Source organism: Ovis aries, chromosome 11 (genome assembly GCF_016772045.2).
Source record: "Ovis aries strain OAR_USU_Benz2616 breed Rambouillet chromosome 11, ARS-UI_Ramb_v3.0, whole genome shotgun sequence".
NCBI lineage: Eukaryota > Metazoa > Chordata > Mammalia > Artiodactyla > Bovidae > Ovis > Ovis aries.
The window spans coordinates 14,373,005-14,624,413 of record NC_056064.1 but is presented as its reverse complement, the minus strand read 5'-3'; the positions used below and the strand labels follow the sequence as shown (position 1 = coordinate 14,624,413).

Here is a 251,409-nt window from a genome sequence, read left to right as displayed (position 1 = left end):
GTACATAATTATTTAATTAGACTTGTTGTAAGGGTTATTAGTGAAAAGCACAGGAATCTATGAGAACGTTTTATAGAGTGTCCTAATCTAGAGTTACGGATGGTAAATGTGGAGAAGGGTAGGGTGGGGAAATAGGACATATACACTGCTAGGTATAGCAAAAGTGTGTGACAAGTTCTGTTAGAACCTCAAGCAAAGCACTAATGAGACTTAGAGAAAGGAGAATCATACTGAACAGAGAAAGGTATTCAAGATCCAAAACAACTCTTCTTCAGTGGTGAATCTCTGGGCATGGAGCAAAACATGCAGCTCAGGCAGTAGGCCAGACAAACGAGAGAATGCGTGTTTGCCCGATGCACTCTTCACACTTCTCCAAGCATCACTTGGGAGATTCTCAGAAACGTGGACTCTCAGGCCCAGTTCCAAGACCACTGAGTCAGGACTTGCAGGTCTAACAAGATCCCCGGGTGATTCATGCAGATCTTACAGATACCAGAGTGAATGAAGTTGTCCCATCAGAAGACTGTAACGCATTTTGCACCTCCACCAACAGGAGGTTCTGTTGTGAAGCAGTGTACCATCGAGCGCTTTTTTTTTTTTTTTTTTTTAATCTTTTTCAGCTATAGCACACAAAGGAAGTGCATTTGTTAGGCAAAGTGAGTTTCATTATCTTTATTTGTTTCATTATGTGCCTCACTTGTATCTCATTTATTTTTAAATGAATACACTTAAACTTTTTAGAGTTTTAAATTCATAGCAAAACCGAGCAGAAAACACAGAGTATGTTCTTTCATCGCACACATAAACCTCTTCCCATTATAGATTTTCTGCCCCACGGTGGTACTTTTCTTACAATCCATGAACCTACACTGACACATAGGCATCACTCAGGGTCCACAGATGACGTTAGGGTCCACTCTTGTAGTCGAACAGTCTCTGGGTCTCAACAAACATAGAATGACATATATCCATCATTACAGTATTATACAGAGTGGTTTTACTGCCCTAAAAATCCTCTGAGGCAGGTTCTTCCTCTGTAACAGGTACAGCACATGCAGAAGTCACTGGTTGGGTAAAGTCAGTTTTCATTTCAGAGAAAATTTCGAACATTTTTTCAGCTGGGGATGAGACGGACCATGTTTTGAATAAAAGGAAGCAGGTGAGCTCAGAGGAAAGAGGGCCAAGGAAGGGCGAATCTATTTCAAACTCAGCTACTTGTGCTACCTTATAAGCCTGGTCCTTTTTGCTCATCAACTTTCAACCACTGCTCTTTCAGATCTGGTATCACCTTGGAATTATTTTCTTCTCCTTGAAGCAGTTCAGAAATTAAAGCTTCACTCACCTTCAATCCAGTTATACAGTGAATCAAGTTCATTTGCTTTGGCTTTTGGAAACTCATTTTTAAAATGAGTACTTTTTAAAGTGAATGTCTGACTGTATTTCTTCACACTTGCAAATGCAACTGTGAAGTTTATTTGTGTGTGTGTGAGCATTCATTCAGTTCAGTTCAGTTCAGTTCAGTCGCTCAGTCACACGCCAGGCCTCCCTGTCCATCACCAACTCCCGGAGTTCACTCAGACTCACGTCCATCGAGTCAGTGATGCCATCCAGCCATCTCGTCCTCTGTTCTCCCCTTCTCCTCCTGCCCCCAGTCCCTCCCAGCATCAGAGTCTTTTCCAATGATTCAGCTCTTCGCATGAGGTAGACAAAGTACTGGAGTTTCAGCTTTAGCATCATTCCTTCCAAAAGAAATCCCAGGGCTGATCTTCAGAATGGACTGGTCAGATCTCCTTGCAGTCCAAGGGACTCTCAAGAGTCTTCTCCAACACCACAGTTCAAAAGCATCAATTCTTCAGCGCTCAGCCTTCTTCACAGTCCAACTCTCACATCCATACATGACCACAGGAAAAACCATAGCCTTGACTAGACGGACCTTTGTTGACAAAGTAATGTCTCTGCTTCTCAACATGCTATCTAGGTTGGTCATAACTTTTCTTCCAAGGAGTAAACGTCTTTTAATTTCATAGCTGCAGTCACCATCTGCTGTGATTTTGGAGCCCCCCAAAAATAAAGTCTGATACTGTTTCCACTGTTATGTATTATATATTTTAGCTGAGTTTTAATTTTCAGCTTATTTTTTAAAAGTTCTTCAAGTTTAAGCCTTAATTCAAGGTACAGGAGCACTAACATGCACATGTCCCTACCACATTCCCCTGTGTTCACGGATAGTTCATTCAATCTCCTGACTCTGAGAGGTAGGTCTGTATTGTCTGTGCTGAAGAGAGTGAAGCTCAAAGAAGTCAAATAACTTTCCTATCACTTCCAGGGGCCAGAAACAGTCTGACTCCAAGGACCACAGTCTTTCCACTGCAGCAAACTGTTCAGTGCTTACAGATCCCATTTTAAGGAGTTCCTATAAACCAGTAAGTTATGTATCTGCTGAAGATGCTATCTGCTATATAACACGTGTCTTTCTTTCCCTTGCAAAGGAATTTTCCTTACAAAGGGACTGGTTGTGTGGTAGACAACAAATCAGCACCCAATGCTACCTAGCCATCCTAGGGAAGAACTATGAGGGTTTGTAACAAAGCAGATTTAAGAAGAATACAAATGATACCCAACTGGAGGACTCAAAAAGGAAACTGCAATTGTTAGTTGCTCAATCGAGTCTGACTATTTGTGACCCCATGGACTGTAGCCCACAGGCTCCAAAAGTCCATGGAATTTTCCAGGCAAGAATACTGGAGTGGGTAGCCATTTCCTTCTTCAGGCCATCTTCCTGACCCTGGGATTAAACCCAGCCTCCTGCACTGCAGGCGATTCTTTACTATCTGAACCACCAAGGAAGCCCGTAACATACAGTGCTTATGTTAATAATATTCTGAACTGATTTTTCACTAAACCTTCTACTGTAACAAAGTATTAAAGTTTGTTTACAAGGTTTCCACTGCTGCTGAATCTAATCAGTTAAACTGTTTTTAAAGTTAGCATGAGGAAAATGAGCTCTCAAAATGCCCAAAGGTCATCACGTTTATACCTTAGTACTAAGTCATCCAAAACTCTTGGGAATATATACTTGAAAACTCACTCATGCAACAGCAAAAGGCATTTTTTCCTCACTAAAAAAAATCCATAAATTGATGTTATAGTCCTGACTTGGAAGCATCTCTGCACTTAAACATGAAAAAATTACAATGGGTATAAAATAATGTTTTTATGCAGAACTGTGTTTGTGTATGTATGTGTGAGTTTTCAGGAAATTAACTGATACATCACTATCTCTCCTAAAATGTGTGTTTCCAAGGCTTTGTGAGAGGTAGGAGGAGTTTTCACCATTCAGATTTCATCTAAGAATTTGATTTCCCAATTATTTTGCTAATAGAAAATGACAGCTACTTTAAAATTAGAGAATGACCTGAAAACTCATTAAAAGAGCAAAATAAACACTTTTTAAAAAGTCAACTGAAATTGAAGAAGATAATGAAAGTAACATTCCTCCTTAGTATATGAGAAATGTGTTATAATATTCACTTGTCTAAGATATTTCTGTGATTAATAATAACAATAATATAATAACCATGGCAACTTTAATAACAATACACTGTAGCTATCATCTACTGGGTACCTACTGTGTGCAAGGTGCTTAGACCCATTATCTCCTTTCAGTTCTACCACAGCCCTATCTCTAGGAAGCATCTCTAGCTGAGCAACACAAGGGGCTTAAAGAGAGATTAGCTTGCCCACATCCTGTCCACGTGGAACTCCAGCTTAGTCTGGCTCAAGTCTACACTCATAAGCACTTCTACCTTGACTTTTTTATAGTTAGCCTTAAAACATGCTTTTTTGAAAACTTTCAAAAGGAAAAATGTGTGGCAATCTGTTTACATCAGTGACTCCCAGTGGGCTATGTGTTCATGGTTTTGGGCAGTTCCTCCTCTTGAATCTGGGCTGGGTTCAAGCCTGGCTTTAATCAACATGAGATAGAAATGATGCTGTGTCAGGTCTGGGCCTCAGTCTTGAGAAGTCTGGCAGCTTCTGCTTTTGTGCTCTTGAGAGATCGGAACTGGAACTGTCGCATAAGAAGGATGCTTACCCACCTGCAGAGCCCCCATGGAGCCAGAAAAAGCCCAGCCAAACCAGCACTCCCACTGCTTCCTGCCCCTACCCGTGGCCTCCCTGGCACCAACACCGTGAGCGCGAAGCCCTGTCTCGGATGCTCCAGCCCAGGCCGCTCTCCATCTCCTTTAAAACATGTGCCTTCATGATTTGGGGGGTAACAATGGAGAGCAGCAGCAGAACTCCCCAGCTGAGGCCCACTCAACTCACAGAATTCCAAGGAGACAGAATGGTTCTAATTTAATCCACTAAGTTTGAGGGTGCTTTGTTACATACAAATAACTGAAATAAAAATTCACACCTGGAGCTGAGGTACTGATGGAACAAAAAATCGAGAACGTGAGTCCTTGGCTTTGAGTCCAGAGGAGGCTTAAAGCTGTCAGAATAATTTCCTGGCAGTCACAGAACCAGGAAAAGGCCGAGTTAGGACTTGAATCTAGGTCTCTCTTCTTGTAACACTTCATTATCTTAAGCCAAAAGACCACTTCTCCCCGGTGCTGAGCAAACACAATTGTAGTCCTCGATGTCGGTGTCACACAGGATTCACTTCAGCATTTACTTTTTTTTCTTTACTTGCATAATCTACCCTTTCCCCAAGGAAATCATATGATTCCTGAAGACAGGAAGTGGTTCCTTTATGTCTTTTGTATTTCACATAGTAGGTAGAAAACCTGGAAACTAAATCATTGTAAATCAATTACACTTTAATAAAAATTTTTAGGAAAAAAAATAAAGGAGACCTAGGGGTCAAAAAAAAGAAGAAAATATGGGGGCACAAAACCGTCCCCAGTTTGCATCAGCTACATAAGGCCGTTCACCACTCTCCATGTAGTCTGGGATCTCTGAACCTATGAACAGTGTTCTTAGTGTCTCTGATACTGTGCTCTCTTTGTTCACCTAAGAATTCCTCACACTTCAGGGTTGCCATGCCCTCCTTCAGGGAATCTTCCCAGCCAGGGATTGAATCCAGGTCTCCTGCATTTCAGGCGAATTCTTTACCAGCTTATCTACCAGGGAAGCCCAAGAATACTGAAGGGGGTACCCTATCCCATCTCCAGGGGATCTTCTCAACCCAGGAATCAAACTGGGGTCTCCTGCATTGCAGGCAAATTCTTTACCAGCTGAGCTACCAGGGAAGCCCCGTTTTCTAGATTATTTTAAAGCAAATCCTAGGCAGTATATCATTTTACTTATGTACATGACAGGAACTATCTTCATCAGATAAGACTGTCACAAGTTTTGCTTTGTTACATTTTTTTCAAAAATTCCGAATCCAAATAAGGTCCACACGTTGCATTTAGTTGATAGGTGACTTAAGTCTCTCTTAATCTATAGCTTGAATCCTCCCTTTTTTCCCCTGTTACTTGCCTGTTGAATTTCCTACATTCATGATCCAGCTGATTGCCTCCTCATGGTGCTGTTTAATTGATTCCTTGACGCCTGTGTTTCACCTAACCCAGCAATTAGACCCGTAGGACTGAATACTCGTAGGCTCACTGAGGCGTGTGTCTGGTGGGGGGGGGGGGGGCTGTTTGCCAGAGTACCTCCTAGGCGGTACTGCATAGCTGCTAACGTGCATGATGCCTCGTAATCACCTCTGACTGGTGAGTGGACTGAGGTGCCGTCATTCTGATTCATCTACTATAAAGTTCCCCATCAACCTTTCACCTAGTGAAGTGGTTGGTCCTCAGCCTTGATGCATATTTGAAATCACCTGGGGACCTTTACAGTCAACTCAGAGGTTCTTATTTACTTGGTCTGGAGTGCAGCCTACACACTGAGACTTTTTTTTTTTAGTGTTTATTTGGCTGCACTGGGTCTTAGTCGTGGCACTCGGGATCTTTGCTGTTGCTTGGGGGATCTAGTTCCCTGATCAGGGATTGAACCCAGGTCCCTTGCATTGGAAATGTGGAGTCTTAGCCCCTGAACCACCAGGGAAGTCCCCACACTGAGATTTTCTGACAATTTTCCTGGGCAGTCAAGGTATACAACCACTATCCTTGTAGTTACAGCATCCACTGGTGATTGTTACCTAGATCCATCATTTCATTAAAAGATGCCCTTGAGACATCCTACTATTTGTGACAATATGGATGAAACTTCAGGGCATTACGGTAGGTGAAGTGAGGCAGACAGAGGCAGACGAATACTGCAAGGTATTACTGATATGTGGACTCTAAAAAGCTAAATTCATAAAACAGAGACAAGGATGGTGGTTACCAGGGACTGGGAGGTGGGGGAAAAGACAGTATCTTTCTAAAATACCATCAAAAATGACAGGAATGCCATATTTTAATGAAAACTTATATTTCCAACAAAAATTTTAGTGAGAAGAGTGACATTCTTTCATAATTTTGCAAAGCCCTGATATTTAGTTTAAGGGAAGATAGCTAAATTTTTGTATCTGCTTCTGTATTCTGTCTGTTAAATATCAAATATCATAAAACCCCTGGAAAACTTCATTGTATATTTGTGAAAAAATGAGAGTGACAAGGTAAATAATGTCTCGGTATGAAAACGAAATTAGTTTTGACCTAATGGCTCCTCTGAAAAGGTCTTGGTTCCTGAGACCACATCATGAGAACTGTTTTTAAATGTCCTATTTCTCTCATAAGATATTGTGGAATCATTGTGATCCTTTGCTGAATGGGAGAACATGTCAATTAATGACAATGGTACCATAGTCTGAATCACAAATTTAGCTTCTTATGGCTTCTGTATCAAATTACCGCAAATTTAGCGGCTTAAAGCAATGCAAATTTATTACCATACAGTTCTGGGGATGAGGAGTCCAAAATAGGTCTCACCGGCTAAAATCAAGATGTCAGTAGGACTGCATTCCTTTCTGGGGGCTTTAGGGGAGATTACCCTTCTGGCTCTTCCAACTTCCAGGTTGCCAGTATTCCCTTGTTGTAGCCACGCGTTCTGGGAAACAAACTCACTCAGAAGGACAATGCAGATAGTGGAGTGCAGTTTATTACACTGGTAACCCCAAGGAAGAGTCTCCTCTTAGCCAAGGACCCTGACCAGTTTTTGTGAAAACCTTATATACCCTAAGTGTATACGGTTCCCTGAAACTAGTCTGAACAGAGGATCATATGCCTTAAGCCTAGGTAGTTAACAGAGGACAATTATCAATAGGTCATACCCCAATAAGCATAATAGAATGTTTGATTCTATTCAGTTACACAGATAATTAGGGTATTCTTTTAGGCGATGGAGAGCACTGGGCCTCTTCCTTCTGGGGGCCTGGTTTTCCAGTTGGTATGTCGTTTCCATAGATACTGGGCATATAGCTCGAAGTCCACAGACTTTGCCCCTCACAGACTGAAATGGAATCAGTTTCTATTTCCCCAGCCAAGGTAGGCGTAGCTTCCCCATCTTCCAGTACAGGAAGGTCAGGCAGAAGATAGAGCCTGTTCTGTTTCCTCCTTCACCCTGGCTTGTGATCCCTTCTGTCTTCAAAACTAGCAATGGATGGTCAAGTGTTCCATCACTCTGGATGTGATACACAGCATCATGGCCTTAATCTCACCAAACCAAGCCTTGTAGTGTCCAGTTAATTACACATAGCCCGCAAAGCCCTGTACACGCCTCCCCCCGTCAAATGGCTAACGAGAGCTCTGGTGTGTTCTGTCTGCAGAGGCTAGGCTTCTGTGATTCCATTTCCTTCTGCGCGTGACTGTCAGAAGGAAATTCTTGAGGACTAGGGAGGAGATGCTTGACAGTGGGACTTTTGTGGTGGCTCCTCCCAGTTCCCAGGCCCATAGTGGGTCTCCAGAGGGAAGTTGCTAGAAGGACATGGGGCTGTGGCTAACGTTTGTCTGACCTTCCTGTATTGGAATGTGGCGAAGCTACAGCTACCTTGGTTGGGGAAATAGAAACTGATTCCATTTCAGTCTGTGAGGGTCAAAGATGAGAATTCTTGTGGTCAGAGAAGCAGGAAGGATAAGCCACTAAGCCTGACAGCTTCCTGTGTCAAAAGTGTTCATTTGAATGTCACAACTCTTCAAGTCTTTTGTTTAAATAGGGAAATGAGCAAATTACAAATTTTAGGCCATTCTTACAAGTGGACAAAGAGTGAAATAAGATGATCCACTTGTGCCCTGACTATGAAATCTCAAGGTGTGTATGTCTATCAGAAAACAGAAACCAATCTCAGTATTCTTGTCTTGGCAACAGGACGTTAAGTAAACAATGATTCATAGTTACAGTATCTCTCAAGGTTAATACACAGTTCACAGGTCAGAGTAACAGCCTCTGAAGCCCAGGTGTCTTGAAGGATTCCTTTGCTAGTAAAAGAAATCTGTAAGAGCAGTTTTATGAAATGGAACTCTTTCTGTTTTAATACACCTATAAGGGAGGAAGGAGCATTTTCTGCTATTTTGTTGAGGTAATTTTCAGTAGTAGTTAAACGGGCCTGCAGTTTTCTACACCAAGCGCTTGATTTCCGCTGAGAAAGGACTTGGCAGGTGTGAGCAGTGTAACTTTACAATATACTAAACAAAGGATAGGGTGGGGTGGTGATTATTATCAAATGAATATGGGGGCAAAGGCCTCCATCTGGAGTGTGCAGTTGGAGGGTCTCCCCAGGTAGTCTGCAGTACGCAGACTCTATACCACTAATTCTATCAGAGGTAGAGTTCCTATGGGAAAAAACTTAGCAATAGAAGGCACATACACAGCCTACTGATTTGTGAACTGATTATATTACAGTAAGGCCCCTACTTTCTGGTTGGATCCATTGGGATGGCATCACCGATGCAATGGACATGAACTTGGGCAAACTTCAGGAGACGGTGAGGGACAGGGAGGCCTGGCGTGCTGCAGTCCATGGGGTCTCAGAGTTGGACACAACCAGGTGACTGAACAACAAAGGCCCCTATACACAAATCTTCAAGTTTCAGACTTTCAACGATGTAAATGCGCATTCGCATGTTTAAGTTGGTTCACGTGCCTGGCATATGTTTGTCATGTGTGTTGTCAACTACAAATTGGCACTTACCAAGGGCATTCAGAAAACGAAGATCATGGCATCCAGTCCCATCACTTCATGGGAAATAGATGGGGAAACAGTGGAAATAGTGTCAGACTTTATTTGGGGGGCTCCAAAATCACTGCAGATTGTGATTGCAGCCATGAAATTAAAGACGCTTACTCCTTGGAAGAAGGAAATGGCAACCCACTCCAGTATTCTTGCCTGGAGAATCCCATGGACAGAGGAGCCTGGTGGGCTACAATCCATGGGGTCGCAAAGAGTTGGACACAGCTGAGCAACTAACTTACTTAACTTACTTAGATAGCATATTCAAAAGCAGAGACATTACTTTGCCGACTAAGGTCCATCTGGTCAAGGCTATCATTTTTCCTGTGGTCAAGTATGGATGTGAGAGTTGGACTGTGAAGAAGGCTGAGTGCCGAAGAATTGATGCTTTTGAACAGTGGTGTTGGAGAAGACTCTTGAGAGTCCCTTGGACTGCAAGGAGATCCAATCAGTCCATTCTGAAGGAGATCAGCCCTGGGATTTCTTTGGAGGGAATGATGCTGAAGCTGAAACTCCAGTATTTTGGCCACCTCATGCGGCCACCTCATGCTAAGAGTTGACTCATTGGGAAAGACTCTGATGCTGGGAGGGATTGGGGGCAGGAGGAGAAGGGGACGACAGAGGATGAAATGGGTGGATGGCATCACTGACTTGATGGATTGAGTGAACTCCAGGAGTTGGTGATGGACAGGGAAGCCTGGCGTGCTGTGATTCATGGGGTCACAAAGAGTCGGACACGACTGAGCGGCTGAACTAAACTGAACTGAACTGAAGGGCACTGCCAATGACAAGGCGTTTGCCATCTGCCTCTACGGAGTGAGCCCCATGCCGCTATCGCTGTTGACTTTCAACAACCCCTGAGGGAGTCCAGGGTGGAGTGAGGCACTCTGTGCTCCAGGGAACCTGATGAGATAGGTCTTTAGATAGTCGATGTTTTTAGGAACAGATTTTATGATCTCAATCCTTGCACCTCCTCATATCTAGAGAAGCAGTAAATCCCTTCATGGTGACATCAGACCCTCAGGACTAACAGAAAACCTTTCGTAAAATGAGTGCTTCATGGTATTGAACTCCCCTTTCACCAAAACCTTGTATATTGGCTTTCCCCCACTGCCGCTTTGGAGCAGACTCTCAGAGCTATCTGAGGTGCTGCCTCCTGGGCTGCAGTCCTCATTTTGCCCCCAATAAAACTTAACCCACAACTCTCAAGTTGTACATCTTTTTTTTAGTCAACAGTGAGCATCCTGCACAAGTGGCTGTGATTTTGTGTACTTTACTGAACAGCACTGTACAGAGTACAGTAGCGGAGCATCTTTATTTCAAGCCCAGGATGTCAGGAAATCAGCATAAAAGCAGTGTGATGTAGCTGGTACTATAAGATCAAAAATGTTTTATATTTTGTGTTTGGTTGCTTTTTATGTATTATTTGTGTGAAAAGTATTTACACTTATTTCAGCACACTACCATATAACTGATTGTGTTAGTTGGGTACCTAGGCTACCTTTATTGGACTTACAAATTGGACTTAAGAAACGGCAATCTTTCGTATGCAGGGGACTTCCTGTATGATAAAATACTTTTAATGATTTTCTCAAAATACTTCTACTTATTTTCTCAAAATACTTCATGTATGTATTTTTTAATAGCATTCTTTGGGTATTTTTGACAAATAACAAACTGCACATATTTAAATATTTGTTTATTTATTTATTTGGCTGTGCTGGATCTTAGTAGCGGCATGCGGGATCTATAGCTGTGGCATGGAAACTCTTATTCGCAGTGAAGTGAAGTGAAGTGAAGTCGCTCAGTCGTGTCCGACTCTTTGCGACCCCATGGACTGTAGCGTACCAGGCTCCTTTGTCAGTGAAATTTTCCAAGCAATAGTACTGGAGTGGATTGCCAGTATGTGGGATCTATTTCCCTGACCAGGGATTGAGCCTAGGTGCGTGCTTTGGGAGGTCAGAGTCTTAGTCACTGGACCACCAGGGAAGTCTCCTGCACATATCTAACGTGTAAAATTATATAAATTTTGACATATGAAACCATCACTGCAATCAAGATATCGAACATACATGCCATCCTTTTTGCAATCTCTCTCTCCCACTTTTCCATACTCTGCTACCATCTGCAAGAAACAACTGATTTGCCACCTGTCACTACAGAAGAGTTTGCATTTTCTAGACTTTTATACAATGGAATCAAATACGGGCTCCTTTTTCATCTGGCGTCTTTCACTCAGAATAATTATTCTGAGAATCATTCATGTTGTGGGTACCAATAGCTCTTTCCTTTTTCATAGGGAGTAATAATTCATTATATGGATAACTAAAACTTGTTTCTGTTGATGGGCATTTGGGTTTTCCAGTTTGTGACTGTTACAAATAAAAGTGTTATTGAAGGAGGAAACAGACAGAACAGGCTCCATCTTGAAAGCAAGACTCCATCTTGGGCCGGACTGTGGACTTTGACCTCTATGCCCAGGATTTATGGAAACGACACACCAGCTGGAAAACCAGACACCCACCCCCCATGGAAGAGCCCTAGAGCTCATATCTAGACCCTCCATCGCTTAAAAGCATACCCTAATTATATGTGTAACCGAATAGAATCATAAATGTATTATGCTTATTGGGGTATGACCACAGGCCTATTGATAATTGTCCACTGTTAACTACCTAGGCTTAAGGCATATGAATCACAGGTTTAAGGCATATGAATCCCGGGTTAACTATGATTGTATCTTTCTTTTCCTTTGTTCAGACTAGTTTCAGAGAATTTGGGGAGGTGGGTTTGAACATGTACACTTAGGGTATATAAGGTTTTCACAAAAACTGGCCGGGGTCCTTGGCTAAGAGGAGACTCTGCCTTGGGCCCGCCAGTGTAATCAACTGCACTCCACTATCTGCCTTGTCCTTCTGAGTGAGTTTGTTTCTCGGAACGCGTGGCTACAACAATATGAGAGTTCCCTTTCCTCCATATCCTTGCAGACACCTGGTATGGTTAAATCATTTTCACCATTCCAATGCGTGGGTAGTTTTAATTGGTATTTCCCTAATGACTAATAATGTTATCTCATTATAGTTTTTTAAAAGATATTTATTTAATTAATTTTTGACTGTACCACACAGCTTGTGGAGTCTTTAGTTCCTTGACCAGGGATCAAACCTAAGCCCCCTGCAGTGGCAGGGTGGAGCCCTAACCACTGGACTGCCAGAGAATTCCCTCTTTTATCCATTTTTAAATTGTTTTCCTGTTATTGCCTTTGAAGAGTTCTAGGTATAGTTGAGATTCCAGTTCTTTATCATATAATCAATTACATATAGTTTCTTCTGGCCAAGGGCTCATATTTTAATTCTCTTGAGAGTGTCTTTCACTGTTAAGGAGGCATTTTTAAAGCCCAACAAATCAATTTTTTTCTTTTATGTATTGTGCATTTAGTGTCAGCTCTAAGCATTGTTTGCTGAACCCAAGGTAAAAATTCTCTGTTTTCCTCCGGAAGTTCAGAGGTTGAGAGATTGAATATACAAATGGATTCTGGCCAAACCATATATCAAAACAGACCTCTGATCATAGCCTTTAGTTGTGACTCAAACCTGATTCACAACTCTGACTTCCCAGCCTAACCACAACCCCTGCGGCAGCTAGTCAAAAGCAGTCAGGACTTGATCAACAGCTGTGAACTTGCTTCCCCCACTTTCAACTCTGGCCCAACAAAACAAAGCTAAATAAGGTCTCCGAACCAGTGGCATGCAATAACCCACTTCCAGTAAGCCCACGTCCAGCTTCCTTAAGTGAAAGTCGCTCAGTCATGTCTGACTCTTTGCAACCCCATGGACTGCCAGAATACTGGAGTGGGTAGCCTTTCCCTCCTCCAGGGGATCTTCCCAACCCAGGGATCAAACCCAGATCTCCCTCACTGCAGGCAGATTCTTTACCAGCTGAGCCACAATGCAGCTTCCTTAGAACAACCTCAAATCAGGTCATGCCTGAGTGCTCTCTCTGTCTTTTCACTATAATAGCTCCCGAGTTTCTGCCATCACAAACAAATGATGGTGGCTGATTGCCTTAATATACTGAGCTCTGAGTAAACAGAGCTCTACCTATTATCATTTGGGCAGTCTTCATTTATTTCCACATGATTTTAGGCTTTACATTTAGGTTTATGAAATATTTTAAGTACACTTTCGTAAATGGTATAAAGACTGCCAATTGAAGTTCCTTTCTTTTGTATGTAGATATCCAGCGGTTCCAGTCCTATTTGCTGGGACAACTGGATTGCATTTAGGAAATGATGAAACGCACCTCAACCTGCCAGCCTGGTTGAACCCAACAGTCAATAATTTGTTAGTTCCAAACAAACTAAATGTGTGTGTGTATATGATATATTTTTATTATGTAAAATATAATATATTAAGGTATACAATATACCTTTTTCCCTCACAAGATGGGAACTGCTTGGACCAGAGAAATCTAAAGAATTTGTTCCATTGCAACAAAGATAAGTAACAAACTCAATCAGATTTGCTCCTTTCAAAACTTGGGCTATAAAATAATCTGAGATTGCCCAGGTCTAAGTGAGAGAGGAAAGACAAAGCACCAAGAAAAGCCATTTATATCAGCGCACCCTAGAAACACCCTGACCCTGAAAGCTCTCCAGGTCCAAGGAGAACATTCCAGAAACTGTTACCAAAATCACAGCAGAAAAATCACCTCTTGACAGTTTCTCTGGTGGCAATGGGCTCATGTCAGACTTGGCTTCTCCACATGTCTTGCGCACTTAATTCCTGTATGAATCTGGGCTCAAGTTTTGTGGGAATAAACGAAGTGAACCAACTTCAGAAGAGTGGCCTCAAAATAGTAATTTGCTTGCCTTCCCTGTACTTGTCTAATTCTAATGGTGTGTCTTCCTGTATTTTAGGAGAACATTTCAGGGTAAGACCAGCACAAGTGTTGAGAAGATGAGTCTCAAGACTGATTTGAAAATGAGTTTTCCTGTGTATGTTTTAAACGCAGGAAAAGTCACCCCTAGGAATGAGCACAGGAGTGGAATGAACCCTCAACTGCGGAAGAAAGCAGAAAGCAAGCATCGTGCATGCAGCATCTGCCTGCTGAATTCTGGAGGGGGCGTGACCAAGGCTGAGACTGAGAACAAAGTCTAAGATTGTGAAAGCCATGGAGTATGACTGTATCTGCCTTCAACCTTCAAAGAGCTGTTCAGATGAGCTGCACCCAGGAGAAGTCTTTCTGATTTCTGTGAAATCATGGACCATCAGAGGCCTCGGTTACAGGGCTGTGCCCCTCTCTGAACCACAGACAGAGAATATCTACTGTTGCCATGAATTCCCAGGAAGCACTGGCATTCCTCAAAGGCGGGATTCAGACTCTTACAAATGTTCTAATGTGTTAAGTCCATAGAACGCTCAGGTTCACGCACAAAATAAAGGTAACATACAGGCTTCAGCTGTTGCTTTATTTGATAGTGCTCACCACCTTCAGTACCTGGAAAAGCTCAACCTTACTTAAAGTCAACACGGGTTGCATTTAAGATGTTCTCAACAAAGGAGTCACAAAGCTTTACTGAGTATCTCCTCAGCTGTTTCTGCATTTATAAACACCGAGGGAGGGTACATATTTTTTGGTGTGCATGGTAAGACCCATCAAGTCACTGTCACTGGAAGTGAAAAAAGAAACTAGATCTTACTGCCATGAGTGCTTCTATTGATCACTGTATTAGGACGTTGCCGGTCCATCACTTCTGAACCCAGAGGTGTGAGATGCTATGCTATCACATTCCTTGAACTGCACAATCAGGGGGCCCTCCATGGATATGTCTGTGTAGTCGAGGTGGAATGATTCTGCTGTGCAGTGTTTGTGCCCAATTCCAGGCAGGTGAAGGACAACTGTGTGAGACAGCTGGCCTCAAAGAATAGGCAGCATGGATCGGGTGAGAAGTCTGAGGTCAGGGAACAAAATCAGCAGTGATTTTCATGTTTGCTGAGGTGGGAGGAGATGGGGAAGGAGGAAAGGGAGGTTATTATTTTAGTATCTGGGGAAAGAGAGGTACCTTCTGATTTGCAGATGCCTGATTTATTAATTCCTCTAGACACAGCAGGTGGGTCATTGCCCCTCTTTCCCTCTGCCTATCTTGGATATCCTGCATTCCACAAATAGATGCCCTGGCTTAGCAGACCTACTAGATGCTGGTGCAGAAGGCTGTTTGATTTAACAGTTTGTTATCTTCACACCCTTTCTTGTGTTCACATTCAAGTCTCTTGTTTCCCTTTCTGATTATGAAGTCACACTTACTTATTCAGGAAATTCCTTTTTCACATGTGCATATGGGTCCTCTCTAATTTATTGCCACTTTCCCCTGCCTCCCCATTGTTATAATGGTTCCCTGATCAAATCTTCTTTCTCACAGCCTCACTTCCGTTTTTGAACCAATAAACAATCAAACCTCTCTTTCCTCACTTTTCCTTTCAAAAGTCATGACTTTTGATGTTCAAAGAGGTGATATGCATGCACCTTGGAAAAGGAAATCCTGAGATAAAATCAGACAAAAGAAAATCAATGGTAACTTCTTTAAAAGTTCATAAAGTCCATTTCAGGGTCTTCTTAGAAATGTATATTCATTTACCTTCACTTCTAGTCATACTTTTTTAATATATATTTAGAGATATGCCAACATGTACACATAGATTACCTGTCCTCAATAGTCCCAAACAGAAAACAACCAAATTATCTATGGATACAACAATGGACAAATATAGTATACTCACATGATGGAATATTATTCAGCAATGAAAATGAAATAGGTCTAGATTAGGATAATTAAATTGTTTTGAAATACCACTAGAGGATTAAAGAAAGAGAAGGGATTTTAAGGGGGTCTGGGAGACTGTTCTAAGGTAATGACCACTCAAGAAAAGAATCCAGTAACCTAGCAGCAATCTACTGTACCTTGAAGTGAGGCCAGGTGCATCTAAGCACTAGACACACTCAAGCCACAAGACCTTACAGTTAAAACACAGGACAACAGACACGGGATCTGAATCTTGTTCCATGAAGTCAGAAATGCTGAAAAGCAGCATTTCTGCATGTAGCTAAGACAGGACTATAGATGAAAGGAGAAAGAACCCAGGTGAAAGGGGACTTTATACTGAGATGGATTACCATATTCTAGAATATGTTACCACCCTTTTGCTAATATATATGATCTGAATAGCACCCTGACAGTCCTGGTTATATCATATAGGGATCGAGGAGAAATTAACTATATAAGCCTGCAACAAGGGCGGGGTAGGCATGCAGTTGTTAGTGCTCGACTCTTAGCCAGAGGTCCCACTCCATTGCAGTCAGCCTCACAGTGGTCCTGGCAGCAGAGAGTGGTGAGAGGTGGATCACAGCCTTCTCCCCAGGGCCCTCCAGGCCCTCCAGCCTCAGGACTGGCAGGTGAGGTGGGGGTCCCAGGGACAGGGTGAGAGCTGTATCTTGCAGAGCTCCAGAGCCCTCACCAGGGCTGCCCAGTAGCGAGGCCCAGGCCCTGGTGAAAGGACCCAGACCAGGTACTGGATGAACACTCCCAGGCAGGGTAACTGGCCTGCACAGGCAGTCCCTCTTAGCCAGGGCCTGGGCCTGGGAAAGTGAAAGCTGAGTATTGGGCCCTTGCCCTTTCTTGTCAGAACAGAGAATAACATTTGTTTTGGTGGCGGTTTACAGGGACATTGTGATCTGACCAAGACCTGGTACTGAGAAGTTTGCAATAACTAACCACACCCCTCCCCTCACCTTTCCTATAAAAGGACTTTGCTGAAAGCTTTCTGGGAGTTCAGGGTTTTTAGGCATGAGCCACCCATCTCCTTGCATGGCCCTGCAATAAACCTCTCTCTGCTCCAAACTAACGTTTTGGTATTGTTTGGCCTCACTGTGTATCAGGCACACAGACCTAACATTTGGTAACAAGACTTGATGTCTACTCAAGAAAGAGACAATGATAGTCTTCTCCCCTCCCCACTCTTTCTTTGATTACAAAAATGTGGCCCTCTTTGTTCTTGGGGTTGCACTACCTTGCCTGCCCACTAGTATCTCTCACAAGCATCCTATGCTAATAAACTCACTCTTTGCCAACTGCTTTGCCTCATATTGACTTCTTTCTGTGAGGAGATAAGACCTGAGCTTCAATAAGTCTGACACCAGATGAGCTGTTTTAATTGAAAGACAGTGGGCTTGAATCCTCTCCTGAACCAGGGATCCTGGGTTCAAATTCTAATCTCAGGTGCAGCTGGGTTCCAGTCCTATTTGAGAAGGAGTGTGGCTTCAGAGCCTGCTCCGGACACTCAGAACTCTTTCAGGCACAGATCCAAACCACTAAATAAAATATACAATGTTAGGAACTAAATGGATTGAAAACAGTAATGATTTTAAGGCAGTTTATAAAACACTCCTTTGATCTTTTGGAAGAAAAGACAAAAGACTCAATCCCTTAATCTATGTCAAAGAAAACAGTCAATGATGACATTTAAGGAGAGACTGCAGGATTTTTAAACTGTGATTGTAGTTTTAAATACATATTATATATTGTGTTAGACTAAGTCTTGTAAGAAGCATGTCTTAAGGGATAAGAAAAATTAGCAATTCCCTAAATTCAGATAATATAAAGATTTTTAAAATCTTAAACTTAAAAATTCACTCTCAAAAGTTTCAAAGGGCCTTTTCCAAACATATTTACGTGCTCTTGCTGCCTATTGAACTTCTGCTCCAGAAAATATAAAGGTCGACCACAACAGGCCTCTCCTCCAACTCACGGGCCTTCCAGCTCCTCAAATGGGCAGAAGGTGTGAAGTCCAGGTAGTGGCCCCACTGAGGCCAGACCCAGGGGCGGGTCTCAAGGCTGCCTCCCGAGCCTCAGCTTTCTGAAATGGGACGCGGGTCTGGACATGGATGACCAACGGGCACAGAAGACCTGAAAGTGTCTGCTCCGCAGCGCTGCACCGTGGCCTCCGGGTCCTAGTATTTCAACCTGAAAGTCAACTTCGAGCTTTGCTTTAGACTGACACTCCAGGCCAAATGGACAGGACCATCAGGGAAGTCCCTGTGTGGACATGTCTTGAACCTCTTTGGGTAAAAACCAAGAAGTGAGCTGCAGCACTTTACAGTGCCCGCTACAAAGAGGGCACTTGAAAAAGCAAGAGAGTCCCAGAGAATTATCTGCTTCTGCTTTATTGACTACGCCTAAGCCTTTGACTGTGTGGATCACAAGAAACTGGAAAATTCTTAAAGAGATAGGAATACCAGACCACCTTATCTGCCTCATGAGAAACCTGTATGCAGGTCAAGAAGCAACAGGACAGGGAACAACAGACTGGTTCTAAATTGGGAAAGGAGTATGTTAAGGCTGTATATTGTCAACCTGCTTATTTAACTTATATGCAGAATACATCATACGAAATGCCAGGCTACATGAAGCACAAGCTGGCATCAAGATTGCTGGGAGAAATATCAATAACCTCAAATATGCAGATGACATCACCCTCATGGCAGAAAGCTAAGAAGAACTAAAGAGCCTCCTGATGAAAGTGAAAGAGGAGAGTGAAAAAGTTGGCTTAAAACTCAGCATTCAAAAAACCAAGATCATGGCACCTGGTCCCATCACTTCATGGCAAATTGATTGGGAAACAATGGAAACAATGAGAGACTTTATTTTCTTGGGCTCCAAAATCACTTCAGATGGTGACTGCAGCCATGAGATTAAAAGACGTTTGCTCCTTGTGAGAAAAGCTATGACCAACCTAGACAGCTTATTAAAAAGCAGAGACATTACTTTGCCAATAAAGGTCCATCTAGTCAAAGCTATGGTTTTTCCAGTAGTCATATATGGATGTGAGTTGGACTATAAAGAAAGCTGAGTGCCAAAGAATTGATGCTTTTGAACTGTGCTTTTGAAGACTCTTGAGAGTCCCTTGGACTGCAAGAAGATCAAACCAGTCAATCCGAAAAGAAATCAGTCCTGAATATTCATCGTAAGGACTGGTGCTGAAGCTGACACTCCAGTACTTTGGCCACCTGGTGGGAAAAACTGCCCCATTGGAAAAGACTCTGATGCTGGGAAAGCTTGAAAGCAGGAGAAGGTGATGACAGAAGATGAGATGGTTGGATGGAATCACTGACTTGATGGACATGAGTTTGAACAAACTCTGGGAGTTGGTGATGGACAGGGAGGCCTTGTGTGCTGTAGTCCATGGGATTGCAAAGAGTTGGACACGACTGAGCAACTGAACTGAACAAAGAGGAAAGCTTTGTGGTTGGTTGGTTTTTCTGAACTTTGGACATGCAGCTCTAATCTACATTCTGGTGACCAGTAAGGCTGTCCAGAGAGCAGGACTCTGTAGCAAGACCAAAGCAAGGATGCCTGGCCATTTTCACATGGTGACCCAGCAGACCCAATGGGAATGGAAGGCTCTGTAGAAGACAGAGTTCTGAAGAGAGCCTCTAACAAGCCCTGACAACAAGCCCTGTGGTTCTGGAGGAAGACCACGCTCACTTCTGCCAGCGAGTGTTGTCCATGTGCATCCTGGCTTCCCACAGAGTCCTATTGAGACTGAATCTCAGACCATGGGGCACCAAGTAACTGTGTGGACTGACATCCCGTCACATCCTAGGGGTCATCTGATCCACCGACTTACACAGTGAAGGTACAGAGTAGAATTCCGTCATAAAATAGAACTCATTTATATCAGACTAGACACAAGCGGGTCTGCAAAACCAAAACAAGTTATAAAAGCAGGCAACTCAGACTCCCATAGCATCTCAGACTCCCATAGCATCTCCATCCACTATCTCACTGGCTTTCCCTCCACTCACAGCACTACCTTCAACTAGAATGGATGGTTGCTGCCCTCTGCCCCACTTGGGTAACCCTGCAAGAGAATGCCAGAGGGAACTTCTTTAGGTCAGCAAACAATCACTGGGGTGGGATGAGAGCTGTTCCAGGACTAAGATCCTACAGGAATAAAGGTTTAACCCCACGAGGTAAAGACTCCCATCCCACCGAGCTGGGCAGAACTTGGAGGAGTTGATGGGAGAAGGCAGGCTGCTATAATTACCACCCGAGGCCCAAGGTCAGCTCCAGAAGCGGCTCAGCAGCAGCCAGGTTTTGTGCTAATTGATATTTCTTTCTCCCCCACCCCTTCTGATGAGAAGATTGGGGATTGATGACATTTTTGGTTTCAGATGAACATTTGACTGAATAGACACCATGGTATGGTAGCTTCATTTACTATGTTGGGGACATTAAGCTTTCACCCACAGGAAGGATCAAAACAGATGCTTGGGAGGGTAAGAAGATGTGTTGTGAACATCTTCCCTCTGGGATCCATTCTCCATCCTGTTCTGGACCCCAAGAGGCTGACTGGATGATATCATCACCTGAATTCCGGTTGATTTTGTCCATGGGGACAATGACTGAAAATTAGCAGGAAGGAGGAGAGTAAAGCGAGGCTTAAAAAAATTGCCCATTTTACAACCATATTTTGCTCTGCCACTTTTTATAGTCCTTTGTTCATGTATTCGAGTTCACGTCTGCCACAGGGTTCCCAGCACCTAGAACAGCTAGTTTCACACACAGGCATGGTTTCTTCTTAGACAGGAGGCCTTCCAATCAGTTATCATCCTTCTGAATACACAGATGTGTTTCTATCCTGGAGGCTGGAGAGAACATAAGAGTCTGTGCAACAGTTGTCCCAGCCACCCTTAGAGGGATCTCAAACGTGACCTCCCTTGGAGTGATCTCAGATGTAACTTCCCTTGGAGTGATCTCAGATGTGACCTCCCTTCCCAAGTTTGGAGCGGACGTCACTGTCCAACCTGATGTGTTCATCAAGCCCCTCAGATGCGTTGTTGCTCTGGACCGTACCCTTTGCTTCCTCACTTCTTTCAGGAGCTTTGTCTGCTGTGCTTATTAAAAGGCCAACCCCTTGCAGGAGTGATTCTTTTTAAAAAAGACCTGGCATAGTTCTGCCACATGGATCTCCTCATGTTCCAAATACAGTGCACTCTAATCTCTAAAGTGCCATCCACACCCTAAGTCCAGGAAGCTCCCAGAGAGTCACAAGGGGTGTTAGGTGGAGAATTTTCTCTGACCTCCTGCACTGCTCTTTGCTTTTGGATATCATCGCAAACCACTCTGACACACTCTATTCCTGAATGTAAGGGTAAGGAGTGGGGAGGCCTCTGCAATCCAAGTGGCGAGTCAGAAAGTGGACCAAGAAAATCCAGAAAAAATTCCTGGGCAATTTTTGTCCTTTCAGTGATGTTTTTTTCTTCTCATAGTAGTCTCTGTTGTCAATGTGGAAATTCTTAGCTTCATTAATCATGACATGCTGCATCTTTTCAAATGTACTTTTTCATGAAGGTTTTCTGAGTTATTGCCTGGCAGATGTTTTTTGTGTGTGATTAGTCTTCAATCATGTCCAACTCTCTGCAGCCCCATGGACTGTAGACTGCTAGACCCCTCTGTCCATGGAATTTCACAAGCAAGAATACTGAGCAGGTTGCCATCTCCTTCTCCAGGGGATCTTCCCCACCCAGGGATCGAACCCCATCTCTTGCCTCTCCTGCATTGGCAGGTGGAACATGCTATTAAAAATGCAAGAAGAGCTCCTCCTGCCATCTTTCAGTGCTGCCACAATGGTGCACGAATGTCCTGGTTGATGCTCTCAAGAGGATCAACAATGGCAAAAGGAGAGAGGTAAATGATAGGTTCCAATCAGGCCGTGCTCCAGAAGTCATCATCAGGCTTCTAACTACGATGATGAAGCATGGTTACATTGACAAATTTGAAATCATTGATAATCACAGGGCTGGTAAAACTGCGAACCTCACAGGCAGGCTAAATAAGTGGCGAATGATCAGCCCCAGATTTGATGTGCAATTCAAAGAGCCAGAAAAATGACAGAATAACCTGCTCCCATCCTGTTGATTTGGTTTCATTGTTCTGACAATCTCAGCTGACATCATGGACCATGAAGAAACACGACGAAAACACACAGGAGGGAAAATCCTTGGATTCTTTTTCTAGAGATGTACTACGTGCGTGCAAATAAAATGCCTCAATGGTTAAAAAAAAAAAGATACAAATGCAGGTCTTCCTAATGAAATAAAGAAAGGAGATGATTTTTTTAAATTCTTTAAAAGTCAAAGTATAGTTTATTTATAATATTTTCTTAGTTACACATGTTCAACAAAGTAATTCAATTTTTTACAAGTATGTTCCATTTGGTATTACAAAATAATGCCTATATTTCTCTGTGATGTATAACATATATTTGTTGCTTATTTATTTCATACATAGGAGTTTGCACTTCTTAATTCCATGCTCCTTCCCCTCTTTATCTCCACTAGTAACCATTAGTTTGTTCTCTATATCTGTTTCGTTATACGCTTGTTTGGTTTATTTCTTAGATTCTACATATATTTGATGAGTCCCTTGGACATCAAGGAGATCAAACCAGTCAATCCTAAAGGAAATGAACCCTGAATATTCATTGGAAGGACTGATGCTGTAGCTGAAGTTCCAATACTTTGGCCACCTGATGCGAAGAGCCAACTCATTGGAGAAGACCCTGATGCTGGGAAAGACTGAAGGCAGGAGGAGAAGGGGACGACCGAAGATGAGATGGTTGGATGGCATCACCGACTCGATGGTCACGAGTCTGAGCAAACTCCAGAAGATCGTGAAGGACAGGGGAAACCTGGCGTGCTGCGGTCCACTCGTGTTGGTGCAAATGGCAGGATTTCCTTCTTGAATGTGTGTTCCATTGTGCATACATGGACCACATCTTCTTCACTCATTCATCTATTGATGGACACGTAGGTTGTTTCCATATCTTGGCTGTTACAAATAATGCTGCTATGAACATTGGGATGCATGTCTTTTTGAATTAGTGCTTTTGTTTTCTTTCGATATAAATCCAGGAGTGGAACTGCTGAGTCATACGGCAATACATACATATAGTTTTTGTGAAACGCTGCCATACCGTTTTCCATAAGGGCTGGACATTTCCACCAACAAGGCACATTTCCCTTTTCTCCACATCCTTGTCAAAATTTGTTATTTGTACTATACTTTTGATGATAGCTATTCTGACAGGTGTGAGGTGATATCTCATTGTGGTTTTAATTTACATTTCTATAATGATTAGCGGGGCTTCCCAAGTGGTACTAGTGGTAAAGAACCTGCCTGCCAATGCAGGAGATGTACGAGATGCAGGTTTGATCCCTGGGTTGGGAAGATCCGCTGGAGGAGGGCATGGCAACCCACTCCAGTATTCTTGCCTGGAGAATTCCACGGACAGAGGAGTCTGGCGGGCTACAGTCCACGGGGTCACAAAGAGTCAAACACAACTGAAGTAACTGAGCACGCATGCAGTGATTAGTGATGTTGAGTATCTTTTCATGCACCTAATAGCCATTTCTATGTCTTCTTTGGGAAAATGTCTATTCAGGTCTTCTGCCCTGAAATTAACGCTTACATCTCTTTGGTCTCCTTAAACCTGGAAGAAAGAGAGAAAAGCATAGAGTTCATCTGGATACTTTTTAGGTACCTATGACATATCAAGATGTACAACAAGCAATTGGACATAATAAAAATATTTTGATCTCAGATAAAAATTATAGCTATTTCCCATTAAAATGTAATCAAGTGAGTGTATTGGTTATCTACTAAAATTTAAGTTTTATTCTGAGATATTTCTATTAGTGCACAACAGTGGTATGCGGTAATGAGTAGCACGTGGCAAACCAACATTTCCACTGAGAACAGTTAGAAAAGGCTATTATCATACATAAAACATCTGTCTGAAGGCAATTTAAAGCTGAGGCAACCAGCTTTGCTTTGCTTTAGACAAATTAGAGATTTGCAAATATAAATCAGAGATTAAAAATACTGTCAAAACTTTCCTTGAGTAGCTAAGTCTCTAACTGGATTAAGATAATCATCTGTTACTCTGTTGGCCTTGCAAAGGAGAGCATGAATCTTCTTGAGAGGAAGAGAGGATTATCTAAATCCTCTATACCTTTTTTCATACAGTGTCTAGGATTTAACTGAAAATTACCTGCATGCCAAAATACAGGACTGTATGGCAAAGACCAAGAAGGAAAAAACCATACAACAGAAACAGACCAAAGTTAATCCAAATAATGGAATTATCAGACAAGGATTGAAAAGAGCTATTATTTATGTGCTTAAGAAAGAGAGGAAAAAAGGGAGAAAAAAAAATCATCAAAGAATTGATAGACTCCAGTAGGAATTCTAGAATTGAATTGAAACTCAACATTAACAGATAGGTTTAATAGGAAATTAGACACAGCAAAAGAGAAAATTAGTGAACTAGAAGGCTGATAAAATCAATATTTAGATTTAAGCATATATAAAGAAAAAGAAGAGTGAAAATTCAGATTAAAAAATAGTCATATGGTACACAACAAAAACGTCAAATGTGTACACAACGTGGAGAGATGTGAAAAGTATTAAGAGCAATATCTTATTTAAGAGATAACTTCTGGAAAATTCCAAAGCTGACAAGACAGAAAAAGCTTGACATGCTGTGAATCCCAAGCAGGATGAATAGAAATAAAAATATACATAGGCACAGCATATCAAACTGTTAAACATCAAAGACAAAGAAAAAAGTCTCAAGATGAATAAAAAAGGGCACATTACTTTCACAGTAGTAACAAAATATTCTGTTGACTTTAAAATTTTTTCATTTTATGTTGGACCATAGTTGATTAACAAGTTTGTATTAGTTTCAGGTGTACAGCAAAATGATTCAGTTATACATGTATCTTCTTTTTATTTTGTTGACTTTTTATAATTTAGATATAATTGGCATATAACATTATATTAGTGGCTGGTATACAACACAGTGATTAGATATTTCTGTATATTGCAGAGTGATCACCATTGGACAGTAAGTCTAGCTGACATCCATCACTATATATTATTACAACATTTTTTTCCTTGTGAAAATTTTTAAGATTTATTCTCTTAACAACCTACAAATATACAATAGAGTATTACCATAGTTGGGCTTCTCTGGTAGCTCAGCTGGTAAAGAATCCACCTGCAATGTGGGAGACCTGGGTTCAATTCCTGGGTTGGTAAGACCCCCTGGAGAAGGGAACAGCCACCCGCTCCAGTATTCTGACCTGGAGAATTCCATGAACTGCATAGTCCATGGGGTCACAAAGAGTTGGACACAACTGAGCGACTTTCACTTTCATTGCCATAGTCCCCGTGCTATACATAACATCCCACGACTTATTCATTTTACAGTTGGAATTTTGTGCTTTTTAACTTACTTTATCCATTTTCGCAACCCGATCCCCACCACTATTCTTTGTACTCACGAGCTTGGGAGCTTTTTTGGTTGGTTGGTTTTTGTCTTCATACTCCACATATAAGTGAGATCACATAATATTTGTTTTTCTCTGTCTTATCTCACTTAACATTATGCCCTAAAAATCCACCCATATTGTCAAAAATGGCAAAATTTCCTTCTTTTTCTATGATTGAATAATGTTTCATTGTGTGTGTTTAATGGCTATACAGAATATAGGAACATAAATTTCTTCCATATCTTGGCTATTGTAAATAATGCTGCAATAAACATAGGGGTACATATATCTTTCAGTTAGTACTTTTTTTCTTTGAATAAACACCCAGAAGTGAACCTGGGGAATCATATGGCCATTCTACTTTTAATTTTTTGAGGAACTTCCATAATACTTTCCATAGTGGTTGCACAAATTTGTATTCCCAACAGTGCACAAGGGTTCCTTTTCCTTCAATCCTCACTAAGACTTGTTATTTCTTGTCTTTTTGATGATAACCATTCTAATAAGTATGAGGTGATATCTCATTGTGGTTTTGATTTTCATTTCCCTAATGATTAGTGATGTTAAAGCAATTTTCATGTACCTTTTATTATCTATCTGTATGTCTTCTTTAGAAAAAAGTCTATTCAGATTTTGTGCCATTTTAAAATTAGATTGTTTTATTTTGTTGTTATTGAGTTGAATGAATTCCTTATATACTTTGGATGTTAACCCCTTATGAGACACATGATTTGCAAATATATTCTCCTATTTGGTATGTTGCCTTTTAATTTTTTTGATGATTTGATTTGTTTTACACAAGGTTTTAAGTTTGATGTGATCTTGCTTATTTATTTTTGCTTTTGTTATCTATGCTTTTGTTGTCAATTCAAAAATACAAAATCACCAAGACAGATGCTAAGCAGCTTACCACCTATGTTTTCTTCTAGGAGTTTTATGATTTCAGATCTATCATTAAAGCTTTTAATCCATTTTGAGTTAATTTTGTATGTAAGAGATGGACTAATGGAACAGGATAGAAATCCAAGAAATAAACCCAAGCACTTGTCAGTTAATCTATGATAAAGGAGGTAAGAATATACAATGGAGAAAAGATAATCTCTTCAATAAGTGGTGCTGGGAAAACTGGGCAGCTCCATTTATTAATAAAAGAATGAAATCAGAACATTCTCTATCACCATCTACAAAAATAATGTCAAAATGGATTAAAGTCTTAAATACAAGACTGGAAACCATAAAACTCCTAGAAGAAAACACAGGCAGAATACTCTTTGACACAAGTTGTAGCAATATATGTGTTTTTGGCTCTATCTCCTAAAGCAAAGAAAATAAAAGCAAAATAAGTAAATGGAACGTAGTGAAACTTAAAAGCTTTTGCACAGTAAAGAAAACCATTGACAGAATGAAAAGACAGTCTACTGAATAGGAGAAAATATTTCCAAATGATATGACTGATAAAGTGTTACTATCCAAAATATTAAGATAGCTCATACAACTTAACATCAAAAAGCAAGCAACCTGATTTTAAAATGTGCAGAAGACCTGAATAGACATTTTTTAAAAAAAACAAAACAAAACAAACAGATGGCCAACAGGCACATGGAAAGAGGTTCAACACTGTTAATCATTAGAGAAACTCAATTTAAAACCACAATGAGATATCACCTTATACTGCCAGAGTGGCTACCATTAAAAAGAACACAAATAAAAAATGTTGGCAAGCATGTGAAAACCGGTAAGGAGCTTTCTCAAAAGACTAACAAGAGAACTCCCACATCACTAAAAAGAGAATCCACTCCTGGGGATACATCCAAAAAGTGAAAAACTAATTTGAAAAGACATATGAATCCCAATGTTCATAGCAGCATTATTTACAACTGCCAAAATACAGAAGCAACCTAAGTGTCCATCAGCAATGACTGGATAAAGAAGATGGGCTGGGGGGTGGGGGGGGTGGCCGTGGTGTAGGGGCTGTAGCTGTGCGCGGGGACCGGGTGCGGTGCCTGCGGTTGCTGCGGAGCTGACGAGAAACTACTAAAGTTCCTGTGGACGAAAAGTAGAATTTCATAAGAGCATAATGGATGGAGAAGAGAAAACCTATGGTGGCTGTGAGGGCCCTGATGCCATGTATGTCAAATTGATATCTTCAGATGGTCATGAGTTTATTGTAAAGAGAGAACATGCGCTAACATCAGGAACAATAAAAGCCATGTTGAGTGGCCCAGGTCAGTTTGCTGAGAATGAAACTAATGAAGTCAATTTTAGAGAGATCCCTTCACATGTGCTATCGAAAGTATGCATGTATTTTACCTACAAGGTTCGCTACACTAACAGCTCCACGGAGATTCCCGAATTCCCAATTGCACCTGAAATTGCACTGGAACTGCTGATGGCTGCAAACTTCCTAGATTGTTAAATAAAATAAATTATAATAAACTGTTAACTCTTTTCAGTATTTAATACCTGTAGTTCAGTTAGTAATTTTTTCATATATAGCATGTTGCCTGTGTGCAGTTGAACTTTAAAGTTCATTGCAAAGCAGATTATCTTCTGTTCTTTTGCATAGTGATCGGAGTTGAAGTTTGTTTGCTATATCAACAAATTAAGGACATTTTCACAAATTGAGAAATAAAGAAATATACCAATTAAAAAAAAAAAAAGAAGATGGGCTATACATACACAATGGGATACTACTCAGGCATAAAAAATGAAACTTTGCCTTTTGGAACAACATGTATAAAATAAGTCAGACAGAAAGATAAATACTGTATGATATCACTTACATGTAGAATCTAAAATATAAAGCAAACTAATGAAAACTAGTAACAAACGAGTAACCAAAAAGGAACAGACCCACAGATACAGTGGGGAGAAGGAAGCGGGGGAAGGGAAAAATAGAGTAGGGGATTAAGAGGTAGAGACTACTATGCATAAAATAAATAGGCTCCAGGGATTATATTGTACAACACAAGGAATACAGCCAATATTTTATAAAAACTATAAACGAGGTATAACCTTTAAAAACTGTGAATCATATACTTACCCATATCATGATCACGAAGGTGGTTTTCCCAGGGCAAGGCTCATCCATTGCACTCCGGGTGTGCTGACCCCTGCAATTTCCCCAAGCGTGGGGAACTTGGCTGCATAATTTGTAGTAGGGAGGGGCTGCGTTCATGCTTCCTCCTGGTAGGTTTTGAAAAACAAACGTTTGGGAATTTCCCAGTGGTTCAGCATTTAGGAATCTGTGTTTCCAGTGCAGGGGGCACAGGTTCAATCCTTGGTTCTGGAACTAAGACCCCATAGGCCATGTGGTACAGCCGAAAAACAAAACAAAAACCAAGACACTGTGAATCACTGTGTTGTATAGTAAAACTTATATAATATTGTAAATCAACTATTTACATATATACATAAACATTTTAAAAAGGAAGTAATTACTGACAGGTTTGTATTTAGTACCATTTTGCCATTGCCTGCTGTTTTGTAGCTTGTCTGTTTCTTTTTTCTTTCACTCACTTGCTTTGATGACTTTCTGTAGTAGATGCTCAGATTCGTATCCCTTTATCTTTTGGAGTGGAAATGGCAACCTACTCCAATATTCTTGCCTGGAGAATTCCATGGACAGGGGAGCCTGGCAGGCTACAGTCCATGGGGTGGCAAAGAGTGAGACACGACTGAGCAGCTATCATTTATACTTTCATACGTTTTCCTATTACAGATCTTCCTTGACTTGTGATGGTTTTATGTCCCAATAAACCCATCAGAAGTTGAAAATATTTTAAGTCAAACCTGCATGTAATACAACTAACCTACTGAACATCATAGCTCAGTCTAGCCTACCTTAAATCAGCTCAGAACACTTACATTGGCCTACAGTTAGGCAAACTCATTTAACACAAAGCTTATTTTTAAATTAAAATGTTGAATATATCATTTAATTTATTGATCACTGCACTGAAAGTAAAAACCAAAATGGTTGTATGGATACTCACCATCAAAGCCACAGCTGAAAACGCAGCAGGCCTGAAGAATGTTTGAAACATTGAACTAAAATTAACTGCTGGATGATATTGATGCTACAGTGACAGGGTCATCAGTTCTCTCTTGATGAGGCTGGAGGATAGCTGGCAGGAGGCACTGGGGCATCTGCACTAGCTGATGGTCTAGTAGGCACAATATTCTTTAGGAAGATTTCAAGCTTTGATTGTAGTTTGTTTTGCCTGCAACATTGTCTTGTGTGCAGAATAAGACAGTTCAAAAACCAGTTTTCAAACAATGCTAATATCATCCAGGCTTCCCTGTTACGGCAACAATAAATGGGAAGTATATGCTTTTTTGAGCAGGCTCTGGGAGTTGGCGATGGACAGGGAAGCCTGGCATGCCACAGTCCATGGGGTGGCAAAGAGTCGGACACGACTGAGTGACTGAACTGAATTGAACTGAGCCTATAGGCTTTCTTATATTCCTGCGTGCTCTAGGGTTTTCCAAGTGGTAGGTTAAGAAAGGCTTTAACTTGAACCTTACAGCATCTCTATCCCAAAGCAGCATTATACAGTCTTTGAAAGCCTTGAATCCTGGCATTGTCTTGGACTTTTGATGAATGTACGTATGCTCTGGCATATGTTTTCGGAACAAGTTGATTTCATCAACATTACATACGTGTTCTGGCAAATACTTCTCCACAATTATTCTACGCAGCTCTTCCTTAAACACTTTGGTATCAGCAACCTGCTGCCTCACCACCAATCTTCACATTATGAAAATAACAACGCCGCTTGAAACATTGGACATTTACTCACTATAAACATTCGCGTATGTGTAAGATCGTCAGTACACTCTTTAAGTATATAGAAAAAGCTTGCCTCAGTAGACTACGTGGTGTGCGCTTCTCTATCTGGTCTTCCACTCTAGTGTTGAGAAATTTTCCACATCATCGATTAGCCCAGGTAATCTCTTCACGAAGACAGTGGATTTAACAAATGCTGACAATTTTACTGCATCACCGATTCACTTAGCCTTTAAGACGGTCGAGATCATCCATTGCGAAAGTCCTAACTCACACGTGATGGCCATTACTGACTTGCCACTTTCATGCAGGGAAATTGAGTTTCCTCTCAAGAATAATTGCTTTCCTCTTCTTCACATCAGAAGCAGGGAGCGACACAGCACACTATAGAGCGTTGGTTGTTTACCCTCGTGATCACACGGCTGACTGGGAGCTGTGGCTCACTGCCAGTGCCCGGCATCATATGAAAACAATATCGCATACGGCTAGCTCAAGAAAAGATCAAAATTCAAAATTCGAAGTATAGTTTCTACTGAGTGCGAATTACTTCCGTACCACCGTAAAGTCAAGAAATCCTAAATCGAACCATTTTAAGACAGATCATTTGTACTAATTAGCACCCTTTCATTTCAGCTTAAGTCCCTGTCACATTCCTTGTACCACCAGTCTAGTGGTGATGAACTTCTTTACCTTTCGTTTGTCTGGAAGATTCTCCATATCATCTTCAATTCCGCATGTTAAAGTGACTATTCTGCTGAGTTCTTAAGGATGCCAGCTGGGCAATTAGAAAAGTCATAACTTCTCCAAGCGAACAGGGTGAAAGTAGTCCAAGAAGATTCAGAGAATTTTGTGGGGAGGGGGAACAAGTTTTGGATTCTTCATTTCCTTATAAAGACTGTAAATGTCATCAATTATAATCTTTTCTAAGTTATAAAGGTTTTCTGGGTACGTCTTGGAAATTTCCACTGTTGTTAAAAAAGTATTGAAATGTTTCATATCTTAAAAGTGGGAGAAAACTTATCCATGAACTATGCACAGAGTAAAGAAACTACCCTGTGCACAGAGTAATTAACAAATTAATTTTTCTAATAACTTTTAAAGGGGCTTCCCAGAGGGCTCAGTGGTAAAGAATCTGCCTGCCAAAGCAGGAGATGCAGGTTTCATCCCTGGATTAGGAAGATCCCCTGGAGAAGGAAATGGTGACCCACTCCAGTATTCTTGCCTGGGAAATCCCACAGACAGAGGAGCCTGGTGGGATACTGTTCATGGGGTTGCAAAAGTATCAGGCACAATTTAGAGACTAAACGACAACAAAAAGTCTTGAGTAACACCTATGAAAACCATTTAGAAAGAAATAAATTGAAAATTAGATTAGGCTTTCCAAGATCCTATCAAGCTGTTTTCCTAGCAAAGTTTTTCAGAGGCATATTTTCACATTATTTGAGAACATTGACGACATAATGAAAAACATCTTTGTAGCCTGGTCTACTTTTCATGATTCAGATGAGCCTTGCACAAAATTTTCTTGGGCTCCAAAATCACTGCAGATGGTGACTGCAGCCATGAGATTAAAAGATGCTTGCTCCTTGGAAGAAAAGCTATAACAAACCAAGACAGCATATTAAAAAGCTTTGCCGACAAAGGTCCATCTAATCAAAGCTATGGTTTTTCCAGTAGTCATGTATGGATGTGAAAATTGGACCATAAAGAAAGCTGAGCGCTGAAGAATTGATGCTTTTGAACTGTGGTGTTGGAGAAGATTCTTGAGTCCCTTGGACTGCAAGGAGATCCAACCAGTCCATCCTAAAGGAGATCAGTCCTGAATATTCTTTGGAAGGATTGGTGCTGAAGCTAAATACTTTGGCTGCCTGATGCAAAGAGCTGACTCATGAGAAAAGAACCTGTTGCTGGGAAAGATTGAAGGCAGGACGAGCAGGGGACGACAGAGGATGAGATGATTGAATGGCATCACCAAGTCGATAGACATGAGTTTGAGCAAACTCCGAGAGATGGTAAAGGACAGGGAAGCCAGCATGCTGCAATCTGTGGGGCTGCAAAGAGTTGGAAATGACTGAGCGACTGAACTGAACTGGACGATATTTAAACAACCTTTTGTCACTCCTCAGAAAGTAATCCATGCTGATTGCTCAAGAGGTGTTGAAAAATCTCAGAATCAAATTTATCACTCAAAGTTCCAAGTCTCTTCAAGACTATAAAAAGGGCCTTCTTTAAGTCATTCATTGTTTGGCTGGTTATGAGGGTATAGGACTTAGGGTAAATTGCAGATAAGCTTGAATCATGAAGAAGTCTGGCACTGCCTTCAGTTAATGTAGAAGATTCTTCACTCCAGTAGATCTTTGTCATGACACACAGTTTGCCAGTGTAGCCACCCATTTTTACCAGTTTCTTCTTTAAAGTTAAGGCAGTTTGTATAGAATAACCTTTTAGTTCCTCATTCAGTTCCCTGAGGAAGGTGTATAAGACTGGTGGCCGGTCCTGGGAAATTAGAAGTGCATCGCAGATGACGCTCTGGTTCTCTTGCAAGTCCAGATCCAAAGACCAGCTCTTAGAAAAGATCAATGTACCTTGATGAACAGAGCCCATCTCTTTACGTATCATCTGTGCAAGTCCTTCATGTTGTGAGAACAGTCTCTTGCAGAGGATTTCCGGAATATACGTCACCTTTTCTGATGGCACTAGGTATGAAAATAATTATAATAAATTTTTCAACACTGGAAGCTTCCAATTCCAACCATGACAAAGTAGCTTGCACCAGACCAACCCCTCCCACCAAACACAACTATAAAAGTTGCATAAAATATAAAAACAGAAATTTAAAGAACCAGAGAGCAACCAACACAAGCAGGGCTTAAAGGGTCACAATATTTGATGGAAGTACAGGAAGTAGCACCACATTCATCCCAGCTTTCTGCCTGAGGGTATTTTCCATATCATGTCATGGGTAAATACAGTCCAAGCACAAATCTCCAGTTTTACTAGGCTGAGGAAAAAGAGACTGGCATTCAGGGCTACCAGAGGAACTATAATTCGAGAGGGAAGATCTAAGATGAAACTGCAGAAAAGCAGCCAAACTCCACATACATATTTCCTTCAACTCACTTGGTAGATACAGGGTGAGATGCAGAAAACCCAGAAGAAAATGTCAACTGGGAGGATAAAAGGAGCTGAATCTGAGTTTTATCAACCTCATGGTGGTGGGGTGACTTAGACTGGAATTCAAATCCCGGAAGGCCTGTGGTAAACACCTCAGACTTTGAGTTGAGACTCAAGAAGAGCCATGACCTAATAATGTTAAGGGCAAAATTTAAAGATATTCTTTCTAGAAAAGCATAAAACAAATTTTAAAACAAAAAATCAAGGTTATCACTGGTATTCTATCTACCTGCAGAAAGAAATATAATCCCCTTTGGAGGAATGTAGCATCTTCCAAAGCCTCTGTAGTTTTTTTCTTTTATTTTAATTGGAGGATAATTGCTTTACAACATTTTGTTGGTTTCTGCCATACAACAACATGAGTCAGCCATAAGTATATACATGTCCCCTCCCTCCTGAACCTCCCTGCCAGCTCCACCCCATCGCACCACAGAGCACTGGGTTGAGCTCCCTGGGTTATACAGCAACTTCCCACTTGCTGTCTGTTGCACGTACGGTAATATACATGTTTCAGCGCTAGTCTCTCAATTTGTCCCACCCTCTCTTTCCCCTACTGTGTCTAGGAAGATGCCATGTACCACCGGGCAACTAAGCCTGTGCGCCACAACCACTGAGCCCAGCCGCACGCTGGAGCCCCTGCTGCAACTGAGCCTGTGCTCCACTACCAGAGAAGCCACTGCAACGAACAGCCCCTACACTGCAGCTAGAGAGCAGCCCCTGCTCGCAGCAGCTAGAGAAAGCAAATGTGTAGCAAGAGAGACCCAGCACAGTGATAAATAAACAAAGAAAAATGAAAGAAAAATAAAAGAGCAGTCGGGGGATAAAAGCCCTCTATCAGCTTCTCCCTAAGGAGAGGAGGAACTGGGACACACATCCAGGGCCTCAACTTTTCTGGCTACACCTTGAGGCACTGGCTCCTCCCTTCCCTTAATCAGGGCACTGGCGGGACTCGGCTTACTCTAGTGTTCCGGGGAACACTAGGAACCAAGCGTTAGCGGCTTAAATGAGCACAGAGCTTTGAGAGGCACCCAGAATGTCTGGCTGAACGACTTAGTGCGTTCATCTCCTATTTGAGGTCAGTCTGTGAAAACGGTTGCTTTATATAATGTGCAGAAACCAATACAGTTAAGAAGAAAGAAGAAACGGGGTTGATTATGCTCAAAATTAAAGAACAAAACTCATCTCCAGAAACCTTTTCCTAATGAAGTGGAGCCAAGTGATTTACCCAACAGGGAATTCAAAATAATGACCTTAATGATATTTTCTTAGGTCAGGAAAGCAATGTTATGAACAAATTATTTAAAATAAATTTTAACAAGGTGGTGTGAAATCAATATATAAAATCAGTTGCATTTCTACACACTAGTGACAAATAAGAAAAAAATGTAACTTTTAAAGTAAAACATTGAGAATTCCCTGGTGGTACAGTGGTTAGGACTTTGTACCTCCATTCATTCCTGAGGGCACAAATTCAGTTTTGGGTCAGAGAACTAAGAACCTGCAAGCTAAGCAGTGCAGCCAAACAAAAAGATAACATCAATTACAACAAGAAAACATTTTAAAAACCTATGTTCAATTGTACAAAGACCAATTGATATTAAATAATGTCACTATGCCACTTCTGAAATCTATATATTCAGTGTAACTGCGATCAAAATCTTTAAAGGGCTTTTTGTGGCACTTAAACAGTTCTAAAATTTGTTTCATAGATTAAATGATTTAAATTGCCAAGACACTCTCAAAGAAAAAGAGTAATAGTAAGGAGGCCTGCCCTGCTAAGTACTTAGAACAATATTACAATATTAAGACAGTATAGTGTATCTGAGGACAGACAAATTGACCAAATGAACATAATAGAGATTCTAGAAACATAGCTATACATATACCAAGTAATATTGCTGGAGATGGCATGGCAAATTGGCGGGTGAAAATGGGAACACTTCAGTAACTGGAACTGGGTAATGTGGTTACTGGGTTTCCCTGGGAGCTCAGTGCTAAAGAATCTGCCTACCAAGCCAGGAGAACACAGGTTTGATCCCTAGGTTGGGAAGATCCCCCTGGAGAAGGAAATGGCAACCCACTCCAGTATTCTTGCCTAGGAAATCCCATGGACAGAGCAGCCTGGTGGGCTATAGTCCAGGGAGGTCACAAAGAGTTCGACACGACTTAGTGAATGAAAACCAACAATGCGGTTATCCACATGGAATAAAATGAAATACCACCCTTACATCACTACTGAGATAGACTGAGGCTTTAAATGTTAAACATAAAGTGCAAAACCCTAAAACTTTAAGAAGAAAATGAAAGGAAATACGGTTTTACTGGTTAGAGAGGATCTCACACACAAGGCAGAAAGAGCAGTGAAACAGAAAATTTAAATATTGGTAACTTGGTAACTTTAAATATTGGTAACTTAATTTTAAATTAAGTCATAATCAGCAAAAGTATCAAGCTGCTGATAATCATCATAGGCCTCAAGGAGTCAGACACGACTGAAGTGACTTAGCAGCAGCAGCAGCCTCAAGCAAAGAGAAAACAAAAGCTACAAACTTGGAGAAGATTTCTGTAACCTGTAATACCTATGATCAGAAGAGGATCTGGATTCTAGAATCTCCTACATATCAATAGGAAAAAGACAAAAGCCTAATAGCAAAATGGGCAACCGACAGAATAAGTAAGCATTTCATAGGCAATAAAATACACACAGACAGTAAGTGCACAAAGAGATGCTCAACCAAATTAACAGCCAGGGAAATGCAGATGTTAACAGATACTGTTTTACACTTATTTGAGTGGGAAAAAGGAGGATGAAAAGAAAGATGAAGAGAAGCTGACAACTGAAGAAGACGCGCCATTTCTAACATGTTGGTGGGAGTAACGTGACTCACCTACTTTAGAAAACAATCTGGTATTATCTCATTGCTTGGATATTCATCTACTTCCTGACCTAGCAATTCTACTCCTGGGTGTGCACCCGAGAATAACTTTCACAAATATGCGACAGAAGACTGAACAAAAATATTCGCGGTAACACTGTGTATACAGCAGAAAACAACAAACATGTTGCCCATAAACAATAACAACAAAAACAGGTAAATCAGAGATTCTGAGTATTGTTGGTCTTTCTTCAATAATGGAATATAGCCATGTATGAAGCTGGGTCTCAATATAGACTTCCTACTGACATGATGGATTTCTTTTTTGTTTAAACTAAGTTGACTTGGGTTTCTCTTACTTCCAATCAAAGGAGTTCCTATTACACCAAGAAAAAGTCTAATCAAAATCTGAAATATTACATTTTAATATAGTCCATGCTAAAAACGCCAAAGCATTCCCTGAATGCCAAAATATACTTTGACGATAAGTTTCAAGAAAGAGCTGATTTGAAGAAAAGGAGATTTGAAAAGACATACAAGTCCAAAGAAACCCTAATTAAATTACCTCTAAAGTGATATCTCTGCTGCTGACTTTCTAAATTCTTACCTTTATCAACAGACCAATCATGGGGAACTGGTGATAACATACTTCGTTGAAGGTTCATCTCTTCAAACAACCTGGAAAAATCTTAAAAAACAAAAACTACTTTATTCATTTGTCACAACTAAATGCTTAGTATGTCAAGTAAATGCTTTGTATATCTAAAGTCTGCTTAGAAATGACCCCATTTTCCCAATAGAAATATTGTTAAATATTGTGGATAGATTCCCAGGTCAGACAAAAGTTATAAATTTATTCCTTGAGGCTGCTGAAACATACTATGTTGAATATTAATAAGAAAGAGCATGAATAGTAATCAAATACATTACCATATAACGGGGCTCATTTTAAAAGCAATTAAAATTAGAAGACATGATGGCTAGTGAAGGAGAGATTCTAAGAATGAGGCTTGCAATTTCAGAGATTTTTAAGTTGCTAGTGCTGGTCCAATTTCACTGGAGGCTTTTTTCTTTTCCAAAAATCAGATAAAACACCAACATTATCCGTTTCTTATCAGTCCAATTTAGGGTTATATGTTGGTCCACAAATGGAAGAAACAGGAGAGGAAGAGGGAAGAGGTTTTAAAGGAAAGTGTAAAGAAAGATGAAGAGCAAGTACATAAAAGAGGCAAGTGTTCCTGAGAGGAAGAAATGGTCAGTTACCGAAACTGAGCTCCACAGGAACAGGGAGAAGGAATTCATAGGCTTTCCTTGAAAGTGAGTAGACGTGATAGGGAAGAAAAATTACACTAGGTAGTGCTATGGAGAGGAGATAATGTACTTTTGTGGATGGAGTAACTACCTTCTAAACAGGTAGAGATAGCAAACTATTGCTTGTATCCACCAAAGATTAGTAAATTAGGTGTTGAAATCTGAAGGACTATTGATCTTGCCCCCAATCTCAGAGAACAAAAACTCTTGCTGCCGCAGCCAAATGCACCATTATTTCCAATCCCCCGTCCTCACCTGGTTCAGGATGCATCATGAATTGCACCCACTCCTCCACGGACAGCTGCTTCACCTGATCGTCTTTCACATGCCAGGAATCCGGCTTTTTGGCAAACACTGCACAACAGAATGGCTCTATTTTGAGCATACAGACATATCCACAGAGCCTTTCTTCATCGTATACCTCAAGGAATTTGCATAAATAATTTATCTTCTTCTTCTCCATACAGAAGTGATAGACAGGCAACTTGCTGATGCATTTTTCTATTTCTCTTTCTAACTTGTCAAGGTCACTCTTCTCTGCTTTAAAGCCAATTACTTCTTGTTTTTCTTCACTTAAACCAATAAACAAATATCCCCCACGAGTATTTGCAAATGCTGAAACATTCTGAGGGAGAATCTCTTTAATCCGTTGCAACAGCTTTTGTGTTGAGAAGTCTTTAATCTCCACATATGTGGATTCGGTAAAGGTGAGTTTTTCTCTGTACCTGAGTTGCGTCCTATTGAAAAAGTCAGAAGCCAAGGCTTTTGTGCTACTTTCTTCTCTTTCTTCTCGGCACCTCTTTGAAGGTGACTTTAACGTTAAAGAAAATCTCTCTCTAGTTTCTATCCTGTCTTTGAGGAATTCCAGTGCCACGATAGCATTCATGACATTTACAGAGGTTATATCTCTTTTGTACAAATTGGAACTCAAGGTGGCAATCTTCATCCCAGGGATTTTGGAGCTCCATGATTTGACAAAAATCAGAAAATATTTACCTTGTTTCATAAAGTCGAAGTATTTGTGAACAATTGGAACCATATCTGCTAAAGAATGTTCCAAATCTAACCCTATTCCATCTTTTTCATAACTGTAATCTTCATTCTCAATTTCAATCTTGCTCATTCCCCCTCCAGAATTCAGCAAAGTAATCACACATTTTGAGAGGCTTTCATTCTGCTTTTTTCTCAGTTGAGAATCTCTCATTTTTTTCCTATTCTTCTCCCCCAAAGTGACTTTTCCCACATCTAGAACCAGCTCCGGGTAGTTAGTGTCCGAAACAATACAGATGGTCATTTTCTCAGGAGCCATTCAATTTCCAAGCAGAAATTCTTTCCTGTAAAACAGACAGCCATTTACAATAGGACCTGAACAGAAGAGATAGCAGATTCTGTATTGTGAGGCAAACCCAGCAAAATTCTTTCTTTTGCTTTATCCTATATCTCACTGAATCGCATGGTAAGGATACAAAGTATGTTTTCTTTTTTAACGTATTTTGAACTAAGGTAATAATTTCTACTCCTCTAAAATTTTTCAATATTTTACCATAGTTTTATATGACCCTCTTCTAATTGTTTGACTCTCATTTTTATCTGTTTATATTATATCCTAATTCCATATATATATATATATATATATATGTATAAAACTTATTTCTCTCTTCTTTTCTTAGATAAGGCCCTGAGGAGAGCCTATCCATATTTCTGATCTCAGTGAACCAAGTTTTAGCTTTATATATTACATATATTTTAATTTTTAAAATGATTTCAACTTTATCTTAATTATCTTATTGAGGAATCCTTTGGGGAAATTATCATTGGGAGTACAAAGACATGTAGCAATATACCATTTTTTTCTTTTTTTTTAGTCCTAAAGCGACATTGCTTTACAATGTTGCCTTGGTGCAATGTGCCATTTTAGTAATTTTTCCTTCCTGCAAGGATGAATCAGATTCACAAATTTTGGCCATTGATCTTAAGGTGGGTCAAGATTTTCTATTTTCTATCCATTTTCTATCAGATATCACATAGCCACATATTTTCAATGAGGTAAAATTCTTATATACAAAAACATTAGCTTTAGTATAACTATATACATAACACATTAGCTCTGTTTCTTTAAGATCTGTTGGGATTACGGCTTTGCTATATGACCTAGAGACAGCTGAATGTAAAGTTTATCACAGGTAGGAATCACGACACTGGGAAAGGATATAAAGAGTCCGAATACTCCTATCCATTGCTGGACCAATATCCTGAGGAGGCTCAGCTATAGGTTGTAGACACCACCTCAGTCTCCATAAACTTTTGATCATATGTAAATAAATGTATGGATTGAACATTTGTGTCCCTCCAAAATTCGTACACTGAAACCCTGCCCTACCGTGCTGAAGGTATTAGAAAGTGGGGCCTTTGAAGGGTAATTAGGATCAGATGAGATCAGAAGGTTCGAGCACTCGTGAATAAAATTAATGCCGTTATAAGACTCTCAAGACAGCTTGCTTCTCTTCTCTGCTCTCTACCATGTCATGAAAAGTCAGTAGTCTGCAACCAGAAAAGGACCCTCTTTTCAACAAGACTAGAGCCTGACCACACTGGCACCTTGATCCTGGACTTCCCAGCCTCCAGAACTGTGAGAAATAAATTTCGGTTGTTTATAAGCCACCCAGTCTAGGATAGTTTTGTTGTAGCAGCCAGAGCTGAGACATCGAAAATAACTCTGGGTCTGCTTTGGACATCGAAAATAACCCGTGTGCTGAGTTGCTCAGTTGTGTCCAACTCTTTGCAACCCCATGGACCCCAACCTCTGTCCATGGGGATTCTCCAGGCAAGAATACTGGAGTGGGTTGCCATGCCTTCCTCCAGGAAGGATCTTCCCAACCCAGGGATGGAACCCAGGTCTCTCACATTGCAGGCAGATTCTTTACTGTTTGAGTCACCAGGGAGGCCACCAGGAAGTTTAGAGTGGTTGTTTTCTAACGACAGGAAATCAGGTGGGGGCTCCTAATCAGAACACGAAGAGGAGAGGTCTGGGGCTGGTTCCTGCCGTGGACTCTGAACCTCCGGGGTGCAGAGCACTCTTCATGCTCTGGAATGTCTTCCATGAAATTTTCTGAGCCATTCCAGTGCCTGGGACCAGCCAGGGCCAGCAGTGTCATCCTGGAAGGTTACCCAAGCCTGGACAACACTGTGAGGTTTCAGGTCCAACTTTCCTCCCTTTGGAGTGCTCAATGGCCTCTACCCAAGGAGCCCTGGGACTCATGCCAACTTGTTGTCCTGGGACCTCATGACTGGATCCTGGTTCCAGAGAATAGCCTGGTACTATAAATTGAATGTTTGTGTGCCCCTAAAATTCACAAGTTGAAACCTAATCCCCAGGATGATGATGTTTGGGGTGTGATGTGGTGCCTTCATAAATAAGATTAGTATCCTTACAAAAGGTTCCCCAGAGAGCTGCCTGACCCCTTATACCATGTAAAGACAGAGAAAGTGAAACTGAAGTCACTCAGTCGTGTCCGACTCTTTGCGACCCCATGGACTGTAGCCCACCAGGCTCCTCCGTCCATGGGCTTCTCCAGGCAAGAGTACTGGAGTGGGTTGCCATTTCCCTCTCCAGGGGATCTTCCCGACCCAGGGATCTAACCCAGGTCTCCCGCATTGCAGACAGACGCTTTAACCTCTGAGCCACCAGGGAAGTCCAAGGACAGAGAAAGGACAGTCATTTCAGAACCAAGAAGCCGCCCTCATTAGACACAAAATCTGCTGCACCAACTTCCATAACTGTAAGAAATAAACTTCTATCGTTTATAAGCCACCCAGTCTATGACATTTTGTGAGAGCAGCATGAACAAATTAAGATACCTGACAAGGGGATCACCTCACTGGTTGAAACAGTATTTCTTGCACAGGATTGAGACTGGACAGCCAGAATGGTGCTAATGTTCTGATTTTAGTTGAGAAATTATTTTTATTGGCAAGAATCCCCCACACACAAAAAAAATTTAGCCAGGTAGAATTCACCAGTGAAGCCATCTTCATTTCATCGTTTTTTGACCCTCATTTCTTATTTTTTTTTAGGAACATATTATATCTTTATTGATTATTTTGTTGGAGCGTTGAATGAGATCCTTTAACTTACATTCCTCCAGTTATCCTTTTGCTTTTTTTTTTTTTCCTACTTCTTTCTTTTTAAATTGTAGTTGATTTACAATGTGATAGTTTCAGGTGTATAGCAAAGTAATTCAGTTATACATACATATATGTATATGTGTGTGTGTGTGTGTAAATCTAGTCTCCTTCAGATTCTTTTTCATTGTGGGATATTAACAGATATTGCATATAGTTTCCTGTGCTATACAGTAAGCCCTTGTCGGCTATCTATTTTATATATAATAGTGTGTATATGTTAATCCTAATTTATCCCTCCCCCTGCCTTTTCCCTTTGGTAACCATAAGTTTGCTTTCTATGTCTATTTCTGCTTTGTAAATAAGTTCATTTGAATCATTTTTTGTAAGACTTCACATATAAATGGTATTAGTCTTTCTCTCTCTGACTTACTTCACTTAGGATGATAATTTCTAAGTCCATCCATGTTTCTGCAAATGGCATTATTTCATTCCTTTTTATGGCTGAGTAATATCCCATTTTGTGTACAAGTGTATATATTATTATGACACATCTTCTTTATCCATTCACCTGTCAATGGACATTTAGGTTGCTACCACGCCTGGGCTATTGTAAATAGAGTTGCTATGAACACTGAGGTGCATGTATCTTTTTGAATTCGTTTTCCCTAGAAAACTGCCCGGCAGTGGGATTGTGGATCATATGGATACTGCTCTCCATAGCTGCTGCCTTAATTTACATTCCCACCATCAGTGTATGAGGGCTCCTTTTTCTCCATATCCTCCCCAGCATTTATTGTTTGTAGACTTTTTGATGATGGTCAGATCTGACCAGTGTGAGGTGATAACCTCATTTTAGTTTTGATTTGCATTTTTCTCTTATAATTAGCAACGTTGAGCATCTTTTCATGTACCTATTGGCTATCTATCTTGGATAAATGTCTATTTAGGTCTCCTGACTACTTTTTGATTGTTTATTTTATTTTTTTTACATTTAGGTTATATAACCTGTTTGTATACTTTGAGAATTAAACCCTTGTCAGTCACATTGCTTGCAAATATTTTCTCCCATTCTATGGGTTGTCTTTTCAGTTTGTTTATGGTTTCCTTTGCTGTGCAAAGTATTTTCAGTTTAGTTAGGTCTATTTGTTTCTTTTCCCTTTTATTTCCATAACCCTAAGAGACAGATCCAAAACCACGTTGCTGCAATTTATGTTGAAGATGTTCTGCCTATGTTTTCCTCATTTCCTATTTTAATGCTTTTCTTTGTGTTTATTTTTTTCCCCATAGTTTACCTTAGGGTTCACTCTTGGTGTTGAATTTTCTATGAGTTTGAAAAAATGTATCATAACATGTATCCATCATTATGCTATCATACAGAACATTTTCACTGCCCCCAAAATCCTCTGTGCTCAACCTGTTCTCTCTGCAACCCTCAACCCCTGACAACTACTGATCTTTTTACTGTCTTAGGTTGCCATTCCTATAATGTCATATACAGTCTTTTCAAGTAACTTCATTCACTTGATAGTATGCATTTAAGGTTCTTTTGTGTCTTTTCATGGCTTGATAACTCACTTATTTTTTTAAAAAAATCTTTTAATTTTGTACTGTGGTATGGCCGATTAACAATGTTGTGATAGCTTCAGGTGAACAGCAAAGGGACTCAGCCATCCACATACATGTATCTGTTCTTCCCTAAACTCCCCTCCCATCCAGGCTTACTTATTTTTAACACTGAATAATATTCCATTGCCTGAACACACCACAGTTTATTTATCCATTCACCTACTGAAGGATGCTTTCCAGGTGGTGCTAGTGGTAAAGAACCTGCCGGACAAAGCAGGAGGAATGAAGAGATGTGGGTTTGATCCCTGGGTCGGGAACATCTACTGGAGAAGGAAGTGGCAACCCACTCCAGTATTCGTGCCTGGAGAATCCCATGGACGGAGGAGCATGGTGGGTTATAATCCATGGGGTCACAAAGAGTCAGACACGACTGAAGCGACTGAGCACGGAAGGGTATCTAACTGCTTCTCAGTTTGGGCAGTTATGAATAGGGCTGCTGAATCATCTATGCGCAGGTTTTTGTGGAGACATAAAAATTCCTTTGGAAAAATACCAAGGATCAAAATTGCTGGATTACACAGTAAGAGTACGTGTAGTTTTGTAAGAAATTGCCAAGCTGTCTTCCAAAGTAGCTGTGCCATTTTACATTCCCATCAGCAATGAATACGAGTTCCTGTTATTTCACATCCTTGCCAACATTTGGCGTTCTCTGTGTTCTAGATTTTAGCCATTCCAATAGATAAGTGGTAGAATCTTGTTTTAATTGGCATTTCCCTGATGACATAAGGTGTGGATCATTTTTTCATATGCTTATCTGCCATCTGTATATCTTCTTTGGTGAATGATTGTTAAGATTTTTTGGCTCATTTAAAAAATAGAGTTATTTTCTTATCGTTGAATTTTAAGAGTTCTTTGCATATTTTGGATAGCAATACAATAACTATGTCTCTTGGAAGTATTTTTTCTTAGTCTATGCCTTGTCTTATTCTCTTGACATTTTCTTTTCAGAGCAGAAGTTTTTTTTAATGTTAATGAAGTCCAGTTTATCAATTCTTCACTTCATGGACCATGTCCTTGGTGTTGTATCTAAAAAGTCATTGTCAGCCAAGGTCACTGAGGTTTCCTCCTAGATTATTTTCTAGGAGTTTTATCGTTTTGAATTCTACGTTTGTTAATACATCCCATGATCCACTTTGAGTTAATGTTTGTGAAGTGTATACAGTTACCTTGTCTACATGCTTTTTTTTAAATTTCCCATGTGGATGTTCAGTAGTTCTACCACCATTTGTTGAAAAGACTATCTTTACTCCATTGTATTGCCTTTGCTGTTTTGTCAAAGATCAGCTGGCCATATTGATGCAGGTCTATTTCTGAGTTCTCTATTCTGTTTCACTGATCTCTTTCTATTCTTTCATCAGTACCATGCTGCCTTAACCAGTGTAGCTTTATTGAAGTTAAAGTACCTTCTTGAAGTTGGGGAGTATCAGTCCTCCAACTGTGTTCTTCTCCTTTAATATTGTGTTGGCTCTTTGAGGTTCTGTTTTTCTCTCCATATAAACTATAGAATCAGTTTGTTGGTATCCACAAAGTAACTTGCTGCAATTTTGATTGGGATTGCATTGAATCTTTTAGATCAAGTTAGGAAGAACTGAGATCGTGACAATATGAAACCTATTCACAGATATGGAATCTCTATTTAGCTCTACTTTGATTTCTTTCATCACTGTTGTGTGGTTTTCCCTGGACATATCTTTTACATATTTTTAAAGATTTATACCTAAGCATTTCATTTTGGGTGGTGCTAATGTAGGTGGTATTGTGTTTTAATTTAAAATTCCACTATTCACTGCAAGTATATAGGAAAATGACTGACGTTTATATATTAACCTTGTGTCTAGTCAAGGCTATGGTTTTTCCAGTGGTCATGTATGGATGTGAGAGTTGGACTGTGAAGAAAGCTGAGTGCTGAACAACTGATGCTTTTGAACTGTGGTGTTGGAGAGGACCTCCTGAGAGTCCCTTGGACTGCAAGGAGATCCAACCAGTCCATTCTGAAAGAGATCAGCCCTGGTATTTCTTTGGAGGGAATGATGCTGAAGCTGAAACTTCAATACTTTGGCCACCTCATTCGAAGAGTTGACTCATTGGAAAGGACTCTGATGCTGGGAGGGATTGGGGGTAGGAGGAGAAGGGGACAACAGAGGATGAGATGGCTGAATGGCATCACGGACTTGATGGACGTAAGTCTGAGTGAACTCCGGGAGTTGGTTGATGGACAGGGAGGCCTGACGTGCTGTGATTCATGGGGTCCTAAAGAGTCGGATACAACTGAGTGACTGAACTGAACTGAACTAATCCTGAAAACTTGCTAAAACTGTTTATAGTTTCAGTAGTTTTTATTATTTATTCTTTCAATTTTAGGCATAAATATGTCATCTGTGAACAAATACAATTTTATTTCTTTTTCCCAATCTGTATACCTTTATTCTTTCTTTAATTATTATTATTGTTTTAGTACCAAAGAATGCTCAAACTACCGCACAATTGCACTCATCTCACATGCTAGGAAAGTAATGCTCAAAATTCTCCAAGCCAGGCTTCAGCAATACGTGAACCGTGAACTTCCTGATGTTCAAGCTGGTTTTAGAAAAGGCAGAGGAACCAGAGATCAAATTGCCAACATCCGCTGGATCATGGAAAAAGCAAGAGAGTTCCAGAAAAACATCTATTTCTGCTTTATTGACTATGCCAAAGCCTTTGACTGTGTGGATCACAATAAACTGTGGAAAATTCTGAGAGAGATAGGAATATCAGACCACCTGACCCGCCTCTTGAGAAATCTGTATGCAGGTCAGGAAGCAACAGTTAGAACTGGACATGGAACAACAGACTGGTTCCAAATAGGAAAAGGAGTACGTCAAGGCTGTATATTGGTACCCTGCTTATTTAACTTATATAGAGAGTACATCATGAGAAATGCTGGACTGGAAGAAGCACAAGTTGGAATCAAGATTGCCGGGAGAAATATCAATAACCTCAGATATGCAGATGACACCACCCTTATGGCAGAAAGTGAAGAGGAACTAAAAAGCCTCATTATGAAAGTGAAAGAGGAGAGTGAAAAAGTTGGCTTAAAGCTCAACATTCAGAAAACGAAGATCATGGCATCCGGTCCCATCACTTCATGGGAAATAGATGGGGAAACAGTGGAAACAGTGTCAGACTTTATTTTTGGGGGCTCCAAAATCACTGCAGATGGTGATTGCAGCCATGAAATTAAAAGATGCTTACTCCTTGGAAGAAAAGTTATGACCAACCTAGATAGCATATTCAAAAGCAGAGACATTACTTTGCCGACTAAGGTCCATCTAGTCAAGGCTATGGTTTTTCCTGTGGTCATGTATGGATGTGAGAGTTGGACTGTGAGGAAGGCTGAGCGCCAAAGAATTGATGCTTTTGAACTGTGGTGTTGGAGAAGACTCTTGAGGGTCCCTTGGGCTGCAAGGAGATCCAACCAGTCCATTCTGAAGGAGATCAGCCCTGGGATTTCTTTGGAAGGAATGATGCTAAAGCTGACGCTCCAGTACTTTGGCCATTTCATGCGAAGAGTTGACTCATTGGGAAAGACTCTGATGCTGGGAGGGATTGGGGGCAGGAGGAGAAGGGGACGATAGAGGATGAGATGGCTGGATGGTATCACTGACTCGACGGACGTGAGTCTGAGTGAACTCCGGGAGTTGGTGATGCACAGGGAGGCCTGGTGTGCTGCGATTCATGGGGTCGCAAAGAGTTGGACACGACTGAGCGACTGAGTGACTGAACTGAACAGAAGGACATCCAATATAATGTTGAAAAATGTAGTGAGAAGGGGTATCTTTACCTCAACTTAATTTTGGTGGGAAAATTTCAAATTTCTCACCATTAAGTAGGATGTTAGCTGTAGGTTTTTTTGCAGGTCTTCTTTATCAATTTGAGGCGGTTCCCCTCTATTCCTAGTTTGCAGAGAGTTTTTTAATCATAAATGGGTGTTGGGACTTTAACTATGTGTCTCAAACCCAGAGGATTTGATGACGAGTTCATTTTTAATAATGTTATTTATTTTTGGCTGTGCTGGGTCTTCATTGCTGTGTGGGCATTTCTCTAGTTGCGGTGAGCAGGGGCTACTCTTTAGTTGCAGTGTGCGTGCTTCTCGTTGCAATGGCTTCTCCTGTTGCACAGCACAGGTTCTAGGGCACTCAGGCTTCAGTAGTTGCAGCTCCCAGTTTCTAGAGCACAGGCTCAATAGTTGTGGTGCACGGGCTTAGCTGCTCTGCAGCATGTGGGATCTTCCCAGATCAGGGATCGAACCCGTGTCTCTTGCATTGGCAGGCAAATTCTTCACCACTGGGAGCCACCAGGGAAACCCTTATATATAACATTTTTAAATGATGACAATCTGTCTTAAATTCATTCCAATTTAACTTCAGTCACATAGAAAAACTCTACCTCTTTATAACTCCTCCCTCCCTCACTTTATGTTACTGATGTCACAAACTGTATTTTATATACTATGTACTGATAACTTAGAGTTATATTACTTATGCATTTTTCTTTTAAATCCTGTAGAAAGTAACAAGTTACAAACCAAAATTATAATAATACTTTTGTAGTATTTGTCCATATTTTTTTTTTACCAATAACTGTTATTAGAATTACTATATGACATCCTTTCACTTTAACTTGAAGAATTCCCTTCAGCGTTCCCTTTATGGCCAGCGTAGTAGAAATAAATTCCTCTAGCTTTTGTTTGAGACTATCTTAATTTCTCCTTTATTTTCAAAAGACAGTTTTTCCAGAGATAGAATTTTCAGTTGACAGTGTTTTGGTTTTTTTTTAACATTTTAAATATATATCATCCCACTGCCTTCTAGCCTCCAAGGTTTTCTGCTGAGAAACTGGCTATTAATCTTACTGAAGATCCCTTGTGATATGACAAGTTGCTTCTCTCTTGCTACTTTCAAGATTCACTTTGCTTTGGCTTTGATAGCTTCATCATAAGATGTCTTGGTGTGAATCTCTTTGGGTTTATCCTACTTGGGAGTTTATTGAGTTTCTTCTGTAGATTCACATATTTCACCAAATTTAGGAAGTTTTCAGTCATTATTTCTTCAAATAATCTCTCTTCTCCTTCTGGACTCCCATAATGTGTATTGCTGTGTGTGATAATATCCCACAAGTCCCCAAAGCTTCGTTTGCTTCTCTTCATTCTTTTCTTTCTGCTCTTAGACCTGGATAATCTCAACTGTCCTGTCTTAAAATTCATTGATTTTTTTTTTCATGCCTTCTCAAGTCTACTGTTGAATTCCTCTACTTTTTCAATTCAGTTATTGTATTTTTCAGCTCCGGATTTGTCTTCTTTTTATAATATCTATTATTTTTGTTGATATTCCTACTTCGTAAATATACTGTTTGCCTGATTTAATTAGTTCTTTGCCCATTTTTCCATTTAGCTCTTTGAGCATACTTAACCTAGCTGTTTTAAAGCCTTCATCTAGTATGTCTAATATCTGAGTTTCCTCAGGGAAAAGTTCTGCCATTTTACCTTGTTATTTTGCATGGGCCATGTTTTCCTGTTTCTCTGTATGCCTTACAAGTTTCTGTTGAAAATCAGATATCTGAAAAAACAGCCCCCTCTCCCAGTCTTTGCAGACTGCCTCTGTGCCAGGGCAGTCTTTCAATGATTAGCTGAGCATGGTCTGAGCATAGTGAGTCTGTCTCACATGAGAGGTTAAGAAATTCTCAGGTCTTTTACTGATCACAAGTCCTACCTGAGCTTTATTCAATTTCTCCATATACATAGTTGCTTTGCAATACCTTCATTTCCCCAAAATCTCACCCCAGCTCCTTCTCCAGGCTTTAGATGGTTATTGTATGTCTTCAACTGTAATCTTTCATCCTAGACATCTGTATGTTTATAATCTCCTTGAAGATTTCACAAAGAGTGGCTGCCACTTTTTCCCACCTGGGGTCTGAATGAGGCGATATGGACACCATTCCTCAGGCAGTCTTTAAGACAGGTTATAATATCACAAGTAAGGCCTGTTCTGGCACCACCATATCAAGGAGGGAAGTGGGGACTGAGTTGCTACCTCATCCAGACCAAGATCTTGCCAAGCCAGGGAGAGTTTGAGCCAAGGGCAAGCAAAAATGTCATGCAATTTCCTACAGTTTTGAATGTTGTGTTTTCTTGATATATCCACTTGACTACCTTTGACCACTTGCTATTGTTCAGTTCAGTTCAGTTCAGTCGCTCAGTCATGTCTGACTCTTTGCAACCCCATGAACCACAGCACACCAGGCCTCCCTGTCCATCACCAACTCCCAGAGTCCACTCAAACCCATGTCCATTGAGTCGGTGATGCCATCCAACATCTCATCCTATGTCGTCCCCTTCTCCTCCCGCTCTCAATCTTTCCCAGCATCAGAGTCTTTTCCAGTGAATCAGCTCTTTGCATCAGGTGGCCAAAGTACTGGAGTTTCAGCTTCAACATCAGTCATTCCAATGAACACCCAGGACTGATCTCCTTTAGGATGGACTGGTTGGATCTCCTTGCAGTCCAAGGGACTCTCAAGGGTCTTCTCCATCACCACAGTTCAAAAGTATCAATTCTTCGGTGCTCAGCCTTCTTCACAGTCCAACTCTCACATCCATGCATGACCACTGGAAAAACCATAGCCTTGACTAGACAGACCTTTGTTGGCAAAGTAATGTCTCTGCTTTTGAATATGCTGTCTAGGTTGGTCATAACTTTCCTTCCAAGGAGTAAGCATCTTTTAATTTCATGGCTGCAATCACCATCTGCAGTGATTTTGGAGCCCAGACTATTGAGTCATCTGGTTTCCTGTTTTTTTAATTTTTTCCTATGTTTTCATGGGGAGTCAAAGCTTCCTTATCCACCTTTTTGCTGACATCATTCCTGTAATCATTTCTTTTTTTAAAAAAAAAATTTACTTATTCTATTTATTTGGCCATGCCAGATCTTGGTTGCAGCATGTGGCATCTTCCTTGTGGCATGTGGGATCTTTCAATTGTGGCATGCAAACTCTTAGCTGCACCAAGGATCAAACCTGGGCACCCTGCATTGGGAACACTGAGTCTCAGTTACTGGAAAATCAGGGAAGTCCTTTCTCCTGCTATCATTTTTTAATACTGAATCTGACTTGTAATATTTTATTTAAGATTTGTACTTATGATCATGAATGAGACTGTCCAAAAATTATCCTTTCTCATACTATTGTTGACAGATGTTGGTGTCAAGGTTATAGTTCAGTTCAGTTGCTCAGTCATGTCCGACTCTTTGTCACCCCATGGACTGCAGCACGCTAGGCTTCCCTGTCCATCACCAACTCCTGGAGCTTGCTTAAACTCATGACCATTGAGTTAGTGATGCCATCCAATGATCTCATCCTTTCTTCCCTTCTCTTCCTGCCTTCTATCATTCCTAGCATCAGGGTCTTTTCCAGTGAGGCAGTTCTTTGCATCAGGTGGCCAAAGTATTGAAGTTTCAACTTCAGCATCCATCCTTCCAATGAATATTCAGGATTGATTTCCTTTAGGATTGTCTGGTTTGATCTCCTTGCAGTCCAAGGGACTCTCAAGAGGTGTCTCCAACACCACAGTTCATAAACATCAATTCTTCAGTGCTCAGCTTTGTTTATGGTCCAACTGTAGCATCCATACATGACTACTGGAAAAAATCATAGTTTTGACTATATGGGCCACTGTCAATAAAATAATGTTCTGCTTTTTAATATGCTGTCTGGGTTTGTCATAGCTTTTCTTCCAACAAGCAAGCATCTTTTAATTTCATGGCTGCAGTCACCATCTGCAGTGATTTTGGAGCCCAAGAAAATAAAGTCTGTCACTGTTTGCATTGTTTCCCCATCTATTTGCCATGAAGTGATTGGACTGGATGCCAAGATATTGGTTTTTTGAATGTTGAGTTTTAAGCCAGCTTTTTCACTCTCCACTTTCACTTTCTTCAAGAGGCTCCTTATTTCTTCTCTTTCTGCCATAAGGGTGGTGTCACTGCATATCTGAGGTTGTTGATATTTCTCCCAGCAATCTTGATTTCAGCTTGTGCTTCATCTAGCCCAGCATTTCTCATGATGTCTCTGCATATAAGTTAAATAAGCAGGGTGACAATATACAGCCTTGACGTACTCCTTTCCCAATTTGGAATCAGTTCATTGTTTCATGTCTGGTTCCAACTGTTGCTTCTTGACATGCATACAGATTTCTCAGGAGGCAGGTGTGGTGGTCTGATATTCCCAACTCTTGAAGAATTTTCCACAGTTTGTTGTGATCCACACAGTCAAAGGTTTTGGCATAGTCAATAAAGCAGAAGTAGATGTTTTTCTGGAACTCTCTTGCTTTTTCTATGATCCAAAGGATGTTGGCAATTTCTCTGGTTCCTCTGCCTTTTCTAAATCCAGCTTGAACATCTGGAAGTTCCTGGTTCACATACTGTTGAAGCCTCACTGGGAGAATTTTGAGCATTACGTTGCTAGTGTGTGAGATGAGTGCAATTGTGTGGTAGTTTAAACATTCTTTGGCATTGCCTTTCTTAGGGTTTGGAATGAAAACTATCCTTTTCCAGTCCTGTGGCCACAGCTGAGTTTTCCAAATTTGCTGGCATATTGAGTACAGTATTTTAACAGCATCATCTTTTAGTATTTGAAATAGTTCAGCTGGAATTTCATCACCTCCACTAACTTTGTTCGTAGGGATGCTTCCTAAAGGTCCACTTGACTCTGTATTCCAGGAGATCTTGCTCTAGGTAGTGATCACACCATCGTGGTTTTCTGGGTCACTAAGAACTTTTTTGTATAGTTATAGTAGCTACATAATATAAATTAGAGATGTAAGCTGTTTTTCTGTTCTTTTAACACTTTACCCAACATGATGAGCTTTTTCCAATGGAAGAGTTTGTATAGTCTGGTCCATACTAAACTTGACAAACAGTTTTGAATCTTGTTTTTCCAGTGTAATAATATGTTATATATAATCATTTTTGTAAAATAATGATTAGCTATTTTTAAAAACCTTACTAACTGCTTCATAACTTCATATATATTATTAGCAAAGTATTATTTATTTTTCTACAGCTGGAAATTGCTTTAAGATTTTTGGGGGGGGCGGATGTGGAACATTTTTAAAGTCTTTATTGAATTTATTACAATATTGCTTCTGTTTCATGTTTTGCTTTTTTTGGCCACGAGGCATTATCTTAGCTCTCCAACCAGAAATTGAACCTGCACCCCCTGCATTAAAAGGCAAAGTCTTTACCACTGGGCCACTAAGGAAGTACCTTGAAGTTGCTTTAAATTGTTCAATAAATTATCCTAGGATCACAGATCACTTATACTGAGGCTTGGATAGGCTAATTACATCTACTTTGCAATGAGTCTAAGAGTCTCCTGACAAAGTACTTCAATTCAGTATACAAATATGGTTCAAACATATGTAAAGACTTTTTAGGATGGGGAATGGAGACCAGAACAGAAAATCAGCAATTTCTCTTCTGTGGTAGAAATGGAGGATTTTTCCTTAGAGGAAAAATCATGTTAGGTGAAGAAAGTGTCTAGATCTGTGGAAAGAAAGGATGGCTCTAAAACATGAGGTTACACTTGGTCTTAGGTACATAAATAAGTGAAAATTATAAAACTCTATGTAGGTAGATGAAGTATATACAGACACAGAGATTTCTAAAAGTTGAATCAGTAGATCTAATGATGAAACATTTAAAGATCTAAATATATATTGTCAAATGGTTTCCTGAAGAATGGTATGAGATTTTTTTTTTTTAGTGAAAAAATATAGTGTTTATTAGGAGGAAAATAAACAGGCACATGCATGGGCAGACAGACTCAGAGAGAGTCACACCCTCATGGTAGTCTGAATCACTTATATGGAGATCTTTTTGTGTGAATAAGGTGCAAAAGAAAAGCATAGTGGAGGATTTTACATGGGACAGAGAGATTGAAAGACCCTTTGGGCTCCTACACGGTTAGAAACCGTGTTTCTACCAGGCCCCAGTGGACAGTGTCAGCTGTCACTCAAGCATTATTTGAACCTGCATGACCTGGGGGATCCTTAAGTTGAGGGTGGCCCTTGTCACTCAATTTGAGGGGACCCATAAGGCAGTGAGCAGACTGAGTTTATGCTCTGCATGTCTTGAATAGAAAGCAAAGTAGAAAGCAAGAGGAAAAGGACAAGAGCAAAAGTCAGGGGCCTCAAGCCGCAGCTGGGCAAAGGCTGCGGTTTACCTTGAACTCCTGGGTTTCTGCACCAAATATGATCTCGGGTGGCCTTGGCCTAGAGCAGCTTTGAGCAGGATTTCAGTTCCCAGCCAGAGACTGAAGTCACGCCATGGCAATCAGAGCACTGAAACCCAGCCACTAGACCACCAGGGACCAGTGGCTAGTGACGAGGCCCTGGCCCATCAGCTGTGAATAAATGAATTTCCAAGAGAAATGGGAAGTAGTGAAACAAGTAAAGCATTTATTAGGGGGCAAAAGAGCGCATGGGAATAGGCACATACAGACAGACTCCGAGACAGAGTTATGCAGATTTTTCTTTAGCAACTTCATCTTCGGGAGGATTACTGGGCTCTTCCCAGTACTTTTGGAGGGAGAAGGCTGTGGTTCCAAGTCTGCTGGAAGGCAGCATCATTTCCTCAGGGTTGTCCCAAAACTCAGAGCTGAAGCAGATGGAAGATGCCTTTCTAAGAGCTGAGGACCCAGTAATCCATTCAAACAGGACTCCTCGGCCCAGGTGCCAAGAACAAAAGCTTTTGAACACGACCCTGAAGGAAGGAGTCAGTGAAAGTGACTCAGTTGTGTCCAACTCTGCCACCCCATGGACTATACAGTCCATGGCATTCTCCAGGCCAGAATACTGGAATGGCAGCCCTTCCCTTCTCCAGGAGATCTTCCCAACCCAGGGATTGAACCCAGGTCTCTCGCATTGCAGGTAGATTTTTCACCAGCTGAGCTACTGGGGAAGCCCTGAAGCAAGGAACATTTCCCCCAAAGAGACACTAACAGAGTAAGTATCCTCTCTTGGTAGATAAACAACGATAAAGCCAGCTAAACAAAGTCATTTAATTATACCCCTTAATAGAAGTCTTAATATTGCATAAACAGATAACCAACAAAGACCTACTGTATTTGTACGTACAGGGAACTCTGCTCAACATTCCGTAATAACCTAAATGGGAAAAGAATTTGAAAAAGAATAGATATATGTATAAGGGAGTCACTTTGCTGTACACCTGAAACTAACACAATATTGTCGATTAATTATACTCAAATATAGAATAAAAATTTTTAATAAAATCATTAAAATAAATTAATAAAAGAAAAAGAAAAGAGCAGAGGGAGATATGTATGCCTGCCATCCTATGCTTTCTCCATAATATTGCAGTACAACGAGTATTCTTTAGACCCAGTTTCTTCGTATTTCTTAGACATGAGGGCTGCCTCAAACACAGGTCCACATTTCCTGCTGACCTGACAGAAAAGATTCTGCATCTCTATCTCAAAGGGAGAATCAGTTCTACTCATGCCCAAGAACAGAGTCCCAGTCCTAGTATCTTCTGTAATACAAGCCCTGCCAAGAAGTCCCTGCCTCCCAGTCTTCTTGTAGCTTCTGCATCTAGAGTCCTCTCACCTTTCCTTCCAACCTTAACACCCTCTGCATCAGGCCCTACCACTGGTGAACCCTTCTGGTTCACTCACCATAGGTACTGTCTCACCCCCAAAGTGCTTGAGGAGAATGCCTTCTCATCCTGCTGGGCAACCTGGAACCCACAGAAGCTGGAACTGAGACACCATATAGAGAAAGGACCCAGGGCTTGTGGGTGAGCATGACATCCTGGCCGTGTCAGTCCAACTCTGTAACTATGGAGAACTCTCTACAGTTCAAAACCACTGCCCTTACGTGGTGGAACACAGTCCTTAAATATGCTGGGAACTGAAACCTATCAAATCCCTAAGAGCCTAAAAAATCATTGACCTCACCTGGAACCTTGGATCTAGTTTTACAGGTGAGTTGTTTTAAAAATCTTTCACACTTCAGACTTTGGGGAAAATTCTACCTGACCTGGATTGAGGATTTAACCTGAGTTGATGGCTATTTTTAATGGGCAATGGGATGGCATTCACATCTCCTTAGTAATGCCATAATGCAGGTTGGTGGTAACTGCACAGAAAGGTGGGCCAGAAGTGAAGGGAACTAACTCCTGAGAAATAAAAACCAAGGTACCAAATACACACACATACACACACACACACACACAAATCACAGACCACAAGCATATGGTGCATTCTTTGGCCTTCTTTAGCACTCTGCCTTTAGTTTAAAAGGGGGTGGTTCTTCTCCCCACTCCCTTATAGATTATAAACTCTGGCAAAGCACTAAGGGCTTGGTTTCTCTTACTGGATTTAGAAGACAGTTCACCAGTGACTGCCAGCCACATTTTTACCCACAGAACCCTAACTCCCCTTATGCCTGACCTGTCCCTTGCCCTTCCTCCCTCCCTGTGATATGCTGCTGCTAAGACCCCAACTTTCTCTCCCTAGGCCCATGCAGGGGAAGACATCCAGCCCTGACCTCAAGCTCCCAAGTGTCCGGATCCCAAGTCCTCAACAATCTGTAGGTTTTTGGTAGATGTTGCTACCGAGACGGAGAAGGCAATGGCAACCCACTCCGGTACTCTTGCCTGGAGAATCCCAGGGACGGGGGAGCCTCGTAAGCTGCAGTCTATGGGGTCGCACAGAGTCGGACACGACTGAAGCGACTTAGCAGCCTCAGCAGCTACCGAGACAGGAGTCACAGAGCCAAGACTCAAACGCGAGGGAACAGCGGGCCAGGGTCTGCCCGGAAGCGGGCTGGGTGGGGTTGTGCCGCTTTGGGCAGTAATGAGAGTAACATGGAGCCCGTGTACCAGCCCAGGTACCTGCCCGAGGTCTGTAAGGCCCGGGGCGGTGGGGGTGGGGGCTAGGGGTGGAGAGGGGTGGGGTGGGGCACAGCAGGAAGTGAGATGCTGGCCAGCGAGGGAGTTTCACGTGCTGCTCCCCATCACTCGAATTACTGCCAGACTCACACCCCCTCACCCCACCCCCACCCCCACCACGGTGGTGGTAAAATTGTCTTTCTCTAAAAGGAAGGTGCCAAAAAGGGTTGGGGGCTGCTCAATTAGACTTAGGATAAGAAGCTGAGGTTCAAATATGTGGCAGTAATGAAAGTGAAAGTCATTCAGTCATGGACTGACGTTGCCACCCATGGACTACACAGTCCATGGAATTTTCTAGGCCAGAATACCGTAGCGGGTAGCCTATCCCTTCTCCAGGGGATCTTCCCAACCCAGGGATCGAACCCAGGCCTCCACAGTGAAGTCGCTCAGTCGTATCTGACTCTTTGCGACCCCATGGACTGTAGCCTACCAGGCTTCTCAGTCCATGGTATTTTCCAGGCAAGAGTACTGGAGTGGGTTGCCATTTCCTTTTTCAGGGGATCTTCCCGACCCAAGGATAGGACCCAGGTCTCCTGCATTGTAGGCAGACGCTTTACCCTCTGAGCCACCAGGGAAGCCCGGCCTCCATAAGGGAAGCTCAAGAATACTGGAGTGGGTACCCTATCCCTTCTCCAGGGGATCTTCCCAACCCAAGGATCGAACCCAGGTCTCCACAAGGGAAGCCCAAGAATACTGGAGTGGGTAGCCTATCCCTGCTCCAGGGGATTTTCCCAACCCAAGAATCGAATCGGGGTCTCCTGGCGGATTCTTTACCAACTGAGCCACCACGGAAGCCCGTCTGGCAACTGCGGGGGCGTGGGAGGGCGTGGGAGGGGGCGACAAACTTACCCAGGTGCGCTGCTCAGAAGTTTCCAGGATCCTTGTTGTCCTCAGTTTGAAAGGCGAGCTGGTAAACGCTAGGCGAGCTGGCACATCCAGCCAATGGTGACGACGCCGCCTCCGCCCCTCGAAACTTTGCGAGCGAAGCGCCTGGGCTTTAAACACGTGATTGTCTAAGTTGGGGCGGGAGATTTCTCCTTCTGTCCCTGCTTATCTGTACTTTCTAAGATACTCTGCACGATAGGGCTAAAAGAAGGAAGCTCACTTAAAGAAAACAAAGAAAACGAAACTGGCGAGGTCCCCTTTCTGGTCCCGGTCGCGGTTCTTCCGGGCTCGGCGCCCCACCCGCCAGCGGCCCTTCCCGCCTGTTAGCGCGGCAGCCAATCAGCTTGTCAGGCAGTGTCCCCCACGCGCTGGGAGCCACCCTGAGCGTTTTGCTCGACTGTCCTTTATTTGGCTCATCACAACCGAAGGGGTATCGGGCTTTCTACTCAGGACTCTCTCCAGCTGTACTCGCCTTGTTCCAACCTCACCGCTATCCCCTGGACTTAAAGCCCAGTCGCCGCTGGGGACCGGGTAAGAGCCATCTGTGCACCTAAATGAGCGTGGCGCGGAAGATCCGGAGGCAGATTCGGACACACTCCCCGATCATCTGGGATGATCGGTCCGGAGCCAGCGCCATTGGCTTCTCTCAAAGGTATACGATTTTCTTGATACTTTTCCTAGGCCCGCTTTTTTAATGGTAATTATGGTAATAGATGTTTCTGCAGCTCAGCCCGTCTAAGACCTGTGATCGGAACCCGGAGACCTTGAAACTCTCGGAAGCCGCGTTTTAAAACCGGGAGAGAGAAAGAAAGAGATGAAGGAGAGGGAGGGAAGAAAGGAGGGAGGTAGGAATGCCTAAGGAACCCCCGAGTTAGTGGCGTCTCCTACCATCAGCCGCAGACCGAACCTTCGGAGGATTCCAACCCCAACCTTCAAGCCAGTTGAAAATGAAGGGAACAACATATCCCCTGTCCGGATTCCAGGCTCTCAGGATCTGTGACTATGGTTATTTTATGCAACTGAGTTTGGGGATAATTTGTTATGCACCTTAGTAAGGAACAATAGTATGTGTGTTCTCAGGCTTCTTTTCCCAGTTTTCTGAGGACTTTCCAACGTTTGCTATTTTCAGACTTTTTTTTCTTTTTTCATTTGTGCTGCAAATATCTGTAGATCAGTTTGGAGACAATGACATCTCTATGAGATTACAGTTTCTGTAATCTGTAATCTATAATCCCCAACTTCCTCTCCCTACGCTCTTTAAGAAGCTTCCCAGTCCAAGCAGGGGAAGACGTCCAGCCCTGACCTGATATATGATATATCCCATACTTAATTACATTTTCTTTAATGTCTCACAATAAAGTTATATACAATTTTCCTGAAGGATTTCACACCTTTTGTCAGATAGTCCTATGTCCCTAATTTTTGAGGCAGTTTTAGATAGTATCTTTAAAAAATAATTTTGGGGGACATTCCTTGTGGCACAGTGGCTAAGAATCCGCCTGCCAGTGCAATGAAAAGTAGCCCCCTACTTGCCTCAACTAGAGAACAACCTGTGTGCAACAACAAAGACCCAGCTCAGTTAAAACTAAATTGAAAATTTTTTTCTGTTTGATAATATAAGCACAAGTACTTTGCATGCATAGATTTCTGCAACCAGCAAATTGACACACTTCCTTATTATTCTAATGATTTTTCTGCACTTTTTAAAAACATAGGCTTCCCTGATGGCTCAGTGGTAAAGAATCCACCTTGCAATGCAATGGACACAGGTTCAATCCCTGGTCTGGGAAGATCCCACATGCCTCAAAGCAAATAAGGCCACACGCCACAACTACTCAGCCTGTATTCCAGAGCCCACGAGCCGCAACTACTGAAGCCCGTGGATTCTGGAGCCTGTGTTCCACAACAAGAAAAGCCACTACAACGAGAAGCCCTCGGCACTGCAATGAAAGAGTAACCCCTGCTCACTGCAACTAGAGAAAGTCCATGCAGCAACAAAGACCCAGTACAGCCAAAAAGAAATAAATAAAACATAGTCGATCAGGGAATTCCCTGGCAATCTAGTGGTTAGGACTCAGTGGTTTCATTTATTGCTAAGGCCCAGATTCAATCCCTAGTTGGGAAACTAAGACTCTGTAAGCCAAGCAACTCAGCTAAAACACCAAAAGAACCCAGGAAACAATAGTCATATCACCTTCTTTTCAGTACCTATTTTCTATTTTTCCTGCTCAACTGGACTAGCTAGAACCTCTTGGGAAGCAATGAATAAGTGTTGATAGTAGGCACTCTTCCTGTGTTCACTATCTTAAGGGGATATCTCAATAGTTTCTCAGCATGAAAACTATTTGCTGTGTGTTTTCTCATAAACTCCTTTTATCACTTCCCAAAAGTTTGGTCATAGTTCTAATTGGCTAAGAGGTTTTATCACGAATGAATATCCAAAACTTATTATATATAAATGTATTATATATTTATTATATATATATATATCAAGTGATTTTTCTCATTTGATCTTCTAATCTGTCAAGTTACAAACTGATTGATTTTCTAGTGCTAAAATGAACATTAAATTCCTCATTTAGATACAGTGCTGTGTGTCAATTATATCTCAGCAAAACTAGAAGAAAAAAATAAATGAATTCCTGATTCAAATCACCTTGGCCATGATGTTTTATCATTTTTAGATATTGTTGGATTTGGTTTGCTAAAATTTTATTTAGATTTTTTTTCATCTAGACATTGAGTGATGATGATCTGCAATTTTCCTCTCAGGTTTTACTTGTCCAATTGATTATCAAGATTATGCTAGCCAGTGTTCATAGCAGCAATATGTACAATAGCCAAGAGGTAGAAGCAACCCAAGTATCCCATCGATAGATGGATGGATAAAGCAAATGTGGCATATATATGTATATATATGAATACTACTCACTCATTTTTTAAAAAGGATGAAATAATGCCATTTACAGCAACACGGATGGACCTAGAGATTATCATGTTAAGTGAAGTAAGTCAGACAGAGAAAGACAAATATATGATATCACTTATATGTGAAATCTAAAAAGTTAACACATGTAAACTTGTCTACAAAACAGAAACAGGTTCATAGACATAGAAAGCAATGTTACAGTTTCCAAAGAGGAAATGGGTAGGAGAGGGATAAATTAGGAGTTGGAGATTAATTACACACTTCTATATATAAAGCGGCTTCCCTGATAGCTCAGTTGGTAAAGAATCCGCCTGCAATGCAGGAGACCCCAGTTCGATTCCTGGGTTGGGAAGACCCGCTGGAGAAGGGATAGGCTACCCACTCTAGTATTCTTGGGCTTCCCTTGTGGCTCAGCTGGCAAAGAATCTACCTACAGTGAGGGAGATCTGGGTTCGATCCCTGGGTTGGGAGGATCCCCTGGAGAAGGGAAAGGCTACCCACTCCAGTATTCTGGCCTAGAGAATTCTATGGACTGTATAGTCCATAGGGTTGCAAAGAGTGGGACATGACTGAGCGACTTTCACTTTCTATATCTAAAATAGATAAACAACCTGGACCACCGTATAAGCACAAGAAACTATATTCAACATACATAATAGAAAATAATATATATATATACATATATAAATATACATCTTCAGTATTCTTGCCTGGAATATCCCCATGGACAGAGGAGCCTGGAGAGCTACAGTCCATGGGGTCGCAAAGAGTCCAAATAAATTAGGAGTTGGGGATTAATTTCACATTCCTATAATAAAATAGATAAACAACATGACCAAGCGACTAAGCACAGCACAGCATACATGTACATATATAACTGAATCAATTTGCTGAGCAGAAGAAACTAGCACAACACTGTAAACCAACTGTACTTCAATTAAAAGAAGAAAAATGTGAATCCAGGAAACTGCTAGAAGAAATATGCAAAATAAAGGGATTTAAAAACAAGAGTATGCTAGCATCATAAAGTTATTTAGGCAGTGTTTCCTCTTCTGTTCTTGTGAGTAGTTTGTGTAATACTGAAACTCCCTCTTCTTTAAACTTGTATTTTAGAACTTGCTGTGATGGAGTTACTAAGCTTTTCTGGATTTTTCCAATATATGCATGTGTGTGTGCTAAGTTGCTTCAGTTGTGTCTAACTCTTTGTGAATCTATGAACTGGGGAACTAGAAAACCATTCCAGATTAAAGGAGATTAAGAAACATAAATATAATGTGTGTTCCTAGATTGTATCCCAGACCAGATTTTTTTCTTTTGCCATAAAATTCAAATAAGGTCTATAGATTAGGTCATAGTAGTGTATCAGTTTTAATTTACTGGTTTTGATTATTTTACTTTGAATGTCCTTATTCTTAAGAAATACCCACCAAAGTACTAGTGAAAATGAAAGTGTTAGTCGCTCAGTGTCTGACTTTGTGACCCCATGGACTGTAGCCTGCCAGGCTCCTCTGTCCATGGAATTCTCCAGGCAAGAATACTGGAGTGGGTTGCCATTCCCTTCTCCAAGGGATCTTCCAGACCCAGTGATCAAACTCAGGTCTCCTGCTTTGTAGGTGGATTCTTTACTGTTTGAGCCAAGAGGGAAGAAGTATGATGTCTGCAACTTACTCTCAAATATTTCAGGGGGGAAAAAATGGCAGTAGAAGGAAGATAAGGAGAAAAAAGCTGTCAGGATAACCCGTGGTCAAAGGATTCTGGGCACAGTGTTATCTAATATGTAATTTAAAATATTTCCCTCTAACTCTAAGCGAGTCTTTCCTATGTTTTGCTAAAATCGGGGTCTGATATTTCATGTAACTTGGGAAACAGAGGAAGAGATCTTTTTCTTCTTGGGATACAGAGCAGCATGGAAGGGGCAAAGCTTGCAAGAGTTGTTGGGTCAATCAAGGAGGTAACCAGCAGAGGTCTTGACATAGCAGTTCAGAGTAAAAAGTGAGAGGAGAGGACTTGAAGAGATCTGCGGAGCATGGAAGCATTTCTGGCACTCTCAGAAAACTTAATGCAAGGAAACTAGAGAAAAGACAACATTTTCTGTATTTACGCATAATGAGAGCTCAGACAATATCAGATGGGTCTTAAAAATCTCAATGTCACTGATAACTAGAGAACTTATGCTCATTCAGATTGCAAATGGGTGGGGGTTTTCCTGCTAAAAAGAAAAGAAATTGAACAAAACATTTTGAACCTCCCTCCGTTCCTCTTGTGTTGATGGTAGAAGAAAGAAAAAGCGTGAAAACAGGTGCTGTAGAATTTTTGGTTATATAGATTCTCCAGTGCAGAAAGGCAACTGTATCCTGGTCTTTAGAACTACGTGAAATACACTGTAAGTGCGGTTGCTGCCGTGAACCACAGAATAGATCAGAAGTATATTTGGGTAAGGCCATTTGCAGCAACATGGGTGGACCTAGAGAGTGTCATAGTGAGTGAAATAAACCAGACAGAGAAGGAGAAATATCATATGGCATCCCTTATATGTGGACCCTTAAAAAAATGATACAAATGAACTTACTTACAGAACAGAGATTCACAGACTTAGAAAAGGAACTCATGGTTGCCGAGGGAAAGGGATAGTTAAGGACTTTGGGAAGGACATGTACACGCTGCTATATTTAAAATGGATAACCAACAAAGACCTGTTGTATAACACATGGAACTCTGCTCAATGTAATTGAATGGGAGTGGGGTTTGGGGGAGAATGGATACATGCATATGTATGGCTGAGTCCCTTCACGGTTCACCCGAAACTATCACAACATTGCCAATCAACTATAGCCCAACACAAAATGTTTTGGATGTTAAGAAAATAAAAATAAAATAACTATATTTAGGGAGTGAAATCATTACAGTCTTGTGCATAAGAGAATAAAAGGAAGTTGTAGGAAGGTGGAGTGTTGTGGACGTGGGGATGCACCACCCGTATTCCCTTCCTGCCCAGACTTGGAAGAAGGCAGATGGCAGACCAGCCTCTAAATGTCAGCTCCTTCAGGACTCACCTCAACTGCAATGAGCTGCCTTGCTTGGAGTCACAGACCACTCCCAGACCCACAGCTCACAACTGACAACTGGAAAAATGTTATAGACAATATCAAACCTCAGCCATTCAGCTCAACGCAGGACAACTTCGCTGGGCACAATTCACTGCACAGCATCCTGCCAGAATGGCTGAGGTTCATGGAGGGCTACATCTCATTCAGCGTCCTTCTCTACCCGAGTCTACTTCCTCCTGTTCTTTTCAGGGGGTTTGCTCTGTTGTAAACATCTTGCACCTGATAGAGCAGCTCAGCATCTGCTTCCAGAGAACTTCAACCTGCAAGAGAGTGTGAGAGGATACAGCAGAGTCTGCTACAAGGTGCAGCAGATGTAAGTTGATATATGAATAAAGACACTTCACTACCTAGGATGAGTAGGAGGGACAAGGAGATGAGAGTGAGGTTGGCATGTGTTTGGGTTCTGAGGTTGGTACTGATGCTTTTACAGAAACCTCAAATTAACAATGGCTTAAATAATTTAGAAATTTATTTCTCATGTAAGTGAAAATGTTAGTTGCTCAGTCACGTCAGACCTTCTTTGTGACCTCACAGGCTGTAGCCCACCAGGCTTTTCTGAGAATGAGATTCTCCAGGCAAGGATACTGGAGTGGGTTGACATTTCCTCCTTCAGGGGATCTTCCCAACCCAGGGATTGAACCCAGGTCTCCCACATTGCAGGCAGATTCTTTACCACTTGAGCCACCAGGGAAGCCCAACAAGAAGGAGGCAGAGCTGGGATTTGGACCCAGGCAGCTGGCCCCTGAGGCCTCGCTCTTACCAGTTTTGCTATACTGCCTCCTATTTCTCATAGAGAAGTAAAAAATGATGTGTTACTCCTCTGTTGTTTGTTGTTGTTCAGTTGCTAAGTCGTGTCTGACTCTTTCGCGACTCCATGGACTGTAGCCCACCAGGTTCCTCTGTCCATGGGATTCTCCAGGTGAGAATACTGGCATGGGCTGCCATTTCCTTCTTCAGGGGATCTTCCCAATCCAGGGAACAAGCCTGTGTCTCCAGCATTGGCAGGCAGATTCTTTAACACTGAGCCACCAGGGAAGCCCATTATTCCTCTGAGAATGTCATCAAAGGTCTTGGACTTCCATTTTGTTGCTCTGCCTCACTTGACATGCTTCACATACTCATCAATATAGGCCAGGTCATGGTGTAGAAAAAAACCCATTCCCAAACCTCAGTGGCTCACAACAAACATTTTCTCACTTACACTGTAGGCCTGTTGGGGATTCACCTTGGCTCTGCTCCATATTATTCTCATATGGGGCTCAGACTGCTAGAAAACCCCCTATCTGAGACATCACCACAACACAGAAGGGATCATGACAATTAAGCAAAACACAAGCAATAACTGTCTTCAGAGATAATACCACACCTGTCTGTGGTTTTTGTCCCAGTCTGAAATACAGTTCAGAAAATTCAAGTTTTAGAGCTAATCAGTGAATATAGTAAAGTTGCAGGATATAAAATTAACACACAGAAATCCCTTGCATTCCTATACACTAACAATGAGAGAACAGAAAGAGAAATTAAGGAAACAACTCCACTGACCATTGCAACGAAAAGAATAAAATACTTAGGAATAAATCTACCTAAAGAAACAAAAGACCCATTTATAGAAAACTATAAAACACTGATGAAAGATTCTCAAAGTGACACAAATAGATGGAGAAATATACCATGTTCATGGATTGGAAGAATCAATACAGTGAAAATGAGTATACTACCCAAAGCAATCTACAGATTCAATGCAATCCCTATCAAGCGACCAATAGCATTTTTCAGAGAACTAGAACAAATAACTTCACAATCTGTATGGAAATTTTAAAAAAAGCCTCAAATAGACAAAGCAATTTGAGAAAGAAGAATGGAACTGGAGGAATCAACTTGCCTGACTTCAAACTATACTGCAAAGCTACAGTCATCAGGACAGTATGGTACTGGCACAGAGACAGAAAAATAGATCAATGGAACAAAATAGAAAGCCCATAGATAAACCCACATACCTATGGACACCTTATCTTTGACAAAGGAGGCAAGAATATACAATGGAGAAAAGACAATCTCTTTAACAAGTGGTGCTGGGAAAACTGGTCAACCACTTGTAAAAGAATGAAACTAGAACACTTTCCAACACCATATACAAAAATAAACTCAAAATGGATTAAAGATCTAAAGCTAAGACCAGAAACTATAAAACTCCTAGAGGAAAACATAGGCAAAACACTCTCTGATATAAATCACAGCAGGATCCTCTATGACCCACCTCCCAGAGTAATGGAAATAAGAGCAAAAATAAACAAATGGGACCTAATTAAAAGATTTTGCACAATGAAGGAAACTATAAGCAAAGTGAAAAGACAGCCTTCAGAATGGGAGAAAGTAATAGCAAACGAAGCTACTGACAAAGAATTAATCTCAAAAATATACGAGCAGTTCCTGCAGCTCAATTCCAGAAAAATAAACAACCCAATCACAAAATGGGCCAAAGAACTAAACAGACAATTCTCCAGGAAGACATACAGATGGCTAACAAACACATGAAAAGATGCTCAACATCACTCATTATCAGATAAATGCAAATCAAAACCACAATAAGATATCATCTCATGCCGGTCAGAATGGCTGCTATCAAAAGTCTACAAACAATAAATGCTGGAGAGGGTGCAGAGAAAAGGGAACCCTCTTACACTGTTGGTGGGAATGCAAACAGTACAGCAACTATAGAGAATAGTGTGGAGATTCCTTAAAAAACTGGAAATAGAACTGCCATAAGACCCAGCAATCCCCCTGCTGGGCATACACACCAAGGAAACCAGAATGGAAAGAGACACATGTACCCCAATGTTCATCGCAGCACTGTTTATAATAGCCAGGACATGGAAGCAACCTAGAGGTCCATCAGCAGATGAATGGATAAGAAAGCTGCGGTACATATACACAATGGAGTATTACTCAGCCGTTAAAAGAATGCATTTGAAACAGTTCCAATGAGGTGGATGAAACTGGAGCCTATCATACAGAGTGAAGTAAGCCAGAAAGAAAAACACCAATACAGTATATTAACACATATATATGGAATTTAGAAAGATGGTAACAATCACCCTATATGCGAGACAGCAAAAGAGACACAGATATAAAGAACAGACTTTTGCACTCTGTGGGAGAAGGTGAGGGTGGGATGATTTGAGAGAATAGCATTGAATCATGTATATTATCATATGTGAAACAGATTGCCAGTCCAGGTTCGATGCATGAGACAGGGTGCTCAGGGCCAGTGCACTGGGATGACCCTGAGGGATGGGATGGGGAGGGAGGTGGGAGGAGGGTTCAGGATGGGGAACACATGTACACCTGCGGCTGATTCATGTCAATGTATGGCAAAAACCACTACAATATTATAAAGTAATTAGACTCCAATTAAAATAAATAAATTTTTAAAAAATTCTTTTCAGTAATACAAGAGTATGTCCAAAAATTACATATACAGAGGCCAAATAGTTTTAATTTGGTTCTCTGAACCACAGCTACTCCCACCTGATTTTTGAGTTCATTCTCTTCCTCAGTGGCCAAAGTGATGTACAGTGCATGTCTGAAGGGCCATAAGTCGGGCTGCTCTGGTCAGTAAAATTTAAATTCACCTTCTGACTTCCTCAATATGTGCAGATTCTTCCATCATTTCTCTTTTTAATTGCAAATCTTTCAATAGAAAGCACTGATGATTAAAATATCCAACCCTCGATGGGGTGTTGGCTCCTAGTCTAGATTCAGATTGTGTCCCTAGGCCTCCTTGATATTCACCTAATCATTCATGCTGAGGGAAAACTAATCAGATCTCATGAACAGGCTCAGAGGTTATGTTAATGAGGAAACACTTTATAGGCCATATATTTTATCCATGGTAGGCTGCAGTCCTTGGGGTCGTGAAGTCGGAGACGACTTCGCGACTTCACTTTCACTTTTCACTTTCATGCATTGGAGAAGGAAATGGCAACCCACTCCAGTGTTCTTGCCTGGAGAATCCCAGGGACGGGGGAGCCTGGTGGGCTGCCGTCTATGGGGTCGCACAGAGTCGGACACGACTGAAGCGACTTAGCAGCAGCAGTAGCAGCATGCAGTATGTGGAACTTCCTGATCAGGAATCAGACTCAAGCCCCTGGTAATAGAAGCACAGAGTTTTAACCGCTAGACCATCAGGGGCTTCCCAGGTGGTTTAGCGGGTTAAGAACCCACCTGCCAATGCAGGAGATGTAAGAGATACAGGTTCAATCCCTGGGTCAGGAAGATCCCCTGGAGGACAGCATGGCAATCCACTCAGGTATTCTGGCCTGGAGAATCCCAATGGATAGAGGAGTTTCGTGGGCTACAGTCCATAGGGTCGCAAAGAACTGGACACGACTGAGCAACTGACACACACACACCATCAAGGAAGCCCCTATGTGCACTTTTTTCTTTTTAAAATTTATTTATGTGTGTGCTTCTTTATAGCTTTTTAAAAAAGAAAAAAATTTTTTTTGATTGCACTGGGTCTTGGTTGCTGTGTGCAGCTTTCTCTGGTTGTGGCGAGCAGGGGCTACTCTCTGTTGCGGAGCATGGGCTTCTCATTGCGGTGGCTTCTCTTGCAGAGCATGGGCTCTAGGGCACGTGGGGCTCAGTGGCTGTGGCACTTGAGCTTAGTTTTCCGCACACCATGTGGGATCGTCCAAACCAGGAATTGAACCTGTGCCCCCTACAGATTCTTAGCCACTGGACCCCCAGGGAAGTCCCCCTACATGTGCTTTTAGTCGTAGATTTAAAGCAAACAGTGTCACACTTCATGAGTAGTTTTACTCTGTGACAATTTCACTAGATAATTTTTTCTTTCCATCCAGAACATCAGGGCAAAAGTATGGCTAGCACAATAACTCTCATAAATACAGAGCTCAGTTAACAGAACTGAAATATTGTTCTCTCTAAAATTACCCTGATTCTACCAAACACGGCCCATCAAAAGTAATTTGTTTGCAAAATAAGCCTGGTAAATTGACCACACTCAGAGTCTCACCACGCAATGCTGCTGCTGCTGCTAAGTTGCTTCAGTCGTGTCTGACTCTGTGCAGCCCCATGGACTGCAGCCTACCAGGCTCCTCCATCCATGGGATTTTCTAGGCAAGAGTACTGGAGTGGGTTGCCATTGCCTTCTCCTAACACCACGCAATGAGACTCCTCCAAACTGACTGAGGGAGAACTCCTTGGGAGTCTCAGACAGAATTCCCCAAAGCCCCCTGGAAGCCAGCAAAGCCATGCCAAAGGCGTGCTCTCAGGCTATACTTGGTGGGTCTCTCAGTTCAGTTCAGTTCAGTCCAGTCAGTCATGTCCGACTCTTTGCGACCCCATGAATCGCAGCACGCCAGGCCTCCCTGTCCATCACCAACTCCCGGAGTTTACCCAAGCTCATGTGCATCAAGTCGGTGATGCCATCCAGCCATCTCATCCTCTGTCGTCCCCTTCTCCTCCTGCCCCCAATCCCTCCCAGCATCAGAGTCTTTTCCTATGAGTCAGCTCTTCACATGAGGTGGCCAAAGTATTGGAGTTTCAGCTTCAGCATCAGTCATTCCAATGACCACCCAGGACTGATCTCCTTTAGAATGGACTGGTTGGATCTCCTTGCAGTCCAAGGGACTCTCAAGAGTCTTCTCCAACACCACAGTTTAAAAGCATCAATTCTTCGGCACTCAGGTTTCTTCACAGTCCAGCTCTCACATCCATACATGACCACAGAAAAAACCATAGCCTTGACTAGACAGACCTTTGTTGGCAAAGTAATGTCTCTGCTTTTGAATATGCTATCTAGGTTGGTCATAACTTTCCTTCCAAGGAGTAAGTGTCTTTTTAATTTCATGGCTGCAATCACCATCTGTAGTGATTTTGGAGCCCAAAATAATAAAGTCTGACACTGTTTCCACTGTTTCCCCATCTATTTCCCATTAGAGGTCATGTAAGATTAAAGTTCCAGAGAGCCCAGATAGATCATTTACATCTCAGAGGCACAAGAGTAATACCAAATCCTTCTTGAAAGATAGCTTTGCCAATTACAAAAGGCTCACTCTGATACAATAGCAGAGCCATTAGAGGCCATTGCTCTCCAGATTGCTTGGTGGCCCCCCTTCAGCAAGGACAGACACCCCAGGATTACCACTAAAACTTCCAGGCCCCACAGTCTCATGGACAGTCCCTGCAGCTTTCCATTCCCCATCCTGTCTTTTCCAACGCCTTGGCACTAGTGGGAGTTTCTTCGGTTCTTTGGTTGGCTCCACCAGTTACTGGACTGCACCCTCAGGCCTACAATGCCTGTGCTTGCCCAGCTTCAAGACTGAAGAGACAGCCTGAAGTCAGCAACAGAGACACCAATGGTTTAATGGATGGGGGAGTTTACAGGTCTGAAGCAAGTTTCTGGAGAGATACCCCACTGTGTGCAGTGGACAGTGGGCAGGACATGGTGGCAGGGTTTGCTCCAGAATTAGATTTTTAAAGAGTTACTTTCTCAGACATTGCAACTCAAATCCAAGGACCTTACAAAACCAATTTTATTAGAAACAGCATTTACAAGGATAACTATTTGGTGCAGTGTTGTAGGTGATTTGATGCAGTCAGAAAGAAAGAACATTTTTTCCTTATTTTGCTGAAGTTAGAAGAGCCCACAGTCTCAAGTCAAGAGGGTGGAATTTCATGTGTGAGCACAAACAGGAGAAAGAAAAATTCGCAACTTATAATATGGGAGAAGGGAAGTAGTATAGGACTAGTAATAAGTGGAATATTAGTCATGTAATGTTTTAAATTTCCATTAGTTGTACAAATATTTTGTGGTTATTTTTGGACCAGAAACATTTTTCAAATGTTTTGTATAGACAGAAAATAAGAAATGCATTAGTGTTGTTAAGTGGCAGGGCTTCCCTGGTGGCTTAGATGGTGAAGAATCTGCCTGCTATGCGGGAGGCCTGGGTTCGATCCCTGGGTCGGAAAGATCCCCTGGAGAAGGGAATAGCTACCCACTCCAGTATTCTTGCCTGGAGAATTCCATGGTTAGAGGAGCCTGGTGAGCTATAGTCCATGGGATTGCAAAGAGTCGGACATGACTGAGCCAGCTAATACTAGCACTATTAAGTATCAGTGTTTTAGTTAGAAGAATAATTCTGTGGCTATGTTAGTCTGCCCAGGATGTAATAAGAAAATGCCACAGACTGGGTGGCTTAAAGAACAGAAATTTATTTCACAAAGTTCTAGATACTGAGAATTAAAGATCATGGTGTCAGTAGGAGTTGTTTCATCCTGGAGCCTCTTCTCTTGACTTGGAAGTGGCCACCATCTCTCTCTGTGTTCACATGACCTCATGTTTGTGTATGGACAGAGAAAGAGACAGAAGAAGTGAGAAGTGCTATTCAAATGCAGGGTTTCTTTGGGGTAATAATGTAATGCCAAAAAAAAAAAAAAAAAAAGAATTCTGGAAACAAGAATTCTGCTTTTAATTTGGCCAAGTAGTCCCAACCAGACCACCCTTCTGCAGATTAACTAAAGATCCTGGACAAAAATTTTTTTAATACATTATAAGTGTCCAGACTTGGAAGAAACAATGGCCACAGGACGAATGTATTATTTTTATGGCTTTTAGCCATAGGGCAGGTCACAGTCTGCACTGTGCAGGGTGATTAAAGCTCCTTTAGAAAACCACTATCCTTCTGGTTGGAAGTATCAGGGGCAGAGTTTGGGACAATAGCTGCCAGAAGGAGTTTGGGGAGGAATCCCTGAAAGGAGAGAGCCAGAGAGGGAAGTTCCAGATTCTGTATGTCAGCTCTGCCCAAATCTCTAGCTGACCCATGAATGGAAAAGACAGGTTTCTTCCAATACCAATCAGATTGCCACCCACGGATACTGACAGAGCAAATCGCCTCATCCTGTTTTGGTTTGGAATTCTTCTTAAACGTCACGCTGCCACAGAATATGTAGCTGTTGATTTGCTCTGGATGCCAGACAGACTAGAATGTTGTATGAGATAGCTGGCTCCACGGTGCTTGGATGGATCCCAAACACAATGCTCCTTTCCAGACCTGAGAATCTTCGGACACTGTCCAACACCATGTGATCACCCCCCACGTCACTCTCATTGGTGAGACACTCTATCCCTTTACTCCTCATTGCTTGCAAGAGCTTCTGCCGGTATTTCTCCACATCTTTTGTGGTGCTCACAAGCACAGCAACATCCTTGGGAGAATAGCCCCTTTCAAAGAGAAGCTTGCACGTGTCTGCCACGTGCATCACTATTGCATTCAGAGTTAAGTTCTTAATATTTAAGGTTCCCTGCACATCCCTAGCCCATTTAGCTTCAAGACACATCTTCAGGGGCTCATGGGGGATGTTACAAGGAGGATTTTTCCTGACCTTCTGCAATATATATTGGATGTATCCTGCTATTTGACCTGCATTGCGTACCACTCTGGTGAGCTTTTCCCTTGGATACTGGGCTGAGAGAACAGGGAGGCCGATGTGCTCCACGTGGCTGGTCTGAAAGTAGTCCAGAAAGATCCAGAGAATTCTTGGGCAATCCACGTCTCTCTGAGTGATGGTTTTCGCCTTTCTATACCAATCCCCATCTTCAGTGCGGAAATTCTGAGCTTCATCGATGATGATGTGTTGAATGTAACTAAAGTCATGTTTCATGAAGCTCTTCCGGGTCACTGCCTGGCAGATATTTTTGCCCCTGTGAAAATTAAAAAGACACATCCTGGTTTTCTCTTGAGTCAGTAAAGGAGGAAAATGATCATACTCCTACAAACACAGTATTGTTGCCACAGATCATTTTACCATCTTACTTTCAAGAAACAAGGTGATTCAGGTTGTCGGGGACGTGGAGTGAATTTAGATAGAACCTCATTTGGTGACAATAAGATCACGCTGCTTGGGACTTCCCTGGCCATCCAATGATTAGAACTCCGCCCTTTTGATGTGATGGGCCTGGATTCAATTCCCTTAAGCCATGTAGTACGGCCAAAAAAAAAAAAAGATCCAACTGCTTACCTGATAAAATTCCTCAAAGGCTGGTTCTCACAAATGTAGAGAATTTCATTTGTCTCACAGTGAAACGTGTTCCTGATCTTCTCCATGATCTTTATGGCCATGATCGTCTTCCCTGAGCCAGGTAAGCCATGGATAAACAACTCTTTGCTCTTGCGGAGGTTTTTTGAGAAGATCTTATACTGCTTGGCTGTGAGCAGATTTAAAACCTCACAGCCGAGCTGGTCACTCAAGAGAGACCGGAAGCCAAGCAAGACGATCACAAGGGACTGCAGCAAAGCTTCCATTTGCTGAATGTCTGCGAGGTGATAGGAACTGGGGTAATCAATCACAGAGCCTGAACCTGCCGAGGACTGTGCACTGCTCTCGGGACTCAGGTGGAGGACCTTGGTCGTGATACACAGATTTCCAGTGTAGCCTCCCACGTTCACCAGCTTCTGCTTCAGAGCGAAGGCGGTGCGAGTGCAATAGGACCGCCCCTCTGCGTCTTGCTCCCTGAGGATGGTGTAGAGGATGGGCGGCTTGTTCTGCGCTATCAGCAGAGCATCACAGATGACTCCTTGCTTCTCTTCCAAGTTCAGGTCCACAGCCCAGCTTGTAGAAAGGATTAAAATTCCCTGGGAGACTCGGTCTATTTGCCTTTTCATTAATTCCTTCAAACCTTCATTCTGCGAGAACAGTTCCTCCTGGAGAGATTCAGGCGTGTATTTCAGACCTTCTGATGTCACTAGATATGGAAAAGATTATATGTTTAAGGGCAAAGGTCACACTTTTATGATTAACTGTAATTAATCAAAATTGCTAAATACTTATACTTAAATTTTAATCTTATTATTATAAATCACATATTTTATATACATTCTTTTGCCAATATTATTATATTACAGTGAAGAAAAAGAAGCCTTGACAGTCTGGCATACTTCATCTGAGCCTATGTGCTTATTATGTTTATGACCCTGGTAAATTTCTTAACCTAAGACTGTTCTCTCATCTGTAAAACAAACAGAAATCCACGTTTACAAAAACAGCACATCTCTTACAGTGAGGAATGAATGAAATGGCATAAAGTGTGTGCTCACTGTAGCTGGCTGAGAAATTATTCTTTCCCTTGCTACTCTTAAAGCACCTGAATCTCAAAATGCCCCTGAACAGTCCCCACTGATGGAAGTAGGAAGAGCCCTTCCAAGAAGAAGGCGGTCATTAAATATCAGTGGAGAAGATGGAGCCATGAGAACTTTGCTAGCAGGAAACTCCATGTAGCTCTGCACTGGGAGACCCTGAGATTAGACTCTGAGATAACTCTGCTGAAGCATCACTTACCCACAGATCTATATAAGACTGCATCCATAGCAAAGAGTCTTCCTTTGACATGAGGGAGCAAGGAGCAATGTTGTGACATGACAATAAACTTTGCCCGGTAGGGTTTTAAACTTATGTTGATAATCATCTGTTCCAAAGAGGTGGGGGGAGGAATGAAGAGACTGTTGTTGTTTTGTGGTGGTGGCATCAGATCACATTCTAGAACCTGGATCTGTAGTGTTGATTTCCAGTGAAATTACCCATATTTCATTGGTGGTTGTTTATTGTTCCTTGCCACAACTAAAGAAAAGCCTGAACAGCAACAAGACCCATCACAGCTAAAACTAAATAAATAGATATTTAAAAGATGGGGGGAAACATGCATCTTTGGATGCATTTAAGGAAGATATAAGGATACATTTTAACATGCAGCTTTAGAAACCAAACCAAAAGAAGTATAAAATAAGAAAACACAACATTTGTTGATTATACCCGGGAATTGACATGCATCTATGGTTCTCACAATTTTGCAAGGCAGATATACTGACTGTTCTCTTTTTCATATGAGTAAATGGGAACTCAAACAGGTCAAGTGCCTGGCCCATGGTCACATCACCGGGAAGTGGCAGAGCCAAAGGCTGGACCCAGGGGTGTCTCAGACACCAGACCCTCTCGCTGTCTTTACTGCACAGCCCTACAAGCCACTCAGACTACCCCTGCTGCTAAGTGGAGCATGTCACTAAAGCATTTGATGTTCATAGCACCTCCTCATCAAATAGCTCTTATTTTTCTTTAATTACATAACGGGATATGCTTCCCAAGGAAATTATGTGGAGACAATGTGTCCCTTCCATTTCTTTGATATTCTACATGGCACTTAATCAATGATAGGGGCCAGACTAGGTACCAATAAAATGTCAACCACTCCGTGTGCACCAGAGTAGTTACCACTCTCCATGTGACTTGGGGCCTCTGTGCCTTTGTGTAGGTGTGCCCTGAGACTCGAATGCCCTCCTCTACTTTTGAAAGTGAAAGTGAAAGTCGCTCAGTCGTGTCCAACTCCGCAACCCCATGGACTGTACTGTCCATAGAATTCTCCAGGCCAGAATACTGGAGTGGGTAGCTGTTCCCTGCTGGGGGCCAGCGTGAGGAACTCCGCCCATGGCAAAGGTCATGAGGAAGGAGGCTTGGCATATGCAAAGGCGTAATCAAGCCTCAGGATACCCCCTGTTCCTGATCATCTACCCCAAAACCAGAGTCTGTTTTATGCTCTCACCTACACCTCTGACTTACGGGGGGCTCTCCCCCATAACCATTTCTCTCGGAGAAGGAGTAAACGTGCAGCTCCAAGGCAATAAAAATTCCTGGGCATGACAAGAGTGTTTCAGCTTACGGACTCCTCTGAAGGTTATCTAGCCAGCCTGTATAGGTTCGTCAGGCCACATGTGATTGTTTACAGCCTCCCAACCTGAGAGGCACGATGTTTTAGACTTACTAAAGGCAAATTCTTTTGGGGAGTTAGAAATTATTAGTATAGTGGGTTGGTTAGGAATTATATTGGTGAAGGGTTTTTCATTTGTTGTGTCAATAATTGCTGCTAATTCCCTGCTCTGGGTGGGACAAGGGTGTCTCAGGTCAAACCTCTCTGCTGACAGACTAGCTTGCGTGACAGGATTATCCATATTCCTGCCACATGATTGTTTACTACCTCTTAACCATAAACAGTACAGAGAGTTTTGGAGTATTTTGAGAGTCTTAATTAGCATAGGGCTTTTTCTTCTTGTTGAGTCAATGATTGCCGCCAGGCCTCCATATCCTTAGGCACCTGGGAATATATTAATCAATGTATTTGGAATATAGAAAAGGAAATATAGTAGTTTTTTATGTTAGCAATACTAGACTTTTTGAGTTAATGGATTTTCTCTTTTGTAATAGATCACTGTGCTTTGTTATAAATCACTGTGTCCTTGTTATGTAAAAATGTAACTTTATCACTATCTTAAGACTAAATAGATCTTAAGGGGAACATTGGTGAAAGGATTTTCATTTGTTGGGCTGATGTTTGCTGCTAAATCTCCATGTTCCCTACCCTTATAATGAATATAACTAACATATAGGAGAAATAAGTATTAACCTTTAAGCATATAGGAGAAATAAGTATTAACCTTTAAGATTAATCATGTTAACCTTGGGTAAAATAGATTCCTTTCTTGATTGTAACTCACTACACCCTCACCCTGTAGGAATGTAACTTTATTTGGAGGGTGGTGCCTGGCTTAAGAAAAAACACCCTTGGAAGAAATAAGTTTTTGGTTATCAGAAAGAAAGGATCATAAAATGTCAGCAGGTCTCACTCATGGCCAGAAGATGATGTAATATTCCTAAGACCTTTTTTATACATTTATGTGAAGCACCTGATTTTGATAAAGGTCAGGACTGCTGACCTCCGCATGACTCTGTATTCATCCCTATGTGTAACAAAAGGTATATAAGCAAACCCCAAAATAAAGAAATCGGATCAGTTTCCGGAAAGACTGATTCCCCCATGTCACTTCCTTCTTGCTCCCATTTCTCTGGCTGAATTCCCATTTGGATTCAGCCTCCTTTTCTCCACTACACTATCTCCTACTACACTATCCGTTTCTAATCTCTCTGTATATCTGTAATTAAATATGTATTTTTCCAAAGACGCCGACGCCGTCCCCACCTTCGAATTCCCTGGATCCACCGGGGCTGGACCCCGGCAGTTCCCTTCTCCAAGGGATCTTCCCAACCCAGGGATCGAACCCAGGTCTCCCATATTGCAGGTGGATTCCTTGGTTGGGGCGCTAGATCCCACATGGTACAACAAAGGTGGAAGAATCTGTGTGCCACATCTAAGACCTGGCTGGATCTTAGAAAAAGCAAGGGAATTCCAAAAAAAACCTCTACTTTTGACATTTTAGTCCTTCCAGTCCTTCCAGAACCCCCATGCTTGTTCTCTCCTCAGGGTTCTTACAGAACTTCATATCCATACTAAGCACTAATCTCACCATGGATCTAGGGAAATCTTTTGTGTTTGTGTATATGTGTGAATGTGGTTTTTTTAGTTTATATTAGGGAGTCCCTAGTGGCCCGGTGGGTAAGACTGGGCACTCCCAGTGCAGGAGGCCCAGGTTCAATCCCTGGTTGGGGAACTAGATCCTGCAAGCAAGCGTAAGACAACTAAAAGTCCACATGCTGCAACCCAGTGCAGCTTAAATAAATAAAATTTAAAAGTAAATGTATTAATTGATTTTTGATTGCATTGGGTCTTCATTGCTGTGCACAGGTTTTTCCTAGTTGCAGAGGCTACTCTCTAGCTGTGGTATGCTGGCTTCTTATCTTGATGGCGTCTCTAGTTGCAGAGCACAGGCTCTAGGCACACGGGCTTCAGCAATTGTGCCGGGCTCAGTTGCTCCATGGCATGTGGAATCTTCCCAGACAAGGGAGCGAACCCAAGTCCTCTGTGTCATCAGTGAATTCTTAATCACTGAACCACTGGGAAGTCCAATAAGTAAATATTTTTAAGAGTACTTTATATTAGAGTTGATTAACAATGTGTTAGCTTCAGGTACACAGCAAAGTGATTCTTTTACACAAATATACACATGTCTAGTGTCTATTCCTTTTCAAAACCTTCTCCCATTTAGGCTGTTGCACAATATTAAGCAGAGTTCCCTGTGCTGTGCAGTAGATGATCTAGGGAAATCGTTAAACACAGATCCCTGAAGTATCTGGACTGATGGTTTTTCCAACTATAAGAAATCAGGTGAGGGCACCTAACAGTTCCAAGACACCAGGATGGAGATCGTTTGGGGCTGGCCGGATCTGATCCAGTACTCTAACCCCTGACTTTCTCCAGTACCCATAATGCCAGGCACGGACAAAATTGGAGACAGTCATTACATTTCTTTCAAGAGACATTTATAGTGTTTAATCTGAAGCTAAACTATTGTCAATCAATAGTGGATTTCCCTATCCATAGTATCTGGACTCCCACTGCACAACTGAAACTGAACTGATTATTTACCACGTTGAGATCAGAATCTAATAATAGCAGACTCTGAAAATGAAAATTTGCTTTAAAAAATAGTTCTAACTAGGTGATACATCCCCATAGTCCAAATACCAAAACATTTCTACTCCTGTTTGCTCTTTTCCTCCCTCTTCAACTCCATCCTACTCCCCTAACACAGACCTTTTTTTTTTTTTTGCTGGTTCCTCACCTATTCTTCCAAAACTTCTTCATGCAAATACAAGTCAATATTTCCCCCTTTTGTTCAGCCCTCACGTCTTTTTGCCCAGCAATATGTGTGGGAGATCTTTCTATACAAGTCCCAAGAACTTCCTTATTTTTTTTCCACATTTGTCTAACGTGCCATCTTATGAATGTGACGTAAGTCCCTGTTGATGGGTTCTTGCGTGTTTGCTCCAACTTTTTAAAAATAAATATTTATTTACCTAGCTGTGAAGGGTCCTAGATGCAGAATGTGGGACCTTTCATTGCAAACCATGGATTCTCCAGTTGCTCCATGGCATGTGAAATCCTGGTTCCCGGACCAGAGATGGAACTTGCAACCCCAGTGCTACAAGGCAGGCTCTCAACCACTGGACCACCAAGGAAACCCCTGTCTCAACTTCTTGCTATTACAAGAATATTATAATGAGTGCACTCTCATTCACTCGATCCTCAGTTGTGTCTGACTCTTTGAGACCCTGTGGACTGTAGTCCGCCAGGCTCCTCTGTCTATGGGATTTCCCAGGCAAGAATTCTGGAGTGTGTTGCCATTTCCTCCTACAGGGGATCTTCCCTACACAGAGATCAAACCACGTCTTCTGCATTGGTAGGCAGATTCTTCACCACTGAGCCACGTGGGAAGCCCATTACAATGAGTAACCTTGTACATAGACTTGGACATTTAGTGTGCACACAGGGTATACATAAAGTATAAACTCCCAGGAACTCCCTGGCAGTCCAGTGATTAAGACTCAGCACTTTCACTGCCGAGGGCCTGGATTTGATCCCTAGTCAGGGAACTAAGATCCCACAAGCCATGTGGTATGGCCATAATAATAATAATTTTAAAAGTCCCAGCAGTGGGATTACTAGGTAAATGGGTAAATACATCCATCCTTCTGGTAGATATTGCCAAATTGTCCTCCATAGTTGTACCAATAGGTATCCCTGCCAGTAATGAATGGGAAGACTTGCATAGCATAGCATACAAATGCTGTGAAATAGCAGTATAGCATACAAGTGATAATATCAGATTTTTTTTTTTTACAATCCAGTAGATACAAATGATAGCTTGTTTAAATTTATGTGTCTTATTTTGATTACTGTTAGGCATCTTTTCAAATGTTTGAAAGCCATTTGAATTTTATTTGCTCTGAACTACGTTGATTTTTCTGTTAAGTTGTTCTTTATCCTTATCAACTTTTGGAAGCTCTTTATATATGAGAGACACTGGCCCTCTGTAATATCAGTTGCAAATATTTTTCCTAGCTGGTCAATGGCCCTTTGACTTTGTACTTGGTTGTTTTAGCCACGCACACTGCTTATTTTTTTTAATGTAATCATTTGTATCAGCATATTTTCATGGCTTCTGGATTTTGAATCTTGATTGTTCTAATCCTCATGCCAAGAGCATAAAGGCATTTATGAATGTACTCTTCTAGAACACTTATGGCTTTGATTTTTTTAAAATTCTTCATTGATTTAGAGTTTATGTTGGTATATAGTATAAATCATGAATCTATCTTTTTAAAAATAAATCACCACCCAGTTATCCCAATGTCTCTATTGAAGCATCCCCATTCTTCTCCCTTAGTTGAGAGACCAGTTCCATCACGAACTAAATTCTGATATGTGTTTACATCTATTTTCAGATCTTCTATTCTGTACCCTTGATCTAATTATATGCCAGTATAACTCTGTTTCTATTTGAGACTTTATAGTGATTTCATATCTGGAGTGCCCTTCTTTTTCAGATTTTTATTTCCTGGGTCTTCTTACTTATTTTTTCACTGGAACTTTCAGTTCCAGTGAAGTTAAGTTAACCTCTTGGTTATTTTAAAATTGATATCTCACTAAGTTTATAAAATAACAGAGAAAATTGACAGCTTTCTTCCTTTCAAAAATATAACATGTGTTTCCATTTTATTTTTCTTCTGTGTCCTTCAATATTATTTAAAATTTTTTCTCAGATCAGCTTATCTTAGATATTTGAACTTTTTGTTGCTATTGAAAATTGGGCATTTTCTTTGATTGTTATATTAGGAAACTGAATTTTTGCATATTAATTTTGACATGTGCTTCATATAATGCTATTAATATAACTATTGGTATTCAGTCCAAATTCTTCTATTGTTTATAATAGTTTTTCATTGGATTCTCTTGAATATGGTCCTATGTTCCTCAGTTTTTATCCCTTTAATTTCTTTCTCTTATTTAATGGCACTGGCTAATTAATACTGCACAAAAATTGCAGTAGTGCACATGATGCTTTTCTTCCCAAATTTAATAGAATGCTTCCCATATCTCCCTATTAACATAATGGTCTTTGGGAGATATTGATAGATATAGACATCAATACATAGATATAAATATAATGTTAAAGAAATATCTATGGGTTCCTATTTTATTGTCTTCTAAAAATTAAAATGTATATTCATGCTTTTCAAATGCTTTTTCAGTATATAAGAGGACAATCGTAAAATTTTCTGTATGAAGAAATGGTGGATTATAATAATTACTCTCTTAATGTTGATCCATCCTTTCATTTCTGGACTTCTGTCTTTGCATTTTCATTCATAAGGAAGATTAGTCTGAGTTTTCCTTTTGTATGCTATCTCTGTCAAGTTTTGCAATTACTGTTACTCCAATTTAAAATAACCTGGGAATTTTCCTCTTTTATATGACTCTGGAATAATTTGAATAGTGTCTGTTCTTCAAATGTTTGGTATGATTCCCGGAAAATTTATTTTTTATACCAGAATAATAGGTTATCACTCTATGAGCATAAAGCCCAGTGTTTTCTTTTTAGATATGGTTTATTCAATGTTAATAAGCTCTACTAAAATAGAATTTATTGAATTTTTTAAAAATAATTATCAATGCTTATGTTTATTCTTAGTTTAGTACTGTTTGTTGTGGACAATTAGTAAAATATAAATTGATATGCAAATGAATGCAAAGAGCTCAATTAGGTAAGGTGAAAAAGAAATCTTAATTGGAACGTCATTATCTATTAACTTAATGGTCCTCGATAGACATTTCCACATACATAGGATGCTTCCCTGGTGGCTCAGTGGTAAAGAATCTGCCAGCCAATGCAAGAGACTCGGGTTCTATCCCTGGGTCAGGAAGATTCCCTGGAAGAGGAAATGACAACCCACTCTAGTATTCTTGCCTGGAGAATCCCATGGACAGAGGAGCCTGGCAGGCTACTGTCTGTGAAGTGGCAAAAAAGTTGGACACAACTTAGCGACTAAACAACAAAAGGACATTTATGCATCAGATTCTAATGCCGGATAAGCCATTAACTTTCTGCATATAGCTGATCAAGTGGTTTTTCCTCTCCAGAAGTATAGAAAGAAGACAGCAATGGACTCGCAGGTAAAGCCTAACGTGTTGGGAGCGAGGAATAAGAACAGATGCTATCCTTGGTCCTGAAACACGATTTTGCGCTGTTCTAAACCCAAACATTTGCCTGGAAAATCCCATGGATGGAGGAGCCTGGTAGGCTGCAGTCCATGGGGTCGCTGAGAGTCGGACACCACTGAGCCATTTCATTTCCACTTTTCCTTTCATGCATTGGAGAAGGAACTGGCAACCCACTCCAGTGTTCTTGCCTGGAGAATCCCAGGGACGGGGGAGCCTGGTGGTCTGCAGAGTCGGACACGACTGAATCGACTTAGCAGCAGCAGCAGCAGCAAACCCAAACATGCTTATGCATGTTGTAATTGATCTTCATTGTATTTGTTTTGTGTTCCATCTTGATTTAAATCTTATATGTTCATATTCATAACTGGCACTCCTCTGGTAAATTTGGTAGAGGAGGGCGGTTTTTTTGCCGTTAGTTCAATGTGTACCTCTAATTCAACCAGATCAAAAGTTCCCAATATGGATGAGGGTCAGAATACTGTGAATAGCTTGAAAAAATGAACATTATAAGGTTCTGTCTTCAGATATTTTAATTTATGAAATCTGGAGTGTGGAACCAGCTATCCGTACTTTTAAAATTAATCAGAAATACTGATGATCAGTCCTATTTAAGAAAAAGACCAAAATGTCTTTAAGGGTAATAATGTTCCTGGATTCTATACATGATACTGCCTCAGTGAATGAGACCAGTGAGGGTTCATCTCTAAACTACTTATCATCAATATGTTTGTAGCACTATTACCTTGTACACATGGGCTTTGCAGAGTGTACTTCCAGGACTTTAACAAACGTAACAGTTTATCTCCCTTCTACTAACACAGAAACTGGCTGGTGTCAAGTAGGCAAACCATTGTTGCTACCTGGAAATAAGAGTTGTTGGAGCTCCTTCTTATGTTTCAGACCTTTCTTGGAGTACACTGGTCTGCTCTGAGGAGGGCTGTTAGACAGACTCAGCTGAGATTCAAAGTCTTTGCACAGCTCTGTAAGATCTTAACAAAGAAAGGAAATTCATGTTATTCTGACATAGTTCATCTCTTCACCACTGAAAAAGACTTTATATGAGTGGGTGTATCGTATGGCTCTCTAGGCATGACTTGAGGCATAATAGCAAGATAACACCCCATTCACCCTGTATGGACAAGTGCCTTTATCAAATATGAAAGTTCCCAAATCCATCATAGAGAGATGTTATCTGGAAGTTTGAATGTGTATCCATTCAATATAAATCTCCACTCTCTGTATCTCAATAGCATTTTGTTTTTATTTCTTCTATGGTACATAGCACATTCTTTTAGTACACTTTTCTATGGTGTAAATATTCCCACCATGGACAATTTTAAGCTACCAATATGATGTCACTAAATGGAGAGTCGGGGAAACATGCATCATAACATATCATTTTAGAGTAATTCTATCATGCAGATGGAGAAGGCAATGGCACCCCAGTCCAGTACTCTCTCCTGGAAAATCCCATGGACAGAGGAGCCTGGTAGGCTGCAGTCCATGGAGTTGCTAAGAGTCGGACATGACTGAGCGACTTCACTTTCACTTTTCACTTTCATGTATTGGAGAAGGAAATGGCAACCCACTCCAGTGTTCTTGCCTGGAGAATCCCAGGCACAGGGGTGCCTGGTGGGCTGCCGTCTATGGGGTCGCACAGAGTTGGACACGATTGAAGTGACTTAGCAGCAGCAGCAGCAGCAGCATGCAGATACAATAGATGTAAATACCCCTGCACGCATCATCTTAAAATGTAGTATTATAAGTAATTGGGTTTTTTATTTACTACATTTGTTTTAAATATAATTTATGGAACTGTATAACTTGATTTTTAATAATGACTGTTTAACAACTGGCTCACAACAATCCTGAAAATTTAATAAATCTTAATAAACAGCAAGAGTCAGTTCCAATACACCACTGCAAGGCAATCACCACCCCCCCCCTAAATTTTCTTTTCATCTGATGTGGGAAATTGCCCATTATAAGACACTGGACTCAGGCTTCTCATCACCCAGCCAAATTTTCTCCTGTTTGGAAAGTAGGATACTTGAAGATTAAAAAAACACAGAGTTTAATGGATGTGAGAAGTCAAAGTCATGGCAAATATTTTTAATTGGAGTTTCTGAAGAGGCAGAAAAGACAGGAAGGGAGTTTTTTCCATCTTACCTGGATCTGTATCCATCATCATGCTTAGCCATTCCTCAGTTGTCAGGCTGCAAACATCGTTACCCTTCACCATCCAGGAACTGGGAACGCCCGAGAACACTGCACCACAGAATCGCTTCACTCCGATTACACAAGCATAGCCATATAGCTCTCCCTTGGCTAACACATCCAAGATTTTGACTGTGAAATCTATCTGGCATTGAGATTGGCAAAAATGGACACAAGACAATTTTTGTATTGCTTCTTCTATTTTCTTTTTCAAAGAGTCACGGTCAACATTTTCTTTAGCACATCCTAGAACTTTCCTACTTTTATCATCCACGCCAATAACAAGATAGCCTCCTTCAGTGTTCGCAAATGCAGGGATATACTCTAAAATTGTGTCTTTCGTATATTTTTCAATGTGTTTTGTAGCGAACTGCTTAAACTCTATGAATTGAGACTCAGGAAAAGGCATGACTTCACCATGTTCAAAATGGTCTTTTTGAAAAACACAGTACGTAGGATCCACGTCACGGAGGTCTGGATGTATAACCTTGAAAATTTCACCAAAAGGTTCTTTCCCTGAGGTTCTTTTTGCATTTGTTTTCTTGGTTTTCAGGAAATGGAATGCTTTTCCTGAATCCATGAGAAACACAGAAGTGCCGGATCTACAGTATAACGAAGAACTCAGGCTACAAATGCGGGGCTTAACAGAAGTGTTTTCAAGAAGAGTGTCGCTGCTCCAAGACTTCACAAAAATGTAGTAACAACTCCCTTGTTGCTTTGTCTCGAAGAAAGCTTGCAGATTTGAAAACAGAATAAGCGTTCTCAAAGCTTCTTCTAAATCCAGCCCCATCTCCACAAGATTTTCATCGTTGTTTGCCATTTCCAGTTGAATCACTCCTCCTCCTGAGTTTAATAAAGCACATGCAGCCTGGCTCACTTTCATCTTCTCTTTCTCTCTCTGAACTTTCTGCAGCCTTTTTCTGTTACTTTCACCAAGAGTTACTCTTCCCACATTGATGACCAAGTCTGAGTAAGATGATTCTACCACCAAACGTGAATAATGTCTCTCCATGTTTATTCTGCAACTGAAAACATTAAAACACAAATCTCATGTTGGTGAAGAAGTAGATTGCATAGTACACAAAAATGCGTTTAATAATTTATTTTAAAGTATGTATAATGGACGGAGAAGGCAATGGCACCCCACTCCAGTACTCTTGCTTGGAAAATTTCATAGACGGAGGAGCCTGGTAGGCTGCAGCCCATGGGGTTGCTAAGAGTCAGACATGACTGAGCGACTTCACTTTCACTTTTCCCTTTCATGCATTGGAGAAGGAAATGGCAACCCACTCCAGTGTTCTTGCCTGGAGAATCCCAGGGAACTGGGAGCCTGGTGGGCTGCCGTCCATGGGGTCACACAGAATCGGACACGACTGAAGCGACTTGGCAGCAGCAGCAGCAGCAGCATGTATAACGGAATCAGTTTGTGAAGCATCTATACTTCAATAAAATAAAACTTTTTTAAAGTTTACACTGAGCTGAAAAAGAAAAAAAGAGTGACAGAGAACGGGAGATGAGAAGCGGTGAGAGGAGACTTGAGAGTTAGGAAAGGGCTTATGACAGTAGAAAGCCCAAGAAGGCTTTTGAGGAAGGGAGTGACATGAGCACACAGACATTGTAAAAGACGCATTACTGAGGAACAGATCCATGGTTGCCAAGGGTTATGGGGAGGGAAGGGGTCACTACAAGGGATAACACAGTGGAGTTTGTTGGGGTGATGAAACTGTTCTGTATCCTGATTGTGGTTCTAATTATATGAATCCATGTGCTAGAAATCATAGAACTGCACACCCCAAAAGTAAATTTTATTGCATGATTAATTTTTAAGAGCAGAGGGCACATTATTTACAGATGGAGAACTAATTAGAGAGGAGTAAACCAGTAGGGACAGTTTCACAGTAACCTGAATGAGAGAGAGAGATGATGGCAGCCTGCGCCACAGTAGGTAGGGGCTGTGAGAATGAAGAAGTGTAAATATTTCTGAGAGACATTTAGAAAATATTGATAAAAATTAACACGTCTCTGTATTGACCAGCTAGAGATCAGGAGAAATGATTAAAATTTAGTAACTGGATTTTTGGCTTGGGCAATTGAGTGGTTAGCAGTACCATTTATTGGCCAAAAAAAAAAAAAGTCAATGATTATGGAAGGTGGGTGATTGATAAATGGAGATTCACTCTCCTATTCTCGCCTTCTCGCCACCTCTGTGTATATTTGAAAAGTGTCTAAATAAGTTTTATTTTATTTTATTTTTATTTTTTTCTTAGTTTTTTATTTTTTAAATTTTAAAATCTTTAATTCTTACATGCGTTCCCAAACATGAACCCCCCTCCCACCTCCCTCCCCATAACATCTCTCTGGGTCATCCCCATGCACCAGCCCCAAGCATGCTGTATCCTGCATCAGACATAGACTGGCGATTCAATTCTTACATGATAGTATACATGTTAGAATGCCATTCTCCCAAATCATCCCACCCTCTCCCTCTCCCTCTCCCTCTGAGTCCAAAAGTCCGTTATACACATCTGTGTCTTTTTTCCTGTCTTGCATACAGGGTCGTCATTGCCATCTTCCTAAATTCCATATATATGTGTTAGTATACTGTATTGGTGTTTTTCTTTCTGGCTTACTTCACTCTGTATAATCGGCTCCAGTTTCATCCATCTCATCAGAACTGATTCAAATGAATTCTTTTAACGGCTGAGTAATACTCCATTGTGTATATGTACCACTGCTTTCTTATCCATTCATCTGCTGATGGACATGTAGGTTGTTTCCATGTCCTGGCTATTATAAACAGTGCTGCGATGAACATTGGGGTGCATGTGTCTCTTTCCATTCTGGTTTCCTTGGTGTGTATGCCCAGCAGTGGGATTGCTGGGTCATAAGGTACTTCTATTCGCAATTTTTTAAGGAATCTCCACACTGTTCTCCATAGTGGCTGTACTAGTTTGCATTCCCACCAACAGTGTAGGAGGGTTCCCTTTCTCCACACCCTCTCCAGCATTTATTGCTTGCACATTTTTGGATCGCAGACATTCTGACTGGTGTGAAGTGGTACCTCATTGTGGTTTTGATTTGCATTTCTCTAATAATGAGTGATGTTGAGCATCTTTTCATGTGTTTGTTAGCCATTCGTATGTCTTCTTTGGAGAAATGTCTATTTAGTTCTTTGGCCCATTTTTTGATTGGGTCGTTTATTTTTCTGGAATTGAGCTGCATAAGTTGCTTGTATATTTTTGAGATTAGTTGTTTGTCAGTTGCTTCATTTGCTATTATTTTCTCCCATTCAGAAGGCTGTCTTTTCACCTTGCTTATATTTTCCTTTGTTGTGCAGAAGCTTTTAATTTTAATTAGATCCCATTTGTTTATTTTTGCTTTTATTTCCAGAATTCTGGGAGGTGGATCGTAGAGGATCCTGCTGTGATTTATGTCGGAGAGTGTTTTGCCTATGTTCTCCTCTAGGAGTTTTATAGTTTCTGATCTTACATTTAGATCTTTAATCCATTTTGAGTTTATTTTTGTGTGTGGTGTTAGAAAGTGATCTAGTTTCATTCTTTTACAAGTGGTTGACCAGTTTTCCCAGCACCACTTGTTAAAGAGATTGTCTTTACTCCATTGTATATTCTTGCCTCCTTTGTCAAAGATAAGGTGTCCATATGTGTGTGGATTTATCTCTGGGCTTTCTATTTTGTTCCATTGATCTATATGTCTGTCTTTGTGCCAGTACCATACTGTCTTGATGACTGTGGCTTTGTAGTAGAGCCTGAAGTCAGGCAAGTTGATTCCTCCAGTTCTATTCTTCTTTCTCAAGATTGCTTTGGCTATTCGAGGTTTTTTGTATTTCCATACAAATCTTGAAATTATTTGTTCTAGTTCTGTGAAAAATGTGGCTGGTAGCTTGATAGGGATTGCATTGAATTTGTAAATTGCTTTGGGTAGTATACTCATTTTCACTATATTGATTCTTCCGATCCATGAACATGGTATATTTCTCCATCTATTAGTGTCCTCTTTGATTTCTTTCATCAGTGTTTTATAGTTAGGGAAGAGACCCCGGCGCGCCCCCCGTGGGGGACGCCCCCTCGCGGGAGCGGCCCCCCGCGGTGGGGGGGGGGGAGCGCTGGGAGGGGGGAGAGCTCGGCAACGAGGGCTGGCTCCCTCGGCCCCGGGGTTTGGCGAGCGCTGCTGCCGGGGGGCTGTAACACTCGGGGAGGGTGGGCCCGCTAAATAAGTTTTAAAATTGATTTCATCCATTAGCTGGGTGGTGGACAAACTGGTGTTCATTATATTGTTCTCTATTTTTTTCCTGTAAATTTGAAATTACTCATGACATAAAAAAGAAAACTTTCACCTCCAAAAATTTTTAAAGGAGAGTAGGACATATGAAGGCAATGGCACCCCACTCCAGTACTCTTGCCTGGAAAGTCCCATGGATGGAGGAGCCTGGTAGGCTGCAGTCCACGCTAAGGGTTGGACATGACTGAGCGACTTCCCTTTCACTTTTCACTTTCATGCATTGGAGAAGGAAATGGCAACCCACTCCAGTGTTCTTGCCTGGAGAATCCCAAGGACCGGGGAGCCTGGTGGGTTGCCATCTGTGGGGTCGCACAGAGTTGGACACGACTGAAGTGACTTAACAGCAGCAGCAGGGCATATGAATTTGAAGTAACAAAGTAGTTGAACTTTTGGACTATGCATTCTAACAAAACAAAGATGGCCAGGGCAAAGAGTGGATCTGAGAAATGGGGGAAAAGAAAGATAATGGATTCTAAGACTTTATGATGCCAAAAAACGTATATTTGGGAGTGATTGAGCAAATCAACAAAACTCAACACTACCATAGTAAGGAGAGAGCTCTTAAGACTCAGGGTTGTGTTGCAACCTAGACAGTAATTTTTTTTTCGTTTGCTTGATTATACACTGAAGCATGACATTGAAATATTTCATTTATTAATTTTTTTTAGCACAGGAAACATTTAATGGGCACTCACCAAGGGCAGACTAACTGCTGTGAAAGACACATATGACTATTGGAGATTTATGGGTTAGGGTCCATCAAATTACCATGATGTGGTTTAAATGGTATGTGGAGAAAAATTCATAGCCCTAAATGTCTGTCATAGTAAGAGAGAGAATTTAAATAAAATGATTTGCATCAACATTTAAAGAATTTAGGAAAAAGAACCAGGTCACAAAAGAACAGGAATAACAGATGTACAGGCAGAAGAAAGTTGGAAAATTAAAAAGCAATTATTTGATTAATTAACAAGATTGAGAGTTATTTTTTTATTTGTTTTGCTTTTTGCCTGTTTGATTTTTGTTTTTTAGATAAACCACTAGCATCTTGTTTATTTAAATTTTATTGAAGTACAGTTGATTTACAATGTTGTGTAAGTTTCAGGTGTACAGCAAAGTGACTCACTTATACGTATACAGATATTATTCTTTTTCAGATTCTTTTCCCATATAGGGTATTACAGAATATTGAGTAGAGTTCCCTGTGCTAAACACTAGGTCCTTGTCAATTATCTATTCTATATATAGTAGTGTGTGTATGTTAATCCCAAGCTCCTAGCATCTTTATTATTTAAAAAGTTCTCTGAACAAATAGAAGGGTTGTTGATACAGGTGTGGCAAGGAAATAGAATTCTGAGCAGTAAATTATTGGAAGGCCAGGTCATTCACAATCTTACTCATTTGTCTGATAGGTTCCTTGTGATATATTTTATATTTATAAATATCTTATTCTATATTTTATAACCTTTAAGGTGTTCTTGTCAGGTTATTTACACAAAATGCTATTGGGGGCATTTGGACTTCACAGTTTTAATGTTTATTCATATGGATATTTGCTCTCAAGTATTGTGTTTGTATGTGTGCTCAGTTGGGTCCGATTCTTTGTGACCCCATGGACAGCAGCCAGGCTCCTCTGTCCATGGAGTTTTCCAGGCAAGAATACTGGAGTGAGTTGCCATGTCCTACTCCAGGGGATCTTCCAAACTCGGGGAATTGAACCCGTGTCTCCTGCATTGGCAGGCAGATTCATCACCACTGAGCCACCTGGGAAGCCTACTAATATCAGCAACTGATATCATATCAGCAACTGCCTTCTATTATCTAGTAAGCCTGGATTATTTTATATGGCACAGAAAGCTTGAGAACTCCTAATATTTTCTTCTCCCTTTTAAGACCTGAAAGAAAAGCAATAAAGGGAAATGTCTGGTAGATTTCTTTTTAAATAGGCAAAGAAGCAAAATTGGTTTGATTTAAAAATTGAAGGCTCAGAAAAATCAATAACAGAACAAAGCATCAGAGGAGTTATAACAAGGAAAACTTTTAAGTGCCTGGCTCCATTGTGTTTACTGGTGAGATTTTTTAAATTTCAAAATCATATAATTTCTACATTATTAGATATAAAGTGTTTGACACATGAAAAACTACGGCCTGCTACAAAATTCAGTATTGTCATATATTTCATGAACAACGTTATGACACTCAATAATTCTTTCACCTATTTTTCCTTTATCTCTTATGATCTTCATATTACAGATTTTTTAAACATTGTAAGCATGAGATGAAGAGTTTGGCATTCTGCTTTTATCATTAACATGTCTGTAAACCTCTGAAGTCATTATATTTCTAATTATATGTTTTAAAGACAACAAAACTTTTCATCAAGTACATATAATATTAATGAACTGGACATTTTTCTATTGTTAAACATTTCTCTTGCTTCCAATTCTTAATAATAAGCAATACTGCATTTACTTAACAGCTGTTTAGTGGACATCTCTTATTTGCCAGTCACTGTGCTAAATCCAGAGTAGACAGCAGTGAACAAAACAAACCTGGTCCCTGCTCTCAAGATGCCCATTGCTTACGGAAGCTCACTGTTGAATTAGTGACAGTTCAGAATGCTGGGGATGCTTAGAATGGAAACTATCCTTATATGGCAGTTGGAAGGGGGGTGGGTTCAGAGAAGGCTTTCTAGAAAAAGTAATATTTTGAATTAAGATCTGAAGAATGTAAATGAGGTGAAGAGTTAATTAGGTGAAGAAGGGTGGAAAAAACTTTCCAGAAGGAAGTAGGAAGGAATATATCAGGTTAAAGGATGGACTGTCTGAAACACTAAGATGGAGGGACAGAGAGGGAGGAAATGAGACTAGACAGGTGACCAAGAGTCACCTGTATATTGGCTGGCAGGCCCCTTTAAGGATTCAGACTTGATCCTGAAGGTAATGGGAAGCCATTGGAGGATTTTAAGCAGGAAGGCATAGCATCAGATGTACTGTGTGTGTGTATATATATACTTTTTTTTTTTTTACAAAGTTCCTTCTAGCTTCAGTGTGGAGAATGAATTGGAAGAGACTACAGTAATTGTGGAAGAGAACTTTGGGGATGCTATTTCAATAGTCCAATGAGAAAAGATGGTGGTGTGTACCACTAGGATATGAAGAGAAATAAACAGAGTTGAGAGATATTTAGAAATAAATTGAAGGACCTGGTATTTGATGGAAACTCAAATCCATTATTTGAACTGTTTTTCTTCCTCCCTAACCCAATAGATAGAAACCAAAACTAGCCACTCACTGTGAGTTTATGACAAATTGCTTCTCAACCTAGATTAAAACAGGGAACAACATGCAAAAATCTGCACACAGATGTTTCTAGCAGCTTTATTCATAACTTCCCAAACTTAGAAGCAGTCAATATCCTTCAGCACGTGAATGAGTAAACAAACGGGTACACCCAGACAGAGGTATATTACCTACGCTAAAAAGAAATGAGCCATCAAGTCAGGAAAGACAAAAAGGAAATTTAAATGCATATTACAAAGTGACGGAAGACAATGTGAAAGGGCATACTGTATGATTTTAACTATAAGACATTCTGGAAAAGGCAAAACTGTAGAGACAGTGAAAATATCAGTGGTTGTCAGGAGTTGTGGGAAGGGAAGGATAAGCAGGTGGAGAACAGAGGATTTTTGAGGCAGTGGGAATACTCTGTATAACAGTATAGTTGTGGCTGCATGTCATGTCATTATACATTTGTCCAAACCATGGAATGTACACCAAGCGTGAACCATAAAGTAAGCTATGGACTTTGAGTGATCATGATCTTTCAATGTAAGTTCATCAATTGTAACAAATGTACCACTGTGTTGCCGGGGGTTGGGGGGGGGGGGTGTCGATGATGCGAAGGTAATGCCAGTGTAGGGGCAAGGGATATGGAAATGTCTGTACTTTCCTCTCAATTTTGCTGTGAGCCATGGATTTCCATGGAAGTTCAGTGGTGGTGAAGACTCCATGCTTCCAACACCCAAAAGAGTTGAGTACCTATCCTCAAAAACCTGCACATGAATGTTCATAGTAGCTTTGCTCATGATTACAAAAATTTGGAAGCAACGAAGATGTTTTTCAACTGATGAATGGGTAAACAATGTATGTAAGGAGGTAAGAACAGTCTTTTTTTTTCAAGCACTATTTGTAACACCAAGTTGAGGAAGTAGCCTGTCTATCAAAAATAGAATGAGGAAATAGAACATGGTAATTTTACTGAAAAGAATGTTGTGAACCACTTTAAGAGAATAAACTAAAACACACAGAATGACATAGATGTCAGAAACAAAATACAGAGTTTAAAAAAGCAAGTTGCAGGGGGGCGGTCCTAAGATGGCTGAGAAATAGGACAGGAAGACCACTTTCTCCCCCACAAATTCATCAAAAGAACATTTAAACGCTGAGTCATTACCATAAAACAACTTCTGAATGCCGGCAGAGGACATCAGGCACCCAGAAGAGCAGTCCAGTGTCTTCTTCGAAAGGAGGTAGGAAAAAATATAAAAGACAAAAAAAGAGACAAAAGTGGTAGGGACGGAGCTCCTTCCCGGGAAGGGAGTCTTAAAAGAGAGAAGTTTCCAAACACCAGGAAACACTCTCACGGCTGAGTCTGTGGCGAGCCTTGGAAGCACAGACATAACTGGGAGGGAAAATAAATAATTAAAACCAACAGATTACGTGCCCAACGGTAACTCCCCCAGCGGAGAAGCAGCGCAGACGCCTGCACCTGCCACTAGCAAGCGGGGGCTGGGCAGGGAGGCGCGGGCTGCCGTGCTTAGAGTAAGGACCGGCTGGAATGCCCCAGGGCAATCAGAGCGAACTAACGGGCTAGCAAACCAGGCTGGGGGACAGCTACCACGCGAAAAGCCCTAACCTAAGATACCGCCAGGCCCGCGCACAGAACAAAGGACTGAACAGAGCTAGCCTGCTGCAGACCGGCCCCCTTTTTTAGCACTTTCGTTTCAGCTCCTCCACCCTCCCCTCCTCACCACTCTACGTGTTCTTCGAGTGCGCACGCGCGTTTGTGTGTGTGTGTGTGTGTGTGCATGTGTGTAGATTTGAAAATTATAGTCTAGGAAGGGAAGTAGAGCCTCTGCATGTGGGCCCAAGGGGAAGAATAGAATGGGGAAGGTTGTGAGCACCCCAAAAAACAAAACAAAACAGACCCTAGAGAGAGGAGACCCACAACCTCGGACAGGACTGCCCCAGGCATTATGATATCTTGTATTTCCCAGCGCGAGACTCAACCCAGAGAACCATAAAGCCCACATCCTGTTCATGATTCAGTTACCTCCTTTGACTTCTTCCTTTCCATCGTGTCAGTACTGTAGGCACAGTCTCTGGTAATTTGTCCTTATTTAATTGGGGTCTAAAAAATCATGTTAGGGCTTCCCTCATGGCTCAGTGGTAAAGAATCTGCCTGCCAGTGCAGAAGACACGGGTTAAATCCCTGATCCAGAAAGTTCGCACGTGCCACAGAGCAACTAAACCCATGTGCCAAAACTACTGAGCCTATGTTCTAGAACCCAGGAGGTGCAACCACTGAGCCCACACTGCAACAGATAGGGACAGAATGAAGGGACAAAATAGGTGATTAAATAGTCAATTCCACTAGGGGGTTGTAAATAAAAGAATATGGGAGACTCACAAGTTGATGATTACTCAAGAGAGCAGGTGAGTTTAACCATAAAACCAAGCATGTTTACTTAACAATGAACTCATGCAAGAGAAGCAAGGGACATGCCCCCAAACAATAAAACAGCGGTGGCAAGGAGACCCACATCCTGCCCTGTGAGTTCAGGACACTAATGATCCCTAGCACATTCTTTCTGCACACATGAAAAACCAGGAATGTGTAGACCTAGCCTGACCAGGCAGGGACAAGGAAACTCCCCTGCTCAACCTGGAGAAGGAACTGATGATAAAAATATGACGCCTACTCAGGAAAGACAGAGAAGGTGTTCTCTCCTTCCTCACTTTTCCTTTGATTATAAAACTGTAGCCCAGTAAGTTCTCAGGGTACAGCATTTATTGCTCCCCCTCTTCTGAGCCTCCAAAGTGCCTTTTCTAATAAATCACTTCTTATGTACCACTTTGCTCTCCCTGAACTCTTCTCTGCACTGAGAACATAAAGGAGTGTGGTATGGGAGCTCTTCAGCGCCCCGCCTAAAGTGTTTCACCGATCAGTTTCACAACTCCTGAAACCTGCGTGCCCTAGGGTCCATGCTGTGCACCAAAGAGAAGCCACCGCCTCGGAGAGGCCTGCGAGTAGCGCCCGCCCGCTGCAACTAGAGAAAGCCCTCACAGCACAGCCAAAAATTAAATAAATACGTAAATTCTAAGAGATCACCTATGACTGCAGTGATAAAAGCATATTTATACTGTAAAGATGAGTGCGGCAACTGATTTCTAAGAAACACTCAGAACATCTGTAGGTGTTGCCTATGTCTAGTAAAATATATACCTACTATCACAGGTGACCTTTTTCCTATTACAGATTGGCAAATATTTTTCAAACATCCACTTGCTGAATTATTCAAAATCATACATTCGTTTGTTCCCCATCTCCAAAAAGATTAGAAAAAGCAATTTGTTAAAGTTGGGCAAGTTAATTCCCAGTGCTTTTGATAAATGTTGGTAAACAAAATAATCAAACTTTTGAACACTCTTGCAAAAAATAACCTGGGAAATCCAATGAGGTCCGAGCTTCTGGGCTAATACATTTAAGTTTTTCCTGAAAACAAAAGTGTGTATATATCATGAAAAACAAAACCCTTTTCGTAGAGATCAACCAACTGGGTACCTGACAGAAAATCCTGACAGTCACCCCTTCCCGCCAAAGCTCTAGCTCCTCCCTGATCTATCTGAGAGTTTGCTTCCAGATAGTTGGTTATCTGTCCACCCCACAATCCTCTCCACCACTGTCTCAGACCTCAGGGTGTCTGGCTGGAATCCTGCATCCCATATTCCAGGCCTGAGCTAGAAGGTAAGTCCCATCAAAGGACCAGTTCTCTTCACTGTCTATTTCACTTAAGAAAAATGTGGGCATAACACGTTCACCACAGTTTCTCTTGTCTAAAGTAGATCTGAAAGGGTCTCTAGCCACAGGGTGAATTTATTTATATATGTGTGTGTGTATATGTGTATATATATATATATATATTTTTTTTTAAAGGAAATGGCAACCCACTCCAGTATTCTTGCCTGGAGAATCCCACGGACAGAGGAGCCTGGTGGGCTACAGTCCATGGGGTCGCAAAGAGTCAGACACGACTGAGCAACTAACACACACATACATTTATTAATTGTAGGACAATTTACAATATTGTGATGGCTTTTGCCATACACCAACATGAATGAGCCATAGGTATACATATGTCCCCTCCTTATAGCCTCTTCCCACAGCCCTCCCCTTCCCATCCCTCTATGTTATCACAGAGCACGGGCTTTGGGTTCCACAGGGTGGATTTTTATCTTAGCATTCTTTGGTCTTTTTTCCAGCCCATCTTTTCTGTTGAGCAGGCATGGCTCCAGTCTCTCCAGGTAGTCTCAGGGTTGGGGTGCTGAAGAGAAAAATATCTGAGTTCTGACCTGTTCACGGATCCTCAGCTTCACAAAAGCAAGCCCAGGAGAAATGCCAAGCTTTTATTTTCTTAAAAAAGGAAACTAGAATGTTCTCATCGTTTTAAAGTTCCCGCTATTTTAATGTTCCCGCCTTTTTAAAGTTTCAATTTCCTGAAACCAAGTTAAGTGTGCTCCTGTCTTTTAGGTTTTGATTTCTCAAAAAACTAATTAGATGGCATTTATGGCTGCCTTCCCAACCTCAAGAAAGAGAGCCGACTGTTGGCTGTCAGTCAGCAGGATTTTGTCTTTTTAATAAGTAATTGAAAGTGTGTTACTTCTGCATTGAAACCTTAAACATCTAGGAGAGCAATGCTACAGAAAAATCTGTTGGATACAGATCAAACTATTATTAAGGATTTCACCCTAGGGAATGGAATCAGAAAGGAAGAGGGAGAGGGAGGGAGGAAATGTTATTTTGTACACTATGCCTGTATTATTTGAGAAATGTTTAATGCAATAGAAAAGAAAACAGTGCTAGAGCCAGACAGAGAATTAAGCAGTACACCTCACTGACTTTCTTACTTAATTTTTCTAGTAGCCTCTATAAGTAAGCTCAACAATTGCCGTTGAAACCAGTTGAAATTGTTGCTGGATTTCCTGTTCCTGAATTGACTAATACTGTTAGTTTTGTATTGAGTAAGTTGTTAAGTTTCTCCTACTTAGCACCTTGATCGGCAACCTCTCCCATAGCTTACGGAAATCAGAGTCCCCTGTTTTTTGGTTTCTTTTGGGTAGCCATCTTTACAGGTTGCAAAAATTATTACAATATGAATTTAGCGATCACTCCTAATATTCAGAAAAAGTGTTGTGCACTAGAGGGAACTGAGTTTAGGATGTGAGGAGGCAGTGTTCTCTGACCATCTCAGTCTATCAATAACCAATGTAGTTCTTCAGCAATAATCATCAGGAACCTCTGAGAAAAAAATTAAAAGTGATTACTTACAGACTCTGGACGTTACACAACAGGCCGGGGCGCACAGCAAGATCAGGAGTAGAAATGAGCACACTGGCCTGGTGTTCGGCTCTCTCTGGAGGTAGAAGATGAGGGTTTAGGGTTTGGCAGGTTCCCAATTGGTGAACTTGAAACATGAGGGCGGAATTTAAAGTGTGGGGAGCAGGGGGCGGAGAAAAAAAAAAACAAACAACCGGAAACCCAGGGGGAATTCCCTGGCAGTCCAGAGGTTGGGACTCTGCACTTTCCCTGCAGAGGATGCAGGTTTAATCCTTGGTGTGGAAACTAAAATCCCACAAGCTACTTGGGCACAGCACCCAAAGACAAAAAAACAAACAAACAAAAAAGCCTAGCAATGCTTCAAACTGTCACTAATGAAATCAACTAAAATCTCAAAAGCAGAAGAACCTGACTGGCAATGTGTTTATTCAAGCTAATGATCCTTGAAGTAAGGAAAGAAAAAAAAATTTTTCAGCTGTCAGGTTCTACACTACAACAAAATTAGTTCCCAATCTTGGCTTCTCATCAGAATCTTTCAGCACATTTTTTTAAAAAAATGCAGATTCCAACGATTTACAAATAAAATAATTTTTTATTTTAAAAAGAAAGAGGGGGATATAAAAAACAAACAAAAATAAAGCAGATTCATGGAGAATTAAATAGTCAGTCAGTCAGTTCAGTTGCTCAGTCGTGTCCGACTCTTTGTGACCCCATGAATCACAGCACGCCAGGCCTCCCTATCCATCACCAACTCCCAGAGTTCACCCAATTTACGTCCATCAAGTTGGTGATGCCATCCAGCCATCTCATCCTGTCGTCCCCTTCTCCTCCTGCCCCCAATCCCTCCCAGCATCAGGGTCTTTTCCAATGAGTCAACTCTTCCCATGAGGTGGCCAAAGCATTGGAATTTCAGCCTCAGCAAGTCCTTCCAATGAACACCCAGGACTGGTCTCCTTTAGGATGGACTGGTTGGAACTCCTTCCAGTCCAAGGGACTCTCAAGAGTCTTCTCCAGAACCACAGTTCAAAAGCATCAATTCTTTGGTGCTCAGCTTTCTTCACAGTCCAACTCTCACATCCATACATGACCACTGGAAAAACCATAACCTTGACTAGATGGACCTTTGTTAGCAAAGTAATGTCTCTGCTTTTGAATATGCTGTCTAGGTTGGTCATAACTTCCCTTTCAAGGAGTAAGCGTCTTTTAATTTCATGGCTGCAATCACCATCTGCAGTGATTTTGGAGCCCCAAAAAATAAAGTCTCACAGTTTCCACTGTTTCCCCATCTATTTGCCATGAAGTGATGGGACCAGATGCCATGATCTTTGTTTTCTGAATGTTGAGCTTTAAGCCAACTTTTTCACTCTCCTCTCTCACTTTTATCAAGAGGCTTTTTAGTTCCTCTTCACTTTCTGCCATAAGGGTGGTGTCATCTGCATATCTGAGGTTATTGATATTTCTCCCAGCAATCTTGATTCCAACTTGTGCTTCTTCCAGCCCAGCGTTTCTCATGATGTACTCTGCATATCAGTTAAATACGCAGTTTTAAGATCCCCAGGTAATTCTATGGTCTGCAAGGTTCAGGAACTCCTGGACTCCCATATTTCCTGTCTCTTGTCACAATCTTTTGGCTCACTATTGATGGTGAATTGTCCTAGAAATTGCTAGTGATATAGATTGCCACACAAAGCCAGTTGGTACCAAATCTGGTTGAATGTGGTGAGCATCATCACTTCAGGACATTGCCTACATGTGGCAGAGGAGGTAATGATCTGATTGTAAAAAACCAATGCAACCTACCAAGTACCCCAGAAACAGCAAGCATCACTAAAATATTAAAATAAATACTTAAGAAGCATCCAGTGAGGAAAAGCTCAGCAATGACCAGGAGATGTCTTAATAGCTGCCATAGGGGCTTGCTAGGTGGCTCAGACAGTAAAGAGTCCACCTGCAATGCAGGAGACCTGGGTTCCATCCCTGGGTGGGGAAGACCCCCGGAGGAGGAAATGGCTACCCACTCCAGTAATCTTGCCTGGAGAATCCCATGAACAGAGGAGTCTGATGAGCTACAGTCCATGGGGGTCACAAAGAGTTGGACACGACTGAGCAACTAACACTTTTCACAGAGGATTTAGCATTGTGCCTGCATTTCATAGTACCTCTGTGTTGAAGCTTGGAGCAGGCTGCCCCATGACATGCCCCAGTGGTATACTGATTGTTTGGGGTTAAAGTTACTGGAGAAAGAGCTGGTGAGGGAAAGATTGATATTAAAACAATAACACTCTGACCTCCCCTTCATTCCCCCCAAGTAGAAAATAAATCACCCATGTGAAACGATCCCCCTATGCCAGGCGTATAGAGAGTATGCTTATCACCAGCTAAGGAATTCAAGGCTAATAAAGCCGAATAAACAGACTCTCTTCCCTCATGAGTCTACTACCCCACGCACAAACCCCTTTCTAAAATCTTCATTAATAATTCTGTATCTAAGAATGTTATATGAACAGACTGCTTTGGTCACTTGGTCTGGGTGGGGTTAGGGCATAGGGGTAGAATTTCTATGACCTCTGTGTATATTAATTTTTTCCTTTTTTTAATTTAAAAATATTTATTTATTTATCTAACTATGCAGTGTGTTAGCTGGGCATGCAGGATCTTCTATTCTTTTAACAGCTGTGCTGGGTCTTCGTTGCTTCCTGGGCTTTCCTCTAGTTGTGGCGAGTAGGGGCTGCTCTCGTCACGGTGTGCAGGCCTCTCATTGCAGCGGCTTCTCGTGTTGCAGAGCACAGGCTCAATAGTTGTAGCACGTGGGCATGGTTGTTTCATGGCATGTGGGATCTTCCTGGATCGGGGCTCAAACCCTTGTCCCCGGCATTGACAGGCAGATTCTTTACCACTGAGCCCCCAAAGAAGTCCCGGCACGCAGGATCTCTAGTCACAGCATTTGAGCTCTTAGTTGCTGCATGAGGGATCTAGTTCCCTGACCTGGGCTTGGACATGGGGCCCCTGCCTTGGAAGGGTAGAGTCTTAGCCACTGGACCACCAAGGAAGTCCCTGTCTTGTTCATTTGTCTTGTGTTAATCTACAGCTAAAATAACTGAAGACAGGTAGTGGGGGGATATTTCACACTCCTCAACTTTCCTTCCCTAGGAGGAAACTAAGCTTCGGAAAGATTAAGCAACTGTGCTTGATCATATGCCAGGCACTGAGAATTTACAAGTGGTTTAACAGCTACTGCTTGCTGACACTTAGATTGTGTACCAAACACATGGAACACAGCATCTAATCTTTACAACCACCACTGAGAGATGGATATAATAATGGTGATTTCCATTTCATACAAGAAAGAGCAGTTAAACTGCCCAAATCACATTTGAGTGCCTGAGCCTTGTTGAATTTGGCTCTGAAACCCACACAAGTACATGGGCATCTCCTCAAAGCTCAGTCTGATAGACGTAATGGTCATTTCTGGATAGCGTTTTAAGAAATGGGTGAGTGCTCTTCCTGTAATCCAATCACAGTCTCTACCCATTTCCAGGCAAGAGCACTGGAGTGGGTTGCCATTTCCTTCTCCAGTGCATGAAAGTGAAAAGTGAAAGTGAAGTCGCTCAGTCGTGTCCAACTCTTAGCGACCCCATGGACTGCAGGCCACCAGGCTCCTCCGCCCATGGGATTTTCCAGGCAAGAGTACTGGAGTGGGGTGCCATTGCCTTCTGGCAACGTTTAACAGGTTTCCTAAATGATTTCCAAATTCCCTAGAGCTGAGAGGGGCCTAGGTTCTGGAATTTTAACAACCACACCAGGTGATTCCTCTCGGGAAAATTTGGACAACACTGTTTAGGTATCTTTGGATCAACAAAGGTTTGTTTTACAGACCTCTTGAGTTGTGTGCCTGCCAACATCCATCCTTCAGGGAAGGCACAAGCCCCAATGCCAGCTTCTCAGCGTGACCTGTGAGGAAATGAGGGAAGAAGAATGCTTCTGTCCTAATCACGTTCCTCTGTTCTAAGTTCACTAAAATGTCTACCCTCCACGTCCACCTCCATATTTTATGGAGTTTGGGAAATAGCTTCTTTTTGGTTGTCGTCATTTTGCTCTACTTGATAAGATGTTTTCATTTATTTATAAATAAAAAAATATAAATATTTACTTATGTGCTCTGGGCTTTCTCTAGCTGTGGTGAGTAGGGAGTACTCTTCCTTACAGTGTGCAGGCTTCTCATTGCTGTGTCTTCTCTTACCACAGAGCACAGGCTGCAGCCCAGGCTTCAGTACTTCTCGTGCATGGGCTTAGTTGCTCTGAGGCCTGAGAAATCTTCCTGAACCCATGTACCCTGCATTGGTAGGCAAATCCTTATCCAGGGAAGTCCTGGTGAAGAGTTCCTGTATTTTTTACATCATCTTCTTCCCCTATAGGGGTAAATTCAGGCAGATTTGGCTGAGGAATCAACTGGAACATCAGAGACTCTGCTACACCAAGAGTTGCTCCTTCCTAGGCTGTAAATGCGGACAAGGTCTCAATGGGAGACTGCAGAGTGGAAAGAGACCTCCAGAACAACCAACCCCAACAGGATGCAAAATGCAGTGTATACTATGATTACAACTCTGCTGAAATATATCTGCCGATGGACTAACACTGGAAATGAATAAGCAAGAATGAAAGCAACTGTGTGATACGGTGGTCGGAACAGAGATGAGTTTTCTTTTGTTATTCTCTGCTTTTCGATCTTTCTGTAATGTCATTAGTGAGGGCTTCCCAGATGGCATTAAAGGTAAAGAACCTGCCTGCCAATGCAGGAGACAAAAAAGAGGTGGGTTCAATCCCTGGACAGAGAAGCCTGGCAGCTACAGCCCATAGGGTCATACAGAGTCAGACACGACTGAAGAGACTTAGCATGCACGCACACACGCATGCAAGATATATACATGGGGCTTCCCAGGTGGTGCAGTGGTAAAAGAACCCACCTGCCAATGCAGGAGACACAGGAGACATGGGTTCGATCCCTGGGTTGGGAAGATCTCCTGGAGGAGGAAATGGCAACCCACACCAGTATTCTTGCCCGAAATTTTCTGTGGACAGAGGAGCCTGGCAGGATACAGTCCATGGATTCACAAAGAGCTGGGCATGACTGAGCACGTGAGCACAGCATATATATATATAGATAGATAGATAGATAGATAAATAGATAGATATCCTTCCCCCTCCCCCCGATCAAGGGACTCGAAAGAAGACGGATTGGAATTTTACATAAAGTCACCAGGAAGCCCCTCCAAGTTTGCAGTATGAGAAGGCAAGATGTAGCCGTCTCAGAGGGGATTTGCCATTTCATGTTAGGAGTCCCTGATCTTGGACAGGTCAGGAATATGGCCTGAGTCTGATCCTGAGCTTTGCAGAAAAAGAAATTCAGGTTTTTCCAGAATGATCAGGAGGCTCTGGGAGAGCTGACAGACATTGAATATAGGAAACAGTAGAGACTACTCAGCTGTTTTTCCTTTCAGCGGCGGCCAATGCTTTCTAGAGATGACAGCTTGACAGAGGATCCTGATAGCAAACTTGGGTATTCTCACCTCTGGGGAGTATCTTCAGAGTATTTCTATGCTCTCAGAGTTGAGATGATTAAATCAAGGATTCTCTTTAAATGCTTTATTTATTCAGCTTGGATACCTTGACATGTGCTTTTAAGAAAATTAAATTCTCTGTGCCTCAGTTGTACCATCTATGAAACTGGAATAATGTGTATATGATATACCTCATAGAGTTGTAAGAAAGTATGCCAAGCCTTAGCAAATAGTAGCTGGTTGTATCAATAATAACATCTCAGTAAACAGTAGCAAATGGTTATTGTAAATCCTGTGCTTATTTCAAATTGAAGCCTCTTGAAGATAATTTGATGTTCACTCTCTCCAAAACCTTGAGCAAAAATGGGGCAGCTCAGCTTCATAGGAAATCTAGTTTACCGCTCTACTCTTCCTCTTTCCTTACATGGGTTTCTCCATGGCAGAGTCTCTCTTCAAAAAAAAAAAAATTCATATCTGGAATTCCCTGGCAGCCCAGTGGTTAGGAGTCCATTGCACATGACATGAGTGTGATCCCTGGTCAGGGAACTAAGATCCCACAAGCCACACAGCATGGCCAAAAGAACATTTTTTTAAAGAGTCCTATTGATGTGAAAAGAAGAGAAGCGAAAAGCAAAGGAGAAAAGGAAAGATATAAGCATCTGAATGCAGAGTTCCAAAGAATAGCAAGGAGAGATAAAGCCTTCCTCAGCGATCAATGCAAAGAAAGAGAGTAAAAGAACAGAATGGGAAAGACTAGAGATCTCTTCAAGAAAATTAGAGATACCAAGGAAACATTTCATGCAAAGATGGGCTCAATAAAGGACAGAAATGGTATGGACCTAACAGAAGCAGAAGATATTAAGAGGCAGCAAGAATACACAGCGGAACTGTACAAAAAAGATCTTCATGACCAAGATAATCACGATGGTGTGATCACTCACCTGGAGCCAGAGATCCTGGAATGTGAAGTCAAGTGGGCCTTAGAAAGCATCACTACGAACAAAGCGAGTGGAGGTGATGGAATTCCAGTTGAGCTAGTTCAAATCCTTGAAGATGATACTGTGAAAGTGCTACACTCAATATGCCAGCAAATTTGGAAAACTCAGCAGTGGCCACAGGACTAGAAAAGGTCAGTTTTCATTCCAATCCCAAAGAAAGGCAATGCCAAAGAATGCTCAAACTACTGCACAATTGCACTCATCTCACATGCTAGTAAAGTAATGCTCAAAATTCTCCAAGCCAGGCTTCAGCAATACATGAACTGTGAACTTCCAGATGTTCAAGCTGGTTTTAGAAAAGGCAGAGGAACCAGAGATCAAATTGCCAACATCTGATGGATCATGGAAAAAGGAAGGGAGTTCCAGAAAAACATCTATTTCTGTTTTATTGACGATGCCAAAGCCTTTGACTGTGTGGATCACAATAAACTGTGGAAAATTCTGAGATGGGAATACCAGACCACCTGACCTGCCTCTTGAGAAACCTATATGCAAGTCAGGAAGCAACAGTTAGAACTGGACATGGAACAACAGACTGGTTCCCAATACGAAAAGGGGTACGTCAAGGCTATATATTGTCACCCTGCTTATTTAACTTCTATGCAGAGTACATCATGAGAAACGCTGGGCTGGAAGAAGCACAAGCTAGAATCAAGATTGCTGGGAGAAATATCAATAACCTCAGATATGCAGATGACACCACCCTTATGGCAGAAAGTGAAGAGGAACTAAAAAGCCTCTTGATAAAAGTGAGAGAGGAGAGTGAAAAAGTTGGCTTAAAGCTCAACATTCAGAAAACTAAGATCATGGCATCTGGTCCCATCACTTCCTGGGAAAGAGATGGAGAAACAGTGGAAATAGTGTCAGACTTTATTGTTTTGGGCTCCAAAATTACTGCAGATGGTGATTGCAGCCATGAAACTAAAAGACGCTTACTCCTTGGAAGGAAAGTTATGACCAACCTAAATAGCATATTAAAAATCAGAGACATTACTTTGCTAACAAAGGTCCATCTAGTCAAGGCTATGGTTTTTCCAGTGGTCATGTATGGATGTGAGAGTTGGACTGTGAAGAAAGCTGAGCACCAAAGAATTGATGCTTTTGAACTGTGGTGTTGGAGAAGACTCTTGAGAGTCCCTCGGACTGCTAGGAGATCCAACCAGTCTATTCTAAAGGAGATCAGTCCTGGGTGTTCTTTGGAAGGACTGATGCTAAAGCTGAAACTCCAATAGTTTGGCCATCTCATGCGAAAAGTTGACTCATTGGAAAAGACCCTGATGCTGGGAGGGATTGAGGGCAGGAGGAGAAGGGACGACAGAGGATGAGATGGCTGGATGGCATCACCGACTCGATGGACATGAGTGTGAGTGAACTCCGGGAGCTGGTGATGGACAGGGAGGCCTTGTGTGTTGCATCTCATGAGGTCGCAAAGAGTCAGACACGACTGAGCGACTGAACTGAACTGAACTGAACTGATTGATGTTTAGAAGTATCCTGTCTTTTCTTTTCTCTGGGATAGTACCCAACATCAATTTCAAGTGACCAGAATATTTTTTTATTGATATATAATGTTAAGGTTGCATAATTCATTTTCCTATCTGTAATTCTCCAAGTTACATTCTCCCTCTGAGGTTCTGGGTTAGGGCGACGAATCCTGGTTTTACTCTGCATACAGTCAGCATAATCTGAGCCACCTGTTTCTGAGAGGCCACCACCTCTTTTGTCATCAAAACCTGATGTCAGCATTTTGTTCTCTTGTTTAAGGCAACAGATCTGTATGTGTTTACATACAATGATCTGGGGATTTTCTAAGCACTCACCGGCTTCCCCAGCGGCTCAGATGGTGAAGAATCAGTGTGCAATGCAGGAGACCTGGGTTCGACCCCTGGGTCCGAAAGACCTCCTAGAGAAGGTAATAGCAACCCGCTCCAGTATTCTTGCCTGGAGAATTCCATGGACAGAGGTACCTGGTTGGGCTGTAGTCCATAGGGCCACAAAGAATTGGACATGGCTGAGCAACTATAACACCCTCACTTCACTTTGGCAAAGATGGACACTTCTTTGTCCATCAGAACCAGTATAAATAAAGCGAATCTTTTATCGAGGGCTTTTTGATACAGTCGTCTCATATCTGGGGACCCATACATATACCAAGGAAAGCAAAACTCATATGCCTGAGTAGAATATATGCTTGGCTTGATTTTAAAGTGTAAGACTGCTAGTCACCCAAATCATTAGGAGGATGATTATTGTATAATCTGAGATATCACACGACCATTGAAAATGATCATTGTGAAGATGGTGCTACACCACAGGGAAATGCCAGCATTGGTCAGCTACTGCTGCCAAGCAAACAAACTTAGAATCTCAGTCATACAGGAAATCTTTATTTCTTCTGCATTTGCAGGTCAGTTGGATTTTGGCTGATCCAGGCCAGATCAGTGGAACTTGGCTGATCAGTTGAGTCGACGTCGCTCATTCCTCCATGACTGGTGGGCTGCTCAAGACATCGTCTTTACAAGATGGTAGCAGAAGCTCAGGAGAGTAGGCCTAATGCTGAAATGGGTAGAGCCTCTGTACACATCACAGCTACTAACATCTCATTGGCCGAATAAAGCCCTATGGACAAGTCCACATCAAGGGGGTGGAAAACACACTCCACCTCTGGTGTCAGGAACTATACGTGGTGTAGATCTAGGGAGTGAGGAAGCCTTGAGACGAATAATACAAGCTACAACAGTGCCTCACAAAAAGTTTACATGGAAAACACGCACACACATGATATGAAGTTGATCGTCTAACTTCATAGTAACTATGTAAAAATATTTTTTGCAAGTCAACAAAGAATAGAGATAAATAAGCAAAATTGAAAAAATAATTTGCCTAGATAGCAAATTGATAAGAACCTTTTATTTTGCATTTCTCCAGTTCTCAAAGTTACATAATAGAATCACCTTTTTAAAATTGGAGTGTAGCTGATTTACAATGTGTGTTAGTTACTTTTCTTTATTAAAGTAAGTTTTAGAAGCTTCTCATAGCAGGCATATTATTTGACCAAATGAACTGTTTTATCTATTATATTAAGGGTCTGTAGAAAAATGTAGATTTCTAAGTACATTCAAGTTAGCCATTTGTTCTTAGTCCCCGTCAATTCCTAATCTCAAACTCAAATCTAACAAACTTCCATCAACATGGACCTTTGCCTAAAAACAGTTTAAATTCCTTTATTCTCTTAAATTCTTCACTATGGCAGTGTTAATTATTCTCCACACTGACCTCTCTGAAGTCTCCAAAATCAGATATTCATTCTATTGACTAGAAGCATTGTTCCAGTAGATTCTGATTTTCTGAAAGGAGCAAGTCCATTCAATAAATAATTAATGAGCACCTGCCATATTCAAGGCACTCTACTAGTTACTTTTGGGGGAACTAAAGAGGTGTAAGTGCCATCCTTACTCTCAAGGGGCTCACAATCTAATGGGAAGAGAAAAGTGTACCTATACACTTGGGGACAGAAAGAACAGACCAGAAGAAGGAAGCGTGCACGAGTCCTCAGCCCTGGCGGCATAGTGGAGTCATTTGGACAACTTTTATGAAGTGTCCAAGCCCATGCCTAGAGATGCTGATGTAATTGGTCTGACGTCTGACTTGATGACTGTTTTGGCTTATTTTTAATATTTATTCATTTCTATGTTTTTATTTAGTTGGCTGCACCTTGTCTCACGTGTGGCGTGCAGAATCTTCACTTGCAGCACATGAACTCTTAGTTTCAGCACGTAGTAGGATCTAGTTCCCTGACCAGGGGTGATCGAACCTGGGCTCCCTGCATTGGGAGCGCTTGAGTCTTATCCACTGGACTACCAAGGAAGTACCTGATATTTTTATAAACTCCTCAGAGGGTTATAAAGAGCAGCCAGGATTGAGAACCCCTGGATTAGGCCTTCTACTTTAAGTTTGACCGAACTCTCTGCATAGTACTGACAAAGACTCTCACGTGCAATCCTTAAAGCAGTTGATTCTTTTTTAAAAATAAATTATTTTATCAAAAATTATACAATGTATGCAAATAGTTTAAAGTCCAGAAAGTCAAATGGCGCTGAGGCTTACGACTAAAATTTAGCAGTCCCCATTCTCTCCATCCCCCAGTTCTTCCTGCATTTTTGACTCTTTAAATTATTTGTAGAGCATTCACACACCTTCAGTTCTCCAAATGTTAACATACTCGTATCTCTTGCTTCATCAAAAACGAATTAACTGGGACTTCCCTGGTGGTTCAGTAGTTAAGAACCTGCCTTTCAGGAAATGTGGGTTCGATCTCTGGTTTGGGAACTAAGATCCCACATTCTTTGGGGCAACTCAGTCTTCGCCCCGCAACTACTGAGCCCGTGGGCCACAACTAGAGAGTCCATTGCGCTGCAGTGAAGGATTCCGCATGACGCAACTAAGAACCGATGCAGCCAAAAATAAACCCAAAAAATGAAAACAGAAAACTAACTAATTGTGGAATTTTTTTTTCTCCCACTTAAAAGTACCCTGAAGCCCCCAAGGAAAGGCAAACAGAAGTAGGTAGTTGGAGCAACAGGAGGCAGAGGAAGCTTCTGTTCAATCCAGGGAAAGGAGAGCTGACGACTGTCAGGTTCAGACTGGCTGCCTTGGTGACCCAAGCAGTTCAGAGAGGCAGCTAAGAGCACTTTTCTAAGCCCCACCCACCTGCTCTCCCGCCTCTTGGAAAGCTGATGGGCTTTATCTGAAATGATAGCCAAAAGCATATATCCACACTTTCTCCTGGACTTACGCTTGGAGAGCACCCTACTCCACCTCCAAAATAAGCCAGTGAGGCGGGGGTGGGTTAGAAACACTGGAAGATGGACTTAAAACGAAGGATGCATTCGACGAGTAAGTTAGAGTGTTATCCTGGGAAGCCCTAAAAATTAGTTTGGCTTGAAGACTTCAGGGACGCCCTGGAGATACATTAGCAGGGATGTCACAAAATCAGTTCTGTATGTAAGGAGCACCTCTGTGACTGTTGGCTTCCCTGGTGGCTCAGGTGATAAAAGCATTTGCTTGCAATGCGGGAGAAACGGTTTCGATCCCTGGGTTGGGAAGATCCCCTGGAGAAAGAAACGGCAACCCACTCCAGTTCTCTTGCCTGGAAAATTCCATGGATGGAGGAGTCTCGTAGGCTACAGTCTATGGGGTCGCAAAGAGTCGGAGACGACTGAGCGACTTCACTTTCACTTTCACTTTTCTGTGGCTGGACAAGATGAAAGCTGGATTGGATTAGAAAACTCAGAGGCAAAGGACCCATCATAAGTCCCAGGGAAGAAGTGGAGGGGAGTGGGGAAGACCAGTGACCCCGCAAATGGAGGCCCAGTGCCAGGAGGCAGTTCTGTGGCTCCATGCTATTCTGACCGAGCCTTGATGTCCTCGCTTGTGACAGATGAAAGGGCGAAGCTGCCACCTGCTGGGGAGCAGGGAGACTCTGCTCTCTGTCCCTTCCTATACTGTTTGAAATAATTTTCAGAAGGTTGCCCTCTTTTCATAAAGCAGGTAGAGGTGTTTGATGGCTTTCGAGGCAAAACAGAGCTTATGAACTTCCTCTGACAGGGCATACTCCGGACTGAGCCCAAACACAATATTCCTCTCCAGGCCTGAAAACTGCTGAATACTGTCTAAAACAATGTGACCATCCAGAACACCAGAGGCCTGGCTGAACACAACCTTTGTGGGTCCACAGGTCTCAAATAATTCCATTGCTCTTAGCAGTGCAAGCTCATAGCGTCCTCTGTCCTCTGCTCTCCTGCACAGAATTGCTATGTCTCTGGGCAGATAGCCACACTGGAACAGGTGGTGACATCTTTCTGCCACGTGTCTCGCAATTTCTTCTGTGGTCAAGTTAGTCTCTGTCTCACACACCCCAGGCAAAGCCTGGGCACGCATTGCTTCTTCATACGAAGCTTCCCTGAACGCCGCCAGTGTGTCTGGAGACACGCTGGGGTGAGGGTTTTCCTTGATCCTCTTCATTTCTTCTTTCATGAGCATCGCTATTTCCAGAGCACAGTGGATCCCGCTGGTGATTGTTTTCCGAGGAAACTGAGCAGATGGAGGCGGAAGGCCGTTGCCATCTCCATGATGGACTTGGAAAGGGTCCAGAAAAAGCCAGAGAATCCCATGGTGTGGGTTTTCACTTCCAGCACCCCTCACCTTTGGGTGGGTGATGCTCTTGGCCTTCATGTACCAGTCACCATATTTACTGCAGAAATGCTCAGTTTCATCCATCACTATGTGCTTGATCTTTGGGAACTCCCCTCCCATGAAGGTTTTCCGGGTCACAGCTCGGCAGGTCGTTTGCTGGCTGTAAGGAGGAAGGAGAGAATAGGGCTTCAGGCATAAAAATGAAAGGAACGCCATGCATTTATGACTCTCTGGATTGGCATTCAAGACTGGCTCTCATCCAGAAGCTGATTCACTGATTCAGCAGTGTCCTGAATACTACAAAAATGCTCTTCTTACAAGGCTCCTGACATCAATTGTTGTTTAGTCACTAAGTCAGGCTTCCCAGGTGGCACTAGTGGTAAAGAACCTGCCTGCCAATACAGGAGATGTAAGAGATGGGGGTTCCATCCCTGGGTCGGGAAAGATCCCCTGGAGGAGGGCATGGCAATCCCCTCCAGTATTCTTGCCTGGAGAATCCTTTGGACAGAGGAGCCTAGTGGGCTATAGTCCATAGGGTCTCATGGAGTTGGACACGACTGAAGTGACTTAGCATGCACGCACAGTCGCTAAGTCACGTCCAGCTCTTTTGCGACCCCATGGACTATAGCCTGCTGGGCTCCTCTGTCCATGGGATTTCCAGGCAAGAATACTGGAGTGGGTTGCCATTTCCTTTTTCAGGGGATCTTCCTGACCCAGGAGTCAAACTCGTGTCTCCTGCTTGGCAGACAGATTCTTTACCACTGAGCTACCTAGAAAGCCTGACAGAATGCATATTGCAAACCCTAATCCTTGGAGCTATCAAGTTAAATCAGCATGTGAGACTTTTAAAATGAACTCAGGTAGAAGATTTTGTTATTTCTACTACAGTCCATTTCTACTGCTTAACAATCCCTAAAGATAAATTCCTTATATCTAAGGGAAATCTCAAAATGAATTTACACTTGTTACTACTATTTCTTTACTTTCTATCTTTTTTAGAGCTGATAAGCAGTCGCCTAGAGGCATATCATAATTTTCATATGAAAAAGAAATATGGGCTCCTATAAGTTCCTCTAAAGAAAACCCTCCTTTCCCACTTATTTTTAGTACAATGCCAGAAGCCTCTCTAGATTTTGGTTAGGAAAGCGTCGAGAGGTTTCTGAGTTCCATGACGTGTCAGGATGTTAGGTAGGGTACCAAGTCTACAGGGCTATGCCTCCATGAAGCTACCATCCTACTTACTTAGCTCAATTTTCATTTATAGTATATTATATCATATAAATAGATACACATGCATATATGTACTTAAAAATTTTTAGTTGTTTATCGCCTCCTCTAATTTAGATTCAAGTCATATCACCCATCCCTACAGATTTCCTGATTTTGCACATGTAGTCCCTGGGGCTTTAATCCCTTTGTCCAGAATCACAAACCCCTGAGTCACAACTATTCAAGTTCTTTTCTTTCAGTTTGCACAGTGTAGACTTCTTGAAGAAAAGCGCTGATTCTTAGCCATCTCTGTATCCCCCTCACATTGTGCTCATCGATACTTGTTCAATTTAACTTGGCTTTTGCCTGGGGTTCTCTTAAAACTTACCTATAAAGCATAAGAAAGAACATAGCTTCAGCACAGTTTAGAAGATCCTTCATTATCTGGCATCTGCCTCCTTTCCAACTTCATCGTTTGTCACACACCCGCAGCTCCTCACTGCTCCAGGCAGACCTACCATTCTGATTCATCTCCATGCCTTTCTATTTGCTGCGTCCTTTGCCCAAAGAGCCCCCAATTAATGCACTCCTCCTATTGACCTCTTAAAAAAGAAGTCAGGATGTCCTTCATTGGAGAGTATTTGCTGACCAAACTACAGCCTAAGCTAAGTTTAAGCACATCTTTACTATCATACTAATTATACAACATTCCCATTGCTTATTTTTCTCTTTGTCTGTCTTACTGGGCTTTACGGCAAGGTCTTCAACATATTTTCCTCCTCTAACACTAAACGTACACTGCATCTAGCATATAAATGGTGCTCACAAAAGATTAGCTTGAGAAATAAGTCAAACAAACCACAAACGAAAAGCCCTCATGCGCTTTAGTAAAACAGCCAATTTCTTTTACTAAACTGAAAGCTAAAAATTTAAATCAGAAGCAAACGTGCATGGTTTCTAAAATGACTGAATCAGAATAAGTCAAACACATAAAAATATTTTATAAATGAAATCAAACAGCATTTAAAATCAAGTTCGTGTTAGGTAGAATGTCTAATTGACTGAAATACCCTATGAAAGCATATCAGTACCCTATTAAAACATTAAATATCAAGCAGAAAGCATATGTGAAGCAAGATGGATTCGTGTCAGCCTTTCTTAAGTTTAAGGCCGTAGACTGTGGGGAAAACTTTCTAGTTCTACAAACTGAAAATTATGCCTATGTGGCTAATTGATGAGATGTTTAAGCGTGAACACTGCAAAGTGCTCTTTTCTAGCTCAGCTGCTTGATCACTTGCAAATATACACATAGTTTGGGCTCTCACCTGTATGCATCAAAGGCATTACACAATCTTACACTAAAGACACAGATTACTGGTGCAATGCTGTTGAAAGACTGACTAAATATATTTATTGTGTTTAGTTAGTGAGGTTCTTACGTCACGAAATCCTTTAAGGAGTCACTTTCGCAAACATAGAGGATCTCCTTGGGCTTGCAGTGGAATACGTCCTTAATTTTCTCCATGATCTTTATAGCCAGCACTGTCTTTCTGGTTCCTGGAAAGCAGTGGACGAACAGTTCTCGGGTCTCCTGAAGGCTCTGTGAAAGCAACTCACACTGCTCCACTACGAGCAAATTGGAAAACTCACAGCCCACTTGGTCGCTCAGAAGGGATCGAGAGCACAGCGAGACCATGATAAGTGCCTGCAACAATTTTTCCATTTCGTCCTCATCAGCAAGCCTGTAGGGTTGGGGATAGCGCAAGGCGATTTCTCTGGGTTTGCACTGTGTGCCGGGCAGGTGCAACAGCCTCGGAATGACACACACTTTCCCCGTGTAACCACCAACAGTTCCCAGTTTCTGCTTTAACTGACGAGCAGTGTTCTGGGCATACCCCAGACCCCCAGTCCACGTGGGGTCTGTTAAGATGGTATAGAGTACCGGGGGGCTATTCACCGCTATTAGGAGAGCATCACACAGGACATACTGCTCCTTCCTTAAGCCGACATCACTCGCCCAGCTTCTGGAAACTATCACAAACCCCTGAGAACAAGGATCTATCTGTGTCTTCATTAATTCCTCCAGTCCTTTATGATCTGAGAAGAGCTTCTTACAGAGGGATTCTGGTTTAAATTGAATCTTTTCCCGTGTCACTGAAAATTCAAGGAATAGAGGTTACTAACATTTATAAAAGGACATTTAAGTATTCCCACGACCTCATAATGAAGTAAGCCTAGCCACGGAACTGTGACTAGGATAAGTTTCCTTATCTGCAAATAAAGCACCTCCTCTTCACAGGCCAGGGCTGTGAATTCCCTGTTCCTGACAGCTCTCATGCAGGCAAGGGCAATCAGGGAGGGGTCTTCACAGAGCAGCCTTCTAGCACTCTGTCCTCAACCCTAACGACCCAGTAACTCTAGGAAGGTACTTCTTGTTAAGGGTGTGTGTGAGAGAGAGAGGGAGAAAGAAAACTGATGCTTTGGGGAAACTAAGAACTTTCCTTTTGGAACAGTGATTCTTAACCTGTGGCAAGTTTGACCCCAGGAGGGTATTTGGGACTGTCTGGAAATGGTTTGACTTTTTGTAGCTGGAGAGGTGCTACTGTCATCTAGTGGCTAGAGGCCAGAAAGGCAGCTAAACTTCCTACAATTCTCAGGGCTGCTGCTGCTGCTGCTGCTGCTGCTGCTAAATCGCTTCAGTCGTGTCCGACTCTGTGCGACCCCATAGACGGCAGCCCACCAGGCTCCCCTGTCCCTGGGATTCTCCAGGCAAGAATACTGGAGTGGGTTGCCATTTCCTCCTCCAATGCATGAAAGTGAAAAGTGAAAGTGAAGTTGCTCAGGCGTGTCCGACTCCCAGCGACTGCAGCCTACCAGGCTCCTCCGTCCATGGGATTTTCCAGGCAAGAATACTGGAGTGGGCTGCCATCGCCTTCTCCAATTCTCAGGGCAGCCTCCCTCAAACCAGATGTAAAATAGAGAGCCAGCAGGAATTTTCTGAGGGACGCAGAGAGCTCAAACCCTGGGCTCTGTGACAACCTAGAGGGGTGGGATGGGGTGGAGGTGGGAGGGAGGTTTAAGAGGGAGGGGACATGTATATACCTATGGCTGATTCATGTTCATGTATGGCGGAAACTAACACAATATTGTAAAGCAATTATCCTCCGATTAAAAATAAAATATTGATTTAAAAAAGAATTATCTAATCCAAATGTCAACAGGGTCGAGGTTGAGAAACTCTGCCTTAGACTCTGCCTGGACTCTTGCCATGGCTCACTTCCTTTTGCCTTGGAAAGCCAGGGGAGCAGTTCTCTCAAATTTATTCTCTCATATTCGGAGGGGGAAAAAAAGCTATCTGTGATTGGAAGCCCAAAGGTACACAGAAGTATAGGGTGGATTTAATGACTGAAAACAAGAGCTCACCATGTGTATTGGTTCAGGACCATCGTGTCTGCTGAGCCTACATCTGATCTTCTCCAAGGAGGAAGTCTGGGATGCATTGCTACCAACCACCCCCCACCGGCGACTTAATTTTAGGGAATAAATTGTCCCCTCAATTAAAATCAAGAAGGAATACCTGGAAACAGGTGCTGTTGGAGAGCCTCCTTAAATTCTAGAACTTTGATGGGATATGACAGGCTTCTTAGGGGAGATGAAGCTGATGAAATCAGGTGAAGGCTGTGGTCAGCCTCCAAATTGGAAGGAACTAAAAAAAAAAAAACCCACAAAGCATCATTTTAGATGATAAAGAACTTTTCTATTGCTCTTCCTACAGTTGACGTATGACATGTGCCATGCCTGGGCTGCCCGCCCTCTTCCTACGCTGTCAATAGTTCATGCATGTTAGGAAGGAGGTCCGGGACTCCTACAGGGCCATGCACCTTCTAAGTCACCTGTAACTCATCTCAGACAAGTCATTTCTCCTCTCTATCCTGTAAGGGTGAGCAGGTGGTCCCTGCAGTTCCTTCCAATTCTAATACTCTGGTTCCAGGTCACCCCTAAACAGAAAAGGTTTCTAGTAGTGGTGGTGGTGGGATGGCAGAAAAAGTAACCACAGGATTTCCTTGGTAGTCCAGTGGTGAGGACTCCGCCTCCAATGCTGGGGATATGGGTTCAATCCCTGGCCAGGCAACTAAGGTCCAATATAGGAACTAAGGTCCAGCATGCCTAAAAAAATTTTTTTAAGTAAGCACAGTAATTTTTTTTATATTGTGATAGTTGTTAAAGGTCCCCGCCCCCCCCCCCCCATTGCACCCCTGCCAAGTTTAGAAAAATAAAAAGTGGTACAATCTCTAGTTTGGTGTGTGTGTCTGTAAAGGAAACTCTAATCTAAGATAAGAGAAAGCATAGTCCAATACAATCACTCAAGTCTTGATCCAAGCTTCTTTTTACAAAATCTGGAACTAAATGACGCTGGAGGCAAACTGATAAATTTCACTCAGCCTATCAGTCTTTTATGGGCCGATCTGAAATCGCCAGGGCTGATGCTTAGCAAAACTGAAAAGAAGTGAAAACACAAAGTCCTCTTCCCACACCCCCTTCCCCAGCACCTCCTTTTGCGTAAGTTCTTAGTTTTTCTCCACTTGGTGGTGCCCCCAGCCCTGAGAGTGGTTCAAGATATGGGTTCCTAATGTTACTGAAGCAATTCAAATTTGTCAACAAGGTTCCCTTGAAAGGACTAGTGGACAGCTATTCTTAAACAGCATTTCTCTAAAATATCACCTTTAGAGAGACTAAAGATGAATGTTTTAGTGTAGGAATATCAGCCTGCAAATTTGTTTCAGCAGACCTCTACAGTGTGTAAAAATGAGACCAAAAAGGATACATCAAACGGTAAACTGCTTGTGATTATGAATGACTTTGGCTTTTGCTTCTTGTATTTTTTTGGTTTCCTATTACATACATGTTAACTTTTAAGAAAAGAATGTTATTTTTAAAAGCTTAGGAAAAATTAAAAAGGAACTTTCATAAATTCATGGCTGATGACATACAGGCTTTTCTTGACTTCACACAGTTCATATTCTGAGTCTTTGGAACTAAAAATATAGAAAATCACCCTTAAAGAGGGAAGATTCGTAAGCAAAGGCAGATTTCTGTTCTTTTCTTGTTTAGTTGCTGTTATTTCCAACTCTTCTGCCACCCCATGGCATGGATGGTAGCCCGCCAGGCTCCTCTGTCCATGGGATTCCCAGGCAAGAATACTGGAGTGGGTTGCCATTTCCTTCTCCAGGGGATCTTCCCAACCCAGGGATCGAACCTGCGTCTCCTGCATTGGCAGGCAGATTCTTTACGGCTGATCCCCCAGGGAAGCCCCATTCTTTACCTGGACAAATAACCAAATGAAGACAGAAGTTTCTGCCTCCTGATTGAACAATGGCTTCTCTTCTGCTTTACCTGATTGAATATCCAGCATCATGGTTACCCACTGCTCAGCTGACAGCCTCGTGACAGAATTGTCCCTGATGATCCAGGAATCCGGGGCTTCTGTGAATACGACACAGCAGAAGGGCTCCACGTGGACCACACAGACATAACCATACAGGACATCTTTTTGGTATACATTTAAGATTTTGGTAGTGAAGTTCACCTTCGGCTTCTCACAGCAGAAGTGGAATGTAGGCAATTTTTCTATGCAGTTTTCTATTTCTTTTTTTAGCAAGTCAGGGTTCACTTTTTCTCCCTGACATCCAAACACTTCTTTGCTCTTATCATCCACCCCGATAATTAGGTATCCCCCATGGGTGTTGGCAAATGCAGAGACATAATGAGGCAGCATTTCTTTAGTCCGAGGAATGATCTTTTTGGTGGTGAACCTTTTAAACTCGACGTGTGTGGACTCAGTGAAGTTGAGCTTCTCCTTATACACAAGCTTATCCTTTTTAACAAATTCTGAGGCACTCATCCTCATGTCTTCCTCTTCCTGCATATATCTATCCAGAGCTTTCTGAGAATGTAGCTCCTGCATCTTTGATCTTCCTCTCTGGGTTCTAGACTGTTTCTCTAGGAGGAGCTCCAGGGCGCTGTGGGCACTCAAATTGATGGTGGAAGTCACAGCTCTCTGATATAAATTGGAGCGCAAGCTGCAGATCCTTAGGCTGAAAACATCTGGGCACCATGACTTCACAAAAATCATAAGATTGCGTCCCTGCTGCACATAGTCAAGGTATTTCTGTGAACCTGAAGGGAGGAGCTTCTGAAAAGAAGTTTCCAGATCATGTCCCAGTCCGTGGCATCGGTAACTGTAAGTTTTATCCTCAATCTCCGCTTTGATCACACCCCCTCCAGAATTTAACAGTGCACACGTCGCTTGGATGATTCTAGAGTTCTCAGTTCTTTTCAAATAGCTATTGGTCATCCTCTTCCTGTTTTCCTCTCCGAAAGTGACTCTGCCCACTTCTACGGTTATCTCGGGATAAAGCATTTCCGTCTCCATCTTGAGGCTTTCCACATCAGCAGCCCTTCTGCGTCACAAACAATGACAGAAAGAGGTTCCAATAAATAATTAGGACAGAAATGTTGTTTCAATATTAACATGAATTCCGGAGATTGTAAAATTTTCTTCAAAGCTGTAAATTCTTGGAGATAGATTTTAGTATTGGAAATCATCTTTGATATCACTGTGTTTTTTTAATTGGAGTATAATTGCTTTACAATGTTGTATTAGTTTCTGCTGTACAACCATGTGAATCAGCTACCTGTATATAGTCATTCCCTCCCTCTCGAGCCTCCTTCCCATGCCCCTATCCCACTCTTCTAGGTCAGAGTCCACTGTTTTCTCCCAACTTTGTCAAGACCTTAGGCTTCCCAGCATGAATGAGCATAAACTAAATGCGTAATATTCAACCATAGAGGAAAAAATTGTATTGTTGAAAATTTTAGCTGTTTTTCATTTAAAATCAGGAAGCATCAACAGTGAGCCCAGATATAAAGGGCATGGATTGTTACAGGAGCTAAACAAATTTTACAGAAATGGTTGCCATCAGAAGATGCTCCTATTTACAATTCAAAGGGGAAAGAAGACAATAGAGAACCAAGAGAGTATAGCTTTGAAGTATATGTGGTGTACAAGATCTAGTTATAAAAACAAACATAAAACTTGGTATTCTCTATGAGCTATTTTATACATTTAAAAAAGCTTTATTCTACTCCTGAAAGAATGCCAACTGACACCAAATGCAGAAATCTTTCAAGCTCTTCAGACATTCTTCTAAAAGTACATTTCTTATACAGTGTGATGTAGGAACAGTTTTCCTTGCTTTCTAGTAGTTCTGCCTGTGGGAACCTCTAAGACCTGGGAATGGACATGAGCCTTTGAGACATAGTTACTAAATTGTGGTCAACCTCCTTTTGCGTCCCAGATCAGAAAATAGCCGTCTAAATTTAAGTTGGCACCCCAGAAGCAGATGTTACAGAAACGTCCCCTCCTTTGTTTTTGTTAATTGCAAAATAAAATATTTACCAACCCAAACCAAAATTCTTCCTCAAGAAGAAGAGAGCCCAGTCGTGCCCAGTCGTGTTTCTTCTCCCACCCCCCCCCCCACCCCCCATAATTTCTGCTAAGCAGAGGCTATGTGGGTGTTGTTTGTATCCACCAAGAGGAAAAGAAAGCAGGCATCCAGCGGGCTGGGTCCCCTCCTCTGCCATTAGTTTACTCTTGGTTGCTTTCTCACTTCCTCCAAGCAAACCAGAATCAACCCGATGAGTTGTTTTTTTCATAGGTATACATTTACATTTGTGAATACAAATGTAAATGTCTGGCTCTTAGAGAAATTTCTGGTAAGATTCTATTCATATCATAGAACCACAGTAGTGGTTAACTACTTTAAAGATCATTTTAACCATCAATCTGGTTCTTAAATACTCTCTACAATATTCACAACTCCCAACAAATTGCTTTCCAGTAACTGCTTAAACACCTCCAATAACAACTCATTGTCTCTCAAATTAGTCCCCTTCTATTTTCTGACAGCTTTGTTATATATAGCCTGCTTATTTTTAGCTATAATCTGTCTTCCTATAACTTCTGCATGCTGGGACTAAAACAAATCTACTTGCTTTTAAACTAGAAGAACTATACTCTCACGGATGTTACTTGAGTGCTGATAACAACCATGATAGATACAAAGTGGTCTGAGAGTCTAGCTCCAGATGCACATCTATGTGCTCCACATGTCCCCAGATTTCTCACTCATCTTCCTTTACCAGATTCTCCTGAGCTATAATTTTATTAAGTTCTTTATGCCCTCAGACAAAAGCTGAGAAGAGATGGATGAGATTAAAAAAACATTTTTTTTTTTTACCTGATGCCCTTGCTTTTCCTCTTGCTGTTTCAGTTCCACATCTGGGTTTGGTCTGAATGTTTGCCTTCTCTCACAGTCCCTGTTGCCTTCTGATATCAGCCTGGGAGGAGCAGGAACTCTGCCAGACTCCCCAAGACTTCGCAACATTGACCCACTGAGAAAGGCTGATAAGGAGTCAAGAGAAGTCCATGACAAGGCAGATTGGCAGGCCACAGTCTGACCTCTGGGAGTAAATGAAGGAGTAATGGGAAAATTAAGGGGTTTTCAAGTGCAGGGCCAAAGCTAAAACTTCCCACCTCTGAAAGGCTGAATGTCTTTTCTCATACACCCTACAAGCATCTTCTGTTATAGTTAATTTCATTTCAAAGCTCTATATCTATTTTAAATTAAGCTGCCCTGTACATGTCCATTATGAACAATATTAACCTATTTTATCACCTTCCAAATTGTTTGTCTGTTCTTCAGTTCAGTTCAGTTCAGTCGTGTCTGACTCTGCGACCCCATGAATCGCAGCACACCAGGCCTCCCTGTCCATCACCAACTCCCAGAGTTCACTCAGACCTACGTCCATCGAGTCAGTGATGCCATCCAGCCATCTCATCCTCTGTCGTCCCCTTCTCCTCCTGCCCCCAATCCCTCCCATCATCAGTCTTTTCCAATGAGTCAATTCTTCACATGAGGTGGCCAAAGTACTGGAGCTTCAGCTTTAGCATCATTCCTTCCAAAGAAACCCCAGGGCTGATCTCCTTCAGAATGGACTGGTTGGATCTCCTTGCAGTCCAAGGGACTCTCAAGAGTCTTCTCCAACACCACAGTTCAAACGCATCAGTTCTTCAGCGCTCAGCCTTCTTCACAGTCCAACTCTGTGTCTGTTCTTACTTATATTCTATTTTTCCTATTCTTCCTTTTCTAGACCCTTTCTAGAAAAATGCTTATTGATGAAGGTTTGGCTATCATGGATGAGAGGATTACAGATGATTTCTCATCAAATTTCTTTTCCTTTCCTTCTTTTTTTAAACTTTTCTGTATTTTCTAAATGGTCTACAATAAATGTCCATCATTTGTATAATTTACAAAACAATTAAATGAAAAAAATAAAACAGATAAGAGACGGTTATCTCATTTGGGGATGCTAGTTAAACTGAATCAAGTTTCTTATAGAGGGCTGACTGATGGCCACCATTTATTGATGGTGATGATGGGGATGGACCTATAAATGTTAACTTACAAGGGCTTCCCTGACAGCTCAGTGAGTAAAGAATGCAGGAGACCCTGGTTCGAATCCTGGGTCGGGAAGATCTGCTGGAGAAGGGATAGGCTACCCACCCCAGTATTCTTGGGCTTCCCTTGTGGCTCAGCTGGGAAAGAATCTGCCTGCAATGAGGGAGACCTGAGTTCTATCCTGGGTTGGGAAGATCCCCTGGAGAAGGGAAAGGCTACCCATTCTGGTATTCTGGCCTGGAGAATTCCATGGACTATACAGTCCATGGGGTCTCAAAGAGTCAGGCAGGACTGAGCAACTTTCACTTTCACTTACAAGGAAAAAGGATCTTTACAGGTGTGATTAAGTACTGATGTTGAGATGAGGAGATTATCCATGTGGGCCCTAAGTTTAAACCAGAAGTGTTCTCATAAGAGCACCAGTGGCGAGAGGTTTGATATGTACAAAAGAGAAGGCAAAAGACTGCAGAGGCAGAGACTGGAGTGATGTGGCCACATGTGGGGGGTGTCAGCAAGCATGGGGAACAGCCAAATAGACTGCCCCCTAGAGCTTCTGAGGAAGTGGAGCACAGCCCCTGCTGATACCCTGATTTCTGCCCACTTGTGTCAAACTCTTGGCAGTGACAGAATAAGCTTTTGTTCTTTTAAACAACCAAAGTTGTGGTAATTTGTTACAGCAGCCCCAGAAAACTAACACAGTTCTTTCCCGCTAAGTCAAACCATCAAACATTTACCATCTACTTCAACTTGTTTATGACGAAATGACAATAGTAAATAGGTTTCTGAATACCCCTCATATTTCATTAACTAAGGTTACTGTTCCTATGAAGTTCTGCTTTGCTGGCAGACCCTTTGTACCTGTTGTACTGAAAAGAGTTTCCAGGACAGGAGGCAGAATGGATACTATGATGAATAATCAGCACAGTTCAGTTCAGTCGCTCAGTCGTGCCGGACTCTTTGCAACCCCATGAATCGCAGCATGCCAGGCCTCCCTGTCCATCACCAACAAACTAATAAAGTGCAAGGGTCGGCTCTCAGCTTCAACTTTAACCCTTTTCACTCATGTCATTTTCAAATCCAGTCTCATGTATTTTATTTTTTAATTTCTTGGCCACACTGAGTGCTGATCCTAATTCCCTAACCAGGGAACCACTGGACCACCAGGGAAGTCCTCAGTCTCATTTTTTTTTACCTTTAGTCCTCACTGTACAGCACGTAGGATCTTAGTTCCCTGACCAGGAATCGAACCTGTGCCCCTTCATTGGAAGTGCAGAGTGTTAACCACTGGGCTTCCAGGGAAATCCCCGAAGTCTCACTTTTAGTTCTACCGTCTACCTTAATTCTCAGCTTCACTGAAATCTTTCTGATATTACTTACTTTTAGAAAGATAGAAACGACCATCATTTACTGGACATGTGCCTTTGGGCACAAGGGACCAAGCTGGGAGTGTGGCACACCACATGGAAACTGAGATTACTTGGCCAGGATTCCCTGGTGGCTCAGATGGTTAAGAGTCTGCCTGCAATGGGGGAGACCTGAGTTCCATCCCTGGGTCGGGAAGATCCCCTGGAGAAAGAAGGAAATGGCAACCCCCTCCAGTAATCTTGCCTGGAAAAGCCCAAGGCCAGAGGAGCCTGGCAGGCTACAGTCCATGGACTCAGACACGACTGAGTGACTTCACTTTCACTTTTCAAGTGGAAGAGCTGGAGGGTGGTCAGGTCTGTTTAATACAAATGCTCCTACTCCTTCCATTGCCTCTCAAATTTAGGATTCTGGATTGCTTTGGAGTCTTCAAAATCAGAAATTTACCTAAGTACTTCCTTTTTTCTTCCCAGTCAACAGGAAAGACATTTTATGGGGCAGGAGAAGAAGGAATTGGATTGCTTTCTCCTTCTTGTTCTTTGTGTGTGTGTGTGCTGGGTCTTTGTTGCTGCACACCGGCTTTCTCTAGTGGTGGCATCAGGGCTTCTTGACTTGCGAAGCACAAGCTCTAGAACCCAGGCTCATTATTTGTGGTGCAGTGGCTTCATTGCCCCATCGCATGTGGAATCTTCCTGGACCAGAGATCAAACTCAGGTCCCATGCTTTGGAAGGCAGATTCTTAACCACTGGACCACCAGGGACGTTCTTCTTCTTATTCTTTAATGAACTATTGGGAACCAAATCAGGAAAAGAAAGGAAAATGTGAGAGATGAGCAAAGAGAGTTTCTCGTCTTCAAAGTTCCTTAGTCAAGTCCCCTGGCTATGAATAGTAAGTTATCAGAACAGGGAGGAGTTCTCATTTTGGCTCTGATAGCTAGAAGCAAATGTCCGTGATATGAAGCAACTTGAAATCAGTAGCTTGGACAGTGATTCTCTCTAGGTCTTGGGACAGTAATCTGGCCATTCTGTTGACAGTTAGCTAAGAACTAGAGCCCCCCACTTATTTAAGATGTGTTTATTCACTCTGCATTTCAGTTTATCCTCAGAGATAATTACAGCACAGCCTTCAAGCTCAAAAGCGCAAACAGTTGAATACCAGCCTTCATCTCGCTCTAAATTCATTTGTCAGTATGACTTGACTAGCATAGCAGACTTGATAACATAGTGACGGACAGCCACAGTGCTGTTTTTACCACACCACCATCTGACTCTGAGTAAGTCTTTCATTCATTCTCTCATTCAGTCAACCACTTTTTTTTTTTTTTTTGAGCCCCAAGGGCATTGCAATTCCATCACTTTTTAGCTCTGAAGCTATGGTTAAGATAATCCAAGTCAAAGGTTCCTTCTGTATAAATTGGAGGTAATAATAGTGCCTTCTTCATATAGTTCTTGTGAGAATGAAGTGAAATGATGTATACAAAGAATTTAGCATGGTGCCTGGGATAGAATGTCAGCTTTTCGTTTAATAATCAATTATCAAGCACTTACTGTGTTCCAAACATAGTACTGTGCTCTGGGGCTACTGGTCATTTTCACCATTTAGTGACTGCCTTCTTTGGGCCAGATCTGTAACTTTGATGATCTCGAAGTAACTTGTCCTCATAGTAACTTGTAAGACATGCATTATTTTCACCATCTTATAAATGAAGAAACTGAGTTAAGAAAATTACACACATAGTAGTTAGCAGAGCTGAGATCCGAACCCTTGGAGTCCAGCTGATTTCAAAACTCACTATCATTCTGCCGTGCAGCCTTTCCTGTTAGCAAGAATAAGACACGTGTCCTGTTCACAATCTAGAGGGGGAAAACATGTATTAAAGAACTCATGGCAATACAACATATGTGGTAACACCAGGTGAGAACTTTATGTACTATGCATTGTTCTCAATTCTCATAATAGCTCCATGAGGTAGGTACTGTCACTATTCCCACTTTTACAGATAGAGAAACTGAGGAACAGAGAGTTTGTGATGCTTGCAAATACTATAACCCATACAAATGACCGTAACACTCTAGTGCCATTCTGGCAAGCTAGACTCATACGAACAGTGTGCTTTGGGTGTTCTAACAAGTGAAAATGACTAAGCTTGTGAGAACAAGATAAGATCTCACAAATGAGATGGTATATGAGCTTAATCCTGGAAGTAAGTGTGCACCAGGTTGAGAAAGGGTGATGGGGAAGGAAGGGGAATACCAGGAAAAGGAAACAGCACTTGCAAAGGCCCATTCTCTTCACTGTCTAAACTCTCTTATTTTTAAAGTACAATGAAAGTGATGAAAGTGAAAGTCACTCAGTCATGTCCAACTTCTTGTGACCCCATGGACTATGCACTCCATGGAATTCTCTAGGCCAGAATACTGGAGTGGGTAGCCTTTCTCTTCTCCAGGGGATATTCCCAACTCAGGGATTGAACCCAGGTCTCCCGCATTGCAGGAGGATTCTTTACCAGCTGAGCCACCAGGGAAGCCCAAGAATACTGGATTGGAAAGCCTGTCCTTCCTCCAGCGGATCTTCCTGAGTCAGGAATCCAACCTAGGGCTCCTGCATTGCAGGTGGATTCTTTACCAACTGAGGTATCAGGGAAGCCCTTTAATAGGTCTCTAAAGAAGGCATTCCATTTTTCTCCACACTTTCCTTTTATTTCTTCATGTCTTTCTCCCCATCCCTATCCTCCTGCCACCCTTCACACGCCACCTGTCCATTTCTTACTAGCTGTCACCTGGACATTTGCCATCACTTGAAAGAGCGTCCCCTTCTTTCACTCTGCCTTCCTTCCATCTATTTAAAAACATAGTCGCCTAATGGGTTTTCATATCTAATCACCTATCTCCTCAGACTCTGAAATCTTCACATTGCCCACTTTGTCCAGAATAGTCTAAACTGCACAGGCTGTAAGCTGCCATCTCGGCCTGTCTTTCAATTCGTGCCACCCCCTTTCATCACGGCTAACACTGGTCCTCAACTTTGGTGTGAATCAGAATCTCCCCTGGTATGCGTGTGCGTGTGTGTGTGTGTGTGTGTGTGTGTGTGTGCTCAGTAGCTTCAGTCGTGTCCAACTCTTTGTGGCCCTATAGACTGTAGCCCACCAGGCTCCTCTGTCCATGGGATTCCCCAGGCAAGAATACTGGAGTGGGTTGCCATGCCCTCCTCCAGAGGATCTTCCCGACCTGGGGATCCTGGGGATTGAACTCGCATCTGCCTGTGTCTCCTGCGTTGCAGGCGGATTCTTTACCCACTGAGCCACCTGGGAAGCCCACTCCCTTAACATACTTATTAAAAATATACACACCTGGGGGCTCCACCTCCAGATTCAACCTTACTGATTCCGGAAAACTGAATTGTGCAGTTTTGTCCTTTGTTTTTGATGTTTTAGGACGTCTGTGTTAACTTTCCTTCCGGTGTTTCTAACTCACTGACTTTTGAGAAACACTACACCGTTTCAACCTTACCTAAATTTGGAGGGGAATGGCAACCCACTCCAATATTCGTGCCTGGAGAATTTCATGGACAGAGGAGCCTGGTGGACTCCAGTCCATGGGGTCGCAAAGAATCGGACACGACTGAACGACACTCACTCACCTATACTTTCTATTTAATTCAAGAGTTAAATTATCTGCTCCCAGAATCTCCTAATTCTCAAATCCCATGCATCTTTCAAGACTCAGATCAAAGGCCATCTCTTCCGTGACGTTTTCCCCGCACTCTTTTGCAGTTCTTTGATATTTAATGCCCTCTCTTTGTTGTTGAGTGAAAAGTGAAGTCGCTCAGTCATGTCTGACTCTTTGCGACCCATGGACTGTAGCCCACCAAGCTCCTCCATCCATGGGATGCTCCAGGCAAGAATACTGGAGTGGGTTGCCATTCCCTTTGTTATTTAGGAAGAGCCCAAACCTCTGACCAGCCAATAAGTTTCCCCTGGGTGGGGAAGAAGGGGCACATTCATCAAAGTTCACCCCAACCTCTCTAGAGCTCAGGTGGAAGTTTGGCACAAGCACAGTATTGCTGGATCATTGTCTGAACCGAGAGCTCTTCCTGTCAACTGCAATTGGCACTTATGGGTTAAAGCGTCTGCCTGCAATGTGGGAGACCTGGGTTCAATCCCTGGGTCAGGAAGATCCCCTGGAGAAGGAAATGGCAACCCACTCCAGTATTCTTGTCTGGAGAATCCCATAGACTGAGGAGCTTGGTGGGCTACAGTCCACAGGTCCCAAAGAGTTGGACATGACTGAGCGACTTCACTTTCACTTTCAAGAGCATTGCCAACAACTGAACAACAGAGTTTGCCATCTGCCTAGAGATGAATAGCTGTTGACCTTCAACAGCCCCTGAGGGAGTTCAGGGTGGAGTGAGGCACTCTGTGCTCCAGGGAATCTGGTGGGACAGGTGTTAGATAGTTGGATATTTTTAGGAACAGATTTTATGATCTCAAACCTTCCATTGCCTCATACCTAGAGAAGCACTAAATCCCTTCATGGTGACATCAGATCCTCAGGACTAACAAAAAGCCTTTTGTAAAATGAGTGCTTCAGGGTATTGAACTCCGCCTTTCAGTTGAGTTCAGTCGCTCAGTCCGACTCCTTGGACCCCACGAATCGCAGCACGCCAGGCCTCCCTGTCCATCACCATCTCCCGGAGTTCACTCAGACTCATGTTCATCGAGTCCATGATACCATCCAGCCATCTCATCCTCTGTCATCCCCTTCTCCTCTTGCCCCCAATCCTTCCCAGCATCCGAGTCTTTTCCAATGAGTCAACTCTTCACATGAGGTGGCCTAAGTAATGGAGTTTCAGCTTTAGCATCATTCCTTCCAAAGAAATCCCAGGGCTGATCTTCAGAATGGACTGGTTGGATCTCCTTGCAGTCCAAGGGACCCTCAAGAGTCTTCTCCAACACCACAGTTCAAAAGCATCAATTCTTTGGTGCTCAGCCTTCTTCACAGTCCAACTCTCACATCCATACATGACCACAGGAAAAACCACAGCCTTGACTAGATGGACCTTAGTCAGCAAAGTAATGTCTCTGCTTTTGAATATGCTATCTAGGTTGGTCATAACTTTTCTTCCAAGGAGTAAGCGTCTTTTAATTTCATGGCTGCATTCACCATCTGCAGTGATTTTGGAGCCCCCCAAAATAAAGTCTGACACTGTTTCCACTGTTTCCCCATCTATTTCCCATGAAGTGATGGGACCAGATGCCATGATCTTCGTTTTCTGAATGTTGAGCTTTAAGCCAACTTTTTCACTCTCCTCTTTCACTTTCATCAAGAGGCTTTTAGTTCCTCTTCACTTTCTGCCATAAGGGTGGTGTCATCTGCATATCTGAGGTTATTGATATTTCTCCCGGCAATCTTGATTCCAACTTGTGCTTCTTCCAGTCCAGCATTTCTCATGATGTACTATGCATATAAGTTAAATAAGCAGGGTGACAATATACAGCCTTGACATACTCCTTTTCCTATTGGGAACCAGTCTGTTGTTCCATGTCCAGTTCTAACTGTTGCTTCCTGAACTGCATACAGATTTCTCAAGAGGCAGGTTAGGCGGTCTGGTATTCCCATCTCTTTCAGAATTTTCCACAGTTTATTGTGATCCACACAGTCAAAGGCTTTGGCATACTCAATAAAGCAGAAGTAGATGTTTTTTGGAACTCTCTTGCTTTTTCGATGATCCAGTGGATGTTGGCAATTTGATCTCTGGTTCCTCTGCCTTTTTTAAAACCAGCTTGAACATCAGAATGTTCACGGTTCACATATTGCTGAAGCCTGGCTTGGAGAATTTTGAGCATTACTTTACTAGCATGTGAGATGAGTGCAATTGTGCAGTAGTTTCAGCATTCTTTGGCATTGTCTTTCTTTGGGATTGGAATGAAAACTGATCTTTTCCAGTCCTGTGGCCACTGCTGAGTTTTCCAAATTTGCTGGCATATTGAGTGCAGCACTTTCACAGCATCATCTTTCAGGATTTGAAACAGCTCAACTGGAATTCCACCACCTCCACCAGCTTTGTTCGTAGTGATAATTTCTAAGGCCCACTTGATTTCAAATTCCAAGATGTCTGGCTCTAGATTAGTGATCACATCATCATCATTATCTGGGTCGCGAAGATCTTTTTTGTACAGTTCTTCCGTGTATTCTTGCCACCTCTTCTTAATATCTTCTGCTTCTGCTAGGTCCATACCATTTCTGTCCTTTATCGAGCCCATCTTTGCATGAAATGTTCCCTTGGTGTCTCTAATTTTCTTGAAGAGATCTCTAGTCTTTCCCATTCGGTTGTTTTCCTCTCTTTCTTTGCACTGATTGCTGAAGAAGGCTTTCTTATCTCTTCTTGCTATTCTTTGGAACTCTGCATTCAGATGCTTATATCTTTCCTTTCCTCCTTGGCTTTTCGCTTCTCTTCTTTTCACAGCTATTTGTAAGGCTTCCCCAGACAGCCATTTTGCTTTTTGCATTTCTTTTCCATGGGGATGGTCTTGATCCCTGTCTCCCGTGCAAAGGAGAAAACCTTATATCTTGTCTTTCACCCACTGCTGCGTTGGAAGTCTCTCAGAGCTATCTGAGATGCTGCCTCCCGGGCTGCAGTCCTCATTTTGCCCCAAATAGAACTTAACCCACAACTCTCACGTTGTACATCTTTTTTAGCCGACATTCCCAAAAGTCCAGGGCACACACACTCTACAACCCTGCCTCAGATGCCTTTCCCTAGTGAAACAAGGCACTCTAGGTAACAGCCTCTCCTACGTCGGAAATTAAGGAATTAAAGGACGGGCAGAAACTACCCAAAGTCTAACTTCTAACTCAGGCTTCAGAACCCGCCCAGCCACAGAGCGACTGCAAATACGCTTGCGCCCTCTGGCCGGCTCCGTCCCCAAAGTTCGCCTCGCGCTCCGATTGGCTGCTCTCCGCACCAGCCCCGCCTCAAAGCTGGGTGCCACGTGACCCACTGGCCACCGCGTGATTGGTTGTTCGTCTCGCTGGGGCTGCCGGCCCTGCCGCGAGGAGCAGAAGTCTGGAAAGCGGCAAGTGGGTGCCTCTCGCGGGGTACAGCACAGGGTGGGCTCCTGTCAGCCTCAGCAGGCTCGGGCAGGCCTCGTGAGAATGTAGGACGTAAGCGTTTTGGGAGGTTCGGAAAGCGGACTGCAGAGCCCCTTGCCTGCAGCTTTGGTTTGCGTCCTGGCTCCGGCCTTACTCGTGTTTCCCCCACAAGAATGGCTTCCCTCAGTCTTTCCTGAAGTTGGTGAGGTTTGGACGTATTAGTAGTATTGTTATTTTTCTTATCATCATTTTGAGAGTCCGCTGCGTGTAAGCATTGGTGGTCCTGCGCAGGGGGCCATGCAGAAAGCCTTGAGTTAGAAGCTGGAGGAAGGAGGGCTTATAGATGCTTGCGGAACGTCCTTAAACCAGCATGAAATGTTGGAGGTAAGGCAGCTTTATAAATTGTGCTGATGCTTTTATAATCTAGGAGCTTAGGGTTTAGTAGGGAGGGTCATTCACTGATTAAATTAAACGCTCGTTTATTGAGCCGCCTTCTGTTGCCCCAGGTTCTCTGCTGAGTGTAATGGTTGCAAAGGCCAGTGAGACCCAGTCCTGGTTCTTCAGGAGCTCTGTCTGTGTGATGGGACTGGTGGATGAGACAAGGAGGTGGAGGATGGGAATGAGTGAATATTTGGCATGTGACGCCTACTATGGTCGGAAGAAGTGCTGTGAGAGTCAGAGGAGGGGGTAACTGAGGGAGTTAGGGACCAGTTAACCGAGAAGGGGTCTTCCCTGATAGCTGAGCTGGTAAAGAATCCGCCTGCAATTTAGGAGACTCCGATTCGATTCCTGGGTCAGGAAGATCCACTGGAGAAAGGAAGGACTACCCCCTCCTGGAGAATTTCATGGACTGTATAGTCCATGAGGTCGCAAATAGTCGGCATGACTGAGCGACTTTCGCTTAACAGAGGTGACATTTGAACAAGGCTTTAGAACTATAATTAGACTTTCTCCAGATTGAAAGGGGCAGGGAAGGCACGCCAGACAGAGAAGTTTACTGAGGAAGAGAACTAGGAAAGTGTGCCCACTGTGAGTGACTGGAGCACACTTGGAGCTCGGCTCAAGTTTCCTGCTTTGAGACAGAGTTATTTAAATTAAGTTTTGTTAGCTCTTTGTTTTTTTTTGTAACACGTACTCCTGCAAAGGCTGGTGGGATCAAGGCTCAAGCCTCTAAAAAGGCACTTTGTTTTTAGTAGTTTCGCTCTCTTTGTGGAGTTTAGTTGCTGAATGGAGAACACAGGGCATATGTAGCTGTCCAATTTTAACTAGGGAGTATCAGTCTTTATAAGTGGCTGACCGAAGCATGTTGTGTGTCCAAAATTGCTACTTATATATTGACAGTACTCTGCTGAAAAGCTGGGGAGGTTGACATTGTTTGCAAACCACGAGAAAGTGTCACTTAGAATAAATAAAATGTAGTCAACTTTCTCATTCAGAAATTGATTATCCAGGTTGTGAATTACTCAGGCTTTGCATTGTTTCCTTTACCTTGCCCATCCTCTGGAGAAAAATGAAATTAAACCCTATATTTAGCTGGTAATGGAAAAATATAAATCTGGTGACCAGACCTGTTTCTCTTCCAACCCTGTTGTTAATTTGCTATGGACCTTTGTCAAATCATATTCCCCTCGGGTTTTGGACTCTTTAGAAGACTTCTATAAAATTTTTATGGCTAATACTTTTCATCTTTATTGGCAGTAGAATTGTAAGTCAAATTATACGTTAAATGAATTAGAGTTTATAAAGGCTTTTTAGTAGAAAATCTTTCCTGAAGGTTTTCCTTTAGAACTAGACTACAAATCCCTTCACAGACAATCCCTAAGATTTTATCAGGCATGGTGTTTGGGCTCACTAAAACCAGAAATTATTTTGAACTGTAAATGCTTCTCTATTCTGTATTTTAAAAGCAAACAACAAAAAAAACCACATACCCCAAAACAAAACTTGTTCATGTTAACATTTTGTACAGCAGAGTTGCTTAATGTGCATAGTGGAAGATGCAATATTGAAAGCCTGTGCTTGAAATTTGTCTGAAAAGAAGCCTTAATTTTTTTTTCCATGGGTAAACCCAAGTTTTCTCTGATGTGAAAATAGGGTTTGGGGCTGCTCTTATGAAATACAAGGAGGTGAAAGCAATGATGCGATGATGAGTGAAGCATAGTCTGACCTGGTATTGCCATTGCTTCAGTGTTGGCTTTGACCAGGGTATGACCCCTTAATCTTCTCTCTGAGCTGATTCTGGTTATGGTTTTTCTACACTGGTATGTTCTAGTCTATTTGGATACTGGCTTTATTATGTGTTAGAGCGTTTCTTTAGTATGCTTTTGTATTACTGATACTTTCATGTTTTCTTTGTAGGTTGAGGTGAAAAAGACAGCTTTGATATCTTCATGGAAGACTGCATTATTTCATCCCTGAATCTGGTTCAGTTCCCTTATTGACTTATTACTGTGTTAAAATGCTTGTTTAGCAGTGATTGTAAAATTAAAGTAATTAACATGTACATGCTCTCTTGGGGCAGACTAAGGGAAAACAGGTGTTCAGCCTGGAAAAATGTTGCTCATTGGATTTCCTATTAAGTCAGTATGTCTTGGGTTTAACTTTGAAACAAATTTAAAAATTTAAGTATCTTAAAATCTGTAGGATATTGTTTCAATATTTGTTACCTTTGTGGTGTCATAAAATGTGCTTTGAATTGCTAAAATGAGTTGTATTAGAAAACACCTGTCTCAGCAGAGGCACTTACAAATCATTTTCATTCTTCCTCTCCTAATAATAATTAAAAAAAATAATAAACCTGTATATTTTCACCAACCTACCAATCCAGTGGCTTGCATTTTTCTACATAGGTAACTTAAGTGTTTCTGTAGAATAAGGTATTTCACGAAAGACTAATTTCTTGCTGTTGGAGTAGAGGATTTCTCTCCAAGTATTGGATTAGCGAAAAAAGCAAAATAATACAAAATGCCTCAAAAAGTCCAAAGTGGTCTAAATGAAAATTTACTGTAAGTACCTCAACTAGGAAATTCCCTGGCGGTCCAGTGCTTAGGCTTTCACTGCCGAAGGTTTTGGTTTGATCCCTGGTCAGGGAACTAAGATCCCACAAGCCTTGAGGTGTGCCCCAAAATAAATAAATACCTCATCTAATCTTTCAGTTTCCACATAATCACGACATGGAACAGCTCTTTGCCAAAAACATTTATTCTTAAAATTTATTTAAGCGTTTCATAGAAACTTCAGTAATAGCCAGAATAATTCATGTCAGTTTAGCAAACTTAACAACAAGCAGAAAGAGCTTATTGAAAGGTGCTTTATGTACAGAGTCATAGTTAGGTCAGTATTTTACTCCATCTCATTAGTCACTTTGCTTTCACATTGAAATCTTCAGACTATTCTGTATATACATTCAACCTCTGTTTTCCTTTAACCAGTTTCCCAAGGAAGACATGTGTGGTTCACAAAGGGAACTTTAAAAGTTGATAAACCGTAGCAGGTGTTATTTAACCAGAGGGCCACAGCAGATGGGAGGAGCTGTTGTTTTCCCAAAGTGTTTCTAAGTATGTCTATAAAGAGCAAGTCCATATTTCATACTGTTTGCAAGCCAATAAAACCTATTCTTCAGAGGCAGGTTTCCCAGGTGGCTCAGTGGTAAAGAATCTATCTGCCTGCCAAGGCAGGAGCTACAAGAGAGGCAGGTTCGATCCCTGGGTTGGGAAGCTCTCCTAGAGGAGGAGATGGCAATCCATTCCAGTATTTTTGCCGGGATAGTCCCATGGACAGAAGAGCCTTTTGGGCTACAGTCTATGGGATTTCAAAGACTCAGACGTGACTGAGCCACTGAGCACACAAGGATGCACAGAAGCATCCACCCATTTAATGAGGTCTAACCTGGGTTTTCCCTGAGAGCTTCTATACTTCTTGTCCTTTAACAAAGGGGAGAGAAGATCTTCTGTGTCAAGTATTCTCTTTTATCCCTTCCTCTTTGCTGACCCTCACATCCCTTGCCAGTCCTGATTCTCTCTCTCTAACCAGTTCAGTCCACTCTAAGTAGGGGTGTCTAGGGAGCAAGCTAAAACATTAAGATCAATGAGTAAATCCTTTTAAAGAAATCCATGTGGTTGTCTGAAGTTCACACAATTATTAATTGAGAATGAGAAGTATCAAAAATGCTATTTACCCTGCGGAAAACCAGCCCTGTGGCCTTACAGTGCAATCATTTTGTTGTGAGGTAAGGTGCTAATCCCTTTCAGTTCTCAGGGGAGTACAGTTTAATGAGATGCTGTACCTCTGTTGGATAACCTGTGATAGGACAAGCCTGGTGACTCCTCACGTAATTAAACACACAGCGATAACAAAACACATAGCCGGAGGTGGCGAGAACGGTGTCATTCACCCGATTTTTCCGACACAGTGGGCACACAGTCTTCATTTTGGGTAACAGGGGAGAATCAGAATTGTAGTCTAGGTGTACAGGTGGTGGTGGAGTAGGCAGAGCAGTCAGGGTCTTGATGGTTTCTTGGTTTTCTGATGAATACCACCACTCAAGGAACTGCAGGAAGAATACACCCACCGAAAGGCCAGTAGAGAGGGACAAGGCAACACCCCCGACGGCCTTCTTCAGAGCTGACTTTATCTTCTCACCAATGCTGTTTGGAGAATATAACAAGGAGGCAAAAAGAAAGTGTTTATTTAGGTATAATCACAGAATGACTAATAGAAACGTAGTTCTTGTATTTTTCATTGGAATCTGATTTAGCTTGGGGATTGAAAATTGTATCCTTAATGGTCCCTTCTAAACAATTCCCTCTTTCTGATTTACAATATTTTAGGAGTATAGGAGCTAAGATTTGTTTTTAATGACTAGAGCTTGTGTTTTGAGAAAGAAATTAGTGAGATTATATAGACTATATAATCAACTTGTATATTGATTATATAGATCTTTTGGGGCAGGGGGTGAAGGACAGTAATATCCAGGGGAAAAAAAAAAAACTCAGCGGTATTGAGGAATATATTTGAACTTGTAGGAGAACACAAACACTAACTAGAAGTGGGATGTGTGTCCACGTTCAGTCCTGTCCAACTCTTGGTGATCCCATGGACTGTGGCCCACCAGTCTCTGTCCATGGGCCCTTCCAGGCAAGAATACTGGAGTGGGTTGCTATTTCCTACTCCAGAGGATCTTCCCAACCTAGGAACTCAACCCTAGTCTCTGGTATCTCTTGCGGCAGGCAGATTCTTTACCACTAGCACCAAATGGAAGGGGGAGAGCACCACGGTAAGAGCAGTCTTTAGAACTGTATTGATCAGGCTGGAATCTCAGCTCTGCCACCTTCAAGCTATGTGGCCTTGGCAAGGTACTTAACTATTAGAACTTAGTTTCTTCAGCTGTTAAATGGTGCTTATGCATTATTTCATTTAGTTGTGGTAAGGACTGAGATGATATACATAAACATCTATGTACCAGCACAGGGCCTGGTATATAGCAAGTGTGCACAAAAATGTAGGAAGTATGAGGAGGAAAGTTAACAGGATGGCAATCCTTATTTTACAGACACATGAATTTTTTAATGATTTTATGAAGTGACCTCAGAGTGGACTGAGGGAGGTGAATTATGAAATTGGGATCAGATTTTAGGATTTACTAATCAAAGACTTTGGGGAAATGTTAAGGCCTTACCTCCCAGCTGGTAGTTGCATCATGCTGGCCTCAGCTGGTTTGTGCTCCAGAGCTTGTATATCCTGAACTGTAAGCCGACCTAGCCGAACTCCAGCCAGCCTCAGCAGTGGTGAGTGATGTTGAACCTTTCCTAGAATGTATCGAAGCTGCTGTACCAGAAACCAGCCTTCCCAGGCCATGTTAACAAATGGGTAGGCTGCTAGGAAGGCTCTGTAAAATCGTTTCCAGCGGGAAGAAGGGGGATGGATGGAATATTCGTCCTCTTCTCTCAGGCTAGAAACCAGCTTCTCCAGTTTCACTTTCAGATAGGGAAGAAGAACCAGGAACATAACTGATTTCATAAACTGCTTCTTTGGGAGACCAGCACTGGCCAATCTCTGGAGCTTGTGTTGGTCTCCCATTACAATCCTCTTTAAGCCATAAAAGTTTTCAGAAAAGGAGGCGCTGGTTTTCGACAGATAATGCTGCTGGAGCAGAAGATCTAGCAGGGTGAAGATTTCATCAAACCACCTCCAAAAGAAGCCAAAGTGGGCAGGATTTGATTCTGCAAGAACCTACAGCAAAATAAATGAAATTCATTCCATTACAACAGCTACTGTGCCTTGTTATTTATATTTCCTTTTCTCCCCTCTAAAGTCTACATTTTTCTTTCTACACCTTAACCTCCCTGAAGGGCTGGGTATGTAGTGCTCACAACACTCTACACAGAAGAGAGACTCCATAACTGTTAAATCATAGGATATGAATTATATACTAATTGATTATTCCGAAACCGAGGCCAACAAATTCAAATTATTGGTTTGTTTTTTTTTTCACCCCAGACATCCCTAAAACTTTCCAGCGAATTAAATCCTTACCTTGACCACATGCTGAAGAGCAGGTCTCACTGCTGACATTAAACTGTCCTGTGCTACCACCTCAAAGATGGATGGCTGGTCATCCACGACAGAGGCAGTTGTGATGTGAGCCCCATGCTCAGCCATAGTTTGGTGTGTGCACTGGATTTTTCTTGTCCACAAGCTCTTTAGTAAGCATGAACTTTTGGGGGGCGCCAGATGGGTGCTCAGTCTCAACGGTAACTTTTATCTCAAAGGACAGCCCCTCAATTTTACTGGAACTGGGCAAAAAAAGACCTCTTCCGGAGGCAAGGTGAGGGGGAGGGTTCGAGTGAAGGGAGGTGAAGGACGAAGTTAACACGGACGTGGGTAGAAATAGTGTGTAAGAGGGGTGACTTGACTAACGCTGCGCCTCACGGGACAAAGCGTGACTACGGGGAAGACAGCATGGCGCTGGGCGCTGGCCTGTCGAGCGGCAGTCCTGGAGGCTGCCAGTCAGGGACTCTAACTCAGGAGGGTTCAAAAGCCAGGCGGATCTGAGGGATCGGATGTGCACCAGTACGGCCAGCCCTCCGCGGCCTGGCTCAGCTGTGGCCTGAGCAGTACCCCCACCGTGACCGTCCTAGCGCGCTGACCCTGGGCGAGGCGCGAGGGACCCTCGACACCGCGATTGAAAGGAGGTCTCCGCTTTATGACAGAATCCGCAGCCGGAAATAGAAGCCGCGGGAGCTTGGAGAGGGCCGGCGGCGGAGAGGCGCTCTAGCCCGGAATGCGGCCCTGGAAACCGGAACTAGGGAACTCTATGACCTCATCGGGACTTCCGCTTCCGCCTCTGCTGAAAGTAAAGGAGGCACTAGAGGCGATCGGCTGGAGGAGAGGTCTCTGCTGATTGGTTTTACTTTTCTTAACTGGGTTTGCGTCGCTGTCTTGTTGGAAAGCCACAGCTCTGATCTCTTTCTGCGGAGACTTTTTGGCAAGGTGTTGGGGGCACTGCGTCGACGTCTGGAGCCTGAGCTCGGCCCGTAGCTGAGGCGTTTGTTCCCTGGGGCGAACCAGATAGGGGCGAGGGACCCAAGGGAATGTGGAGATGGAAGCCTCACTTTGCTTGCGGCGGGGGTCGTGGTTCACTATTATCTGCAGCCTTAGGGAAGGATTTAAAGCGACATAGGCAGAGATAGCGGAGAAGGCAATGGCAACCCACTCCAGTACTCGCCTGGAAAATCCCATGAATGGAGGGGCCTGGTAGGCTGCAGTCCATGGGGTCGCAGGGAGTCGGACACGACTGAGCGACTTGACTTTGACTTTTCGCTTTCGTGCATTGGAGAAGGAAATGGCAACCCATTCCAGTATTCTTGCCTGGAGAATCCCAGGGACGTGGGAGCCTGATGGGCTGCCCTCTGTGGGGTCGCACAGAGTCGGACACGACTTAAGCGATTTAGCAGCAGCAGCCACTCCCTGTTTCACTGTTAGTCAATTAATAGTTCTTTGAGAATATTTTAAAAGTAAACTGACATTATTACAATGAGAAAAAAAGGCAGTCAAATAACAATGTCAATTATTACAGCCAATAAATAATAAACACCTCATCACAAACCCCGCTCAGGTTTATGGTATAATGAGATAGGGCACACAAAAATTGATTGTGCTTATGTGAAAAGGTATTAAGAGCCATCAGATAGGTTAATATGGTGAGATTCATATGGTAATAACAGCTGGGAGAAATGAGGCTGTTCAAACCAGCTTCGACAGAAGCCCTGTATTGGCCTTTGTAACCAAAGGGAAGGTTGTTTCTAACCTCACGTTTATCTCAGCTTCTCTCTGCCAGTTGCTTTCTACTAGAGTGATGTAACCTGGTATCTCCTTGTATCTCATATCAGGACCAGAAGTCCACTGAGAAATTACTACTACTACTAAGTCACTTCAGTCATGTCTGACTTTTGTGCAGCCCCATAGATGGCAGCCCACCAGGCTCCGCCGTCCCTGCGATTCTCCAGGCAAGAATACTGGAGTGGGTTGCCATTTCCTTCTCCAATGCATGAAAGGAAAAAGTCAAAGTGAAGTCGCCAGTCGTCTCCAACTCTTAGCAACCCCATGGACTGTAGCCCACCAGGCTCCCCCATCCATGGGATTTTCCAGGCAAAAGTACTGGAGTGGGGTGCCATTGTCTTCTCCACTGAGAAATTAAGTGGACCTCAAACCGTTGAGTACATTTGGGAAAAGTCATAGTCATGGTGAATCTGCCTGAAATGCGGGAGACCTGGGTCAGGAAGGAAGCTACTGGAGAAGGAAATGGCAACCCACTCAGGTATTCTTGCCTGGAAAATTCCATGGACAGAGGAGCCTGGCAGGCTATGGCCATGTGGCTCACTCACTACCAAATGGAATAAGAGGGCTAGGAAGAGGGTGGCAGTGGGGGCTGGGAGGGAAGAACCTTTTAGATAGGGTAATCAGGGAGTGCTTTTATGAGATTACAGTTAAAACAAGACCTAAATTATGAGCCAGTCATAACTCAACCCTGTATAGAGTTAGGGAAGACGAATAGGTAGGAGGAGTGGTTATAAAGCCCTTAGGATGGGAAACAACTTCGAGTATTTGAGGGCTGCAAAACCTAGCAAGGAGTGAAATGAAGAGGAACTGACAGACGATAAAATAAAATGTTAGAGAGGTGGACAGGAACCAGAGCACTCCTAAGTCATGAGAAGGAGACTGGCTTTTAGTCAAAATGTAATGGGAAGCTTTTGAAGGATTTATACACCAGAGTCATGACCAGGTTTATATTTTTGAGATGACCCTGTAATGGTTATGTAGTTAGCTTTACTTTGTGTATGTTTGTCAAGCCTTACATTTGTGATGTATGCTCTTTTTGAAATGTTTGTTATATTTCAAAAAAAGTTAAATATCTGGCTATATGGAAAATGGTTGGAGGAGAGTTGAGTTTTCCAGTAGTTCACATAAGAGGTCATGGTGGATTGGACTAATGAGGTGAACAGAGGGAACTGAACAAAGTTGAGATACTTTTTGAAGGTAGAACTGACAACTTGGAATGAATGTGGCAGTTAAGAGAGAAATCAAGAATGACGCCCAGGTTTCTGGCTCGTAATGTTTGTCAGTGTAATTCATTGAGATAATTGCAATCTTAGCAAATATTTACACACTCCAAAGGCTTCCCAGGTAGCTCAGTGGGTAAAGAATCTGCCTGCAATGCAGGAGACCCCAGTTGATCCCTCGGTCGGGAAGATCTGGAGAAGGGCATGACAACCCACTCCAGTATTCTTACCTGGAGAAGCCCAAGGACAGATGAGCCTGGGGGGCTACAGTCCATAGGGTTGAAAAGAGTCAGATAGGACTAAAACAACTAAGCTCAAGCACAGCATGGACTACTCAGAACAAGTCCTGGTCAACAACAGGGCCATATATTGCCTCATATTCCTCATATATATACTATGTGCAGGCATAGTTAAGTAACTTATGTAGCCTAATTCATGTCATCCTTATAATAATACCATGATTGGATATTACTGTTTCTTTGGCTCAGACGGTTAAGCGTCTGTCTACAATGAGGGAGACCCGGGTTCGATCCCTGGGTCAGGAAGATCCCCTGGAGAAGGAAATGGCAATCCACTCCAGTACTATTGCCTGGAAAATCCCATGGACAGAGGAGCCTGGTAGGCTACAGTCCATGGGGTCGCAAAGAGTCGGACACGACTGAGCGACTTCACTTTCACTTTCCATTTTGTAGATAAGAAAACTAAAGAACGAAAAAACGGGGAAAACTGGGAGAAGGACAGATCTGTTCAGTTCAGTCTCTCGGTCATGTCCGACTGTGACTCCATGGACTGCAGCACTCCAGGCTTCCCTGTCCATCACCAACTCCCGGAGCTTGCTCAAACTCAAGTCCATCGAGTCGGTGATGTTATCCAACCATCTCATCCGCTGTCCCCTTCTCCTGCCTTCAACCTTTCCCAGCATCAGGGTATTTTCCAAGGAGTCAGTTCTTTGCATCAGGTGGCCAAAGTACTGGAGCTTCGGCTTCAGCATCAGTCCTTCCAATGAATGTTCGGGACTGATTTCCCATAGGATTGACTGCAGTCAATCCCTTGCAGTCCAGGGACTCTCAAGCATCTTCTCCAATACCACAATTCAAAAGCAACTATTCTTCAGTGCTCAGCTTTCTTTATAGTTTAAGTGTCACATCCATACATGACTACCGGAGAAGGACAGGGTCTATACAAATTAGGAAAATGAGAAACTTGGAAGTTTTTGAACGGGGGAAGAGGTATGAATCAAAGATTTTTCTGGTGGCATCTTCTTTACAAAATACAACTCTGTCTTCTGTGAATTGTACCTGGAATCAGGTTTGTGTGTGTGTTTTTTTTTAAATCCCCACCCTACCCCGTACTTTTATGACTTGGCATATATATAGAATTACTCAAAAGTGTTGTTAGCAGTTTGGTGGTGAAGTTTGGGTAATAGGTCAAGGCTAGAGATAGGCTTTTTAGGAGTCATATGAGTAGGAAAAATAGTTGAACCCATGGTATTGCTAAAGGGACAGTGTAAAGACAATGTATGAGTATAGAACATAAATCCTTGCTTCTCCCTCAGACACCATCTTGTATCTCTTTTCTTTTCAGTCATACTTTTTTTTATGGAGTTATCTGTTTTCATTCCTTTCCACCCATTTATCTTCCAACCTCTGCAGCGTGACTTATGCCTTCAATGTCTCTATGAATGGTCTTGGCAATGACATAAAGACCTTTGTGTTGCTAAATTCTTGGACACTTTTTGGCTCCTCCTTTTCTCTATAGCAACTGTTCTTCTTAACCACTCACTCATACATTTAGTCATTCAACAAATTTGGGGGAGGCGGGGGGTAGGCCTCAGAGATACAGTTTTGATATTCAGTTCTATACTTTCATAGAACTCTAAAAACATTCTAAATCATTATGACTGCCTTCTTTTCCTTCTACCTCTCTGACTGCTTCTCAGTCCCCTTTGCATTTTGGTTTCCCAGCTTCTGCCTTAGGCTCTTCACATTCTTCTTCTTTCTTGATTAAAGACTTTTTATTATTTTTACTTAGAGCAGTTTTATGTGGGAAGTTTTAGTTTTGAGGGGAAGATACAGAGATTTCTAGGTCTTGGTTTCTGAAAGGGACTTCTTTCGCGTAAGCAAACTCGTAGGTTTTCCTGGTGGCTCATTGGTAAAGAACTCGCCTGCCAATGCAATAGACACGGGTTCAGTCCATGGGTGGGGAAGATCCCTTGGAGAAGGAAATGACAAACCACCCCAGTATGCTTGCCTAGGAAGTCACATGGACAGAGGAGCCTGGTGGGCTACAGTCCATGAGGTCACAAGAGTCAGCTGTGACTTAACTAAAACAATTAACAAAGCATACCTATTACATGCTAGGCTTCTTACCAACCTAATCCGGTTTAAGCTTCATAAACTGGTAAGAGTTATTATCATCGTCTTTATTTCACAAGTAAGAAGACTGAAGTTGAAGAGACAAGTAACTTTCCTAGTCACATTCAGGGCAGGGATTCGGATTCAAATGGATTCACACATAGATTTGAGACCGTCTCAACCTTTTTTCCTTGCACCAGTCTCCTCCAGTTCCACTGCCCTTGTATAATCCTGGGCTGGATCACCACTGTCAGTGTATTTTAATTGCCCAAGGAATTAGCTGGGTTTTGTTGTTTTTTAAAGAAAGCAACAGGCATTTCACTGACTCTGTGTAAGTTTTTAGAGAGGTCTTGTGTGAGGAAACAAATCCAGAGAATGTCAGCTTGTTTACTAGATTCTTTCAGATGAATTTCCTCCGAAGCCTAGATCTCAGATCTCTACCACACCGCGCAAAATTTTTCCGTCTCCAAGGCGACAGAGAGTAGTCCCTCCTTTCTCGTTCTCTCGCGCGTCTGGATGACATCACACGGCGAGGCTCTCTGACGTAAGAGTTTCCTGTCCACCATCTTTGTACCGGGCAAAGTGGGTTTTGCGCAGTGGCTTAGACCTGGAGAAGGAGTCGTGACGTGCAGGAAACCATTACAACATCGCTCGGGCCGTGCTCTCTGGCCGCTGCTGCCACCCCCGCCCTTGCCTACGGTGAGTTGTAGGCGGCTACCTCTGGGGTGTGTCCCTTTTTGATGGGGATGGGGGATCCCCAGACTTGGTTGGAGACAGGCGGAGGAGAGGAAATCCGAGGACCGTGACCGTTGAAGATGGAGTGAGCCGTCGGGTGTGACCGTTGTGAGGAAGAGGGTTGGAGAAAAGGACTCCACCGCTGGGGCGGGGCGAGGGAATCCTCGGGGTGGGAATTGGGGGGTATTGGGGGAAAGATATGTTCGAAGTCGGGGGGTTAAGAGGGTCAGAGGCCAGGGGTGTGGCTGGCGGAGACCGGAGGCCAAGGAGAGAACCTTGCTTCTTCCCGGTTTGGCGTCGTTCTCTGAGAGGCTAGGTAGGACATGCTCAGCTCAGGAAAGGGAAAAGGGGTTCCCCAGAGCTTTGCTCCTAGATGGGTAAACCTCGCCGTCGCCCGTCATTTGAGGTTAAGAGACGCCTCTCTGCTTCGTAATGGAGGAACATAGCCGTAGAATTTTTACCACCTCGGGAAAGAAGAGGAATTCCTGACTCCGAAGATAGGGAAGAAAAACCCAGAGAATTGACCCGATATGAGAGAGGGGGAAGCTCTTGAGAGTAAATGTTAGCCCGGAGTTTTTTCTTCGGGGTCTTAGAAGGAACGGTCTGGTTTGAGAAAGGCTGTGGATTAGACAGAGGTAAAGAAACTGGAACTTCCTGTTAATTCCATTTTTTTTTTAATCCAAAGAGTTTATTCATGCTGTTAGTTTTTAACAGCACTCTTCTATTTGGGGGCAGACTCTTTTTTAAACTCCATTATGAAGCGGTGTGAATAAAATGTGGCTGCTTCATTAAACTTTTCACTTTTAAAGGTTTTAAAAATGCCAAAACACTGTTAACAATCCTTGTAGTTTAAAGAGAAAGTAAAAAAAAAAAACGCAGTAAGTTTAGAAAAGATAGAATGACCAAGAAAGTGGTCTCAGTGAGGAACAATTTAAATTATTAATCACCTTCCTGGTATACTTGTGTTGCTTAGCTTCAGGGTACACTTACAAAGTAATAATAGAAAGCAGCAGATGAAGGAGATGCAGCTGTGCAAGAAAACGTGTAACACTTTGCCAGTGGTGACTAAGCCTGGTGGGAACGTGAGAACTGTTTACAGGTATTTGACAGTTTAAACTCCCAAAGAAGCCGAAAGTAGAGGGTGTTCTGCAGATAGCTTCACTGAAAGCTGGATGGTAAAATTAGTATAAAGCTAACATTCTGTGAGGGCTTCCCTGGTGGCTCGCCTGCAGTAGGCGTGGGTTTGGTCCCTGGCTTGGGAAGATCCCCTGCAGAAGGCAATGGCAGGCCACCGCAGTGTCCCTTCCTGGGAAATCCTATGGACAGAGAAACCTAGCAGGCTTCAGTCCATGGAGCTGCAAAACAGTAGGATGTGACTTAACCACTAAACAACATTCTGTGACTTAAGAGACTCAAGAAAACCTGGTTCTTCCATCTTTTTTTTTCCTTCTTTAAACACACCTGTATTTTTAGTCAGTTCAGTTACTCAGTCGTGTCTGACTCTTTGCCACCCCATAGACCGCAGCACTCCAGGCCTCCCTGTCCATCACCAACTCCCGAAGTTTACTCAAACTCATGTCCGTTGAGTCAGTGATGCCATCCAGCTATCTCATCCTCTGTTGTCCCCTTCTCCTCCTGCCTTCAGTCTTTCCCAGCATCAGGGTCTTTTCCAGTGAGTCAGCTCTTTGCATCAGGTGGCCAAAGTATTGGAGTTTCAGCTTCACCATCAGTCCTTCTAGTGAATGTTCAGGACTAATCTCCTTTAGAATGGACTGGTTGGATCTCCTTGTAGTTCAAGCGACTCTCAAGAGTCTTCTCCAACACCACAATTCAAAAGCATCAATTCTTCGGTGCTCAGCTTTCTACCTGTGTTTTAAAATATTACATTTAAGGCACAGTTCTGAATCAAGCTGAACAAGTAACAAATTAGGAAGGACACATTTTCTTTTCTTCCTTCTCTCTCTCCAGGCGTTAAGTTTTCCAGAGTTTATTTCAATTAAGAATTGGATGTGAAACTTAAGACCTTTTTTCTTACTGTATGATATTAGCAGAGTACTTTGTAGTTAAATGGGAATGATAGGTATGTCTGTTGTAATGAGTTATCTGTTGTAATTTTGTATGCAATAAATGATACATGAAGATGTGTTATTGAAATGTGTAATTAGCACTTCTCATCCTTATGCTTGTAATGAAAGATTACTAAGATGACCTGTCCACTTTATAATTTGGTTTAATTCTGTTCACTTTTTCCCTACGGGCACCAGCTGTGTAAAATCCAACTTCACGTGAAGAGAGTGGATTTACTGGCCTCACCAACTCTAAATTAGCTGCTATTTCCCAGAGAGCCATTCGGAGTTAAGACCCCTATTAATTTTTTTCTGGCCTTATTCTCTTTAGGGGCACCAGAAGGAAGGAGGGATAGTTGAGAAGGGAAAACTGTCACAGCCTATATTTAGTAGAAACTAGGTTATGTTAAATCTAGATGTGTAATCCTGTACAGAGAGGCCTTTTCTGAAATGCAGTGACATCACACTCTGGGCTAGGAAAGTTAGAGAAATTGTGCATTTGACTCTGTCAGCCTCATTTATGTTTTAAAACGATGTCCTGAGGCCATACCTCAAGCCGGTAGAGCAGCCGATGGATGACTTGTCTAGTTTGACCTGGTAAAAAGGTAGTGTGAGTTCCAATTCCATGTTGGCTTCGCTTTGCTCTGGATCTCTCCTGAGGAATAACTTCTCTCCCACTCCCCAGAAGAACTTGATTTTTTTTTTTTTAATTAGAGTATAGTCAATTAACAATATTAGTTTCAATCAGCAGAGCCATTCAGCCATACACATCCATGTATCCATTCTCCCCCAAACTCCACTCCCATCCAGGCTAGATTTTTGAGGCTTTTCAGCGAATACTTTATTTATTCTTTGAGCTCTGTCTTTATCTTGGCTGCGTTTTTGGAGGGGGGCGGGGTGGTGGTGGTGCTTCTAAAACAGACAGCAGTTTTCACCGTCCTGTGTTTTAGAGAATCTGTGTTCCTCTCTGGCATGTGATTGTCTCATTTAAAAATAGATGCATATGCATCTTTTGAGGTGCAGTCCACAGGAAATTAACCATTTTTGCATGAACAGTTTGGTGGCATTTAGTACAGTTATAGTATTGTACAAGTCTGCCTCTTTCTTTTTTTTTTTGGTTTTAATTTTATTTTTTTGGAGTTTCTTTGTTAGCAGGAGCTAACATGATAAAATGTTTCTCTGCTGGTAGCTGTTAAGGGATATTACATTACTCTTGTGTAGGACAGAGTGAAGGAAGAGAGTGAGTGGTAAGTTTCTCCCTTCTCTTTAAAAGCAGGAATTTTAATTTAGTATCTAAGATTATGTACTTGACTTTCTCCTCTTCGCTGAAGTTTTGTGGTTGAATACATTATTCCCTAGTTAGGAACACTTGGTGCTCACAATGGATAGGACAGAAATCTCTTCCTCGGTGATAAAGATTGTTAGGGGAGGTAATGAAATTGTGTGAGTCACTATTAAAGGTAGGACTTAAGACTAGGTTAATTTAGTGTGTAATAGATTGTGCTGAAAATTTCTGTTAGAAATTTAATAGGTGTGAATGTGTCAGAGCTTTAGGAAACAAAACAATTTGGGGGCCCTTTTTCAAAGAAACAATGAAAAATTCCAAGCAGCTTTTGTTTTTAAATCTTGAGGAAGTTTTAAGCTTTGATAACCCCATAGGATTAGAGTGGCATAATCACATCCTGGAGAGACCATAATGGCCTTGGGCTATGGCCCTCCTGTCAGGCTTTAGCAATCATTTCTGTATACTGGTTTTCCTCTTTGTGTATGTAAGTTCTTGGGCTTTCCAGGTGGCTGAGTGTGGTAAAGAATCTACCTGCCAGTGCAGGAGACACAGGTTCGGTCCCTGTGTGAGCAAGATCCCCTGAGGAGGAAATAGCAGCCCGCTCCAATATTGCAGGGAAAATCCCGTGAACAAAGGAGCCTGAAGGGGTACAGTCCATGGGATTTCAGAGTCAAACTGAGCACACAGTGCAATGCCATGTGTAAGTCCTTAGATAATAACTTCAGATCTATTCCAAGTCTTCTACATGAGAGACTCCTTTCTTCAGTTTGCCCACTTCACATTTAGTTTCCATTGTGAACAGATTAAATGATTATAACATTCTTTGAATTTTTGCTAGAAAGGCATTATGAAAATATTTCATAAGGCAAGTCTTTGTTACAGAGTCATTTTAAATTGTAACAAGTATGCTGAAAACAGAAATTTTTGTTTTCTATAATGATTTATGTGAGTTCTAGCTCACTTTTAACCCAGTAAATTCAGTGAAATTCTGGTACAACCTAAAGCACTATTGTATATAAGGATCAGGATTATAAATATTAAGTAGCTGCTTGGAAAGATAGCAAATGAGTCTAATTTCTCTTAAATTACCCAAGTAGTACATTTTAGAGAACAAAGTTGAGCCAAGCTCTTGTCACTACTTCATGATTTTGTGGCTCTTTTTTCCTTAATTACATTGATTTGTTTAGTGCTTAGGTCTTTTTTCCTCATATTCATAAGTACCATTGTTTGCAAAGGTGTGGTCACTCAAATTTGCCAAATGTATTATCACTGATGTTGTTTTGACCTGAAAGTAATGAGCAGGTACTGGGGCATCTGTCGTAAATTTGGTGATGATTAGTAGTAATAATGGTGGTAAAAAAAGAAGATACCTTTTTTAAGTGCAGAAGGAATATTATTAAAAGAAAAATTTAATGTATTTGAAGAAGTCAAGTACATTGGACAAAGTCTTTAGAATTTCTCAAATCAGAGAACACTGTTTCATAATTTGGGGAGAAATGTGATTAGTCCATGCTGGTTTTGTTTTACCAGTGGAGTCTTATGTCAGCTGAAGTTGTTCTGGAAATTGGAAGGGAAAAGGTAAAGTTCAAGCTGGCACCCATGTTCTTTTTAGTATAAGTTCTGATTCTTTTTTGTATTCAATGTGACTAAACAGATATCTCAGTTCTTTCCATTGTTTTTAAGTGTAAACTGATCATTTCTTTTGGAGGTAATTGTAGGTTGTTGGAAATATGAAAAACAATTTTTAAGGCCTCTCTAGATGTTTGTCATGAAAGAATATTGTCCTATTAATTTAGACTTCCCTTTTTCTTTTTTTCTGAAAGAGATTCCTTTTATTGATACATGTGGTAGTGAATAGATTGATACAAATAATTTCTCTTTCAGTTTTTCTATGCTTCTAAGAGACTCTGGGAGTAAGTCAGATTTGCCTTAATAGAAAGTAATAGGGAGATCTTTCAACACAAACTTTGTCTTAAATATTGGAGTGGCTAATGGAGATGCATTTACAGAAAGATCTAGCGTTAGGTCTTAGAGGCTCTGAGGAGATAATTGTGGATGAAATCATAAAGCCATGATAGGTTCAGATTTTCACTTTCTTCCATTAAGCCTTTGGAGTTTGCTCCAATTAACTTTTTGACACAGAAGTTTCATTCTTAACTATCCTTGCATCCCTTTGGATCACCCATGATGGTAAGGATGAAGAGACTCACTGTGGAATTTAGATATTCTCATATATAAATGTTCTTAAAATTAGTTGAATCCTTTGTTGGACCCAAATAACTCAGATAAGGGTATTCTTTTCTCATGCTCTAGGTGCACATTAAAGATCCAAAACCATGACTGACTCCAAGTACTTCACAACCAATAAAAAGGGTAAGTATGAGAACTTGATAAAAGCCTTTTTTGAAGATTCTTCAAAAGTGATGGTGTAGGATTGCTTCAGGTGGAAAGCTCCTGATCTCTTCGGAGATGCAGGTCTTGGACCATCTCATTGGGAATCTGCTGCTTCTACAGAAAGGTGTATTGAACAGATTTTTAGAGTATAGGTTTTGAAAGATATAACTGTAATGCAGATCATTTTGACTTGAAGGTTTTAGTGAAAGGAAGAGATCCAAGATTGATCCACTGAAGATTGATAGGTCTGAGGAGGGTGAAAGAGGAAGAAGCACATTTATTCTTTTTTTTAAAAAAAATTGAAGTGTAGTTGGTTTACAGTGTTGTGTTTGTTTCTGGTGTACCACAAGAGTAATTCAGTCATGTGTGTTTGTGTGTGTGTATTCTTTTTCAGATTCTTTCCTATTATAGGTTATTAGAAGATACTGAAGATATTGAATATAGTTCCCTGTGCTGCTCAGAGGAACCTTGTTGTTTGTCTGTTTAATATATAGTTGTGTGTATCTCATAATCCCAAGGTCCTAATTTATCTCCTCCCACTCTTCCCTCTGCTTTGTTAACCATAAGTTTGTTTTCTGTTTTGTAAATAAGTCCATTTGTATCTTTTTTTTTTTTAGATTCCACGTATAAGTGATATCATATATTTGTCTTTCTCTGTGTGATTTAACTTCACTTCGTATGGTAATCTCCAGGTCTATCCATGTTGCTGCAAATGGCAGTATTTCATTCCTTTTTATGGCTGAATAACATTCCATAGTATATATAAATCACATCTTTATCCTTTCATCTGTCGATGGACACTTAGGTTGCTGCCATGTCTTGGCTGTTGTAAATAGTGCTACTGTGACCATTGGGGTGCATGTATCTTTTCAAATTAGAATTTTCTCTGGATATATACCCAGGAGTGGAATTGTTGCATCATATGGCGACTCTAGTGTTTTAAGGAACTCGTACAGTGTTTTTCATAGTGGCTGCACCAGATTCTTCTATTTTTTCCTTGGAAATAAACATTTTATAACAAGGGGTATTATTAAAGCAATATAGCAATAAAAAGTAAAAATAAAGTTCTCTTCCTCTCTATTGCTGTTCCTGATGGGAACTTGATGTGTATCCTTAATCTTTTCTGTGCATATATTAATACATATGATTGAAAAAAATTTTAACTACAAAAAAGAGATGATACAAAACAGTGCATGGAAACTTGATATTTTCTTATCCTTGCACTCATGCGTTGTTTTGCATGACGTCTTTTTTGTTAAAGATAAAAATGATGTGATGCACTGAGAAGCACATATCATTATTTATGAATTACAACTGCCAAAATGCATAACCTCAGTGTAATTATGAGAAAATACCCATGACAACTGAGGGTGTTCTTTAAAACGACTGTCCTGTGTTTTTTAAAAATGTCATTATAATGAAAGGCAAAGGCTGACCAGCTGTTTCAGATTAAAGGATACTGAGACATGACAGTAAATGTAACGCATGATCCTGAATAGGATTCTGCCCCAAGGGGATCAGGGTACAATTACTATAGAGGACATTATCAAGATCACTAAGTCTATATAGATTAGATAATGTATTAGTATTAAATTTCCTGATTTTCATCATTGTATTATGGTTATGTAATGTAATTCCTTATTCTTAGAAATTACACACTGATACAATTTAGGGCTAAAGAGACGTGATGTCTACAGTTTGTTGAATGAATCAGAAAAATGTTATATATATATAAGTATGATAAAGCAAATGTGGTATAACATTAGAAACTGGGGAGTTTTACAGATTTTCTGTAAGATTAAAATGCTTTCAAAAGAAAAAGAAAATGGGAGGGCAGGTACAGTGCCTGGAGCACCAGGAAGTTATCTAGAAAGCCCACGCATATTTGTCATTTGTTCTGTCATTTGGAGTTAATTAAGGGTAAACAAGGATATAGCCTGGTAGTTGAGGTTAAGGCGTCTGCCTGGAATGCGGGAGACCTGGGTTCGATCCCTGGGTCAGGAAGATCCCCTGGAGAAGGAAATGGCATCCCACTCCAGTACTTCTTGCCCGGAGAATCCCATGGAGGGAGGAGCCTGGTAGGTTACAGTCCATGGGGTCACAAAGAGTCGGACACGACTGAGCGACTTCACTTTCTTTTAAACAGGCTCTTCCACTGTAATACAGAAAACACCATAGAGCACCGCTTATTACGTCAGCTGCTAGTCCATGGTTTTCAACCTTGCTGACACATTGAAATGGCCCAGCGAAAGAGAGGAGGTGATGTCCAGTCTTCCCCTGCACATGTCCTTATTTCTTTGGTCTGGGATATGACTTTGATGGGATTTTTAAAAGCTCCCCAGATTTTTCCAGTGTTTAGCTGAGATTGAGAGCTATTGCTAGCTGCTTGGTAGAGTTGATGAAGGGAGGAAAAGAAGGGGGAAAGGTAAGAGTTTAATAAAGCGGTAGTATGTATGAGATACCTTGCCTCACTTAGTGCCTCTCGGCTCCACCCAGCTTCTTCCTGTTTATATTGCTTACACCTTAGAAAATCCTTTAGCCCCGGTCATTCATTTTCAGCTTTATTTCTGATTCTCTTATTCTGAAATGAATTTATTTCTTCTGTAAACATTTTGTGTGCTTTGATGACCTAGATGTTGTATGAAAGTCAAAGTGAAAGTCGCTTAGTCATGTTGACTCTTTGTGACCCCTCAGTGCATGGAATTCTCCAGACCAGAATACTGGAGAGGGTAGCCTTTCCCTTCTCCAGGGGCTCTTCCCAACCCAGGGATCAAACCCAGGTCTCCCACATTGCAGGCAGATTCTTTACCAGCTGAGCCACAAGGGGAGCCCAGATGTTGTGTATAATGATACAAAAAGATGTAATTTTCAAACTCACCTATTTCTTCAAACCTTCTCTTATAATGGGTCCTGGTAACCTTTTTTTAAATTCAGGGATTTTTGTACAAGTTTGAGACTTACAGATGAATCACGACTGAGTAAATACCACATTTTAAAAAACGGATAGATTGTGTTCCTTTTACTTCCTGTAACACCCACCAGAACTGCCATGGAGCACACTCTTTAAATTTATGCTATTGGAGTTGGAATAATTTCAGTTACATCCTGTTTTGATTCTTCTACTCCTGCTGCTATTCACAATTCAGATTTTCTGAAACCCTGCTGCTTGTTCTTTACTTTTCCCAGAAGTAAATGATGGGGGAACCCTGAGAGCTGGATTTGGCAGCAGAGGACTTGGAGAAGAGGATGACTCTTTCAAGGGCCCAGCTTTTCTGTCTGTGCTATTTTTATAGCAGCTGTCAAATAAAGGGGTGATCGTTTTCAAAATTTGTTTGCTTTGTTGGCAGTAGATCTTGATATAACAAGCTTTTTTAGTTCTTATCTTCTGTGCTTCTTACTGGTTTCATCCTTCTCATTTAGAGGCTTCAGCAGATCACATTGTTGGCTGCCCCCACTATTTCTATACTGGTGAGCGAGGCTGAAATGAACGTCAAGAACAGTGAAAGAAAATGAGGCAGTACTCTAGATGGGAAGTGGAAGTGGCAGTAGTCACCTTTTTCATAGTGTTACAGTATATTTTCTTTCTTTTAAAACCAGAGTTGTTATCTTATTTTGGCTCCAGCTTTCTTAAGGTAGGTGAACCTCGGCCTTACAATAGTAGTGACAGTCCTGGCATTTCACAGTGCAGAGCTTGAGCAGCCACTGAAGAGTGTACATTGAGAAATGACTGGTGTGTACCATTCTTGAAGCTTCAGGATGATTATTTCTGTTGTTAGCTTGATTGAACAGGATAGGGCTTTAAATCCCATTGACATCTTAAAGTACTGATTAGAGCAGTGATTGTCAACTGTGTACAATTAGAATCACTTGGGGAAACTTTAAAAAATATGGACATAGGAGTTTCACTGTCTGAAAGTCTGATTTACTTGGTTCAGAATGGAGCCTGAGCATTGGTATTTTTAGATCCCTCCCAGATAAGAATTTGTAGACAATGTTGGAAAATTCTTCAGTTAAAAAAGTTGGGAGAAACCATTCTAAGGCCAGTTCTGTTACTCGCTAGCTCTGTGACCTTGGATCCTCACTTTGTGGAGTTGAGAGTAGTGAATGAAAAGACTCTTCTGGTTTGAAAACATTGATTTGTGAACTTGTTTCCTGTCTACATTTATTTTTTCCTCAGGACTTGGAAATTCTGATGGGAGATCATCCCTCAGATGCCATTCTCTCCCCATTGCAGAAAGATGCCACGTCTTTGCTGTTTTTAAAATCTTGTTTCCGTTGCAGCCTTGCCTCTGGTTAGCTGCTGTGGTGTTTACTTTACATAGTGCAGTGTTGTGCTCTAATTTTCTGACCCTGGGACCTCATCTGTTTGTTCTCTTCTAGGAGAAATCTTTGAATTAAAGGCTGAACTCAACAATGAAAAGAAAGAAAAGAGGAAGGAGGCTGTGAAGAAAGTGATTGCTGCTATGACTGTGGGGAAAGATGTTAGGTAAGGGTGACCTCTCCTGTTTTGCTCACTTTAGACTCTAACTCCAGTGGCTTTTACTGCTTTTCATTTAAGGCCATTACAATAAGAATGTATAAGAATTAGTTTGTCCCACTGAAAACATTAGAAGGTGTAGTTAATTTTATATTAACGCTGTGACCAAGTGTGGTGTTTTTAAAAGCGTGAAACCAGTTTGATTTCGTTTGCATACAGATCTAGCATGAAACCTCCTGAGAGCTGGCAAAATCACAAATCTGTTGCTAAGGTAGTTTTAGATGATAAAAATATACAGAGGAACAGAAGCCCATGTGTAGTTTAATTGGCTCACGCCAGTGCCTCAACTGTACAACTCTGCATTGAGTTGCAGAATTCAAGATGAAAATCAATGGTAATAAAATCCAAATGGTCTATTTTTTTTTCTCCCTCTTTTTTCCCTGTAATTTAGCAGGGCCATTTGGAAATAAGTAAGGATAGTCTGCAGGCCCCTGAGAATTCCTGATATCCTTTCCATGAATTCCATGAGGTCAAAGCTATTATTGTAATAATACTTAGGTCTTATTTGCCCTTTTCAATGTGTTGATATTTGCACGGCTGGTGCTATATTCTGAATGAAAGGAGTGTGCCAGACCATAACAGTAGTCACTGTATCCTTTACCACTGTGTGCTTCCAGGAAAAAGGGCAGTTTCACTTAGGACTGTCCTTCATGAAGCACTGCAAATTTATTTCAGTAAACCTTGAATCTGAGTTCAGGTATTTTTAGTATTCCGTGTGATGAAACAGGAATTTGCATAAAGTACTTCTGCATAGCAGAGTGTGACGGTTGATTTGAAAAAAAGCCCTTGTATAATTGTTTGACTTGGGAATACCATTCTATTCAAAAGAATGATTGACAGACAAAATTATGGTTAATCAGACTTAATATTTGGGAGACATTTTATAAAAAATGAACAAAGTGAACCTGTCACTTCACAGGAAAAAATCTGACAGTAGATACATTTCGACTTTAAAAATTAGAGTGTTGGAAAATTTGTGTCTCCCATCATGAGCTTGATAGTTTCTAATACTTAGAGATTTTTCTGAGATTGGTGGTGAAATTAATGAATGTGATTATTTGGTGCTGGGCAGAAGATGAGGAGGAACTAAAAAGCCTCTTGATGAAAGTGAAAGAGAAGAGTGAAAAAGTTGGCTTAAAGCTCAACATTCAGAAAACTAAGATCATGGCATCTGGTCCCATCACTTCATGGGAAATAGATGGGAAACAGTGTCAGACTTTATTTTTTGGGGCTCCAAATCACTGCAGATGGTGATTGCAAACCTGAAATTAAAAGACGCTTACTCCTTGGAAGGAAAGTTACGACCAACCTAGATAGCATATTCAAAATCAGAGACATTACTTTGCCAACAAAGGTCCATCTAGTCAAGGCTATGGTTTATCCAGTGGTCATGTATGGATGTGAGAGTTGAACTGTGAAGAAAGCTGAGCGCTGAAGAATTGATGCTTTTGAACTGTGGTTCTGGAGAAGACTATTGAGAGTCCCTTAGACTGTAAGGAGATCCAACCAGTCCATCCTAAAGGAGACCAGTCCTGGGTGTTCATTGGAAGGACTGTTGCTGAGGCTGAAACTCCAATACTTTGGCCACCTCATGCAAAGAGTTGACTCATTGGAAAAGACCCTGATGCTGGGAGGGATTGGGGGCAGAAGGAGAAGGGGACAACAGAGGATGAGATGGCTGGATGGCATCACCAACTTGCTGGTCATGAGTTTGAGTAAACTCCAGGAGTTGGTGATGGACAGGGAGACCTGGCATGCTGCATGGGTTCGCAAAGAATCAGACATGACTGAGCAACTGAACTGAACTGAATGAAATATGACAACCTAGAGATGATCTGCATAACTCATTGAACCAATGTTTTCCAAATAACCAGTACATATATCATAAAATTATGCATGGGTAAAAGATCCATTCAAAATAAATGATAAATGAATGGATTTTAATTCAATCAAGTAAAGAAAGTTTATCAGTATGGTTTCAGATTCCATATTGCACCTAACTTTTAAGAAACTGTGATTTGTGGATTTTAAAAAAAAAAAAAGAAAAATGATCATTTGTCTGACTTTAATGTGTCAAAGCAGAGACATTACTTTGCCAACAAAGGTCTGTCTAGTCAAGGCTATGGTTTTTCCAGTGGTCCTGTATGGATATGAGAGTTGGACTATAAAGAAAGCTGAGTGCAGAAGAATTGATGCTTTTGAGCTGTGGTGTTGGGGAAGACTCTTGAGAGTCCCTTGGACTGCAAGGAGATCCAATCAGTCCATCCTAAAGGAGATCAGTCCTGGGTGTTCATTGGTAGGGCTGATGTTGAAGCTGAAACTCCAAAACTTTGGCCACCTGATGCAAAGAGCTGACTCATTTGAAAAGACCCTGATGCTGGAAAAGACTGAGGGCAGGAGAAGGGGACAACAGAGGATGAGATGACTGGATGGCATCACCGACTCAGTGGACATGGATTTGGGTGGATTCCAGGAGTTGGTGATGGACAGGGAGGCCTGGTGTGCTGCAGTTCATGGGGTCACAAAGAGTCAGACATGACTGAGCAACTGAACTGAATAAATGAACTGAACTGACTGAATGTGTCAAAGAAGAACACCCAGTTATATGAAAAAGCTATTAAAATACTCCATTTTGCAATTTATATATGTGTGTGAAGATGTGTTTTCTTCTTTATACTTCAGTTAAAACAATATTCTGCAACGGGTTGAATGCAGGAGCAGATGTGAGAATACAGCTGTTTTTGCATAAGTGAAAGTGAAAAGTGAGTGAAAGTGTTAGTCACTCAGTTGTGTTTGACTCTTTGCAACCCCATGGACTGTAGCTCTCTGTCCATAGGATTTCCTGGGCAAGAAGACTGGAGTGGGTTGCCATTGCCTTCTCTAGGGGATCTTCCCGACCCAGGGATCTCCTGTATTACAGGCAGATTCTTTACTGTCTGAGTCACCAGGGAAGCCCAAAGCCACACCCAACATGGGGCTTGAACCCATGACCCTGAGACTGGGACTCAATTTTTGCTTAAACTAGACATTAAAGAGATTTGCAGAAACTAAAACAATGTCGTCTTAATTTTTTTAGAAAAGGAAAATAGTTTTTTACCTTATAAAATATTTATGTTAATATGAAGCCCATTTATTTTCTTTTTATCAGTTGAGTCAAACGCTGCTGATAAGAAATGGATGAGTGCAAGAAGTAAATTCCAGCATCTCGTGTTGGAATGTTGTTCTAACACAAACATCTGAGAAAGTTCTAAGGCTCATGATGACCTTCTAATGTCATTAAGAAAAGGGAGAATCAAATTTAAGTGCATTGTGTCAGGCACGGTGATAGATGTTTTAACAGTGTTTTTGTTTTTTTAAATAGTTCTCATATCTTCTGAACTAGAGGTTATTCTGAATTATAAGTTATTCCATGTTAGAGGTCAAGAAAGGTATGCTCAGAGGGCTAAAGAATAATCCCAAACTCATACAGCTAGTGGTAATGTAGCCAGGGTTCTAACCTAGTTCTGGGTTCCAGTACCCATTACTGGTCACTGCCTACATGGTGTATGTATATAATAGAGTTTAAATCTGTAGATGCATACACATGGGCTTCCCTCGTGGCTCATCTGGTACAGAATCCACCTGTCAGTGCAGGAGATGCAAAAGATTCAGGTTCAATCCCTGGGTTGGGAAGATTCCCTGGAGAAGGAAATGGCTAGCCATTCCAGTATTCTTGCCTGCAGAATCCCATGGACAGAGGAGCCTGGTGGGGTATAGTCATAGGGTCGCAAAGAGTTGGACACGACTGGGAGACTAAGCATGCATACACACACATGTGCAGGACTGTTTTGTTTTCTGAAAATGGTTAAAATTTTGAACAAAGGCCTTATCTGACAACTGTTTTAATAAAGACACCAACCAAATAAGTTCCCACTGGTTAGAGATGGAAGAATATGCACATTGAAAAGCATAGCAGCTGTAGTGCTTTGAAACTGCAAAGAATTGGTATGAAGAATACTGTTGACTTTTTTGTGTGACATAGTGATTTTTTTAGGCTGCTTGAAGTTTATTCATAAAGTATAAGGAGGCACTCACTGGACCTGGGCTGCTAGAGTCCTCAGCTGATTTTACTAGCCTCCTGCTCTCTGCTATAATGAGCCAAAGACCAAGGAAGTGAAATGAAGTGAAGGCAGTTCATCTCAGAAGGCCCTGAAGGATCCTACTGAGGCAAAAGGCCCGACTCTGGTCAGTTCAGGTCGCTCTGGAGCAGAGAAACTGGTGTCCTTCTTGAGTGCTGCCTTCATCTCCTCAAACTGAGCCAACTGGCATGGCAGTCCTTTACCTCCGCCAGCCAGTAGATGACGATTTTAGGCTTCTCTCTAGCCACGTAACTGAGCTCCCTTCTGAAGCCCTCAATGATGGTCAGCTGGCCTGCTTCTATGCCTGCTTCCTCCTGGGTCTCCCGAAGGGCTGTTTCCAAGTCACTTTCTCCTGGTTCCACATGGCCTTTGGGAGGAGTCCAGTGATGAATGCCATCTGATGCCTGTAGCAGGAGAAACTCAATGGCAGTGTTGTCCACCTTGGGGATGAGGCGTCTTCGGAAGATGATCAAGCCACATGCTCTCAGGGCCATGGTCTATCCCAAGTAGGAGAAGGCAAAAGCACATAGTGATTTTTTAAAAAATTTGTAAAGAAATACGCTAAGATGTATATGTAGGATTTGTTTAGAAACGGTTTAGAACAGTTAGATGGGGTAGGGACTGGGGGAGGGAAAGTGGGTTGAGGTTGTATATGAAACAATATCAGATATGTATCAATATTTACAGTTGGGTGATGGATGCATCAGGTTCATTAAACTGCTGTTTCCACTTTGAAAATTTTCAAAGTAAAAGGTTTTTAAAAAATCTAGTTTTCAGTATCTTCTTGAGACCATTACTGTAGTTTCTTTAGTAATTCATTTCTGTGATATTATCACTGCATTCGTCCTCTCATCAGATTACTTTTTAAATTAAGGCTTTTTCTTTGTGTTCTATCCAACATCTTGGCACCAATATCAATTCACCTTCCCTTTCTCTCTCCTCAGTTCTCTCTTTCCAGATGTAGTGAACTGTATGCAGACGGACAATCTGGAACTGAAGAAGCTGGTGTATCTCTACTTGATGAATTATGCCAAGAGTCAGCCAGACATGGCCATCATGGCTGTCAACAGCTTTGTGAAGGTAACTTTTTCTTAGGGACTCAAGAACAGTTTCTTCTATCTCAGAAAGCCTTTTAAGAAGTGTCTCTTAAAAAAAAAAAAAAAGAAGTGTCTCTTGATACGGTTAGCGTCTGCATTGCACATAAGCAACCTCTGTTCCAAAAGAGGGCTTCTGGAGCAGTACTGGTGACAAGTAGGAATGTTCATGATTTAAGCATTCTGTATGCTGGCATTTGTCATCCAGTTTAGACCATATGGTGAGCCTTCTGTCAGCTGGGCTTGGTATATCCTTGCCAGATGGGAGAAGAAAGCCAGGTGAAATGTCACTCTTAACCCTCCATGGCAGACAAAGGTTGGGCATATCATTTTAGTGTCGGTAACCTGGGGCCTTATCTGTTTCTTTGTAGAAAGTATGCTTATGTTTCAGAAGTAGTGGGAACTATAGAAGCTGCCTTTTAGTTTTGTTTTAATAAGTATTACAGCAGTTGATTAACTTTTTTTGTTGTTGTTATGGAAATTTTCAAACATATTCAAGTAGAGGAAATAGTATAGTAAGTTCCTAAATATCCACCTTGTAGTTTCAGTAGTTACCAGCCTATGACCAGTCTTGTTTAACTTATACTCTCCATACATGCTTTCCTGATCCCCACCTCCTCTCCTGCTGGATGATTTTAAAGCAAATTCCAAACATTCTAAGGATGAAAAATCATTTAATCAACTGACCATCAAAGAAAGTCCTTAATACTATTGTATATACAGTTAAATTTCTCATATGATTAGATATGATGAACGTAATAAGGTTGTTTCTATTAGAAACTGGGATTTTTTATTTTGTTTGCTTCTTGTTTTTTTCCTCTGTCTGGAATTCAGGGTACATTAGAAGCAAAAATCAGACGGCATTTCTAAAATTAGCTGCTATTAAATTGTTTTGAAAAAATACACATTATGCTTTCTTCTCATGGAATTTTTTTTTTGTATGTTTAGCTAAAAAATGTACAGAATCAAAATAACATTCTGTCTGGTGATTCATAGATGTATGATATCATTGGAAAGAATTTAGGTTACATTTTTTGAAAGTTAGCTTGTGCATATAAAATTTTTTAATACAGGGCAATTTAAGGGGTATTCCTTCATGGTAAGTGTTCTCTTAATATTTGTACTGTATTTGGAGGCACTTGCTAGGAAAGGAGAATGTATGTTAATCAGGATTTCAGCGGACCTCTCTGCTGCTTCATTTAAGGAACTTCTGGGCAGCCCAGGCCAGCTTCTGGAATCTCCTTTGTTTTCTTGGCTGTAGGCCCCAGATATATGCAGCCCTCTTTTCTCCTTGCTTGATACTTGTGGAGTGGGACACATCTTTCCAGTTTCTGATCTTTACCTGTGGCAGAATACAAGCCCAAAGCCCTTTTCTCTTTTTAGGGCAGGTCACTAACGGCCATGAGGATAGTAATACCAGCTGTCTGAGCTTCTGCCCAGCTCTGGAACGGATCCTACAGGGCGTGTTAAAACAGTTAAATGAATTCCTAGCCTAATCTCTTTGAATAGGCAACTAAATTTTATACTTGCAAAATGTGGGTTCTGATGTAGAATATAACTGGAAATGTACATTAATTAAATATTCTTTTTTGGCTTATGGAAATCAGTCTGTTAGGTTTTAGACACCATGTACACCAATAGTTGTCAATGATTGTTGTCTGTAGGACTGCGAAGATCCCAATCCTCTGATTCGAGCCTTGGCAGTCAGAACCATGGGGTGCATCCGGGTGGACAAGATTACAGAGTATCTCTGTGAGCCCCTCCGCAAGTGCTTAAAGGATGAAGATCCCTATGTCCGGAAGACAGCAGCAGTCTGTGTGGCAAAACTCCATGACATCAATGCCCAGATGGTGGAAGATCAGGGATTTCTGGATTCTCTGCGGGATCTCATAGCAGATTCAAATCCAATGGTAATGTGTTTCCACTTTTGTATGAGACAGCAGTATTTAAGATGGGACTCTTTAAAAAGCATGTTTAAAATAAATCTTTGGGACATTGAGCCATAGATTAGGTATGTGAAGCATGATTTCCAGGGGACCCAAAGATTGTCTGTCTTGTACCCTACTGAGCTGAAAACCAAGTCCTAATATACAAATAGTATATACATGCCATTTATTTATTTATACTTTTCATTATAGGAATTCTCAGACATCTTCATAATTAGAGTTACTATATGAGTAAATAAAGTGAACTCAGTTACCATCACCAGATTCAATAATTATTAATACATGCTAGTTTGTTTTACCTGTTTTCTTCTCCTACCCCCTGCTTATGTATGGGTAACTTAAAGATGTCACACATGAATGGGTCTCTATTTGAATTTAATGTGTCATAATTAACAATAACCTTTAATAATCTTAACGTGTTTTTATGCAACAAATCGAGATGATTTGAGGAGATTTTCACAAGTATCTTTGAGAAAACTTTTAGAGAAAATTTAAGGCTACTTAGGAGAATTGTGAGAAACTCTTTCAGGAATGCCTTATGTTTTACTGTATCTTGAAGATTTTCCTAGAACAAGTGTTAGCATTAGGGATTATTAAATTGGTGGACCCTGCTGCCCTCTAAATGGGAAATTTTTATTTCCTTCGTTCGACATCTTGTTAAGAAGGTGCCCAGGAGGCAGAATTTAAGAAGGCATTCATTCTCAGATGCCCACTCTACCTGTACAAGCTTGAGAGTGGAATACCTCTTTTTTTTTTTTGGTTCTCCTTTTTATCAATTGGAGATAAGAAATGAATGAGTGTAAGAATGTGAAGTAAATTCCAGTATCTAGTGGTGGAATGGAAGGTATAGTAAATCAAACATCTGAGAAGGTCCTAAGGCTAATGATGACCTTCCTAATACCATTAAGAAAAAAAGAGAGGCTTCTCGGATGGTCCAGCGGTTGGGAATCTGCCTAGCAATGCAGGGGTTCGATATCTGGTCTGAGAAAATCCCATTTGCCGCGGAGCAGCTAAGCCCTTGCGCCACAACTGAGCCCTCCTGCCTAGAGCCTGTGCTCCACAGTGAGAGAAGCCACCACGACTATGTGCACCGCAGCTGGAGAGGAGCCCCCACTTCACTCGCAGCCCTCATGCGCAGCGACAGAAGACCCGGGGCAGCCAATAAATGAGCAATTTTAAAAAGATGAAAGTGCATTCCGTGTCAGGCATAGTGATAGGTGCTTTTACTTAAGGTGTTTTTTTTAAGTAGTTCGCCCATCTTCTGAACTAGAAGTTATTCTATGATAGAGATCAAGTAGCGTATACTTCAGTTCAGTTCAGTCGCTCGGTTGTGTCCGACTCTTTGCGACCCCATGAGCCGCAGCACACCAGGCCTCCCTGTCCATCACCAACTCCCGGAGTCCACCCAAGCCTGTGTCTATCGAGTTGGTGATCCCATCCAGCCATCTCTTTCGCTGTTGTCCCCTTCTCCTCCTGCCCTCAGTCTTTCCCAGCATCAGGGTCTTTTCAGATGAGTCAGTTCTTCGCATTAGGTGGCCAAAGTATTGGAGTTTCAGCTTCAACATCAGTCCTACCAATGAATACCCAGGACTGATCTCCTTTAGGATGGACTGGTTGGATCTCCTTGTAGTCCAAGGGACTCTCACTTGGAAAAGCTAAAGGATAATCCCAGCGTCACTCAGCTAGTGGTACTGTGGCCAGAATTCTAACCTGGTTCTGAGCCCTAGTACCCATCAGTGGTTACTGCCTCCATGGGTGTGTATATACATGATATAATTTAAATACATATATGCACATACATATTTAGGACTGTTTGGTTTTCTGAAAATGCTTAAAATTTTGAACAAATAAAGCCTTAATTATCTGACGACTGTTTTAAAAGGAAATCCCCTGAACCCTTTTATTCCCATGATAGGTATGAGTCCAATTTTCTGCTCTTAAGGGGGAATTTCGTTCCACTTTTTCAGAAGTTGCCCCACATGGTGGCAGCACTGCACCAGCAGCTATCAGAACCACTTGCAGAAGGAGTTGATGCTCCCTGGTTCTACCCAAGTAGTTTTCTCATAGCTCGCTTCAGAAGGGCATCCTAAATGTGAAAGCACCAGAGCATCTGGAGAAATGACTTTGAAATCGGAGGGTAAAATGTCAATGAAAATCTGATTACTTTTTTGGTGGACGGAGCCTTGCTTGTGGATCTTAGTTCCCTGACCAGGAAGGTAGCTATGTGCATCACTATACCATCGCCATGTACTTAGTTCCCTAACCAGGGATTGAACACCGGCCCTTGGCAGTGAGAGCATGGAGTCCAAACCACTAGACCTCCAGGAATTTCCACTATAATATTAATTTAAGAGGTGCTGATCCCTTTGATATCTGTCCAGATTCATATGGTAAAACCTTTTCTGAGGAATTAGAGCTAAACTTACCTTTAGAGGCCAATTTTATTAGTCCATTTTGTTGAAAGTAAATATGTATTTAGAATGAGGAAACACTTTGCTGCAAGAGGAGGGTAACTCCCATGATTTCTTCACACATATCAGAATTTTGAAAGTTCCAGTCTCTGTAAATTGATATTTGCAAGAAAGATACACTTTTTGGTGATAGAGACTTTTCTCTAGCTTTTTGTCCACAGATTAGGATTTTCCCGTCTTACTACAATTTTTCTTTTCTCTCTCGGAGGCATTTTGAGATACTCCAGTTTCTGTTAATGTTTACACTGGAATCTGCTCCCCGAGAGATTTTTGTTTGTGAATTTAAGTTTTCTGAATCCTTTGGCTCTGTGCCTTAGCCCCTTTGATCTTGTCTTGGAAGCCTTCTCAGTTCTGTCATCATTCTGAGAACTGCCCCGGGAATGTCCCTCTTCCATTGCTCTGTTCTCTCAGCCAAAGTACAAACTACTGGATTAGTTAAAACAACAATACCCCCAGAATCATGTTTTTCATTTGTTGAGGGTTTTTCTGCACAAGCAGCATGCTGTCAGAACTTGGCCCCAGTATGGCCTTTAGCAAAGGCTCTAGTTAAACTGCCAGCTCCTTTTTTTTTTTTTTTTTTTCTCAGCTTCTTTTAATTTAAACTTATTCTGGAAAGCTCGCTTATGAAAAGTAGCACTTTCCTTCTTAGAAAAAGTATGTATTTTAACCATGTGCTAGCCAGCAGTTAGAAGCCACGTGAGATTATGACAGTGGTTCTCAACTGGTCGTGGTGTTCTCCCATGAGGGTATGCGGCCGTGTCGGGAAACACTTTTGGTTGTCACTGCTGATGGGAAGATTGCTACTGACATCTGTTAAGTAGGGTTCAGGGATACATTAAACATCCTGCAGTGCACAGGGAGTCTTCTGCAGCCAAGAATTATCCATCCCAAAACGTCAGTGGTGCTAAGGTTGTAAAAATTTGGGTTATGGAAATAGCGCACAGCATTTAGGGCCCAGAGTGGTTGCTGTTTGGCGTCCTGGCATGGCTGCTTACTAGAGGCGTGGCCTTGAGCCTGTTATTTAAAATGAACGTCAGTGTCCTCATCTGGAAAAATAAAAATAAAAGCAGGTAATAATGCCTGTTTTACTGGATTATTTTGAACATGAAGGAATAATTTATTTAAAAATTTAAATAATGCCTAACAGAGTAAATGCTTAATAAACAGTAGCTGCTATTCTGGGGAAATTTTTAAAAATTTATTTATTTTCAATTGGAGGATAATTGCTTTACAATGTTGTGTTGGTTTCTGCGAACATCAGCGTCAGTCAGCCGTAGGTGTACACATGGCCCCTCCCTCTTGACCCTCCTCCCCTCCTCCCACCCCGTCCCACTCCTCTCACGCTGTCCCAGAGCACCGAGCCAAGCGCTGGTGCTGCACAGCAACTTTCCCCTCGCTGTTTTGCACGTGGCAGTGTACGTATGTCGGTGCTCTTCTCTCAGTCTGTCCCACCCTCTTTTTCCCCTGCTGTGTCCGTGAGTCTGATCTCTGTGTCTGAGTCTCTATTCCCACTCTGCAAAGGGGTACACATCAGTACCATTTTTCCAGATTTCATATATATACATTAATATATGATGTTTGTTTTTTCTCGTTTTGATTTACTTCCCTCTGTATAAGGGTCTAGGTTGATCCACCTCTCTAGAACTGACTCAGATTCATTCCTTCTTATGAATAGCAGCTATTCTTGAGGAATAGACCTAACATGACATGCTTTCCAATTATTGTAATTTTTATTTAGGCCTTTAGTTTGTGGTGGTTTGCTGTCAGTCTGAGATGGTAAATAATGAAAAACTCAAGTCTCTCTAGATCACTTTGTAAATTTGAGAAGGATTTTTGTCAATATATTTGTTGTCCTTGTGGGCTGTGTAAAATTGTTTATTAATAACCTCAATTTAGTACTTTAATTACATTATTTCTTTTGTCCCTAGACATAGATTAATAAATAGAGTTGTAAACTTAGACTGTTATACAGAAGTGAAATTTGAAATGCGTGATGCTCTTCATGCCCAATGTCCATGGAGGAGTTTCAGAGCTGGTCAAATTTTGGGCATGTGGGAGAGTATCAGTATGTGTGGTAGGCAGTGGGTAAGAGTGATGTAGCTGGTTGCATGTTCAGTCTTTGTCTGGATGCCCCTGGTAAGTAATGTTGTATGTGGTTGAGTTAAGTGGAATCATTGGCAGCTGCCTAGTTAGAAGCGTGCCTGCCCACTGGTTGATCTTAGTGCTTTTCTGTCTTTCTTTACAGAGGAAGGAAACGATGTTTGTTTTCCTTTATGATAAACTTTGTGAAGGTCTTTTTATGTGTATTCTCACCTTAGAGATTTTAATCATAATCAGTTTTTATTTTAGAAATTATATCTAACTTAGGGTGTTTTCTTTTTAATCTCATTTTTTGGGGTAGATTTTTAGACTGAAAGTTTCAAAAACCATACAGAAACTTCTCATATGCTTGTCTTCACACAGGTTTACTCAATATTAAAATATAATTACGGTACCTTTGTCAAAACTAAGAAATTAACTTTGGTGCATTATTATAAACTGAAGTACAGACTTTATTTCACCTGTTTCAAAACAGGTGTCCTTTTACTATTGCAGCGTTCAGTTCAGCATACCAAATTGCATTCAGTCACTTCCTCTTACAAAGAGTTGACTCACTCTTTTTGTTTTGGCTTAAACAGCGTAAGTTTATTTTCTCCGAGTTCTGAAGGCTAGAAGTCGAAGTCCAAGGTGTCAGTAGGCTTAGTTTTTTCTGAGGCCTCTCTTCCTGGCCTGTAGATGGGCGTCTCCCTTCTCTTCATATGATCCTCCCTCCTTAGGTGTCTGTTCAAATTTATTCTTCTTATAATGACGCCGGTTATATTGGATTAAGGTCCACTGTAATGACCTCATTTTAACTTAATTTCCTCTCTAAAGACCCTATCCCCAAACACAGTCACATGAGGTTTCTGGAGGTTAGGACTTCAAATCTTCAAATGTGAATTTTGGGGAGATGCAACTCAGCCCTTGTAGGAGGAGGATAGTAGAATTTACTTCACAGACTTGTGAGAATTAATTGAATTAGAACATGTAAAGTGCTTAGAACAGTGATGAAAAATGTTTTGTATTGCTAAAGATGACATTTGAAATGACATGAAAATGAGACAGCTACTTCACAGATGTCCCAAAGCTCTTGCCTTCTCTGAAAGTGGCTCCTTTGAGTCCTTAGAGTTCTCAGAGCCTAGTACCTTCAGAAGTGCTCCCCACTTACTTTGGATAAGAGTTGACTCACTGTTTACCAAGGTGTATCAAAACAGAAAAGTGCTTTGTGACTGTGAAATGATTTTTTTTCTTTCCCAGTATTATAGCGTGGGGGTTAAAACTCAGGCTCTGGAATCATTCAGACTTGGGTTTGTATCCTGGTCTGCCTTTCTTAGCTTGATGGTCTTCCTGAACATCTCAGTAGCCTCATCTACAAAATGGAGATTATAAACAGTGTTTCTATCATAGGATCATTGTGAAAGATAAAGGACAGAGGGCTTGCAAAGCATTTCACCGTCAATCTGATATAGAGTAAGCCCTTAATATAACAAACTTTTCCTTACTGAATAGCAATTGTGGTGTTGGTTTTTAATGATTTTAGAAAGGTTAATATTTCAGTGGAAATTTTATTAAAAAAAAGGTTTTTTTGTATACATTATTTAAAGCCAGACATTATTTTTTAGGGGGTTCTGAGGGCAGCATATCTACAAATGAAAGCTTAAGTCTATCTACAATATTAGTTAACACACCATTGCAGAATTACTCTTAAAAGAATTGTTCAAAGATATAACTAGAGCAGTTTTTGTTGGCAGCTTCTGGAAAACTGGATCTGTTGTATATTGTCATTCAATTTGTACTAAAAGATCCCAGCTTGTTTCTTAGTGTCCCTTTTAAAATGATCTCAAGGCTCTAATTTGGCAGAGGATTACTTATTCTCAAAAAGAGGAGAAGATAAATGGTATGATAATAAACTTTTTGTTTTATTCAGTTGCAGCATTCTTTTGTGTGATTTTAGGGCCTGTGGACCAAGTAACTCTCTGCCTTTTAACTCTTAGGAGTGCCTCTTGTACGTATATAGACATTTATTTGTAGTGTTTGGCTTTGTGCTTATTTACATTTCATCAGAACACATCTTAAGCCACTCAAGTAAGTAGTGAGTTTCCTTGAGTCTAATTTTTTAACCTTTCTTGTTACTATGTATTCAGACTTTGTTGCTGCAATAGGATGTGTTGACTCTGCTAGGTAGATGTATTCATTCAACTTTCTCATTCTGGAGAAGATGGGAAAACAGAACATAAGAATGTCATATAATCAGTGTATTATTAGTTGACAGTCTGGACAGTGTCTTTGGATTAAAGCATGAGCTCTAAAGTTAGCTGGTACCATATAGTCATATCCTTAGAGATGATAATGTCTGAAACCTGTTTAGAATAGATGCTCTGTGCTTTAACATGTTATTTCAGGCAGCTCCATAAAGAAGAAAGTGAGGTTTTGAATTGTTGTTGATTTTCAGGAGGATAAAAATACACAAATCACCTGTATATTTCATTATAATAGATTTGCTTAGCTATTCTATTGCTCTCAATTCAGATCTTCAAGGGGCAGCAGCCAAAAGGATTGTAAATTGAATATGAGAATTGAAGCATTTTTTTCACTGTGTGACCTTGAAGGTCACTGCTAGGAATGAAAGTCTTCTAAATAGTAATTTAGTTAACAGGAGGAAGTCACTGTACTGAGAAGTGCGGTCTTTCTTGGGTTCTGGAACAAGGAAAGTGAGTGAAATTAGAGAAATCATTCAAAGGGACAAGGAAATGTGTGAGAGATTCCTCCTGGAAAACCTCTATCTGTGATACTCCACTCCCAGTGAGTATCTAGATTTCCTTCTAGCATTCTTTTTTTCTTTACAGGATCATTTTTATTTTATTCATATCCACCACTCCAGCTTGCTACTTTTTAAAACAAGAAAAAATAAGGTCAAATTTATGCCCTCAGAATTTCTGTGTATACGATAGGGGTAGCTTATAAATCAGGTTTTATAGCCAGATGGTAAATCTTGCCGTTAAGTGCTGCTAGGATGTGATTATCTCTGAAATTTATAAAGTAAGAGAGTACCTTTTTCTCCTTGTATAAATCTGCCAGGAAATAATGTTTTGATTATATCATCCTGCCCAACTTTGATGTTTCTTTCACAGCTCTTGGGACTTCTATAAATATAGTCAGCAGAGTGATGAGTACTCAGACACTAGAATCAGATAACAGGGCATGCGTTCATATTCAAGCATTTTCTCTCTTTGAGCTGTGTTGATTAAGCAAGTCACTGAGTTTCTCTAACTCTGTTTATAAATTCATTTTTAAAACCTGTTTCCTTATCTGTAATAGGTAGATTTTGATAGCAACTGCATTAGAGTTGCATGAGGGTAAATGGCATAGTAAGTGTTCAATAAATTTTAGCGATTGCTGTCTTTTATTTCTTTGTCCAGTGCTATTAGGTATAGTATAAAGGTAAGTCAAAACACAAGTTGCTTATGTTAAAAAAAATTCAGCAGACTTCAAGGGTTCACATGGAGCTGTCAGATTGAAGGGAAGTGTATAGTTAGGGCAGAGAAAGATTTGTTTAGTATTGAGTGTGATTTGATTTATACACATACATGTGTGTGCATGCTTTTTCATGTATGTATATATTTGTGTTTAGTGTCTATAAAGGATACATATTACATTAGGTCTCCAGGGATGGAGGTGAGATAGGAGGTGAAATGTTGAGTTGCAGTCTCCCAAAGAACAGAATTAACTGTAATTGGGAGGTAAGATGAACTAACAACAGTTTGTTTGTTTTTTTTTTTTTTTTATGTTATGGGATGTGTTCCTTTGTAGCGTAGATGCAAGGACAAGTGAGTTGTCCTATATAATCCAGCTATACTGTCTTCAAGTTAATGTTTGCCTACTTGAGATTCAGTGTGAGTAGCTCATTTTAAGTTTTTATTAGTGTAAGAGAAGCATGGCTTACTGACCAGGAGAACTCTAAGCAACCCTTTATGGATCCACCTCAGTATGTTTCTAAAAATCTAGCAGTCTGAATGTGAAGATTAGGAGATGAAAATGGAAAGGTATTAATAGACTAGAAGGGATTTAGAGGAACAGCGGTATAGTTTTGTTCATTTCAGTTGCTCAGTTGTATCTAACTCTTTGTGACCCCATGAACCACAGCACGCCAGGCCTCCCTATCCATCACCAACTTCTGGAGTTTGGAGTTTACCCAAACTCATGTCCATTGAGTCAGTGATGCCATCCAACCATCTCATCCTCTGTCATCCCCTTCTCCTCCCGCCCTCAATCTTTTCCCAGCATCAGAGTTTTGTTATTGGGGTGCATCTCCTCTGGTCAGCCATTGGCTCCGTGACCATTTGGCAATGACCTCTTTTCCCAGTACAGACTTTTCTAAACATAATCCTGTAATCTTTTCTCTGGATCTTTTAATCAGGTTAGGTTTCCCTGTTTCTTTTCTTATTTTAATGTGATAAGTGAAAGTTGCCTGTTTTACCACCAGACCATACACTTCATTAGCTGCATTTATACTTGGTTTAATTTCCAATTATGGATGATGATAGCAGAGGAATTCTAAATTGTTCATCCTGTTCAGTATCCTTCTGTTCTTTTTCCTCTCCATTGCTTTTCGTAATTCCCCCAATTCTCCCCTTTTCTTTTACGTTTCCTGTTAACAGACCTTATATTTAAATTTTTTTAACAAGAAAAAGAAACTGGCAGAAAGTCAGTGACAGGACATTTGTTTTGGACCAACTGGTCAAGAGTGGGCATGTGTTGACAGCAAGAAAGGAAAACAGGTATTTGGTCTTTCAGTGTGACATTTTCATCCTTTATCCTGTCATCCTATATACCAGGCTTACTCTACAGGGAAAATATGTCTTTTCCTTGCATGTAAAGCACTGAGATGATGGAGATTATTATTTCACTCTTCATGCTTTTTAATTTTCATGAAAGCTTTGCTTAATGGTGTGGTTGGTAAACAAAAATTGTCAGAAAAGAACCTCATGCATGCTGTCATGTGATAGATAGATCAACTAGATAATCCTTCATGGTTTGTCTTAATAACAAGAAAATATTATACCCATAACCATACTTACCAAGTGAACCATTGGTTTTTTCATCTTGGGATTTTTTGACCTGATCACTAGCTTATAGCTGAAGGTGATTTCTGTTTGTGGCATCATTATCTTTTACATAATAATGGGTACTGTCAGAAGTATATTATTTGATTTAAAAAATCATATTCTCTAGAATTCAATCTTCTAGGTAAAATGCTGGGATAATCTGCAGACCACTCAAGTGATGTGGATGTTAAAATCAGTAGCTTGGGACTTCCCTGGTGGTCCAGTGGTTAAACGCCTCACTTCCAATGCAAGGGACGTGGGTTCAGTCCCTGGCCGGGACACTTAAGATCCCACATGCCGTTACCACCTTAACTTTGCTTAAAGCTTTGTAGAAAGCACTTACATGTCATCTGATTTTAACCTCAAACTAAAGCTCATCTCTGAGGTGGATTAAATTATCTCTAGTTTTTAGTTGAGGAAATGGAACTTCACAGAGTTTATGTGATTTCCCAACATCATGTTACAGTGAACTAGGATTTCAAGGTCACACTTTCTTATTCTGACACTTAAGGGGAGTTGGACTATAAAGAAAGCTGAGTGCCAAAGAATTGATGCTTTTGAACTGTGGTGTCAGAGAAGACTCTTGAAAGTCTGTTGGTGCAAGGAGAACAAACCAGTCAATCCTAAAGGAAATCAGTCCATAATATTCATTGGAAGGACTGATGTTGAAGCTGAAACTCCAATACTTTGGCCACCTGATGCAAAGAACTGACTCATTGGAAAAGACCCTGATGCTGGGAAAGGTTGAAGGCAGGAGGAGCAGGGGATGACAGAGGATGAGATGGTTGGATGGCATCACTGACTCAATGGACATGAGTTTGAGTAAGCTCCGGGAGTTGATGATGGACAGGGAAGCCTGGAGTGCTGCAGTCCATGGGGTCACAAAGAGCTGGACACAACTGAGGGTCTGAACTGAACTGATCACCTCCCTATCTGCCATATACCCATAAAATTATTTGGCCTAGATTCTTCTTTCTGTTGCCTAATGTATGTTTCAAATTAAAATTCACTGCTTTTTTGTTTTGGCCACGAGGTATGCAGAATCTTAGTTCCCCAACAGGGATTAAACCCATGCCCCTTGCATTGGAAGTGTGGCATTCTAACCATTGGACTGCCAGGGAAGTCCCTAAACTTGACTCCTTCTATAGCTGTTCATTTGTCTTAGTTTTATTGATGGTTTGAGTACTATTGAAATTAATGTTTTAATAGTAAACCACGAGTGACTCTCTGCTAATATGTGAATTGTTTTAATTCTGGGTTGCCTGACCACAAGGAAGCTGTATGAGCCGTCATAAATGGTTAATACATGTTTTTTTTTTTTAAATAATGTTTTGAAAGCAGTTTATCTGTTTGTATATGACAAGGTAAAATGTTCAGGAACAGTTATGAATTAAGATCTGTGAAGTGATTCAGAGAAATTATTGTACTCTTCTTGATAAATCAAGGTCATTTCTGCTTCTTTTCCCAGGTGGTGGCTAATGCTGTAGCAGCACTATCTGAAATCAGTGAATCTCACCCCAACAGCAACTTACTCGATCTGAATCCACAGAACATTAATAAGCTACTGACAGCCCTGAATGAGTGCACCGAATGGGGCCAGATTTTCATCCTGGACTGCTTATCTAATTACAATCCCAAAGATGACCGGGAGGCACAGAGGTCAGTCTGTTTTCCTGGGTAGCATCTAGGAGTCTCGCCTGGTTCAGTAAGTTCTAGTGTGTCTGTATTCGAATAAGGATCTGTTACGTTAGGAATAAGGAAAACAGTGACATATGGGATAGATATTGCTGTCCCTGTGGTATTTTCTCTTTGTAATTAGGAACATTTTAGGTAGCAGAGTAAGCCATGCAAAAATAGTTCTTGCTAAGAGGAGATGTGTATCTGTCATTTCTTTTCTGAGCAGTACACTTAAAACAGTCTGCAAAAATCTCCTTTATCACCTTCTCACATCTCCCATACAGCAGTTCTTAGCCACTTGGCAAAGGTTTGTGTGTGTCTTTCATTATAGTGACCATTCTCATTCTTTAAGATACTTAGTATGTGGCTTGATACTAGTTAGTGAGTTGCCTTATACCTGTAATTTAGTACTAGAGAAAGTGGATTGGAGCCTGTAGTATGTATGATGTCTTCCATTAGGTATGGAAATTACATATTTGGAGAAGATTTGACAGGCACACCTGAATTGTTCTGCTTAGCTCTCTACCACTTCAGTATTGCAAGTTTTTTTTGGCTAGCAGATGCTGACTACTAAATTTCATGTACACATACATACATTTTGGTGTACAGAATTGGAGTTACATCAATTTTTATTGAGCATTTTGTGCATGTAGGCACTGTGATTCTGGCAAAGTAATTCTGAAGAATTGTTGGCTCATTTTAACTATGGTAGGTAGTAAGTAACCTTCCTTGCCTGGCTGAAGCTCGAGCTGTTATAATATAAATGTTCTTCACCTGTCTGGGAAATTGTTCCCTCTGGATTTAACCAAAACTCACCCTGATAGTTTCTTTCCATCACTGAAAGTACAAATGTCTCCTGGAAAGAATTTTACATACAGCTTTATTTTCTCTTGGTCATTGACATCTCACACTTCCTCACTTAGCAAATGTTTTTTTTGAGCCCATGCTGTGTGCCAGGCATTGTTCTAGGCTCTGAGAATACAGCACTGGACAGACTAAAATCATAGCTCTTAGGGAAAATCTATTCTGAGGCATAGAGCAGAAATATATGTGTATATAATCCAACATATAATAGGTCAGATAATGATAAATGCTAACAAGGAAAGTAAAGTTAGGGAAGAGATCTAAGAAATATTGGGTGGTTAGGGAAGGCCTCCTTGAGAAGGTGGCATTTGTATAAAGACCTAAAGAAGGGCAGGAAGTCTGCTGAGTAGATATAGGAAGAAGGGAGAAAAACACAGCTTCACTTAATCTTGTATCCTTAACTGAGTCAGCTAGCCAACAATGTTGCCCAAGAGCTATCAAAATTAGGTTAATTTCGGGAGAACCCTCAACAGATAAATATCCTATATTTTATGAAACATTTAAGTATAGGTGACTGGGAGGAGGAGAAGGGGATGAGGTTGGGTAAATACTGCAGTGGTATTGTTGTTAAAAAATCAAAAACCCTCTCCAAGATTTGGTGGTTGTTAACAACCAAAAACCCTCTTCAAGATTCCCTTATATCCTGAAGACAACAGCTTGGGTAGTTTTCCCTGTCAGTCCATCTCCTCCTCCATCTTATGATGAAACTTCAGCCACAATTGGTTGATATCTTTCGTTGTGAAATAACTCTCAGAATGCTTAATTTGACTTCCTATAGGTTGAGGAGAAATGGGCTATGAGTCAGGGAGCCCTTACATAATATGGGGAGACAGAAAGAACTATAAAACAGGAAGGTAAATGGTGTGAGCTTCAAGTGTTTGGGGTATTGGCTATTTTCCTTCCAGTTTGAACGTCCCTATTGCTGGTTTCCTAAAGTCTTCTCGTATCCCTGCTCTGCCTGTAGTTTGCTGGGAATGAGGCGTCTGCAGTGTTGAATCCCAAATTTACCTACGCATGGAGTTTTGACTTTTCTAACTGATTCTCTAATTTCTTGATACTTGGGCCATGGGAACCTCTGACAGCACTACCTTACAGATTGGACTGAGCACAGAAATTGTAATTTAAGATACTAATTTTCATTTTCTGCCCTCAGCATCTGTGAGCGGGTAACTCCCCGGTTATCTCATGCCAACTCAGCAGTGGTGCTTTCAGCAGTAAAAGTCCTAATGAAATTTTTAGAGTTGCTACCCAAGGACTCTGACTACTACAATATGCTGCTGAAGAAGTTGGCCCCTCCACTTGTCACTTTGCTGTCTGGGGAGCCAGAGGTGCAATACGTCGCCCTGAGGAACATCAACCTAATTGTTCAGAAAAGGTTGGGAAAAAAATGAATTGGTGATTAAAGTGTTTGTAATTTTGAATTAAGCTTAATGATATCAGTATTTAAAAGGACTGTGTTAAGCTTTTTTAATGTGTAGAAAAAAAAATATTGTATGGTAGAGCAACTTGCCCAGGGTCAGGAGGCTGACAATTGATTTTAGAGTGTTCCTGCAGTGAATGAATACAGTGAATGCCTAGTATTGCTGTATAATTTAGTTTCTTTTCTGAAGGACCTGTTAGTATGCTAGCTAGTGTCTGTTTAATATGGTTCAGGCCATAGTTTAGATCAGGTGGTTGTTCTTCCACTGATTCTTCTTGGCAGTATATACTTTGCCCCTTAAAAAGCATAAAAATAGTCTGCTAAACGGATCTGGTTAGAGGGGTGTAGAGTAAGATTCTGAGTTTTTTTTCCCTGATTGGGGTGTGTGGATGGAGAGGATAGAAGCACAGGTTGGGTATTAATGCAAACTCAGAAAGATACATCAATATATACATCATGTTCCTTACCTGTATTTCTATACATCACAGGCCTGAAATCTTGAAGCAGGAAATAAAAGTTTTCTTTGTGAAATACAATGATCCCATCTATGTGAAACTAGAGAAATTGGACATCATGATTCGTTTGGCATCCCAAGCCAACATTGCTCAGGTCAGACTTAAAGTAGATTCAAGTTAAGATCTAGTATCTTAAAACCTGATCTTCAGAAAAAACCGAGACCTGAAAATTGCTGTTGGAGAATCCTTAATGGTTCACTTCATGGATTTTTAACAGGTTCTGGCTGAACTGAAAGAGTATGCCACAGAGGTGGATGTTGACTTTGTGCGCAAAGCTGTGCGAGCCATTGGGCGGTGTGCCATCAAGGTGGAGGTGAGTGTTCCTTGGTAGTATAGGATTCTGGGGATTCTCTTTACTCTTTGCTTAAAATACATTTTTCAGTTTATCAGACTAATAAAGCACATTGTTAAAACGTTAAGGAATTGTTAATGAAAAACAGCTATTCCTCGTCTCTTTCTTTCCTAAGGGAATCGTTTTTAACTCTGTTCATAGTTACAGTTATTTTAATTACTCCCATATCTCTATCTTACACTTTTATTTATTGATTTGCCATTTGTAGACATTGTCTATTAACTTTTTCTGCTATGAGATAAATTAGTTCTTATGCTCCATCACTCCTGTTTCTCCCCGCTGTTCTCCCGTGTACTTAAATCATGAGGTTTTTGTTCCTAAATTATCTTTATAAGTTGGGAAACCTTTAGTTCTATCAACTAGAGTCTTACAAAACTTACTATGCGTATTATGCCTATAAATAAGTAGAAACTACACAATACAAGTGATTGTATTTTCTTTCTTAGAGAGACTTGGTTTTTTTCCAAAAGTTTATAGTGCCCCCTTTTTTTTTAAAATTTCATTACGTCTTCATTGCATTCCTATCTTTTTCCAGTTTTTCAAGCATAATATCAAATTTATAAAACTTTTCCTTTGTTCTAGGCCCTTCTGTCTTCCAGTCCTCTGTCTTTCAAGTGCTTGTTCCAGTCTGACTGGCTGCTCTCTTATTTTATGCACAACTTTTTCCATGCAGCCTCAGTTCATTGCTGTTTCTTGTTGTCAGTACTTTTTCATAGCATTCTTTTTTTGTGGTTGCAATAGTTCCTTAAATCTGTAGGGATGGGGAGTATAGTTTTGGTTTTGTTTGTACAGTTTGAATTTAATTATCTCAAATATTTTACAGTGATGGTTGCATGTCTGTATATGGTTTTTTAATTAAGATTTATAAGGTGGTGCTAGTAGTGAAGAACAGCTTACCAGTGCAGGAGATGTAAGAGACGCAGGTTCGATCCCTGAGTTGGGAAAATCCCCTGGAGGAGGGCATGGCAGCCAACTCCAGTATTCTTGCCTTGAGAATCCCATGGACAGAGGAGCCTGGTGGGCTACAGTCCAGAGTTGCACAGAGTCAGACATGACTGAAGTGACTTAGCACACACATACCATGTATATAGTAAACGGCTGCCCACTGACATTAAGAATGAGATAACAGGAAAGTTGTCAGGATTTCTGTGCATGTAGGTAGGGCTGTTGACTAGCAAGTTTCTGCTTTGGGACAGGGAGTTGATTGTTACTTGTTAAGTCCTCTGGAAGAGTGTCTCTGTGGTCTTAGAGGGCAGATTTTTTCTAGCTTGATTGAAATCTTCCAGTAGATATTAAGGATTGCAACTTATATTACTCTGCTTCATCAGTCTTCCATTTATTTTTCTTCCTCAGAAATTTGTTGAAATTAATGATGGCTTCTGTTCACGGTGATATTGTAGATTCACAGTTCCATATTTGTTCTTATTACTGGACTGTGTGTAATGCTTTGAGTCAGATTGGACCATATGATTTCACAAGGATAGTTCTAAAATATTTTGTACAGTACAACCAGTGCTTCCTAGGATCAGAAGGAAACAGATGCTGTGTCAGTGAAAAGTGTCTCTGAAAGCCAAGTTCCTAATTAGCCTTGCTTATTTTTATTTTTGTCAGTGCCATTTCATATAGTTACCACAGATAAGTCATATAGTAGACTAGTTGTTATAACAAGAAGTTATATCCTGGTTTCTGCTCCTGGTTCTGCCAGTTCAGAGGCTTCAGATATTTAATATACATGCTTCTGTTGTTCCATCTGAGAAATGGAAAAATCTGTTTATTGGATCTTGGTGTGGTCCATCTTTTTTTTTTTACCACCACACTTCACATACTTTTGTCTTTTTCTTTTCTTACTGAGCAGTAGCTGCCTTCTTATGGTAGTAATATAGACAACTTTCAGAACTTTTCTGATGGCAGAAGAGTCATTTTGTGCTTTTCACTTCCTGAATGTCATTGCCTTATTAACCTCTCCGACAGTGCTCTCTAAAAAGTCTCATTCCAGAGTTAAAAGAGATTTTTTTTTTCAATCCCTGGAATTACTGGAACGTGTTCGTAAAGCCTCTAGGTTCTTAGAGGCTGTTAGTACTGTTTACTGTAACTAACGGGAGAGTTATCCATCATTTTCTGAAAGAGATGAGCTGCTGGTGGCTCTTAGTTCTCCCTTTGACTCAGGATGCCCTGGCGGGAATATGAGAGTGTGTGAGGAATGAACTTCCTCTGGAAGCTTTAGATGAACCTTCAAGAATCCTGCCTTTTTGCTAGTGTTCCCTTATCTCCAGTTACTTGGATTTGCTTGAGAACTTTTCCTAAAACTGTTTTAATCATGAAAGTTATTAGTTGGAGAGTTGCCTAGTCCAGACAAAGTTACTAGGGCAGGAGAGGTCATGACTGCTTGTTTTTAACTGGCTTATCTGTGGGACAAGGGCAAGAACCAGCGACACAATTGTAATAGACTTTCTCTGTAACTTATAAACTGAGCTGCAGCTTCCTCTCAGGGCACCTGACCGTTTTTTAATGTGTAGCTGGTTTCAAGGATATGACAGATGAGAAAAAAAGAATTTTGGTTTGGTGTTCAGCTAAGAGAACAGGGCCTATTGTAAACTTTGGGTATTGTTAAGAGTTGGAGTGTTTTTTTTTTTCAATCATGACTGTAGGTACAGATATCTCTCTGTTGCTTTAAGTAGCCTGAGGTGAAAAAACTATAATTTTGTCACATTAAGTTGTTTAGGTTAAAGGTTAAGCATAAGTTGTTGAGTCAATAAAGAGCACTGAAAAAGAAATCTCATAGTACTGTTTTTTTTAAATGCTTTTTGTCTATACTTTTTAAATTGCCTTTTTAATAGATTTTACTCCATACCCCACCCTTCTCCCAGTTTTATTGAAGTATGATTGACAAATCATAGCTGTATATATTTACAGTATACATTTGTTTCTTTAAGGAGGAAATAAACACTGGCCCTCCTTTTCTTAACAAATAAAATAATTTTATTTGAGAGAGATTTATTTATTTGATTTTATTTGTGAGAGATTAAGTCACTAAGTCATTAAGATACCACCCTTATGGCAGAAAGCGAAGCACTAAAGAGCCTCTTGAAAGTGAAAGAGGAGAGTGAAAAAGTTGGCTTAAAACTCAACATTCAGGAAACTAAGATCATTGGGTCTGGTCCCATTACTTCATGGCAGATAGATGGGGATGCAGTGGAAACAGTGGCAGACTTTATTTTTTGGGCACCAAAATCACTGCAGATGATAACTGCAGCTATGAAATTAAAATACGCTTGCTCCTTGGAAGAAAAGCAATGACCAACCTAGACAGCATATTAAAAAGCAGAGAGATTACTTTGCCAACAAAGGTCCATCTAGTCAAAAGTATGGTTTTTCCAGTGGTCATGTATGGATATGAGCGTTGGATTATAAAGAAAACTGAGTGCCGAAGAATTGATGCTTTTGAACTGTGGTATTGGAGAAGACTCTTGAGAGTCCCTTGGACTGCAAAGAGATCCAACCAGTCCATCCTAAAGGAAATCAGTCCTGAATATTCATTGGAAGGATTGATGCTGAAGTTGAAGCTCCAATACTTTGGCCACCTGATGTGAAGAACTGACTCCTTGGAAAAGACCCTGATGTTGGGAAAGATTGAAGGCAAGAGGAGAAGGGGATGACAGAGGATGAGATGGTTGGATGACATCACCTACTCGATGGACATGAGTTTGAGCAAGCTCCGGGAGTTGGTGATGGGACAGGGAAGCCTGGCGTGCTGCGGTCCGTGGGGTCGCAAAGAGTCAGACACGACTGAGCGACAACTGAACCGATCTGAAGTCGATAAGATTAAGGTGTTTCTCCCTTCCTTGTCTTTACTTTTGGCTGCAGTGGGTCTTTGTTGCTGTGTGTAGGCTTTCTCTAGTTGCAGCGAGTAGTGGCCACTCTGTATTTAGAGTACTTGGGCTTCTCCTTGCAGTGGCTTCTTTTGTTGTGGAGTACAAGCTTTAGGGCGTGTGAATCATTTCTGATTTGTGTAGGTAAAGATAAGGTACTAACTATGTCCTGTAGAAACAAAAACCATGTATTTACTCCATCAAATAATAGAAGTTAAAAGTAGAACACTGCGTTCTCCTATGCCTATTCCCTCCCAGAGGTGACGTGGACATAATTTTAAGTTCCCCTGAATCTCCAGTTTTCTTGAAGAGATCCCTAGTCTTAACCATTCTTTTGTTTTTCTCTGTTTGCATTGTTCATTTAAGGCCTTTTTCTCTCTCCTCCCTATGCCCTGGAAGTCTGCTTTCAGTTGTGTATATCTTTCCCTCTTTCCCTTGCCTTTTGCTTCACTTCTTTCCTCAGCTTGATGCATGGAAGTTCTCACTTCCTTGTGAGTTCTTCCATTTTCTCTCAATAATATCTTCAGTGGCACACCCAGAAATTTATGGTTCACCTCAAAGTTATAAAAAATTCACCATTATTTTCTACTTTAATGGAAATGGTTTGGTTAAAGATAAAGAGTATGGGGATCGAACACCAGAACATTTGATCCTTTCCTTAAAGCTATGAATGTTACCTTTTTTAAAAATCATATACCAAATTGTATGTATCTGAATGCCTTTGTTTCTGGACTTGTTTTTTATGTACAGCGACTGGATATTTACTTTTGTTCCCCTGCCATACCACTTTTTTTTTTTTTGGCTACTTTAGATCTTAGTTGTGGCATGAAAGCTCTAGTTGTGGCACGCAGGCTTAGTTGCCCTTCGGCATGTGGGATCTTAGTTCCCCTGCCAGGGATTGAACCTGCATCAGAAAGTAGATTCTTCAACTACTGGACCACCAGGAAAATACCTGCCATACTGCTTTAATGGTAGTTCTAAAAATTTTATCAAAAGCAATATAAGTGAGATGATAATTTGCTTGAAAATTGCTATCCTAGACTTAAATATTTTTGAATGTTGATGCATCCTAGGAGATAGCCTTTATCTTTATTATAATATTAAAACTAAAGGCTTAGTAAATGTTTGCTTTGTATCAAGTCCTATGCTGAGCAGTTTATTTGTACTATCTAACTTGATAATTCAGCCCTTATGTGCTCTATAATTTATCATGACTTACATATTTAAAATTTCCTGCTTCCTAGTCTTCCATTCCTTGGTGTTTACCACTTCTAATTTCTTTTCTTCTCTTTATTTCTTTCAAATTTCCCAACTGTTTTGCTCTTGTAATAATAGCACAGGAATTACTAGCTGAAAATGAATTAAGATGTAATTCAAAAAGGGAAAAACTACATAGAAGAATGCAGAATCATCATATATGACCTTGTATACATAACCTCAGGATGCAGTTTTGCTTTCCTTATATTACTCAGAATGTTGAAATTTTTAGGCATGCACTTGATTTATGAGCTCTCATGTACCCACCATCTGTCTTTAATAAATATCAATACATTGCTGTTTCCAATTGATCTACTTCCTCTCCCTTCTTCAAGGAATTGGGTTACTGTTGTATTTTAATGGATATTTCAGATATGGTCTTACTGTAGACCAGGGTATATATTTAATAAGTCCTCTAAAAAGTCCTACTGTACTTAACAACTAACACTAAATCTCATTAAATATCCAATCCGCTTTCAATTTTCCATAATTATGTCTAAATACAGTTGCCTTGTTCAAATCAAAATCTCAAAAGAACTACACGTTGAATTTGGTTAATATGTCTGTTAAGTCTTTGCTTATTTATTTGGGTGCCATTTATTGAAGGAACTAGATCGATAGGCTTGTAGAATTTTCCAGAGTCTAGATTTGGCTGGTTGTATTTTAGTGATGTTTATCTCATTGCTTCATCCCCTTTAGACAGTTATAAGTCCATAAACTTTCAGTTATATAGCCCAAAAGATGGCAAATTTTTCTTAAGAGTTTTTTGAGTCACAGATAACTGAAAATACAATGAAAACTGTGGACTCTCTTCCTGGGAAATGTGCTTGTCTGCACAAATGAAATTTGGCAGTTTCATTTCAAGAGGTTTAAAGATGCCCTCTGTCTTGCTCATTCATGAACTGCAGATAAAGACCTCCTACTCCGGTGTATTCTGTCATTCTTACTCTTTGCTCATACCTTGACTTACGCTATCTTCTCTTTTCTGTCATCCTGGCTATCCAAGATGATTTTGTTCACTTGAACTGACTCTTTTGTAATGAGTAAAATTTGGGGTGTATCTTGAACTTCTGTACATCTCCATCAGATAACCCTGTGTCTAATACAGTATGATCAAATTAAGTGCCTCATCTTTTAATCTAGTTTAGTTGATGTACCTGGATGTTCTCTCCCCCCACCCCCATTTTTTTTTTGTTGAGGTTGTGTTATTGGGTAGATATCTGACTTCTCATTATGTTCTTCATTGTAGCAATCTGCAGAGCGCTGTGTGAGCACGTTGCTTGATCTCATCCAAACCAAAGTAAATTATGTGGTCCAAGAGGCGATTGTTGTCATCAGGGACATCTTCCGCAAATACCCCAACAAGTATGTCCAAATACTTCTGCCCCTCTTCCTCAGTTCGTTTAGGAAATGTTTAAATAAAGCACTTTGAGACTGGCTAGGTAAGAATTATTTGGTCATAATTAAATGCTTTATTAAAAATCAGAAACGTGTAAGTTTGTGAGCACGAGGATTAAAATCTCATTTTTACTGTTTTATCACTTTTAGAAGAATTGAAGCTCTGTCTGAATATGCATTGTCGATTGACATATTTTTAAAGTTAATCAGGTTCTTTGGTGATGAAGTTACTATTAAATAGGATACTCATGTCTGGGCATAATCCATTTTATGCTTCTTACCAAGCGTAATTAATAAATGTGCCCCCTTTCCACTCTCAGAAATGTCTCAGTTTGAGTAATATGGCCACCCTATTGTAAAATCCAGGAAGGTGACAGCTTCACTATTCACTTTGTATGTTACCTAGTACTTTTAGAAAATTGTAGAACATGTAACGATAAATTATCAGCGTTTTAGACCTTTTCTCAAGTATGGTAGCTGCTTCCATTAAGATATGCAAAATCTACATTTTCACTTCACAGAAAATTTTCATGTTGAGGTCTTAGTTTGTGAAACATACACTTTTTCAGATTTGCTTTTGAAGGCAAGCAATTAAAGAATCTGAAAGAGTGAAATAAGCAGATTCAAGGGGGAGGAGATATATGTATAATTTAAGACTGATTCGTGTTGTGTGGCAGAAATCACAACACTGTAATGCAGTTACCCTCCAATTGAAAAAAAAAGAGCAGATCATCTAAGCACCCTAAATGTCATTTTACCTTATAATCATAGAGATAGGTTGTGCTGAGGCTTCTGACTAATCTTTAAAGATCATATGAAATGAAGTGACTTACAATTAAGTTAGTTTAATGGTGGACTCAAAATTAGAAGAAATATTTTAACAAGGTAGTGGTTTATTAAGTGTTTTATATATTTTTTTTAATTCTAGAAATTGTATTTTTGGGAAAAGGATATGCTTTTACCACTCTGTCAGGAAAGAGGGGTTGGGTTTCTAAATTTCTTGATTAAGTGTGGATACCTTGTCCATGGTTTTGCTTTTAGTCTTCATTGTTAAATACAGTTCTCAGTTTTGCCCTCAGTAACCATAGTCCATTTTGTTACATCAGATACGAAAGTATCATTGCCACACTGTGTGAGAACTTAGATTCACTGGATGAGCCAGACGCTCGAGCAGCTATGATTTGGATTGTGGGAGAATATGCTGAAAGAATTGACAATGCTGATGAGTTACTAGAGAGCTTCCTGGAGGGTTTTCATGATGAAAGCACCCAAGTAAGTTCTCTTCTATACCTAATGAAATAGATGTTTGGGGGAGGATTTCAGGAAAGGTAAAGGTTAGGCAGTTTTGTGTGTCTGAACTTATATATATATATGTGTATATATATATAGTCTGTAGTGTATATATAGTGTGTATATGTGTGGTGTGTATATATGTGTGCATATGTTCATTTTTTTCCTGAAAGCAAAAGGGGTGAGCTTTTTCAGTTGTGCTGACGTCTGTTGGAACAAGCCTGTTTAGCTTACGCTAGTGGTTCTCAAACTTTAATGAGCTGTAGAAACACCTAAGCACTGGTATTTAATCTCTGTTGAAGCTACAGGTTGCTGGAACCCACATTAGAGTTTCTGACTCAGTAGGCCTGAGATGGTTCATTTTTACAAGGTTCAGAGTGGTGATGCTGCTGCTGCTGCTGCTGCTGCTCCAGAACCATGCTTTGACAACTACTGGCTTAGAGCGATAGTTAATTATAATTTTCTGTCACCTAAAGATGATTGCCCATTACTGTCAATAATGGTTGTGGCTCGGTTACAGCTGGAGTTTTTGTCGGGGTGAAGGCTGGCATGTGCATTTTGAAAAGAATCTTCCTTCCCACCTTCTATCTGTCCTCTACCAAAATTGAGAGACCTTGAGAGACTTTTGAGTCAAAGGCCCAGAGAAGCAGATAAATTATTAAACCTTTTCCCCCTGGTGTTCATACTCACTGCAAATTGAAGTTCATAAATGTATTCTATCATAGTAATTTTAATAGGCCCTGACAAGGAATACATACAAGCCAGTAATTTCATGGTTCAGCAAGCCACTCTTAATTGACTGTGATCTAGTATAATTCTGTGGTCTTGGCTCTTGCCTCAGTATGATAAACGATTCTCCAGTTCCCCAAAAGTTGTAGCTTTCGGTGGAAGTAAATAATAGAGAATTTGGTCAGGAACCAGTTTTATTGCCATCAGCATGTTAGCATATACTTTAAGAAATATAGATGATTAATCTGAGGCATAAACAAACAGGCAGTTTTTGATGCCAAAAATGCAACTTGGAGGTAGGAGTCTAGTGAGTTTTCAGTTGATGAAAACCTTTGACTGCTATTGTTGATACTGGCGGAGTTTTCAACCTTTGTCTATTAATCAAAACCAGAAAGGCCTTGTAGTAAGTCAGTCAGTCATGTTTGGGGAAACACCACTTTGGAATTGGTGGTGTGGAATAATATGGATGCCTTTCACTTCATCTATTAAATTTATTTAGGTGCAGCTCACTCTGCTCACTGCCATAGTGAAGCTGTTCCTCAAGAAACCATCAGAAACACAGGAGCTGGTGCAGCAGGTCTTGAGTTTGGCAACACAGGTAAGAAATCTGGAAAAAGCATGGAGTTGATTTGTCTTGTTTTAAATTCTTGGAAAGTGTAAAACTTCTCCCAAGAAGGTTCATTTGGGGAGGTTTTGAATGTAAAGAGTACAGTCTTTAGATTCTGTTAAAAAAAATTCGAAGCAGTACTTCTTTTACATATTCTGCTGAATTAGAGGAAAAGACAGTGGCACCCCACTCCAGTACTCTTGCCTGAAAAATCCCATGGACTGAGGAGCCTGGTGGGCTGCAGTCCATGGGGTCGCTAAAGAGTTGGACATGACTGAGCAACTTCACTTTCACTTCTCACTTTCATGCGTTGGAGAAGGAAATGGCAACCCGCTCCAGTGTTCTTGCCTGGAGAATCCCAGGGACGGGGGAGGCTTGTGGGCTGCCATCTATGGGGTCGCATAGAGTCGGGTACGACTGAAGCAATTTAGCAGCAGCAGCAGCTGAATTAGAACTGGTTGTATGGCTTTTAAATGAGTTGACTGACTTTTGTTTTAATGGTAATTCATGAAAATTGAACTTAAATTAGACTCTTCAGTGTGAATGAGGGACATGCCTCTCTGAAAGTGACATTGAGTCTCACAGTACTTCCTTCTGAGGGACTTAATTTCAGCTTTCAAATGGAAGTACCCTGTAGAGAGATGGTAGATGCTTTGACAAAGATCTTATGTGTGCTGTTCTGCCTTCTAGATTGGTTGCTTTCTCTTAAAGTAATTTTAAAGTGCTAAAGCTGGTCTTCGTAGGGAGGGTTCTCATTTCAGGAATGTGGCCCCAAGCTGGATACACAGAAATCAAAGTACAAAAATCGAAGTACTTTTTCTGATGTGACTAGTATAATGATAATCAATCCATCATGATCCAGTGATGTTCTTAATTGAATTTGAAAACAGGCTGATTTTAGCAGACTATTCAGATATTCAATTTACCATTTCCTCTTTCATCTATTTACAGTTGTATATTTCAAAATTTGAAACTGTTTTATTTTGCCTAGTTCTGAGTTGTCATCTTTATTTATATTTTTATTTTTTACTTTTTGTTCTGGTGAACTTTATTTCATGTCAAAAACAAGCACAATTGGAGGATTAGATATGGTAAATATTGTAATTAGTACAGTTGAGGTATGTACCTAGTACACTCCTTGAATCCCAGTTCTAAATTGAGACCACAAATGTGAACCTAGAGTAGTTGCCAGTACATTACCTGTTAAATGATCTGAGCACATAATTTACTACATGTTAAATGCAAAGTTCTTCTTTCCTCTGACAGTATTTAATTTTAGAAATGTCAGGAATCCATTTTAAGGACAAGAAGTTTGTTGGATAGATAAGGCATTTGAATAACTTAATGGAATACTGTAAAGCAGACAGCATTACCAAATAAGTTGTTTTTAGACTATACTACACAACTCTGAAAAAAATACAGCCAAGAAAACAGCTAGAGTCAGGCTACTTTCTGACACTTGATTCAAATACAGATGTTTTACAGTCGGTGAACTCAAACATGAAGAAGGCCTGAAGCTAAAAATTAAGATAATTTTCTTATCTGATTATTGATTCATGTAAACATTATTGAGAATTATCTGCTTGATTATCTTTTAATGGAGCAGTTGACCAACAGTAGTTGAGTTAAAGGATATTGTAAAATTCATTTTGCAGAAAACAGAGGTGTCTTGTCCCCCAAGACACCCTTGTACCCCAGTTTTCTTCATTTCTCCAATAATGAGCGTGCTGTTTTCCCAAGTCTCTAAGCTTTCACTTGACCCCATTACAGTTAGTCTGGAGAAGCATTCATATGATCATGTGGAGCTAAGGGCAGGCCGTGGCTCACCAGTCTGTCCATGAAAAGTGGATGGGAGGTTGTCCATCACTGATCAGGCATGTCTTGGTACTAAGGGCAGAAATTGGTCATCTTTTTGAATCAAAGCATTTAGGTTGGACACAGGAAGTCATTTTCACATTAATGTATAATAGGTCATCTACAGGGGGCCATTTTGAGTAGAAATTGCCACTTCTTAATCGTGTAGGGCTAATTACAGACACTGCAGGGTGACTGCCATTAAATTAGTGATGTGTTTGACTTCATCTTAGGGCCTTGGAGCTCATTTCTGCCTTTTGTTACAGGCTTTGGAGCCTCTCTGCTTTGTACAAAAGAAAGAGCTTTATATAACTTAACCAAATCCAAAGATGTCTGGTGTTTATTCGAGATGGTGAAATAGTAAACTTGACATTAACAGTGCCTGTGTCATACTTGAGAAAACCCCCTAAATACAGATAAATTCACATTTATACAGTCTTTTAGCTTTCTCAGAAATACCATTTTCCAAGAATCATAGGATTTCTGTTTATTACAATGTTTACTTTGTATTCAAGTTTTAACTCTCCCTTGAGGGCTACATTTCAAAGCATCAGCAGTATTTGGCCCCTTGTGAAACTTAAGCACAGTGAGCAGAAAAGAAAGAGACTAGGTAGAGATGAGAGTGCTGGGTCACTCAGCACCTAGAATTACTCAGAAGGTAAGGGACTGTCTCAGCTCATATTGTGTGACATCATTCCTCAGCCAAATTAAAGATGGCTGTGTTTAGCTATGTGTGGAATAGTCAGAGTCATCTTAACTGCTGAGACTCCACTTGACATTCATACCCATTGGAAATAGAGACATCTTTTGCAATTTATTTGTAAGAGCTCTTCAGAGAGTTTTTAACTTTTATGCATCTTCCTTTGCCTGAAGCAGAATAATTTACATAATCATCAAGGCAGTGAATATTATCTATATTGAGCATTCTAGCTTTCCTAGCCTAGACCCATGACCACCCATTTGTAACTCTGTTAAGATGGAATCAGAACAGTTTTTTAAAAAGACTTTTTGCCTTGGTCCTTTTCAGTCACCTCTGGATAGATAAGGCTAGTCTCATAATCAAGTGAATGTCCTTGGTAGATTCCATTGTGTTCACAAGTTCTGAACCCTGACTTCATCTCCATTTTCTCTTAAGTCCTCTGTATTTGTATTTTAACAGGCAGCATGGGATAGCTGTATTTTAGGTTCTTATCAGAGTTCAGACTCACTCTTACTATTTACCTGAGATAAAGTGTTAGGGAGAATTTCCTGTGTTCTTACAGTTGTTGGAATGTACCACTGAATCAAGCCAAATTAGTGGAGAACTGGTGATCTAACAAGATTTTGACCCTTATTAGAATTGTTTTTACTAAATTAACATTGGTATCATCATCCTGTAGTAAGGGTTGTATATGAGAAACTATCCTGTTTGGATTTGTTATCAAAGTAATTATTTATTTAATCATATATTTTCTTCTCTTGGAGACCCTGTAAAAAATTCCTAACCAGTCTTGGGTTCTCTTATGCATAAGTATGTAGTTAACTGCCCCTCTGAATGGCTTATCTGATTAGATTTCTTTCCCATATCAGATGTTTGAAACGTCTGTCCATGGGATTCTCTAGGTAAGAATACTGGAGCGGGTTGTCATTTCCTTCTCCAGGGGATCTTCCTGACCTAGGGATCAAACCCGTGTCTCTTGTGTCTCCTACATTGGCAGGTGGATTCTTTACCACTGCGCCTCTATCTTCATAGTAGACTTAATCCTGTTCTTTGTCTATGCTGAGGATTCATGAAAGTATGTATGAAATCTTTGTGTTTCTAATTTTAAGTAAAATGGTGGTATAATTAGAAATACTATTGGTTATGAAAAAAGAACAACCCTTGAATCCATGCCTTTAATAAGATCTCTTTTTCACTTTGATGGTTTTAAAGGAAATATAAAGAATACACAGAGAAGTGTCCAAACTTTAGTAATTACCCTTTTTAGTACATGGAAAAAAGTCTTCCCCTTGGCATTTCCATATGTGAGCTAGAAACCACCATCATCAAAATCACCTGTGCTTCTTGTTGAACGTAAGAATTCCTGGACCCCACTTCTGACATAATGAGTCACAAATCCTGGGCCCCCCTTCTGACATAATGAATCGGAAACTCTGGTTTAGCCCTGGAATCTGCACTTTAAATGGCTTTCTTGGTGTGTTAAAATGTTGATGCATGTTATAGTTTTAGGAATTACTGTTTTGGGGCTTGCCTGGTAAGAATTGTTTTGGAAGCTCTCAAATTTGGGGCAATACATTATTTTCTTGAGATCCTCATGAGGGCCTATCAGAGTAGCAGTACAGTAGATCCCAAACAAAATTTTCTGAGTTGCCAAACACATAATGACACTGTAAAATCATAAAAGGTTCTGTTTTTTTGTCGTTAGCCTTGACTGGCCCTGATTTATCGTGGCTTCCATGTGAATAGTGAGGCAGTGAAGGACGGCTGATAGTAGGCCTATCAGATCAGCCCTCAGGATAATCGAGTTTGGACAGTGGAGATACTTGTCCACTCCTGACTTCCGGTCATGAAAAACTTGCACTCATTTTCTCATTTCTCATAGGACTAAATTTTTAAGTCAGTGTTAAGATTTATAGCATGTACCCCCTGTAATCCATTGACTCTATCTCTAGAAATTATCCTATTGTAGTGTTTTGAATTTGTGGGAGGACTCAAGCTTTTTTAAAGAAGTATGTATTTTGTGAATCTCAGGAATTTTTTTGGGGGGGGGTTAAATATGTAGCTGATATATGAGAAAAATAATTTGAAGTAAATTTTACTTTGATTACATTATTAAGCTGCATTGTATAGTTTAATACGTTTAACAACTTACTAGACAAATTAAAAATTTTCCCAATTAAGTGATGTGTAGTATTCATTTTCATTGTGTAATAAAAAACATAGTCTACAGATATTAAATGACGTGCTTTGGGGACGGACTGAGTGTACAGATTAAAACTTTCAATTTAAATATCAATAAAAGCTGGGATGGGGATTGCTTTCCTGATGTGATACTCAGAGAAACTTGTATTCTTAAAAAAAAAAAATCAACTTAATGCTTTATAATATTTAAGTTTTGTTTCCAAATGAAAATCTAAGGAGATTCCAGTCAGCTGTTTATAAACACTTCCTCAGGAGCAAGCTTCCTGCTCCAACATGCAGCAAAACAATTGCATCTAATTTGGATAGTGTCAGTTTCTTTTTTTTTTTTATGGCTTTTCAAATACGACAAATAGTTTGATGTAAGTAAAAATGTGCATTTCTTTTAGAATAATGCAACCTATGAATATGATAAAGATCATCTTGAGATTAAAATTTACCATTTTTATGCTGTATTAGCTTGTATCTCAGTTTTCTTTATACTTTTTTGTTTTTAACCAGCAATCCATTTTGAGTGCAAATAAACACTCAACACTCAAATAAGCACTCATAAACATATGATGAAGAAAATCTATGTAAAGCAATCTGGGTCACTTCTGGTATTGAGCTGAATGGCAAGTGCCTTAAGTGGCTAAGTTATGAACCAGTTCATCTGCTTATATACAGACTCATGGGAAAACCCTGGCCTACTTTAAAGAAATACTTTTGTATGTGTGTTTTAGGCACAGAAATTGAAATGGGGCTGATTGTTGCCTTTAATAACATAATACCACTGAAACAATTCATGGGTAGATGAATGCCACCACATAGACAGACTCTTGGAGGTAGATACCAGGATATTTACTGCCACTTTGTAATGACCACAAAACTGATTAGGATAAAGGAGGGAGAAGGAGGCAGCAATCTAAATCTTCATCAATAGGACACTAGTAAATAATGGTGCAGTGCTGTGTATATGGTGGAAAAATGACAGCTGTGTGTGCCGCTGCGGAAAGCAGCGTGAGTATAGGATGAAACTGGTTTTGTGTAAAATGAATATATGTGTGTTTGTAAGCTCATAGTGCACTATTTATATGGATGGGTACTTGGGGGATGGGGGAGTTAAGGTAGGGGAGGGCTGGGTGATTGGGGGAGACTTACTTTTATATTATTCATTTCTAAATTGTGATGTGGCATTGATAATAAATTTTCCTTAGCCACAGTCGTGTATAAAATTATTTTAACCACTACACAAAGAAACGACACTAAATTTGTCACCCTTTTTAGAAGCACTTAGTTTTATATGCTCTCTTAAACAGTTTTTTTTTTTAATTATTTAGGTAATAGCACCTCTCATATTTTAATAAATAATAAATGTTCTTTGAGCTCTTTGAAGCCAGGCACCATGTGTTGTCTCTATTGCCAGGGCCTAGCCATTGTCTCCACAGGAGATACTTAATATTTGAATAAAGAAAGAAGGTATGGGTGAAATATATGTCAGATGTGTTTCATGAATAATTCTGCTAATATTTATAGCAGTTAAAAACATTTTTATGTCCCAAGGCCATTTGAAGCAATTGATTTTTCTTGGGTTAAACTTTATTTTCTTCTTTCCAACTTCCTTTCTGAATTTGAGTCTTAGAACTAACCTCAATTTATATTTAAATTCTTTGAGACATTAGAGATTTCAGAATTACGAGTATATTAACAACATATTGAGTCTAAATATCTTCTAACAGCCAACCCTGCATAAATTGGTGCAGCATTGCCTTGATAATAAATCAGCAGTTTGAGTTTCTATACGGAGAATAATTACATTTAAACCTTCCTATGTTTGCCTTTCCATTAGGATTCTGATAATCCTGACCTCCGAGACCGGGGCTATATTTACTGGCGCCTTCTCTCGACTGACCCTGTCACAGCTAAAGAGGTAGTGCTGTCTGAAAAGCCGCTGATCTCCGAGGAGACAGACCTCATCGAGCCGACCCTGCTGGACGAGCTCATCTGCCACATTGGCTCCCTGGCCTCCGTGTACCATAAGCCACCCAGTGCGTTTGTGGAAGGGAGCCACGGCGTCCATCGCAAGCACTTGCCGATACACCATGGGAGGTGAGCGGGTAGGCTTGGTTAGATTGAGAAGTGACTCTCTGTATAGATGAAGCTGGTCTTCCTTAAGCTTTGCTATGCATTTGGCAAACCTGTTCTGCTGCCTTGGGGGCTTCATCTGAATTCTAGTGGCTACACACATGTAATGGATAAAAGACCTTTTTGAGTTCTAATCTCAGGGTTGGTAAGATTATGCCTTTAGAAAATTGTGGTAAAAACTTTCAGAATGGATAAAGTTTGAAAGTTGCTTAAGACTCTAGAAGATGAGGATAGAAATGTTCCCGTAGTTGAAAACTTGGTAAAAAACATACATAGGCATACCATAGAGATTGTGGGCTTTGGATCCAGAACACTGCAATAAAGTGAGTCACAAATTTTTTTGTTGTTATTTCTGAGTGCATACAAAAGTTCCATCTGCTCTATAGTGTAGTCTATTAAGTGTCCAGTAGTATTACATCTAAAAAATGTCTTGTTCAGTCGCTAAGTCATGTCCGACTCTTTGTCACCCTGTGGACTGCAGCATGCTAGGTTTCCCTGTCCTTCACTGTCTCTTGGAGTTTACTCAAATTCATGTCCATTGAGTTAGAGGTGCCATCCAGCCATCTCGTCCTCTGTCACCCCCTTCTCTTCCTGCCCTCAGTCTTCCCCACCATCAGGTTCTTTTCCAGTGAGTTGACTTTTTGCGTCAGGTGGCCAAAGTACTAGAGCTTTAGCTTCAGCAACAGTCCGTCCAGTGAATATTCAGGATTGATTTCCTTTAGGATTGACTGGTTTGATCTTCTTGCAGTCCAAGGGACTCTCAAGAGTCTTCACCAGCACCATAGTTCAAAAGCATCAATTCTTCAGCAATCAGCCTGCTTTATGGTCCAACTCGCTCATCCACACATGACTACTGGAAAAGCCATAGTTTTGATTATATGGACCTTTGTTGTCAAAGTGATGTCTCTACTTTTTAATACACTGTCTAGGTTTGTCATAGCTTTCCTTCCAAGGAACAAGCATCTTTTAATTTCATGGCTGCAGTCATGTGGATCACAGTCCACAGTGATTTTGGAGCCCAAGAAGATAAAATCTGCCACTGTTTCCATTTAATCCCCATCTATTTGCCATGAAGTGATGGAACCAGATGCCATGATCCTAGTTTTTTGAATGTTGAATTTTAAGCCAGCTCTTTCACCTTCATCAAGCAAGAGGCTCTTTAGTTCCTTTCTGCCATTAGTATGGTGTCATCTGCATATCTGAGGTTGTTGATATTTCTCCTGGCAATCTTGATTCCAGCTTGTGCTTCATCCAGCCCGGCATTTCACATGATATACTCTGCATATAAGTGAAATAAGCAGGTTGACAATAAACAGCCTTGACATACTCCTTTCCTAATCTGGAATCAGTTTGTTGTTCCATGTCCAGTTCTAACTGTTGCTTCTTGACCCACATACAGGTTTTTCAGGAGGCCAGTAAGGTGGTCTGGTATTCTCATCTCTCTTAAGACTCTTCCACAGTTTAATGTGTTCCACATAGTCAAAGACTTACGTGTAGTCAGTGAAGCAGAAGTAGATATTTTTCTAGAATTCCCTTGCTTTCTCTATGATCTAGTGATGTTGGCAATTTGATCTCTGGTTCCTCTGCCTTTTCTAAATCCAGCTTGTACATCTGGAAGTTCTTGCTTCACTGAGCCTAAAGCTAGCTTGAAGGATTTTGAGCATAACCTTACTAGCATGCAAAATGAGCACAATTGTGCCATAGTTTGAACATTCTTTGGCACTGCCCTTCCTTGAGATTGGAATGAAAACTAACCTTGTCCAGTCCTGTGGCCACAGCTGAGTTTTCCAAATTTGCTGACATATTGAGTACAGTTCTTTAATAGCATCATCTTTTTGGATTTTAAATAGCTCAACTGGGTTACCCCTGATATATTACAAAACTTGCAGTTTATACCATGTTTTCATTTGGAGCTTCCCTGGTAGCTCAGCTGGTAAACCACCAGCAATGCAAGAAACCCTGGTTCAATTCCTGAGTCAGGAAGATCCCCTGGAGAAGGGATAGGCTACCCACTCCAGTATTCTTGGGTTTCTCGGGTGGCTCAGCTAGTAAAGAATCCACCTGCAATGTAGGAGACCTGGGTTTGATCCTTGAGTTGGGAAGATCCCCTGAAGAAGGGAAAGGCTACCCACTCCGATATTCTGGCCTGGAGAAATACATGGACTATATAGTCCATGAGTGGCAAAGAGTTGGACAGGACTAAGCGACTTTCACTCACTTCATTTGATCCTTCCTAAAATAGAGTGCTTTGTTTTGTTACCATTTTATTGGTGAGGAAGCTTTGTCTCAGAGAGGTGGTCACTTGCCCAAGACAGTGCATGCAACTAGTGGAGCCAAAGCTTGGTCCTGGTCATCTTACTCTAATCGCCCCATTCTTAGGGTGACCAGGAATTGCCCCATTCCTGGTCATCTTACTCTAATCGCCCCATTCTTAGGGTGACCAGGAATCGCCCCATTCCTGGTCATCTTACTCTAATTGCCCCATTCTTAGGGTGACCAGGAATCGCCCCATTCCTGGTCATCTTACTCTAATCGCCCCATTCTTAGGGTGACCAGGAATTGCCCCATTCCTGGTCATCTTACTCTAATCGCCCCAGCAGAGTAACAACACCCCCAATGTTACTCTGCTTATTTCACCAGAAGTGTGTGCATGAATTTCTTCCCAGGTTTACTTCTGTAACTCTGACTGCCAATTCCTTGGCTTTAGCTGTCTATTGAACTTCCCTATTTGTTTGTCTTGAAACTTAACAGAATTGAAAGCAACATATAATCGCCCTGTTATCCCTCCAGATTCCTCTTATAAGGAGCATCACTAGTCTTTTGCTTCTTTGTTTGTGTTTGTTTCTTCTCTGAGTTTGAGTCTTCATTCTTCTTTGTTCAAGCATTATCAAAACTAACTAGGAAGAGGGGATATATGTAAATATACAGCTGATTTATTTTGCCTCTACAGCAGAAACTAAAATAACATTGTAAAGCAACTTTACGCCAATAAAAAATAATTTTAAAAAAAACCTACCTAAGGTTTTTAGAGAAAGCATTTGTTTATTAATGGGATTTTTATAGAATATTTTTTGTTTGTTTTTAAAAAATTATTTTATGTCTTAGAAAACACACAAGATAGAATGTTAAAACATAATCAACACTCAGCTTCAACAGTCATCAGTATTTTGCCAATTTTATTCCATTTATCACCCCCACAATTTTTTTTTTTTTAGGCAACTGGAGTATTTTAAATTTCAGGCCTCATATCGCTTCATTCATAAATACTTTAATTGGTATCTCTAAAAAATAAGCAGTTTTTAAAAAAAATCACAATATATTATCAAGCCAAAGTTAGGAATAATTCCTTAATATTCAAAACTGAACTTCTTTCAGATATTTTCAGTTGCCATTGTCTGTTCTGTTTTATTAAAGTTTATCTAAAATTGGTTTTACTTTTCACATAAATTTTTGGAATACTTCACAGTGGAGCCAGCTGAGCTGGAAATTTTCTTTTGAGTTCTTTTTTTTTTCACTTGGTAAGATTTAGGGGACATGAAGATGAGGAATACACAACTCTGAAAACAGGTCTAGAACGTTACTCTAGCAGGTGTGTGTATAGTAGACTGAAGCTGGGAGAGTGGACATGAAGATGAGCTAAGAGTAATCAGTTTAGCTGCTACTGCCACCACACTGTGAAAAAGGGAGTAGTGAGTTCTAAGAAATGTTAAAAGGACTAGTCCTTTCTTAAAGCTCACTATTCCCTTTTTAAACAATTACTCTTAGCTCATCATCTTCATGTCCATTCTCCCAACTTCAGTCCACTATACACACACCTGCTAGAATAGCATTCCTCTAAATGTTATTTTTAGTTTTGTTCAACAAATAAAAGTGATTCAGCATTGCCTAACATATAAAAATTAACTCTCCAGACCTGTTTTCAGAGTTGTATTTTTCTCAACCTTATTTCCCCTTAATCTTACAGTGTCTGCTCCTGCCAATATAATTTTTTCATTGGCCCTAAAAGTTAAATTGTTTATTTCTATGCCTTTGCACAAACTATCCCTTCGGTTTTGGAAGGTCTCTCCCTGGTGGTTCCATATAACTATGCTACTCTTAAAAATCTAGCCCTAAAACTATCCTCAGAAGCTTTTGGGAGTTAGCCCCCCCTGCATCTCATCTGTAGTCTGTCATTGTGCAGACAGACACACAATACTCATTTCTCCTGTTCCACAGTGAATGTGCTTTTCTCTTGTTTTGTCAGTACTGGTGTTGGGGTTGGTTTGTTCGAGTGTAAGTTATTTGAAGACAGGAAATATATTTCTCTATTTATTTTTTTTAGATATTTCTCCAGAGTTCTCATTACAGTGTTCTCTTATAGAGTAGGTGCTCAGTTAAAATTGATTGATGAGGTCATTGTACATATAGCATAATATAAAATTGATTGAAGAGGTTATATTGTATAAGAGCATATGACGTTGGCTCGTTGCCTTGTTTCCAGGTCTCTGCTAAAACTGACTTTTCTCTGTTCCCCTCTTTCTGTTTGTACCTTGCAGCACTGATGCAGGTGACAGCCCTGTTGGCACCACCACAGCCACCAACCTGGAGCAGCCTCAGGTTATTCCCTCCCAAGGTGACCTTCTGGGGGATCTTTTAAACCTTGACCTTGGTCCCCCAGTCAATGTGCCGCAGGTGTCTTCCATGCAGATGGGAGCAGTGGATCTCTTGGGAGGAGGACTAGATAGTCTGGTAAGCATCTTTCTTCTTTCTTGTAGTTCTTTTAAATTCTTTTTGTTTTTAAATTTTGGGAGTTATTTTTAATTCTTGATATGCTGAAGAACGTTAAATCTTTCCCCTTTTTAGAGCTAGATGACAAGCAGAGCAATGTCCTTTGATAAAGGACAGGATTATGTCTCCAGAGAATTAAATGATACTGTATGGGGTGTGTTTGCATGTATACAGGATTATTTTGTTGTCCTGCCTTTAAATAGAACTTTTGGTGTTTAACCAACCTAGTTGCCTTTCCAGAGCTTATAATTGCTCCTGCTGCTTAACTCTGGATAGCCGCTGTAATTCCCCTTTTGACCTGAACATCATTTAAATGATCTCATAGTGATCATCCTGCTTTGAGGCTTTCAAGCTTTTGCCTTTTTTTATTTCAATAGTTTATTGGCTTATACCTTATCTGATTCTGAAAGATTCTGAGGCAGACATTTGAGCCATTTGTGGTTGTTTTTTTTTTCTAATGTATCTTTCTTACAGTTGGAAAGTGCTTCTTGATTGGTTGTTCTTTCCTCTTCTCCATCCACATCTCCCACTCCACACTGCCATACTTCCAATTTAATTAGCTTCCAGGATTCTAATACTAAAAGGCTCAAAGTCCAAAGTGTCTGTGAGTATGTGCCAATTAGTTACTGTTGCCGTGCAGGATACATGAGAATATTAAGGATGACCTTCCATCTGGGTAGAGAGGCAGGCCAGAGAAATAAGAGGTCTTATCACATGGCTCCCTACAAATTAGATACTTAAGTGTGGTGGAATTAAGAGAAGCTTTTTTAGCAGGACACTTGCAAATAAGATGTTTGTCAACCTGGTGACTATATATATGCCCAACTGATTTATTTCCCAGCATTAGAAATTGAAAGTCAGTGCCTTAGATACAAAAATATGTCCTCAGAGATTATATAAACAAAACAACCTTCCTTTCTGCTTCATACACTGGCATTTTCTCTTCTACTGTATGAACAGTGTTATTATGTCTGGGATTTATACCAGCCAGTACAGATGCATTAACTTTCGACTGACAGAGAGTCTAAGGAGATAGGGTTACTATCATATCTCTATGGATGATACATTTTACTAATGGAAATCACTGCTTCCAGGGTCTATATACTGACCAAGCTCTGGACTGTAGCTAATGGTGACACAGATGAGCATTCCTTTTGTCTTTCTTGGGAATATAAGCATTGCTTTTCATATTCAGATCTCTTTAATGAACAGAGTTGACTGAATGGCTTCCTCACGTGATAATTCTGCATTGCTCTATAGCCTCCTTTCTAGACTCAGGAGACTGACAAATGAATACTGAAATATTCATGCAGACTCCCAGAAATCCTTTCTAAACATTGAAACAGCTCTTCGTATTCTGTTGACGTATGAACGACAAGTTAAATGTTAAATCCTCCTCACGTTTATGCCTGAACAACCCTGCTTATTTCTCTAGAAGTTTACAACATGGTGGACTCATTGAACCTAAGAAGACAAATTAAATTCGAAGGATAGAGGGGAGAAAGAGGCTCTGTATTTAGATGATGCCTGGCCCAGGATTCTGTCCTCTTGTTTCTTGACCCACTTTAGCATGGAAGGAAAGAGAATATTATTTCCATTTGGCTTAGTATCTTAACTCTTTTTATCTTAGCTCTTGCTGGTCTTTAACACCAGTGAGTTTTTTCTTTATATTTTATGCAGCCAGTCCAGTCATCTGTTAGAATTCTGGAAAGTTTACATCAGGAAGAAAATTGATTAGAACTTTCTTAGATTGTAGTAGACTAAGTCACATGTGGGCTTTTTCTTGTTTGTTTTGAAAAAGATATTCTCTTTGGGGCAGAGAATAAACTGTTTTATAATTGGATGTCTAAATATTATATAGGGGTTGCTGTGTAAGCCCAGTAATGTTCCTGTAACTCTAAATTTTAGCTTATTCTGATTTTGAGATTTAAAATGGCATGCTTGGTGTTACAGCCCCAGAAAGTGTTTACATGCAGGTTTCTTCAGCTTCTTCTGTGATACAAATATATCCCAGAAATCAGAATGAGGAGGAAAGGCCTTCTTTTTGCTTTGGATCTGTCTGCAGTTAAATATATATTCATTCAAAGAACCAAGATTCCTTTTAAGAGAACATCACAAGGAAGAGACCTAAATCTGGTTGTGTGAAAGATGAGTTTCTGTGGCAGCAGTAGTCTGTGCCATTTTTAAAAAGCTTTTATTGTTCTTGTGTAAATTATCTAATTGAAAGATGAAAATAGTTCTCAGGGGTTTTATTTAATCTATATAGATAGTGCTGTTTCTTGAATGAATCCTTACCTTTTAACAGTGCTCCTCAAATTAATGTGTACATACATCAAATGGAGATCTTGAACAAGACAATTGTTGTTGGTCTGGGGTATGACCTAGGAGTCTTCTTTTCTAACAAACACCTGTCTGCGGACGACAGTTTGCATCGTAAAGACGTGGAATATCTGTAATCACTGTGAACCACTTCACTTTGGTGTTGGAATAGCTATTGATAAACCTCTGTGCCTTTTTCTCCTGACTTCAGTAGTAAACACATTCCTGGAAAGATGGCTCCTACTCTGCCTCACATTGAGGGAGGGCATGAAACTCTTTAAATTATTTTGTTAAAAGTCTGTCTTTTATTCTCTAAGAAGAAGAATGTTGCTGGGTATGGTAGAATTTGACCCAGGTCCCCATTTAAAATGTAGCCTGGATCAGAATTATTAATACGTGGTTGTCTGGCAAGCAGCACTCAGGTTACGTCATCAGTTTTCATCTCAGAAAGCCTCTCCGAAAAGTTTCTGCTTGCTTTTATCATTGGTTTCTAACAGAACCTTACCCATAGAGGTCAGTGCTGTGCTGCTAATGAAGCGTGGCAGCTACTTACCTTTTATTCCAAGCTTTGTGCTCTCAACTCTAGCTGCATAATTGGTATTTTAAAAATACATATACTGGGAGTGTTTGTACCTAGCTCTAGAACAATTAAACAGAATTTCTGAGAGATAGGACCCTATTGTTGTTAAGTCGCTCAGTCTTGTCTAACTCTTGCGACCCCATGGACTGTAGCACACCAGGCTTCCCTGTCCTTGAGCATCTCCCAGAACTTGCTCAAACTCGTGTCCCTTGAGTCAGTGATACCATCCAACTATCTCATCCTCTGTTGTCCACTTCTCTTCAATGATGGTTTTTTTTTTTTTTTTGTAATATCCAGGTTATTTTAATTTTGCAGCCAAGACTGAGAGTGTTGGGCCAAGTGAAGTTCCAGATGAAGTTAGGTAGAGAGTTAAAAAATTGGTCTTTAAGCCAAGACAGTGATTTCCACAGAATTATATTCTGGTGAGTCTTGGCACCTCTTACAGAACAGTCCTCTCTGAATTTACCTTTCTTCTGTCCCTTCCCACCTCACCCCTTACCCCCAACTCTAGGACATTTTCTTACTGTGATTTGCTGTTAGGTGATCCAGCCTATCAGAAATTGGCCAAAGGTTGAATTTGACCAATTTAGATTTAGGGTTCTTTAACCCTTGCTCATGGTCCATAATTGGAGACTGAAAGTTGTCTTGTATTTTAGATTATCTATCCATTTTCTGTTCCTCTGTCTTAAAACTTGAAATTCACTAGAGGATAGTATTAGTCTTCCATTTTCATATCTTGGTGAACCTCCCATTAGATTTTATTTGCCCTCTTTCATTATCACACTTACAGAATTTTGAGATTTAGTGAATTGTGACTTTTCCAGAGCTGTCATTCAGGAAATACTTGTCAGTCCATTCATTCATTATTGTTATTCATTACAACTTACCTGAAGGCTCTAGCCTTTGTCCATCAATAATAATGACTCATATAATAGCTACTGTTCTTAAACCAGAGTGAGGTAGGTATGTAGCTGTGACGTTAAAAAAAACACACACACGTGCACACCATTCCTCCCAAGTGATTCTTAACATGGTGTTTTTTGTTGTTATTTAGTTTGTTTTCTTGGGTGTTTTTTGGTCTGTTTTTGTTTGGGTTTTTGTTTGTTTGTTTGTTTTGAAGGTAGGTCTTTGAAAACCGTTGAGTTTCCCTGGTAGCTCATCTGGAAAAGAATCCACCTGCAGTGCAGGAGACCTGGGTTCAGTACCTGGGTTGGGAAGATCCTCTGGAGAAGGGAAAGGCTACCCACTCCAGTATTCTGGTCTGGAGAATTCCATGGACTGTATAGTCCATGGGGTTGCATGGAGTCGGACACAATGAGTGACTTTCACTTCACTTTACCTTTGAAAACCATTGATGTATACAGAGCTTCAGATTTTTAAAAATGTTTCTATATCACTGGACTTAAATGAAAATGGATTTCTGATATACTCTTCACTTTCCTCCTTAGTTTTTTCTTGTCCTTTAGCATATTCTCTTTTGCTTAAAACATAGTTTCCTCCTGTTAGTATAAACTTAACTGTCTGCTTGATGTGCGGTGAATTTCAGTTAATGAAACTTACGAGAGTGATCTGTTCTGTGTGTAGAGCAGTGTAGTATACTATTTCAGTGTTGTTGGGGTTTTTGCTTCTTTGTTTTAGAAACTGTATGGGTGTCTTTTGATGTCCCAGCTACCAAGTCTAAGAAACTGCTCATCCTGGGTAGTGTGGCTTTTCTGACAGTGCAGACCCTTCTGGTTTGGTGTAGTGTGGGAGATGACCTGGCACCCATGTGTGTAAGCCTTGCATACACGCTATACAGATACAACATGTGCTGGTGAATGTGATATCTCTAAGGAGCACTGAAGTGATAATTGAATCTTGATTATTTGTTTCCATTATTTTCAGACTGTCAGCAAAGACCTTGCTTAACTATGGCCTTTTTTTCATCCAAGGTGCTGTGTGTTACTCTGTTTAGAAAAATAGTGCTATTGCATATCAAGAATGGAAAAGAAACATCATCCAGAATCCCCTTTCTCTATGCTGACAGAGGGTTTCCTGCCAGAGAAATGTGCTAGCAGTGTGCCCCGCTAGAACAGAACAGGAGAGAGGAGAAACTGCCTTTTCCAGACTCCAGTGTGTTTTTCAGAACATCCTACCTGTTTCTTACAGATTTTTACCTTTCAGATATTTTAACTGATGCACGATTATAGTAATGATTTTGAGGTTTCTTTAGCCCATGGGAAATCCGTGCTACATCTTCATCTCTCTTCCTCTGGAAAAGATTTACTGTGATTTAAGAACTTAAGTTTTAGAGTTGGAAGTGTTGTGGAGAGAGCTTTATAAATTGTAGCCCAGTTTTGCCTGGTAAATTCTTAAGTGGCTTTTTGTAACCACTGTCTCTTTTATCAGTGCATAAGTTTCATGAAGGCTGGCCTCAGGCAGTTTGGGGAATAATTACCAAATACCGAGTGCAGATCTCTGTGCTAGATCTTTTATAATTTCTAATCCTCAAAATAAGTCTGCAGGGTAATTGGTATTGGGTCTCATTTGACAGATAACTGAAGGAAGCATAGCTAGCAAGTCTCAGTCAGGATTTTGAACCCAGGACTTTTTGAAAACTTTAAAGTTTATACACATCTTCATGTCCTGTGGTTCCTGCAGTTTGTTACTGTCATCTTCCATAATAGAGTCCAGTCTCACTTAACTTTGATCTTCTCATACTGGAGTACACAATCTCTGGAGTACACAGCCGAGCATAGGGTGCATCTGAAGCTGCAGGATAAACCTGGTTCGTCATCTTGTAGTGTTAAGTTTTACTCTATGGCAAGCAACATAAACACACCATATTAAGGCTTAGAATGTAAAATTGTATGAATGTTTTAAGATAAAACACAAGACTTGCTTGCCCTAGGCCTTTCCATGATATACTTCCTGCTGCTGCTGCTGCTATGTCACTTCGGTCGTGTCCAACTCTGTGCGACCCCATAGACGGGAGCCCACCAGGCTCCCCCGTCCCTGGGATTCTCCGGGCAAGAATACTGGAGTGGGTTGCCATTTCCTTCTCCAGTCTGTGAAAGTGAAGTTGCTCAGTCATGGCCGACTCCTAGCAACCCATGGACTGCAGCCCACCAGGCTCCTCCATCCATGGGATTTGGTGCCCTCTATGTGAATATTCAAAAGCAAAGATATTACTTTGCCGACTAAGGTGCATCTGGTCAAGGCTGTGGTTTTTCCAGTGGTCATGTATGGATGTGAGAGTTGGACTGTGAAGAAGGCTGAGCGCCGAAGAATTTATGCGTTTGAACTGTGGTGTTGGAGAAGACTCTTGAGAGTCCCTTGGACTGCAAGGAGATCCAACCAGTCCATTCTGAAGGAGATCAGCCCTGGGATTTCTTTGGAAGGAATGATGCTAAAGCTGAAGCTCCAGTAGTTTGGCCACCTCATGCGAAGAGTTGACTCATTGGAAAAGACTCTGATGCTGGGAGGGATTGGGGTCAAGAGGAGAAGGGGACGACAGAGGATGAGATGGCTGGATGGCATCAACTCAATGGATGTGAGTCTGAGTGAACTCTGGGAGTTGGTGATGGACAGGGAGGCCTGGCGTGCTGCGATTTATGGGGTCGCAGAGTCGGACACGACCGAGCGACTGAACTGAACTGAACTGAAAGTGAATATGAGCTAGCTTACCACTAGGAGGCACTTGAAAGTTTGAGAAAGACAATAAAAATATTCATTAATGAGAAGAGGGATTGGATAAGTTTATACATCTGTCTTCCAGCAAAAGGACTAAGATTGCTTAATCTTACCCTCTTTCAAGTACAGCCACAAAATCCTGTGTTCCCAGCTATTTGGTGGTGAGCTGTGATATAAAGCAAGTACTTCCAAGGCAATAAAATGATGTGTGGGGCATTCTTGTGATGAAAACTGACAGTCAAAACCACTCAGACAATACATTCAGATTCTAGAAAAAGCTTTGGCTTTGGTTGGGAATAGAGGGGATGGGGTCATTTTTCCCCCTTAATTGGTTCTGTTCATATGTTTTGGCAGTGTTGATGGAGATAACGGTGCTCTTGGCAGTTAGTGAAACAATTTTGTCAGCCTTCTATCCATTTTGTGATAATTTTCACCAGTGAAGTGATTGATTTCAAAATTATCTCCCCAAGAAATAATAGTGCTGCTTATATGGTTAGTGAAACATTCAGTCACTCAGTAAATATTTGAGTGCTTATTCTATGTCAGGCTCTATTCTGTGTATCGGGAATATAGTTGTGAACAAGTATATAATCAGGTAATTACTGCAAAGAAAGATGAAACCAGACACAGAGCTGCTCCTGTGGACTTTTACTGCATTGAACGTTGAGTTATATCTGACCTAAGAGACCAGTAATGGCCATTCTAGGAACTTCTCGTCACATTCTGTCCCCTGTCCCATCTCAGAAAATAATGTTTCATCACCCTCTTTTTCTGTTGATATAAGACTTTTTTTTTCCTTCAAGTTAAGGAGTCTTCTGATGATTTTGTATAATCTCAACTCCTTTATGCTATTCCACATCAAGTCTGTTCTGTTCTCATCATGAGTTTGTCTAATAGCTTTGGCACAGTTACAGATTATTTTCACTGGTTCAATTAGTTATATTTTATGGTGCTTTTCTAAATAGCTTTGTGAAAAATCAAATTAAAATTTGCAGCCTAGCAGCTGAAAACCACACTTTACCTCAGAGATAGTGTGTGCCTACTAAAATCTAAAACTGATAGGAAAAACACAGATTGATATTTTTGATGCCAGTAAGATTTTGGTATAAGTTTTGTTTGTGATGGGAATCATTGTGTACTATTTTTACATCATTCTAGTTTGATTCCTGCCTAACAGAACTATTGGCAAACTATCTGCCCTGAAACATTTCTTAGACTCTCTTCAATTAAATCAGTTCTGGATAGTGTCACCTAAGAGGTAGTAATTCCAGAAAGGAGCAAAGAAATGTGTGAGCTTAAGACCTCTACCTCTAATTAAGAGGATGTCTTCAGATGCTCAGACAGCTCCATAGTTTCAGAAGCAGACACAGGCATACTTTAGACTGGTCAGATGCGCCTTGTCGAGGGGGCTAACCCAGATCAGTCTTTGTGAACATTTATGGGGTTTTGTGTTTTGTTTTATTTTCAGTCTACTTGGTGGCCATGTCAAGACTTATCCTTTTCTTAGAGTCTGACAGACTTGTTGCCTTACAGAACCTCAGTCTTGAATTCTTTTTTTGTACTTCTGCTATTAAAGCATGTTGCCATTGGATGAAGGAATTTCCTTTTGGTATGCAAACTCAGCTCTCAAACTTTTGACTCAACCAGGTTCTGCAGCAGAACTCATGTATCCATGCTGAAATCTCTTTAGCCCATAAATTAAAATAAGTCACCATGAAATCACTGCTTTGCATCCAGTTACTGAATGAACAGTGAAGCAATACATTATTATGTAGTTCAACATGAACTGAGCTGTTTCAGCACTAATTCAGACATGCTGAAGCACCCCACTCTTTGGCAGTAGCCAATGTTAGTGTTACTGTTAATGTGCCATTTAATGTGATTTAGATTAGAGGCTGGGGAAGCTTTACCACTGGCAGAAATTTTAGACGTAGGTATCAACTAGGGACCTTTAGGAAAATTCTGTTTAATTTGCACCATTTAAAATATTCTTTTCTTGAAATTATCACCCCTCCTTTCTTCATCTTCCTGTATACTGATTTAGTTGGTTTATAAAAAAATGTTAGTTGCTCAGTCATGTTCGATTCTTTGCGACCCTGTAGACTGTAGCTCGCCAGGCTCCTCTGTCCATGGAATCCTCTGTCCATGGAATCCTCCAGGCAAGAACACGAGTGGGTAGCCATTCCCTTCTCCAGGGGATCTTCCCGAACCAGGGATCAAACCTGGGCCTCCTTCACTGCAGGCAAATTCTTTACTGCCTGATCCACCAAGGAAGCAAGTTGACATTACTTCCTTCATGGAGAAAATAGCAGCCTCATTAAGGCAATCCTGGGAATAATGGGAAAGAGCTTCTAAAGACCACTTAAAACATATACAGCATTTGAGATTAAAGTCATAGCTTACTTTTCACTCACCTCCCCTAGTTCAGTGGATAACAGATATCACTAAATTTTTACAAGTGCAGTTTGATTGATTTTGTACCTGACCTGATTAGAAGTATTACCAAACAGATGAATCTCATCTGACTCGGGGTAATACCAGCAACTGAACTGAAACATTAGTGGCTGGTTCAGGCTAACATGACAACAACATTGCTTTGTTTAGTTCGGACTTCTAGCCTTCCTGCCCCACCCCTGCCCACCCCCAACTAATACCTGCCTCAACCTGCCTGTCACTGTGGATGGGAGAGGCCCTCGCTCCTGTCCTAGCTGACAGCTCCTGTTACTCTTGTCTGTCCCTGTGCTGTCCCCTGTGTCATATTTTCAGAGGAAGATGACAGCCTCTCAGAAACTTTTCACTGAAAAGGAAGGCTGCCAAATGAAGTCTGAATAAGCTATAGTTCTGCTAGTTAGAAAGCATACTGAAATTATCCTTTACTTGTGCTCTCTGGACATAGCCCAGTTATGTGAACCTTTTTATTTCTGGCTATGTGTCTCTAATACCCCTTGCATTCTCTCTCTGTAAGATCAGAGATCTTGAGTCTGGGTTGCAGCTCAGGTGTATCTGATCAGCTGAATATACATGGAGAGTGTCAGAATTGCTTTTCAGTTTCTCTTACATGGTTTTGAATAAAATTGACAAGCAGCATGGGGGGCGGGGGAGGGTACATTTAGATCCTGTCCAGCTAAGATAATACTCATATAATGCTCAAATATAATAATGAAATCTAAGAAAGTAAGGGCTATTAAATGGGCTTTTTTTCCCCTTTGGAAAGAACACCACTAGTGAGTGCCTTTTCTCAATACCTTTTATTGAATTTAGCATCTTTGATACTATCGCTGTTTCTCTTCCAGTGTGTTTTTTTCTTGCCATCAAGTCCCAACTAGGTCCATAAAGAATTCCATCTCTTTCAAACTTGAGTTGTGAGATAGCCCAGAAGGGAGGATAATGGCTGTGGGGAGAATGTGTAAGCCCATCAGAAAGTCATAAAACCAGATCAAAACCAGCACTGGGACAAATGAGACATTCTGCATCATTGCCTTCCTTAGAAAGGGCTTTTCTTTCTGCTCAAGTTCTAGCTTCCTTTTCAATTTAGGAGATAGCTCCAAAGTAATTTCTAAACTGATAACTCTTGTCTGACTCCAGATAATAGTTAGTTCTCTAAGGCAGTGGTTTTCAACCTTGTCTGTGCATTGGAATCACTAGGGCAACTTTTTAAAATTCTGATGCCCAGGCTATACCTCAGAACAATTAAATCACTATGACCGGAACTGAGACTCGGGCATCAGTGGTTTTAAAAGTCTGCTTACCCCGATGTACTGCAGCCCATGGGATCACAAAGAATCAGACATGACTTAGCAGCTGAACAACAACTCCCCACACTATACACACAAAGGTGGTTGATTCCACTTTGTTTTTAAGGTTGAAAGCCATAGTTATTAGAACAAAATTGAGATAGTTATTAATACTCTTAGAAAGTTTGAATCTTACTCTAAGAAACCTCCAAGTTTCATAAGGAGAAATTGAAAACTAAAGACCTCCCATAAGCAGCTTGCTTTTGCAAAATTTGTTTTCCATGGCTTCTTTCTTGCTTTTTACACCTATCTGCCCTGTGCCCCAGTCTGCTTAGACTGCTCTTTCTTCTTGATCATGCTTTTATTCCTACTTTTTTAACCTTTGTACATTCTGAGAAATAGCCTCTCCTATTTTTGCTTTCTGTAGTTTCACAAACATCTTTTCATTATCCTTCAGCCGAAAGGAGGCTCTTCTCTCTGGAACTTTGCTTTTTTTGGGTTAGCGTGTTCTGTATGGTTTTGCATTCGTGTTTTATTTTCCGGCTAGTTTGCAAAGCCTAGATCTGGTTCGTCTGTGTATTCCCCCCATCACCTGGCATCTTTACAGTCCCCATTGTCCCTTTTCTCTAACAAACGTTATGTAAGTGTGTGTTTGAATAAAAGGGCTCTTGTCCTCTGGATGTGGGCTCTTCCAGGAACAGGGAGAAGGCAGACGTGTAATGCCCTTTCTGTTTGCCACCATGTTTCCAGTTACTCAGAGTCTTGGTTGTGATGACCTTTTCATCTGTCTGTGCCTGTGATTTCTCGTCCCAGGTCCAACCATTACATAGTCTTCAGAAACCAAATTTTGAAAGTGTTGACTCTGAAGTTTGGAGTGCTCCGTAGCTTAGTGCAGAGCAAGCTTACTTGTGCCAGTTAGGCAGCACCTGCCTGGGTGGGTTTTTAAAAAATTTTTTTCCCTGCTATGATGGAAACAGAATGTCATAAGTCCCATTATTTTTCAATATATATATTATTTTTGAGATTTGACAACTCAGTTTTATGTATCTGTTCACTGAGAAGATAATGAATCCTCTGTCTCAAATCCTGAAGATAGTACAGTTGTTTTTTTTTTTTAACACATCCATAGCATCGAGCTCTCCAAGTTTCTATCACTAAATGATAATAAAGGAAACTGTTTTGTAAAGCAGACAAGGCATTTGGTGATTCAGAGATGAATTTTAGATACCCAGTGAGAACTAGGGAAGCAGCAGTGTGAAATTGTAACACAGAAAAAGTGGCGTTGGCCTTTTCAACAGCACCATTAGTTTCGTATATGTGTGTTTTATGTTTCTTCACGCTAGCTGTTTTCAGCTTCAGTTCTTTTAAATACTTTTGTCCTGAAATTCAGGGTGAATTATATCAGAGCCCTGGCGGGGTTGGGGGGGCGGTGGGGCAGAGCTAAGACCATGTGGAATTATTTTCCTGTCACCAAGCTAATTACGTTAATCTAATTCTTTAGTAGCTAATCCTTTTAAATAATCTACTTCAGAGAAATCACAGCATTTCTCCTTAATTGTACTGGCTGTGAGAGAGAGTTGAAAAATGGCAAGCCTTCCCACTTCCTCCCCAGGTAGGCTATCCTCCTAACCCAGCTGTTTGCTTTCTTAGCAGAGTTCTAAACTGAAAATCCCTCTGGTTCCAGCTGTAATTTTTGGAGCTTGAAATTGCAGTTCACTACTGGTTTGGCCCCCACTTTCTCAGTGAGGCAGCAAGTTTTGTAGTTCAAAGCACATTTTCATTATTTTCTTTTTCCCCCCTCAAATTTCCTTTTAAACAATAAGACATATCCAAAACATTACTACCTGGAGATAGAGCTTCTTGGCATATGTAAATTCTTTAAATGCTGTTTGGGTTTGTGTCTGTGTACCCCAGTGGAAAGATTGGATCTGAAACATCCCTGAGGTGTCCCAGCTCCATCTTCTTTCCAAGTTTTCTCACAACTTCCGCACATCGTCATGTCCCCTAGTTAGTTCCCCTAGGATGTATTTCTTTGTAATCTAGAATTTCTTTAGACTTTGGGAGTCAACTTGAATAGCATGTGTTCCCCGCAAACTTGGTAGAGCAATTTGCACATTCTGTTTGGGCATCTAGTACTTAGCTAAATGAACTCTACCTTTCTCTCCTCTCTCTCCTTCTCTCTTTCAGCTTGGCAGTGACCTTGGCGGGGGCATTGGAGGAAGTCCGGCAGTAAGTGCCATCGGTTTTTTTCACCATGGGATGCGCTGCCCCCGTTTGATGCCTTTCCTATGCGCACCTTCTCAGACCAGCCACCGCTGCTATCTAGCCCTGTACACCAGAACCTCTATAGCAGTGTTAAGAAGAGTAGATAGTAGTATAGGGTTACTTGGAATCTTTGGAACCATACACCACATGTGCTGTAGGGGTGTCTTTAGGGATTGGCGCTCTGGTGTCTACAGAGTTCTTTGTCTTCCTGATGGTAAAGAGCCAGAGGAAATGGAACCTCCCATCTTGATGAGAGAATACCCTTATTCTTTTCTGTCATCTAGAAAGAGCTTGAGAGACAGCTGGACTCCAAGTGAGACTCTCCTCGTAAAAGAATTGGGGAGTATGAGTATCTGTCTCCCCCAGGAGAGTTTCCTGGGGATACTATAGGCCTTTTGCACAGAATCATGGAAGCTAAAATTGGAAAAAAATAGAAAAAACCTTGGGTTACTGTGTTCCTGATCCTGTTGATTACTCTCTTAATAGAACGTCTAAAGAGTGTGTGTATCTTTTCAATGATGAAAAAATAACCATGATGATTTAAAGGACAAAGAATATATGAATTAAACTCCTAAGAATATTGTAATTATGGTGTGTTCTTATTTATTTACCAGTAACTATTAAAATAGATCGCAACATTTTAAGGACGATTAATCTGTTCTTCCTGATCTCCCTGCTCCCCTTCCCTTTCATTCCCTGCAGGTGGGACAGTCCTTCATCCCATCATCAGTGCCTGCAACCTTTGCTCCCTCCCCTACTCCTGCTGTGGTCAGCAGTGGTCTGAATGACCTGTTTGAACTCTCCACGGGGATAGGCATGGCACCTGGTGGATATGTGGCTCCTAAGGCTGTAAGTAACACACTTTCTTAGTGGACAGGACCTGAATTATTTCATGTTTAACATTTGCATTACTCCCACTGATAATAAGTTCAAGGTTGGGGCCCTTGTTCTAGAGAATTTACGAGGAAGATGAATGGTGGCCTCAAACCTAGCAATAAAAAGCACCATAGCCCCCTTATTCACCATTTTTATAATTAGACTTAAAATTGGAAATGTTAAGCGTTTACGTTTTGTTCTCCAGTTTAGAAATATTGCCTTGCTTATCAGCAGTGAAATCAGTCGAGTGCTTTGAGCTGTGTATCAGTTCAGAGAGGGAAGGACGTAACGTTTTACTTCGTATTCCTTCTGCTCCCCTTTCCGCTGGAATTGCATGTGGATTCTAGAGTGCCATTGCTCAGACTTGGTTTTCATGCATCTTAGGGCACCTTTTTAGAGTTTTGGTTTAGGTTAGTGTCGTTGATATCTTTCTAGTCTCAGCCTCTCTTGATGTCATGCTCAAAAGGAAATTCAGAAGACGAAGGGGAAACTCCTGTAAATGAAGCTTATTTCAGCACCTTAACTGCCTAACGAAGTGAAATCTTAATTTCATCCTTATTTACTCAAAAACAGCAGTGAGATGAGTCCTGCCTGATTTCATTGGGCTTTATGCTGTATTTTAGGTCTGGCTGCCTGCAGTAAAGGCTAAAGGCCTGGAGATTTCAGGAACATTTACTCACCGCCAAGGGCACATCTATATGGAAATGAACTTCACCAACAAAGCTCTGCAGCACATGACAGACTTTGCAATTCAGTTTAACAAGAATAGGTAAGAAATCTGAGTTCCCCAGCTTAATCCTGAGACCAGCAGTGTACTTTGTGTCTAGCAAGTGAGTGTTCCGTTTAGCAGTGGGTAACAACTCTTGTGTTGGCAGATGCTCAGTGTAGACTGAGCAAAGGCTCTTGTGTATCTCTTCAGCGGCCAGCTGTAACTCTGGAAGCCCTAGGGAGCTCTGCCGGGAAGGTGGTCCCTGTGGAGTAAGGAAACCAGGACTGACTTAACTGCCGTAAAGGATTCTAGAACTAGTATGTCTTTATTAACACAAGTTTACCAAAAAAAAAAAAATGCTTTTAGTTGAAATCCATTTATACAGTTAATAATAATTGTTTTGCATCTGAGTGCCAGACATTTCTAGGTGCTAAAGCTAGAGTGATGAAACAAACAAATGTATGTCTTAAATATGTGCCCAATGTTTGTAACTTGGGCTTCCCTGGTGGCTCAGCTGGTAAATAATCCTCCTGCAATGCGGGAAACCTGGGTTCGATCCCTGGAGAAGGGAAAGGCTACCCACTCCAGTATTCTGGCCTCGAGAATTCCATGGACTGTATAAACTTTTGTTTGACTGTCCAAGTCCAGTGATTTTTCTAGGATATTCCCAGTGTTGACCAGTGTTAGTCAGTTTTTCTTGGAATAAGGTGTGCCCTTTCAGTGTGTGTCTAGAGCCCACATTTTGGTGAGAAAAATGAATGGACTTTGGCTGCTCTAAAGAGTATGGAAGACAGTCTACCTGTTAACTGAATAATCACATGCAGGCAGGCAGTTTGCTTTTAGCAGTGAACTCTGCTGTAATAGGGAAGAGAGTTACGATAGCTGAGAGCTTATTCTCCTTTCCACCTGCTTGTCTCCTTTTCCTTTCATTTTGGTCAGTTGTCATTTTGTCATTTCTACATTTTATTCTTTCACTTTTATCCTCATCTTTGTTTCTTCTTGAGTTTGTGCTTGCTGCCAGTCCTTTTATTTACATTTCCATGATCATTTCTTGTATGTCTTCTAGTAGGTTCCTCAACAAGGCCTCAGCAATCCTTGGATTCTTACATGGTCAAAATCATGACTTACATGCTTGAAAATTCTTGACTCAAGATCTTTGTTTTACTTCAGAGTTGTTTGTCATTTAATATTCCTGAGGAAAAGTTCATTGCCAGCATGGTTTTTCCCTGTATGTATAAGTAATTTGATCATTTTGTTTGACTGTCCAAAGTTTTGAAGTCCAGTAATTTTTCTAGGATACTCCCTGTGTTGATCAATGTTAGTCAGTTTTTCCTGGAATAAGGTGTGCCCTTTCAGTGTGTACCTTGAAGTCCTGTAGCTCTGGGAGGTTTTCAGTGTTTATGTGTTTAACCTTTTGTACTGTTCCATTGTTTATATTTTCTTCTTTGGAGAATTATGTATTTATTGACTTTGTCTGTTATATGTACTATTTTTCTCCCTAATATTTTCTTATCTATAAATATTAGAATATGTATCTCATGACCTTTTTTTAACCCATAACCACAGCACCATTATTAAACTCAAAAATTCTTTAATATTATCTAGTTCTTTAATATCATTAATATTATTAAGCTCTTTAACATCATTAGCAGATTATTGCAGTTCTCTATTGTTGTTGTACAGCTTGTTTTATCTGAACAGGATCCCATTGGTCTCCATACATACTAATTAATTGATATGTGTCTTGAATCTCTTTTAACCTCCTCTCTCTTCCTTTTAACCTCCTCCTCTCTCTCCCTTGAAATTTATTTGTAGAAGAAATTAGATGTTTTATCTGTAGAGTTTCCCACAGTCTAGATTTTGCTGATTATATGTAAATTGGTCTACAGGCCTAATTAGATTTAGACTTGGTCTTCTGACTGGAGTGCTTCATGAGTAGTGGTGATCTTTTTCTTCATTTCTGTTTTATTTGCTTTTTTAAATTTTATTCTCTGTGTCTGTTACTGTTTTTACTATGATATCTCTTCTCGTGTTCTTTGTAGCTCTGTCTTTGCCAATATAATCATACCTTTTCTATGTTTTATAAATGAAATGACATAGTGTGGAGTCTTTTGCATTAGATTTCTTTCACTTAGCATAATACTTCGAGGTGTTTCACTAGTCTGTTTATTGTTGAGTAGTATCCAATGATGCTTGTAGCACGATTTGTTTACCCTTTTCACCAGTTGGTAGAAGTAGGGATTGTTTCCAGTTTTATCTTTCATGGCTAAAGCACCTATGAATATTCATGTACAAGTCTTTGTGTGGAACTGTATTTTCATTTTTTCTGGGTAAATACCTAGCAGTGGTATTGCTGGGCCATGTGGTAAGTGTGGATGTTCCGACTCCCATGTTCTCACCAGTGCTAGCCATTCTTGTAGATGGATAGTAATATCTCTCTACTAACTAACAATACTGAGCATTTTTTTCATAATCTTGTTGACTAATCTTATATCTTCTTTGGAGAAGTATCTTCTCAGATCATTCCTTTTTCTTTTTTAAAAAAATTATTTGTCCTATTATCAAGTAGTAAAGTTTTTTATATTTTCTAGCTATAAGTACTTTTCAGATATGCCTTGGAAATAATCTTCCCCCAGTCTGTAGCTTACTTGTACTCTCTTAGTGTTTTTCAAGGAACAGGTTTTTTGTTTAAACACAGTTTATTTTACAATTTTTTCCTTTTTAAGTCTTTCGCTTTTTGTGTTCTGTTTATCAAATCTTTACCTGACCTACAGTTATTAATACAATTAAAAAAATTTTAATGGAAATGGCAGTCAATAAAGCTCTTATGTTTGCCTTTATAATTCATTTTGAGATAATTTTGGTGTGATAATATGGTGTAGTGTGCAGTGTCCAGTTGTGTCCGACTCTTCATGGCCCCATGGATTGTAGCCCACCAGGCTTCTGTGTGTGTGGAATTTTCTAGGCAAGAGTACTGGAGTAGGTTGCCATGCTCTCCTTCAAGGGATCCGGAAATCCTCATCTCTTGAATTGGCAGGTGGATTCTTTACCATTAGCGCCACCTGGGAAGCCCAGTATGGTGTAAAGTAAGAGTCAAAGCAAAGTCTTGCTGTAGTAAATCTTGAAGTCATATAGTATAAACCCTCCAACTATGTTCTTTTTCAAAAATTGTTTTGGGCAATTCTAGGTCTTTTTCCTGCTTGGATTTTGATGGAAGGTATAGAGAATATATAGATCAGTTAGGGGAAGAACTGACAACAAACAATACTAAGTCTTCCAATCTATCAGCATAGCGTATCTCTCCATTTATGTAAGACATCTTTAACTTCCCTCTACAGTATTTTATAATTTTTCATGTATAGATCTTACACATCTTATGTTGTATTTAAGTGTTTCGTAGTTTTGATGTTTACAGTAAGTAGCATGTTTTAACTTTTGGTTGCTAGTTTATAGAAATACAGTTGATTTTTGTATATTGAACTTGTATCTTGCAACTTCAATAAACTTACTTACTAGTTCTGGTAGCCTTTTTAAAAGATTCCCTATGGTGTTCCACATAGATCAATCATGAGATCAAGATCAAAAGGGCAGAATAGTTTTTGACCTATAAATGTTAATACCAAAATGATTTGATGTGTCTACTCAAAATCATTTATTACATTTGGGACTCTAAAGTATAGTTTATCTAGGAAAAGGAAAATGTTTCTCCTGCTGTTCTGAAATTGATACTGCTTAAAAAACTCTAGTTACTTTACATTATAATCTCATCTTTCTTCCTGAGGCTAATTAGAGCATAAGTTCAATGTAAATTTGTATCATTAAGCTGTTCATTTGTTATACCTGTGGCCCAACTTTTCCCTTTCGGTCTTCCTTCATACATTTTTGTTTTTATGTGACTTCTAACTCAGGCTTTTCCTAGCTCTTTACTGTTTTATATTATTATCATGTAGGCTTCTGTGAGAAGTCTAACTGTAGTGGATATTCACTTCCTGCCTTAGGCTAAGAAAGTGGCCAGGTTTGAGTCTGCAGTGTGTCTTTCGTCCTTTGGAGTACTGTTTTGAATGTTTAAACCAGTCAATTCTGCTTTACTTAGAGTGGCTTTTTCCCAATGATTGTATCCTATGTAAGTAAACAAAGAAAAAAGAAAGTGAGTTACCGTAAATCATCCTCTGGGCTGACTGGGCAGGCTATCAAGCTAGTGAAATAGTAGTAGTGTACTTTGCAGGGTGGGTATTCTCCCAAGGATTATCTAAAGACAGATGTATAAAAAAAGATGCTTATCAAATCTGCCCCTCTAGTGGCATGATAAACATAAAACTTTAGAATCAGGGCATTAGCTAACCAGTTCTCTGCTGCTGAATGTTTTCTCCTTCCTCTAATCTATTTCATGGAAAACAGAGGTTATGTGGTTTCCTTGTATAAAAAGCCATGGAAACCTAAAGATGTGTCTAAATCCTGCCTCCTAATAACCTCTAGGACTTCTTCACCCTCTCTTCTAGCTTTGGTGTCATCCCCAGCACTCCTCTGGCCATCCATACACCACTGATGCCAAACCAGAGCATCGATGTCTCCCTGCCCCTCAACACCTTGGGCCCTGTCATGAAGATGGAGCCTCTGAACAACCTACAGGTTAGACTCTTACTTCAGTCTGGGTGTACAGGTTGATATCTTGCCAATTTTATTTTATTTATATGTAAAGCAACTCCTCTCATATTAGATTTAGTCATGGAATAGGGTTTGAAATAACTCTGTGGAGAAGACTTATTTTTCATTAAAACACACACACGCAAAAATCATAACATTGACACAGAAAGTTACTAATTTTTTTTAATTCTACAAACAAAAACTTTTCAAGGTGTTATTTATAAACTTTTTTCTTAAGACTTTCATAAAAGGGAATTTGAACGTTGTAAGAGTAGATTTCCCAGAGAAGGCAATGGCACCCCACTCCAGTACTCTTGCCTGGAAAATCCTATGGACGGCGGAGCCTGGTAGGCTGCAGTCCATGGGGTCGCGAAGAGTCGGACGCGACTGAGCAACTTCGCTTTCACTTTTCACTCTCATGCATTGGAGAAGGAATGGCAACCCACTCCAGTGTTCTTGCCTGGAGAGTCCCAGGGACGGGGGAGCCTGGTGGGCTGCCATCTATGGTGTCGCACAGAGTTGGACATGACTAAAGCGACTTAGCAGCTCCAGCAGCAAGAGTAGATTTCAGGAAAGCTATGTGGAGGTCATCTTTGAATACACTGCCATAAATAATTGGGTTATCTGTATGATATGCATGTGGTAAGTGTAACATCAACTTAGAGGAGGTCAGAACTTTATCATGTCTAAAAGAGCCTCTCCATCTTGAAAATACTGAATTTTTAGAATGCTTAAGTTCTAGCTTAGAGTTTCATTTCATTTGCATCACTTTGAATTTCTCTTTGAAATAAGCCTTCTGGGGTTTAAGCAACATGAAGGTAGAGTAGTAAGCATGTAAATTGAAGCCCAGCAACCTGAAGGGATAACATACAGATAGAAGCCTGGAAGTTGAGGGTTTTAATATTCACAGGGACGGAAGAGACCACCTTGGGTCGACCTGAGATGGGGAACTGTAACTGAGCTTTGCATAAAGCTGACCCCCTGGAAGGGCAAGTCCCTCAGTGAAAAGGGAACTAGAAACACATTTCCATAGAGGCAAGTGATTGGAGAAAGTTCTCTCTGACCAGGGTTCTAATGGCCTCTTGTGAAAAATCCGGAGCCTGAATTTATACTGGGTAGGTACAGAATTCTCCAAACCAGTGTAAAGTTGGACCAGAACTGATAGAGCCTAGGATACCTGGCAGAAGCAAATAGAGAATTGGCCCTTTTACAACAATTTTGAACTTAAAGGCCATCAGGACTCCCATCTGAAAAGAAAATCTCTACTGAAAGTGAGCTCACATTTTAACAAGAAAAGAAAAAGGGAGTGATGTACTGTGACTGACACAAGACTCAACTAAGAGGATTGGGCATCCCCTTCTACCAAGAACTTGAGAGAATAGTCTGAATGAGACTATAAAATATGCTGTAAATGATGAACAAAAAATAGCAAGCTTCCACTTTGTGGTCAAGACAGGTAGGATCCCATTGCTCAGTGTCTTGGAAATACCAGTGTGGGATCCTAGTACTCATGGTGAGACATCAACAGTAAAATTACTAAGAGTTGAAACTAATGTTCTCCAAAATAGTTAAAATACCAGCACACCAGGCCTGCCTGCCAGTTGACTAATTACCTTGCTGCCTCAGTAGTTGACTGCTTCTTTTTCAGCAAAGAGTTTGATGATATAGAGGGACAATGAATGAGTCACAATGTAACTTGGCTCAGTCTAGGAGAGAGAACAAGGATTACGGTGTAGAAGGAATTGGCTGTGCTGCTATGATGAGACTAACGTGTTGAGGGGCTTTTCCAGCATAGAATCCTAAAGTAAGTAACTAACCCAAATTTACATCTGCTCTCTTTTCATGGAAATCTAACCTCCTGTTGGCTCACAGAGCCTCAAGCCAGATATTTGAGGTCGGTCAGCATGGGCGCAAGAATGCTTTACTTTAGAAGTAGGAAAGGAATTTGGGTCACAGAAATCAGGGCAAATTTCCTCCTCTTAAAACCAAAAGGGAACTGTGAATAAATGTCAGTTTACTTCCCTGTTTGCATTTCCACTTCACATTAGGTAGAATGAACATCCCAGATGGGAACCCTCACATGAGTTGTTCTTTTTGTTTGTTTGGCTGCGTGGCACATGGGATCTTAGTTCCCCAACCGAGGATTGAACTGGTGTCTCTTGCATTGGAAGCCCAGAGTCTTAACTACTAGACCACCAGGGAAGTCCCAGGAACCCTTATAAAAGAGGTTGAATCTTAGTCCAAATCCTTCTCTCGCATTAGAACTAGCAAGTTTTCATTTTCACAAACCTGACATTAACAGAAAACTTATAATTTTTCTATCTAAGCAGAATGTACTAAAGCAGTTCAACTTCTCTAGAGAAAACACAAATTTTCCATCTGTAGTCAACTACTGATTCTCCATGCTTTCCCATGGATTCTTTCCTTTCAAGGATGTCATAATTATAGCTATTTTCTGATTTAATTGGCATTGCCCGATGGAGAAGATAAGCAAAAACTTGAAAACAGATGAAGTTTCCCCCCCCGCCCCCAGAGCAGCTTTATTTAATGTCTGCAGGTGGAAGTTGAAACTAATGATTAACTGAAGATGGTGGCTTACCTTAGTTTTCAGCTTCTATTCTGCTTTTGTCCCAGTATGAATAGAGTCAGAGCTTAACTTCAGTAGGCTTTGACCATAAAGATCCAGATAAAGCCAGGTAAAGATTGATTGACATTAACATTGTAAACATATATGTTTAAATTCAAGAGCTCATGCAGGAAAAATTAGTGCTTTTCTAGTACTGCAGACCATAAAATTAGAAAAGAAAAAAAGAGTTTTAGGAAATGAAATTTGGGAAGCAATGTGAGTTTTAGCTGTTTTGGCTAATTTGATATCTATATATAGGACAGACAAATCAACTAGCCTCTGTAATGTAGCATTTAGTACAAAAACTTTTCATTAAAAATATCATCAAACTGCTTACTGACCTATGGTCTTTTTGAACCATTATTGAAAAAAAGACACTATTCTCTCTTAAAATGTAAAATGGATTATACCTTAGAAAGAGCATTAAATACCTAGAAGAAATTTGAACCTAGAAAATCTACTGTACTAATAATGTTGGTTATCAAAAGCCTTTGAGAATCCAACTTATAAATACTACACAAAGCAAAGTTTAACTTGCCCGTCCCGCCCCCCCCGAGCGTCTCTTGAGTTTAACATATTATATTCCTTAAAAAAAAGAGAATTGATCTCCTGTATTTAAATAAAACAAAAAACCTTAACAAATGTCTAAATGAATTTTGTCTAAAAGAGCTTTCTTTGACTTTGATATCCTTTCACTGCATCTATTTCATCTGTGTTAGTTGCTTAGAAACATTTTCCCAGTGTACTCCTTCAAACTTGACACCTGGCAAGTGACTGCTTCTTCAAGTCAGTGTCTTCAAAAGTACAATAGAATCGTGACATAACATGTTCATCCCAGTCTTTGTATGGATGCTGTGGAGTTCTCACATTTGCTTGGCCTCCTTTTTCACCCAGCTGTGAACTTTCGGGAGACAGTTGATACCCCTTTCTTTCAACTTTTAATTTTATCAGGTCTGTGAATATACAGGTTAGAGTTAACTAGTTCTAGAGTTAGCTAAGAAAAACCAAGTTCCCAGCCTTCTCTTCCCACTTACTGCCATCATCTATGTACATATTCCCAATCCTCATATTTTCCTGATAGAACTGTCTTAGGATTTGCTTTAATTAGTATTCATTGTTCCTGTTACTGTGATTATATATACTCCTCAGAGCTGAACTATATAGTGTGATTATTTTTCTCCATAAAACTTTTTATAAGTAATTAGATATTTACCCAGTAAGACTTGTCTCTATTTGTTTGCTTAATTTTTTTGTGTTAACTGTCATTAATTCCCAAATTCCAGTGAGATCAAACTCTTCAGAATAGTCTACCGACTTCTCTCTTAAAGTCTCCTTTGGGAGCCGTTTGACTGCTTTAGTCTAGAGTGATTTTCTCCCACACCTGGAACTGCCATCCTGTGAACCCCTTCATCATAGCCCCGAGGACTCACTCTCCTCATCGGTCTTGCACGTCGGGTCTCCTCTTGTGTCTCCCTCTCCTTGATTTGCTGCTTTGTTTTGATGAGGAGCACGCTCCAGTAGCTGCCTGAAAACAGGTGTCCCGTTCAGTTCAGCTGTGCAGTCGTGTGCGACTCTTTGCGACCCCATGGACTGCAGCACGCCAGGCCTCCCTGTCCATCACCCGTGCGCCGTTGATGCCATCCAACCATCTCATCCTCTGATCCTCTGTGGTCCCCTTGTCCTCCCGCCTTCAGTCTTTCCCAGCATCGGGGTCTTTTCAGTGAGTCAGTTCTTCACATCAGGTGGCGAAAGTATTGGATAGGTGTGTAAAGTTTTAAACAGGTAGCGACCTTACATGTTTTAGAACGTTTTTTCTTCACACTTACATGATGGTTTCTATATATCTTTCTAGACGAGAAATAGTTTTCCTCCTAGTCTGAAGTCATTCTGATTCTTGATCCTTTTCTGTGCCGTGTTGTCTCTGAATGAAAGCTTGTAGAATCCTTTGGTTTTCCCTCTTCTGAAATTTCACAGCGATAATGCCTTGGTTTGTGTCTTTTTTCACCCACTGCTCTAGGTCCTTATTGTGCTTTTTCAGTGTGGAAACTTGTATCCTTCAATTCTGGAAACTTTTCTTTTTTATAGATCTCCTTTCATTTTCTTTGTCTCTCTTATTGGAAGTCTTGCTCTTTGAATGTTGACCTTCCTGGACCAATCTTCTGCTTTTTGTCCTATTTTCCGTCTCCTTCTGCTCTTTTTTTTTTTTTTTTTTTTTTTGCCATAACCATGTGACATGCAGGCTCTTAGTTCCCTGAGCAAGGATTGAACCTGCACCCCCTGCAGTGGATGTGCAGAGTGTTAACCACTGGACCACCAGGGAAGTCCTTCTTTTTGCTCTATTTTCTAAAAAACTTTTTATGAAAAAATTTTAACTCTACGAAAGTAAGCAATCATGTAATGAATCCCTGTGTGCTCATCCCTCAGCTTCAATAATTAATCACTCCAGTGTTAGTAGCATTTCATCTTTGCTCCCTGTGCATATTCCTGCCCCATATTATTTTGAAGCAAATCTTAGGCATATCATTTCCTCTGTAAATATTTCAGTGTATATTTTTAAAACAGTTTCTTTTTAAAAACATAACCACAACAACTATTGTGCACATTAAAAATTAACAAGAATTCCTTAACATCAGATATCCAGTCAGTGCTCAAGTTTCTGATTATCTCCGTGTCTTAAACTTTTGTTTTTATTTTTTTATTATTGTTTATTTGAATCACTAAAGTGCACATATTAATGATGGGTTGATATCTCATAAGGCTCCTTAACTAACCTGTTCAATAAAATAAACCCTTAGCCACATGCAGCTATCAAAATGGAAATTAAGTAAAATAAAAAGTTTTATTTCCTCAGCTGCATTAGCCACATTCAGATGTTCACATGGCTGGTGGTTACTGAATTGGTCAGTGCAGAAGTGGAACCTCTCTGTCATTATGGGAAGTTCTGTTGGGCAGTGCCAGTCTATGGGCTTCTTCATTTTTATGTTTGGTTTTCAGTGGCTTGACTGTTATGTACCTTGGTGTTTTCATTACATTTATCTGGCTACAGGTTCACTGAACTTGGATCTGTAAATTGATAGCTTCTCCCAAATTTAGGACTGTTTTTTGTTTTTTGTGTTTTTTTAAATTATTTCTTCAGTTTTTTTTTCAGTCCCAGTATCTCACTTCCCTTCCTTTAGAATTCCACTTCTAAGGTGGCACAAGTGGTAAAGAATCTACCTGTCTGTGCAGGAGCAGTAGAGATGTGCGTTTGATCCCTGGGTCAGAGGATCCCCTGGAGAAGGAAGATGGCAACCGACTCCAGTATTTCTTGCCTGAAAAATTCCATGGACCAAGGAGTTTGACAGGCTGCAGTCCATGGGTTTGCAAAGAGTCAGACACGACTGAGTATACACACGCCACTGTCACGTGTGACTATTTGATTGTCCCTTGAGATTGTCCCCTCAACCCCTAAGGCTGGTTTTAGTTGTTTTTGTTTTCATTCTTTGTTCTTCAGAATGGGTAATTCCTATTGATCTCTCTTCAAGTATACAGACTCTTCTTTTATAGGCTGCAACATTCTGGTATATCTGTCCAGTATAACTTTCATTTCAGATACTGTACTTTTCAATTCTAGGATTTCCACTTGGTTCTTTGCTAAAATTCCACCTCTGTTCACTCAGGAGTACAACTGGAGAACTGTGTTTCACAGCTTTCTCTTCTTCTATTCCACTTCCACCCTTTGGCCATCCCTTAGGCCTGAGGATATGTTTACTGACCCTCAGAAAAAGTGACCAGTAGAAGTATCTCAGACAGGACCTGGAAACAGTGTTAAGGCTTTTTAGCTAGGAAATTCTGTGTTTTCTACCTGGGCATGTCTCTTTGGCCATATGGATTCTTGTGTAGAAGGGTTCTGCAGAGGCCAGAGGAGGATCAGAGTATGGCCCTCTAAACCGTAAGACCCAAGATAGGACCTCCACCCCCCCATCACTGAATGCATCTGGAATCCTCTGTGTCAGTACTTTCATGTCTTTCTTTTGGGAGCTGGCTTAATTCTTCCAAAAATTATTCTTGACTCTCCTGATTAGAATTTAAAGGCTTTCCACCAGCCTCCTGGGAGCTAAACTGGGAAAGAGGACTGGAGAGTCTCAGCACTCAGTATGCATAAATTCGCTTATTCCACCACCCCTCAGCCATGTCTAGCATTCCCTTCAAAGTACTATCTATCTTATCTCCTCTGAAAGAATCAGTCTTTTAGTTTTATTGAGGGGCTGAGGTAGCTCAGGGTGGTGTGAGGATCTCGGACTCAGCTTTTTCATCCTCTTTCTTTTAACGTCCCCTCCATCATTTCCCCTCCATACAATTCCAGAGGTGCTACCAGTCCTAAGACTTAGAGAATTGTGCAGTGTTATTGCTAACAGCATTTGTTTTACAGTTAACAAGATTTTGTTGCTACTGTGTTTTTTTCTTTCCCATTGTTGTGAACTTATACCCTTAGTTCTTTTTTCCTTTTAATTATGGCTGAATTCTTCCAGGAGAAAGAAAATTTAAATGTGATTTGAAGTCTGCTATCTTTACCTGAAAGTCTCATGACAAATCCTTCATAAAAATCCTTCTTTCCTTCCTTCTGTATTTCTTTGTCGTTAGAGGTTAACCTGTAGATAAATAATTGATCCTTTAGTGTATATGGTTTTTTATTATTTATCTTTGTATCCTCTTTAAACCCTACTTAAGTGTTGTTTAATAAGAGGATGGATATTGATTACAGAAAAGAAATAATGTCTCAGTTTTTTATTTGAATGTCCCTTCTAAAACAAGGCAGTATTCATCAACCCTATACATTTAACGTTTGAATGATTAGGGCAGAAATGCTAAGGATGGTAGCTGCAAAGGACAGAATCTTATAACCCCATTTATTCATGTCTTTAAGATCTTTGTTAACCAAAAAGGGTTTTTTTTTTTGGAGGGGTAGGGGGGTTGTTTTGTTTCTTTGGCAGTGTATGGCCCTGAGAAAATTCTGTCCCTTGTTACTCCCACATTGCAGTCCCAGCCTATGAGACCATCAGTTGCAGATGGTGCCTCTCCCTGATATTTCATGTCTCACATATGCCCGTTCACACTCAGAAGGCCCACAGCTGTAGCTATTGTACCAGAAAAACCAGTAAATGCTTCCAAACGGAAGACCTTTTAAGCAGCTTCCATCAAAGGAAGCAAACCAGCTTGGCATTTACTGACTTTTCTTGACTGTTGTGCAAGCCAAACAAGTTCAGTATTAAAGCCTCTTTTGGTCTTCCAGGATCCACAGCTGAGGACTGCACACTCTGGTTGCTTTTATGGGACCACATGCTGCTTGAACAGACATTGAGTCCTTGAAGTGGTGGATCTTAGGAAAACTATAAGAGATTCCCAGGTCACAGACAGATCCAGTGCTGAAAATAACCCCTATAGACAGGACAGAATCTGAAATATTCCATTAACAACCTGTAGGAAATGGTTATGAAAGATGAAAATATTTTACCACCAAAGAAAAGAAAGGATAAAATTGCTTTTCATGATTGCTATTTCAATTTTGATGTATTTTTCATGTCACATCAGTACTATAAATGTGTCCTTTAATCTCATCTGAGAAGTATTCTATCTTATATACTAAATGTTCCTTTTTCACTCAGTTGGCCCTATAGAGAACCTCCTTATCCTTTATGTCAAGATAATCAAGATTCTGGTAAACAACATCTTTTGTCTTTTATAACCAGAACTCAACTACTGGCTTCTGGTACCCTCTTCTACGAATATGTTTGTCAGTAGCAGCTGCCCTGCTTGAATAACCACACATAAGCAATAGATAAAAATCCTGTATCCTGATAGGCTGACATGGTCTAGCAAATAATAAATCTGGCTTCAGTGGTAGGAAACAGTTGTTCCTAAAACCCAGAATTCAGTTCTTAAATTAAGTTCGTAAAGCTTGAGAACTAGTCATCATTAAAAAGAGCCTGTGAGATGATTACCCAAGTAATAGAAGCCCATGCTTGGCCACATGATACTAAATTTCACATAGTTCTGCAGGGTAATAGAAGTGATTTGTGGGTTTCATCTATTAAAATTTCAACCATCTTTATATCATGTTAGTAAGTCAAGAGTTGATAAAAATTGAATTAGTTTTGAATTTCTAGTTAGATGATTGGAAAATAGTTCTTTATGCATTAGAGGACTTCAGATTATGAATAAAAAGTAGGTACCTCTTTCTAGTCCTTATGTTCTCATTGTGGCACGTAATTTTTACACAAAGCCTTGGGGTACATTATAGGTTGGAATTAAAGGAAACACCCTGGGATTTTCCTAAACTGGATTGAAGCCCACTTGAGAGCCATATCTTGCCCTCATTCGTGTTTAGCTCTCTTAATACTTTGTGGCATCACGTTCAGTGAGATTGGAAAAGTTTCTTTTATTCACAATTTTGTAGGGTGAGGTTATACATAGGTTTCATGGTATTGAGATCAGGTTTTATACAGTAAGTTTCTTTCTGAATCAAGGCTCACAAGGCCTGAAAATCAGTCAGGTGGACCTATAATGAAAATATACCCAGTCTGAATTCATTTTCCCTTTTATTCTACTTCAGGAGAGCCTAAGTTTGTGGAAGGACTTATGTTTGTGTTCTGCAAATAAATGTCAGTTTTATTCTAATTTTAATGGAAAACAACTGTGGAGATACTAGTAAATGTGGTTAGACTCAGTTACATTGGAGACAAAGGAAAATATCATTTAATCATTTTTGGAAGGAGGTGAATTTGGTCTTGGGCTTAGTGGCAACATTCCACTGAAAGAGTGGGAAGGCAGATACTCCAAATATGAAAGCACAAAACTTCTCAAATCCATAGCTCATTCCATAGCTCATGTTGTGTTTCTGACAATAGTTTCTGCCCCTTCTTTATATGACCTGATTCCCTGGTAAAACTACCCAGAGATAGCGTGTCTGCACAGTGGCCTGCCCATGTGCCCAGTCATCTGACAGCCACCTGTGTCTGCTTTTTGTCTACACTGAGATTAAATAATACAGCAGACAGCGCATAGGCACACCTGTGAACCCTCTTGATTTTTAACTTGCTAGAACCTAGATTAGATTCTAAATCAGTTTCACCTCAGGATTTTAAAATAATCTTCATCACTCTCATTACTGACGTTTATTCTTCTATTGAGTTTTCTTTGTGTCTTCAGTCCCATGACATACCAGACTGGGGTGTGGACTATCTAATAACTGGAACTGATGGTTTATTAGTCCTTTCTTCACCATTCTGTGGTTCAGTACAGTATGTACAAAATGAATTTTAAAGTTTTAACAGTAAGCCCTACATAGCAAACAGACCATGATGCCTTTTAATGGTAAATAGTATTCAGTAGTGCAGCAGCTGCAATCATGGGCACGTCAGCCCATGATAGCAAGGTACACAGAGCTGTTAATAAAGGCTAAAAGAGATCATGCTTTTAGGGTTAGAGTCTGTGTAGGTTGGGCAGAACCTGTTTAAGGTAAGACCTTGGGTTTGGGGAACTTACCTGTTGGGAAGACTGAAAGGCCTCTGAAAATAACTGTTGGCTGTTTCTGGCAGCTGAAAGTGTAGAGAGTAATTCTGTTGAAGACTGCTAGAGGAGGAGGGCATCTGGGGCTTGTGATAAAGATTTCTGGGTGGTAACCACATTGATCAGTATAGCATGGCAGGTTGGTTCTGTATTGACAGAAAAGAGATCAAATTACCTTTGCTGTGAGTTTTCTGATTTATTTTGCCCAACATGTAAAAGTAATAATGAGGAAGCTATCTAGAGCAGGAACAGATGCAGTGTATCTTAGCATCCTTTTCCCTTGACCCAGTGGTCCCTGTGAGGCACACAGCTGCCAGTGACCCTCTCCACAGGTCCTAGCAGAGTTGTAAGGTTGCTTAATTCTTGCTGTACCAGTGCCCTGTTAGACACGTGTTTGCATCACTAGTGTAGAAGAACTTGCATTGGTGTTCTTTCCAAGCAGAAAAGGCCAAGTCCTGACAGTGGCCCCAAGTCCCTGTATGCCCCAGCCATGTCTTCCACCTGCCCCCGCCTCGCTGGCTTCACCCGCTACTGCTCCCTCACTCCGCTTGGCCATGCTGGCTTCCCGTGGGCCCTCAGACTGACCGGATGCTGCCACTTCAGGGCCTTGGAAGTGGCTCTTTCCCACGTGTGGGATGCTCCTTCTCCCAGTGGCCATTATCTGCTTGACTCGTTGCCTCCTGCAGGCCTTTGGTAAAACAGGACCTTTGTGATGAGGCCACCTCACTCTGCTCCCAGTGTTCTTGATCCCCTTTATCCTTATTCTCCCCCAACCCCCAGAGCACTTATTCATTTTAAATACTGTTTATTGTACTTAATTCATTTTCTCCTCTCCCCCTCCCACCCCTCACCCCCCAGCTCAACGCTTCCTGACAGGATTACAGACTTCAAAAGGGCAACAGTTTTTGTCTTAGTTTTTTTTTTTTTCCTCCCCTTCATTGACTTATCCCCCAGTGCCTGGAACACAGTGGGTGTTTAATAAATATTTGTTGTTGAATGAATCTTTTTGCTTTCATCTAAGAAAGTGTTTACAAGTATTTGGTGCCTCCAGTTCTTGAACCAGACTTAGCAAGGCCATCTCCTCATCATAGCAAATGGTGTCCCTAAACACACTCTCTGCCTCTTATTTCTTAGTGGCCTTGCAGTCTTCCCACTGCCCCTTTAATACCTTTTTACCTGGATGGGTCATGCCTTGGTTTAATCTAAGGGCTACAATCACAAATTCATTTTTCTCTCAAGTGGGCAGACAAACACTAGAAGCTACTGCTTTTTTTCCTCTGTTCACTGATATTTTGAAAGGCAAGATCACAGCACATTAATGGACCTTATTTCCAAGACTGGTGATAACTAGGATAATAGAACATATGACTCTTCTAATGTTTAGGGAACTTTTTCTATTACTAACCTATGTTTTTGTGCCACTTCAAAATAAAAACAAACTGTCACCCTACAACTATTAAACCATTATCCTAATACCATCAAATTATTTGTGTAATATTCTCAGAATAACTTTGGAAACTCGAGGATGCTCTGTAAGTGTCTCAGAGCCCCAGGGAAAAGCAGAATCATTCAGATATCTGACAGAAAATGGAGCTGAGCAAACCTCTTCCTGGGAAACCAGAAAAAAGCCTATCTGTTTCCTAATTCTGATGGCAGTAAAGTGATAGGAGGCACACTTTGAAAGGAAGGGCAGAGAGGGATGTCTTTGGCCCATGGATGAATCTCATCGTTCATTCTTTGCTTTCAGAAAATAGTTCTTCTCAAATAATACTCAAAACAGTCTAGCTCTTGCCTTTAAAAGGGAAAAAAAATTTTAAATTTAAAATTTTTAAATGGTCTAGCACTTCCCAATTCCAGATTTTTCTGCATGTGCTATCAGAAGAGTTTGCCCTTTTGGGAATGGGTGTGGTTGTTTATCAGTTCAGAGGTAAGCAGTAAAAAGATTGGAAATCCTAAACTGAAATTCACTTGGGGTGGATGAGGTGTCACATGCTGGCACTGGAGGCTGTCTTGAGAGTTGAAGGGTTTGAGTTCAACCTGACTCTGTAGTTCAGCTGGCTTTAGTGGTGGCTTGAGGTGGACTTCGAAAAGAAGCTTCTTGAAAGAGTCCCTCCACAGAGGCAGTCTTTCATGAAAATTGTGACCTTTCTACTTTTTTCCAAATGGCTTTGAAGGAGACAGGAATGCCATTTTCTTTTTAAAGCAGTACTTGAGAGTCTAACTTAAGTTGCAGAGAATTACCGAATTTGATTCCAGTAGTTCTAACCCTATTGTGCTTTGGAGTTCTTCTAGTGTGTACAGCTTTTGGAGACCATCATTCTCATTTACTCCTGCCTAAATCAGTGGTTTTTAACAGCTTTTTGTTGGCTTGTTTTAATATATACTATTTCCTTATTTTCGGCTGTACTGGGTCTTCACTGCTTTGCACGGGCCTGTGGCAAGCAGGGGCTACTCTTTGTCGCCACGCACGGGCTTTGCATTGCAGTGTCTTGCTTTGGAGTACGGGCTCTAGGGCACAGAGGCTTCAGTGGCTGCAGCATGTGGGCTTAGGAGTTGCAGTTCCCAGGCTCTAGAGCTCGGATTCAATAGATGTGGCTTAGTTGCTCCATGGCATGTGGGATCTTTCTGAACCAGGAATGCAGGAGAACCCGTCTCCTGCATTGGCAGGTGGATTCTTTACCACTGAGCCACCACGGAAGCCCGGTTTTTACCAGTTTAATCTGAGAGTCTTCTAAACTACCTCTTTACATCTTAATCTTCTCTTTGGTGTTATGGCGATTTAATCTGCCTACACCCCAGTTCATGGTGTAAACTATGTGGGAGGTTTCTGAGACTGAGATGAAGCAGATCACGTGACAGAATGGGGACTCCGGGAGGAGGCAGAGCTGCATCAGCTTTAGTAGCTTTTGGTTTCTTCTCACCTTTCAAAAGGAGAAGGAAATGGCAACGCACTCCAGTATTCTTGCCTGAGAGTCCCGTGGACAGAGGAGCCTGGTGGGATGCCGTCTGTGGGGTCACACAGAATCGGACACGACCGAAGCAACTTAGCAGCAGCAGTAGCACCTTTCAAAAACAAAACTCGCTAAAAGAGGTTGTTTCTTAGATTTCAATACCATTCTAAAACCCGGTACTTATGAGTACCACTAGAAGATTTATAGTTTAAGAGATCATCCAGGGATCTCTTCAGAGCTTTCCTTTCTATTCTGAAAGCCTCTATTCTGTAAAGAGGTACAGATAGACATTAGTTAGCCTTGGAAATATCAAATGCTGAAGTGCAAGTTGTTGCCCAAGAAATTAGGGTTTTGAAGCTACTGCTTTTATTGGGACGAGTGAACCTGTCAAATTTTCCCTATCAAGGACTCTACTGGCCACATACTCTTAACAGTGAAAGTAAACAAGTATGGCTTTCATCTATCATAAACAGCAGACAGGCACTCTTTGAGGGCTGTTCAACTGCCAAATAATCCATCTGATCTATTGGGTGCACTAGGGAAAAAAAATAGAGGGTTCTTGGTTGAATCTTAGCCTTGGAAGTAAACTAAAGATGCTTCTTCAAGTTAAAATGTAATTAGCATTCGAGGAAAGTAAATTGATATTTTCTGTGGTGGATGGTGGCACTAGTGGTAAAGAAGCCACCTGCAATTCAGGAGATGGCAGGTCCAATCCCTGAGTCGGGAAGATCCCCTGGAGAAGGGCATGGCAATGCACTCCAGTATTATTGCCTGGAGAATCCCCATGGGCAGAGGAGCCAGGAGGGCCACAGTCCATAGGGTCGCAAAGAGTTGATCACAAGTGAAGTGACTTAGTACACACACATGGTGAGTTGCATACCTATTCCTGCTATATTTTTAACCCTGTTCAGACACTGTCAAATATTATAAATAGACCTGTTTTGTCAGGATGTCTCTGAGAGGTCTCAGGTAGTTTATTGGTCAATAGGGTTTGAAGTGGAAGACCATATTTAAACTAAAAATGGTAGGTATTTTTTCACATTGACTGGGAATGCAGCAGTGCAAGTGGATTTAACTCCAGCAGCCAACAGAGAGCCTCTTCTGCTTGAGTCTCAGATGACATATCACACAGTTGGAGGCAGTGTCATTAAAAACCTGTCACTCAGAGCCGTTCCTCTAGGCTCTGTTGACTGTATAGTGTGGTGCTTAAAACACATCTGAATCATCATTCCTCAGACAACTGGTGAAGGTTGGCGTCACTGCCTGGTCCTCGGTTGGACCAGCCTGCAGATAATCTTTCTCAAAGCTAAATAGAGAGGAAGAGAAAAGGGGGGAAAAATCCCTCAGAGACTGGGAAAGGTCACAAGTGACGTCACGGAAGAGTAGATGATATACTCTCAAAGGTGAGCTGTGTACCGCTTGCCTTGAATTTTCTTGTGGCAATGCCTCCTGTGGTGATCTGTGGGGAGAGGTGTAGATAGAGGCCCCATTTGCCAGAGTTCAGACTGAGTTCATCTCGTACCTTTTTATAGTACTTTTGAGCACACTGGAACAAGGTTAGAATATGGATTCAGCCTGCTCGTCTCCAGCTGTGCCGCCAGAAAGGGGCCGCAGCCCCTGCAGCAGGCTTTTTATACTATGAGGAACTAATTGTTGGTTACAGGCTGAAGCTGACAGGCTGCTCTTTCCCCAGCAGCCACTGAAAGTAACTTGTAAAACTCATTATTATTATTAAGCATTTCTAGCCCGCTTTTGTGTTTTCCAAGTGCCTTATAATCATTTCTTTTTGCTCTTCCTATTGATGTCCCCGAGAAGCAAGTAAATATTGTTGTGTTCCCATGTTGCTCGTGGCAGACCAGAGGAACACAGGATTTAAGTAATTTGGTTCTTGGTACCATCTGGGATCTGCTTTAGGCATCCTCAGAGCAGAAACTGAGGTGTGCACCCTGTTCCTAAGCTCACTGAGCCCAGTTCCTCACTGCTTGCTTTATAATATGGTGAGTAAGTGTTTAGGGCTTTTATAGTTTTTTGCTGCAGCTTATTACGTAAGAGGTACATTTTGCATAGTGTATTTACACATATAGTACATAAAACTGAAACAGTTTCAGGAGCCATTACTTACTCTTAGTGTGAAATACACTAGGACATTTTCTATTCTATTACTTATTTGGCCACACTGTGCAGAATTTCTTCGACCAGGAATCGAACTCATGTCCCCTGAAGTGGAAACATGAGTCTTAACCACTGGCCCTCTAGGGAAGTCCCTTCTATTATATTTTTTTATGCCAATTACATCCCACTAAACAAATTTTAAGAACCACCAATTGGTTGTGACCCACAATGTTTAAAACCACCTTGTTAAGAAGTACTTGAGGCTGAAGAATACGCATGGTGTATTCTCCTGGAGCATCAGTTTTGTTTAAAGATAAGTGAAGAAGCACATTTCATATTAAAACACTTGGATTCATTATGGGATAGCACAGAAGTTCAAAGAAATTTTGTTCTTATGGGCTACTTCATACTGTGCCCCTAATCCTGATCCTTACCCCTACCTCTACCCCAGTATATATGTCCATTCTTTCTTCCTCTGTTAAAGGAAGTACACTGGGAAAAACTTGAGAAGTATTGTCCTTTTGGAAACTTTAGTCCAACTTCATGTTTTGTCGAAGCCTAGTGGCTGTCAGGAACTTAGAGCCATGTATTTACAGTCATTGTTCTTACTGAGCCTTTACTCTATGCCAGTCACTGTTTCAGAAACGAAAATAGAGTAGTAAACAAGAGACAAAAATCCCCTACCTTGTGGAACTTACATTTTCCTGGAGGTGCGTTATGTGGCACAGGGACAGGCAGTGCACCAACAAATCAGCAAAAATGTGTGTCAGGTAAGAGCAACAGGAGAAAAAGCAGAGCCTGAGCTAGGGAGTCCTGGAGATGGAGACTGGGTGGTATGATTTCACAAATACATTGGTCATGGAAGACCTACATAAGAAGATAATGCTTGATTAAAGCAAAGACCTAAAGGAGGCCAGAATAAACCTTGCAGATTTCTGGTGGGAGAGAATTTCAGACAGAAGAAACAACAAAAGGTTATGAGATAGGAGCGTGCCTGGTGTGTGCAAGGCACAGCAGCTGGCTCCCATGGCTGACGTGAGAGTCCCAGCATGTGACAGCAGAGAGGTAACAGGCATCTGACCATAGGCATTTATAACTTTGGGAAATCATTGGAGGCTCAGACCCGGAGATATCTATGAACTGACCTGCATTTTAAGATCACTCTGATGCTATGTTGAGACGAGGCTGGGAAGTTAGATGTTGAAGGTGGAGAAGACGAGTGCAGAAGCAGAGACACCATAGAAAGCTTGGCAGTATTTTTCGTTTACTGGGTTTGAAAAGTCAGCAGGAGGTTCCATTTAGGGATGAGGAGAGGAGATCAAGAATTTGGTTTTGGACATGTTCATTTTGAGGTATCTGTTAGTTATCCAGGTGAAGATACTAAGTAGGCAGTTGGATATGTATGTGATAATTGATTTGCCATAGGCAGGCTAGACATCACTGTGAAAGCTCTAAGAAGGTACTTCTTCAGCTTGTCTGGATTATGTCTTTCTGCTCTGTACCTGTTGGGATAGTGAATTTCAAAGTAAGAAAACCAAGAACTCTCTTTTCTCCCTCTGAAGCAATCAATATCATACTATAAGGTTTACTCAGTTCTATTTCAGAGTAGCTGCCATCTGGGTTAAAATTGAACTGGCTTCATACTGTGTTTTCCTTGATTCTTTTTTTGGCCTGGACTCCCGAAGAGTTACTGGCATATTCTTAGAGACTCTCGTATTCTTTGGGTTGTGATCTACCACCTGTGTTACTCTTCCCCCACATCTAGATGCTGTTTCAGTTCAGTGACTTGAAACCAGGTGAGCCCATGTGTTGTCCTGTTGCCCCACCCTTGCCCTGTCGTATATCCCTATGCCTAATGAGCCGTGTGAGTGGTGAAAGTATGTTTGCCTATGAGTGATAGGGAGGTTTAAAAAAAAAAAAGGTTGAGAAACCAGTGTTTCATTCCATTTGCTCACCTTCTTCCCTTTAATGAAAGGGAACAAATGTTTATTGAGTCACTGGGATGTGAGTGAAGATGAGAGCCCCTGCATGAGTGAGAGACCATTGTGTTTTGGGTGAGGCATAGATAAATGCTTGCTTATGCTACAGTGGAAGTGCATGGTGTGGGTGCAATGGAGAGGAGTTAGAACCTTCCTGAGAAATCCTTGTCAAGCTTGAACTAAATCTTCAGGTTAAATAGATATTTTCCAGACAGATGAAGCTTTAGGAAAAGAACATATTAAGCAGAAAGAACAACATTCGTGTTTGGAGAGCAGGAAGTTATTTTGATATGCTTGACGTTAAGGAAATGGACTAGAGAGATAGGCAGGGGCCACATCCAAGAGAACCATATACATTTGAAATAAATGCAGTTCTAGCCTGCATTTTACAGGCTACATTTTACTCTACAAAAGAGTAAAAGTTAGAGCAGCAAAATGCAGATTTTGAAGAGCTAATGTAATAGAGATGAACCACTTCTTCCAAGGAGTGCTCTCTGTGCAGTTGATCCTATAAGGAGATGACGTTTGACCAGGAGCACAGTCGCAAGAAGAGTCATTAAACTAACAGTTTCCCAGTAAGCCTTTCTTTAAAAATCTCCCCTGATATCTCTCATTAGCATAGTTGTAAATACTACATTTGAGCATTTGTAAGATTTCAGGTAAGTCTAATGTGGTTATCCTTAATTATGAGTAAAGTGTACAGCAGAAAATGGTGAAAGAAAACGGAACTTTTCTTTAGGAAACATTTGTTCACAGTACTTAACTCTAATTCAGGCACCGTTCTAAGTGCTCTGCAAATATTAACTTGCCTCCTAACGACCCCATGCGTTTAGTGCTGTGGTTACCTCTGTTCTTCAGGCAAGAGACTGAGCTGAGTGCTCCTGCCTCAGGTCACACAGCTAATAAGGAGCAGTCAGCAAGGTCAGGTGGTCTGGTCTGGTCCCTGCGTCCATGTTCAGAACCACTGTGTCTGCTGCCACCAATTTGGGTGTGCCAGCTTCTCAGAGAATTTATCTAGAGCAGAAACCCAGGGATAGGCTTTAGGGTCTCCTGAAACCCCTAAAGTTTGGGTGGAAACATTGCATGTACAACTTATAAAAAGAAGGTCCTTGACTTTCATGTGTTTGTCAAATTGACCTAGAAGAGCTTTTCACATCTTTTCCATGGTTAAAGGGCTCCAGTTGGTTTAAGGATTCCCTGAAAAGCACAGGCTATTTATAAGCCCAAGCGGACTTCTAGGTAACATTGTTCTAAGTTAATTACTTGTCTGGTTGATCTTCTTAGAAACTTTTTCAAAAAATAGGTGTGCCAGATCCCAGATTTAGGAATTAGTTTGTTTTTTAAATACAGGATGGAGTCAAAGATTCTGTTTTGAAAAATCTCTCCAGATGATTCTAATATAAGTCTCTGGTTAAGAATCATTGATATTATCTCCTGGAGGACGTATAACCCACATGAGCCCACTTGTACCTCCTCCAGTTTTCACTTCTGAATGCCCTTTTCAGAGCCTGGCACTCCCTCAAGGTGTTCTTGGTTCCCTTATTTGCAATAAAGAGTTCCCCTTCTCTTAACTGCTGAGTACCAGATGAATTAGAAAATATCTGTTTCCTGGAGACCTGCAGCTGGTATAATCTTTTGAAGTGATGCTCTAGTACATCTTAAAGAATGCCTAAGGTCCCTCTTTCCTGCGGTTACTCTGCTTGCATTCACCAGACTCAAGTTTTGGGGGACTCCTGCTGTCTCAGCATTTTGGGCATCAGATTACGTGATAGAGATTAGAAACTCCTAGGGGTTTTTAACTGAAAGTTTCAATGCCCAAGTTTCAAGGAAAGTAACTTGATGAATTCTTCTGGGAAGGAGTAGAAACCCGAACCAAATTATGAAGGATGAAATAAAGTTACTGTTTAAGGTGGAGAAGATGAGCTGAAAAGTGTAGACATTTGTCCCCAAGAAGGTGGGAGGAGAATGGTGGTGCTAAATAAGCACTTTTTACCTTCTTTTTTTTTTTTAAGAGAAATAGTCATGGTTTCTGCAGACTGGTTCCAAATAGGAAAAGGAGTACGGCAAGGCTATATTGCCGTATATATTGTCACCCTGCTTATTTAACTTATATGCAGAGTACATCATGAGAAACGGTGGGCTGGAAGAAGCACAAGCTGGAATCAAGATTGCCAGGAGAAATATCAATAACCTCAGATATGCAGATGACACCACCCCTATGGCAGAAAGCGAAGAAGAAGTAAAAAGCCTCTTGATGAAAGTGAAAGAGGAGAGTGAAAAACTTGGCTTAAAGCTAAACATTCAGGAAACTAAGATCATGGCATCTGGTCCCATCACTTCATGGGAAATAGATGGGGAAACAGTGGCAGACTTTATTTTGGGGGGCTCGAAAATCACTGCAGATGGTGATTGCAGCCATGAAATTAAAAGACGCTTACTCCTTGGAAGGAAAGTTATGACCAACCTAGATAGCATATTGAAAAGCAAAGACATTACTTTGCCAACAAAGGTCTGTCTAGTCAAGGCTATGGTTTTTCCAGTGGTCATGTATGGATGTGAGAGTTGGACTATGAAGAAGGCTGAATGCCAAAGAATTGATGCTTTTGAACTGTGGTGTTGGAGAAGACTCTTGAGAGTCCCTTGGACTGCAAGGAGATCCAACCAGTCCATTCTGAAGGAGATCAGCCCTGGGATTTCTCTGGAAGGAATGATGCTAAAGCTGAAACTCCAGTACTTTGGCCACCTCATGCGAAGAGTTGACTCATTGGAAAAGACTCTGATGCTGGGAGGGACTGGGGGCAGGAGGAGAAGGGGACGACAGAGGATGAGATGGCTGGATGGCATCACCAACTCGATGGACGTGAGTTTGAGTGAACTCCAGGAGTTGGTGATGGACAGGGAGGCCCGGCGTGCTGCAATTCACGGGGTTGCAAAGAGTCAGACACGACTGAGTGACTGAACTGAACTGAACTGATTGTAAAACTCACCCAGAGAAATATTTTTTCTGTGGCACCAAGAGCATAGATAGGAAAGTCACAAGTGACAGAAACCAGTGGGAAGCATGGTTTCAAGCAGTTTTTCTCCTGTGTCTCCCCTCATACATATTTGCTTCTTATAATCTGCCCCAGCATAGTCTGTTTCTGAATGGAGACACCAACAATATAGCCCCTAAACACAAGTATTATACATATTGTAGCTTTTTAAAATATATATAAACAGCTTCCTCTGGACTGAGCAGGCCACAGTAGAGTCACCCCCTGTGCACATCCAGAAGTTTGTGTTGGGAGAAGAAAACTCATTTCTTCATTCACTCAAAGGCTTTTCCTTAGAGTCATCAAATTTACGAGTGTTTGACCCAAACTTTTCTAGCCATATGACTTAGGAAGTAAGAAAGCACTTTAAAACTCATGTCAGAAAAAAAGGTAAGGGCATTATGACACCAGTTATTGTGGAGAGAGAAAAATCAAAAGTGTAGAGTCACATTTGCATTTGAATCCTGGTTTTTCTGTGTGCTTACAATGTGGCCCTGAATGTTACTTAATCTTTGAGTTCCTCATCAGGAATATGAGAGAGGAGTACCAGTTACTGCTTTGTTTGAGATAGTTATAATGAGGATATAATGAGTTATAATGAGGATTAGAAATACCTGTTAATACAGGTACTTAGTGATAGCAAGAGCAACTACTAAAATAACTGAGTAGATTATTACAGGCATAGAATTTATGCCTTGAATTCATCCCTCCTGGAGTGAGGCACAGTTGCAGGTTGTCGATGGTGCTCTGACAGTGGAGTAGGTAGGGACATGCTTTCCAGTATATGGGCTGGTGTGTCTTGATTTGGGGTTTTCTGCACTGCCTAAAAGAGGAAGGAAATTGGATGATATATTTCTAGGCAGTAACTGTTCTTTCCCTCCTACCTGCCTTCTTATGATGTCCTAATTTTCCCTTCCTACTTTCCGGGCAGGTGGCTGTGAAAAACAATATTGATGTCTTCTACTTCAGCTGCCTCATCCCACTCAACGTGCTTTTTGTAGAAGATGGCAAAATGGGTAAGTATGTCCTCCTGTCCTGCCAAATATACCTTTGCCCTTCCTCTGAACGTCAGGTAGAGCATATCCCCAGAAGTTCAGTTTATCTTGAGGTTTAAAAAAACGGGGGATGGCTATTCTAAAGCTCTGATAACTGCTAATTCTGTATTCGCCTGAGTCACAGTCGATCTTGCTGTGCTGCTGGTCTTTAAATCACAATGCCCACTGTCTGCATAAGCCAGTCAGCACAGCAGACAGTAAATGGCTTGGTGACAAGTAGACGTGGATTGAAATCTCAGCTTGGCTGTTTGTTAGCTTTGTGACTGTAGCGAGATGCTTAATTTTTTTGAGTTTCAGTTTTCACGTTTACAAAGCAGAAATAATTTTTTGTAATGACTTGAGATAATACGTGCAGGTTTTAGCACTTAGCCCTGTCCTGAGTTCTTACTGTCTCAATATAACGAATTCAGTAATTTATAATAAATTGTTAGTACTCCCCATGTGGTGGTTGATATTTCTCTCTTCCCTTACTTAGGAAACCACCACCAGCTTACATTGATACATATTAAGTTGTATTGGCATTTTATTGGTTTGATTCTTACAATAACTCTTTGGGTAGTGTAGCAGGTATAATATATGATGAGATTAAGGATTGGAAAGGTCACAAGACCTACCTAAAGTCACCTAAATAGGAAAACTGTGGAGCCAAAACAACCCTAGATGTAAAGTCTCTCCCAGTGTGTCTTAGTGCGACTCATGAGGGATTAATTGACCTGGAGTGCAGCACTTCCACATAGCTAAGCCTTGGCTCGTCTCAGACTGCCACTGGCCGTACTGCTGGAGCCAGCACTCCAAAGGAGAAATGGTACAAGGGCTTAGATGCCAGACTGTTGCCAGACTGTGCCCATCCAGCCTTTACCTCTGCTTCCCCCAAACAGAGCGCCAGGTCTTCCTTGCAACATGGAAGGATATTCCCAATGAAAATGAACTTCAGTTTCAGATTAAGGAATGTCATTTAAATGCTGGTGAGTGATAACTCTAAATTCCATTTTCATCTTAGTATATTCAGTTAAATAGTTGAAAATTCTGTCTTCTCTTTACCTCTTTTCTTCACAGCTACCTATTTCTAGTGAGTAAAGAGTATATTTGCAGGCTTCTCATTAAAAGCTTGGGATGTTTTGATGGTAGGCTCTAGATTAGCTACAAGCTGACAGATTTAAGAACTAGAATGGATCCACATGCCCAATTGTCTAGTAGTTGAACATGGGTCAGTCATGTTACTTGAACATTCTAAGCATCAGGTAATTGAGTGGCACTTGAAGATATGTGCTCTCCCAAGAATTGAAAGGACTGTTTGTCCTCTTACATCAGCCTTCAGTAGTGACTCTGAGATCGTTGTTTGGAATCCTGTGTTTATTATTAAATAAGACTATGTCATAGTTGTTTAAAGCCTAATTGGTGGCCTTTTTCTTTCTTTCCTTGTGTCAGCTGTCATATGACGATATGACCGCCTTAATCACCAATAAAAAGTTATAGCCCCCTTAGTAGTTCGTTTTATTATTACACTCGAACTTCAGTCTGGGAACCGGAGAGGAGAAACAATACCCGCTGGCAGTGCCTCAGGCTTTGTTTCACTGAAACATCCTCAGGCATGGAGGGGAGCCCTAAGCTGTTCAGGGTCTTGCCTTTGTCCCAGTCTCTCCTTGAGGTTAATATAACTTGATGAGTTTGAATGAGAGTGAGCCCTGATGCTGGTCAGTGCCGCCTCCCTTCATTCCCCGTCACTTCCTCCTTCCGGCATGCTGCCCTCCCACTGTGGCTAGAGTGTTGCCCTGGGAGAATGAGGCAGACCGAAGGAAAAACAACTCACTGGCTTCACATTTCAACTTGTTCTTTAAAAATTTTTTGCTAAAAATTTTTTTTTGCAGAGAGTGGGTGTGCTCTGTGACACGTCCATCCTCTGTGTTCCAGGCAGATGTTTTTCTTACAGGGCTTCTCCTTAGCCCTTGGAGAGGTGTTTGAGGAAGACAGTCTTCTGTAATGCCCACTGTCATGACAGTTTGTTGATTCTCTCCACGAATACCACATGCCTTCTAGGTTTCTCAGCCTGACTGGTTATGTAGCTATTAAACAAAACCAGATTTTTGCTGAGTTAAAAAAAAATTCATATTTAATTTGAGCTGCTTTTTATGCCATGTTCTAGGTAGGTGACGGTGTTTGCTGTCTCTCCTAGGCTCACTGGTTAGTTACCACAAGCCTCATTTGATGAGTTGGGAAGTTGGACAGTTTTACATTTTTTAACCTCTTTTTCAGGAAACTTCTGCTGCAGAACCCACAGTGGCTGATAGCTAGGGTTATAGTCACCCTTGTGTGGTCAGTCCCAAGTCATTTCATATATTACACTCCTGAGAACACTTGTCCCTCAGAAAAGGGTTCTGTGGTCATAAGATTGGGAAGTACAGTCTTAGAAGTTGCCATTGCACATAAGCACACTAGAAGCTGAGGCCTCCTGCACTGAGGAAACCACTGTAACTCAGTATCAACTGAATGTTTTCCCTATGGAATTTAAAATCACAAAATGCTTATTACTAACGTCTTACGGAGAACCAGTGTTCCTTAAACACATATGATCAGGAGAACTCTGGCCTACAGACAGCAGAGAAAGGCCAGAGTCCTGGGAAAACAGATTTGGTCTCAGAGATCTGGTGTGAGGGGACATGATTTTTCAAAAAGAAAATGAAAGTTAGGATGATTGAGGGTTTTAGTCTGGCTTGTCAGGTTAATAAAGAAAATCCCCCTGCTTCCAGATGGGGGCTCCGAACCTTGGTGTGCATTTGTGATCTTGCCAAAGAAAAGGTATCTGGCCTTTCTCCCAGTGGAGCTATGTCTTCTGATGTAAACAGAAACAGTTTCCCAGAACAAGTTCAGTTTTGAACAGTTCAGCCGTGGCCTCACGCCAGTTCCTCCCTGCCTTGGGTGCTCCAAATACCAGTGAATCAGTTCTCCAGTGGCACCCTGCTCTGTGGTGGTGCAGCACATGGAGCCCAGGGAAAATTCCCAGCCACGTCCTCTTCTCCGGGAGCCTGAGGCCATCCATCGTTTGCCACTGAATCACTGCTGATCTCTTACAAGACCATTTCTGCAGCTAATCCTTTCTAGCTTTTCCTCTGCCTCCACCCCGAGGTCTGGAGTACCTACCCCGACCTTTTCTTTTCCTTCCAGTCTGAGGGCTCAATTAACAGGAACGTTTTCAGGTTTAGTGCCTTCTGATTCAACACCCTGGGTTGAGAGCTAAAAATACCTTCTTTCCAGCTGATGTGTCCTAATCACAATAGCACCAACCCTTTAAATAGCTTTTCTGTGCCAGAGTAGACGTTTGACAGATGGCGCTAACACTCTGAAGGCTACAGGAAGTCTCAGGCTTAAAGTACTGACCAGCCTAGCATTGAGCTTTACTTCTGCTCTTGCATTTCTTCTAGAGAAGAAAGAAGAAAAGAAACCCTCTTACTAAGCCTCAATAATTTATCAGTTCTTAATAGAAAGGTGTATATGATAGTGTGCTTATGCTGTGTCACTAGTGGTGTGAATACTGGAAAATACTGGTTCAGAAAAGGCACCAAATTGTATGGGTCTCCTTGCTTCCTGGCACTGGTCATATCTGGGAGCACTATATTAAGTACATAAGAAATAGCTGCATCTCCAGCCATATCCAGAAAAGAGTCTTTCGGGCAAGTGGTTTACAAACCTATTTTTCAAATTAAGTGCTTGTTTTGCCTTGAAAAACTCAGAGACATGTTACATCTGTATTTTCTAGTTAGGCTCTCTAATAAGGGACAGATATTTCTTCAGGCACAGGGACTAGGTGAGGGTGAGTTCTGTTTCTTTGTTTGGTCATGGTTCTCCCCATTTCCTAAATACGAGTGCATTGCTAGTCAGCACTTAAATACAGTTTGGTTGTTCAAATGGTTTTTTTAAAAGGTGTTCTTTTTAGCAGGTACAGTGGTTTGCAACTTGCTAATGACTGTGTCCCACAGCTGGGTCCCATGTGCAGGTTCCCCCTTCCCGCTCTCCAAGTACCTTCTTCACTCTTACGCCTGCTGGAAGAGGTGCGACCTTAGCTAAAGTAGGAAGATGAAGGAGGGAAGACCACATTCCCATCTTCTAAGATTTTAGGCCTCAGACCCAAAGCCAGATTTGAGGTAGGAGACAAATGAACCCAGAGAAATATCTTAATGCATGTGTAACTGTATTTGACTGTCTTTTAATAAAAACTCTTGTCCTGTAGGACAGATCTCAGTGTCTTAACATTACATTCTCATTCTCCAAGTCTCACGGCTATAAGATTCCATCGTATTTCCCCAGGAGTTCAGATATGTTTAAAAAACAAACATACACAAAGAACTGTGACATTTTGTCAAGAAGTCTGTCCCAGTCTGGCTGGGAAGCTTCTTTACGTTGGCTCCCATTGCCATTGTTTCTGTTTTGTTTTCTCTGATTTGGCTGTGCAGCTTCTTCATTGCTGTGTGTAGGCTTCTCTGGTTGTGGCAAGCAGGAGATACTCCTCATGGCATTGCATGGCCCATTCTTGTGATGGCTTCTCTTGTGGAGCACAGACTCTGGGGTGTGCATGGGCTTCAGTAGTTGCTGCACATGGGCTCCGTAGTTGTGGCTCACAGGTTCGAGAGCGTGGTCTCGGTAGTTGTGGCGCACAGGCTCAGTTACTTTGCAGCATGTGGAATCCTTCCAGAGCAGGGATCGAACCCATGTTCCCTGCATTGGCAAGCAGATTCTTATCCACTCTGCCACCAGGGAAGTCCCATTGCCATTCTTAATGAGTTCACTTAACAGAGTCTGGTTATCCTACCACCTTCAAGCTCTCCAGCTCAAACCTACAATCGAAGGTTTATAAAAATTGACTCACAGAGACTTCGCTGGCCATCCAGTGTTTAAGACTCCACACTTCCAGTGCAGGGGTGTGGGTTCAATCCCTGGTCAGGGAACTAAGATCTCACAGGCTATGTGATGCAGCCAGAAAAATTGACTCACACATAGTTAAGTTATAGAACCCTCTTCCCTCCATGCAGTATTCTGATAGAAATCACGCTAACAGCCATTCAGTAGGAGTAGAGCCAGGTTCCTAACCAGAATGCTTCCAAACACATTAAAGTTATATCCATTCAACTTGCTTACTCTGTCTGGCTGTTGGCCATGTTTTTTAATTCTGGAGTGGGTGAGTGTGTATGTGTGTTTGGGTGCTTCCATTTCTTAGCCTGTCATCTCTTTTTTAGCCTATCACTACTTACTTAGCCTGTCACCTCTTACTTAAAACCATGACATATCTGTAGGCATCTGGGCCTTGCTCTATATATTGTCTAGAACATGTGCCTGTGCAGCACTGTAGAACTTCAACAAAAGATCCTGTCGTGTGTATTTTCTGTTTCCTTGGAAATGGGCAAGAGCCTTGAAACTTGGGAATGGCTTTTACAACTTAAAGCAATCCTCCTCGTGTTAAAGACAGTCCTGTCAAAAGATGTAAGCCAAACTCCAGCTGGTGATGTTGCCTAGCAACTCAGTCTGAGCTGCAAGAGCCTTTCATTGTGGGAACCAAGGTGACAGCCAGAACTGCCTGACCCCCAGAAGGTGATGAAAAAGTATATTGAGGCTCCCTCCTCCTTCAGTCTTGTGCATAATGACGTTGAGATAAACGTTTTGGCTTCTCAAAGAGAACCCATTCTTGAGTTATAACTACTCTGCTTGGTGTTAGTGGAAACTGGAAATAAAAGGAGGGAAATTAAGCCATAACTAAGCATGATGCAGTTGTTTAATGGATGGGCTTTAGTACCTCCTGCCCTGAGTGCTTGCTGGGTTGAATGTGGAAGAGAGACATCAGGGCAAGAATTACCTCCAAAATTAGACCACATCTAAATAGATGTTTTTTACACTCACAAACATAGAAAGCAAAATTATGGTTATCAAAGGGGAAAAGGGAAGGAGGAGAGATAAATTAGGAATATGGGATTAACAGATACATCAGTTCAGTTCAGTTCAGTCACTCAGTCGTGTCCGACTCTTTGCGACCCCATGGACTGCGGCACTCCAGGCTTCCCTGTCCATCACCAACTGCCAGAGCTTGCTCAAACTCATGTCCATTGAGTCAGTGATGCCATCCAACTGTCTCATCCTCTGTCGTCCCCTTTTCCTCCCACCTTTAATCTTTCCCAGCATCAGGGTCTTTACAAATGAGTCAACTCAGGTGGCCACAGTATTAGAGTTTCAGCTTCAGCTCTTCCAGTGAATATTCAGGACTGATCTCCTTTAGGATGGACTGTTTGGATCTCCTTGCAGTCCAAGGGACTCTCAAGAGTCTTCTCTAACACCACAGTTCAAAAGCATGAATTCTTTGGTGCTCAGCTTTCTTTATAGTCCAACTCTCACATCCATACATGTGATACATACTGCTATATATGAAACAGATAAAAAGGATTTAATGTATAGCACAGGGAACTATATTCAATATCTTACAATAACCTATCATGGAAAAGAATAAAAAGTATACACACACACACACACACACACACACACACACATATATATATATGTTTATAAGTATCTGAATCATTTTGCTGAACATCTGAAACACAGTTTTGTAAATCAACTGCACTTCAAATAAACAGATGTGAGGTTTTCCTGGCAGACTTTTTTTTTTTTTGGCAGCCTAACAGCTTATGGGATTTCAGTTTCCTGACCAGGGATTGAACCTGGGCCACAGCAGTGAAAGCTCCAAATCCTAACCACTAGACCGCCAAAGAACTCCCCAGAGAAAGTTGGCTTTGTTTGTTTGTTTTAATTGAAGTGTAGTTGATTTAAATACTGTATTAGTTTCTGCTACACAACAAAGTGATTCAGTTGTGTGTGTATATATGTGCGCACACACACGTTTTTGCATTTTTTCCACCATGGTTTATCACAGGATACTGAGTATAGCTCGCTGTACTCTACAGTAGGTCCTTGTTGTCTACCCATTCTGTCTACCCATCCGCTAACCCAAACCTCCCACTCCATTCCTCCCCCTACCTACCTCGCCCATGGCAACCACAGGTCTGTTCTGTGTGTCTGTGAATCTGTTTCTGTTTCATAGGTAAGTTCATTTGTGTCATACGTTAGACTCCACACATATGTCACTTAGGATATAATACGGTATTTATCTTCCTGACTGCCATCACTTCGCATGGTCATCTTTAGTTCCCTCTGTGTTGTAGCAGGTAGCGCTGTTCTGCTCTTGTTTGCGGCTGAGTAGTCATTCCATTGTATATATGTACCACATCTTTGTCCGTTCATCTATAGATGGACATTTAGGTTGTTTGCTGATCTTGGCTATTGTGGATAGCACTGCTGTGGACATAGGAATGCATGTGTCTTTTTAAATTATAATTGTGTCTGGATATTTGTCCAGAAGTAGGATTGCTGGATCATATGGTAATTGTATTTTTAGTTTTTTGAGGAACCTCCATATTGTTTTCCATAGTAGCTACACCAATTTACATTCCCAACAGCGTAGGAGAGTTTTCTTTTCTCCACATCCTCTCCAGCATTTGTTATTTGTAGACTTTTAAATAATGGCTGTTCTGACTAGTGTGAGGTGGTGCCTCATTCTAGTTTTGATTTGCATTGATCTGTTATCACTGTCTGTCAGTGAGGTTGAGCATCTTTTCATGTGTCTGTTGGCCGTTTGTATTTCTTTGGGGAAATGTCTAAAATGTTTTAACGCCCATGGTATTATGCACATATTGGCATCCCCAACACCTGAGTCAGAGGCTTATTCACAAGTATTGATGGCAGGCACTCATTGTGTCCCAGATACTGTGAGAAGCACAGTGACGAAAAACTCTAGGATCCCTGTGCTCGGAGGGTTTACCGTCTAGGAGAATAGAAAGACCATCCATCACAGCAGTCTTCTCCCATAGAGTATGACTGGTTTTTATTTGGAGAGAATTTAGTTCCTGAGTAATTTAATTCTTACTAGAAACAAATGTAATAAACTAACAACAAAGAAATGGTGTTTATCATCTCTGTTCTTAAAGTTTCTCTTTCTCTGGTGCTGCAGCATCTCATGTTAGCAGTCAGAGAACAAGGAGAGAGAAATGACCTTTAATTCTAGAATGTCATGTCTCTGGTGCTGTATGTAGTCACAAGGAAGACCCCAAACACCAACCTGTTCTTCTCCTGTGTTGATGACTACAAAGGCCTCCATTCTGACCAGAAATGGCAGTCGAGGTTACAGGCCTTGGAATAATCATCTTTGCACAACTTCAGTCTTTCTCAAAAACTTTTGTTCAGGGACTTTGTTTCGTTACTAATTTGGGGTATGATAGTCTCCAGAAGCTTAAGAAATCATTTGCCTGTTTTAAAAAACAAAAACACCTAAACGTCAAGGTTAACAAATTTGATTTGCAGGATTTCTGCAACTGGCACTTTTCTGATCCTGGCACGTGAGGCCAGAGTGGCTCGTGGTGGAGTAGTAGTGACTTGGGAAGTGTTGTTGTAGATTCAGTTGTCAGTCTTTGTGTCCCTGTGGATCTGGGACCAGTGTTCCAGAAGTGAACCCCAACATGGCAGTCGGACATTCACCCATTTCTGTCTCTGTCCACTTCAGTGCGTTTTTACCTGTCTAGCTCCTAGTAATAGTTTAAGGGTACCAATGGCTTAGACCCCCCATAAGCTCCACAGGTAGTTCTCACACACTGGTGCCTAGTCGCGCCTTATTCCGTTTTCTGGCCTAGAACGTGGTGCACAGGCACGTGGAGAGCTTCCTCACACTTGGCTCTGGTGGGGAAAGGGCTTTCTGAAATGTGCACATATGCACGTGACGGTGTGTATCAGGGCCTAATTGAGGGCACGTGGCTCATGGCATCCTTGTTGGGTATTTTAACTGAAAGTGTTGCATTTTGAATCTGTGTTTCTAGACACTGTTTCCAGCAAGCTGCAAAACAACAATGTTTATACTATTGCCAAGAGGAATGTGGAAGGGCAGGACATGTTGTACCAATCCCTGAAGCTCACTAACGGCATTTGGATTTTGGCCGAGCTACGTATCCAACCAGGAAACCCCAATTACACGGTAAGGCCTTTTTCAGAATGGGTGAGATGGGTTCATGGAGGGAGGTAAGAGCCAGGCCTTTTTCAGAATGGGTGAGATGGGTTCATGGGGCGAGGTAAGAGCCCTTTCTTTTTTTTTTCTTAGCATTTTTTAATTGGCCAGAAAAGACCTGGTGGAGTTGCTGCACTCCCCAGATATCCAAAACAAGCAATCAGAAAAGTCCCCAGTTGCATTCTTAGAAGACCTTGTTCTGCCCCCACTCACCAGGAAGGGGCCTCTGGCCACTGGAGTACCTTAGACTCCTCCAGGTATATACAGAGCTGCTCACAGAGCCTGCAGCCTCATCAGTGTTGGTTAATGCTCATCTAGCGTATCTGTGCATGTGGTACTGTGGCAGGCCGCTAAGAGGATTGTTTCCATAGCTCATTTCAAGCTCCTTCCTGCTTTTGGACATAAGGATGTCAAAATCCCTGTACATATGAGCCTCTTTAGTGATACTGTATGTCCTAAATGTTTGTTGAAAAATAAAGGCAAAATGGGACACACCATTTATAGCCTGAAAGGGAACTTTAGAAAACTTCTTCAGTGCCACGCTGGACTAAAATTGAAATCCTGGCCTTATTTTTAGAGGAGGAGCCAGTTGGCTTTGTTAATCTGCACAGCCCTAATACCCTAGGCACTGGCCATTTGTTTACTATTGTAAAATACTGTCTCCCAGTAAGATGCTGCTTGTCATCTGCATTTTGTAAAGTATAAGAAAACCCTTGGGACAGGGGAAATATCATACTCTTCTGTTATGTTCAAGGCTTTTGCACACTGTTTTGAAAGAGGGGAAAGGAAAGTGATGAGAAAAGTAAGGTTCAATAATTGAATAACTGATAAAGCTTTATATTCAGTAGATTAAGTGAGCTCTTCGGCCATTTAGCCGAGAAGTCTGTGACTCCATTCCTTAGTTTTAAGGCAAGCGTGTGTTCATTAGCATACATCAAGGAAGTAGTACCACCCTATACTGAAAATTCTTGGTTTCCCCTTGAAGTAAGCTGGACAAGTGTGTGTGTGTGAGTGATACTACATCCCATCTAACTAGATTGTTTTGCCCAAGCATTTGTGAGCTGAGAAACTTCAGGCTTCTCCCATAATCTGTACACTCCTCCCACCCACCTCCTCCGCCACCAGTCCTTTGTCTTTTTTGGTAGGAAACTGTCCTGTCATTTTCCTCGAGTTCCCCAAGAAAGGGAAAGCCCTGTCTGGTCTTTTGGAGGGACAGGTTTTTACCGTAAAATCAGGTCTTGTAAAATAACTCCATTTACTTCCCTAGAAATTTTCTCAAAGTATGTGTATTTGTGTGTATGTTTTTTTGTCTTTTATCATTCATTATTTAATTGCAGTATTCCATCTCAGGTAGATTAGAGTAGCATGATTACCCCTAGATTGCAGATAAGGAAACCAAGGTTCAGAATAATTAATAACTTATTCAGGATCACAGAAGTTGTTGGTAGGTAAGTTGTGCTAAGAATTCAGATATCTGAACACTTGCCAACTGTCTTCTTTGTGTTCATTAAGGATAGTGAGAATTTTGACAAAGACCTTTTAGTAGTCACATAGTTGATTTAAAATGTTTAAAACCTTTTTATTTGGAACTAATTTAAGACTCACATAAAGTTTTAAAAATGGTACATAGAGTTCCCATATATCTTGCACTGAATTTTCCTCATTGAGAACATCTTACACCCATAGTACAGTTCACCAGTTTTTACATGATTATTTTTAGTTTATTTGGTTAAGGAGTGTACAGTACTGTGAAATCTTATCACATTTGTGATAATCACCACCATGATCAGGAACAGAACTGTTCTGTCCCCGTGAAAAAACTCCTCCTTGCTGTCTCTTTATAGTTAGACTCACCCCATGCCTAACCCATGGGAGTCACTGATACGTTTGTTTCCCATTACTATAATTTTGTCATTTTGAGAGGGTTGTTAAATTCTGTTCCTATCCTTTTCAGACTTTTTTTTCCCACTTAGTATAATACCCTTGACATCTGTCTTAAGTCACTGCATATAATAATAATTTGGTGTTTGGTGTTTTTTTGGTTTTTTTTTTTTTTTTGATGACCAAGTAGTAGTACCGCTGCTGCGGCTACTGCTAAGTCACTTCAGTCGTGTCCAACTCTGCGACCCCATAGATGGCAGCCCACCAGGTCCCCCCTGTCCCTGGGATTCTCCAGGCAAGAACATTGGAGTGGGTTGCCATTTCCTTCTCCAATGCATGAAAGTGAAAAGTGAAAGTGAAGTCATGTCCGACTCTTAGCGACCCCATGGACTGAAGCCTCCCAGGCTCCCCCATCCATGGGAGTTTCCATGCAAGAGTACTGGAGTGGGGTGCCATCGCCTTCTCCAGAGTAGTAGTACACTACATGATAAATCACTTCCTTCATCCCCTTACTGTATGTCATTAAGAAGGTTTGTTTGTCCCAGGGGGAAGAGCCCTCATAATCTCCAAGTAGCTCTGTCTCACCTGGAAAGAGAACTTGTCCCAGGTGAAGAAGTATGTGTTCCAGCCATAAACCTGGAGTAGATGTTTAAGCCCTTGGCTTATTGCCTAGGCAGGGGAGGTGAGTCTAGGTGGGTGGCACTCCTCAGAGGCTGCTGGTAAAGATGTGGCGCATAAGCAGGTCAGTGCTTCGAAAGCTAAAATCCTGGCAAGACCGAGATCTCTTCCCATGTGAAATGAGACCAGAGTCCTAAATCAGATTTTTTTTTCCCCTAAATCAGATTTTTTTAGCTGCTTTTTAATGTACATTTTCTTCTTGCTTTCTTTAGGAATTAGCAAAAAAAAAAAATTTTTTTTAAATGTGTTCCAGCTTTTTTTTTTTTTAATATATTCCAGCTTGTCTTAACTGTGTTTGTTGGAAAGCAAGGAACGGATTTAACCCTAAACTAACCTATTGTTAAAGGCTGGGGTATCTGGGGGAGGGAGGTGACAGAACAGTCCAGAGAAAGAGATTCTTCCTTCTCTTCTTACCCTCCCTCCCCTCCCTCTCCTCCCCTCTCCAAATAGCAGCTCAAACTTTCTGTGTCTAGACTCCTGCCAGTGCCCACCTTGGGCTTTTATTGAGGAAGACAACATTCTCTTACACTAGTGAACCAGAAGTGAATCTCCAACTGGTTGGAAGTTCCAGTACTGCTACAAAGATATGAAAAATACAGATCTGTATTTGAGGGAGGAGGAACTACCCCCTCTTTGGTCTGGGAGTTAACTCCCTTAGCTGTTCTTACTCTTTATAGCTTCCTCTCCTCCTCCTCTTCTGAACCCACATACTTTCCCATGAGAGCTGTCTACAACACTGACAGTGGAGAGGCTGGAGGAGGGGCAGGAAGGCAGGGAAGGGCCTAGAGCTGCAACTCTGACCAAAGTAGGGGGATGTTTTCTATTTATATTTGTATTCTAAAATTAGTCATACATTTTGTTTTACGTGTATCAGAACTGTCTTCCTGATGTATGTCGAGCAGCAGCTCTGGAAATGCCTTAGAGAATGCATATTAAAGCTGTAAATTTTAAATAGAGCCTCTTGTGATGTTCTTTTTGTTTGGCTTGGTTTTGCATTTTTAAAATCTCACTCCTAAAAATAAAAAATAAAATAAAATAAAATAAAATCTCACTCCTTTCGGAGGATGTGAGTTTTCTTAAGAAGTTTGGGGTTGACCAGTCATCTTCCTGACATTTTTGCCAAAAATATTCTGACCTCTTTGAACTTGGTTAAATTGTTTAGTCTCTAGTAAGACAGTAAAGAGGTAAGATAATGTAAAATCTTATGGTGATATATCATTAAAGACAACTTTTGTTCATCTGCTTTAATAAACGAGCGATAATGTCAGTAATAAAAAAAACAGGGATTAAATTTTTTGGTTCTTAATGCAATTTATATGCTTCTTTTGTTAACATTATCGTGAATCTGGTGAATTTGCCTAATCTGGTACAATTCAGGAGTCCGAATCTAGGTTTAAATTTTGCGCTTGTTGACCCACAAAGTGAAAATCTCAGTGTTTAGCATTGAAATCTTTTTAATATTTTAATTTGGTAATTGTTAGACTAGACAGAGGTGGTAATAGAGGCAGAAGCTGAAAGAGAACACTGTTGGCATAAATGGTACACACTCGGTAAATGTCTCTTTAGTGTTAGTTAGTGTTAGTCGCTCAGTCGTGCTTGACTCTTTGCGACCCCATGGACTGCAGCCCACCAGACTCCTCTGTCCATGGGATTTTCCAGGCAAAGGATACTGGAGTGGGTTGTCCATTTCCTTCTCCAGGGGAGCTTCCCAACCCAGGGATCGAACCCAGGTCTCCTGCACTGCAGGCAGATTCTTTACCATCTGAGCTACGAGGGAAGCCCGTGTTGGTTCTTAACTTCATTCCCTAGCAGTGTATGCTCTCTTCTATATAATACAGGGAAGACTAGTTCCTTGGAGCTGCCTAGCTCCTGCTTTTATTTTACTTAGTTATCCATCCTCCTGAGTTGGGACTGAGATAACCGTCCTTGTGAAGACAGAAACTGGAACAGAGAGATGAAATGACCACCAAGTTAAGGGTTTTAGCCCTTCCTTTTCACTTGGTTATAGTGACTCCTAGCAAAGCAGGAAAGCATCTGTCCCCTGCAGTGTTTCCTGTGAATTATTTCCTAACTTTGCAGACCCACGTAGAATGTGGGTGGAAACAGACAGCTTGACATTGATTAAATTGAAATTCTAAAGCCCACAGAACCTCCTATCAGCAGGGTCTCTTTCTTTGGCTGCTCAACGATAGAAACTCTTCTCCCCTTGTATCAGAAAGATCTTCCCTTGAACTGAGTACTTGGATACCTTTTGAGCGAATGCCAGCCTCCGTGCTAATAATCTTCCTTCTCCTTTTCCTCCGCACAGCTGTCGCTGAAGTGTAGAGCTCCCGAGGTCTCCCAGTACATCTATCAGGTCTACGACAGCATTTTGAAAAACTAATAGACTGGTCCGGTGCCCTCCCGCCACCCTGTGATCGGTGCAGGCCAAGAACTCTTTAACTGGAAGAAATTGTTATCGCCATGTAGAATCTGAACCTGAACACACTGAGGCTACCCGCCAGGGTAGTGACCAGTCTAACCTGTGCTAATGTTAGGGCACCGCCTGTTGGATAGCTTAGCTTCCTGTGACCGTCTGTAACCGCTGCTTCAGTCGCTTCCCACCTCGTGCCACCCGCTGCTCTCTGTCCTTACTTGTGGGCTTCTCCGTGCTGTCCTTACAGTGGCTGCAGTTTCGAGTGTAGTTTGATATTTTGTAATCGAGACCTCGTTTCAAGCAGAAAAAGACAACAAAAAAATATTAAAGCAAGGAAAAGTGTCACTGAAACGTAAACTGCACTTTATTGTTTTATATTTTTGTACATAGGAGAAATTGAAGGAATAGTGTGTAACTGAGAGAAGTGTTAAGACAACCGCACAGTCCTGGAGGGAAGAGACACAGTTTGTTGCCACCCCGTGGCAGCCTTGTTCCTGATCACTTTCTTTTCTCTCCAAACTCCTTTTCCTATGATTCCTCCTGCCCTGTATTTTCATCTCCTTTGATGCGCTGCAGCTAGGAATGGTGGTCTTCCTTGAATGGTGCTAGAGGGCGTAGGAAATGGGGCCTTGAGGCACCCAGGCTGAGAAGAACTTACACAGTCCTTTCCCCAGGTCGAATCCGAGAATGACACTGATGAAAAAAATTCAGGAATCAAACCCCACCCCACCCCAGTCTCCCACTCTGGGTTTAATTTAATCTCAGGTCCAACTCACATCTAAAATGTTGGTTTCAGAGTTGCAGCAGATTTACTTGAAATAATAACTCATCCAACCTTGTTTTTCTAAAAAGGAAAAAGATAAAAGACAAACAGGATGTTACCGCCTGAGTACTGTTGACTGTTCAGTAGCAGAGGTGGGGGGCTGGGTCTCCGAATCCCGGTCAGAGTTCTCACTGCAGGACCCTCTCGTTGACTTTCTTTCCTCGATGCCTTTCTCTTACCTTTCCGGTGCCTGCTTCCTTATGGCTCTCCTCACACTCCACGCAGATTCTGGCGCTCCATTCATTGGCATCCGGTGGCGGCAGAGTCTATCCAGGGTTTGGAAGGTAAACCCTGATGCCAGAATGGAGGACCCTCAGTGCTGGAGGCCAGCAGGGCGGGTGTGGGGAGGAAGTGAGCTTCTGGTGCCACGCAGTCATCCCTCGGCTCTCTGATGCTTGGCACTTGGGTTGCTTAGGCTCCCAGGCAGGTGAGATCACCTCAGAGGGCCAAGTTGTCCTTTTCTTCTCTCAAAAGATTGGGAAACGTGAGAACCCCTGCCCCCCTGGACACATGGGGTATGGCTGTCAAAGAGTGCTCTGTGCCCGGAACACCAGTCTGTCCAGCAGGGTTGTCTGTTTCACCTGTGGGCACTGTTGCTGCCCGGCACCGGGGATTCAGCGTCCATGACTGAGACTGCTTCTCAGATGCCCCCGCTTGGGTCCAAGACCTCACGTGGGACTTGGACCTGAAAGTGAGTCCAAGAGGAGGAACCCTAGAAAACAGCAGAAACTACCCTGCAACTGTGTTGCAAGTGAAATGACCCTGACTCATACTACTTGGAAAGCTACGGGGAGCAGGTCCCCCAAAGCAGTTTCTTAAGCCTTGACACTCTCCATGAGAAGAATTCCTAGGGTGAGGGACAGGAACCTCTCAGGCACGTGAAGAACAGGAAGTGGCACAGGATGGTGGGTGGGGGTGGGTGCCAGGTGAGGTAGAGAAGCAGGTGGGTGAAGTTCTGTGGTTGGGAGATTGCTCGTGGAGTCAGTGCAATGCAAGCTGTGAAGAAGGGCCCCACTCCACACGCAGTATTCTCGCCTCAAAGCAGACTGCCATTCCAGGCGGCAGAGCTTGTGGCAGGGTAAGCAGACGAGACTGTGGCACCGAGACGTGTCCCTCCGCCCCTGAAACCCAGCTCCTCAGCCTTCCCAGCAGCCATGGGCAACAGCTGGACTTAGCTGACCTGGCCTGTCTGCCAGCCCTCCGCTCCTTGGAGAGGCTCCCTCCCGGTTTGTCCCTGAGCAGCTGGAGAGGGATTCTGCTCCACAAGAAGGACCCCTCTCCTGAAGAGGCAGAGCCTGTCGCCTCCACCGCAGTGACCCTCGGGGCCCATTTGGAGCTTGGTCAAACGGGGGATGAGCGGAGGTTGCCCTGCAGTCCCCTGTCCGCCGCTGCAGCCTGTCTTCTGTAACATCCCGGCGTCTCATGAAGGGCACGGCAAGCGCACACACACCCAGGACTCTTGCTGGTCAGAGATTCCCTGAGTGTCTGCCCTCGCCCGAGCCTGTTTTGTGTGTCTGTGTTGCGAACCTTGGGACTGGAGAGGAGGGGGAAGAGGGGTAAGTGTTGCCCTAAGAAAACTTATCATTCTTTTGTTGTTGGGATCTGTCCTGGGGGAGGGTGGAGGGCGGGGGAAGCTTGACTTTGTCTTCGTCAATAAACTCTCATTTACGCAAAATGGAGTTTGTGCTGTGTACTTTGTTCCCAGAACTGACACTGGAGGACAGAACACAGCGGGCCAGGGGAAGGTTGGGTATTAATAACCATGCTATTAGAACTTGCCTTTTGGCTGCTCGGCCCTCCCGGGGGTTTAGCCAGATGAAATGTGGAGATGGGCCTGAGGAAGCACCAGATGCCTCAGAGGCTCCTGTCTCCCCGGCGCCCGCTGCTGTCCCCACCACCATCACCACTCAGGCATCTCACTGCAGGCAGTGCTCCGAGGAACCAGTTCATCTTCCCTGGCAGGTCCCCTTCAGGACTCAAGCGGATGGGCCAGGGGCAGCCAGCCAGCCAGCCAGGCACGGGCAGAAGGAGTCCAGCAGAGCTTCTCGTCGGTGTCCTCTTACCCAGGACGTTTCACTAATCCATTTATAAAAAGCGTCTCGGATCTGCACTGGGGGCCTTCATGTTCCCAAATGGATAGAATTAATGCGCTTTCAATCAAGCTTCCCAAGGAGTTCAGATCAAATCCCCTGCATTTGTGTGGCTGGGGACTCGCGAGCCAGGTGTGGTCAGGCTGGAGGCCCTGGCCCTGCTTCTGATGAGTGGACAGCCTCTGAAGTCCCCCGCAGCCTGGCGTCGGGGGGCGAGGCTGAGGGGTCCCGTGCCCAGATGCCCTGAGCCTCAGACAGCGTAGGGAAGGTGCACAGGGCTCCGCACAGTAACTGCTGCGGCTACGTGGATGTTCAGACACCATGAAAACTATCCTTCAGCAGCTAGGAACTTGGGGTGTCACCACATGCTGGCTACAGTTGGCCTGAGTTCCAACTGGAATAACTCTGGCAGGGAAGTGGGGTCAGGGTGGACTTTGTGGAGGTTCCGAGTCAGAGATGAGAAGAGGGACAGGCCTTGCTGAGATCTGATTGGAT

General features: G+C 41.2%; 6 protein-coding genes, 3 long non-coding RNA genes, 1 other non-coding gene and 2 pseudogenes across 33 annotated transcripts; 8 read left to right on the top strand and 4 right to left on the bottom strand.

The window, feature by feature from the left end:
• Positions 1–14,118: 14,118 nt before the first annotated feature.
• On the top strand, positions 14,119–15,142 carry LOC105606876 (schlafen family member 5). The gene is given in 6 exon segments (XM_027975534.1): positions 14,119–14,364; positions 14,366–14,428; positions 14,430–14,550; positions 14,553–14,843; positions 14,846–14,936; positions 14,938–15,142. Coding segments are annotated over 6 exon segments (1,017 nt in total).
• Positions 15,143–23,104: 7,962 nt separating this feature from the next.
• LOC101113346 (schlafen family member 11) lies at positions 23,105–96,659 on the bottom strand. The gene is given in 10 exon segments (XM_027975299.3): positions 23,105–23,709; positions 25,239–25,281; positions 28,599–28,847; positions 29,551–33,040; positions 37,002–37,082; positions 37,961–39,039; positions 72,418–73,141; positions 82,261–82,389; positions 83,570–84,642; positions 96,527–96,659. Coding segments are annotated over 6 exon segments (3,654 nt in total). The 5' UTR covers positions 84,630–84,642; positions 96,527–96,659; the 3' UTR covers positions 23,105–23,709; positions 25,239–25,281; positions 28,599–28,847; positions 29,551–32,459.
• LOC105616454 (elongin-C) lies at positions 27,520–28,015 on the top strand. Its single transcript, XM_027975298.3, has one exon. The coding sequence runs from the start codon at positions 27,633–27,635 to the stop codon at positions 27,969–27,971; it is 339 nt and encodes a 112-aa protein (XP_027831099.1). The 5' UTR covers positions 27,520–27,632; the 3' UTR covers positions 27,972–28,015.
• On the top strand, positions 28,591–28,744 carry LOC114117102 (U1 spliceosomal RNA; annotated as a pseudogene).
• LOC105606856 (uncharacterized) lies at positions 57,723–59,994 on the top strand. Its single transcript, XR_001043353.4, has 2 exons — positions 57,723–57,991; positions 59,055–59,994. It is a non-coding gene; the product is annotated as an uncharacterized LOC105606856 (long non-coding RNA).
• LOC121820551 (uncharacterized) lies at positions 89,412–105,893 on the top strand. The gene is made up of 3 exons (XR_006061090.2): positions 89,412–92,447; positions 100,951–105,003; positions 105,499–105,893. It is a non-coding gene; the product is annotated as an uncharacterized LOC121820551 (long non-coding RNA).
• Positions 105,894–105,986: 93 nt separating this feature from the next.
• LOC101113085 (protein SLFN14) lies at positions 105,987–118,849 on the bottom strand. The gene is made up of 5 exons (XM_042255407.2): positions 118,796–118,849; positions 115,890–116,956; positions 114,073–114,201; positions 111,935–112,649; positions 105,987–109,446 (listed from the first exon to the last, which is right to left on the bottom strand). Exons 2-5 carry the CDS (start codon positions 116,926–116,928, stop codon positions 108,612–108,614), a joined length of 2,718 nt encoding a protein of 905 aa, XP_042111341.1. The 5' UTR covers positions 116,929–116,956; positions 118,796–118,849; the 3' UTR covers positions 105,987–108,611.
• Positions 118,850–128,403: 9,554 nt separating this feature from the next.
• On the top strand, positions 128,404–131,292 carry LOC105606855 (uncharacterized). The gene is made up of 2 exons (XR_001043352.5): positions 128,404–128,854; positions 130,829–131,292. It is a non-coding gene; the product is annotated as an uncharacterized LOC105606855 (long non-coding RNA).
• On the top strand, positions 130,609–130,705 carry LOC114117066 (Z30 small nucleolar RNA). Its single transcript, XR_003590858.1, has one exon. It is a non-coding gene; the product is annotated as a Z30 small nucleolar RNA (small nucleolar RNA).
• Positions 131,293–131,655: 363 nt separating the features above from the next.
• Positions 131,656–135,715, bottom strand: PEX12 (peroxisomal biogenesis factor 12). The gene is made up of 3 exons (XM_004012458.5): positions 135,005–135,715; positions 134,148–134,701; positions 131,656–133,116 (listed from the first exon to the last, which is right to left on the bottom strand). Exons 1-3 carry the CDS (start codon positions 135,128–135,130, stop codon positions 132,717–132,719), a joined length of 1,080 nt encoding a protein of 359 aa, XP_004012507.1. The 5' UTR covers positions 135,131–135,715; the 3' UTR covers positions 131,656–132,716.
• A 5,272-nt stretch (positions 135,716–140,987) lies between these two features.
• Positions 140,988–250,499, top strand: AP2B1 (adaptor related protein complex 2 subunit beta 1). 24 transcript variants are annotated; one of them, XM_060394774.1, is made up of 24 exons: positions 140,988–141,227; positions 144,976–145,170; positions 146,784–146,843; positions 149,011–149,123; positions 151,245–151,350; positions 156,464–156,599; positions 158,278–158,523; positions 169,683–169,873; positions 171,909–172,130; positions 172,664–172,784; positions 172,908–173,003; positions 179,418–179,533; positions 180,673–180,838; positions 182,085–182,183; positions 188,774–189,033; positions 193,605–193,797; positions 206,329–206,370; positions 207,109–207,255; positions 207,906–208,051; positions 212,491–212,620; positions 233,815–233,899; positions 234,817–234,903; positions 242,842–242,996; positions 247,894–250,499. In XM_060394774.1, exons 4-24 carry the CDS (start codon positions 149,102–149,104, stop codon positions 247,966–247,968), a joined length of 2,841 nt encoding a protein of 946 aa, XP_060250757.1. In that variant the 5' UTR covers positions 140,988–141,227; positions 144,976–145,170; positions 146,784–146,843; positions 149,011–149,101; the 3' UTR covers positions 247,969–250,499. The 24 variants fall into 24 exon arrangements, with proteins under 24 accessions (XP_060250757.1, XP_060250756.1, XP_060250759.1 ...); XM_060394773.1 differs by lacking the exon at positions 144,976–145,170 and adding an exon at positions 142,093–142,218; XM_060394776.1 differs by lacking the exon at positions 144,976–145,170 and having other exon boundaries at positions 140,988–141,204.
• Positions 155,500–156,043, bottom strand: LOC114116916 (bis(5'-nucleosyl)-tetraphosphatase [asymmetrical]-like; annotated as a pseudogene).
• Positions 250,500–251,409: the final 910 nt, after the last annotated feature.

Bases quoted from the DNA above. Each gene is read 5' to 3' on its own strand.
- LOC105616454 (XM_027975298.3), top strand. From the start codon at position 27,633: ATGGATGGAGAAGAGAAAACCTATGGTGGCTGTGAGGGCCCTGATGCC.
- PEX12 (XM_004012458.5), bottom strand. From the start codon at position 135,130: ATGGCTGAGCATGGGGCTCACATCACAACTGCCTCTGTCGTGGATGAC. The intron at 134,702-135,004 runs GTAAGGATTTAA...ATTTTGCTGTAG, and splicing joins CTCTTCAGCATGTGGTCAAG to GTTCTTGCAGAATCAAATCC. The intron at 133,117-134,147 runs GTAAGGCCTTAA...TTCTCCAAACAG, and splicing joins ATGCAACTACCAGCTGGGAG to CATTGGTGAGAAGATAAAGT.
- LOC101113085 (XM_042255407.2), bottom strand. From the start codon at position 116,928: ATGGAGACGGAAATGCTTTATCCCGAGATAACCGTAGAAGTGGGCAGA. The intron at 112,650-114,072 runs GTATTCCTTCTT...TTGAATTTTCAG, and splicing joins CCAACAGCACCTGTTTCCAG to TGACACGGGAAAAGATTCAA. The intron at 109,447-111,934 runs GTAAGAACCTCA...TCCTCCTTACAG, and splicing joins TCCTTAAAGGATTTCGTGAC to CCAGCAAACGACCTGCCGAG.
- AP2B1 (XM_004012454.6), top strand. From the start codon at position 146,807: ATGACTGACTCCAAGTACTTCACAACCAATAAAAAGG. The intron at 158,524-169,682 runs GTAATGTGTTTC...TTCTTTTCCCAG, and splicing joins TAGCAGATTCAAATCCAATG to GTGGTGGCTAATGCTGTAGC. The intron at 207,256-207,905 runs GTAAGTAACACA...GCTGTATTTTAG, and splicing joins GATATGTGGCTCCTAAGGCT to GTCTGGCTGCCTGCAGTAAA.